General features: G+C 39.2%; 5 protein-coding genes across 7 annotated transcripts in view; 1 reads left to right on the top strand and 4 right to left on the bottom strand.

Moving 5' to 3' along the window:
- Positions 1-5,616, bottom strand: part of ankrd13c (ankyrin repeat domain 13C) — a 29,593-nt gene extending 23,977 nt beyond the window's left edge. The window contains exons 1-2 of the mRNA XM_022738076.1: positions 4,952-5,616; positions 2,961-3,002 (exon numbers count right to left, since the gene is read on the bottom strand). Coding sequence (XP_022593797.1) covers positions 2,961-3,002; positions 4,952-5,336 — 427 coding nt within the window. The 5' untranslated portion in view covers positions 5,337-5,616. The remainder of the gene's footprint in view (positions 1-2,960; positions 3,003-4,951) is intronic.
- A 3,365-nt stretch (positions 5,617-8,981) lies between these two features.
- Positions 8,982-21,320, top strand: cth (cystathionine gamma-lyase). The gene is made up of 12 exons (XM_022738087.1): positions 8,982-9,238; positions 12,224-12,305; positions 12,390-12,485; positions 12,688-12,797; positions 13,132-13,266; positions 13,405-13,462; positions 13,761-13,838; positions 14,349-14,501; positions 16,047-16,168; positions 16,614-16,666; positions 16,957-17,095; positions 20,033-21,320. The coding sequence occupies exons 1-12, from the start codon at positions 9,053-9,055 to the stop codon at positions 20,048-20,050; spliced, it is 1,230 nt and encodes a 409-aa protein (XP_022593808.1). The 5' UTR covers positions 8,982-9,052; the 3' UTR covers positions 20,051-21,320.
- A 44,727-nt stretch (positions 21,321-66,047) lies between these two features.
- ptger3 (prostaglandin E receptor 3) lies at positions 66,048-73,008 on the bottom strand. The gene is made up of 2 exons (XM_022763690.1): positions 71,942-73,008; positions 66,048-71,358 (listed from the first exon to the last, which is right to left on the bottom strand). The coding sequence occupies exons 1-2, from the start codon at positions 72,791-72,793 to the stop codon at positions 71,032-71,034; spliced, it is 1,179 nt and encodes a 392-aa protein (XP_022619411.1). The 5' UTR covers positions 72,794-73,008; the 3' UTR covers positions 66,048-71,031.
- A 1,606-nt stretch (positions 73,009-74,614) lies between these two features.
- zranb2 (zinc finger RANBP2-type containing 2) lies at positions 74,615-78,959 on the bottom strand. Its single transcript, XM_022753854.1, has 10 exons — positions 78,855-78,959; positions 78,121-78,173; positions 77,930-78,038; positions 77,691-77,773; positions 77,527-77,603; positions 77,244-77,399; positions 76,982-77,145; positions 76,425-76,484; positions 75,789-75,938; positions 74,615-75,562 (listed from the first exon to the last, which is right to left on the bottom strand). The coding sequence occupies exons 1-10, from the start codon at positions 78,908-78,910 to the stop codon at positions 75,505-75,507; spliced, it is 966 nt and encodes a 321-aa protein (XP_022609575.1). The 5' UTR covers positions 78,911-78,959; the 3' UTR covers positions 74,615-75,504.
- A 70,398-nt stretch (positions 78,960-149,357) lies between these two features.
- On the bottom strand, positions 149,358-281,326 carry negr1 (neuronal growth regulator 1). Of its 3 annotated transcripts, XM_022739306.1 has the most exons (9): positions 280,757-281,326; positions 243,068-243,306; positions 218,662-218,787; positions 199,035-199,166; positions 188,703-188,823; positions 186,683-186,831; positions 176,816-176,857; positions 175,207-175,255; positions 149,647-149,689 (listed from the first exon to the last, which is right to left on the bottom strand). In XM_022739306.1, the coding sequence occupies exons 1-8, from the start codon at positions 280,924-280,926 to the stop codon at positions 175,230-175,232; spliced, it is 1,005 nt and encodes a 334-aa protein (XP_022595027.1). In that variant the 5' UTR covers positions 280,927-281,326; the 3' UTR covers positions 149,647-149,689; positions 175,207-175,229. The 3 variants fall into 3 exon arrangements, with proteins under 3 accessions (XP_022595009.1, XP_022595018.1, XP_022595027.1); XM_022739288.1 differs by lacking the exon at positions 175,207-175,255 and having other exon boundaries at positions 149,358-149,689; positions 280,757-281,325; XM_022739297.1 differs by lacking the exons at positions 175,207-175,255; positions 176,816-176,857 and having other exon boundaries at positions 149,359-149,689; positions 280,757-281,325.
- Positions 281,327-288,358: the final 7,032 nt, after the last annotated feature.

Below are 288,358 nucleotides of genomic sequence, written 5' to 3'. Positions count from 1 at the left end.
TATGTCAATGCAGTGTTCAAAGCAGACCAGATGGTATACAGTAAATGACAGAAAGTTCATTACAAACATTAGGGACTTGGCTTGGACTTGACTTGGATTTACTGGCTAACATTACCCAATCTAGACTGATCAGTTATCAATCCTACAAGTGAGATGTAAATTTTGCCAAAGAAAAGATCCCCCACTTGGAATCTACATCTACAGTTTAAGTGTAATGTCACATGTATAATACAGTTTTTATGTGTTAGTGTTTTCCTTGTAAGATGCTAGGAAGAAATAATCAAACAATTGTGGGTCAGTCCTTTAAATCAAATCAAAAAGAGCTACCTGGATACATTAGCAATTAGCTTATAACTCATTAGCCATGGTTTGCTGTCCAATTCGATCCGACATGCAGTTGTAAAGTATTGATATAAGGAAGTCTCCCTGTGGGTTTCTGGGCTGATTGCATGTGCAGCAGCTGTGCAGGGATCCTGCTCAAGTCACATACAACTCTGTGAATGAGGCAGAGCATGGTGGAGAAATTAAGTGCTCATCTAATGCTACACTATGTGCATTGGCTACACATGGGACACTTGTCAAGATGGTCTGTGGGTTGTTAAAACCCCCACCATCACCGCCCATTCTGATCCAGGCTGAGTACGTCTATAAAATTGCTTTTTCGCTCATGTCCTCACCATCGATCCCACACTCAGCGACCAAATCAAACAGGAGTTGAAGAATCACATTGTCACCGTCTCTGAGGCAAACAGAAAACTCTTAAACATCACTTGTGTTGGCTTTGCAAATTGACCCAAACCCTTGAAATGTTTTTCTCTGGACAAAACTAATGCTAATGTATATAATGAGACTCTAACCTTCTCTCTCAATTTAATAGGGCTTTTTTTGTTAGTGATGACCTGATAAAATGTTCTCATTTGCCATTTCAGAGGAAGGCTAACCTGGCCAGACTGCCACACTGGCTCCACTTGGTTGTTATCTTGTATCTCTGAAACCAATTTGAAATATCTCATAATTTTCTCCTTGTGACCATGGCCAACAGATATCAAAACCATTAGACAAATGGAAAGGCTTCAGGAAAAAAGTCTTAATCTCACGCCTCTGAGTGTGAAATACTTACAGAAAATGCATTCATGCCCTATTAACAAAAGTTTGTCAGATGGTGTCTTCGAAATTTTTAACAAATGGAAAAATCCAATATTTATTAAACAATATTTCTCAAACAATCAGTCGATCGACAGAGAATGAAGTGGCAACTTTTCAGATTATTGGTTAATCATTTCTCAAATTTTTTAACCAAAAATTCTTTGGTCCCAGCAACATTTACTGCATTTCCCAGTTTTATATAATGTCAACTGTATATGTTTGGGTTTCAGAGTGTTAGTCAGACCAAACAACATCTGCCTATGAAAAATTGTACAGGTTATTTTCACTATCTGCTGACAATTTATTTACCAAAGGATTCACTGAGAAAGTATTTGGCTACCAGCTGGTCATTAGCTGCATCCGTATATATTTCCACAATAGACTTCTGGCAGATAAAAAGCAACACAGGTAGCATTGACACATTTTTTTGACTTAGGACAATCTAGGTGTAGGTGTGGATAAAGAGTTATGCTTTGGTGATGTTTTTTGGAGAAAAGAACATGTGCACTCTGCTGTGCAGATGTTTCTTTCTGGTCAAATGTTAATTTAGCCTTGCACCTGTAGTTAGAGCAACGCTCCTTTCTCAGTAATTCATTGCTATGAACGGCAGAAGTACAAATATGGATGAATTATGCTGTTTTTAGCTGTTAGTGACAGAAATTATTTCTCTTCTTCTTCTACATGGGATTTTTCACATGTGCCACTGTTAAAGCTTAAAATTAAAAGGGACTACAAGCAAGAATCAGCGTTATTACTGGTCTGGTAAATAATAAACGCACACACAAACCCATACACAAAGACAGCCTTGTCCTTTCCATCCCAACAAGGCAGCCACACCCAGACTATGATCTCATGCTGAAGCCTTCAGTCTGTCTGGCCTGAGCATCCCTGGAGGACAGGGCAGCAGCACAGGCAAGAGATAGGCAACCTCATTAGCACAATCAATTCGTCCCATCCGCCACTATTCTTCGACACTCCTCTGTCTGAATTGCCAGTAGGCAGTGGCAGGGCCTTTACTGTGGCGACAGGAATTGAACTTTGGGAATTTGAAATCAATTGAAACCCATGCTCCAGTGACAGACACTAAACAAATGGGACCGTGCAGTAAGTGCGACCCTATGCTTGAACTGTTCACTGAGAGCCTGCTGAAAAAAAGGGGGAATTCATTTTTCAATAGCATGTCCTGAGGTCTCCATGTGAAATTAAATGTTAGCATCGACTCACAAAAGGAAGAGTACATTAATGTTTTACGCACATGCTTTCAGTCCAACCAATGCAACTCAGCTGAAAACAAAATCATTTTATGATTTTTAGAAAGCCTAGATGCATGACATAGTCATCATATACTTCAAACTACACAGAGCTCTGCATGATGTGTCAAAACCTGCATAATTTGGCCCCTTCTCTTTTTCACACCTTATTCAAACTAAGAACTAAGTAACCTATTCAACACGTGAGATGCCAGCAGAAATATTGACTGATTAAATATGCTCTAATATTCTTTGTGAATGTATTAAATAGAAGAAAAGAAGGAAATTGTTTTCTTGCTCAATCCCGTTTTTGTTCAGGCAAAAATCCATAAACACAGCCTCTTTACTCATGCATGAGCCTCTTGCCTTCTGGGATTTGCGTAGTGATCTGTGACAAATGTCTGGTGGTGCTTAGCTTAGCCGGACAAACACATACACAAAGACACACACACGCATACAGAAAAACAGAAAAACAAAAGACATACAGCACAGCAGAGAGATTCATTTAGAAGGCCACAGAGACAAAAATAAACCACATGAAGGGGATCTTTAATCATTTCTCACCTTTGTGCCCCATCATGACAGCGAGATGCAGCGGTGTGTTTCCTGAAGAAGAGAAAAAAAACTGTATTTGTCAACTGTCTTTGATAAAGCTCAGTAAGAGACATGTGACAGGCACTTTGCCACTTGGACTGTCACATTTAAGGTGCATTACATGCTTAAATTGCAAGGCATAATCCACTAAATTCCAAATGATATAGTAAGTGTATGCCTATTGTGTGTTCTCCTACCATGACAAGCAATATTACAGTCCATCAACCTGCTGTGCCCCCAAAATGAGCTGCATTTAACAGGCAGGGACATGGCTTGTTACAAGACACAAAGTAAACACTGAATGGTATGGGTTGCACACTAGAAATGCATTCAGGAAAAATAACATTTGGAATAGGTGTGGAGAAGCATTTTTCCTCCCATGATGTGAAATGTGCCTCATAAGCATTGGAGAATCCCTCAAGAGGAAGCCAAATTGCCCGGTCAGCTCCTTCAGGCTCCTCTTCCAGGGGAAGAGTGGTGGGCAGGCATCCAGAGTAAAGAGGGCCTGCGTTGTAGAAGCCCTGATGTGGGTCAAAATACAAGCTAGGGATAAGCTTTAAGTCCCGCTGGATATTGTGATAAACTGTACAGATAGGGCAGTGGAACAACACAGGCACAAAGATGTTGGTAGGTCTGTGGTGTAGGAGCAACCCCTCCTGTTCAAGTATCCTTGAGCAAGACACTTATTATTTACCCTTACTGTATCTACCAAAGTGTTACTGATGACGAATATGTGAGATTAATCAGTAATAATAATTGTTAGTTGCAGCTGCATTATAACTCAAAACATCATCTTTATGGTCTGATTCAGATACGAGTACAGTAAGTGATGTTTTTATGATGTGGGAGAATCAGTAACCACCCACATCAGTGCTTTTATAACCATTAATTTTACATTATGTTTGCCATATATGTGGCAGATGGTGGGCCAAAAAAAAAGATTTTCTTTATTCGCATATTACTGGCTGTTACTGGAAATGGGAACAACCAAATGAATTGCAGCAACATTGTGTGTCAGTTTAACTTCAGCTTGAATGCAATAACAGCTGAACTAATGTGTGAGTAAACGCATAAACGGCTGCCACTGAGCCACACCAATCCACAACAAGGCGGTCAAACCTGCTGAAAAATACAGGTTCAAGTTGAACAACAACACCGGAGGCAATTGTCTGACAACTTTGTTGCATGACACCATGTCAGAGCTTTCATTTGAAGAGAGACCAGATTCCAATGCTGACAATGAGCACAAGTATGGGCAATTTTTTTGTCTTGGCCTGTGAACCAGAACAAAACCATCTTGCTGTTTCAACATTTATGGGAGGGTTTCTCTGGAAATAGTTGTGTTATCTGAGCAGACTTTGCCCTCCTGAAGAAGCGCTATCAGCCAGGAACTCCCAAAGTTTTGCAAAGGAACTCTTAATACATCAACTATAAGCTTTGGTCCAACTGATGACAAGATGACTTATCTTTCAGCAACAACGATTAGTCGATTAATTGATCAACAGGAAAATAATCAGCAACTGTTTTAATGACTCTTGGGGGTCTTTTCTTAAGAAAATATGACATAAATATTGACCAAACAATTAATAGATTAATTGAGAAAATTACAGACAGGTTAGTCAATCATAAAAAACAATCATTAGTTGCATTCCTGGTTCTGATAAGCAGGAATTTCACTGCTATTGGTGGGAAGATGCACTGAGGCTTCTGATGCAAACAATCAAGTTGACTTAAGGAACCTGGGTGTGATTTAGTTGCAAGGTAGAGGTGTCAAACTATTCATCCTTGAGTTCAGCTATCCAGGCCTTGGCAGGGAAAAGCCTCGCCTACTTTCAGTGCTGATGGAGAATGATGGCCTATTAGCTAAAACTGAGCTTCACTGCACCTTGAAATTTGATGGCTCGCGATAGGCTTTTTGGCTCCTGCCTTCGGGGCCAGTGTGATAAGCAGCTGGTACTCACCGTGGATGTCCTTCTGGGCGATATTCTGCGTCCGTATGAGCGAAGACAGGCGTCGGACATCTCCTTTAAACACACATTCGTGCACCGGAAAGTCCTGTCCGGTTCGGATAATGGGGTTCTTGTTGTTGTCATCGATAACATCCGATGTTGACAGTGTGTTGGTGTTAGCATTAATCTGCGACTGCTGGTTCTGCTGTTGCTGCTGTTGTGTGGACGACGACTTGACTAACTTGTGATTGCTGAAGATTTTACTCGCTCTGCTCTTGTTGTTCGACTTGGAGGCGGTGAAGGTCCCAGTCGCAGCCTCCTCGTCCGGCTCCAGTAAATCCTCGTCCTTGCTCGGCCTGTGGTCCTTGCGCAGGGAGCGGATCTTCTCTCCGGTCATTTTCTAAACAGTTGGCGCTAACGGAGCAGAGGGTGTCGTCGCGGACGATGACCCTCCGGGCCAACTGATGCGATTCGCCAGTTGGAATTCTTCACACAAACACCGAAAATTGCACAACATGAAAACACTTAATTCTAACACTGGATAGGCAGAAACAAAAACGAACAGGCAGCAGCTCCCACTTAGCACCGGCTGATAATGAAAACAAACAGTCCGCTCTCCTCCTGCCTCTCAAAACTGTCGCTGGTTGCTGCACAACGTAGTTGACTAGTACGGAAGATTCGGCGGATGTCTTCCGCCTCGTAGTATCGCGAGGGTTCGGGGGAGGTTACTAACGGGCACTAGCTGATAACGCTTCTTCTCTGGGTGGGTAGGTGGGTGGGTCAACGTTACATCCCAAGGGACTCAGTAGTAGAAAGTAAAGTCTGTTTTTCTCTTAGCTCAACCCAGTATGTCCGCCTGCTCCCGAGCATTGGGATCTGCTCTATAGCGTGGGCAGGGATCACCAATATCAATACAGATATCAATACTTTTAATATTAAGAGCAGCATTTGTACTATAACGTCAGGGAGAGAAATGTCATGATGCATGAGGTGAATGCATTATTAATATATTAATATATATGCAAAATATAGTTTGATTAACAGCAAATAATTTGATAAACAAAGGAAACTATTATTTATTACTACACTCTAGTCTAATATAATATGATATATTATACAAACTATTATATTCTGACTATATACTCTGACAATTACTTAATCAAATAACTGCTAACACACAAGACAAAATTTTTAATGATTCACTCTACACATGCACACAACAGTGTGTGTTCATGTGCCCAGAAAAAAAAAAAAGATTCTACTGACACTAGTATCAATACGTAAAACAAGACTTTGTATCAGTACCATTTATAATTACTAGGTACTTAGACTTTATTTGAGTAGGCCCTATTTTCATTCTATTTTTATACTTATTTTCTCCTACATTTCAGGGGTAAATATTATACTTTTTAAGCAACAAAATCTATTTCATAGATACAGAAGCATACTTAGTGTTCTGGTCATGAGTTTACATTCATTTTATAAATCATTGTATGACACTAAATGCTTCTTCAAAATATTTCTTTACATAAAGGATCTGGACACTGCCCTCACCTCTATCAGTAAAATATACTTAAAGTATCAAAAGTAAATGCTCCTCATGGAAAAAAAGGCCCTGTGCTGTGAGTATTTTATTAAAGCATATACTAAATTATTAACTTGTAAACACTAAAGCATTAATGTGCAAGTATTTGACTGTTGTGGTTGTATGTTGTAGCTATAAATCTCTAACAATGCATTATATTTAATGAGTTCATTAAAATTAGGGTTAGTATTTTGATCCTTCACTGGACTGAAGTACCAATATCAAGCAAGAAAATACTCTATAACCAGCAAAAGTCTTAAAACTATAAGTTATATAAAAGTACACAGGCTATCAGCAGAAGGTGCTTAAAGTAGAAAATGTGAATTTTAGTTGACAGATATGTGGTGCTGTAAAAAGTACAACATTTCCCTCTGAAATGTGGTAGTCTAAAATATCAAAATATAGGAAAATACTCAAGTATCAAGTTCTTCAAAACTGCAATTAAGTACAGTAAATGAGTAAATGTACTTAATTATTTTCCACCACTGTAAATAGTATGCTGTATAGTTTATGGTACTGTACTTCTACCATTATGTCTACTACAACTACCAATCTTAAACTCTTCTTTATTTGAAATCATTAGCAGTATCCTACTGATATGAATGTTGATTCTGTGAGACATTCACTTTTAAGAGCAGCACATACAATGGGCCAATGCCAATGCCAAGGAAAATATGGAAAAGAAGAATAAGAGTTCAATTTAAAGTTTGATTGTAACAATATATCAAAGATGACACCCCATATGCACAGATGGATAATTATTTCCAATCCTCTAGTTGACTTCAGGGTATTGTCAGACAAGATAAATAAACATTTCAGTTTTTAATCTCTTTATGATTTTGTTCTCCTTAAAAATATATGTATTAAAACATCTCCTTGCCACATGGAGCAATGCCTATTATAGTTTTTCTTTTTCATCAAAAGAAAAAACCAAGACATTAACATGCAAAATTAAACAAGATGTCTGTAAAAACCAAACCATTATGAGTTTTTCTTATAACTGGAGAAGGGTGCTCAATTGGACATTAAAATTTGAAATATATAGCATTTATCACAATTATCATAATACCATGTATTTGTTCACTTTTCTAACACAGTTGTTTGCTTCCATTTTGTCTGTAGGTATCTGTTCAGTGTGGATGACTAAAACTATAGACATGTAATAGATGTTGTATAACGCACTAGACATAGGCTACTGTCTGATAATAGTATTCTTACAATATAAAGAAAGAGAATAAGACAGACAATATTTGGTGAATAAAATGCAAACATGCATGAAGAATGTAGTTTATATATTATATTTCATAGCTTTTTAGTACATGAAATTACAGCAAGTACAGTAGTAAGAGCACAGTCCTTGTTTTTACTTGTCTATTCTCAGACTGTATTTTATTTAAAGCTGAAATGATCAGTTGATTTATCGGTTAGTTTATCAACAGAGAAATAATCAACATCTATTTTGATAATCTCTTAATTTTTAAGCAAAAATAGAAAAAAATGCCAAACAATCTCTAGTTATAGCTTCTTAAAAGAGAGGATGTGCTGCTTTTCTTTGTTATAAATAGCTGTAAAGGTTGTTTGCAGACACTCGTACCAATCAAACCTATGTGACAAGTTGAACTCGCCAAGTTTAGGCAGGGTGAGAGAAGACTTCCAGTGTTATCACCGAGTCATAACAGAGCACTTCCTCCCCCTATGGCCCAATGATGGAAACAACAGCTACATTTCTCTGATGTGTGTGTCACAAGGAACAGAAAATGCACAAAATTCAATGTAAAATTCAACTGTTATGCTGGTAGTTGGGAAATAACTGGATTATTTTATTTGGTGCATGGTTGGATTAAACTCCTAGAGGGCCCTGGGGGAAAAAAATTGCTGTTGGGCCCCTACTGACCTCCACTATACATGAAAGTTTCATTATTTGCACCTAGAAACCAACCAGTACTGTACAGTTGAAATTAGGCTATTAGTTGATTGAATTGATTGAAAATTAATTAGCAACATTTTTGACAATTTGTTTGCCCCAGTTTTCTATGATAGCAAAACCCAACATTCTGGAATTTTGACTGTTGGTCTGAAAGAAAGAAAAAAAGAGACAAATTTCATGTCTGCTTGGCTTTCATGGAATAATGGTGTATTTTAAAACTATACAAGGCTGTTTTTAATGGAAATCTGACTGTTAAACTCAGTGGGATTAATTTGGAGAAGTAAATCTGTAATAAAATGAGACAGAAGAGTTAAAAAGTGAGCCCTCCCCTGCTCAAACAGCAGGAAATGTTGCATCAGTATAAGCACACACGCAATACACTCACAAACCAGCGCACACACAAAGAGCGCAAACAACGTGCTGCGTCACATGGCTTCTACGCCCCTGCTGAACCGCCAATCAGCGCCTGCCGCTTCTTGTTGATGAGCGTTGATTGGTTGAGAGGGACAAGCGCAGCGCACGGCTCTGTTAAATGGTTTCTCCCTTTACCATATAGTGGTAATGCATACTCATCCCGGGTTCACTGCGGTTCACGTTTGCCATGGATCCAAAGCACAGTCAAGACGAACAGAGCGACGTGTTCGCCGGTTTCCGCACGGCTTTTAAATCGTTCGCCACAGAGGCTATTCATGTTGGTCAGGAGCCGGAGCAATGGAAATCGATGGCTGTAGTGCCGCCGATTTCCCTTTCTACCACGTTCAAGCAGCAGGAACCAGGAAACCACGCCGTAAGTAGCTCGATATGACTTGGTTATTTAAGATGTAACGTGGAGAGAGAGGGAGGGGGGTTTCCGGTCTTTTCATTTTGTTTGAAAATAATTGAATAACCTAGTCGGTAAAGCTAAAGATAAGCCCCCATCGATACGTATGAATTACGTCTTTTCGCTTAATCAATAATCAAACCAATCAATACTGTCTGGATCAGTCTTATGCTTACCAGCTGTACGGATTGGTAGGTGGATAGACAATGGTGGAAATAGCAATACAACCATTCAAAATCCTGGATTACAAGTAAAAGTCCTGCACTTAAGTAAACATCAGCACATTTTAATATTAAGTAATTAAGTAAAAAGTAAGTAATTAAAATAAGTACGTAATAAGTGCTTGGCCCATGTGACTGATTAACTAACATATATTACATTAGATCATTAATATTAATACATCAGTACCTAAGTAGCATAATGTTATAACCGCTCCAGGTTTCAACTACTTTATTTACACTTTAGTACTTTAGCAAACATAGGGGGCTAACTATAAAAAGTTATAAGATAAATGAATCTAAGCGGTTGTGAGATAATCAATGTGAAATGGAAGAAAAAACAAAGCTCTGCTACACAAATCAGTATCCTTTTTTTTATCAAAGATTCGTGAAATAGTAGCTAGTGTCACCTCTGTGAGCCTTAAGCTGTGGAAGTGAAATCGCGTGAGAAGTTAAGAGGGGAAATGTCTCTAGTGGAAACAGTGACAAACTCTAGACATCTGCAACATGAGGACGGGGTGTACACTGCTCTCTTGTAAAGAGTTTTGTGTTGTCTTTAAAAACCTTATATTTTTTAAATGTACAATCGTAATTTGAAAAGTAGTGGTAGTAGTAGTAGCACTAGTAGCAACTGTCAGACAAATGTAGTGAGGTAAAAGGTACATTTACTTACGTATAAAGTTGCATAAAATGGAAATACTTAAGTAAAGACAAGACCCTCAAAATTGTGGTTAAGTACAGTACTTGATTATATTTACTTGTAATACATGGACACAGAAAGAGGTAAAAAGAATAGTAAACTCTAGTCTTGTGCACACACTGAAATGCTTGCTCCAATTTCAAAAACCTATATGTCCCCTTTAGAGCTAACTTTAATAACTGGTATTTCCATGGCCACCAAAAGTAGATCCACTGACAAGACCCTGGTGTACTGGTATAGACCCTGGTGATATTCTATACATTTAGGGCAGGCTAAGTCTATACTGTACTATCAGTAGAGCAATGACCTGTATTTTAATTGCATAGATTAGTATTGGGTATAACTAAGAAAAGAATATATAAATATGCACACAAGTGTGTGAAATAATGGAGTGTATTTATACATTTACAGGTATGTAATAAACAAAGAATCCTTTTTATCCACCCTGTGTTGGTCACTGAGTACATGTGTCAAACACATCTATTACAAGTTAAATTACCTGTTAAATCACCCCCACATGAGTGGTGAGAGAGTAATTATGATGAGTAATCGTTAACTACGCCTATCACAGGTTAATATATTTCGGGAGTGATAGCTGAACTTTTTTTTTCTCTTGGCATGGAAATGACCCTGAGGCCGTGTCTGGGAATCCAGCCTGTGTGGGATAAATATCCATTTTTTCCACCTCACTATCATATCCTCTCTGCAGTTCAGATAGTACAGTGGGCATCTTTGCTGCAGGCAAGGATAACTTGTCCACCTGCCATTTGTCTCTGTCAATGATTATACTGTAGGTTACAGATTACAAGTCTGGTAGTGCCATTGTAACTGCACTGGCATAAGGACAACTCATAACATGAGATGGCAACAGAGGTCATTTAGGGTTTCATGTCAATTTTCGCACAAAGGCACAATCCATTTAGGAAGGCAATTAATTGCCTGTGGCATTTCCCAGTTTTAAGACCAATCTCACAGCATATGTACAGCATTAATAACTGAAACCGCATCCTAGATTAAATTACAAAATTAAAACAAATACCCCAACCCACCGCTTACGCTGATCTCATGACCTCTTCACCTTGTTTTGCAGACCCTGGTATGCTCGGCCCACTACTCCCACAGTAAAAAAATCTGACTGAGGTCATAGTGACTCACATGGAGTAGAAAGTTTGGAGTGCCTGTTTTATCTTTCAGAACAAGTGCAGCTTTTTGTTCAGATGTTCAATACAAAAGTTAACTTGTCAAACTACAACAGTAACATTAAGATTATCTGCTATATGCTTTACAACTACATGTTTACAGGTGGCTTTGTTCACTGGGAGACACACTACAAAAACCCTGTGTTCAAGGCCATTCAAGCTCCATTTATTGCCATCGGCCACAGCCTCCAGTCTTTGTGTCATTTGTCCAAACACGTCTTGTTTTACTGATAATGTGTGTGGGATAGTTTGGAACAGAGGAGCCCTCTCCCTTTTTCCTGCAAAAATGTAACAAGCCCAGTACTGAACATCCTTTAGAAGTCTTCCATTTTGTTTAAACTATGAATCTTCCTCTATATGTTTCTCATGTTTACTGCAAAAAAATGTATATACATCCTTGTAGTCAACACAAATTCTTATTTTGAGATATATTTGCTACAGTCATTAAACCAGAAGAACTTCTTTTAGTTTTCTCTTATCAACACGCACACATAACAACTCAGTTTATTCACCAGTGAAGAGGTAATTACTGAGTGAGGTAAGTTGTTACAGTATGCACACATATTTTTGTGGTTGTGGCAAGCCAATACAGGTGAGGATGTGATGTTTTTAAACCCTGCTGCCTGCTACGCAGCTCTGGTTTTTAACAGTGATAAAGAAGTCATGATGCATTAAGTCATTTTAGTTACTCTGAACCTAAAATTGATTGATACACACTTGCATTTGGGCAACCCATCTATGAAAAGACTGCTACTTCTTGTTGTTTTAATACACTGTATAATTATAAATGTTTTTGGTGACTGAAATGTTCTAATGTTTTTGTTTTTTTATGTAGGGGTTTGAATACAGTCGGAGTGGAAATCCTACAAGAAACTGTCTTGAGAAGGCTGTGGCAGCTCTGGATGGAGCAAAGTACTGTAAGTGAGACTGTCCATGGTATATTCCACAGACAGGAAATATTTAACAACATCTGAGCATAAAAACTGATTCCCCCCGCACAGGTCTTGCTCTTGCCTCGGGGCTGGCGGCCACAGTGACCATCACCCACATGCTCAAAGCAGGTGATGGGATCGTCTGCATGGATGACGTGTACGGAGGTGAGGCATTTGTGTAGAACAAAACCTTGCAGCTATGAGTTGTTTCCTTACACCATTAGTGGGTCACCATTTTCATTATACCACACTCACTTTTACAAAATGTTGGTTGGTCTCAAAATGAAACCATGCTATGAGTTGGTTTTAACCGTAAGTGGGGTTATTTTTGGAAGTGTTGACCGAGTTGCTCTTTCTCAATTGCAAGGCACAAATCGCTACTTCCAAAGAATTGCTTCTCAAGTTGGTCTGGAGGTGTCTTTTGCTGACTGCACAAAACCAGAGCTGCTTAAGGCTGCACTGAAGGCCAACACTAAAGTAAGTCAAAGAAGTGTTGTTTGTCTACAGCTGTTGTTTTTGTAGTTTGGTCCCTTCCAACATATTTTATAAATGTATTTCATTAGTCTTTAAAGTTGCTCCTTCAAGTCCAGTTTTACTAGTATGTTGCATCACTGGGTGTGTCTTTTCTCTTTGGGCAAACTTGTACTGGTCATTGTGAGTCAGCACTTTGTGTGATGACTGTTATTTGTGTTCATGGTAAATGCACCAGCAGCTGAGCTGAGCTGAGCTGTCTCTAAGCTTTTCCCACTGCAGTCACCCTCCTGAACATGTAACTACAGAGAAATGACACCCTCTCTTTGCTTGCTTGTAGCTGGTGTGGATTGAGACGCCCACCAACCCCACGATGAAAGTTGTTGACATCAAAGCCTGTTCTGATTTGGTCCACGAGCATAACAAGGACATAGTGGTGGTCGTGGACAACACCTTCATGTCTGCCTATTTCCAGGTGAGATTGCCAGATGTGCACTTCATGCTCTTTTGATTTTGAAGCAGCTGTCTAATCATTTCCTGCAATCAAATTCCACTTCAGGTGGACACAAATTGCTTAATGATTAACTCAGGTGTTTATCTTGTGAACCTGTAGCGCCCCTTGGCTTTGGGAGCTGATATTTGCATGTACTCAGCCACCAAATACATGAACGGTAAGTTATATACATTCTTTACTGACATAATATTTTCATTACAATTTGATATCACAATCTAACCCAAAAAGTCAGTAGATTTACAAAGACACAATTGAAAAGAAATTAAAAGATTGGGCTTGATCACCCCCACTAGTTTTATCAAACAAGGATAAATAGTAATTTTGGAGAGTCAAGGCGATGCAAAAACATGCACCTGATTATAATGCATTTTAGCTGTTCTTCGAAATGTAGCACAATAGTAGTGTTGACTTCCCCTAATACCCACCTTTCTTTTATTCCTGACATTATTTTGCAGGTCACAGTGATGTGGTAATGGGTCTGGTTTCAATGAACCGGGACGATCTGCATGAGCGAATGAAGTTTCTGCAAAATGGTGAGTAGAAAAACAACAAATTCAACTACTCTTGCAGTCTGCGTAGTAAAAATATGCGTCCGTTAGGTACGCAACACGTTTTGGCAAAATGCCATTTGTCAGGTTACATCAGTGAAATGATTCGTCAGCTGACAGAGGATTAATTACCAAATGTCTTGATAGTTGATTAATGGTTTAAGTTATTTATCAAGCAAGAAGCCGAATATTTGCTGGCCGTTTTATCAGACATATGTGTAATTTATGGACATACAGTAGATCTCAGAAAGGGAACAGTTGTTGAGTCTTAGCTCTGCCACACTCAGTTTTTGGTGGACTGGTTTTTCCAACATGACCCACATTCACTCATTAAACAAGCAAAACATGCTCCTGAGGTCAAAGTTCTGAACCAATTTAAAACCTTTTCAGTAAGAAGTGTGTGTTTATGCCTTTGTTGTTTGCCTGATCTGATTTGGTTTTGGGAGGCTTTGTTCTTAACCTCTTTTTCTTACATGCACCCTTGCCGTGATTCAGCACTGGGTGGTGTACCATCTCCCTTCGACTGCTTCCTGTGTAACCGTGGACTGAAGACGCTACACCTGCGGATGGAACGGCACTTCAAGAATGCAATGGCCGCTGCCAAGTTTCTCGAGGCTGATCCCAGGGTGGAGCGTGTCATCTTCCCAGGTTAATACATGTAATTTAAAACCCATAGTATTCACCACTCGGATTATACAGGCACATATACAGGTGTTGAGAGTTACCTGTTATTACTCATCTTGTTGCCTAAGGGAGGCCTCTCTCACTGATGTTCTAATGTAAAAGAATAATTTGGTATCTTATTATTTGATGTAAACACCAATGAGCATTTTTACCCACTTTACCTAAAGGTGGACATTTTCTGTAGAAAAGCAATAGAAAACTCTAACTAAGCAAATGTATTCATCAGCACTCTTCCCTCTAACTCACTCTCTTATGAACATATCAACAAAAAACATGAAGAAAAGGTTTGAACAGAGTGTGACTGATCTCTTCTTTCATCTTGCTATGCTAGGTTTGTTAATCATTCACAAGTGCTGAATCTCAGATCCCAATTAACCCAAATGCCTTATACTCATTAACCCTTGCATTTAGGGTTGTCATTATCTCCAGCGCCTGCAGCTATATGAATAGCACTGAAGCAGAGTAGCAAACACTCCAGGTTTAGAATAAACCAGTTCTGGCATTTTTGGAGTAAATGTTTCCATGAACACACTTTCAAAGAAGCACCACACAGAGTTCATTTCCTTCCACCTTCATTTCAAATGAACAATAAGTCATTTGAATTAACATCGTTCATACCCACACACGGTCGCCTAAATGAAAGAACACACCTCCACTTGTCCATGCTTAAAGTTACAATCAGTGTTGGAAATAATGAACTACATGTAATTAACCTTGTAGTTTAACTACATTTTGCAGTAGCTTGCTGGTAGTTCAGCTACATTTATATGTGCATAGTTAAATGCCAATTTTTGTGTAGTTAACTACTGAAACTACACGTTTGGGTCATAAAAGGAAAGGAATGATTTTTGAATTTTTATTTTCAATCGGCTTTTATTAGCAGGTTTACCCACCTTTTTAAAAAAAAAACCAAAAAAAAACCAAAAAAAAAAACACACTTATACCTGCTAATTTTAGTGGAAAAAGGGTATAACTGAACCCCCTTTGATAAACCCCAACCCCTTTTTCTTTCTTCCTGTGATGCATGCCCATACTTTACTTTTGTGTAGTGCAAGTGCAGAAGCCAAGGGCAAGTGTTGCTCAGTGCTCACATAGACACGTCCTCAGGGATAAACCTCCTGAATCAAGAATCACCATGGCGACACTTAAGCAGTTCTTGTACACGAAACCAAAGCTGACATTCCAGTCCCATGAGTATTGGGTATAATTGAGGTATTTCATTTTTTTAGTTTATGTATGACCTGTGAACAAGAAGGCACTTTTTGCAATAAACTGGCACGTGACTTTTTTGTATTATATTTTGTTAAAATTTTGTACTTACTTTGAACTGCTTTTTCTAGGTAGCTTTAGCTAACTCAACTAGATTTGTCACTAGGGGTAGCTTTGCTGTACTTCCAGTGTGAAGTAATTGGTAGCATGCAAAACTTTTTCAAGTAGTTTCACTGGTTGTAATTACAGGAATTATCCACTTCACTCACCTGGTTATTCTCATTTTCCCACTGTTGACAGGGCTGCCCTCTCACCCACAGTATGAAGTGATGAAGAGACAATGCACTGGGTGCCCGGGGATGATCACATTCTACATTAAGGGGAAACTTGAGCACGCCACCACCTTCCTCAGTAGCCTCAAAGTAATTTGACACACGTTACATTTTTATGTCATCTGGATTGTTTGGTTTTGTATTTAACAAGTGTGGATCAAATTCCCAGAAAGACAGAGGGAAACACCACAACTTTAAGGGCTGCTTAAACAAAGTACCTCAGGCCCTCCTGCACACAATTCCTGGCGAAGGCTTTAGACAAATAATAATTAAAATGTGTAACTCATGAAAAGGTTCTGACGATATAGTGACTGAGATAAAACTGGTTTACTCAAACAATGTTTTAAGTGATTCCCAAAATCATCATCACAGTGGAACAGCTTTGTTTAATGTAATCATGTCTCAGCATTGATATGTGGTTTGATTGTATTTTATTGTAAATCTATTAGTGGTGTCTACTATGTTTCACATCTTGTACATATTATTTATATCCTGCTCTATTCTTGTTTTCATGTCCTCTGTTTTCTTATTTCAGATGTTTGCCATAGCTGAGAGTCTGGGTGGTTATGAAAGTTTAGCAGAACATCCGTAAGTATGCCAAAATAAATCCTTTTACTACAGTCTTGTTTTTTGGTGTTTGATAGTACCGAACATTAGAAATGTTTATGTTCTGTACTCTAAGCTGCATTGTAACAAATGGCACCACAAGGGGGCAGCAGAGATCAAGAAGAAATCCCTATCAGACTCTCACAAATTGACTTTAATTGAGGCACTTTATTTCCATTACGAAGTCTCTGCTCTAATCTCTATTATAGCAGCAGGATGTTTTTCTGTATTGGTCTCATATATAGGTGTCTCTGTCCTCTATCATAATTTAGGGCGATTATGACCCATGCATCAGTGCCAGAAAAAGAGAGGGATGTGCTGGGGATCAGTGACACACTGATCCGGCTCTCTGTGGGACTGGAGGATGAGGCCGACATCATTGAAGACCTGGAGCAAGCACTTGCTGCTGCTGTAAGTATCAAATATCTGACAAAGGAGAACTGAAAGGTTCTTCAAACCAATATAGTTATCAATCAAAGTTTGTGGGAGTCTGGAATCATGTTCAGCTCTCTCAGTAAGTTACAACAAACAATGTTTGTCCTCTCCTGTCCTCAAAGAAGGCATCAACTGGCATGAGAGAGTTAGGCATATGTCCTCCACACTAATAATTTGTTCACAAATTGTCATGTCATATACAAAATAACCTATAGAACTACCACGATGACTCAGATGTGTCTTAGGTCCTGTTTTCTGTAACAGTTAACATGAGATCTGGTCTGAGCCCTGTATTTTAATAGTATGTTAATGTCTTTTTCCCATAACCTGGTGAGGAAAAAATACCTGCTTTGAGGTGAGACAGGTCACTCTGTAACTTCTTGTTTACAGCTTTTTTTTTAAAGCATCAGTTTGTGAGACTGTGAGGGTTTAAGTGCGTTACTTGTGTGACTATGATACAGGTTGGAAACAGAAGTAAGACCGACAGTTTTGGATTGAAAAAGTATGACTTGGTCATGATTTTTCTGAGAACAAAGTACAAAACAGATGTTAGGTAGTCAGTGATTAATAGATGCGAACAGATGCTAAGCCTCTTTTCATCTCTCCTTGTTGCTGAGAAATACAGTACTTTTATTTGCTGTTTTCGCTTAGTTTATTGAGTATGATCACCTTTACTTAATATCAAAGCCAACCAATTTTGCAAATCATGCTGCTACATTGGAGAAATTTTAAATTTGCATTTTGGTTTTGGGACACTTGGTCTTTCACGAACTTTTGGTTGTGTCAGCGTAACTTCTGCTACCAGCTTCCATTTACTTTTGGATAATGGATAATTATCACTGCATACATTCTCTTCATTTCACACAGGGCAGTGTTAGTTAGTTGGTTGTGATTTTATGGGGACACATGCAGGATTTTATTTTTCTAAAGGTGCTGTAATTTTAATGGAAGTTTTTTTTTTTTTGTCTTGACACCACATTTAAAAGGTGTGGTCATCTCACAAAAATGTAATGGTATTTAATGTTCTGTGTACAGTTACTCTCAGCGCTGTGGAACATGTCATATGAGTCATGAGTCATTTTGAAAACATTAAAGGTGCAATCAAGTTTCCAGGGAACATATTTTGATTTAGCATCCAAGAAACTGTTCCCATTTGGAGTTGAGAACAAGGAAGTTGCAGCTTACTTACTTTCATGAGGAACATTTCCCCACAGACCTCAAACTATGTGTTTGACCTGTAAAGCCCCAAATAAGGCGTGTCAGTCAAAATGAAGACAAATCAGGCCCGCAGACGACGTGGCAATTATCTTGGGAACATTTAGAGAGAGCCAGGCCAGGAAGGGTTGCAGACCAGGATTGAGTTAAGTATGCAGTGGGTTCATGCTGTGCACTTTGGGCTGTGGTGTATCCACACATCTCATAAACCCACTTTCTTTCTGCTGCACGACCAGATCCATCTTTGCAATATGAGGTTTTCATATCTGTGCTGCAGTCTGGGGCACGCCCCTCTCAGAGCAGTCCACCAGGATTATTCCCGCATTTGCACTGTCTCAGCAAATCTCTGACAGTCTAGATGGTTTATATGTCATCTCCCAAATCCACTCTCCTTTGTTTTAGGCTATAAAAAATATATTAAAGTTATATATGAAGTTATAGATTCACCCAAACACACTCATATCTTCAGTTAAAAATACTTGAAGGTGATTTATAGGCTGCATTTTTTCCTCAGAATTTTTGCTGTGGAAAAAATTCAGAGTATTTCTGGCTCATCAGAAGTACTGCCAAGTTCCCAGAATCCACTTTCAAATTCCTTGCTCAGTTTTAGTTTTTCTCACCTCAGTGTAGTGCTGTGCACCGTTACACCTCAGATCTGGCGTGGCTCGTCCAGACATCTGCATTTTTATCACATCTCTCTCCGCTCGAACAGCTTGTGTCGGCATCTGAGGTTTAATTACACCTTTGTGCTTCTCTCTACTCCAGCATGGTGGCTGAGGTTTCATCAAGCACAGAGGATTTTGATGAAATCTTTGCTCTTCTGTCCAGCGTAGAAGATCTATGGGTGGGAGTGTCTTTCTATTCTATTATGTGCTAAGAGAGAAAAAAATACTTAAAACTAATGACACTGCTAGGATGCAACAGCTCATTTAGAATCAATTTTAGCACATGAAGACCAGATTTGTTTGAGATTTAATCACATTAAAACATGTGGTGGATTTGCATGAATCGCCTCTAATTCCCACCTGTTTACTGCATTGCTATCAGCAGAGAATCTGAATTTCCTAAAACCCTCTGTGCCACCTCATGCAACCACATCCTCCATATTGGCCTGCACCTCCTCTTCTCAGGATTCAGATGTCATCTCTGAATCCCTCTGCTGCCCATCTGTAGCAAATGGAAATGAAATGGAGACAAATATCTCTAATGACTGTCTGGGAAAAGGCACCCCTGATGGGTGAAGCATTTAATTGGAAGGGATGTCAGGTCAGATTGGGGCAGGCAGTTAAATTTCCGGTCATGTGTCCTCATCCTGGGGTTAGTTTTGAGTCACAAACGAGGCTGCTGGTTAATCATTTGGAACTTGTCTTTATAAGATGTACCCTGCAAAATGTTTGGTGTTTGGTGTTTTTTTTTTTTATTGACTGGTTTTCTCTGTGGTGCGCCACTTGTTCGTCTGCCTTTCAATCGCCTTTTTGGCAGATATTTTGGCATCCCACCACAGCTCATCAAGCACAGAGAGGAGTAATGAGTGTTTGGATTGTGCTTCTTTGGCTTTGCTCCAAGAAAATGCATCATCTCAGGAAAATTGTTGCATGTTATTAACTCTAGCCATGTCTTATCTGATGCTTCCTGGATGTGGATTGTTCCAGGTATTGATTTCACTGACCAATTTCTGTTCCTGTTTTCTTTTAATAGCATCCAAAGAAAAAATGAAATGTCTTCAGGGCGTCCTCGAGGCTGAGGGTGATTCATTCAAAGTCAGGATGAAGACCGGAGGTACCTGAGGTTTTAAATCATTGCAGATCAACACATGGTACCTCAGTTCAGCGCACAAACGACACCAGGGAACAAACTGTTCTTAAAAAAAAGAAAATACAAATCATATGATCTCTGAACAATTAACATTACTGAGAATCTTTTTAATGCCTGTTTTACTAGAACATCAGTTGTAATATTATTTATCTTCAGCTGGTTTTGCATGTTTTCATGTTTGTATGTGTTTCGTTATAACTTGGAGGGCATCAATGTGGTAAAAGTCCTATTCAGTCAAGACTGACACAGTATAAGTTTTTGCAGAAGAAGACCACACACAATAGTTTGTTTAATCTTGCTATAAATAATGTGTTCTTCAGGCTGCCTTCTAGTTTTGATGCACAGACCAGCCTCTAAATGGAAAGTTTTATATCTCTGTACTTAATGCATCTGCAACTGTAATCTGTATTAATAATTTGCTATATTTTCTAATTCTAACTGGCATAGTTTGCTTTGTAAAACATGTAGATGTGCTCTCATTAGTCGAGTTAGCTAAATGCGGGCAACACTAATGCCGCCACCTACTGTCCAAAGTCAGAAATATTTTCTGATTGGCTGTCAGCATCTGCTAGATGATCTTAGAGGCTCTCAAGGAGATTTAGATGAATATTATCACACCATAAAGAACAAAATAATATTTACATAAAAGTGAGTAGAAATGTGTTAATTTTGTTGCAGAAGCAAAAGCATAAACTGGATGCCAGCTTTGTTTGACTAGAACTTGATATTATGCTTCAAGTGTTTGTATGCCTTGTGAAGAAGAGGAGGGCAACCTTATTCCTCAAGTTTAAGACTAATCAGGATATTTGCCAATAAATGAGGGAGTGTTTCGTACGGACATGCCGTATTGGGAGCAGACCAGCAATGACACAGCTGAAGGGTTTTTATTGTACCAACAGAAAGCTGTTACAGGAGCATTTCTCAGAACAATGTTTGATGATAAACTTTATGTGTGTTTGAACTCAAGTGAAAGCATTTGGGCCAATGACAAAAGCTAAATTTCTCCCAGGTCAGGTTTCACATGGTTTGTATCTGTGCAAAGAAAATGTTTTACTCAGGCACTCCCTCCTCCTGCTTTTCTTCCCACGTCACATCACTGCTCAAGTATCCTCTTCACGATCAGTGTCATTTATGTAACCAACAGATCCATTAAAATTAGTTTGCAGTATAAGCCTGTGCATCTCTCCCTTCTTTTCAACCGCCCCTGGTTGGACAAACACGAGTAGTGTAATTGAGAGTTCAGTGTCGGTAACCGTAGCGACTTGACACGTCACATTCAATTTAACCTGGATAGTGGTGGGCTGCACATCGGGGTTTTAGCTGATGGATCAAATGAGCTAGTTACCGTCCTAATGACCAAACCATCAACAACATTTCCATAAGGAGACTGAGGTTCACTGGAACTTTAATTTCTTGTTACTTACGACCATGTAATGGATTTTACATCTCTGAGGAGCGTTTGCATCAGCCATTCAAGTTTTGTCTTAACTCTACTAGCAATTTCAACTCACTAATGTGTTAATTTAGCAATCATCACACTGCCTCACACGACTTTAATGAATCCTGGCATGTCCAGTTAGATTGTATAGATTCTAGAGAAGTGGTGGGTTTAAGTGGAAACAGAGGCTCTGCATTAAAAGTAGAGGTGCTACTGAGGTGTTTGAAATTCAGCTCTCAACACTCCCAGCCTTGACTCATGCCGTGGGACCGTTTCACTGAGTGTGCAGTTAGACTTTACTAGAAAACATCATTCATCATTCAGCTCAGGTTTTTAGTGTTTGTCAGTTCCTTTCAGTCAAGCAAAGCAGTTATTGGAGAGCACATCTCTATCAGAAGAGTTTTAAACATGGATAAAAAAATAAATAAAATCCCTGCACAACTGAGTGGAAACACGAGTAGGTGTATAGTGGCAACGTGGGGTCTTTTGTGTTTATTTTACAGATATGAATACAAAGTTAAATTCTCTGATAAATAATGTGTGCTATCATCATCAGTTTAAACAAAAAATCTGAGGCAAAAGTCAATATAAACTAAAAGTGGCTGTTCTGACTCCCAATGTGTGCTTTCAATCTCTTGCGTCATAGTAAAAAAAAGAAACCACCCACTTGCATTCGTTGGAGGCCGTCTGCACTCCATCACATCCGAGGTCAAAGATGACAATCATGCGCACAAATCTGTAGATAAGAATTTTTGAGACCAGAGGGCAACATGTTGTGTCAGCCACTGCTACTTCAAAAACAGCAGCAGGAGGCAACAGTTTGAAATATTGAGGCGAGTTCCCAGAAATCCTGTGAAGTGACATCAACCACAAACAGCACGGTCATGTTTGTCCGTCTGGGTAGTCTGTGAGCACTGTATTACTGAAAGATCAAACAGTGGTAAGCCTAGCTCTGGTGTAATCTATTGCTGTTTAGGAGACAGTTAACATAGTGCTTTCAAGTAGATTTGTCAAACTTGTCACAGCTATACCTGAATTTATGGTAACATAAGTCCCCGTAAAACAAGAAATTGTTTTTTGTACACAAACAAGCATGTTAATTAATGAGTTTTTTAGACTGTAGACATAGCCAGACTGACTGTTTCCCCATTTCCAGTCTTCATGCTAAGCTAACCGGCTTCTGGCTCCAGCATCACATGAAAGAGCGGCACATATTTTCTCATTCAACTCTCAGTAAAAAAGTGACACAGCATATTCCCCAAAATTTTGAATTAACTTTAACATGAATGTGTAGCATCTCAACTAATAGTGATAGGTTGCTCTTGTCTCTTACAGCCTCGCTTTGAAATTCAGTAAAGATGGGTGCATTTTCATTACATTGCTTTTATTTATTTAAATCAAATAAGCTTGAATTGATATTTTAGTATCTGTCATGATTTGAACATGCAAACAATAATAATAAGAAAATGTATACTGCACAACCCAGTTAATACCGATTGGTCAGTTAAGGTCAAAACACGTCTAGTTATCTAGGTAAAAATTTGACTAAATTTCATTTCATTTCAATAGCATTTAATTGACTATATTTCACTGTCAAGCAGGTTCTAGTTGCACATTAAAATATAGTAATTAAAATGCTGTTGAAACAATGGTTAAATGTAACCAAAGAATCTAAATCGTCCAGTCTACACTTCCTTGATGACTGATCAAACTCCATTCCCTGAGGAAGATCATGTGATATGATCAAAAGCCCTAGAACAGCTACTAAACAGAAAATGTGGTGAAATTGTTTTCTCACGATTAGTCCAGTTTTAACCTCAATGTTTAATTGCTTTATGAAATGAAAATGTGATCTGCTCTCTCAAAAAAAAATAATTTTTGGTATTTTGGACCATATCCTCAACCAGAGCAATAAAATGAGTTGCTGCTTTGATGAAGTAAATCTATATCTGATGGAGCAGAGCGTTTTGCCTGATGAGAAAATGAATGATCCCTGAACCCATTAACTCTCTCCCACATTAACCAGTTTGTTTGCAGGGAGGAGAGGCCTGAGATTTAAAGAACAGTATAGCGTGTACATACTGTGCTTACACTGGGTAAATGAGAGTAAATAAACCCGTTTCGTGGTTGATTAAAGCTCCGTCTGTGTCCTGGACTAGTAAAGAGCCGCAGTGAAGAATAACTGGAGTCATAATCCCAGCACCGATCTGGTTGTATGTTGTGTTGTGTGTACTCAGTGTTACAACAGCCCAAATATGCTGGATGGAGCATATGCTTTAATTTGAGTTTAAATGATGTACTGGCCTTTAATATTAAAGAATACAGAAACAGTAGATTGAATCAGACAACCAAAAAACGGACTCCAGCGTATAGCTGACCTTCTGAATATTACATTGTCATGTCACGTAGCTTAGCCGTAATGAAGGTTCACATTGATGTTCATTTTTATAGCATGTTCGGCACGTCATCAGTGGTTCTGAGCTCTGAAAGTCAGCCCTGCCAACTCTCACACTCAGACCGTAAACACTGAGCTTAATCTACTACTTGTTTTTTTTGTTTTTGTTTTTTTTTTTTATGAAATTGGACAGAGAAAGGGCCATAATCTTCACAGATTACTCTGAAGTGGTTTAAAGAGGAATTATCTTTTTAGTATTGTATAAAGGGTGACTCAGCTATTCATTTCCTTTTAGAGGGTCGAGGTTTTAAAAGAAAATAAAAAAGTGCAGATCACTAAATTTTGCTGAGAGTGTATCTGTTTTTAGGTCTGAAATGTTAAAGGGCCTCGCTGAACTATCGACAGTGTCATGTGAAGAAAACGATAATTACATGTCTGAAGGGTTCACTCATGATTCTTTTCTTAATCACTGTGCACTGAAAAGGGAAAGAACATAATTAGTTCTGTATTGATTTTGAATAGTGTCAATTATGCTGATGTTCTGGGAAAAACAGAAACAGCAACAGTTGTTGATTTTGTAAGTGGTCAGTTATTTCAACTCATTTTTACCCAGGACTAAACTGCAACTGTGATTTGAAAATAGTCATTTTTATAATTACGGCTGATTTTCTGAAATATGACTCGTAGTCGGAGGATTATGTCTGCTGGAACATTACTGCCATTAAATATAATGATGTTAAGGCCAGAAGGGGAAAACCATTAAAGCACCTGCAGGGCAGAAACTATAAGCAAATGTGAGATGGTCACTGAAAGATTTACTGAATATGTACTATTGTTAGCAGAGGTGCGTTTAACCCTTAGATGCACAGCACACCTAGGGGCTTAAGCAACCTGGGACTATATTACATCCTGTCTAAATAATTCTCAGCATTTAATTTAATTTAATAATTCTAAGCACTCAGCTCCTTGATATCCCTTAAATTAAACCTGACGGACTTGTTTGAGTGTTTCCTTTTTTTCCAATGGGATGCTGGATACAAGTTCGACCTCATGGTGCAGTGTTGTTTGTCTGTGTTACTATGAATAAATACAGACACAGTGATGAAGAAGTTGGTTTATATGAGCTTACTGTCACAGCAACATGATGCTGCAGCACCTGTGTGATTTCATCTGATACTCAAGAGTTTTGATGACTCTAAATCTGCAAACTACCACTGATGAGGAATTTGTTTTTGTGCCATTTATGAATCAGATCATTTAAAAGCAGACCTGGAGCAGGAGATGATGATGATGAAGCTAGCTCAGACAACATGAGCTCTGAATGGGACTATGTTCAAGATAGTGTCCAACTTGCAGGCCGAATTAGGACTGATTAGCTGACCCCGGTAATCTTCACAAGTATGCACTTTTGTGTAAAACTGGAAAGCTGGAGAAAAAGGAAGAGACACCACGACTTCCAGAAGTTGAAGTCTGAATCACTTCAGCTGAAAAACTCCTTAAAAAAAAGCTGGAGATGCCACATCTGTCCATCTCCACATCCTCACAACAGTGGATTAGTGCACACAGTGCATACAACCATGTCGCCATGACCAGAAGCAAGTGACTGTGATTAGCAATTACTGTGCTGATTAATTGAGTTTGGTGGGTGTGAAACATAACTGCCTATGATATGAGAAATATTAACGAATTTTGTGACATCTGACATCTATAAATTATAGCAGAAATTTCCTAAATTGTTTTCTATTGTTAATATTAATACATTCTGAAAAATGTATGAATAATATGCTTTTAATATATGACTTAATCTAGGTAGAGCACCTTGCTTGTCTGTATGAGAACCAGCTTTTAATTGTTAGCCTCCTTGCTACAGTAGATATTGATCAGGGCAGCAGCATGGACCGGTGGCTCCGAATCCAAAAGGTCATGAGTGAGGTTGACAGAAGCCAGATCTGCATTCAATAAAACTGTGCTTATGTACGCGCCATTTGGTGGAAACCTCTGTCCATATCAAGCTCAGCGTTAATAAATCTTTGGCATGAGCTTCCTGAGTGAATTTGAAGGCCATGCAGCAGCAGTCAACCCATGAGAAGTAGCCTTGTTGCAATTCAAAACTGACATATTTCTTTTCCTTTTTTGCATTACAAAGTCATGCTTAGCAACTATCAGTACCAACACCAAGTATGTTGACACATAAAAGGAATTTATCTCTGGTTTTCAATATACTTACATACAAATGTACAGAGGAATACAAAACACATACAGCTGAACAACAATAACAAGCTTAAAATATATCTAATACATACGAGCTGGGCAACAGACTATACAGGTTCGTTTGATACTATGGAGTAGTACAAGGAATCCAGGAATAAATATTGTATGGATAGTAAGTTACTCTATATTCAGGGCTGTTTTATGTGCATGTACTGTACATAGAGCATAGTCTGCTTAGGATAATGAAAGGAGATTATATAGATGCTACTAGGGTTGATTCAGATCACTGTAATTTAACTGGCCCATCCATCAAGCACTTCTAAAAAAAAGCCTTACACTATAACTGTAGTACAGTATAGTGAAAATTAGGAGGGTGACCAACCATAAAACCAGATCGTCAAAATTAAAAAGTTGCTTCCATGGGCTCGTGCAATTTAAAAAACATCAGTGTATGTCATGAATATCTGTTACGCTTTGGGAAAATGTCCACATTAGAAATCAGAAGCAGTTTATTCAAATGGATTCAGTCCATGAACACAGTGAATAAAAGCCCTACTTGAAGGCACCATGCTGTTCCGGACAGACTGTACGATCTCTAAAACACCACGGGAATAAGAAATCACCATACAAAAAATGAAGAAAATGCACATTTCCACTTAAAAGGCAAATATCTGATAAACTGCACAGCATGGGGCCATAAAAGACTGTGTAAACCAATTTAGAAGAGGTGTAGATCTCATGTAAGACATTTTTGTTTTGGTCCTAACTTATTATTGTTGCTGTACATGTGGATACTTTAGTGAGGGTGTACTGTAGTCATATCTGATGTGGAGGCCTTTGCAACTTTCACCATGTCAAGCAAAGGCCAGCACATATACATGTTTTTTTTTACTTGGGGCTGAAATCTGTATCAGCACAGCATGATATGCTGTTCTCTGCTTAAATGCATGGTGTTAGATGAAGCAGAAAATTGCCTCTTGTTTCTCATTATTACACTCTGTCTGCCGGGTACATAGGATCTTTGCATATTTCTAAAAACTCGTCAATACGCAACGTTTGTGCTGCCTCCCCAAGAGAGGACACGGTCCAACAGGAGTCCATCAGATCAGGGAGTGGAGTAAAGTAACTCCTAAGTGAGGAAACAACTTGTCAGTGTTAACATGGAGGAGATGGATGCATCGGCAAGTTGAGCTGGAGGGAATGTTTCCCCTGCTCCCGACCCTGTCGAGGTGAGGTATCGTATCAATTATTCACTCTCTGGGGTGTGTTGTGTTGTTGGGACAGCAGACAGAGCAACTTCCTTTCTCCCACAGTCTGGATCTGCCTCAATCTGATGTTTCATTTGTTTCCCAGAACTCCTTGTCTTTGCTGTTAGAGATTCATCATCCTATGAGTAAAAAAAAACATCACACAGTGGACCGCCTCCCTCTCTGTCCCCACAGATGAGACTGACCCTCGCTCCGTCAAACCGTTGTGACTCACAAAGCAAAGCAGCATATTACAGTGAAAACACTAACACAAACATTATGATTAATGCTTTGTTGAACTATATGACAGCTCTAAGTGTCTTTGAAAAGGGACAGTTTGCCAACATGGATGACTGTTTAACATTGTAGATAATTCTTGGAAACAAATGTTAATTTAGCTCAAGAAAAATGTATTAAGTTTTGTTTTCATAACACAAGAGGTCTGATATGAAGTACGTCATGAAATTACATAGTGTCGTGTGAGTCACTTGTTATAATGAAACGCACAAAACACAGCAAATATAATCAATTATAAATGACAGGTGTACTTATGAACTATATTTAGAATATCTCAAATAAGGTTAACTCTTCAAACCTAGACAGAAAGACGGGGAATGAGAAACACCATTCTCTCCCCTCTCACAGCTTCCATCAAGGTGCCTTTAAGCAAGGCACTGAACCTCCCCCACAGTGGGATTTTCTGTGTCAGGATTTTCTGTTTTTAAATCACTGCCAAATGCTTTCAAGTGTATTTTAAACTGCTGCTATGACAAAAACAGGAAGATTGGTGATGTATTTTACAAATTGTATTTTTATAAATTACTGACATCTTACAGACTAAACAATGGAGTGATTAAGTGAAAATTCATCAGTTATAGCAAATGCTAAAAAATAGATTATGGAGGTTTCATTTAACAACTGTATATTTATTTAAACAAACTTATACAAGGTGTATGTAAGTAAAAAAAAAGTAAACAAATGGTAAACAACTACTTGCAAATTTACAGACAGGCTGATTTAGCACTTATAAGCAGTATATAAACATTTCATAAATGAGTTATAACACACTATAATACAGTTGAAAGCTCATTCATGTATTTGTCAACAACTACAATTCCTCCTGTGAGCACCCAGAGGTGGAGGCTGCTGTATACACAGACAATGAATGACACCAGTAAAAGTTACAATGATATTAAATGAAATATTCATAGCAGAAGTTATAATTGTTGACAAAGACAATACGTTTATGAACATTTCAAAATGTACATGCACGTGTTTGGACACGCATAATAAATGAAGATACTTCTGCAATGAGCACAAGAGGTCACTGAATGATTTTATGAATATTGAAATAATGTGAATCACATGCAGTGGCCTTCAGTCAAAAAGAACTGAGGCCATTAAATGGCTAGTTTGATGTTTGTATGCCTAAATCACATGTCTACTGAGGCAAATCCTCAGCGCACAGGACAGTTATTGATTGATTTTTCTGCCTCAGATGACTTGTTGTTTATTAAATTTTGAAACTGCGTAAAATTCTACTTTGGCATTCAAGGCTTCAATGTGAAAAGGCCAGGTCTAATAACATATTTCTTTTTTGACCTTTCACTGGTTCGCTTTTCTTACGAGAGCAATACTGTTTACCAGTATTAAGAACTTTTTTTAATAGTAGTACAAGACATTACAGTCGACTGTGATTGGATTCTACTATATGTTAAAATAGTGTATGGTGGCATTTGCCTGAGGTATTACCTTGATATTTCCATTTTAAAGTTGATGCACATTTTGGAAGAGAGTGATGGAATAAAAAAATCAATAATTGGAATCACACTATTTTTATTTGTCTTCTGCTTCAGACTTCACCTGTTTGATCAAATGACTTTCCACACATTTCACTTTTAACTGTGAACACCAGACCACTGTGATGACTGCTGTTTCAGAGATTTTATGCTGCTGTTGTTGTTTTGGCAAGTGATTACAGCAATCTTTGTTCCCAGCTGCAGCTCTGACGATGAAAAAGGGCAGAAATAAAAGTGTCACTAAAAGACTGAAAAAGTGACTCAGCTTTTTAGTCTTGAGCTGATATAAGGTGAACATAATTTAATTCAATTTTTCAGAATAAATAGTAATGACAGTGACTCACAGCCAGTGTGTAATCATAGTTTAGCACTTCACTGGCTGCAGCAGCAGCTCAAAATTTATCCTCTGTCTTTTTTTTATTGATTTCCCACACCACTGATTTTCAAAATTTGGTTTTATGTTTTGCACAGAATGACAAAGTATGGTCCGGATTAAGTGAAACATCTGTGCTGTCGCATGAGAAGTGTACTCGATAACATCAGACCGGCTCTCACACTCTCAGGTCTGTCACATTTCCATCAGCGAGTGAGTGATGCTGCAGATTTATCATGACCTGATGTCCTCTCCAGTCTCCATTGATGGGTTAGTACTCCATTAAAATTTAAATGTGTAAAGACACACAAAAACACGATTTAAGCACAAGCAAATCAAAATGCTTGACATGTTGAATGAGGAACAGTCATGTCAGAAAAAAATGTAGGCCTCAGTATAATATGGAGACACCTTCCAGCCTTATGAGTCAGCAGAGTTTGGACATGTGAGTACACATCCCAACAAACACCACTACACAGGTGACAAATAATGAAACACAGTGGACAATGACTGGCTGCAGCTGCTGTTCTTAACAAATATATTGACAACAGTGGATATGTTGGTGCCTGAAAAAAAAAAAGTCCACTTTCAAAAATTTCCAATGTCTCAGATGGGAGTTCTGCTCTGTACTAAAAGTTTGGTTTAAAAGCTTAAAGGAACATAATTTCTGCACAAGATGCAATGTTGCAAACACTTAGTTTAAGACATAAACTGTGCAGCCACAGTCTGAACTGATCCTGGGACGGCCCTCAGCTCATATGGCAGTTCAGTGGTGGGGTTTTTACAAGATCACTGAGAGAGAAACAGAGCGGCTGGCCCAGCAGCTCAAGAGTGGAAGTGGGAATCCTGTTGATCTAAATGCTAATAAACGCAGCCAAACACACACATAAAATAAATGTCACAAAAAAAATTAAGGAAAGGTTTGCATTAGAATTGCGTTACGATTATTGTTTACATCACACAGAGCAGATATTGTGTTTATTAATAATAGAGTAGTTTTTAGTTATGTAAGAGATACTAGACAAGTTTGTATGTTTCATAACTGTAATGGATGACGCAGGGGGCTGAGACCTCTCTGACAAATGCTTGGTTCCTTTCCCCACCACAACCCTCTCTGGATTCTGTGCTGTTTATGTCTGCTCTTCGGAGGCAGAGAATTTTCCCTGCAAAACTGACTGTTGCAAATTGTACTGGATTTACATCTAGTGTCAAAACTGCAGAACATCATGTGCACTTTATGTGGCGAAGTCTGTGGTGTGTCTAAAGTCTGTGCAGGAGATTAAAGTTCGTGTTCCCTGACAGTCCATGCACAGATATATTAAAGAGAATGATAATTACAAACACTGTCATTGGACATTAAAGAAAATTTTCATTTAATGTAATCCAGGTTTTGTCCTATACTGAGGTTATTTTCTGGTGATAGGCTTGTTGGTGCAGATTTGGTCTCAAATTTAAAACCTTCATTTACAACGTGAAGTTGGGTAAACTGTGAAAGAGATGTGAAGGTGCCTCTGACCTCTGACTTGGGCTTGTGAGTATGGGGTCAGCAGCATAGATCTGAATACCTGGACCATAAGAGCAAATCTGAGTTATAAGGTCTTTTACTAAAACAGACAGACCTGCAGTGGTGTAGAATGTGTTGGTTGGAGCGGATGTGGCTCCATGAAAATGCTCTAAAACTGAACAGAAGCGTATTCCAGTTTGTTTTTTCTAGAAGGACAAATCATTTTTATCCAGTCTCATATCCAGGCAATGTAACACAGCACTCTACTGAGATATGTTTAATTAATTCTGACAGAAGTCAAGGTAAGTTTGCACACCAGCAGACAACTCTCTGATCTGAGACCGTGGAATATTTCTATCACAGGATTCATCAACCAGTTACAAAAAAAAAGAAAAGCCAGCCGCTCAAATGATTATTTGATGGTGTCACATTTTCTCAGTCATATCGACGGAAGAAAGCCAACCTAAGATAATGAATGAACATGCCATAATTGATTATTTTAATCAAAGCCCCCCCCTCCCTGAGATCAATGGAAGTTAAATTGATTGGCAACGATCGGCTGATTTGCATCATGACAAACGGTAAACAGGAATACACTGCAACGCTCCAGAGCTGTAAACACAGAAATCTGATCTAAGTGGAAATTAAAAAACAGACAGTGTTTTACATGAACTGAATAACAAATCATTTCAATTTAATGATTGGATCAATGTGCTTTTGGTTTATTATTTAATAACGTTTGATGTCTGAAATAATAATAAGATGTTTATAGACTACATAAAAACTGGGTAAGTGGACAGTGATATTATCATGACGGGACTTTTGAATGACCTCAGCTCACCAGAATGATAAATGTTTTATGTGATGTATTCTCCACATTAACCTGGTGACTCTTTTAAGATCTCGATCGATTTCTGTTCCACAAAGAGCTGTTCACTGTGTGATCATAATGATGAAAAAGAGCCACTTTACAAAGATGGAAGACACACCCCATTAATGCCGAATTTGCATTCTTGACAACATTTGACAACACTGATTTACTATGCCATTTAGAGTGCAGCTCATTCTCTGGGACCATGCATGAGTGGAGCAGAAACGAGTTTGTTATGGGCCAGAGGAAACATATTTATAGATGATTTGTCTCACAAATTCTTCCACTGCAGTGTGAGACTGTAATAAATTAGAGACTCATCCTGCTTTTCCCTTTACATTCTGTTATAGGTCAAAATAATACTCTTTATGTTGCAATAGATCATAAAACATAGAGCTCATTAAGTCAAGTTGTGTAGTAAATTCTTGTTAAGGACAACTGTGTGTAGCTCGCTTTAGCACAAGCTAAAGCTATAAGTCCGAATGTGCAATAAATCAGATTTCTATGTGGCCCTTTAGCCACTTGTTCTCCTTATAGATTCACTTTGTGACCTTTTCCAAGTGAAATAAGTTCAAACTTTACTAAAAGGTTTCAGAGCCAAGAGTGAACACGGCATGTTGCAGGCTGTAAATAAACACTGTCACTAAAGGACAAACAAACTGTTTGTACATACTTTAGGTGAATCAAATTAATAATAATGTGGTTGTGCACACAGCCAGTTTAATATCTACCCACAGGTATTCAGGTCAGGAGACTGTGAGGGCTTTTTCCAGCTTCAGCTTGTGTTTCTTTAAGTAGTTCAGTGGTGGATTTTGACATGTGCTTTGGATCCTTGTCCTATTGTAGAAACCATCCTTTTTTTCAGTTCCACTCTCTTGAGTGACTGCAGGACATTTGCAAAATTTCCTGATATTTGGTAGAATCATACAACTGTAAAGCCTATAAGGGACCATCACTCTGAGGTGAAATATCTGCCAGTTGTGCATGAAACAAGGTACTGCACTTTTGTCTCCTGGCAGAAAATCCATTTGTTCTGACCATGTCCACCACCATGTCTGCAGTTCAGACCAAACTGGAGAATTATTTCACTTCACAGAGCCAATTTTTGCTTGAGAAGGCCTGTGGCCACTCAGACCGTATGAGAAATTCACGCTCTCAAATCATCAGCAGCTCGCAGCTGCAGCAGACGCCTGAGCAGCACAGAATAACCCTCTGCACCTCTCCACTGCTCCTGTGTCTTCTTGAATTCAGTCAGTGATAACATTTTCTGCGAGCAGCTTTTCACTTCGCACAGATGGGAGCAAACAAGTCTGACCCTGCTCTGGTGTTTCACAGGGCTCCTTTATCAGCATTTGATGTGCAAGGATTATAACAAGGCGCTCGGCTAACCACGGCTGTGGATGAAGAGGTGAGGTGATTTATTTCCCATCGAATTCATCTCATGGAGAGGCTGATAAAAAACATTCTCTGTGATGTGCAGGATATAAAGGAATCAGAAGACACAACAGCCCCTTTGAGTTTCAGGCCTCTCTTTGAAGGAACTCCCATTATGTCCAATTATTCACATTTTGATCAGAGTTACACGGTTGAGTTTACCCAGAAGCACACACAGACGCCTGTGTGGGATGAAAACCAAACATGTCTGTTACTTGTTTATGCTGCTACTGCAATATGTGAACTGACTGATAAGGACTGATGTTTTCTTACATGCTGCTGCTACTAATGTGCTTCACATACTATTTGTATTTGTTACACCTGCTATTAGTTTTTTCACCTTCTGAGGTTACGAGCTAATCCAGTAAAGAACTGCCAAGTGAACCCACACAAACCCACAGAGATTATTGTTATTAGCCTATTATTATTACTAATTATTATAAATAATTCCCTGTCTGATGTTCCCCTCAGCTCTCCAGTGCTTAATAGCATCTTTCAGCTCATTGTTTTGGTTTTACCACCCACAACTTTACTGTTTTGGTTCACTCTCACCGTTAATGAGAATTAGTTCAGTGTTCTTTAACAACACTGGCAGCACAGCTCAGTGTCGGCCTTTCCGTCCACCACTTGATGGATTGCCATGAAATTCTCTACCAACATTAACTGCATTGGTGATCCCCTGAATTTTTCATGAGTGCCACAGTAAGGCTTGGTTTTAAATGTCTCTTCACCAACTGGATGGATTGCTTTGAATTTTATTATTTCTTTACTGCAAAAGAAAGTGCCAGAAGACCTACACCATGGTGATGAGGGCTGTTGACATAATCTCTTATTTTGTCCAACTAGAGAGTGTTATTGAGCTTGTCCAATCATACATGCTCTAATGAGTGCCATTCTAGTTTTTACTTTGTTGGGTTGTATACACTGTATGTTATACACAGTTTTTATAAGGTGATTTGTGGTAACAATAAACTGTCCTTTCTACAATAAAAACAATTAAAACAGCATTACATGGTATAAATAAACTGCTACATCATTAAGTTTCTTTTGAACACTGTAGCTATAGTTTATAAGGAATTTATTCTCCTTTAAAACTTTCATAGAGTCCAAGATGTGGCAGATTTAAATGTGAAAATTCTGTCAAATCATAAAACACTATATAAAGTTATTATAAACTACTTCATTGTGCTTTCTACTAAAAAGACAAGCAAACAAAACCCTATCACATGATTCTAAATGTTAAATAAACCATCTTGAAATTTCTGTGAACACAGGTGAACAGCTACAGTTTAGCCTTTATCCTCCTTTAAAAAAATAATTTTGAACCATTTAAAGCCAGAAATGTGTCTCATTCATCACAACACGGGCTGCAGCTCCTACTGAGAGATGTCATCTCACCTTACATTTACAACACTTGTGCTTTTCAAAACACACCTATTTCCAGTACAAGTGATCTTGGGAAAACAGAAACTTGTGCAGTTGTCCTACACATTTAGGCCTGAAGCTGTCATCAGCAGAATATGATATTCTCAAGTCAAATGACAAACAAAGCCATTACCAGTGTAAACTTATTAGCTACTCAGTTTGTGCAAGATCAATGGAGAGTGATAACGTATAAAAACATGTTTGCACACTGACTTTCCTCCATAAATAACTAAAATGTTAGCTGGGACATTTTACTGAGCAAAATCCACCCATTACCCCCATCAGCTAAGCCAATAAAACTCCTGCCGCCTTCATCTGGTCCTGCCATGACTGACTGTAGCCATCTGGTCGAAAGTGCAGACCAGCTCAAGCTCAGGAACATTGATATGGATGATTTTATGAACACATCTGTGCAGTGAACAGTATAATATTCAAGGTTTTGCCGTCGGCTAATTTGTTTAAACAGGAGCTCAAGCTTCCCTGGGCTGCAGTAACTCCATCTGTTGTGGGGGGAGGTTTTGTCTGGGGACAAAGCACTAATCACCACAGCATTCACAGTCATTAGAGTCAGGATTGATTATGGATCTGCAGCATGTGCTCCTGCGCGGCATGACTTTAACTGAGCAGTTAGTAAACCTTGTCATGGGGGTTTATGTTACTACAGTATACAGTTAACATAGAGCAGGGGCGATGTAAACATATACAGTGTCAGTTACTTACTGATGCATGTCGACAGGAACACAACTGGAGTTCAAAGTCCCTGTGAAATTGTTTTCATTGCCACTGTGTGTATTTCCAGAAGCCGAGCTGATATTTAGTCAGAAAAACACTTCCTTCCAGGTGAACCTGAAATATAATTCAATTCTATTCTGTTCTATTTTTATAGCACCAAATCATTAGACCTCATAGTCTGCAGCTTGGAAATTCACCAATCAAAGCAGCCTTTTATCATACAGCACACACACATTCTGCAATTATCTGATTCAGCCGGCACATGTAAGCTGAGGCAATTAGCTTCCATTTCGTCCAGTATAGGCTCATTGCAATTCAGTTCAGTCTTGGGGTCTGGAGAATGAGACCTTTTACTGAGTTACTGAAACCGAGTTAGAAAACGAGAACTACTCACAATCCAGGGGAAAAGAAGCTTCTTTATGGCTTATTTTGGATTGCTGTGGTGTTGGACTGGTTATGGATTTACTGTGAATGCAATCTTCTCTTCTGTTGCCATCAAAATCCCATTATACAAAATCTATTGTACAAGGTGTATTATTTGCGCTGCTTATTTATTTTTCCCATTTATTTATTAATGCTCTATAGACTTGCTCAGAGTTGATTTTAGCTTTCATGTAACTACAGTGACAGACATGATGAGACCACTGGGGCTGGAGCAGCAGTGGTCCAACACTAATGGTAGCACAATAACCAAAGCCAATGGCCTCCATGCACCAAGCCAGCCGTCTGTTTTAAGATAATTGGATTATGATTTACTGAAACACAAGAGTCACTAACAGCCTTATACCTAACACCCTGTAATCAAAACCCTGCCCTCCATTCAGCACATCACAGCAAACCATTTCATTCCAATTAGGATGTATAGTTTTGATACTAACATTTTATTTTTATTATTCAGTGATTTATCGCTGTAGCGTCTACATTAAATCTCGTATGAAAAGCCAGCACACATCCCTGTGTGCTTGTACAAGCTGCAAAGTGTTAAAACGTCTCGAAGGCTGGACTTTGTCCTCATAACATTTGTTGCCAGGGCAAACAGAGTTGCTACGCAGGGCTCGAGTCCAGCAAAGTACAAACATCCTCCATTAAGGCAGTCAGGTAAGGTTAGGATGATATCTATTGACTGTGTAGATGAATGCCAGTAAATGGTACTGTGAGAATACTGCTTATCTTACTGCACTAAAACGGGAACTCTCACTGTCAGATTTTCCTGCTCTGGAGAATCTCAGCGATCTTGAAACTGTCAAGCGTTCACTGTCACCAGACTTTTGCAGACCGCTGAAAGAGCCGCAGAGCCTGTCACTTAATCTGGAGATAAGGAAATCCCTTTTCACAAACAATGATCCATTCAGTGCAATGCTGAAAAGAACATGCTGTAAATGAGGGAAAATAGCATTAACTCTGGGTTGCAGCTGTTTTGTCAGAAGCATCCCCGGTGTGCAGAGAAGATAATTCTCTGGGAGGATTTCCATAGAAACCACAGCATGACAAAGTACGTTTAGTAATTTAGTCAAACCAATTAGTTAACTAGAATTGAATCTTGGCCAGGGCCCTGCCGAATGTGGACCGTGACTTCCCCCCCTGTGAGGCAATTAGAAAGCAGAGTGTCACTTTGTGAGATCGGGGCATTAGTGGAATTCAGGCATTTTCGTGTCCAGTGAAAGGACTCATGTAAACTCGTGCAGGGCGGTAAAACTGTTGAATTACTTACTTGAACCATCTGGCCAGAGAGATCAAAGTGACTTCTGTGACCAAGTATGAGAAACACAGATTTGACAGTTGTTTGGTTTTATTCTTTAACCAGTCCGACATGTTGAAGTAGTGTGTCAGCTCCTGGACGATTAATGAGTTCAATCCACATGCTAGTTTAAAAAGTGAATGAGTAACACTTGCTTACTCTTACTTACTTACTTACTCTTAAACAACTGACAACTCAGTCAGGGATTTATGTCAGACTGAAGCAGGCTTGTTCTGGGCAGCTCTGACTGGTGTGGAGCTGTTTAAATATGAAGCAGTGCTTTTCGGAGAAAGAGCATACTAGGCCTGCACATTGTGTCTCATGGAAAAATAATGATTATATGATCCTTTGTTGATCCCGGGAACAGATATTCTCTTTATTCTTCCCCCTTAGATATCAGCTACAGCTCCATGGTTTCCGGGCTTCAGTCTTTCTGTGAAGGGTGTTGCACTAGGAGCCAGTTGCACCAGCTGCTCTTTAATTCAAACTAGTTACAATGATGAGGGCTTACTACAAGTCCTCCAACCTGAACGACCTTATAGGTTGTTTGTCCCTGCCCACTGATATGACACAGGAGCATCTCCTGAAATAGCATCCCTGCTGCTGCAGTTGCACCACACCTTTATCATCATGGTGGCAATAATGAACATATGGTGATGCTTATGGAACAGTGGTTAGGTTTAGGCACAAAAATGACTTGGGTAGGATCAAGAAACCATTGTGCTTTGGTAAGTAAGTACCTCTTTAAGGTCAGAGGACCTTTGTCGTCATGGTTACAATAATAAACGACGTGGAGGCTCTTTACAGGAGGACAATCTTTTTTTTTTTTTTAAGTATATTTTTTGGGCTTTTTATGCCTTTAATGGACAGCACAGTGGAGAGTGACAGGAAACGGGGAGGCAGAGAGAGGGGGAATGACATGCAGTGAAAGGCCGTCCGATGCGGGATTCGAACCGGGGCCGACTGCAGCGAGGACTGTAGCCTCTACACATGGGGCGCCTGCTTAAACCACTACGCTACACGACGCCCCACAGGAGGACAATCTTGTTTAATAAATTTGAGATTAACACTAAATTAAAACAGTTTGTGGCACACAAATTAGCTATTAACTAGAGATTAGATCAAGTGTTAATAGAGCCGTCTCTGTTGCCTGATATCCTACGCCGCTAAAAATCAACTGTTGTCGACTAAAATAAAGCTAATCAAAATTAAGTTCTTTCTTTACTGTACTCTGTGTACACAGATTCACTAAGTGCCAATGCTAATTATCGTCAGCAAAAAGCCAGTGTCGAAAAAATTCAGGGGGGACGTAGCACGTCACTGGTGGCAGGTCGTTATCAGCTGTGGCAAATTAATTCCATGAGTAATTTGATAACAGGCCCAAAATTGAACTTACAGTGCTCTCTGCAAGCCGGTGTACAAATACAAATCATGAGCAGTAAATGAGCTAATGGTTGTGAAGCATATATGAAACAACTGATGTCAACCAGCCAATACAGCAGGATTTCAGTGCTCTCCCTGAACCAACGCTGTTCTCCCTTGTTTATTAGCCAAAACATTTTTATATTTCAATGATGCATCCTAATTTAGTAATCACTCATTTTAAAGAACCATACACTTACGAAGAACTTAGAAAGACTTTCCACACAAATTTGGTGATAGATTTACAAATAGCTGGTACCACCCAGTCCAGGAGGGAAGTGGGTGTCACTGGGAATTAAACTTATATTTTTTAAATAACTGGTCATCACTCTGCTCATGCTGCTGACTAATACTGGAGATTACAGCAATAACTTTTGTTGTCAGACATTAGACGCAACCATTTGCACCTGCGAGAGTTGATTTGTTGCATGAGTGATGAGTTATCATGTTTATACAGCTGCTTTCTGTGACCGGTTGCTGTCCATCTGCACTGTTACAAACATCAGACCATCTTGTTTCATTTCAATTCAGACAGCCTGTTCCCTCGTGTTATTCTTGCTTAGGGCTGTTGCTCTTTTGTGCAGGTTCAGGGAAGATTAGATTTCTGATTTTCTTTCCAGTTTTCATAATCACTTTCATACTGTGCTGTGTTGTCAAGAGAGGACAAGTAATTCATTGTTTTGAACAATTGCCAACATTCTTGCTTGACAGCAGGGAGGGGAGGAAAGCAGTTCAACAATCCTTCAACAAGATGAGTAGGGCGCAAACCCCCCCCGTGCTGGCAAACATCCGTCCTCTTGAAGTGAGCTCCCTGAGCAAGACACTAAACTCCTGCTATTACTACTCCTAGCACTACCCCAAAGAGTACAGAAAACTGTCATTTTTTGATACATTTTTCTCTCTCACTCAATACTGCATTGAAATGTCCAATCTATACCTTTCAATCAAATTTCCCATCTTGCGCAAACAGTGCTTCCCAGAAGTCAAACCAAGTATCAGCTGTGATCATTAAACATTCAGTCTACTTTTACAAGCTTCTGTGTGTCTTATTGATTTTTTTCAGTTTCTGCATTTATCAGAGATTTTATTCTGTAATGAATGATAAATCTTACTGTTTGTGTATCATCAAAGAATGTTGTTAATTGTATGTGACCTGTGGAGGTGGAGCAAAGGCAAATTGCAATAAAATAACAAATAATTTCTTGAAATTATGACAAAGAAAGAGTTGGATAAGCAACAGAGGTTTTCTGAAAATTTGTATATTTCCAGGAAAATGTATAAGGAGTATAATTAACTAGAGTTATTTCACTTAAAGGACAGTGCATGATATTTTTCTTAGAGATGAGATCTTTATGCAAGTCTCTGGGAAACATGGATAATTAATTAGTCAGTGAAGGCTAAGTAAAGCATCTGAGCTGAACAGAACACACAGACAGAAACTGAGATCAGATTCTGTGAAGTAATTACCTTGTTTACCCATCTATGTCAGCTATATTTTAAGCTCCTGAACCTTGTGCTGATGCTGCAAGGAAAAAGGCATCTTTAGCCCCTACAGGAACTTTGTATGAATATCTTTGATACGAGATCAACGTCGTTCCTCTTAATTTACCTGTATTTGTGTCAGGCGATCTCCATGGACTTGACCCTGCTTCTCTCAGTGGAGAGGGAGCTGTCCAAGGTACTGACCCTGGTTCACTCAAGTTGTAAATTACCATTACTGAGGAGTTATAGGCCAAAAGTGGAGTGTGTCTATTCTTTGAAATGACCAGTTTGTGTGGTTATACTACATATACCCTGTGCTCTCTCCGCTTTTTAAATCTTTGATATTCCTGAACAATAGTAGTGGGTCAGCTAAGAGTTTATTAACCCCGTTAACAGACATCTTTGTGCACAAGAACACAAAAATGAAGTACCCAAAATATAACTGTTACTGTTCTTCAACCCTTTTGATTATAGTCACAACCCTGGTCTCATTTGAAAGGTAACTCTTTAAATTTTACAACCAAAAAGTCAGAATGAGTGTAAAAAATTACAGAGGCACAAACATGGTAGAAGTGTAACTTTTCCTGCTTTGCTTGTAGAAAAAAAGGGAATATAAAATGTTCACTTTTATACATAGTCAAAAGCTTAACTGAGTATTTATTTTGTACTGAAGTATTCAGAGTAGGGTTACAGGTAATGACTAACCTGCTCATTATATTGTGAATAGATTTTTTTGTCTATGAAAATAGCAAAAAAGTATGGGCATTTACTGGCCTAGTCTTGATGCATAAAATATCACATTGTTAATTCTGTCTCGGGACCATTGTTGCAGCTCATTCTTTTCTCTGTCGGTATTTCCTGGCATAGGCAAAGGCAAAAACCTAAAAAATATCCGACCAGCAGATTGACATGCCAAAATATCTAATTGGACACATACATTCCGGCTCAAGGTGACTTAAGTTATCTGCCGGAAAATGGTGGGATGGGACATCCTGAAGAGAGCAATCTGCCCCAGGTGAAAGATTGAAAGTGAAAGAGTTCAAGCATCTCGGGGACTTGCTCACAAGTGAATTTATGATGGTGGATTGGTGTTGCATCAGCAGTTAAGCAGGCACTATACCAGACCACTGTGGTGAAGAGGAAGCTGAGTCTGAAAGCAAAGCTCTCGATTTACCAGTTGATCTTTGTTCCGACCCTCACCTACGGTCATAAGCTTTGGGTAGTGACCGAAAAAACAAGAGTTTCCTTCGCAGAGTGGCTGGGCCCAGCCTTAGAGAGCTGCTGCTCTCTGCTCTGTCAAAAGGAGCTAATTGAGGTAGTTCAAGCATCTGGTTCGGCTGCCTCCTAGGCGCCTTCCACTGGAGATCTTCCAGGCACCTCCAACTGGTAGGAGGCCACAGGGCAGACCCAGAACATGCTGGAGAGATTATACATCTCATCAGGGAGCGCCTTGGGATCCCCCAGGAGGAGATGGAAGATGTTGCTAGGGAGAAGGATGTCTGGACTTTTTCGCTTGACCTGCTGCCACCGCAACCTGACCTCAGGGGTAAGGGGCAGAAAATGGATGAATGGATTCAAAGAAGTGACTGTAGTTGTGATTCACCATTTTTCTAGGAAACCTTTTATTTCTGTCAGAAAATAAGGGTGTACTGATATCTGCTGTAATGAGTAGAAATCTACAGTGAATGCTGTGTCCATTGTGTAAATCTCTATCTCTTGATAGCTTACAAGACTGCCTTACAGCTGAACCACAGAGATGACTTACTGAGTCATTGAGTTTGTGTCACTGCTGACCCTCACTGACAGCTTCTTGGCCCTTTGGCTTCACTCATTGACCAGCAGCACATATGGATCATGAAGAGATAACAAGCTCCAGGGTACTTCAGTAGCCTGTGCTTCTAAAAGGGCCACTGACCTGACAACATGGTGGACTGTGACAGAGGCTTTTCTACTTCATTTCTCTCTGAATATCTCACCTGCTCTTGGGTGAGGCGTTCTTGGAAGGATTAAAGGAATTTACACAGCCAGCCAATCCCGCTGACGAATGAAGGAATTTTCCTTTCCAGACCTTAAAAAGTAGTGAATTAAAAATAAAAGCTTTTGCTTGAGTGCAAACCTCTGCCAACCCTCAACAATTCTTAGACTTTGAAAGCAGCACTTTGAAAACAGCTGCTTCATTTCTGATTGTGATAATTATAGCAGAGAAATAAAAAACTATTCAGTTCAGCTGCAGAAAACCCTGGTCAACAGCAAAATCTGCTATTTTGGTTATGGTTGGTAATTAAAAAGCCAATGATATCAGCAGACAGAAATAGCAGACATATTCATAATGGAAAAATTAAAAACAAGACTCAACAAGAGAGGCTGTACTTCAACATAGCAGCATTTTGAGATAAATGATAATGCTACCATTCTGATGTTTAGCGTATTAACATGCAGAAATTTTATAATCAGCACTAAACGCAAAGTACAGCTGGTGGGAATGCCATTACCTTTGCAGGTATCTGTTCATAAACCAAAGTATTGGATAAAAACACAAATTTTATTTCATGATGGGACTAAATGAACAACAAAAACCCAAAACGTCAACCTCATGGTGGCAATAGAGGAAAAATCAGGTGATCAGCAAAATCTGGGGACCTTGAATATCTGTGGCAAGTTTCTGGGTGATCAACCTTATAGTCAAGATATTTCACTGCTTTCCTGTAAGGGAGTAACTAAGGCTGCAACTAGCAATCACTTTCATTATTGATTCATTTGCTGATTTTTTACAATTAATCAATTAACCTTGCAAAATTGATGATGAAATATTTCAGTCTGGACCAATATGGTGGACTGACTGATTGACTCACAACTGACATTGCCAAACCAACAGAAACAGAAGTGAAATTACTTATAAAGGAGAGCTACATTGAGAAAAATACATGACACCAATTATGCCAACACACTTTGAAATCATAAGGGATAAGAGGAAAGGATTTGTTATTCTCCTAGGTCATACAAAATTGATTGACTGATCAATTAATTGATCAGTCTATCAACCCCATCGCACTTATGACAAACCTGTACTTTCTACAGAGACAATTATGGCAGATCCAGATGGTTTTAAGGAAAGGCTGAAACTCCATGGAGACTGTGGCAGCTAAAATGGCTCCGTGCCATTTGGGCCCATCATCCTCATGGAGTTATTGCCGACTGAAAATGGATTCTCATCTACTCCACTATAACATCTAGCTAATGGATTCCAAGCCTTCTGATCATCCAGAAATGTACCACAGTGCCCCACAGAGACAGTCAGATATTATTCAATATGTGTTTTAGAGCAGTACGATTAAAGGAAGCATTTGGATGAGGGTTTTTTCTCTGAGTCATGGTGTAGACCGACTGAGAACAGTGTTGTGGTTGATTAAAGTAAAAAATATTTAGTAATTTACTCTAGATACACTGGTGGGAACTTTTTATCCATATATACTGAAGACCAGTGTTGTGCATGAATGCATTCAGTAAACGGCGTTCTTTGAACATCTTCATATTTTTTGTGAACGCTGAACTGAACGAATTACTTTACAAAAGATGAAAATGAACATGAGCTACGCTCACCCTAGCAAGAGTGAACGCCGCTCACGTTTTAAGACAGTTTTACGGCACGCCGCATGACGTCTCCATAGACACGGCCCAGTGCTAGCTGTACAGATGATAATACATCCATGGTACATATGCATCTACTACTGCTGAAGCCAGTTTGTTTGAGCATTTGAAGCAGTTTTATGAACAAATGAGTGAAGACTCGGATTAATCTTATGTATGGATTTTAAATGTAACTAATGTCTGTGATTCTTTAGTGGTGTACAATAATTCACTTAGTTTGGGCGTGGCAATGATTTGGGGCTGGTGATGGATGGGTAGAAGGAGGTTCTATTGAAAAAGAATAGCCTATTTATTAAACAAAAAACGGAACAAATGAATGTGAACTAGTTCATTTTCATCTGTATGAACTGCAATTTGAACTAGCTCTTTTTAAGTGTGAACTGGCACAACACCACTAAAGAATATTATTCTCATTTGGCATTCCAGACAAGTAAATCACCTGTTAAAGAGGAATCAGAAATTTGCACAGCTCCTTGTTCAGACAACAAAATATTCCTTCAGAGACGATGCAGAAAAACACAGTGTAGTTTAAAATTCCAGTCACGAGCCAAGTCAGGTTGCTCTCTTTATTTCAGGGTACAATAGTAAGCAGCAGCTGCATCCTTTCAGAGGCTTGACCTACAGTGTGTAACCTTGAGTTGGATGTCCTGAATGCTACAATCTGTCCATACGCCTTGACTATATCAATCACTGTAAACTGAATAATGGCTGGAAATCTGCAGTACATTTATATTCCTTTAAATGGGAAAGTCCCTGCAGCAGAGGACAGTATTGAAAGTATTTGACTGTATCCTAACGTGTTCCTTATTTACTCCCTCACAGATTGTAGGACAGCAGATAAACACTGAAGGAGAGAAGCTTTTTTTTTTTTTTTTTTTTTTTTTTAAATCAGGTGAATATAATGAAGTAATACTCCTTCACCAGAGGATTGTCTTTTGTCTGCAACGTGACAATGTAAGAGGTGAACCAGTGACGTTTCATTCTATCCTCCCTTTGATGAATTGCCCAGCAGTAATGCACCACTGAGAGGCACACAAAATGCTCCACTGCTGAAAACAATGTGCACAATTATTTCAGTTCAGCTGTGAAAGGCTCCTGGAATCCATCTCTTTTATCAGGTCACTGCATCGGCTCTTTAAACTAAAAGGGGATTAAGTTTGTGATATGATTCTTTTATATGAACTGAACCTGTGCAACTGCAGCCCGACTGTGATAAACTGAAAACTCAACTCTCTTTGTCTAGTGCAACATAGAGCAGAACAGAATAGGCTTTGTTTTAGTACTTGTACTCTGCATTAATGTGCATTAAGGTAATGCTTAAAAATAATCATTATCTTTTTCTAATTATTGTGGCTGCTAGCTGAGATATGAAGCTCAACACACCAGAGGTGTTTGTTTACCTGCAAAAGCCCATGTGACCTGGCACTTGGCTTGACTGCTGGCTGAATTTGTATAATTCAGATTCAGGCTTAAATAGCAGGTACTGAAAATCACTAGTTTTGTAAATAACTTGGATACACAAACAAATGATCAGAGTGTAACTGCAAAGTAAAGCTGAACATAGACGGTGAAACCTCAGGAAACCAGTGAGGGAAGTTTCCTTGTGAAAAACTTTTTCAAGGCAATGAATTCAATTAAAGTGAAAGCAAGGCTACATATTGTGTTTTATTTGACATTGGCAATCCATTAGGCTGCATCTATTTGAGGAATCTGTCTGAGACAATTTTAATAATTAATTCACTGAGACAGTTTAATAATGGAACATTACATCTATTTTCTTATTTTGTCAGAGTTTGAACACAATTCATTTAGAATATAGGAGACAGAGGGACAAAATATCAGAAATACAGGGCACTTTAATTGATAAATTTGCAGATTTTATTTTTTTACTATTAATCGATTAATCATAGTCTATGAAATGTCAAAAATAGTGAACACCCATCACAGCCTCCTAGAGCCTACGAAGATCACATCTTCACATCTTGTGTTGTTCTGACAAAAGTCCAGAACCTTTTTACTATTCTTGTTCAAATATGACTGAAACAACTAATCAGTCATCGAAATAGTTCGATTATTTTTTTCTCGATCAACTAATTGATTGATTTACTAATCACTTCAGCTCTCTTCTGTACCACAAATATCAACCTCGTGTTGCAAAGGTCAAGGTTCACCAAAATCAGAAGGATAATCCTCTGTTTCCTGTGTCGCAGTCATTCACAAACACTGACTTTATTACACTGAGAATTTCTGAGGCTGTAGCTTGTGGTTATTACTCAACAGGAAGTGAATTTTATTGTACAGTATATTCAATATATTATATAATCACGTTTTACAACAGGATCACTCACTTACACTATATTAACCTCACCTTCCTGGTCTGCAGTTTCAACTCAGAGACCACACACTGGAAAATACTTTCTGCAGACCAGCAACCTCAGCACACTGTGAAATAATTGCTGAGTCACTGGTGTTGATCAATAATTCTGTCAATGCTCGACAGATATATTCAGTTTTCTTGGCTATGTGGCAATAAAAGTTTTCCTTATTGTCTCAAGTGTAAATGTATTTCATTCTTTGCTGGACAGTCTTTTATTTCTTACAGCCACCTGGTCTGATAATATTTTATGTTGTTTTTTTTTTTTAATGATTGAATGTGCCAATAAATGAGAAGTGAGTCATCATACCTGGCTTCTTGCCTCAGTTTAGCCTTCAAATGTCATCATGCTTCCACTGTTCTTCAGTCTGCCTGCTGATAATACCTAGTGATCAGAAGGGATTTGACCAAAAATACTTTCCTTGACATTTCAGTGTCTCTTAACTGGCACCTGTGACCTGCAGAATCATAGGAGCTCAAAAGTCAATCACATAATCTGCACCAAAATGAATAAGCATACTCTGCTCCCTTTGCTTTAATAGCATTTAGGGTAATTTCAGGTATAAATGCTCCTGGGAGCCATTATATCCTCTTGGCAGGGGTAAAAGTAATAAGATGAGTTGGCTTCAAACTCTGCTGCAGGCTGCCAAAAAAGAGATATCACTCTGAGGCTTGAGATTAGATTGTTATATTTTGTATGGGTTGCATTAATAGGGCGTGGTCGGCACGTCTGAAGGGGACAGACTTTGTCAGACAAGAGTCTAGGGAAAAACTCTGGGAAAAAAAAATTTCTCTTTTCCATTTTTGGAGATTTGTTGTATTGTTCTGGGTTAATGTCGGTGATGACTGTTTGGCAGCGTATGAAAGCAACAGCCACAAAGACCAGAGTCATAGTTAGAGACAACCTCCTCGAATACCTCTGATGTTCATGTCAGATGTTCCAACGTGTGTGATTTAATTTTTCCTTGGAAATGCATAAATCAATTTGAAAACCTTTAATCTCGATGAAGATGAATGTTAATGTTAATAAGCATGACGGTGCTTAAGGTCTTTGTTAATGCTCCAGAAAATGACATCGAATTAGAATAGTTGTGTTTGTTGTCAGAGCACAGCTGCTGTTTTTGATCCAAATCCTTTGTTTCAATATGTCTGTAAGCCAAAAACATTCAGTTTAATTCATCAAGGTGATCCATTTTCCTTTTCCCTCCTCTGAAATAATAGTCAGGTAATTTATTTATCCAGGAGGAAAATTCAATTTGCAACAGCAGCTGAAAACTTGGGACACAAAAACAACATAATTCACTGGTGAAACTGAGCAAACCTGACAGAAACTCAGCATCTCACTATGTTACACATGTAGCTGTTGGTTTTATGTTGCCCTGAAACAAAATAACAGCTGTTTTTCCACCTGAAACAGCTGTCAACCAAGGTTGGCACATCAAACTTTAAAGCAAAACTGTATAGGCGATGACAATTTAAACATTTATAATACAGAATCTGTACTATACAGATTCCACCGGTATATTTACACACACATACAGTGTATCGTTCTTAAACATGAGAGGACTACTTTATGGCGAAGAATGAGTTTAAATACACTAATTAATTGCTTTATAATGTTCTATCATTTGTTTCAGCCTCTGTTGAAGTATGCAGGGAAGAGCCTTGTGTCTGTGGGTGAATGTGAGGCCTTTAAACATCTGCACTGCTCAGGTTAAAGGTACTAGGACGGTGCAGTCTACTCACCATCTGTTTAATTCCACAGCCAAAATCTATTGTGCACTTCTGTTTTTCTGAGTAATAAATTAAAAAGGCACCAGGACATTTGTACCAGCCAGCCTGAGGGTTCTGTTATGGTAAATTGACAAACACAAGTGCTATGCTATAATATGCACTACATACAAATAGTTTTTCTCACAATGCTATTGATATAACCCCTGATAAACGGCACAGATAGTGTTTATGGAAACAGATATCTATGCAGGAGTCTGTGCTAAAAAGCAGCATCTATTAATTCAAAAATATTAACAGGCAAAAATCAACTTAAGGAAAAATCAAAAAAACAGGTTAAGCTTAAGCAGAAAAAACCCCAATAGAGTCTGAAATGTCACAGCAAGCTGCCACACTCTTTCCCTCACTACCGTCCAGTCACAATTTACATTTTCAGTCTCACCCAACTTGAACCTACCACCTGCTCAGGTGAGCTTTGGATGAGCCAAACAAGTACAAGTCATAACACAACACAAATTCATAATTAACAAAGCATGAATTTAATATTTATTACTCACTGCTGACATCACAATTTGCCTATGGGCGCACATATAAGTGTCATTCACCACAAAACAATTTTACCCATCCTCCCAGAGCTTAACAATTCCTAGTCCCTCACTGCTAAGACTTTCTAATGATGCAGACCTTTTTTCACTGTCCATCACTGAACAGCTGATCTACACCAAGATCACAGGCATCAGGCATCACCATACACACCACAATAAAATAAAGCCACACGAATTAAAAACTTAAAACTTGTGTTCTATTAGTTATATAACCTGACAGATACATAAAAATAAAAACAGATTAATTGAAGAAACAGACTGAAATGAATCAAAAAGTGATTTCTGAATCAAAAAGTATGTATGTTCCTCACCTGAATTAAACTCTAAGATGATAGATAGATTAGCTGCCTTGCTCAATGCGACCTTAGCATTACTTGTTAATATAGCAGAGCGTGTTACTCACTTTTATTTCTCAGCAATAACAAAGATAGCCAAATGTATATGAGGTTATTGAGCAGATTAGTGAATGGCTCATTTCATTTCACACCTTGTTTCCGTAAATATTATATTAGATTCTTCTGCTGGAAGGAGTAAAATGGCCATTATTAAATGGACGCTGGTTGGAGCAGTGACAACAATCTGTTACTCATTGTAACTCTGTTACTCTTATTCATTTTATACTATGAACTGTGCTTGATGCATGCAACGCTCTCATCACCAAAACATCCCAAACTGCTTGAGCTCATGTTTCTAGGACACATATTTTTACACTGAAGAACAATAAACAACAGTGCATTTTCTGACATGATGTGTGCGGTTAATCATGTCTGAGAAAACAACAGGGCTCCAGATCCCAAAGTCAAATTATTGTTAATAGAAACAACTGTAATTTTTCCACAACAGCGCAGCTCTTTGTTATCCTCCTACTCTGAAGCATTTATATTCCTACAGAAGGAGTTTGCTTGTACACCTCCCACTTTGTAACCTCAAGGGTTTTTGGGAAATACGTCACCTTTACTTGACCTTACTTGATCGGACCTTGGCATGCGAGTCTTGGAAAGTTTTTATCAATCCCTGTATTTTCCACCTCTTGATAATAAAAGCACACAAACAGTCCCGCTGTTAAACAAACACAAGTTTTTGATTTCACCTTGAAATCAGAGATGTATTATTCTAATTGTACCCATCAAATGCTGACAAGTGAGGACAATGTGACACAAAAATAGCATAACTAGTTGAAGAGACAGAAAGACGGACGGACCACAAGTCAGAGACGCAAGGAAGAGAGGAGTCTCTGTGGACATTTTGATACTTTGGATAGTTTTGTACCAATGGTATTCACTTTAAGCGACACAATACATGCTGAGAAGGAACTTTGTGACAGACAACCACAAACTTTCGATGGGTGGAGTACCACTTCAAGTCCTTGAATGATTAGTGTTAGTGAACTTCACAGACTATAATTTAGAGACAATGGGCCTCATAAATTAACATTTTCATTCTCTGATTCTAAACCTCTCTAAAATTCTCCTAATCAGATTTACCAAACTCTCTTAGCTCGCTCGTTTCAACCTGATGAATGTTAGCTGTCCAAGAGGAGGAGCGCGTTCCAGATCATTACCACAATCAATGCCCCTAAACAGTGGTATAAGGTTACGTGTTCTGCTCTGTGAGTGGTCAAGTTTAATTTACACAAATGTTACCCAAGAGGAAAAAGAAGAATTCAACATGATGGAGGTTTAAATCCTGCTGTCAGAAAAAAACAAAAGATATTCAGCAATGTCTCTAGTCAAATTAAGGAACTTGAAATAATTTAATAATTTTAAAATTTTAATTGTATAGCTGCCAATGACATGACTTTGTGAATGGTTTGGCATAAAGTTAAGTCATAAAACTAACCAAAACATAGAGACAATAATAACCTGTACACATACAGACCCTGAGGCAGTGGGAGGGGCAGAATTTCGTTAACATGACAAAATATGCCAAAGAAAGAAAGAAAGCTGCTGTGGTAAAAAGCTGACATGATTTATACATCAGCATAAATGTGTTTTCAACTAAGAGAAACCTATAAATTGGCTAAAATTGGTGAATGCGATCACTCATACGTGTTTAGAATTTAGAATTTGCTTTAAAACTGGACATTAACTTGTAATAAAATTCATCAGATTAAAACGCCTTTTTTTCTAAGTTCTTTGCTCTGTCACCAACTCGCATTCACAGTCACATTCATTCCATGGACCAAAAAGTCCTGACCCTGACTTCTCAACAAATGCTCCTTAAAATATGCAGTGACAAGGGAATGTCAACAGAGAAATGTCAGCTGACCAAAACTACACAGGAACCCACATGCGCTTGGAATTCACATGTGGCTATAAATGCAAACAAGGCTCTGCCACAGCCTTGAACATCCTCAGACTCCCCTTTAAAGGCGTCATGTCCATGCAAGGGGACGCTTGATATGTCTGTTTGTTTCAGTGAATGGTCACTGTGCTTAAGGTCAAAGCAACCCCCCCCCCCCGCCCACACACACACATCACACACACAGGGGGGGTGGGGGTGGTACAGGCACAAACACTATACTTAAGGATCGTAGTACATCTTCATAACCTGCATTACATTTCATCTTATTTTCCCATGGTTCCTCCAGTTACAAAGGGGCCTGCCTGAAGCCCAGTCTGCCTGACTGAACATGCATTTTTGTTGTTTAGTTGAATATTTAGAATAAAGTTTGTGTTTGTTGTGTCTTGACTGTAGCCAAAAAAAGTAGAAAGTCAGACTCAGACCATGTCTGCGGCTTCTGCAGAGCCTCCACCACTGCCAAGGCGAGGGGTTTTCATCTAGTACCTCCTTAATAGGAGCTGCGCCGCTCTGGGTTGAGAATTGGCTGCCGGTGTCGTGACAGCCACTCTGCTGTATTTATATTTTCCTAGCTGTTTCATGACAATAAAAGTGTCCTGATCAGAGCGCCTCTGAAATCTGTCTAAAATCAAGAGGTGAGGTGCCATAATCATTACCAATGTGTCTCTCTCTTTGCATGTGTGTGTGCATCATTTGACAGAAAGCGAAATCTGACTTTTAAGTGCAGGTACATGCTTGTTGTCTCTTCGATTTGTGTAGAGTGTAAACTGGCTGTTTTGTCTGTGTTGGCTAAAATGGGGAAAAGGTACAAGTCGGGTGCACTGAAGTGTAAGAAGCAAGAGCAGAGAAAGATTCTTGGGGCCTCATATGTTTTACTCACAAACTTCTTCTCAACTGAGCCCAGTCATGCATAGTGGACGGACAATGGTTGATTTACTCTCCAAAATGTAATTGCCTCTATTTCTTTTGTTGCTGGATGTTTTGGTAAACAAAATAAAAGTGCAGGGCGGCAGTGGGTCTAACAAGGGATATAAAAAAAAAATTCGAGGAACAACTAGATGTTAAACTTATATGTCTGGTCATTTTTCAAGGCTGCAGGCAACAACAGTGCTCCCATAAGACATTTTACATGCGCTGCTGTGCACACAATCTAAACCTTATAACATTAACTTCTACTAACATTAATTGGATATCAGGTGGGCATCCAGGCAGGAAGTCACCAAAGCGGTAAGGCAAAATCTACCTGCTATACCTGTGGCCTTAGAGGATAAAAGAACATAACCTCACCTCTAGGAAAACAAGCTCTGAAGCAGATGGTCTCCTTCACAAGCACATCTGAGTCCAAATATATGCTGTGCTTTTGGAATTCTATACCATACAAAACACACATATTATTCAGCTAGCTCCAAAAAGAGTCTGTAGTTGTCAGCACAGCACTGTGCAGCTGTAGCTGACACCTGTATGGCGCAGCTCAAGGAAATGCACACAGTTTTTTCATTTAAGAGACATGGCTATGAGATGCAAGCCATATCATTATTTTTGCTGGATTGGATTCAATGTGACAGCTGGGGGATGAAAACATCATTGGTAGTTGTTTCATAATCATGATTTGTGATGACATAGGCTTGTCATAGATACTGCCTATCTGGCCTTTTTCAGAAATAGTGTTGTTTGCTGCTGCTTGTGTTGTAGACAGCTGTGTCTGCTTGGTTATTGCAAAAGCAGTTACTGTGTAAAAGCAGGTCACACATTGCTTGCACACTTGTAGTTTGTTATCATGTGTGGGTTGATGTGGGTTGATTGCATAGTCAATATGGCTACTTAGGCATCCAGCACAAACGTCAAACTGTGTGCTCTGTCCTTGGTTGCCTGCCCCAGTAGTTTAGTCTGCCTTACTTTTTTATCCTTTATCTGACTGAGGTTTTAGCAAATTAATGGTAAAATCCATGGCGCTTGCCATGGTTCTAAACTAGCCTATCAGCAGATGTGCTGCTTCAATATCAGAAGGTCGCTGTTTAATGATACATCCATGGCACTGTCCATGGTGCTGAAATAGCACACCTCATTGTAATCCGCATGTCTCTCCATTCCACCCGTCCATCTCCATAAGTTTCCCCTTGGACTTGTCTTGCATCTAGGCTGTATGAGGGCCCACTACAGCTCCTCACATCCTCTGCAATGAGGCATTGGCTTTGCACCTGATTCTGCCTAAAGTAAAGATCTCATTATGCTTCAAACAAAGTGCTTGTTGGATCGCAGAGGCTGTATCCCATAGTTTTTGTAACTTTTTTTACTTTTTTGAAGTATACTGAGACCTTTAAGTGGGTCGGATAGATTAATGCCGAACACAGATTTAGCTCTGGCTGTGCAACTTAGCTTATATTTAGGCTGCTTCAGCAAAGTCTTGTGACCAAAGTAGAATAAAATAGAGATTTCCTTTCTCCTGAGTCTTGACCTGAAAAAACAGCACCCCTGTCAACTTATTGTCACTCTCATTCAGCAGCATCGTGGACATAAACACACAGAGAAAAGTAAAGGAGTGACACTGGTTGATATGAATGTTGATTTAATCCTTTTTGGTTAAACTGATAATAAATTATTCAAATCTATATGGCATCTATGTACTGTATGCACAAGTGTTCATTCATGCTTTGAGAGGAGGCTGCACCAGCACTGTTGAACATTCTTTCACTATAAAATACTGCTACTGAGTGAATGAAACAAACACCACGTCATGTTTGAGTTTTTTCGGATTTCAGTCATCTACTGAGCAGCATTTCATTCATGATTTACTGTATGACAACACGAAGCAAAAGATGCTGAAGGCACATTGTTGTTGTTGAAACTTCTGTTAACGGAGTAAAGTCTGCTAATCACTCCTGCTTTCTAACAAAGTGAAGTCTTTTGCTGTGCCACACTAAACAGACTGTTCCCTCCTGAAGACGCTCAGATTGATGATCATGTGATTCTTGATATTGGCTTAATTAGCTGAATTATTTCATCAGAACAAAGAGAGAGCATCCTGCCAGTAAGTCACAGTGGGTAGACTGAAGACATCAGGCTTCACATCACATTCACTGTGGGGAAGATGAAAAACGATTGATAGTCGTTAGGAAGTGATGAAGAAAAGTGTTATGGTCTGATGCAACAAAAATCGTAAGTTTGTGTGTGTGTGTGTGTGTGTGTGTGTGTGTGTGTGTGTGCGTGCATGCGTGTGTGTGTCTGTTAACTGTTGTGCAGGGTTGTGTTTGGTTACTTATGTCTTATTTCTCAGCCTACCACTTCCATTTAATAAATTTAATCATTTGCTAGTTGTAGGATTATGTCATGGCTAGAGCTCAAACAATTAATAGATAGGCAGAAAAATAATCAGGAACTATTTAAATAATCAATTAAGCGTTAAACTGACAAATATTCTCTAGTTCCAGCTTTTAAACTGTGAGGATTTGTTGCTTTTCTTTGTCATATGTGATAGTAAACTGAATATCTAAAGTTATGTTTTCGATTGTTGGTTAGATAATACAAGTAATTGGGTTTCAGGAAATTCTAATGGGCATTTCTCCCCATTTTCTGATTTTTTATAGAACAAATGATTAATTGACTAATCAAGAAAATAATTGGCAGATCGATCTGTAGTGAATATAATCCAGTTGCAGCTGTAGCCATGGCACAGAAGCGCTGCACTACTTACTGATGGTTGTTTGTAATAACAAGAAACTTGAATATTCATATTCAAACTCTTTCTGTCACGTTTTCCTCTTGGCCATCAAAATGAATTCTGAGCCGTGTCATGTTTAGAGTTGAGTATGTTCAACGATCTTTGCCTGAAGGAAGAGACATCACTCATAAGTGCTGGTTGAAGTAGAGGAAGATTGTTTGCTGCCTTAAGAATAAACAAAGGAACATCTTTGGCCTGTGTAACAGCCAGCTGGAGTCAAGTTTATTCTGTATGCCTGTACAAATCATTACTGTAATATTCTTTTTCTGATATATTGATTTTTGTACTATATTACCTATACTAGAGATGACCTGGGATATTTTAATGCATCAGTATGGGTTTAAATAAAGCAAATCAAAATCCAGTCTTCATTTTCTTTTGAGATTGAAATGTGTTTCCAGCACTGAGTATGAAAAAACTATCAAGTACTGAAATTTGGCATCAAAGGCTTGGTCAGATTCTTAAGATTACAGCTGCATCTAAAAATCTGATTCTAATCGATTAACCATTACCCAAAGATGACATATTCAAGTTACTGTCTGACCAACAGACATTCAGTGTACTATTAAAAAATAGACAGAGAAACTCTTCTCTTTTGAGGAGATGGAACAATTGACGTTTTGAGAAGTAACTGCTGCTATTGTTACACCTCTAGATTAGATATAAAAATAATAAAAAGCTATGATGAAAGCATTTTCATATTTCTATTTTTCATATTTCACATCTCATATTTTATATTCAAGGTACTGAAGAAAGTTGTATAAGCATAGCTGTTGAAAAAAAATTTCTGATGACACACAGCTGTGCTAACACCTGGACCATTTCAAAAAATATAAACAGGTCTTCATGATTCTTTGCATCTGACCTTTAGGTAAGTTTGTAAAAGTAAGTGTGATTAGTGATTGGTAATAGAACAAAATGTATTGAATATGCTTTTGACTAAATGGCTAAAAACACTCAAACACATTAATCCATAAACCACAAAGCATCACAGCTATAGTGAAACTGAAGGCTCTACTTACAGTATGGTCTTATGACACAAACTGTGTATTGATGGGAGATGGCTCATTTTATGCTGCCCTCCCCTATTTACTGAGTATCTCAAGAGAATTACATTAGCATCAGCTGTTTAATTTACAGCTGCTTCTTAATTTATAACCTGCTTATCAAGCTTCTCAGTGGCCAACAGTGTTTACACTGAGCAGTCAGGCATATCACCTCTCTGTGTCACTTTGAACGTGTCAAGTAGGACAGTGTAAAAATAGCCGACACACTTTAGATACACAAAGGTTAGATATGAAATAATGTAGATGTGATACATGAAGCAAAATAATTCATTCAGTGACTGAACTGACAAAGCCATATTAAAAACTCTTCTCTTGCTGCCAGCTATTAATTTCCTGTTCCACTCTCCCGTTCTCTCTCACTTCTCATTGACACTGCCTCTCAGTTAGGAATGAATTAGAGTGAGGCTTGAGAGGCTTTAGCTAAATTACACTTCCTCGTGGAGTATCTTAGATAACAATACCAATAAAGCAAAAGTGAATGAGCTCAACAACAGACAAAAAGAAAAAAAAGAAGATATCTGATATCTATAACTATGGACTGACACAGCCACACACAGCTTGTACTTTGATTATAAACTGATGAGTTGATGATAACTTAATTTGCTTAACCTGGCCTTTAATAAGGTTTTGTTCTACATAAAACTGCATAAACTCTGCAAAGCCTTCAGACACATTTATTTTTTCTGCACTTTGGATTCATTTAGTTGTTCAGTAAATTATGTTAATTAAAATGCTTAAAGTTTACCATACCACTGCTACTACAAATGAATTGTATGTGATTCTTTCACATTCACATTCTTTCATTTGCTTTATGATACAAATGATTTTGGTCATTTAAACTATATTATTTTCAGTGAAAGTGAAACTCATTACATGTATTTACTCCTTACTGAACCATCGCCTCCCATGATAACGATCTTGGTAATATGATTACCATAAGCATGTGTGATGGCAGCTCAAACAAGTGCCACACTGGTTCTCTACTTCTGGACTAATAGATGTCTGCACAAGTTCATGTGAGGTCCTGTGCAGCTGAAACAAGACTTTTCACATGGCTTTCTGCCCCCAGATTTATTTTTCATCTCTGTGCCTACACGTGAAAACTGAAACTTTAAATAGCAAAATAAATTGCTTGATATACGGTTTACTAAGGGTACAAAGTGCTACCATACCACACATTGTTTTATCTTCATTTCTTTTAGTGGTAGAGACCTTAAACACTGGCACAAAATTATTAAGAGATCTATTTGAAATAATATATATACATATACATATATATATATATACATATATAAACCAGACCAAACTAAATACAAGCTTCTATGGACCTCACGCATACACACACCACATCCAGAGTCAGACCTGACTGGTCAAAGCACTGGAAGCAATGACCTCCAACAACACCTACATGTGAGCTACAGAGAGCATGACCCTGCTCCCTGCCTCCCCTTTGTCATCTTTTCAGCAAGAGGATAATTGAATAGAGGCAGGATCTATAAGACAATATGTTTCAGCTCAGAGGTTTTCCAGGAGAGGTCTGTTATGAAGTTTTAAGGTTGATGAATCCAGTGACTGAGTATGAGTGGCTGTTTAGTGTCTTGACACTCCAATCCTCCCTTTTAAAATGAGTCCTTTTACACCAGCAGCCTGTTGATGATGATAATCAGTAAGAGTCACTGTTACACCATTTCCCACATAATTTCAAATAATTGCTGTACCATAATAGGCAGGATGATCACTGGAGAAAAATTCTAGCTTCTTTCTCAACCTGATTTAGCTCCTATAGTTTAGTTCCTCCGTGTTCCTCTAACTATGTTACCTGAACTGAAATACTGCTCCAGGGTTTTCAAAGACATTGCCTTTATTCTTGCAGCAGCTGTTTTTTTTGTTTTCTTGCTTTAGCACAAACAATGAGCCTCCTGCTGTCGTACTTCAAACATATATAGGAGGAACATAAATGCATTTACTGCTGAGACAATGTCATTTACTATTAAATTCATTAACTACAACCCTCCATGGGGAAAACAAAGAGTGGGGTTGTTGCAATTCCAGCTCAGTAAGGACATTTTTCTTCTGGTGAGACCGTATTAGTAATATTGGAAAACCCATTACATCTTGAAGAAAACTGAATTATAGATGCAGGGTGGTCAATGTATTATGTAAAACAAACAGAACTGTCATTTCTGAGAAGAAAAAAAAACCCAACTCAATAGTCCATTTCAAAAATGAACAAACCACAGACCACATAAATCAGTTGCTCTGTGAGCTGACTACTTAATTCTGCTTCAATTTAAGTATATGTGTCTGGTGTATTAACACTTCATCAGTGTTGTGTCGTCCAAGACTGATGATTTCTTGAAGAATATTTAGCCACAACCCCAGTAATGTATTGATTTGTGGTGATCTCAGTTTCTCCATTGGTCTGTTTGTCCATCGCTTTGGTCCCGAGCAGCAACTGCTGTTCAGATTTCCATGAAATTTGATATGATCTGGAAATTAAATATACAGACGACCTACCGAAACTTTCCCTAGCTCCCCCATTACTTTCCAATGTCGAAAAGTACACAATAAAAAAAAAAAATTAGTAATGGCCAGACTTACATTATTTTTTGAGGATTGCTTTGAGGAAATCAGATGATATAAAATGATATGGGTGCAGGAGAATAAAGACTTGATTTTGATGAGCAGAATTTTCCCCAGCACCACTCTCAGAGAAACTTTACATTTCCGCCCTACTATGCTCTTAGAAATGTAAAACTGCACTACAGAGTTTGTATTATCCTCTACTTTTACACTGTAGAGACTAATTCCATGTCACATTGTCAAGCTCCTGCATGAGAATTATTGCTGAAATAATGGTTAGTGGTTTTACCTGTCTCCCCGATGCCCAGGGAGACAAGTAAAATCGAGACTTGTATCCATCCTTTTGGGTTTCAAATTTGTATTAGCTTTTTCTCAGCCACAGAGCGACATTTAGATATTTAAACTATGTTCAAATTAAAAAGAAACAATGCACATATCATTAAGATACATGACTTACTCTCTTAATATAATCACTTAGAACCTACTCAGAAGTACAGATCAGAAGTGCAGTATAACAAACCACACGCACGCACAAACATACAAATACACTTCAGCCTCAACAAGCACTGTAACCATGACAATAACACAGTATAGGGACAACCACAGGGCAATTTTGACACAAGGAAAAGATAGAGAAAAAGAGAGACGAGGGGCAGTTAAACTCACCTACTATATTTGAAGTCCTCATCTGTCATGGAGGCCAAGTGCTCAATTATCACAGACGTCTGCAAATATATTTTTGGCTGTCCACATCCACGTCTTCCACCTCCACTTGTAGAAACAGGCTCAGGTCCAGGCAGTTTTAAATCTCTTGTTTTTCACTTTGAAGTCCAGAAATCTTTGCTCCATCGATAGTTAACAACTAACTACTGTAGCTAACTCACGGCAAACAAAAGCACGGAATCTGTTCCCATTAAAAACCACTGGAACTCCTGCTAACCCAACGCTCTTGTTTCATTTGAGTAAGGTTGCAGCCGTCAGTTTATGGTTTCATTGATGTCAGGTCACCGTGTAGTTGCTTTATTTCAGTTTTTTTCAGCTTCTTGACCTCTCAAAGAGTTTGGTTTTTCACGAACATGCTAACCAAGGTAACCTCACCTGTCCTCCACCAGACAGGCTAATGGGGGCTGCTGAACACTGACTGGCAGAGGGGCGCTGTTTCCACCGTTTATCTCTTGCATACTCACTTCAATAAAAAAAACTTCCAACCAGCTGTGGAGTATTATAAGTACATTAACTCAAATACTGTTATAAAGTATAATTATTGAGAGACGATAGTGTACATGTTTTTTCTGTCCTTTCTTCTATTTTATTTGTTCGTTTAATTTTTTCTTCCATTTTTCGTTATGTGGTACTCAGCTTTAACATTATCACTGTCATTCACTGCCCTCCTCTCACCAACAGATGCAAGCACTCACATACAGACACATATCCCAGTCTTTCCCGACAATAACTCCATAATCTGCACATCACAACAATTGTTTTCTTGTCAGCGTTTTTCATGTCATCCCCCCTCCCCTCATCTTTTTCTTTTCACATGTTTTTGTCACACATTTTGTTGCATATAAATAAATTCTGTGCAACTTTTTAGTTCCACTTCACTACTACATGACAGCTGTTGTTGCAAGTTACTTTGTAGATTAAGAGTTTGCATATAAAGTACAACAGAAATATGCTGCCTTGTTAAGGATGAAACTACCCAACAATATATGAAGTATCTAACGTAAGTTCCATGTCAACCAGCTACAACAAAAAAATGTTACTTTCAAATTGGTGCATCAGTAACAATGATAAGACAATATAATGTGTAATAATGTAACACTCACAGGGGGGATTTTGCTGCAGTTTTAAAGAACCAATATGATAGTGATTTTTGCATCGCTTCATTTCTATTCTTGTCCTATAGTAAGAAAAGACAGAGACTGAAAAGGAAACTTGGGGGCAGGGTAGCGTACAGTGAGGATGCAGGGCAGGGTGCCATTATAAAGATGCATGTGGATGGTTAGGGCTGTTAGTGCTCAGTCAGCGCCGAGCAGGCTGGAGGATTCAAAGCCCATCACATCGTTTTGCAGAGCCATTCACGAGACACATTGCTGCGCCCAGGCACATGGAAAAACATCAAATACTTATGACTTTTGGAGATCCAATTTAGACACCCAGAAGATTGAAAAAATGGAGGCATATTGAATGATTTTGTTGTGGGAGCTGAGATGGAGAGCCCAAGATGGCAAAATAATCTCACCCAGACAAAATACTTCAAGCTGCAATGTAGCACTGAGTGATGTTAGTCTAACAATTGTATTGCTGTCTTTATTACAATGTTGCCGTGGAGAATGCGACTCTAATAAAATTCAGTCATGATTAGTCTATTATGTTGGTTTCTTTTACTGCATTTGTGCGTAATAGTCGTCAGGGAGCTATTACCACGCTGTTTTATGATGTTTCCATTCTTTTTGTTACTGAATTTGAATGAAACACCCCAATACCATGTGTGAACAGCACTGTGTGTTCACTAGGCTCAACTTTTACAGATCCTTGAACATGTTGCAGTGATTTGTTTTTCTATTCATTCAAGAAGTGCTCCATCATGAAAATGCAAATAGAGTTCAGCGAGGGCTATTGACCACAAACAGTGTTAAATCTATGCATCACTCAAAGATAAGTGACTGATTATTGAGGAGCTGGTCATTAATACACAGTAGGTGTGTAGTCAGCAACACACAACAGTGAACCACACTTACGCATAAGGTGTGCTCTTGCCATGAAATTCGGTTCAGACATTCATGTTCCCCTCGGGATGACTTGTAATAACTCTGGTGAACCCCTAACTTTTCCTGTAGTGCCATCATCAGATCATAAATTATAACTTGTCTCATACTTTGATTCATGACCCCAATACCTTAAAAAATGACAGTCCTAACATGGACTTTGCCTTTAGTGCTAATTAATGAATATTAGGATGCTAATGATGGTGAACAGGGCAAACATTAAACCTACTTTAATTCAATTCAATTTCAATTCAAACTTTATTTATAGAGCGCATTTCATGCACAAGGCAGACACAATGCGCTTTACAGCATACAACAAAACAATAACAAACAATACAAAGCACAGAGTAGACAAGCACACACACACACACACACACTCAATCAAACGCTGTTGAGAAGAGAAAAGTTTTTAACCTATTTTTAAAAAGATTGACTGACGGGGCAGTCTGCCTCAGGCAAACTGTTCCACCTGCGTGGGGCATAAACAGAAAATGCAGCCTCCCCTTCCTGAGTTTTTACAGCATGTTAGCAGTCTGACATTACCATTTAGTTTAAAGCAACAACCGCACAGAGCTGCCACATACGAACAATGAAATATATTGACAGAGGAGCTTTTGCAAACCTGAGCACAAGAAAACTGTGGAGAAAAATCTCCTCTATCTAATCTGCTAAATCCCCAGCAGCTCCAATGAACAGTAGCTCAACTGTCAGTGGTAAAGCCTGTTTGTACTGGGCAGCTTGCAGAGTGGAACACATGCAACTGTATAAATGTGAAGCAGGAGATGCTAAAATATAACACATGTGCTCAGACTTACCAACTACTTTAAACATCCATCCTGTGCCAGATTACATTACACTGCTGTCAAGCCTCTCATACCAGCTGTGGCAGTAATACAGCTGAGGATTTTCTTCTTTTTTTGGGGGGGTCTTTGTTTGATTTTTTTTAACGTCACAATAAAAAGTCAATTTTAACACTTTCAGTTTTCACTTAACACTACTGACAATTTTACTTTGTGGAGAGGAGTTACCAACATCAACAAGAAACCATAGCGTCACCATAGCAACAAATCAGGGCCTTTGCATTCAAGTCTAGCTGTTGTGTTTCTCAATAGCGGCAGAGTGAGAGTGTTTACCTTAATTCTATTAGATACAACATTGACAAATAACACGAGAGGGTGAACAAAATCCCAAATGAGCCATGTCTTCATTGCAAGTTTGTTTGTTGTCGCTGTTATCTTGCTGTTAAATGACACAAGGTCATAAAAAGCTTTATAGACAAGCTAATAAAAAAGACAAACAGAGCCTTTTAAGCATAACCTTGCAAGGTGCCCCCTTTTGACTCTGAATGAACACATACACATACACACACTCTCTCACACACACACACACACACACACACACACACACACACACACACACACACACACACACACACACACACACACACACACTGTACCCTTTAATGTTTACCTTCCTGAACACTGAACCAAATGAAAAGATCAGAAATGTATTATTACCATTTTAGTGGCCCTCTGTTTAATATAAACTACAATAACAGCGATAACTTCTTTTGCATTATTGATTCTCTAATTTATTGACACTCAAATGACTTTTTATGGTGTTTATTTATATAGTACAGGTTTTAGTGCGGCCATGACAACAGGCACAAAAAGGTACACAATATTCTCTTTAATCAGTCAAAGCATCGGCTTGCCAAGTAATTCAAGGCTATGATGAGGTCTCTCCATTGCACCATGCAGTCCAGGTTAGTATCATGCCATTTATTTTTCCACTCAAATTGTTCAAATGTATCACGTTGTCTAGCAACCTGGCAAAAACAATCAGCTGTTTCTGCAGCATACTGGATTTCTAATTTTCAATCTGTTGTTCTTAAATATCCCACTTTGTTTCTAATGATCTGAAATTTGCTTTTCTTGGATCCTTTACACACAGTTTTAATTATTGCGTGGATTATATCTAAAACCAAACTAAATGCTGTAATTGTGTAAACGTGGCTCCATATCAGACCACCACAGGAGTGTATGAAGTCAGATGTAAGGTTGTACTGTAATCAATATCAGCCTGAGGCAAAACCTCCAGATGTTCAAGCAGTGCAACACTGACCAACATCAGAGTGCACTCACCACTGCTTATTAGTTTTGTAAACAGAGATTGTAAAAAAAATCAGAAATCTATTGACATATTGAAATTTGTTCTCTTTATCTCAGTCTCCTCATTTGTTAGAGGTGCAGATTTAATAAAAGCTGTATTGTTAAATTGATTCTCCACATCAGTCTGCTTCCTGAAAAGTAAGTGTCCTTATATTTAACATGGTCAGTATAAACTGTATAATCTTACCATTCATTATCATTGAAGCTGAGGGTGAATTTTTTTCAGGATATAGGTTTGACTTCTAAAATGAGAGAACTATTGATCATAGGTGAGCATTTTTGCAGGACTGGAATCACTAAGAAGGTGTGGGAGGATGGATTTATGGCTTCATTAGTTTGTGTTTGGACAGCAGAGAGAGATGGTGACAGACTGCAGGGTAGAAACTGAAAGGGGTCTCATGAAGACTAACCACAATTCTCCCAGTGTTAATCAAAAAACATAAATCAGACAAAAGATTGAGAGAAAAACAATATAGCAATGAAGCACTAAATATTAATGAGGTGGTCTATACATCAAAGAGTGTTGTTCCCACTGGAAACTCCATCTCCACTTTCTTGTGGTGGGTAAACAAGCTTAACTTATCTCTCCATTTCATCCTCATTGTCATTCAGCAAAAGCATCACAGCAGAACAAAATCCATGCCTACACCAACGTCATATACAGTCCCAACCTGCTTTGACTGGGGCCATAATGGATTCATTGCCTGAGGACATACTGCCAAACCTTTTTCACAGCAATCTGAGTGATTGTGTTCAGGGACATGGACGCTGCTGGATCCTGTCTGCAGCCAGCAGGCGACCTTTTGACTCAGCTTGTTTACCTGACCTGAGGTTATTTTGTCATCGCACAAAAGCACAGCATCATTGTCTGGCCTTATTCCCACAGCACACAGTCTGCGAACAAAGACTTTGTCCATACATTTAAAGCATGCATTAAAAGCATGAGCAAGGTAAAGTAGGGGCATCCATCATCAGCCTGATTAATATGGTTAAAGTCATGCCTCTGCTCTTCTGTGAGAGGCCCTGGAGGAGCAATTATGTCATTTAGAGTAAACAGACATTTATCTCTGTTAGCGTAAGGGTCTATGGAAGGAGAGCATTAAAGAAACAATAGCAGTAGTGGTCTACCAATATCCTTCAAGACCACAGTCCAAACAATAAAAAAGTAAGTGAGAAATGTGATTCACCTTTTTCGATATATTTCTATTTAACCGATCACCCTGTTGGTGAAGATAAAAATGCTAAAACTGATGCAGCTGTGTATGTGCTGTGCTGCGGAGACTGAACACAGCTGCACTATATAAATTGCAGAAACAGTGCTACCTTGCCACCCCACCACATGTTTTACCTCTAAATTTACGGAAGTTACTTTTCTTTAAAACACCTGGTAGTCATGAGTAAAGATTATGTAATGCTTCCACACAACTGGGGACTATAATTGTGGTTTTCATGTTGTTGTTTTCACTGTTCATATGCATTTTTGCTCTTACTTCCAGGGTTGTAAGTTTTATGTCTATAATTCATATCAACACCAATATAGGACAATAATGATAATAACTTAAGTGATAATATATCATGATGCAGAAGTGTTTTCCTCATAAAAAATGTACATCCTCAGTCTGCTGAGCTTAACAGTGATGAATGATAGGATGATAAAGACTTTAATGGGCCCACTAGAATTTATCAGATGCAGACAGTGCCCTGACTCAGCAATAAAATGACTACATTGTGTCCAGAGCCCAAAACTGAGCCAGGTGATTTGCAAAATTCATGACTTATTGAATTAAAGCCTCAAAATCAGTCACAGATGTCATCTTTAAAGCAATGGAAAGGTCTTTACTTGTTATTTATGAAGGGTATATTGAACAAGCACACCAGAGTCTCTTTTTAAGCATCTTTAAAGCTTCACTGTTAGATAAGTTCACCCATAGACACTGAGACACAGATTAGTGCTGTTTGCTACTGAGCAGATGAAACATTTGAACACTCTGGGCTTCATATGAACTGGCTGTAGTCTGTAGTTGTAGCTTTATACACTATAATATTCTATTATAAACTCAAAAGGAGGTACTACAATTTCATACAATTGCAGAAGAGTCGAAGTTACTGACAGTAAAATACAGTTAGAGCTTTCTTTTCATCCTAATTAGTGATTTTGAAATTCAAGAGCAGGCTGATGCACCATTTAAAATGGCATTTCTCTTTTAAACTTTGTCTTTTTTACTGTATTAGTAACATTTTGAACTTGGTGAGTTCTGCTAATAAAGGCTTTATTGTTTGAGGGACTATTGGTGATATGGTATATTACTTACATTATTGGGAGCTTTAGAAACTTTTTGTTAAGCTCCACCTAATGACCAGAACAACTGATTTATGATCATCATCAAATTTGAATCAATGGAATAATGCAAAAAGAAGTGGGAGTGCAACAGACACTAATATTTGCTACATTTTTAGTACTCCATTATTGTGTTTTAAGGAAGGTAACAATGCTTTGTTTTGGCTAAAGCTCATGCATCACAAGTCTGAACGAAACCTATGTTTGAAAGGATTTATCTAAACAGAGTATAGAACACATTGTTCCATTTTATTGGCCCATGGGAAAGACATTGCACAAGGTCAACAAACAATAGGAGCGTACACATGCTTTGCAATGGCCAGTGGCATTTCAACAATCAACAACATCATTCTCAGTTAAATTATTCTCGTATATCAAAACATTGCAGGACAGAAAACAAGGCTCAGCATATAATTTTTTTTTAAAGAATGTTTCTAGGTCTTTTTTCAGTTTTATGGCTTTTTTTTTTTCCACATAATAGATTTTTGAAAATAAAAATGAAACACATTTATTATTATTTTAATACTTTTTTTTTCTTTATTGCACAAGTGGCGTGTGACTGTGAAAATGGGAAGAAACATGCAACAAATGTCTCTTGCCAGACTAGATGAACTGGGGACTTGGTGGTTTAGTGGTATGAGTTTTAGACCACTGGGCGCCCACACATCCGTGTTCCTCAGTTTTTCAAAATATATTGCTTGGCTCAGTCTGACCACAGGTCACTCAGGAGGCGCAATACTCACAAAAAACACTGTACGCCCCATCCCCATCAGTCATTAATTAGTATGATAGTGAAGATGTATAAATAAATATTTAATAAGAAAACATGCTTCAACAGCCACAAAAGCCCAACACATATTGAGAAAATATGTTCAGGTCCTTTAATAGAATATTACACCACCACGTAAGCCAAGAACAGGGCAACAAAATAAATCAAAAGTGCGTCGCATGTTGAACTGATACAAGCCAAGAAGAGGACAAAGACATAAAGTACCAGAAGGACACTTTGAACGGTAGGTAGATATTTCCTCCTTCATCACAGCCTATGTTACGTAATCCTATCTATGACAGATAAATCAAAATATGAGGGGAAAAAAATACATTCCTCCCCAGCACACAGAAGAAGAGCACAGACAAAGAAACAGGAGGCATGTGAAAGCGCAGAGATAGCCCTCATCTGAGAATCGTGTCTCAGAGTTCAGAGTCGGCAGAGACTTCAGTCAGAGTGCACAGAGGTGTTGTTTAACATTCAAAAGCAGAGGCATAATGTGAACAAAAGATAAGATGATGGACGTCTGATAGACATCCAGCATATTATTTACATTCGTCGGTGGAGCCTTGGCTGGTGGCGCAAACCTGTTTCCATTCTATGTATGCATATGTGACACCATCATATGCTCTTTAAACTGACTTGAGCAACACTTTGCTTGTTTTACCTGTCAGGTACTTCTTCCCTTTTTACACTTAACGTCTGACATGTTTTTCCCTTTACTGTATCTAACTCTGGAAATGGCTTTTGAAACAAAGTTTAGGATAACTGTGTTACAATAATAAAGCTCCCACCAAGCAAAGTCTGCTTGGTGGGAGCTTCAGACTGGCAGCAAAAGATCATCATGTGCCTTATCAGTGAACTGCTCGCTGGGCCAGTATGTGATTTCTTGATACCGCAGAGACAAGAAACTAAAAATATCTTGTCTAGTTGTTCAGTTATTTCTTGAAAGGACACATGCTCATTGTAACAAGTCTTTCAACCAGAACAACCATGTTGGTCACTGTTTTAACCCTCTTGTGAAAACTGTGCTAATCTGTCTTTTATAGAATGTGACTTTACCTGTCACCAGACTGGTAAAAAACAAACTGTGAAAGTCTGAAGGGTCAATAGAAATGAAGTGCTCTTTTGTTTTTCTCCCCATCTTTACAATGATAGAGTATACTGTTTGTGTTACAGTATATATGTTACAGAGATGGTCAGAATGATTATTATGGCCTCAATCAAATTATCACACGAACAGTAACACATCAAGCTGTAGGATTTCCAAGGAAGTTGACAGAAATATCTCCAACATTTAAACAAGCCATATTTTTTTCAGTGTACATATGTTTGAAAAGTGAGCACAAACGCAAAATATCAGATGATTTTTTTATATATATATTTTTTTTCACAACATTTTTGTCAGAAACAATCTAATCTCAGACATCATTTGGCTTCTCAGGTCATGAGACAACCGATAAATCACTTCCATGCATTAGTGAATTGAGTGAATGAGATGGAGCCAGCTGGAAACAGCAGATTCTCTGGGCCTCATAAAGCCTTTTTTCAAATCATTATGTAATTGTACCCTCCCCGTCTGTGCTGGTGCAGGACTCTGGTGTGTAATTGCCTGCTGAAATGGCCTGTTCCGTATACAGATGAATGCCATTTAAGCATGTGAGCAAACCAATCTTGACAGTCCTTACAATGAAAGCTTGGATAGTGTCTGTTGTGTCCTCTCTTATAGGAGCTCATATGTAACGTAGACATTAATGTGCAACAACAAACATTAATTACAATTGTCTTTGAAGATTACACCTTGTGGATCAGTAAACTGGAGTTTGCAGGTATTTTAATCTCATGTAACCATGTGGCAAGAACATTCATATTTCATATGAGTAAACTGTACTGCAGAATCACAGAAAGTCCTGCCTGTAAGCACTGTGCATGCTTTTACTGGATCTATTAAGGAGGGTTGAAATGTATCATGTTTTCTATTTAGAAAGAATGAATTATTATTCTCTCGTTTTCCTTTCCACTGTGGGGGTTGGGCGGGATGTAACACCCTGGAAAATTCACAACCACATATAGGGCCAACTAGCTATAAGGGGATATTTGTGTAATTACTTTTCCTCTGCTGAGGAGCAGGAAGCTTCAGACTCTCCTGGGTAGAGAACTGAGATAATTACATGACGCAGATTCAAGTGGAAGCTGATTGAGTCGATCGTAAAACCCGACATATCCCACAGCAACTTGCGAATAAATGTAGTCATTGTTTTAAATGCAAATGAATTAAGACCCCTGATGTTACTGTTGAAGCGTATACAGTATTAACTGCTGCACAATAGCTGTTAATGGAATTGATTACGTGTTGAGGAATACATTAGTATTTTCACAAATTCACTAGAAAGGTGCCACATGTCTCTGCACATTCACAGATGACAATGAACTCCAGGATAATCATGAATAATATCAATAATTGGTTTCTGTGCAACAGAAAGTATTATTTCCTTCTATGTTTTTGTTTTCATTCACTAACCAACATCCATCCTTTGAGTGGTCTACTAAGGCAGACCGGCTTCACAATCAATACAAGATAAACTCCACTCTCTGTTGGCAGATACGTGGAAACAGAACATGCTCATCTTTCTCTTGGTGTTCGCAGAAAACAATTTCCCATAGGGTCATTCTCACTAAGCTTGTGTGAATTCTCACATTTGCAGGGCAAAGGCAAGACAAGGCAAGGCAGAGTGTTTGTTAGTCTAAAATTGTTGGCTGCTGTTGTCCTTGAGCAACCTTTATGAATACATTTACAGCATACTGTATACAGCAATGAGATGATGTAAAGATGGTATTTAAACCACTGTAAAAGGAATGCATTGCCATTTCCTTCCAACAGCACTCTGTTAATTATATTTAGTTGGTTGGGAGCAAACCAACTCATTAAAAAGTATCTTGACTTCATCTGAGACCTCTGAGAAATTGCACTGCACACATTAAAAGACATTAATGTTCACTCCTATTTAGAGGTAGCATCAGGGGTGCAGGCACACTGTTTGGCAGATAAGAAGAAAAATGATGGACGCATTCAAAACGTCCAAGGCGATCACCATTAATTTAAAAGTGTGAAATTAATGAATATGGCTGGTTTAAAACATACCGTACCTGCAGCTTTTTGTGACCACCTTACACTGCTGAAAGCTTGATGTAAGGCTGTGAAACCACAGCAGATTGTGTGTAGCAGTTGCACAGGCAGCTTCAAATGTGCCAAGATAGCTTTTTCATCTCTTAAAGTCTGGACATGCCCTTCAGTATTCCATTATTTTTCCACTAATCAGCCTTGTATCCAAAGAGCACCCCTCTCTTAACTTAAATTGATGTGACTCGTCACTGCACCAATTATCTTTTCTCTTTTTTTTCTCCAAAAAGATTTGGCTAGATGCATTTTGGATAGTCTACTTAGCAAAGTTACAGAGTATTTGTAACATTTCACTGATCTTTGTTGAGCACCCTAATATTTAACTAATGTTCAACATTGTATATACAAATATTCAACCAACAATTAGTAACACATTTAATGGTCAGTGTTAGTGAAACGGTTGAATTGTTGAATCTCAGCTAATAACCTGTTGAAATGTTACGAATGATGTGTAAACTCTCTGTAAGCAGACTATCCAAATAAGGTGTTACCAGCTTGTGAAATTAGGTCCTGTTGTTACTACACATTGTGTACTTACAGATCATGAATGCTTTTAATCCAATGATATTGGCAGCAATTGCTCAATGACACTTTGACCGTTTGTCATGTGCAGACCAAAGTGTTAAACATCACAGATCTACATTCCTGTCCTCACACACTTTAGTGTTCATAAGAGTGGCCTTGAAGTTCCTCGGAAAATTGCTGAGAAAATAATTGCACAACAACAATTTGCCAGTGCATTCATATTCAGGAGGGAAAGTGAAAACAAACTAAAAAGCTTCACATTTCATAGTCCTGGCTGCTAGCTGAGCAACACCATGTACAGTGTATTATAAGATTTACAACAACTGATACCCAACAGGGACCATCATCAGCGTTCAGCTCAGAAACAACTGACTTCATAATACTACAACACACTAATAAATACTCATTTAGTCAATTACAATCAACAAATGGCTCCAGTTGAGGATTTGCATTTTTCTTCTGCATGACCAGAGATCATTTTTAAACAAAGTGGATACATTTCATGTAAGATATGTCAAAGCTATTCTTAACTTAATGTCAGCAATTTACAGTTCCCCTTTTTTTTATTTACAGATATTCACAAAAAACCATTTGTCCTTTATTTGGCCTTTTTCTTAAAGTTGATGAAAGCAATGACTCAGATAAAAGAGCATGAAATGCACCACTTCCATATAAGCCGGTTTAGAGTCACCCATTTTCAATGCTTGGGTCTGGGAGATGTTATCAAAAAAGAAAACTGGCAAAGAGGGAATTTCTGGCAGCCACTCCGTAGGCAAATGCAAGAGGTGACACGGTCATGCGTACACATGCTGGTTAGGTGACTTTGAATGGAATGTGTTTGAAGCAAAACAAATGCACCCAGAGCAGAACTGGCTGGTTTTCATTAACACTGCAACAGAGACTACTCTTGTTTCGCAATGCACAATATCCTTCTGTGTTTTGTAACAACACATCCAAGGCAATACTGCATCCATCCTTCTAACCTGTCCTGGGTTCACAGCCACAAGATAGGGATTCCCGTCAAAGGTCAACTTAGCTACTTTGTGGTTTATGAAGATTGTTGCTTTCTTGGTTCTGCTTGTTAAGAGCATCCAGTGCGGTCTGAGTCTCCTTGCGTTCATCTATGGAGCAGTTGGACACGGCGTTAGCCACAATGCAGACCTTACGGAGGAGGATCTCCCTGAAGAGCAGATAGACCCACGGGTCCAGGATCTGGTTGAGGGAGGCCAGGCGGATCGCTGTCAGAAAGAAGTTACAGTCTAAATGGACATCCCGGCCGGAGGCTTGACTGGACATCACTGTTCTTGAACTGCACTCGTGGGAGGACACCTGGGTGGAGATCATCCTCAGCATCAGCACCTGAAGGGAGAGGCAGGCATGAGTTTGTACCAACAGGGGCATGCCGGATGTCTGTATTATGACTCTGAAACAAGGTCTAAAGAAACTTACACATTACATACAGATGTAATGAGGAGATATTATATTTTTTTTGATTAAATGTACCACCAAGAAAACCTTCCAGAAGTCTAGATTCTGTTAGCTGAGAGATAATCATTTTTGATTTTGTATACACCCACTTCCAGGAGAGAAACATAATGTTGACACTCTAAGTACTCACACTCACACTCTGCCATCACTGCTATCACAGTGCTGTGGATTCTATTAATATCCTTGGTAGGACTATTAAATATGTGACTGACAACGCATGACCTCATAGTACACTGAGCAGACCCCGCAAACAGGACTCGGCTAAGTGGATTGCTCCTTAATGGCAAATGGCAGCAGCATTTCAAAGGAAACACACATGACAGCATTTATCTAACTGGGAACTGTGGTGTGGTTAGGGGCAAAAGTAAGAGCAATTTACATTACTATAAAATATATATAAATGAGTACAGGAACTATCTGTTGTGTGCATGAAGGAAAAGAAATAAAAACATACCAACAGAGGAGACCAGCATACAAGCAGGACGCACATGATCCCTAACAGCTGAATGACTGTCTCCGTGGTGAGTCGCTCCCACTGTTTTGAAGACTGAGACGTGCCAGACTTTGTTTTACACCGGATAATTAAGCCCCGGATCGTCACTACATTGCAGGAAACTGTTATAAGCAGAGAGAAAATCCCAAGTACAGCGAATGTGATGGAGAAAAACATATTGCCCGGGACTTCTCTGTCTCCCGTGCTGATAAAGCACCATGTGCCCGGCCACTGCTGTTGGTATTTCCCGACCCCTGCAATGGGCAGTAGCGCAAAGAGCAACACAAGAAACAATATGACAGCCAAAGTCTGCTTTGTCACATTCGTCTTCATGTGATTGGAGTACCAGTGGGGATTTGTTATCGCCATGGCCCTTTCAATTGCCATGGCACTGGCCAAGAAGAGAGCGGACAGGCCAAATGTTGTCATGCACACACCGAAAAAAGCGCACAGTTGGCCCGTTGAGTCGATGCGCTCCCAGTTCTGACCAGCTCTGTAAACTGATATTACTATTGGACTTGTCAAAAGCTGTCCAAACAGGTCGGTCAACGCCAGCGATCCAATGCAGAGCAAGAACGACTTTTTCCTTTTATTTTCCTTCTTTCTGTAAGAGATGTACACCAGAATAAGAGCTAATGAGTTGCCCACCATGCCAGTGATCATCATGGTTATAGGGAAACCAACTGATACAAATCCACAACTTGAATTTTTGGTAACATTGTCTTCGCGTATTGTCTTGGAGATGTTAGGGACCAGCATCTCTGCAACAGTAGCTTGAAAGTCCTCTGGAGAATCACAAGTGTCCGTAGTCATCCTTTCGGAGAGGGTCAACCTATATACAGCGAGTAAGCCATGTGAGTGTCCCGCATCCTCTTACGCTCCAAACTGCTCCAACTGAATGCCGTGCGTAAAAGCGCGTTGGATCCTTTACGCGCTGGAGGCGGGACTATTTAGAAAAGCACCCAGAGGAAGCAAACAGCTGAGTCTGCATATGCTTTAGATCTCTTCAATGAACCATAAACCCGATTTCTGCAAACCTTGTAGGATGTCTGCCTTACTGATGATCTTAGTTTATTAACTTCCTCTTCACAAGTAGAGGCTATGACACTTTAGATGAGTGGAACAAGTTCTCAGACGCACCTGCTACGGACTCACATAAGTTAAGATGCCAGGGATAATCATTTAAATCTTGAAGTGAGCACACAGGCGGACTCATCTGATGAGATAGTGGGAAAAAAACAACCTACTCTGCGCCTCTTACGGGGGAAAGTACGGACACATGGTCCTTAAGCATATGAGAGCAGAGCTAGGAGGGGTTATATAAAGGTGGGATGTGTTAAATCATCAGGTTACCTCCGACCGATGATCATTCGATGGGTTTTCACATTTAAGTATGTAATTAAATTGTTTCAAGCCGACAAACATCTAAGCCAATTCATATGAGGCCTACTTCAATAATGATTAGGGTTTGCAAGCGCATCCTCTTTTATAAAACACCTTTTGTGTTTTTGCACTCAGTAAAAATTAGGCTGTTATGAGAAATCATCAGATTATATACATTTTATTTTAACTACCAAAACACAGACAAAAGGCTAACTGCAGGGTTGTTCCTTTCTGAGCTGTTTACAACTATCAGCAGTACATTTTTAACAAAATGTTGCGGTAACAGTATTGATTTTGCCCAATTTAAATGCAGTCCTTAACATTTTGTACCACACAGCTGTACCATACCATTTATCTATTTGCCTTCTCTATTAATTGAGCATGCCAAGGTATTCAACCTGCCTTTTGTTCGGCACGTGTCTGCAGAAGCAACAAGTGCCACCTGTTGACCAGAATGAGAATGACACCAATAGCCTAAAATGTGTGGAGCATGGGTCCATTTTCACCTGTAGCAACTTAGTCTCTGCCAAATTATATAGGACTTTAATATTTAGTTAGAGGTCTGGATGAGACAAAATTTGCCATACGATATTTTATCGTCATTCAGATAGCAATTTAGAAACACAAATAGACACGAGTAACCGTTTCAGATTCGTGAAACCGCTCATGTATTGTGAAAACAAAAAAATGGCAAAAATGTTTTTTTTTTTTACAAAACAAATACAATGAATGTTTCATAAACATGAATCCGCGTTTTAAAACAATATTTAGCTTCTCCTGGTTAACCTATAGTCCAAATTTGACAATTCTAGCCAGTGCATATCTAGATCTGGTCTGACGTGGCCTGGATGCGGGAGAAAAGACAAGTGAACTCAACTGGTTTACTCACTGGGAAAAGGGCTTCATTGGCGAACGCTGAAGGATGACGTTACCTAGTAACGATAACGTTAGGTTAGTTAATGTCACTTTGCTTAATTTTAGCATTATTTTTTATATATAAAAACAACCCCAAACAAATGGTAGCCTGTTAAAAACTTCATTGCAGTTATATAACGTCACTCGTTAGTGACACCTTCACATTGAATCTAAACCACTGGCATCTAGTCATCTTCTTTTATATAACTTTAATGTCCTCAAACTGATCTCCAATATACACCATAAACATTAGAACAGCGCTTGATATAACAGGACTCTAAAGACAATCCTTACCGTGTGAAAATCAAACACAAACAATTAACAAGCAATGTCGAGAGGATTTTATTTACACGTGTACATTTTAGTTGTTTCACCATTAAAAAGACTGTATTGCCACATTCTACTATAAATCGGGACATATGTTTGTTATTGTTTTTGTTGTTGCACTACTCTGGAGCACAAAAATCTGACTATTAATTGAAGAAATTAGTTTTCCAAGTGAAAAATGAAGAGGAATAACCGAGTGGTAAATTAGGCCACAATCTTGTAAAGAAAAAAAATTACACCAAAAAATGTTGAACCTACTGCAATTTACTTAAAACAAGCAATATTAAAAAGTAAAATACTTACCTTGAAAACATAAAACAAAATATATATTTACCAAAAAACAAAAAGAAAAAAACAAACAGGCCAAAATTCAATGCTACATCTCTGGTATTCTAAATTGATGCTTAAGTACTTCACCTTTTATTTTAAAAATGAAGACTGTATTTATAAAAGAAAAAGAAAAAAAAACAAAGACTTTTTAAGACACAATCTCAGATGTTTCCTAGGGCCAAAAAGGATTCACAAATCCTTACTTCATTTTACCCAGTTGAGTAGAATAAAATGTACTGTTGTGACGATATGAAGCAGAATGGGTTTAAAACTGGATACAGCCTCTTCACAGTATATCTGATTTTCTTATAGGACCAAACATTTATGTTTATTGGACACCTACAGTTACAGACACTTGTCACAGATTTGGGGTGTGTGGTTTTAAAAGGGTGCATGTAATGACAGGTAACAGCAGAGAGAAGTCACACTGCCGCTCTTTTAAGGGAGATAAGACTTTTGGAGGTTCTGTGAAAATGAACAGCATACTCAATGGATGTGGTTGTTTTCCTTGCAACACAACATGCACTTGTACTAAGGTTCCTTGTCTTGTTTGAAAGGCTGTAATAAAGTTATTTCTTTTTTGAACTGGAGCCAGAATGGGAGGATCCAGAGGACTGCCCACGGCGCCTGAAATCACACAAACACCATGGGAAGAGGAACAAAGTCAGCAGACTCAGCTATTGACATTCACTTATGCATACACGAAATACAAGGTCATAAAATATATATAAAGAAAAAACAACATAACATGAGAAAATGTGAACCTATTTCTGTAAATCTGAAATCCCACAAGCGAGGCAACAGTAAGCTAATAATAATCAGTGCCATTGTGGTATTCCACAGAAACCCAAACCTTTCGGACGAACGTGATCTAGAGCGCCTCCGTTTTCTCCCTCCAGATGAGGACCTGGAGCGACTGCGTTTCTGTCTCCTCTCAGGTGAGGAGGAAGGTGAGCGGGACCTCTTCCGGGGAGAGGAGCCCTTTCCAGACCTGGAGCTGGATCTTTTGGAGGAATAAACCAAGCACCGAGGTCAGTAAGGTCCAGGCAAAAGCTTCACCAGGATGGGTATTTATCAAGCTTCTCTGAATAACAGCACTGACTTATGGTATGGAGAAAACTTTACCAAAGATGCTGTAAGGCTAATATTTAGCTTCTTATGAATATACTGACACTAACCGAGCAGGCAAAGCCAACTCCACTGCTGAGAGATGCTTGATGAAGACCCCAGATGCCTTGGTAACATTTAAACTCAATCCAAGACTGCGTTTTATTTTTACTTCGGCCCAATTCTAAACAAACCTATGTCAACAGATTGAAAACCGTCATGGCAGTTTATGAGTTTGCCTCAAGACCAAAATTACTATCAGCAGATTAAGAAAAAGGAATCAGAGTGGGATAAGCAGTAACTAGTGAGTAGGACTGTTGTGGAGCTTACAGCCCCATACATACACTCTCTAAAGGGAGAGAGTGCATGTCACCTCATTCACCTGGAGTGGGACCTCGAGCGAGATCCAGATCTGGAACTGGATGAGCTTCTAGAGCGGGACCTGAAAGACAAAAAAACAGAACCTTTCCAATATTTTCCACACAAAAACGTTGCTACATACGAGGTTTATGTGTCAAAGCACAGGCAAAACATTTAACTGCACTGCACAGTCTTGCTTTACTGTATTGAGAAATAGAGAGATGACTAAAACCTGTAGTCAACAATTCCATTAAGACTGGAGCAAGTGAATCAATAGATAACAATTGCGAAAGGAAATCTTGGTGAGCTTTTTAAGATAAAAGGCTACAGCATAAACAATACATTCCTTCCATCTTAAGTCATGGACATTTCAAAAGCCAACACAAAAGATGTTATCAAGAGATATCATTCCATCTGCACATCACTGTCTTACAGCACAGAGGGGGAGGGGTTAAGAAGAGGGAAAACAACAAATCATCAGAACAGGACATTTAATGGATGTTGATCAGTAAATCAGAAGGAAGATTGAGCTGATACTGACATTTTGCCCGGAGTTACCCTTGACCTGTACCCTTTTACCTGGACCTCGACCGTGAACTGGAGCTGGAGGAGCGCGAGGATGAGCGGGAACGGGATGATCCCGAGCGGCTGCCCTTTTTCTTGGCTGGCTTGTCATCTTCATCACTGGCGTTGAGGTCATACTTTGACAGGTCTCCGTCGTCTTCATCGTCGTCATCATCATCCTGGAGAGAAGGTGTTTTTAATAATACATACATATTGGCTAGTGTTTTATTCATAACATTTGTTTTTTTGAATTCCCAGCTCCAGCCATTATTCTTACATCCAGTTTGTACTTGGAGAGGTCACCATCTTCATCGTCTTCATCGTCTTCCTCTTCCTCATCATCTTCTTCTTTTGCTACTTCTTTCTTTTCACTTTCTTTTGAGGAAGATGTGCTGTTGGTCTTCCCACGATACTTTTTCTTTTTCCTACCAAACTGCAATATTAACAAGAGAACATATTCTATAATCAGTAAAAATTACACCTACAAATGCTAACTTGTCTTAAGTGTTTCAATAATCAAACATTTCACTTGATTGATGATTCAGTACCAGTTAGCTCACCTCATCATATTCACCATCAGATTCCTCTCGTTCAATGTATTCTACATTTTCCCTTTCATTGAAACCTCCTCCATAACCTGCGAACACATGAGATAAAAAACAAGTCAAGTACTAGTATTCAAAAGCACGAAAAGAATCGACTAATAATATATTTGATGCGTTACCTGTTCTCTCTTCAAGCTTAGCATATTTAGGTGTGTTACACATGTTGCACTCCGACCGCCTTGCCCAGTTCACATTGCCGCATCTTAATGAAAACAAGAAGGGAAAAAATGGCATCATCTAACCTCTCAGACTTTATATCAGCACCGGTGGAACTGAAAATGTATTCACTTATTGATAATTATAACAAGTACGTGTTTGATGATGACAACCTGTACTGGTATTTACAATATATACATACGTTTTGCACTGCCAGTCATTTGCACTGAAGAGGCCTCTACTTTTCTCAGCCAAGGTTTTCCCAATCTCTGTTCCTCCTGCTTTCATCATCTTTGCCTCTGTGGTTTTCTCTGTGGACACAAAACAATGTTTTATAGTAGAGTTATAGTAAACGTATTCTGCAAGATATAATAATTTGCAAGAATGACTCACCCCTGCCACATCTGTTACAACTAGTTCTTCTAGCAAAGTTCACGTTTCCACACCTGCAAAAGCACATAAAATAAGGCTTGAGCTTGTTACTTAATCTCTGAGGCACACGCTGAGTGTGCTTCAAGCAACGATCGCCAAATGAGTTGTGTTGGTTTATTTATTTTTCATGTGCCACACCATTAGCTAGCAGTCTTTCATTGGACACGCTGTGTCAAAGGCCTGCGCACTGCCGACTGCAGCTGGCTTGTCTGTCTGGTCACGGTTTAAATGCAGACCATTTGCAACATGATATTGCTGACTCTAGCTTAAAGCAACCCTCATGACAACTTGGCTTCTACAACATAGTAAACACCACCCACAATAGTAAGTGGAGACTATCACCCCAACCCACACAAGATAACGACAGCTAGCTTGCTATCTTGAAAGTCTCCGCACACCGACAACTTACATTGAAACTCCTTGACCCGAAAATCCGAGACAAGTCCCAACATTAAAATGTACAATTGACATATCGTGTTTATTCTGATGATAGTGTAGCTAAATAGTAGAACATAAGGTAAATGTTAGCTAGTTTACTCTGCTAGTCAACGTTAGCGTGAACCAAATGCTAGAAGGCCGAAGCTAACTAATGTTTGACTGTTAGCACGACCGCAAAATTAAACAGACGACCTCGGCCAAATTGAACCACATGGGACGTAAAATGGGACCTTGTTCTATGCGTGAGGAGCACTTACTTTTTATCAGGACAAATCCAGTCCCCGTCGCTGACTCGAAAACTCTTCCCTGACATTTTTGTGCCTGTTAACACTGAGTGGCTCGCTGGCAGGGTGTGCTCACTGCGTTCAGCTCAGCAACACCGCCTCCCTCCACTGCTGCCTTCAGGGGCTTTTGGTAGCTCTAAACCCTCACCCTGTCTCTGCTCGTAATTTGGACATGAGGTTTGTGACATATTCTGTTCTGTCCACTATTTTACCAGGTAGCTTTTTGATCGACAAAACCACTTTGTACAGTGTAAGAACACACGTATTATTGTCTAGCCTACATAACCTGAACAAATGAGGTTTTATGTAATATTCGATATTCCCGAAAGCACATGAATGTAACACTGACAAAGGACAAACCTATTTTCTCTTGAGAAACGTTATACAATGAAAATAAAGTATTATAATCGGGAATTATAGTTTCATACAAAGGTAATAGTGTTAAACTTACAGGGTCCCGTCAGTTTTTGAATTTTATCATCAAAAGTTAACAGTTATTACTGTTATTACTGTAATGCAAATATTACAGTAAACATACCTACAAGATCATAGGCTATAGGCTACAGTTACAATGTGGCTAAATATTTGCTCTTGAATACCACACAGACGTAACATCCCTATAGGTATAGCCTATTATAATTTGTTTGGGATTAACCCCCTTTTTCACATACTTGAAAAGCAGAGCATTTATTTACCTATTTATTCATTTTAATTGTTCTTATTGAGTAAACACAGTTTCATTCCCCTGTATACTGAATATTATATATGGAGAGAATGACAATAAATTCTACCTTGCACAGATCCTTCTATTGTGTATCTTGTAAAAAGAGGAAATGCAGGTTCATAGACTCAGGGGTAAATTGTTAATATTAATAAAATTAAATGTAGCCTTCACTTTGTTGTTTACACTGTTCAACCTATACCTTTAAATACTAAAAGATGAAAGATATTGTAATGGTGAGAGTGGATGTCCAGGTGACAGTATTTGAACTCATGTGTGATTAAAGATCTATTGTAAAAGAAGTTTTGTTGACTCTACCCACGATGTCCCTCTCTCACAAATTCAGAATCCAAATTTAGCAGTTTAAAATCCTAAACTGAATTCACTAGTTGTCACTTGTCTTCTTACAATGTCAGTATCACCACCACTAGATGGCAGTGAATGTCAACGTTTAACACTGCACATGTTCACAGACCCTCCTGTTTTATTTAGGACTTTGTCATCTGCTCACAGGCTCCCAATGATTTTGCTGGTTCATCTAGATCAGACCTGTGTAAGGTTATGAAAAAAAGTCGCTTCAATTGGGCTCAGAGTGAATGTTCACATGTGCTTCTCTGAATTTCACATGAAAATTTTCTGATACAATGTATTTTATAATATTCATTTGAATCATATGAAGCAGGGGTAAATATGATTCAATTTTGATAAATATGTATTACGAGAGTTTTGCAGATTCTGCTCTTTCTTGACTGTCACAAAAAACATACTTACATTTATACTTACAATGTGTAGTAATATTTATACATTCATCAAATTCACTGTATATATGAGAACAAGCTTTTAGGACACTTGCTTCAGTACAGTATAAATGAGTTATGTTGTTTCCATATAATTGTTTTGTGTGTTGCATGCTACCAAACATGCACACAAAAATAGGTCACAAAATTAGTTCTAAAATAAAAATGTTGATTCTTACAGATCCTTATGATCTTTGATAGTATGTGTCAAGTGATAGAAAAATGAATTGCTGGTGAACTATCCACTAGTTGGAAGTGTCTGCCAGTAGCATTGATATTAAAAGTCTTGTAAAGCACCAATCTCTCACAGAACAGCTTCAAATGGAGAACAGGGAGAAAGTCCGCTTATGGTTCTCATAAATCAAGTACATGTCTTCCTAACAGATACATGATGATTAAAACAATGTATGATTAAACAATCGTGTTCAGTTCATCTCCATTGTACTCAATTAAATAAACCCATCTTGTCCAAGACATAAGGGATGAGCCTCAGCAATGTCACTTCACTGCTGTCAAAAACAGGCAAAAGGAACAGAAAAGAAAGTAAATGATTCACATCTCATGTGATACTACCAGTGCTGAAATCATTGACGTAAGAAATGTGGAGACAATTTACAAACCTCTATTTGTGCATTACAGGAAAAAAAAAAGAAGCTCTAATTATCTGAAGTTCACGTCCTTTAGTCAGCTGACAGCTTGACATTTCACAGGATCCAATCAGTAAATATTATTGCAAGTGATAAATTATAAAAAATATTTTGAAGAAAACTATCAGTCAAATTCGACCTTGCAACAACAGAGCCACTAGGAAGACACAGACACAAAATATTTAATAAATCCAGATGAAAAGATGTTACAACTTTAAATATCAGAGTAGCCAACGTGCAGGAAGTAGCACGCCATATGTTGCTGGGATGTAAATGCCGTTAATGAAGACGAGGCAAAGCCTGCAAGTTGAACTTACTTCTCATGTGATAATACTTAACAACTGCTCCAATTGAAGCAGAGCTTTGGCTGCTCTAGAATTGCCCTTGTCCACCCAATCTGTTGTCGGTCAAAGTCAAAGACCCTTGGAGGTCGCTGTCACAGCTGGTCCGTGACCCTGAGGCCACACCAGTAGCCATTTTGGTGTCTCAACTAGAGTCATTTACTTTCTTTTCTGTTCCTTTTGCCTGCTTGACAGTGGTGAAATGACGTTTCTGAGGCTTGTCCCTTATGTCTTGGACAAGATGGGTTTATTTAATTGAATACAACAGAGATGAACTGGACAAGATTTTTTAATCATACGTTGTTTTAATCATCATGTATCTGTTAGGGAGACATGTACTTGATTTATGAGCCCCACACAAGGTTTATTAGGACTAGAGGCCAGCAAGGATAATGTATCAGATGCGAGAGAGGCATGTTTTATTATTCAGCCTCTTGCTGTTAAAGGAAATGACTTTTGGACCTTCATCAGTATAATTCAGAATATTCTACACACAGGCCTGTAGTTTGATATTACACGAAAAAGCCATCTCTTCACACATAGTTTGTTATTTGTTCATGATAAGACATCCTCTCTGTTCGGTTTGAGCTCTGTTCGCTTCATTGAAGTGATTTTTCATGACGGGAAGCTTGCTCCTTCTCACAGGCAGCACAGGAACCACCTCTACTCACAGGTTCCAGCTGAGGATGTACTTTTTTGTTTGCTTTCAGCATTGAGGAGAGATATGAAGCAAATGAAGCCATGAATAACTAATAAGGAGACACTGCCAAAGCTGTGGTATGTATGTTTGTTTACAGCACAGAGTTGCACTAAAGATTCAGAGAGGAGTCAGGCAATTAAATAACACTTAGGTAAACAGCGTCCAATTACGTGACAGTGGCTTCACTGGCTGTAATGCTTTTTTAACTTTACTCTGTCCCTTTCTGCCCAATGTACAGCCCACCATCTGATTATGTCCTGGGTCAATAACACTACTAAGAGAGATTTTTCATGGGTGTCAATGAGGCTTTGGCTAGGCTGACACCGTTTTCTAGCCCAGTGGCTGGATACGGTTGAAGGTTCATGCACAGCAGAGTCTCTGACAGGGAAAGGCAGCCATGTATGCAGGTTTGGAAAAACCTGCTGCAAGCTGCCAGGGCTTTCCAATACTGACAGATGGCAGGGAGCTGTTTCCGTGAAAAGGGGGTAGGGTGAGGGTGAAGAGTTGGAGGCTGGTGTGTGCTGGTGCACTCCACCCTCCGCTCTTATCTCAATATCATGATTCAGCATTAATCAGGGGAGTAACATGTATTTCCCATGCGCCAAACAAACATCAAGTGTGGGGCTGTTTGTTGGATGTAATTTGACACTCTGCTCTTATGGGGCATGTCTGCAAGTAAGGAGAGGCGGTCCTGTGTTCACACTTTAGAGGCGATAGGTGAACTGTGAGGTGCCAGCGAACCCCATCAGAATTATATAACGCAGACTACTGCACAGTGAAACAGCTCGAGCTGGAAGATGTGCCGCTGCATTGTGCCGTATCTCCTGTCCTCTCAGCCGGTCCTTATCACTAAAGCACATTCATTTTGGGAGCCAGAGAGCATGCATTTTACAGTCCAGTCTCACTACTTCTTGTAAAAGTAATCGACAAAGCATGATATGATGTGTAAAATTTGAAATTAATAAATCTGTTTAGCAGTAATAAACTGCAAGATGGAGCGAGTTCCACTGGCTCATCAGTTTTGATTGTGTCAGTGCGTTAAAGCATTTTTATGTTAAGTATTCATCTACTGGTGCTTATTTTTGGAAGCCATTCATATTGATATACTTCTCTGAACTGTTTCCAATTTCATTTTTATCCGTTTTTTAGTCACCACGGTGATAATTCTTATGATCCAAAGTTCAGGAAAGATCCCTCTATGAAGAAAAAGCACTATTCCAAAATCATGTTCTTTTAGCAGAGGCATGTTTTTGAGCAGAGACAACCATAATGCCTTGAGCTTGCAGGTGATCTTGAGCATTCCTCACTGACAATATCAATGTGTCAAGTCCGGCAGATCTAGACAGGCCAGAGAATTGGAGGAGTGATGTTAGCTCCAAGTCTGAGACCAGACATTGTTCCTGAAATGGAATCAGAGAATTCCACAGATAAAGTGTTTACAGGGCAAGAGGTGAGCTCACTTAATGATGCCCTGATGTGTGTCAGTACAAAATGCAATATCTAAACCCCTGCTTACATTAAGACAAAGCCAGCGGGATGCTCTCCAGTGTCATTTCTCAAATGGTTTTGTCAGGTCTGTCGAGCGGACTCTTGTTTAATTGCTGTGTATCACTTTTGGGGACCACTTGCAAAGGAAAGAAATCAATGTTCTTTCAAGCTCCAACCCGAGGCAGAATAAACTGAGTATCACACAAAGTCTCTGAGTGACTAAAACATTAACTGGAAAAAAAAAAGAAGCTCAATTAAACAGAGTACTAGTTCTATCTTAATTATAGCTTCTCTTTTTGTGCCAAAGCTATTTACGTTCATTCCATAATAATAGAACAGCGAAGATGGATCAGCCTTTAATCAATTATCAAACACAATTCATGAAAACGTCTTTACAATTTTATATTTCTTGATGTATTTGATAACATTTCACACACCACATGGTGGTTTTGTTTTTGGGATGTTGTATATTCTTGTGGCAGAGGAGACAAAATGTGAAAATGAGATAGGTAGAGTGAGGGGAAGCTGACAGATGGACTAAGAAAAAGGAAGAGGAGATGAGTTCACAGTAAACAATACTCAGACTGTAATTAAGTGACCTGACTTCAGTTAGAAACATTATGTGAAGAAAATTGTTTTTGTGATTTGATGCACTCAACCGTGTATTTGATCCCACAATTCTTCTCCCGTTAACCCCCCCCCCTCCCCTTTTCTTTATTCACTTCAAATTTCACGTCACACTGCAGAGCTGACAGTTACTGAAGAGGTAATCTCATTGCCATATAACAATGGCTAATGCAGGAAAATAGGAAGCAGCTTCAGCGCAGCTTTGGCCTATGCATCATCTGGCTCTGCTCTTGGCAGTGACATAGTCCTGGCACTGGGCTGATTAATGTGATAGGTGGAATTTGTCTCGTTATGTTGACACCGGCTAATAAATGCCTTGTAAACAGCCAGTCACAGCTGTTAATGCATCATCATAATCCAGGATTAGGAGGTGCCAGGCATGGCCAATAAATGCAATTAGGCACTGACAAAATTAATTCGCCCATACTCTGACTTTCCTGCGCCCTGTCCATTCTGAGGGAAACTCAAGTGTGCCGTGTGATTCTTCACAGGGTCGCAGGGGGATAAGCACGCTGAAAATCTCCTCATTAAATAAAGAATATCTCACTCAATTTGTGTTCACTACAATGCATAATTTGCGGAATATCAACTCCGAGTGAGATTGAAATGAAAACAAATATCCCTGCTTTGCTCCTCTAATCCATTTGGAATCATGGAATTATCAACAAGGGAGTCGGCTTGGAAGGGAGAAATCGAAGGAGAAAACCGTATCCTGAGTCAATATAAGTGTGAAAATGTTATCAAGCTGAAACTCATCATGCAAATGCTGTATTTTATCTTTATATCCTGCCTTTTCTCAGAAGAGACACAAGACTGGTGACTTTTAAATGTGACTGGTCGTTAGAGAGGTCACCAAGACAGCCATTAACTTCCTGTCACTCTTCTCCGTCATGCCTCATTGGGGAAAGTTGTGATGCATTCCTTCACGTTTTTACTCACCTCGCTTATTTTTAGCAGCTGGGACTTTGGTCGGATGTTTTTCTTTTTAAAAGACACCCCACACACCTCCTGCACCCACCCAGCCCGTCCTATTACCGGAGTGATGGTCAATTGAGATGATCAATTTGCATAATGGAGCATTAAATTGGGCCCATCACACCAACCTCTAAGCAGCTTGCTCCCATGGAGGGCTCACTGAGAATGGCAATTGCTCTTGAAGGGGTGACATGTATCCTCCTTGCTGGAGAATCCTTTCACCATGCAGGCTGAAGCATTTGGCTGGTAGATATAGCAGCAGTCACTGAATAATGCAGGCTCTTATTCATGAGTAATCTGTTGCTGGATGGAGAAGTTCATGCTAAAGGAAGACCTGAGTCAAATAATGAGAGACAATGTTAAAATGATGAGCAGAATTAACACTCAGATTGAGATTTTACACTCATCTGTTCTTTTGCTTTACCCTACCTATCTTTCCAGAAAAGAAAAAGAAACCAGAGCACTCATACACCAAACTCAATATTACTCAGTTTAAAAAAGAAAAGAGAATTTCTCAAAGTGTCAAAACTAATTCAATCCTCCATCCTCATCCATTTCCATTAGATTAACAATTTGCTTTGATCGTAATTTCCCCCCTCATAGTGACCAGTGGTTATTTCTTGGACACAGAGCAGATCATTTTGATTAACACCCACCAAGGAAATCTAAGACGGTTATCTTAGGCAGATTAGTTGAGCTTTTTAGAAGTAAGTCAGCGCCTAAGGACCTGTGACAAATTGCATCCAAGGAGCTGCTTGGATCTGAGGCCGGCGGGCTGTGATTGATATGTGTGCGTGTGAGTGGCAGGGAGGAATGAGATAGAGCCATCGTGGCCTTCTCCACCATGTTGCCTTTGTTTGAAGGGTTTTCTCTAGGGAGACCGCTGTCCATGGCAGAGGCTCCTTGGTGTGCAGGTTTTGTTAACTGGCTATTTGTAAGTGCCCATTTGGCATGGTGAGATTTGGGAGGCTGGCAGCTAAAGCAAATTTCATGGAACTGAGTGCACCACTAAGATGGACTCAGATGTTTACGCAGCCTTGTACATATTTCACAAAATTTTCTACATTGATTTGATATGTAAAGATCTTTTTTACTACATTTGCTACAATGTTAATGCAATTGCTCTCCATGGGGAGGGCACTGGCCATACAAGTGATTTGCTCATGTCATGAATAGTAACTGAAAAACTTTGATTCCCATGAGAGAATGCTACCTTTTCCTGCCACAGGCAGCCTGCTGGGCTGCTGGCAGCCTATCAGCCGTGGCCTGACAGGTGATTGACATTAAAGAACTAAGGGATTCGGAGGTAGTTGTGAGGCGATGGCCTGATGCGTTTTTATGAAGCGTTAGTCAGATATTTTTGTGACACTGCTATTGGATGAAAGGGGTCTGTGGAGTGTAATTTGGCAGTTTGACGAGGAGCTTGATATTCTCATAGCAGCCAAACTGAAGGCAGGTTAATTAAAAATATTTACAAATAAATTGCTCTCCTAAGCGAGATATTGAGTTTCTGGAAAGAGTCGACCTTTGATTGACACTAAATGATTGAAAGGGCTAAATGAAAACATAATATGGGAGGTTTTTGAGTGCAGTAGTTGATGAAAGTATTACACATTTGCTTGATTAAACATGGGGACCTGTATTTTAAACTGTTAAAGATAAACTTGAAAGAATTTTCATGGTTGTCAGATTTACATTATCTGGCAGAGCAAAGTTGGATCACATCACACCTCTTTCAGTCATTTTGCTATAAAATGATCATGTTCACAGATAACATGAATTGGAATGACTGTGCATGTGCATATTTTTGCATGTGGTTGTTTGGACTGGAGGTATGTGTGTGTGCAAATGCGCCTTGCTTCAAATCTGCCCATATGCATCTCTGTGGGTGAGCGGACAAGCTTGTCTGGATCCGTCTTGTCTACATGAGTCTGTGTTTAGAGCCTCACACCACTTGGTTGGTGGGGGGATTAATTGGTAAGGCTCTGCATGCATGAGTGCGATCTAATTTACCACCATCAGTTGATACACAATGGTAAAGGTCCCTAAACAGGCAGCGATGAAATACATCTGAAGGTCTCATTCTCGTTCACTGTCTGGTCTGGTTAGTACAAGTGCAACCTGGCGCCTCTACTCAAGGCTATCACTGAGGCCAGAGCAAAAAACATCTTGCTATCTGACTGGAATCTAACAGTTTCTTCATTCCATTTTAAATGTCACGGCCGAAAGACAACATGGCTGAGTATTTGCTCCTCTACGCTCCAGATCCATACCATTAGCATAAATGGAGAATCAATTATTTCAGCCCTGATGGAGCTGATTATGCACAGACAATAAAGGCAGAAGGAAGGAGTCATAATTACAAGATGACCTATGTCGCCTTTCCAACATCACCAGTGTCCCAGCACCATGTTGGTATTTCATGGGTGAGCCGGTAATTACCTGCTAAGAACTGCTGAAAAGTGGGAAAGCAGATTGGCTCCCTTTGCACATCTCTTTGAATGCAACACACTTGCGCTGAAACATGGACAAACTCAGTAACTGCCACAACCATGCCCTACACCCACTCACATCCTCTCCTCTCAACACACAGAAGAGACACACTCATCAGATGCATACACAGCAAAAATGTTGACTCTTCATTTCACATTAGACGTCAAATTTAACTGGTGTGTCAGACTCTTGGTGCTGCTGCCCATTTGATGATAATATCCAGTGTAGCGCTCGGTGGGCTGAGGAATACAATTCAAATGGCTCTATCTCCCGAGGCAGAGGTGCTGTGATGTGCCAGCCACTCAGCAGCACGGCCCACAACCAGCTACTGCACAGAAGTGGGGCTTACCACTTCCATGTCATGCCTGTCAGAATGAGAGAGGGGGTAACAGGGAGGCAGATAGAGCGAGCAAGGGCGATATCTGTGAAAAAGAAAGAGGAGGAGAGGGAGGGGGAGGGTTTGTGGGGACAAGCTACAAGGTTTATCTCTGGTGCAGCTGCTGAATAAAAACCTCCAGCTCATAAAATCATCTCTGCTGGATGCCAGAGGAAATGTCACAGAGGTAATATTAAGAGCCACAAATGACTATTTGCTAAATGGGAATTGTGCCCACATCTTTTATACTGATCAGGACAAGAACCACCCTCTGAGCCATTAACCCTTTCACTACAAATCAGCCCCCAGTGCCATCCAACATTTATGAATCAGTGATTTCAAATGAACCGCTGAGAATTTCGAGCAGAATCATACTTTTTGGTTTGACTTCAGGAGACCCACAGCGTGCTGGAGTCATAGTGGGAAAACCACGGGGAAGCCCACAGAATTGCATCTGAGTGATATTAGCAAATGTGTTGCAAGATGTTATGAATTATTTACATCGCTGGAAACACAGCATCCTCTTATGAGGACGACTTTAAAGGCTCTCTTCTTCCTACCCTCCTAATAATGTTGACTATATTAGTGCGAGCAAGCAGCATGCAAGTATGTATCAGTCAGAGCAAGAATCAGTGCGAGATCAGACACCACTTCATCATTTCTACTCTGCCATCCCACAGCTTGCTTTGAAGTGCCTGGCTGCAAAGAATAATGAGGATGCAAGGTCATTTGGGATGACTTGGGTACCAGCCCACACACACACACACACACACACACACACACACGCACACTGAGAACAGACCGAAACACCTATGAATTCACCACAAAAGATTGGGAGAAATGGTTAGAGGAGGACAGAGGAGAAGAAAGCCTGAGGAAGTCAGAGTAAAGGAAAGTTAGATATGACACAGAGACAGACTGATTACTTGGAATGCAATGAAAACATGGTGATCAGCTAACAGCTGTTAATGACTCTCAAATGAAACGTTGAATCCTTAAGCATGAATTGGGTCACTGTATGGATGCCGGTGGAGCAAATAAAAAAATCCAACTGGTAGAAGAAGCGCAAAATGAAGGTGGCATGACTGTTTTTTTGATGGACATGAAAATAAATACAGCTTAATGGTGCACCGTCCAATTGTTGGTAACTGAATTTTCTTCTAGCACATCTCCAAACCCCCAAAATTCTTTGCAAATCATGCCACATTGCTGCCACCTTTCAAGACAGCTGGGCACAATTGTGTCTGGCAGATGTCAAGGCATCCTGGCAAAGCAACACAAATCTGGGACAGTTGGACTCCGGCAACAAACAGACGGGACATCTCCTAAATCCATGCCACCACAAGAGGACACTGTTGATGTGTTGGCCCAAGGAGCCCCTTGTTTATTAATATTGATGTCCCCACCTTTTTTATAATTTCAAACTACTTGAGTTTAACATAACACGTTTTAGATGAAAAGGTAAGTGGGAATATGTTTTCATCATCATTGGTAAATTGGGTTATTAAATAGTTGAGAGGCCTCTTATTTCATACTCTATCTGAGAGCGGGTGTGTGCGTGGAATATAGTGAGGGGCTACATGGCTAGCTATTTCACTCTCTAATAACCTCTGTTGAAATGAGAGTTTTGGGGATTGAGATAACAGCCGATTATCACTCTGTGTTATTGTGATAAGCATGCAAAGAAAACTACACAGAGACACAGGGCATAGCCAATTATGAATATGAAAACCTATTCATTGAGTCAAGCCTCATTCTTTTCAGACTGTAACAGCCTGACACAATAGATATCCTCTGCTGATTCCCAAATGACTTCCTGTCATGTTGATACAGATACAGGTTTAGCTGAAGTCCATGGGTGTGGTGAATCATAAATATTGATGCCTAATCACTCAGCAAACAACATTAGGCTACAGTGCGTTGTTCTCTCATTCCCATAAACATCCGCATTCATACTGAATCATGCTGCATGAATGTCCATGAGGGTGTATAATTATCGATGTGACTGAAAAGAAAAGTACAGACAGTTTCTTTCACTTATATATGCAGACACCTTGTCTCACTGTGTCACAAACTGTCAGATTGTCAGTTTGGTGTTCTTCATGAAAATAATGAGCAACAGCTCTTTATTCCCTGTATAAATATCCTATCATAACTGAAGCATTAATGGATGTCTTTGGTTGCGGCGAGCTATTAGTGTGGACACTCAAATACAGTCAGTTATACTGAGACAGGAACAAGTTTGTGTGGGTGTTTTTGAGTGTAGGGAATTAGCAGCAACACAAATACAAGAAGTACATCAATGTTTGCTAAAATGTCTCCTATTGCATATGATGTACAAAGTGCAATAAGGCAAAACAATCACTAGAAAAGTACTAGAGTGCTAAAGTTAAAATATTTGCACTTGAACCAGGGAACTCTAACTCTCCTGCCTGAGGGGAAAGTTTCAAATTCACACTGTTTTGTGCAGTCTAGTATAGAACTAGTCTTGTGGAGGACCTGCTGGTCAAAGACAGCCATCAGGGGGTCTGTGGGATGCCTATCACCTTACCAGCCACCTTCACAATAAGGCACATGTGATTTCTATCCCTGATGTTCAAGTTACCATACCAGGCAATAGGGAAAGTAAGAACAGATTGCGTAAAAGACATCATCTTTCTGTCTACATTAAAAAAAATTAATTTCCTCAGGAAGTACAAACGCTGCTAAAGAATTAGCATCAAATTTCAAAATTCCAAAGGTATTTATAATGTTCAACTAATTCAATGCCACTTCCCTTGATGAAGGTCTGAGATGGTGCGTGGGATGAATTCCTTCTAAAATCAATGGCCATATCTTTGGTGGCATTTAAGAACAAAACAGCTGTGTTCCAATTCAACATATTCATTATATGCAAAAGCCTACTGTGCAAACTTTTTAGGCATTTAAGATGTTAAGATAATTATCCATCATGCAAAACCATGAGGGGGGCGCCTGATTGGTTTCAAATTCATTCTGCTGCATGAAAATAACCCCAAACACACAGCTAGAGTCATAAAGAACTATCTTCAGAGACAAGAACAAGGAGTCCTGCAACAGATGGTCTGGCCCCCACAGAGCCCTGATCTCAGCATCACGGAGTCAGTCTGTGATTACATGAAGAGACAGAGGACACTGAGACAGCCTGAATCCACAGAGGAACTGTGGCAAGTTCTCCAACAACCTACCTGCCAAACACCTTGAAAAACTGTGCACAAGTGTAGGAGAGCTAGTGCTGTCTCAGAGGTAAACTATTGATTTGATTTAGTTTTTTTTCTGTTTACCGCATTTTGTATTAAGTGAATTGATAAATAAAAAACTATTCATGGCATTATTTTTGAAAGCATCTTCACTTTTAGTTAGTGGTACTATATATAAGCATACTATTATGTCATATTACTAGGCATTCTGCTAGTATATTACAAAGTAGTTAGTATATGACAAATTGATGTAGTTTACTCTTTTGTACAAAAGGACATGCATCAGCATCCATCAATCAACCTACGACTTTGGAATATCACCAGCCAGCTGAAGTCTCTGCCTGGTGGTGTCACCATGACGACAATACTTTATAAAGTCACTGCACTCAGCCAAGCACATAACCCAAATAAAACTTACAAGATATAACATGTTAATTAGTGAGTTTTATATGTTCTGGTAGGTGAATTTTGTTACCTTCGGACAAAGCCAGGCAAGCTGTTTCTCATTCTCTTTGTGCTAAGCGAAGCTAACTGGCTGCTGGCTACAGCTGCATATTTAACTGACAGATAAAAGAGAGGTATCGATCTTCTGATCTAACTCTCTGCGAGAAAGTGAATAAGTGTATTCAAATCACAAAGAACCAAATGTGAAAAAAACAACCCTGCAACTGCAGCTGACTAACTGGAAGGATAAAAGTCTACATAGCAGCCAAAACAAAAGTACTTTTACTTCTGGGGTGGAGGTGCAATGTGGTTTGAAGGCTGGGCATCGATGTGTCCAGCTCTCATTGGATACCTGATAAGAATTGGCCTTCTTGCAGAGTTCACAAACTTCAAAAAAATTTGCATTTTTTTTTTTTTGTTTTCTTGGACTAACTACTTTGAGCAGACAATGCCTGATATTATCTCTTTTTGCAGCTACAGCTTTTCTAGTGTGAAAATACTCGAACCCTGTGTAGAAACAGTGGGTTCTTATTTGTAGTGGAACACACAAATTAATAGAACACACAAATAAGCACCTATTTACATTCCCACTAACTTCCATTTAAAACAGACAGAAATCTGAGCAGAGTGGACTTCTACAGTTATACCACCACGATGGTTACCAACCCAATCAAGATGCTGTGCTTTCTCCCTGCATTTCCATCAGCCCCCACTAACATGAATGTCGATCCTGAAATTAAACGTCGGGATTGAATAGATATCTATCGCTATCTCCACTGTGGTAAAATAGAGGAATGTGTTACACTGCTGCTCTCTAACCTCTGTATAATGCCTCCAATCCACTCTCCATTGGCGCTTCCTGCTTCTTTTCTCTCCATCACAGAGCAGGTTCCCAGGAATGCATGCTGACCCTGAGTGCTTCCTCAGTATGCAGGAGATGTCTGAGTGTGTGTGTGTGTGTGTGTGTGTGTGTGTGTGAGAGAGAGAGAGAGAGACAGAGAGCGAGAGAGAGAGTCAGCGTTCTGGGTGGTAAAGCACAGCACGTGTTGGTTTGTTAAAAAACTTTCTGCAGGCCGATTCATGACAGTGATATTTTTAAGATGAAGCTGCTGAAAGCTGATATTTGCGCTTGTGTTTAACACATCTAAATTTGACATTTCAGGGTTTTTTCATCTTATTTGCAAGAAAAAGATCAGAACAACACAGTGTCACTTGAACTGGTTACAAACAGACTGAAGCACTGATGTTCTTTGTTGAGGGAACAGAAATCCTGTCCCTCGTTAGGCTCATAGACTGTATATTAATCTATGGGCTTTCCCTAGGGACAATTAAACATTACACTCTGCCAGTGCTTCCTCCAGAAATGTTCGAAGCAGATTAGCTGAATGTTAAATTCTTGATAAAAGATCAGTATCAATGTTTTTTGTTTTTTTTAACTCTTCCTTCTTTTTCTAAATGATTTCTTATTTAGTCATAAATATTTAATGTTATAGAGAAATACTCATTAAATCACACCCTCACCTCAGCCACATCAACAGTGCAGGTTTTTCATTCAGCTGTATTGGTTGAACCCATCATATTGTATTGTCCTATGTTTGTGTGCATGCATGTGATGAGCATGAGTTGTCTGAGTATTAGTATAGAGTATGTGTTTTTTCCTGTGGCTGATCATATTGTGTGTGTGAGTTTGAATACTTGTGCATGTGTGTGTGTGTGTGTGTGTGCGTGTGTGCGTGTGTGTGTGTGCGTGTGTATGTGTGTGTGTGTGTATGTGTGTGTGTGTAGCGGCACAGAGCAACTGACAGGGCTGTCAACTTGGCCCGGGCCCAGGAAGCCACATCCAAACATTCACAGCTGTTGCGACCGTCCTCTGTGGCAATCCTGACACACTTTCACTCTGAAATACCCACTCACAAGTAATTCTGATTCCATTATGGGCTAACTCCATATCATGTTGGTTATACGGGGGAAGAGCAGGAAATGTTAGAGAGTATTGGCTTCTCACATCTCCGCTTCATTACAATGCCTTTGATGAGTTCATCACGTCAGGGCTGGCTAATGAGTTTGAAAGGCGAGTGTCTGCTTTGCTCAGGGCTTGCTGACAGCAATAAAAGCCTGTGAGCCCTCTGCAGTGATGCTTTAGATGTAGAGTGGCCTTGTCAGGGACTGACAGCTCCACACGACAGAAAAGCCACGCTGAATGCACTCTTTGTTATGAACTAATCAATCTGAAACCGATCAATAACTTAGCTTCAGTCATTTCGGTTGGTCTGATGGCTCTCTCCTACCCTTCTTCTCCTTGGTCCTGTGTGTGTTTTGGGATGCAACATTTATATGCCTAAGTGTCTCTTTTTCCATGCAACTTGCTCTTTGTGTCTTTGTTTTCCTTGCTTTTGCCCATCTTTTGTGAGATCTTTCTGCCTGCTGTTGTTTTTCATGATCGGGTGATTTTGCATTGCATGTCTTCCATATTTATTGGCCATCAAATTTGCCATGCAGCAAAATTTACATGACTATCACTAGAGATGGTTCTGACTTTATTGTTAAGGATGTCAGTCTTGACAGGGAGGTCGATGTAAGTCCAGAGAGCTGGTTATGTCACTTTGACACATTTCAATCTGGGGCACTTGATTACAGTATACCAAGCAATCCCCATGGAAATAATCTGGGATTATCCTGTTGCCATGCTTATCCTCCACATCTCTGAAATGGATTTCCCCAAGACATCAACAAACACATGGCCACAGACTGTATAGACTGCATCATCTCTCATCTGTGATGCCATTTTTGTCCATATGTGAGAGTGAGATCTCAGAGGGATGGTTTTTGCCAATATGGCCCCTGATGATTTTCCCTGTCTTTCATGACCAGAGGCAATGGGCAGTGGCGCTGTGCCAGTCACCATGGCATATCATTATGTCCATGTGTGAGACCTCAGAGGGTTGTCTGCCAAAGGGCACACACTGTGGGTAGTGGGTATCTTAATCACAAAGCCTAAACACAAATTCAACTTCTGCCAGCCTCGCTCAGACACTAGACCATGCCAGACGTTGCCAGTCAGTACCTCTGTTGCTAGGCAGAGCTCAGAGGGGTGTGCAGCACCCTTGTGTTTTGTTGGCATTGACTTCACTTCTTCATTGTTTGGGGCTCCACAGACCCCACTGGTGTATGTGATAATAATATTTGCAAAAACCAATCAATTTATTTCATTCAAATTTTTCAATTTTTTTTTTTCATCTAATCTTATTAAAATACAATTTGTTTAAAAATATAAATCTTCCCTTTGCTACACACTGGGTTTGCACATTCAGTGAGGTTGACAAAATAAATAAATGACTATAAAGCATTTACACCAAACAGGAAAATAGTTCCCTTTTTCTAAGTTACATTGAGTTGAATTATTTTATTGCCATTACTATAGACCAGTGGATCCCAACCTGTGGGGCCGCGAAGGTATTGCAAGTGGGCCGACAAAGGATTAAAAGCAAAGAGAGTCAAGGGACGATGGTGAATCGACAAGTGATCTCTCTCCTCATCAAACAGCTGAGTTTCCCCTGCTTTCAGTTCAGCCCTGAATTTTGAATCATTTTAAAATAAAAACTGCTCTGAGAAGGCATCATTTAGCCACCATATTCCGGATGTGTCCCACCAACATTTTTTCAGTTTTTCAAGTGGGCTATGACTTGGAAAAGTTTGCGAACCACTGCTATAGACTATTAATAAAACCGTCATATATAAGAACATACTGAAATACACAAATTACCGTAAGGTAAGTGGTTTGCAGTTCAGAAGTCATTGCACAGTATATTTTTCTACACCACTCATGTTTGAAGTCAGTTAGACCCCAGAGACTCCCTCTTAGACTTCTCTTATGAACAAACTGTTAGAAAAAAATGAAACAATAACTGAAATCCAAATAGACCCTGTGGGGGTTTTTTGGGGGTGGAGAAGGGGGGGGGGGGGGTGATTAATGCTGTGAGAAAATATTGTTAAAATCAATCACAGGGGTTTCATGGTGATAAAACAAGTATGTTTTTTGATTTATTGAAAGGGGGCAGAGTCTCCAGGACCCAAAACTGAACATCAGAGTTAATGGACTGAAACTGCTCCAGTACACAGCACCTGATTGTGTATGTCTTTGTGACACAGTATGTGTTTGTGTGCATGACTGTATGTATCAGCAGAGAATTACAGAGGAGCAATAATGTGGAATTAGAGTTGAGTAGTTTGTGATGAATACATATAACGAAATGCAAATTTGATCAAGTATAGTGCGGTGGGGTGTTAAGTGTGAAGCTGCCACTGCTTGAGGGATTCCTGTACCTCACACAGTCTGTGATTTACAAGAGAAAATGCTCTGACTCTGAGCTGTGTGAAAATCACATTCAATATATACTAGTTACATTTCGCAGAGACTCAAAGGGTTTAAATACGCCCTGGAAATGTTTGCAATTTTCCACAGGCAAATTCTTAATAGAGATGATTAAAACTATTGTTAACCAATCAAACCTATCTATCTATCTATCTATCTATCTATCTATCTATCTATCTATCTATCTATCTATCTATCTATCTATCTATATACATTCTGAGCAGGAAATTGTGTCTTTAAATATCAAACAGAAAGCTTAAACCTTTCCATGGCATGGTAGGAACAAACAGACGGGCCGACTGTTTGCACTGCCCATTGAATGACAAATCAGAGTCAAGTGACCAGTGGGAACAGATGGATCGGGTTTAGAGGGGGCCCTGATGAACTCTCACACTGTCTCCGTCCCTCACGGTGTTACATTGTCCCGGCAGTCCTGTGGCGTTTGATCAATGTGCGTCATCGCTTCCACGTGGAGTAAGTGGATCCAAGTCCTCCCAATTCCCTACAATACTAAATGCATGACCTGTATTGGTTCTGTCAGAGTGATTGGTATTGTCTGCTGCCTGTCACGAACCCGTTTGTGATCGGCCTTTTACAATCACGCTGAGCGCATCAGCGTATCTCTGCCTGACACAGATGAGCTCTGGAGCCTGGCCCAGGTAGTGGATGATGTAGGCTAGCCACAGGCCATTGATGAGCAGCCCTTGCTCCCAGCTCCCCTCCTCCCATGCTTTCCATTTTTCTCTCCCTCCCTCTCTTCTGCACACTCCTCCCTCCAAGTCTCCTAGGCATGCTGCACCTGTCCCTGCACCAAAAATACCCAGGGATGCCAGCAACCCAGCAATCTGTCACCTCCAGGGCCTCACTGACATTTTTAATCAGAAAGTGATAGGATCACAGGTATAGACGATATTTACCCCCTTAGCAAACGCACTCCCCATACTCAAGGCTTACCTAGGAGTCATTGTTGTGAGAGTGGTACACACCAGTTTTTGAGAGAGGCAACAAAAACAGAAGCTGTGTCTCCAACTGAAAGCTTTTTGTCTCTGCACTGTTCATGAAGTAGACCCAGCTCTGTGGTTAGCAAGACAGAAATACATCAAAGGGTACATGTGATGGAGTCCAATTATTGGAGTGTTGGGATTAGAGGCCAATATGTAAAACACACTTTGCACTTTCCCACCCTTTCATGCTTTCTTAGTCTCACACCAAGGGGTATAATGATTTCCCCACAGCAAAAAAAAAAGAAAGGCTGTTAATGGGTAGTGTTGTGAATGCAATACAAAAAACACAGGGTATTAGTACATTTAATAAAGATAGTAGATTTTATGCTTAATCAGGCTCCAACATTGTTCGTGTGAGTAACAAAGACTGTATTGGAAAGGCTGATGAGGAATGTTTTCTTCATACCTAACATACTGTATCTACCTGTGCCAAGAAGTTTGTTACATCCCATTGGCAGTTTTTAAAAATGTGTGCTGAAGGCAAATTTCCCTGGCCCTCACTATAGAACATTTCTCCTGTATCATGGGATGCTGCAGCCTCGGGAAAAATAACAAAGAATCTCTTGAGCAGGGTGTTCTAAATAAATCCCAAATGGAAAATGCATTTTGTTTTTTTTCTGTTTTTTTCTACCTCAGCAATGCTAATGGATAATTAATGCTGGAGTGAACAGGAGAAATTTCCTATATAGTCACTGTCAGGACCCTGCTGAGGAGAAGACTCACACACAGGCAGATGTTACCCTTAGGCGAGTGATCTACAAAAGGATTTTTCTCTCCTCCCCCATCTCATCATGGACAATAGGAGGAAAATTTTATAAAAAAAACATCTCCAGATCTGTAAGAGGAACAGTGTGCACCTTCATTAGTGCAGCTGTGGGCTGTTGAGGCAGGCAGGTGAACAGGGCAAGTAATCAAATGAGAAGTTCAAAAATCCACCAACCCCGCCAGAGAGATAAGCTGCACTCCTCAGTCGAACTTAGCTGCTGTATAATTAAGGGTTATGAAGTGACTCTCATCTCACTATTTTTTGTTGCTCTTTGTTGGAAGCAGCCTATATAGTCTGCTGTGGCTGTGTCCCATTTCCCAGATAAAAAATGCCTTGGTAAGGGAATGGCTGCCATCCCCTCTATGGTTGAATAATGGTGTGATGCCCTTGCTGCACAGCCCCTTGGGGATTATGTTTCAACAGTAACCTGCCAGAGTAAAGGTTGTGGCAGTAATTAAAACCAAATATTTAAGAGTTGGCCAGCAGTCCGACGCTGAATTTTCAGATCAATGTGGGCCAGGCCCAAGGACCTTGTTGCCTGCCCAGGGCTCTGCATGCCCCACAGAGAAAGTCAAACAGATTGAGTCAGCTCAGCTACTGGCTAACTCACTGAGCTGTAAGGCTGTATGCCTGCTGGGACCTCTTGTTACAGAGCTGGATTCTTTTTCTCAATGTTTACTAAGGAGAGGAATGGGATGCACTGCTGACAGCTCTGAGCACTGGACATGTTCAGTGTGAGCATTCTGCTTCAAATGGGTTCTTCCCAGCAGCAGCAGCAGCACCAGCAGCAGAATGGACCTTGTGAATCTCTTCAAATACTGGCTAAATACTACTCCTGTTGCACCTGGCCCAAAAGCTAAATGCTTGAAAGAAAGATTTTAACACTGACCCCACCTAAATAACTCTCATGCATACTAGACAAAACTGACGGCAGATGGTGCAAAATAAAATAAGTGATTTCATTTAACCAGATACATTTATTTATTCACCTTACGGCAAAGAATGCAGCAACCTACACTGCATAATCATCACAATCAGTAACTCTGAATGAAAACGTCAACAGCATGTGTTACATGATTACAGTAATTATGTTATGATTTTGTTGTAACCTTTGTAGAGATATCTTAAAGTTATCATATGTAGAAGTTTGTGTTCAGAACGTCAGGAGCAGTGTGCTCAAGATGAACTAGTTTGTATGATGTGCTGTTGACCACATCTGAAGGCAAAATGTGTTTATAGCTGTTCAAAATGGCTACCCTTGAAGGTGGAGTGAAGAGCCAATGATCATGGAGGGAGGTTGAGATGGTGATAAGTGTTGAAATAAGGGGGTAAAGGTGCACATTTATATAATGTTGCACTTGTTTAGACACACAAACGTCACAGAAGTAGTTGTGTAAAGAATGAAAAAGGAGAACTCTCCTCCACACATCTGGCCAGTCGCTGTGTGAAGCCGGAGCAAATGCCAGATTGTTGCTTTTGGACAGTTAGAGAAATTGTCAGATGCAGCTGCCCCCTCATATTCTGATGTCAGAGAGGTGTTGGGAGAGGAGATTTCAGACACGGTTTGACCATCCAACGAGCACTTCAGGACGGCGTGTACTGATGTTTTAACAAAGTCAGATTGTCCTTGAAAGCAGGTTTATCCCACATCACTGCATTGGTCTGACAGGGGCGTAAAAGATGCTTTAGCAGAGAGCTTCTTATCTCTCCCTTCTTACATTATTAACTCAGATGGTCCTAGTTATTAATAGACTTACAGAGCATATTACCCATCAAAGCCGACATGAAAAAGTGCTTAATTGTCTTGTGTAATGATGAATATTGGGGAAAACATCCCATGAAACTTCAAACACTTTAGGGACTCAGCAATCTAAGTCTTTCAGTCCCTTTTGAGTTGAGTTGGTCTTTTGATTCACTTACCTAACAGTCAAAAATAATTCAGAAACCAAAATCACAGGACGACTGCCAACTCCGCTCCCTGGCAGGCTTCTCCTGGAGGCAGTTAGTGGACTGGCAGATAACATCCGTAGAGGATCGTTACATCCTCTCTGCTATTTCTTCGAGATGCTTCCCTAAGGCCAAATTCTTAAGATTTCACCGACTGAAATGTTTTCTTCCATCACTTACACTCTCTGCATTCAAGTGAAAAACAGTGTGAGTTACAGCAAACTGGCATAAACACCTGAGTTCTGAAAGCATTTAAAGGACTTTGTTGCACTTTGTTGCATGTTGAGTATGTTATGTCTAATTTTATGTTGTTTTTCCCCCTTGCTGTAAGCTGAGGTTTTTTGATGTCAATGAAACAAGTGTTAACAAGATTTTTGAGTATAGAGTCATTGCGGCACGTACTGTTAGAAAAACAAATAGTGTAGTTCCAAGTACTACAAAAATGATTACTTAAAGCCGCAGTAAAAAAGCTTGGTGTACGTGTGGATTTTGGGAGAAAATGTAAACAATTACACTTTCTTTGTTGTGGAGGGGCTTTTGAGCCCTGTCTTCAAAGCCTTCCCACCAATGGAAGTCCACATGCAAAGTTGAAACACAATGGCTTATACACAAGTAAGAGCAAAAACTATTTCAGTAGGCTATCATTATCATTGTAGGATGTTTATTTTGTGCAAGGCTACATTAAATGTTAAAGGCCTGCACTTATTTGAAGGAGGTATAATATTGCCATTGAGTTACACTGAGGGCGACAACATTTTGGAAAATTAGGCATGCTGAATCTGCTATTAGCAGCTCCTATTTGCTATGTACGACTGGATGTACTGACGACTATCAATTAATTACTTCGATACCGAAGAAAACTTGTGATGGTTTTCAGACAAGTTCTGGCGTTATACAGAGTGTCTTTTTTCTGTGCCTTCTAAGTGTGTTTATGGACATTTATTTACAATGACATTGGAGCTAATGATATCTTTGCAGAGTTGTGACTCAAATTTTTGACACAAATTGCAGCAATCAGGCGCTCAGGGTTTTTAAGTACCCTTGCATCATGTCCTCCATGAGCTGTGCATCATGCTGCAGCTGTGGACTGGGTTAATGGGCTGGACCAAAATTGTTTTTAAAACACCCTCTCACCTCATGCAGTATCTTTGCCCCCTTTATGCTTTGAAAACATGAATGTAACTTAATTTTTTGAAGGGAGCAATGAGCAATGCAAACATTCAGTTTATAATTATATATATATATATATATATATATATATATATATGTTAACAGCTACAATGATAACCTTCTGATTTTACCCAACTACACTTCTATATAATACATATTTTCAGTATATATAAATAGGCTACCATTACAATAACTGTACAGTTACTGTTCAGAAAATATACTGTACATTATATTTGTATAATTCTCAACACTTGTGTTTGCACCAGTGAGGGTACATATGTTTTACATTTTTATACATGTTTAGAGCTTGAGAGTTGAATGCTTTACCTCTGCCAGAGATGTAGGAAAAAGATAATGGCGGAGAAAAAGTGTAGCAAAGTGTACCAGTGCTGTAACCCCTCCAGCTTTATGCTGCCACACATGGAAGCTTATATTTTGCAGGAGAGAGCCTGGACAGGAAAATTGGGTTTTATACAGTATATTCAGTCAAGGTCAGCAGTTCCCCATCTTTGCTGAATACAGTCTGGGCAAAGCACTGCTTTCCCCTGAGACGTCTTTGTGTTTGCCAAAACTGTTTTGAGGGCAACCAAAAGGTCCTCTCTCTGGCGTCCTCCCACACCAAAGCTTTTGCTTTTGCAACTACAGAGACAGGATCTCTTCGGACTGCATGACACTCGTCCCATTTGTACACTTAAAAACAGACCATTTATTGAATGCATAAAAAGTCAGACATGATTCTACAGCCAAACAGCCTTTATCAGACCTTGGACAGACAGCCCCATTCAGCTCATTCACCCCGTCTCATAGAAATTACTTTTATATTAAATTGTTTTTTCATCCATGCAGGACTTTGACAGTAGAGTCTAGGATACACATCCTGAGTCCCGCCTGTGGTTAAGATTAGGGAAAGATGATGGTTTTGATTAAATGTTTATAATCATTTTGTGTTTTGTGATTCAACTCACTTTTTCTGTATTAAACCAGACCACAATCCTCCCTTAACATTAACAGGAGTTAAAGCAAGGAAAATTTCTGTGCCTGTAATATGTTTGGTGGTTAGCTGTAGGCTACAAGCCAGATGGATGACTGTTGTGGTGCATATCGTGACCCGTTTCAGAAAGACAAGAAGACTTAAAGACCAAAAAGACCTAGAAATCTAATTGTTTCTAACTGTGAATCCCCATGTTAACTTGAAAGGTCCAAATGGAAGAAAAATGCATTATCTACTCCCCCATTCCTCAGTTGGAAACCATAGTCTGGTAATTATATCCAAGTCCAGCCACAACTTTCAAAGCCATGAGGAACAGCCTATCCAATACGCCTACCTTTCTAACTTTTCAATACTCATTTCTCCATTGGTCTCTAAACTGTGGCATAAAAGGCCCACTGTTACAATTACAAAACAACAATTGCCAAATTAGTCCAAAAGATTGCGATGATGATATGAAAACAAAATGAATAGCCTATTCATTGCAGGTCTTTTTCAAAGTAGCGCAGTCACATGCATTATTGAGCTGACACTTCAGTGAGCCAGAGTGTAAACAAAGGTCAAGTATGTCTACTTGATTAAAACAAAATATAGGGTTCCTTATGGCTGTACATATATATATATATATAGCCATATTATTTCAATGTGACAGTCAAAATATGCACAAATATTTTCCATCTGTTTTTGAATCTAAAACGGCCTTTATTAATACTACTAATACTTGAGTCCCTATGGGTGGACATTATAATGCAAAATCAGATACTTTTGCAGAAAATAAAACAAATACATTGTCTATCAACATTTTCATGAAACATTGTCTTGTTGACTTACCAGACAAATGTCTATTCATTAGGTTAAATGCAGGCTGTATAGCATTTCCTTCAAAATGTTTTTGCAATTACAAGCTACTTCTAGCATGTATTTCTAGTATTGCAGCTTCTGCCACTGTATGTGGGACACACTAGGCAATTCTTTTAAAACCAAATTGTAGTTTAGTAGCAACTCAGACACATTTTCTCTTTGACCTTTTTTGTTTGTTTTACGATACTGTGATTTCTTTGCCATTATACATCAACTTGCTGATGTGAGACACAACTCCTAGAGTCTACAGAGTTTGTTGCGCTACTGTATACAGATGTCTGTTGGCAGTGATCAGTTATTTACATGTTGACACAGTAGATTTTTTTGGCAACCCAAATACATAATTGAGAGGAGTCATAGTGACCTGATTTAATATAATCTAATTAGAACAGTGGTGTGCATAAACTCTATGAGGAAGAGTGAAACCGGGCAGCTCTTTCATTGGTTGAAGGTTCAGGTTCATGACAGCGGCAACAGCTAACCAGAGTGATCAGAGGGGCACCTGGATCGGCCAGAGGGGCTCTCAGAGGACACTTTGAACTGTCCTAGGGCAAAAAATGAAGCATGGTCCCAAGTGTCCCATTAAGGCACACATATATCCTGATTAAATAGATGTTTTTATTAAAAAGGCTCTCAAAAGGGCAAGCGCTTCTACTCACCACCTTGCATACCACTGAATGGGAATTTCAGCAAATATGGTAAAAAATGTGTGTTAAAACAATACTACCTCCAACAGTTTTAATGTCAGCACTCACATTGTGTACTGAGCGAGCCTAGTTTCCTAACATAACATTATTAACATAAAATCTGGGTCACTGTCATAAATATGGGGCAATTAATTGGTTTGATTTTAGGTCTCAAAACATCAGACCCAGATCTGAAAAACACCATGTATGGCTATCCCTCTGGGCCGACACCTAACAGAAATAAAATAACCACAGGCTAGAGGGACAATACAACAGAGCATTTATACAACAAGCAACTTGATACACTGTCACAGGGAGGTTCATTACTTGTTGTTTACTTGTTTCACAGTGCAGAAACTTTAGAGAAATATTTTCGGCCACATCCAATTACAAACTAGTACTGCTACATATCCTGCCTATTGCTCGCAGTCTAAAGCTTGTAATTAGCACTGTAGCTTGTAATTACAATATTGATTTGCCAGTAGCGTGTCAATATTTCTGCTGTGTAGCGTGGTAGTGTTGTTTGATCACCATCACTAAATATTGGTGGATAAAGGGTTTTGTGACTAAATAACTATTCATTTCATTTCATTTCAATTTAAGTGATCTTCAATCTCAGTATAAATAGCTGCTGAAATTGGGGGACTGATATCTCATCATATAGTTTTTATAGCTTTGGAGTGGTGGGAGGAGGGGGGTGCGAATATGTTAAATATGACCATATTAATTCATAAGAGTTTTTTTTCTATAAGCAATAAACAATTTAGGTTTGTGGCCAAATGTAGAGCAACTTTTACACGAGTTAAATTTATGTTCTAGCTACAAAAGATTACATTAAACAATAAATAGCCAATAGTAGGAGAGCATGGGTCAGAGTAATAATATCCAGGTGGTATTTTTGTATTTATGTAATATTTTTGTGTAATTTGTGTACAATGTGACACTATAACATAAAATATTTGTATAGTAACTCCGTATTTGGCTGTGTGTTAATTGTGCGGCCACAGCTCACCCAGTTTCCCAGCAGAATATACTACTGCATGCAAATGAAGTGAAAGTCTTATTGCTAATTGCTAACTCTGTTTATGTTGATTGCGTCCTCTCTCACTGAACTGATAACCGCAATCTTCTATTAGAGAAATAATAAGGGTTGTGAGTTGTGGGGTGGTTTGGAGGGGTGATGGGGTGGCAAAACAAAAGATAGAATGCCAACTGTCGTGTGAATGTGAAGCCATATACGACACATGGATATAAGTCTAGGAAGAGTTTATCGGCAGCTTATGTCACGCATGGGCGGTAATATGAAAACAGCACAATAAGTGTCTCAGACAGCAGCACAGAGTGAATACAACAGGCTAATGGCTTACATTTAAAACAAAAGGCCAAAAATTGCACCCTGTCAGACTTAAAAGCTTTATATAACGTTGCATGAAGATTACAGCATTAATGTAAGACATGCCATACTTCGTTTTCCATAAAGCAAGAGAAAGTCTGTCATTTGCTCTTGATATGTTTTGCACACTGCTGTACTTAAAGTAATGCCCGCTACATCTTTGGAGTACCAAACACTCACCTTCTGCCGACATCAGAATTGAATGGCAGCTGTTCAGATTTCATAGTTTTCTCATCCACAGATAACAGCAGAATTTAGTCATCTGGATTATAAAATGTAACTACAATCACTTTAGAAACTCCCTGAATGACTTTAGCAGCACCGACCACTTTTCTCTACCCATCCAAATTCTCACCATATTCAAAACTCTCAGAGTTTTAAAAAAACATAAAGGCATAGAATAGAATTGAAAATAAGAACTTGTGCTTGTGGTTTTTGGGCATCTGAGATTCTTGTGTAATAACGTTTTTTTCACTACATGGAGTGCTGAAAATCCATCAGAACGTGTCTTCAAGACCCTCGCAGCAGTATTTTCCAAAACAAAATCCCTTAAAATCAATATTTTTACACAGTGACAAGACAAAAATTTTAGCTGTTGTCCCAATTATCCAATCACGAGACACCCCCTGAATGAATGTATAAAATTACCAGGTATTGTCTCTTCATTTTGAAACCCTGATCAAGGTCTATCAAGGTAGAAACTTCTTTGTTGTCTGTTTTTCATTGTCATGAACAAACCATGTAACCAATAAAGGCTCTTTTTTAACCAAAAGTCGAAGTAGTGCTGCTTCGCTTCACATCAATTTGCTCTTTTACACATTTCAAGACTTTATAACACCAATGAAATGTCTTCCGAGTACTGAGATATTGAGCTCTGTAGTATAGATTTGCTCATTGCTACATAATAGGCGAGGTGAATGGTCAAGACAGAGGCAAGTCCATGTCAACAAACCTACAAAAACAAGTCTGAAACAACAGAAAAACTGTCTTTAGACTGTGGTCAAGGCAGAGACCAGATTCAAGCACTACAACCCTCCAGTAATCATCTGACTCAGAGAAATAAACAGAAATCAATATGCTTCTTGATACAGCACATTTGATTGTCTTGGCAAGAACCACAATTACTATCAGCCGTTTCTGTCTCATATGCCCCAGGGGAGCACTATAGTTGCTTTCTCACTATTTGTTACAGTCTGGTCAGTACATGACCAGTCTGGAGGAGTCAGGAAACAAGGGTAAATCAGCCCCTCAGCTGATGACTCTCGACGGGAGGAGACAACATGGTCTGATGAGACCCACTCTCAGGACGAAACATTCATTCATTACTGGGCCATCACAGAGACCTTGTATCCTCCGATACGTTCTCAACATTATCCCATACTAGCAGGAAACCATTCAGATTCTTTTTCATCTTCCTTCCCCTTTTTGTTGTGCACTTTTTTTGTGAGTCTGTTCTGCAGCGAATTTGACGGTTTGGAGATGGCAGACTTGAAAGGGAGGGACAGAGGTTTGAGGCCACAAGGATTTTGAATACAGAGCATGCCTGGAGTGTGTTGTGATTCATCCTAGGAAATCAAACTGGCTTTGTGCTGGAGCTTGGCAGATTGGTATCCCGTTGATCTTTTTTGTCTGATAAAATGCATGGCTACTGAGACTCGAGGTGGAGCGGAGGAATGGTCTGCTGAAAGGGCTTGCTTCATATGCGCAGAGGTCACTAGGAACAGCATGAAGGTAGGGCTCAAACAGTGGGTTGCGTTGTTCTACAGCCACTCATCAGCCCACCAAATCTTTCCAGTTTTGTCTCCCACTCAAGGCCATGCATGTACCATTTCCTGTAGGGTCCAATGACTGGAGCAAAGCACAAACACTGATAGGGTGTGAATTATGTGTGTCCCCTGTGGCTACCAAAATTCTATCATTTTTATGCCACCAGGAGTTTTTTTTTATGCCACAATGGGCCTCTGGTTGTGACTTTGGGTGGTTTTCCAAGTGTAACAGTTTGCTAACTTGCTGCAGCTCCTGTACGATCACGTGAGAGTTTTATTTTGCCTTCCAGCCCAGCAATCGTGCAGTTTTATTTAAAAGTTTTCATGGTCTTCCAGATCTTGTCTTGACATTGCAATTCCTCTTAAACTGCCATTTCTTAATAAGTTCTGGACAGTGGAAATTGATATCTACAAAGCAGGGGCCTCGCAGGCATCATTTAGCTTCAGTTTCAGATCTTCAGTCAGTTGCTTCGAGGAACTCATGGTCGTGTGTTACCACAAGGTTCGAGGGGAATTTATTAGCTCTTAAGTTTGTGAAATAAAATGTAACAGTATTTAAATATTTGAGGAAAGGTTCATTTTAATGTCTGTTTGCCGCAGGGATTGTATTTACCTCATTTCATTTCACTTTCACTTAAATTTTAGCGAAGTGTAAGTGTTTTGTAATTTTGCTGATTAAAATTCTACATGCAAAACAAATGATTAATTCATAAATGATGATGCATTGTTACAGATTTAACTACACAAAACTTTATATAGTAGATAAATCACTTACTTTTTCCCACTGCATACAGTAGATGATACAGTGTGTGTCAGTGAAGTCAGAATTTCCTGAATTAGGCCCTTGACATGACATAAAGTTGTCGTCATTGAGCTTAGAGCAAACATATGAGCTGAGTATGATCAGTATGTGGTGACAGTGACAGGAGACAGTGGGGGGTCCTGTGCTCTCGCCCTTGCTCCTGCCACCAACTCTACAGACAGAAGGGGGCGAGTGAGTCCTGTTGCTAGGATACAGAGCATGGCTCTTAAAGGGGAGCAAGAAGAAGTGAATGGTGAAGCCAGTGATTCTCCCCACAAACAAACCCGGCTTTTCAGGCACTGCAAATATGTCACTGATCAATGACACCATCCCCTTTAAAGTGTATGTCACCAGTGCTGCCGGTGGCGACCTGGCTCACCTTAGGCAGGAGGAGCAAATGATCCATAGAAATTAAGGAATTAATTTATAATTCAAAAGGCATCAGTGATATTGACATATAGGGCCTATCAGAGGCACAATCATTAATTCTCCATTTTGTATTCTTTCATTGAATGCATTAAAAAAGCATTAAAGCTTTGTCTCGGTGCATCAAGCAACACCTTTTGTGCTGCAGCCAGGTGGTTGAAGTTCACAGCACTTTGTTAAAGTGACTTTTTCTTCCCATCAATCAACAGCACTACTGACCCTAAAACCCCACGCCGTAATTGCCTTCAGGATTAAAATGGATTGGAGCCTCTGCTGAAATCCTGCATGCATTTTCCATTAGTAGGAAGCAGGAAGTTTTGCAGATGCAGACCTAAAGTAGGGACGCAATGAAAATGTTGGATTAGTTTTTCCTCTCTTTCATCTTTATGAATATTCAAAATCCTTGTCAGGGAGTATAAATAAAGCACTACCTGCTCCTATAAGCTGTTTACCATGCAGTGTACATACTGTAGCTTTTTGATTAGGTGAAAAACGGCTGTCAAAACCCAGTGATTTGTCACACATATCTAATATTGTATTTTGGCCTCTTCTAAGAGATATGATCAATTGAGGCTTTGTGTAGTCTCGAGCAAGCAATAGATGTAATTATATCAAACATTAGATTACATAACATTAGATTACAGCTTGGTTCCTATTATGAATACGGAGAAGGTCAAATGACTCACTACATTGCTTGTAATATGATTACAGTTGAGTCAATGGAGGATAAGCATCCATGAAACAAAAATTATGTTATCAAATGCATATCACAGGCGCCGTGAGTTGTTGTTTTCTATGTATGCTGCGAAAGCCAATTTAGGATATGCACTGTAAAAACAAGCGGTATCGAAAGACAGCCCCATTTGCATACTTATGATACAAAGAACCCTAAGAATATTGTTTCACACATTAATTAGGGCTGAGATTTCTTGGCCATAAATAGAAACACGCAAATTCCATGCAACAACTAAACATGTTCCACCCTTACAATAATGAATGTTTACTTCCCTCCTACCGCCGGGTGCATTATTTATTTATTTCCTTTCTCTCTCTCTCTCTCTCTCTCTCTCTCTCTCTCTCTCTCTCTCTCTCTCTCTCTCTCTGTCTCTCTCTCTCTCACATACACACACACGTGTACATTAAATCCTCGCGCAGCGCTGGGGAGGCAATGCAACCTGCTCCCATTAGGAGACAATGATGTGCTGAGCCGTGTTCTCCTCCAGTGAATGCTGCAGTTAGCTATGTATGTATGTATGTGTATGTGTGTGTGTGTGTGTGTGTGTGTGTGTGTGTGTGTGTGTGTGTGTGTGTGTGTGTGTGTGTGTGTGTGTGTGTGTGTCTGTGTCTGTGTGCGTTCATTACTGACAGGCTTTAGCATATGCCCTCAATCTATAGTTTACTGTGTGTATGGAGCTGCGCTGACATCTCTCTGTCCCTCTATCACTCTCCTCTGTTCAGACTATTACCATCTCTTTGACTTGTCCTCAAGGTCTGTCCCCTCTTTTTCTTGACACCTCCATCAGATGCACAGGACCGATAGATGTATGGGACCAGAAGGTACTCTGTTTTTTTTTTGTTTTTTGTTTTTTTCTGAGACAACAGCAAAGTGCATCCAAAAACTGCTTGTTAGTCAAATGTTCCACTCTGCTGTCCTTTCCAGCTGATTCAGTCTCCTTCTCATATCTCCCTCTCTGCCTTTCTGCTCTGCCTCGCATTAATCTGAGACTCAGATTTATTGGACAAATGTGTTCACACACACAAGGACTTTGGTTCTGGCCGTTAGTCACTCTCAAGCAATACAGACAACGTACCTATTATTTACAGACAACACACGTGTATGTATGTAATATACAGATTATGTATTATAATGTGCATCACGTATGGGAATCAAATTGTGATGTATAAGTATTTGTACAGTACATTATTTGTGGATGTGAAGCAGGTTGTAATAAACACCTGAGGAGACTATGTCATAGCAGATGATACTGGTCAGCTATGCGGGTGATGGCATGAGGAAAGTAACAGCTCCTTTGTCCGATGGTTTTGGTTCACAGGGTTCTGAAGCGTCTCCCGGAGGCTGTCAGAGGTGGGATGGGGCAGTTGCCTTTGGGGGGTGAGGGGTGAGGATTTCCACTTAAACCTACGGTACAAGATATTCAGGTTGTCAGTCAGAGGGAGTGGGGGGGGGGTTGTGAGGTTTTGCAGGCCTTTTCACACTGATACAGGGTCATTGGCTGAAAACCTGCTTCAGCTCTTGAGTGAGCTTCTTTTAGCCACTCTGATCTTCCTTGTCAGTGAGTGTCTGGCCTGCTTGTACAGGGCTCTGTCCCCACTTCTGCAGGACTATGTCTTGGCCTGGCAATGTTCTCTTAGTCTGGCTATGAACCATGGCTTGTTGTTATTGTTGTATGTGCGGAAGGTCTTGGTTGGCACACACACAGGTCTTCAAAAAATCTGGTGTAAGATGTAACAGTGTCAGTCAGATCGTCCAGGTTGCCAGGTTCAGCATGCCAAATCGATGTTTGTTTACTTCAGAGAGAGAGAAAAAAATCTCCACTTTATCAGATAACTGTGTGGCAGAATATCTTGGCTTAACAAATAGACATCTTGATTTCAGTACTCTCTCAGTGGAGTTTTGAATGATATACCTTTTTTCTAAATATTCGTTATTGAACTCAAATGATCACTTAGTATGGCATGTTGCTTTCAACCACATTGCCCTTCATGGGAAAGCATTTCCCTTAATCCCTCTCACCGAGAGAAGAGAAGATGTTTGATGTGGGTGTTGTGTCTAGCCAATCCTCACTGGGCCACTGAAGTCATATCTGTAAAAGCTGCTTGATGAATAACGTTTATGTAAAGTCTGTCTGCCAGGCTCACAACAGCCTGGTTAAGTGACCTGAGCATGCACCAGACTCCCTGTACACGCTGCTCCTCATATCATCCCACTGCCTAACGGGAAACATGAAAATACATTTTCTGCCTGTAATCACACAGCTTGGACTGATTGCGCTGTAGTGTTATGCTGTGTTTTTGCCGTTGTTTGTGCCTGGTGGTTGGGTGTGGTAAGGTGAAAAGAACAAGCTGAAAAGAAGCAATTTGATCCCACTGTCGGTTAGCGTCATGCATATTGCTCCTGCGGGAAACACCTGAAACAATTTGTTTTTGTGTTATCGAGCGTCGGCTGTAATGCCTCCATTTCTCTGCTAGTTTGACACTGAAATTTGTGTGTGGCAGCTCAACAGCACATTGCTGATGCATGTTGTTTTCATCCATAAAGCAACATGCAGGATTTTGAACCCATAAGACTTCATAATCAGCATTATTGTGTGTCACTGTTGACCTTAATCAAGAGTTTCTCAACCTTGGGGTCACAACCCCACATGGGGTTGATTGATATGCAAGGCTGGTCATGGCAGGATATATACTGTATATATATACAGTATATATATATATATGGTATTTGTGTGATGTATTTTGAGCCAGTGACATGGCTGTAGGGATGGCGGTGTTGGTCAGCTGATTGGTCATTTACAGCAATTCAATGGATTGCCATGAACTTTGTTGAAGGCATTCATGGTTTTGAGAGGATGAATCCTAATGACTTTGGTAATCCTCTGACTTTTCCTCTGCCCATGGAAATCTTAGTTTGTCCAATATTTCATTTCATGACCAAATACTTGAAGGTCTACATCAACTATATCAGAATCAGCTATATTTTGTGCTTATTAGTGTCACAACACAAGTAGTACGAGTAAGCTGATTTGTTTTAGTTGAAGGATCTGAGCCTTTTGGCTGCACCAGACTCAGTTATCAACACAAAACCAAGATGCAGACCTTACCTGAAACCCAGGTCAGCTTGGTCATCTTTTTGTTGTTGCTCCACTCACTCAGGCCAGCACATACAGGTCTGCTCCAGTCCTCTTCTTGTGTTAACAGCTGTGCAGAAAGGTCAATATTAGTTCCCGTTAATTTAGGCTAAGAGAAAAAAAAAGTCACCATACATTGTCCATCACTGTCTCAATGAAAAGTTGCTATTTGCACTCCTCGGCAGAATGCCACATCCCTCTCTCTCTTGAGAATGGCAACCAATCAAAAGCAACAAATAACCTGGTGACATGGTAACATACTAAACTAAGAAAGTGCACAAGATAAACATTACATCTGCTAAAGATCAGCATGTTGACATTATCATCATGAGCATATTACCATGCTGATAAAAGCATTTAGCTCAACACCACTGAACCTACGTAGGCTACAACATCAACAGTTAACAGCTGCTTTAAAACACAGTTATTTCATTATAATCTATGTGGATCTAATGCATTTTCAAATTCCCTCACAAATTTAACTGTCATATTGTAGCTATAAAGATAGAGGGAGAGGAGAGAAACACAAACAAACAATGAGATCGTGTCCATGTTGGCCTTAAAAATTGATGATTCTTGACCTCAGAAAAAGTGGTGGACAAAACAATCTCAGCACAGCTCAGTACAATTCCACTGTGAAGAAACATCACGCTTTGCTTTCTAAAGCGACTGTGGTATACAGCTTTGGAAATAGTAAGTGTCAAATTTTACAAAGTTAACATTCATTCATGCGTGACTTGTCTGTAAGTGAGTGTCCCTATGAAGCACTGGTAAATGCCAACAAATGTCCCCAGAGTAACTCAAAGTAATGGGCTTTCCTTTCACATTCTGCGCAGACGGCAACAAAAACAATGGCTACGCTCCCACCTCCACCAGTCAATATATCATATACAATGACACCCAGGCCTACTGTATAGGACAGTGCACCTATTAGCGTGTACCTAATGTGTCTAATCTATCACGGTGGACGTCCAATCATTTCCTCTGCTGTTGTAGTTAGTTAGCCATCTTTTTTTTCCTGCCCCCCCCCCCCCCCCCCCGCCCCCCCGACTTGGACAGACAACAGTGTTGTTTTTCCTTTAGTCATATTTGAGGACATTGGAGTTTGTGTGGCAGGTGCCAATTTCCCGCTTTCCTAGAAAACAGAAAGGCAGGCAGCCACAGTGATTTAATTGGAATAATGTATGAAATGAGTCAGAGTCGCAGGCAGAGAGTGTTAACAGCTTCGACAGAGATCAATGCACCTAACCTCAATTCAAGAAAACATTCTTTAATGGATCCCCCTGGGATCTGCACAGAGCCTCTTCCCTTCTCCTCACTTATTTATTTATTTTCTATCTTTTTTTTTCCCTTTTCGTCTGTGGCACACACTTTTTAATTATCCGCCTGAGGATTACCAGGCCAGTGGGAGAGGATGATTTTTTATCTTGTCACACAAAACAATACTGTTTTTACAACGTTTCTCTCATTCAGGATCTATACTCTCCACTCTATACTGGTGAGTGTTTCACCTGACAGCATGTTCAGGTTACACTCTGCTCTTCTGCGGTCTTGACATCATGTTTAGTATAAAAGCAGCTAAAATACGTTGAGCCTTTTCCCCCAAAAAAGATACTGTCAAATTATAAAGCAATTCAATATGTTCTTGTATGCACGTGGGTTTGAGTGTGTGTGTGTCTTCAGCTTAAAATTTGGAGCATCATCACCATCATTTTCTTGCTTTTATTGTGCATTTCCCTCCCAAACAATCACCCACTCATGCAAAACTGAAACAAGATCAGACAAAAAAAGAAAAAAAGACCATTGTACTGTTTTTGTCTTTTTCCCAGTCGACAATTGCTGCATACAACTGTGGCGCCTCTCTTTGGAAAAAGAAAATCCTATTATATTAGGTCTGCTGTTGGTTTAGTGCTTTCCTCACAGCTGAACTTGTAGCTGTTTTTGGTCTTGTTTTGGTGTCCCAAAGTTGTTGAATGCATGGGAAGGCACAAAAGAAAAGGAACATTGAGTGACAAAATATTTGCAGATGTGACACAATCTGATGTGCTGCTGGCTCACAGAGAAACAAATATGAGATAGGAACTGTCTCATAGTTTACATGTCTACTTTCTGTCCTCTCGGGAGTTATTAATTATTCATAGGAATGATTTACGTCCCAGTCAGGGAAAAGATCCCGAACAATGCCTGGATTTGACAAAGCTCCACTACACAGTCACATTGGGCCATTTTTTTCTTTTTTTTCTTTTAATCTCTGGTGTCTTTGACCACCGACACATTTTAAGTGAAAAGCCACACATGGCTGCCCATGCAGGAGTTGGTGTATTTAAAATGCCTCCTTTATGCCTTCTTTCATTACCAAAGACATCACATTGCTTTTAGGAGAAGAAAACAATTACAACCCTTTTGACATTTACAACAATTAAATGCCTGTGGCTGTCAGACTGAAAGAAAGCATTTAATAGTCTAAAGTTCTTTGCAGATACATTATGTTATTGACTTTTATCCTATTTGTAACATTAGACTGTAGCATTTAAAACAATATCATTTGACACTTTAAACAACATATTAATGATATGTTGTTTAATGGGATGTTGGATGTTTCCATTCACCAAAACATACTGTGTGTATCCTTGAGGCCTGACAAATATGTTGAATGCATTTCCTTCCTCACATCAAAGCAGCAAAAATGGATTTGGATTTGGATTTAGTTACATCCATGTTTGCTTGGCAGCATGTTTCTTAAGGCACCTATAGACAGTACAATAACAAGAATCTCAAAGGTCCTATGCATGTCATACTGTGCAAGGTGGGTCAAGGAAAAAGTACTGGCCCAATCTGTGTCTGACTAAGCTATCAATTTAGAAGTATGTCATGTGGTGTGATGAATAACAGTGCTCTAAGCAGAGACATATCATTTACTTGCACCGTCCATCTGCACTGCTCTCATGTTTTGAAAATGTAGCAAAAGAATTAACAAACTTTGACCATAGAGTTGACCCTAAAGTTGACCTACAAAGAGGAGGAGTGGTGTGCGAAGGTAGTTGCTGCTAGGGATGAAATGCAGATCTCGGAAAGTGAGTTTGAGGTAAATAACATTAGCATTAGCTCACCAGGATAGTCTACATCCAGCATTGAGCACATCCATGTTCACCTGCTACAAGTCTTCTTCTTCCCTGCTTTAGTTGATGCATTGCAGCATATATCGGCGCGTTATCGCCACCTGTTGATCGGTGGAATAGGAAGGACTGTGTGCTGCATCACCCAATATGACCTCACTTATAGCAAAACAGCTCCATAGTGCTATTACCGTTAAAAAAGAACGGGAACCGTTAAAATTACACAATGTAAAAGGGCCTTTAGTGTGTTGCTGCTGCTGCTTGTTGGTTTGTTTGGCCTGTGCAAGATACAAACAAAACAGGGGACTTGCTAATGAAGCATTGCTTCATAGCTCCTCAGGGTACTTTTAATTGGAAACCATTGCTCATATGATTTTTTTGAGGACTGTTGGTCCCATACGCAAATACATATTGAATTTCCATATATGAAAAATATGTACATATGAAGTAAAAACATATACTGTATGTACATATGTGTAAATATTATATATGAAACCTGTTAGAAATTGAAACAATTTCATATATTGACATACTGTATAAGTCTAACCCCTACAAACATGTAAGTTTATGTATGTATGCTTATATAATAGACATATGTACCCATCTCAAAACCTGACAATATATGTTGATATATGTAGATATAAAAGATAGAGATGTATGTTTAGAATTAATCAGAAAAACATAGAGAAGTGTATATAATTTAAATATGTATTTATAAATATTCTTACGTATATAGATTAAATGTATATCATTGACATATATGGTTAGAACAACATCCAGTACCATATAACAATTCGTCATATAGACATTTTGTAATATACTCCCATATCAAAATTTTACTACAGATATTTCATGTATGTTCTTAAAATATATCTTCACATATCCAGAGGATGTCTATATGTCATATCAATATATCGCCCTATAGGTAACATATATGACAACATCACTCTTGACATAGGGGCATATATGTCATTCTGTATGATACTGAATTTCCCTAAAGAGATAAGTAAAGTGTGACATTACTGTCACATCACGCTGTTTGTGTTTGTCGGCTTGATTATTAGCTTATCAGGTTAGAAGGAGTAGGCTTGTCCTGTCACTCAAATCAGTGGTTTCTTGTTGAAGAGACAGTGTGTCCAGTCTTTCCTGAAGAACATGTGTTTGCGGCAGCAAGACTGTTCACCTCTCACACTCAGAGGAAAGTTTTGTTTGTGTGGCTGTTTGATGGTGTAGCAGGACCAGCAGCACGGCCAGATGGGAGACAGCAGGCAAAGTTCGGACGGACTCTTCTACAGCTTGACAGCTGAACACAGTGCATGAATACAAGATAATACATGAACAAAGTTACATTATGTTTCACATGCTTGAATTTGGTACCATTACTGTGACATTGCTTATTTAATATGGTAAACATCATCATATTATTACTGTGTTAGTGTATTGCCCACATTTCTTGTTCTCGCATGGTGAATAACTAAATATATAAATAAAAACAGTGCATGATGTGATGTCATCAATGTATTCATGCACCAGTGTACAGACAGTGTACATCCTGACAGCAGGTCTGTGAGTAACAGATGTGACAAAGTCTTTCCTTGCTGCTCCTGTGTGCATGGATCTCTCCCTGTCACTCCAGTCTCACATCATCCACTGGCCACAACATGCCACACTGAGACACACTGATCAGAAGCACAAGCTGTCATCATAACCTGACACTCATTCCAGTTTCCTCCTCTCATGGCGCCGTGTGAAAAACAAACCAAGCCTCCAATCTTTCCCTCCTACTGCCTCTGTCTTGCAATAATAATGATTATTACTGTCATAATAAATCTATTTTAGGCAGATTATTTTCACACTTTCTGCCTCAATTTAATTTGAACTACAATACCCAATATCCTATTCAGGTAACATCTCATTGCTTTAGTCAGATTCACTATCTGTGGAACAAGGCATAAATGACTGCTGTGTCCTAGAAAATTGCAGAGCAGAACTTCTCTCGCATCTACCGCTCCACGTGGCTGCTTCTATTGTTGCTCTATTGTGATTTTCTGAATACCTTGATTACGCCAATCTTGCCAGCAGAGGTATCTGCCCTCTGCGTATCCATATGGGACTTTTATTACAGTGCCATGGCACCTTAAGCTCATCTTCTCTTTCTTCTTCTAACATTTTAAATCATACAGTAGGAATGGTTAGAGGAGAATAGAAGTGACATCATCCTGTGAAAGCGCTGTATAATTATCTCAACAATCTGGATCATTTAAGGAGGAACAATGTTTTTAATCTCTACAAAATAATAAGTTTCCCCTCATATTACAGCCCAGCATCCCTACGAATTATGTGCATATTGGGACCATCTCACACAGCATGTCCAATGCCAACAGTCAGGGCCATTGCAATAAGTACTGTCCTTTGTATAGCAAGGTCAACTTACGTAGTACACATTGCTCAGAACCTGTCAAAAGAAACTGCTTTTCCTAACTTTGAGTGTTTTGGTTGCCGTCCTCGTGGGATTTAAGTTGGCTCACAACAAAGTGGCGTGCAGACAGATAGTCTGTGTCACCCTGAGTATTAATTGAATGATAAATACACAGAGTGCCTTATTGATATAGAATCATGCATTTAATCTTGCAATCTGGTAATCACACAATGTAAGTGCAGCAACAGCTTAAAGTCAGAATGTAACATTTATTCAATGATGTCTTTTGACATATGCACTTATGATTATATTTCATTTCTGGAGCATATTCCAATGTAAGGATGAAGTTGAGTCATACTGTGTAACCACATTACATTTATACAATGAGTTTTGATTATACCACTATACTTTAATCTAGTTAAACTTTTAAACTTTGAGTTAATTGTTATGATCATTTGTTTATTTGACTGTTGATCTATGATATAGACAGGTTCACTGCAAGCCGGTGAAAGGTGATCGCTCATTAGGAGTCATAGTCATAGAGGAATTTTTTACCTGTATTCCAGTTGGAGGTTTTTTTCCTCAATTTGCAGATGTGCTAGATCAGGTAATGGGAATGCTGCACTGAAACTGTCTTGATGTGATATGGATTAATGATTTCATGAAATCTTGCAAGGGGGTTGACCAGGTCCTGGCCGACCCGGGAAGGGGGGAATATGTGGTGGCAAAAGTCATATCTATGTATCTGAATTGTAGTCTAATTTTATGCACTCATGTATTCAGTAGTTCAGTATGTACTCATGTATTTTTGTCAACATCTGTGGAAAACATTAATAACAATGTGAGTGAGAATGTTCTGACCTGAACTCATGTCAGCACCACAGGGACAGCAGTTCTGGGAGAGGGGCCAGAGATTGTGAAACAAATTTACTGGAAAGGGAGATTGTATTCTCAAGAACTTAGAGCATAATTGTATTCACAAGGGATGTGAGGTTGTTTGTACTGCTCTATAAAAAGTAGGATTTGGGGATTCATCTGTTATCGCGCACTTGTATTCAATAAAATATACTATAAATTGGCAAGACTCAAGAATTATCTTTAAACTACTACACTAACCTTACCGTACTAAACTTGCCACATACAGATATTGTGGAAGTCCTCCCTCAGCAGGTGAACATGAAAACTATTATCAAATAATTTTTAAGTGGAGGGGGACTTTAAGATTAGGATCGTCATGGTACAAGATGTGGTACGATGTGCCTTAGTTTTGGTGAGTAACACTGAATGTAAACATCTTTGGTTTACAAAGACAACTCCAGAGCCAGCAGTCAAGTTTAAGCTTTCGATTTACAATTCAGCAGTCTATGCTTATTACTCAGCCGAGACTCACTCTATTTTCAAGTTTTGCACCAAGTATTCATATGGGTCTCTGTAGCCCTGGCAGTCCATCCATTCATAGTTAGAGTGACTGCTGTGGCTGTGGATAATTCCTGGATGACTGTAGCCAATGCTCATTTAGCCAGGACAGCCACAATGGACTGACAAATGGACGAGAAGCTCTGGCCCCGTAATGGATGAATTTGAGTGATGCAAATGGTTTAGCATAGTTGATTGTTTCTGTTTCATGTTACCCAAGTTCAGTTCAATGGGCAGACTGACAGTTCTCATTCGTTCCACTCTTTGTCCAGTGTCACTGTAACTCCCAGGGAAACCATAACACCTGTGACACCACATGCCTGCTTAGGAAAAGTATATGTAGCATGACTAAATCCTTTCAACCAGAGTCCCATGTATAGAGAAGGGCCTGGGTACATTGTTAGTAATATAGCAGATGCAGTGTCTCTGTCTTGATATTATACATTGTGAATATACTGTATGCACAATTTATCATTTCAGTCATGTCAATGCTTGACACATACACAAAAAATATAGCATTATGCATAGAGCAGAAAGATGGGCAGTTGTATTTACATTTCTGTCAAACATCTATTGTACCATACACCTCATTCATTAGGCTGCATTGTTTTGGCTTTTCCACTTATATCAACATGCACTGAGCAAACCATTATGTATAACTCATTCTGATTATTTACTGTCTGAGGCCTCACATTGAACAAAATAACAGAAGGCTTAAGAAGCACCACAGGCCGGCAGATCATTTGTAGCTGCTCCTTCTCCTCTAATTGAAAAGCAATGAGAAGCATGAGTAATATACACCCAGGACACACAGGCACCTCCTGGAATAAGCAGCTCACTTTGCAGTGTTTCATATTAACAAGTTTAAACATAGTTTGCATTCTGTAAGTGAATATGGAGAGACGCAGTGAATATTTTCATAGCAGCAGAGGAGATAAGTAAGAAGGACGATGCTACTACGACAGTCAACCTAAATTAAGATTGAGCGCAGTGTTCGCTCTGTTTGTTGTAGAGGGAGCAAGGTGAATTCATGTGGGAGGTCTCATTCAGTGCTGCGCCAAACAAATGCTTGGGTGTAAAAGCATAAAATAAATAAACACAAGGATCTTTGTGAGTGTGGTCACCTTTGAGAGGCTGCGAGTATGACACATTTAGCTTCTTAGTAGCTGTATGCCTTAAATTCTTCTCGAGAAAACATCTGGGAAACTTGTCTAGACAGTTGTTTAGCATGATGGGGCAAAAAGCCAGGCAGTGTGTGCACTGTTATTGTCTTCAATCACACCTACAAACATTACCCTTTGTCCTCTGTGTTATACATTGGCCAGAGCTAAACCAATTATTATAGTCCAACTATGAATTATGCTGCCAGTCAGCAGCTCTCTGCCAGGTGCTACAGGTCAGCCCATCCCAGGGTTAAAAAACAGAGGAGAGTGAATGAAAGAGAGTGTTGAGGCACGATTAACTGCTTATTATGTTAAGGCGCTGTGGAGGAGCCGAGGTGAGGCCAAGAGGTCATCATTTATTTTACACATCTGCCCTGAAATCATTAGTGAGCCCCTGACTCCACAGGCTGGGAAATAACAAACACAAAATAACGCAAAGCATGAAATGGGGGAAAGAAACTTTCAGCCCAGTGGGATATTATACTGTCCAGCTATCACAGAATTCATTATGACTCTATAAAACTGAAACCCTGTTTTTGCTCTGGTTACTCATGTAAATTTCCTGTTCTCTAAGTAGTTTCCTATAAATGTTCCTACCAGAGTGAAATGGCCTGTAAATATGTACTTTGAGTGGCGGCCATGATACAAGCTGGTCCAACCTCTAAATATGAGGAAAATGTGATTCACTTGTTCTTTTCATTTTTGCTCCATCCATCGGCACCATCTGTCCAGTGAATCTGTGAATTTGATAATTCCTTATAATGCCCTTATATATATATATATATATATATATATTATATTATATTATATCCCCAATTTGATGTCATTACTATTCTACTGCTGTAGATGTTTAAGGTGTTCAAGGTTGAGCTAATTTTAACTACTTTACATACTGTTGTGTTGAACCCATAAAGGAGTACAATGTACAAAGTACAATGTTGTATACAAATACTCAAGTAAAGGACAAATACCTCACATTTGTACTTAAGTACAGTGCAGTAAATGTACTTCACCATCTGTAAACCAGTGGTTGTTGCCTATTAAGATGCATGAGGTTTCTGATTTAATGATGCATAATAACGTGGATATTTTTAGACATAACTGAAACACATTTAGATGATACAAGATTCACCTGAGTAGATTCAATATGATGAGGAGGGATAGCAGCAGGTATGGAGGAAGAGTGGCTTTATATATTCAAAAGCATATTTACTTTCAAAGCAGAGTTGACCATTGTGTTATAAATGTTTATGGAATCAAAAATACCCTGTTTGTAAGATCTGTGCAACAGTACAGATAAAGCAACAAAAGAAAACATAGAAGTACTCGTACTGGCTGACTTCAATATTAATAATGATACAAAGAATACAAATAGAATAAAACTGTCAAGGTTTACCGAGACCTGTAATCTAAAACATTTTCAACAAGAAACCGTGAGAAAATTGAGACATGTATTGATTTGATTTTTAGCAGTTTACCAATGTAGTGCTCTGACAGATACTCAATTCCTGTGGGTTGGACAGATCACAATATTGTGACAATAACTGTAAACTCCAGACTTCCCAAGAAACCACTGTGCATTGATGTCAAGAGAAGTTTTAAAAATTTCAACCAATGTGAATTTCAGAGGCATTTAGCTGCAGTTCCTTGGGAACTGGTGTATTTGAGGACAATTTTCATCATGCCACTGAATGTTTTACTCATCTCTTAACAAAACATGATGGAGCATCATGCTCCAGTGAGGTAAAGGACTGTTAAACCATGTCCAGCCCCCTGGATAGATGATGAGGTAAGCGAGGCTTTTATGGAAAGAAATAAGGCAAAAGTTCGGCACAACTATAAAAAGCCAAAATTAAATCGTAAAAACAAGGCTTCATTTTACAAGAATGCATTTAGTGATTGTAAAAGTGATTCATAGAATACATGGAATATTATACGAGGACCGCTTGGTACATCAGTCTCGGCTCTGCCATCTAATGTTGATGTTGATGGGGACATATTAAAAATGATCTTGCAAACCTTTTTGCTGATTATTTTGTCACTAAACTGAATATGTTGAGAGAAAAGGTTAAACACTCAAAGTCAATGAAAACTGCTGTGATAATATCATGAAGGCTACCACCTGGTTTATGGCTTCTTCACTATGTATAAGGAGGAGATGATTAGTTTCTTGGAGGCACTTACTGATGGAATATCAGTTGCCTATGACTTTGTGGACAATAAACTATTTCAACTGGCTGCTGATCTCTCTGATCTCTAACATTTGCATAATATTTTCCACAAAACAGTATGAAATTGAGTGAAATCTTATCTTGCAGATAGAATACAGTCCGCATTTATTAATGGGTAATTTTCCTTTTCACATCTGGTAAAGTGTGGTGTACCACAGGGCAGCTGCCTCGGCCCATTCCTCTACTTAATTTATACAAAAGACTTTCCACATATACTATCGAAGTCCAGCACAACAGTAGGGACCTTAAGTAGTGATGGTTGAAATGATGGCTACGGCACCCGTATACATTCCAACACGTGTCTGTAGTAGTGGAAATCAAAGATTGCTAAGCAACTCTAATAACGGTTACTTTACTTCTTCGGGGAACCGAGGTCGCTCTGAACATTGCTACAACATTTCTCTTAAAATGGCCTGAGAGCACTTAAGTTTGTATAAATCTGTCTGATACTTCAGCACCATGGAAAGCGCCATGGTTTTATCAGTACACAGCAGAGTGGGCTGGAGAGGGAGGATGGCGGGTTAACAACAGTTTGTGCTGACACGTCTATGAATAAACTGGAAAAACCAGTCAAATTAGTATGTAAGTTTCAACATAGAATCTACGTCATCGCATCACACTGTAGCCGTCCCTTCAACCGTCACTGCTTAAAGTCCCTATTATTTGCAGATGACACTACTGTGTACACAACTGGATGTTCAGCTGCACAATTAAATGGACATGCAAAATATTAATCACAGGGCCTGCTGCAACAAACTTGCTGAAAGCCAGGAAGACCAAAATTATGGTGCTTAGATCTTGGAAAAAGGGACTTGAACAGATCCAGTTAAAAGTTTATTCTGTGGCGGGGGGTACGTTTTGAACAGGTTTCAGATATTTCACTTTTAGGTATTCATTTAGGGTTCCCCATATCAGTCACTTAACAAAAAAAGAACTAGCACAGCATGTACAATTCAGGTACTGACTCAATACGTCAATACGAGAACAACCACAGGCACAAATTATGTCTTGCCAAAGCCAAAATTAGAGCTTGGTAAAAGAACGTTTTCCTATCAGGCTTGTCAAAGGTGGAATAAACTACCTGACAAAATGGCTACGGATTAAAAAATGGATTCAAAAACGTTTCAAGTCAATGTGAGATGATGGAAAGATGTAGTTAAATATATTTCATTGTTTATTGTTTAAAGTGGATTTCCTGTTGAGTGCAGGATTTTACATGTACTCTGTCTTTATGTTTAAATGGTAATTTGTGTGCTGTACAATGTGTACAGTTAGTTGTACTTGAACAAATAGTGTTTGTTTGATTTTATTAAAGGGATGTTCTTATGTTTGAGTACTCTTGACAAAAGAGCCCAGTTGGGATAAAACAGAGCCTAATATGAAATAAAAAATTATTATATGGTAATTTATCATTAACTTATACTCCATAGTTATTGTAGATTGCAGAGTTTGAATTGTGATATGGTACAACCAAAAAACTTTGGAGATTTGATCATGCGTAGGTGCATGCTTGTGGGCCTCGTGGCCCACAAGCTTTGTGGGCCATGAGGATGTGTTCTATGCATTATAATTTCCTTATGAATTATAATGCATGGGAGGTCCCATGGGATGGATTAATGAAGTGGTTTAAAAGGGATGCTGCCAGTCAGGGGATGTAGTACGTCGGTGGAGAGTGCATATACACACTGTGTTAAAACTTTTGTATTATTTGTGCTTGTTATAATGTTTCACATTTGAATATTAAGATTTCTGTTTGACAGCTATTTCAGCTCCATCACTCATCTGTGCACTATTTGTTTGACAGCTTTCATCTGTATAGACTCCTAACTGATAGCATATAATAACTTTATGTAACGTCGACCATTATTTATTTATTCACTGATTCCTTTATCCATTATACATTTCTTTATCTATAGTATTTTTTCTTTGATTATCTAATTTTTTATAATTGTTTATCTTATTGTTATTGTCTATAACAATTATATTTAACAATTATACTTTTGCCTGTGAGTCTCATCCTAAGCATTTCATTGCACAGATGCCATGTGTTATACTGCTCAAATGACAAATAACGTTGAACTTGAACTTAGTAACAAAACCCAACTTAAATTCATGAATTATTAATATACATTAACAAATTATTTGTACTGTTCATTTGCCATTGTTCGTAAAAATTTCAATTGTTTTCATTACAGCATTAGTTCATCTAAAGAAAGGTCTGTCCTCTTTCTCTTAACTTTGGCATCTTAGTAATGATCATAAATGATCCACATCAATTGGAACCAAACTTTTCAGTATAGTTGTTTTTTTGTTCTTTTTAAAATAAATGTTCTCACAGTGTGCAGCGCTAATAATTACTTTATGTTTTTATAATCACGAGTAAAAAGAGGTGCGATTATAACAATCACTGCCATTTGAAAAGATGGGACTATGATCAGAGAACCTGATTTAATTTGCTTTTATTTCCTCCTTTGTTCTTTAGTCACGTATGGCATCGGTATTAGTGAGTCAACACATACACACACACACACACACACACACACACACACACACACACACACACACACACACACACACACACACACACACACACACACGAGAAGCTCACTATATCTAGATCTGTAGTCACAGCTCCTGAAGATAATTTCTCACTTTCAAACACTGTCCTGTAAATGGGCTCAGGTTTATTTCCCTTTGCAGTGCTTTTTAATATCAGCCGCTGATAGGAAGCAAACTTGGACCCAAACTGTTTCCTAGCAACACAATTTCAATGTAATGGTCACCAGCATCGTTTTGAGTGATCACTTAACTCCAAAGATCCTTTTCTCCTAATTATAAAGTTACTTTTCTTTTTCCATTACATCACTTTATGAGCCAAACATCACATGACCTATCATCTGACAAAGTACTGTAGTGACATCATGGTCCCCTGAATTTGTACTGTACCCTTAATTTCACACCGTCCTTGCCCTGCGTGTACATCTCGGCATGACTGACAAAGTAGTTTTAATTTGATCACCGCAGCGGAACCAGTTTTCACTCAGAGACTTTGGCATTTTACACTTTGTCATTTTCCACGTGTGACTCCTCAGGGAGCATTTGTCAAGACAGCCAATTTATCAGATAATAAAATAATGATAATGGTAATTAGATTAATTCTCCTGATCATGACCCGTGCACTTTGAATGCCGATTACCATGTAAACACAATCTCTGTGTGATTTTCCAGGCTGATAGCTGTGTGCCCAAATCAGAGCACCACACGTGTATCCCAAGGTCTAATGAAATAATAACTTTAGTTGCTCAACCATAGTCAGGTTTTACTTCTCCTTTTTATACTACTGCACCACTAACAACAACTCTCCTGCCTGCTATGAAACATTAGCCATCAATTATGTTGTAATTAAGAAATATCTAAGCTTTGGCACCTACGACCACATTACAAATTCTCCACAGCTGACTGATTTCAGAGTATTGAAAAGCAAATGCAAATAGGTTTTCAATTTGGGAAGGGGATGCAGGCTAATTGAGTTGACCTTAAAATGGTCTTTTATTTAAAATTAATACCAGGATGTGAAGCAGTGGGTGTTTTTTGTTAAGAGTTACATTTGTTAAATATGCGGCCATACTTCACCACAGCACTGACTTCTGCAATCTAGCCATAGCACAAATATTTTTTTTTTCATTTCATGGCAAATAAACCACATGAGTAGACTACAACTGACATAATATTTGTTCCTCTGTCAGTTTTTGTTTGTGTCTTACAGTGCCGCCCTAATGACTGGAAAATTTCAACCTGAACAATTTCTGTATGCAAATGCACATTTGTACAACACAGATTTCAAGTAGTGCACGTATTATAAAAGTTGACAGCAGGTTCTTGAGTGCATATAGCCTGCACTGGCTGCAGGAACGTCACACCTTTAATGCCAGAGAGAGCTCTCCATCTGAGGCAAGCAGGTGAGTACACGCATGGTCTCACACTGAGTTGAACCCCAGTCTAACCGCATTAGCTCAGCCGTTTATGCATTTAATGCCAGCTACAGCTATACATGCAGCAGGCCATGAATCACCGAGAGGACTTTTGGTTGGTATAAATCATTTATATTGTTAAGCTTTCAAGTCGACACAGTCATTTATCCTCAGTTCAAGGAGACACAGGCAGCTTAAGACACTTGTCAATGACGTGTTTGGAGAAAGCTCATAACAGCCTGTCAAGCAGAGATGAGATGTACACCATGTACCAGGACAGCGTTAAAACCAACACCCTCATGCTTATCTGTGCCATAAAAACACGCAGATGTAATGGATGGAAATTCTGCCAGCACTCTGTCCTTTGCCCTGCAGCTGCCATTGTAAATTATCACCTGTCATATCTGTGACATTTCAACAAAGACACTTGATGTGATGATGCTGGAGATATGAACTTTTAAGGGGCGCGGGGGTGTTCTGAGGGAGTTTTGCACCCACAGACCCCATGCTAGCATCCTATATTTCAGGCGGTGTTATCCGTCTATCTTAAGAGGATAGATCAAAACATGAAAACAGTGGCAGTTTGTTGCCTGAACATAGATCAAAGTTGGGATAGGTTCATCTTTAATTCACCATGACTAATCTGCACCAAGCGAGATGTGTTTGTTGAAAACAGCTTTTGGTGTTGTGAGAGCTGTTAGCACTACACATAGACACTTCGACTAGCCATATGTCCAGGTGGAAAGTTAAAACACAAGCATATCCACACCAGCCTCACTTGAAAGTCACAAAGTAATTAAATGATTCTTTATCTTTAAACATATGCCAGTGTCAAGAGAAAATAGCCTCAAGTTAGGCGCCCAATAATGAGAAACACCTGTAATTACTTGGAAATGTCAAGTTCTGTGACAAAGCGAGCGAGCATATGTGTAGGAGACGGCGGAGAGTTACAGCTGGTGTAAAAGCTCATGTCTGGAGGTAAACTGCATGGTGAGTCATTTTGTATTACGGGCTGCCTCTCTAATCGCCTTGTTTTTCTGTTGAAGTTTCTCCTGAGGGAGAGCTGGCCGAGTTCTGAGATGGAAACGACAGTGGGGGAGGACACACTATTCCCGCGTGGGACTGTTCTGTCCCTGTAACGGTAGCAGGGAACCTTTCAGCCCACCAGCTCCACACGTTTCCACAGGATCAAATGCTGCCCACCAAATAGCAGTCAGCTTTCAGAGGAAAACATTCTGCTTTGACAAAGAGACATAACAAAGAACAAAACACCGAGCTCCATGATGAAACATTAAGAAAACAACAGTTAATTGTCCATAGTATCCTGAAAGTTTGGAAAGAGAGCAGTCTTATCATGCCAACTATTACGTTAAGATTAGGGAATTAAAACTCCATGGTTAAGGTTGGGAAAACATGGTCGTCTGGGTTAAAAGAAATCAGAATTGATTGTTGGTACCAGAAGGGGAAGACACATGATTTGCTGAGCCAACGATCCACCCCAAGTGTTAAGAAATAAGAAATGGCCAATTTTTTTTTTTCGTTTCAGTCTCATTAGGGATTACAAGCTTTTCAGAGCACACAAACCTCAGACCTCATTTGTTTCAAAACCACATTAAAACATAAAACAAGACTAGGTCAAAATCCAGTATATCACTGGACTGCGTATGGTCAATGTGCGAAATTGAGGACGTAGTTGAAAAATGTGGTGGAAATGCTGTAAACTACTGACATTATCACATTGTATTTGCATTCTGCCTAGTGTCAACAGTTTTCTGCCCTTTATCTGTTTGCTTCTCTCCTTCTTTCTGTGCTTACATATATAATATTTTAATACAGCCGAGTTTCCAATAAATCTCCTCTTATTCACATGTTTTTCTTTTTCTGTTGTCAGGCAACAGTATAAGTGTGAAGTAGTGACTGAAATGCGTGACATTAAGACTACATGTTAAATTCCAAGCCATTTTAAAGTTGCTGCTCTGTTTCAAAAATCAGGTTTTTAAAGCCACAAAGAGAATGTTAGAAGCGACAGAATATCTTTCTTATTTTGTCTCTCTCACAGTGCACAGCCACCTTCTGGGATCCACGCCTTTACTTGAAGCTGGCTTGTATTAGAGGCAGGTCTTTATTTCTAATTCTGTTTGATATGTGTAATTGATCATACTGGTATTTTATTCGGAAGCCTCATTTTCAGTTGCTACCGTTTGCTGTGATAAATTTACTTCCTTACATTAATACAAACTCAACACTTCCTGTAACCGTTTGAAATTAAAAGCCCTCTAGCGTTTCAGGGGTAGAAACTGGGGCTTTTATTGCAGTGCTGCAGTAAGTGTATTGTCTGGTTTCTGTTGTTTCTGTTGTTTACATGCTATTCAGATCTGCTACTTTGTTTAGCATGACAGAAACCAATGGCTTCTCTCTCTCTCCTTCCCAGGAGAGGATAAAAATTAAGCTTCATACTTAAAACACTGCTTTGACCAACTGTACATATCAATTAGAGAGAACTGGAAAATAAGGCCTGTTACTTTCATAAGCTGAAACTAGCTGTGAAAGAGCAATGACCAATGGGGAAACTCCAACTCAGTTATGTGGCATTCAGCTGACCAATGGTGGAATTATGATCACTCACTCACTCACTCACTCACTCACTCTCTCAGTCATGGACATGCACGTTTATAGGGTTGACCCTGCTGTGGTCCAGCCAAACATATGTTAAACACATTAAAACCCACCAAACAGCTCACGTAAAACAGTGCTAAAGTGATTTCATAAAACCTGGAGTAATATCCAGCCATCATAATCCAGCCAAAACATTAATGGTTAAAAAAACATCACCGCTCTCACCCACAACATTAACCTGCCAAATGCCATATTTTAAGTGTATATCCGAGTTGGGCTGTATTTTCAGAAAAAATGCTTCCTAATTTTGGATCAGTCAGATCAAACACTGCACTTGGATGTCTCATAAATCCTCTTGTATCTTTTGGCAAATGGTTTTGCTGAATGTTTGGGATGTCAAAAGGACATCTCTTATACTGAGAGAGCCATTTGTGCTCTTTATCTGATGAAAGCACATAATGGATTAGTTCAGAATATCCAAGTCCTTCCGATGCTCGGCAAATTGAGCTACACACACTAAGTTGTGAAGGCCAATCTACTCACAGATTGTCTGTCTGCAAAACACTATAAAGAGTTTGAGATGGTTTTCAAATATTCACATATGTGCCATTTATTTTAGCAGTGCCTTGATTTGCATCATCACAGGCTGCCTCAGTTAGGATAAAGCTGTTGTACTTCCCAGTGTTGACTCAGGTCAACTCTTCAGAGGAGCAGCAATTTTACTACGATCACTCGATGGATCATTACATCCTGGCTACTGCACTCTGACCACTTCTGTCTGTTTGTTGAGTGCTGTGGATGTCAATTAACATGTGCCAAATGGTGCAACGCTGCATGACACAGCAAGTGTGTGTTGCACTTAAGGACAGATAACAAAAAGTAACATAAGAATGAAATACCAATTAACTTGTTCTGTTTTACCGCCTGTTGTACTGATGCAGAATAATGGCTGTTTAAACATTAACCAACTTGAAGCTACAACAATACAAATTTTGAAAAAAAAACATACTGACTGTGAGCAGCATGCTGAGAATAGAGAAAAATCTTCATATCTCAAACCTTTATATGTATCCATGTTTTTTTTCCTTCCTTTGTTTTGCTTCTTTGAGCTATTATTTCCCCTTTAATAGCATGCCATTCATTTGGGTGCCATTTTCTAGTATAAAGTGGTGCCTAGTTAACAAAGGGGGAAGAAAAGCCATTAAAATGGATGGCTTTCTCATCAACAGGAAGCTACCAAGGCACAAAGGCACAAGTTGTTCTCTGAAACCCCCTTAATCATCCAACAAACACAATTATCACCATTGTTTTCCTGTGAGCTGAGCTCAGTCCACATCGTTTGATATCAGAAGTCACGTTTTTGCCAGATTTCATGAATTCATTTAAAGCAGGAGACTGAAGGAGAAATCTAATCAAAAGTGCTTTCACGATGTGGAACAGCTTAGTGTGACCAGTGGTGGAATTGCCTTACATGTTTATTTGCATTTGTCTGTCTGAAATACAGTCCCGTGGTTGTTTTGTTTCTGCCACTTTGCTGTTATGAAAGAAGAGAGAAATAATGACAGGGAAACTTGTGTTGTCTCAGCAGGACATCATGCAGCAAGTTGTGTTTGTTCCCAGACCGATATGCTCAGTAGATTCCACTTAGTTCATCTTCATCTAGAAACCTGAATGCTTGCTGAAGACATTGTATCTCTGAGCCAGAGTGGGCGTGGTGTTTTATTACTTTTAATTCTTAGGTGTTTATGAGAGATTATACATCAATGTCAAACAAGAAAATCTGCAGCAGCACATAGCTGGAAGCTGTTGGTAAGCAAATGCTTCCATTTTCTTAACATACTGTAAGTGGGGGGGGGCTCTGAAGGTGCACAACAGACTTGAAAGCATCACATATTCTACACGTCTGCGATTCTATGAAGCTCTAGCAGTGCTACAGTTTAGTATGATATTGCACAAAGCACAGAAGCTGTGTACATGCAGTGCCAGGATTCATCTAATGACTCCCTCTCATGGGCTGCCAGTTCATGGAGATGTGTGACAGTGTTGACAGAATCTGAATCTATTCAGCGAAGTCCAACCGCTAGCTGTTGAGGACCAAAACAAGACTTGATTAGCGATGCCTCTGCGGGGATCCTGCTCTGTACGGCTGAACAGTTGTACTGGCAGCAAGGTATCAGCAGTTCAGGAAACACACAAAACTTAAGAGAGGGACAGGTATAACAAGCGAACCACCTCAGCCGCACTGAAGTGCAAGCAACAGTCCTGCAGCTCCTTTGACAGCTATATTAGTGCTAATGACAGGCTGTGCTACTGTGTGGCTCAGCTGCAACTGGGCTACGGGACAGAATAACTGCTGGACAAGTGTGAAAGCATGTCCATTCAGGGTTCACAATGAAGCCCTTTCGTAGGAAAATTATACAGTCAAAATATTTCCAGTTTGGGATAAAACTTGGCTGGAGAGAATAATTAATTGTTTGCTGTCCAACTATTTCACAGACCTCTCACAGACTTGCAATTTTTGCTGACATGAACTATTCCTTTTTGTTCATTCAGGTGCAGTGGGAACAGGTCGCGAAACATGACATTGACTAATCATTACCTTTTACTCAGTGGATAGGGCTGGAAGTTATCAAACAGTAGTTTATCATTCATTTGGAGTCATTCACTCTCTTTTAGCTCTGTTTATGGTTTGGTTTGACCAACTCCTGAGGGAAATATCTGGCTCTTCAGCTGCTAATTGGTCCATTGTGTTCACCAGCTAACTTTGCTGTTTGGTATTGAGCATACAGGCTTTTAGAGCCTTTTTTCTAAAAACAGCTGTCTGCTGCAACCACAAACTGTGACATAATGTAATATTGTTTTATATTGACATTTGATACATTGTTGTCACAAAAATATTGACTATAGCTGCTTTAAAGTTATAATGAGATGATAGTTTTTTTTTGTGTAATTAAGGGTCAACAGTTTTCCAGTAATAGCCATTAATGTATTTATGTTCTGTAATTAGTTCTATATAAAGTACTGCTCATTGTTGGTGGTAGAGTCTGCCATTCCTGTGGAGGATTCACATGAAACGATGCAGTGTTACTGTTTTTGATCTCATGTTTACTGTTCACTCTCTTTACACCATATCAGAGCTGTCTTAAAGTTGCTGCTGATGCAAACAACATGAGTTTGTTTGGTGTAAATAGATACACCAGTTGCTCTTCTAATGTATTTCTGGCAATGTAGCTGTTTGTTTGCAACAAGTGTGTGCTGCAGTTTAGTGCAACCACTGGAGTGCTGCCAAATCAACCAGGACTGAAATTTTAAGGCGTATAAATTGTATGACAAGTGGCAAAAGTCCATCTGCTGATGAAGATCACATGTGGTGAGATAATTCTAACACTTATTATTTCCAAGGTCAGAAATGTTTAATCTCAACTCTGAAAGATCTGTCTTTTCAAATTCTTCTATCAAATGTTCACTGTGGGTGCGGCAGCTGGGATGAACATTCGATACTAAAATAAAAAGTGACATTAATACTTTTGGCATCTAGATATCACCTGTAAATGTATTTGATTAAACTCTAAATGTCACCAACCGAGGAAACGGTCTAAAGCCAACTTTGAATGGATATCTGAGACAGAGCCTTTAGTCCCTGTACGGATTCATGAGACACTTTTGTGCTGCTGCTGAAATCATTACGAGATGAATTACAGAATCTGCATCATGTGTAGGCTGCATGCATTACTGTATGATTCACGCGGTTAAATGTGTCATTGCAACATGCAATTACAGGAAATGTCACTCTGTGGCCAGTTTAGGAGAATAAGGTAGTGTAGATCCTTTTTCGTCGGAGGCACAGGTTATAGAGCATTCTGAGCTTATGTTTTGGCTCAAAGTATGAACTCCAGAGGAAAGCACAAAAGGAAGCATTTCAGCCTAAAATATGTGAACATGCTGGGAATTTTGAAGCAGAATGTTTCTAAAGTACTCCTGGTTTGTAATAACTGCATCAATTTACATTGCTCTTTATTAATTTAGGTCCACTGCCATGTTGTTCAGGCACCACTAACAAGAGACATTCAGAAAAAAAAGAAAACATTTCTATGGATAAAACAATTTATTCCATAAACGATAGGCTGTGAAATATGGTGCATACCACTTCGGAGCCATCAAAAGGAAGCTTCAGGGAGAAATTGCATGAGGAGGCATTATCAGGCTTGTCAGCAAGGCCTGTCTAAAATAAATACCATTTGCATCTTTCTTCTATTTATCATCTGTTGCATTATGCCTGCTGTCCTCTCTCGTTGCTGATTAAATTTCCATTAGCCATGCTTACTAGTCGTGCTGGGGAGGGCGCTCCTGAAAAATGCTCTTTGAATGCGATTGCTCTGAGAGAGTCAAGGTTGGGTAATGACACGGTGGCATGATAATTTTATTTTATTTTTTTGGGGGGATATACACCGTGTGACAGCGTGTCTTTCTCCAGTGCTTTTCTGGCTCCTGTATTGGAGGCTGGCAGGAGGAGAAAGGAAATGCAAAGAAGGAGACTCCAGGAGATTGAAGGGGCGGAATTGAGGGAAAGATGGACGTTTCAATCAAAATGAAAACATCTTTTTGCGGACACCATTCATGTAATAAGATGAGAACCACTGCTTGGGGGTATTCGAGAAAAAATAATCTTCCAGGAAGAGTGTAAGAATTAACATTAAGCCCTGTATTTGCATTGAAAGATGAACTTTTAAATTACCTAAAAAGCCTCAGCTTTAGAAGGTCTAAATTAATAATCAACAACATTTTCATATAAATACTGTAGAAGTGGATTCAATCCATTTTAATTTTATTTATTTATTTTGCCCAAATTTGTCTTGGTGTGCTTTATAATCTGCACAAACACATGACACAGTCTATCCTTAGACCCTCGATATTTGCACAGTTGTTATAAGACAAATAATTCAGCTAATACCCAGACTGAGAACTCAATCCTCTGGTCATGAGGAGATCTGGGTTTTATGTTTTTTTTTGGCCCAAAAATGGTTTGTTTGGAATAAAAAGGAAGTCAGTTTTAGCTACAAAAGGCAGCAATTGTGGCAGAAACTCAAAGTTATTATGAACATGAAATCTAAAAGCCAGTGGGATGTACAGGGGAAAAACATAAAACTAGGGACCATCTTATAGAAGCTACAGATGACCATAGACAGTAGTTTATGGAGGTGTGAAACTGCAACTTGCTCTAACCAGCTGCAGTTCTCCTTGGTTTCTTTAATGGCTAGCTGGATTGATTAGTGCAGGGAGGGTGGGCGGCCGTGCGGCCCGCTGCCTCATTACTCTCAGTTTGCAGGTGTTCTCGATGCTTCGGTGCCCCTGCTGCCTTGGCGTGGAAAAGACAGAGGACAGAGACCAGACCCACCTCGTTCATCTTGCGCGCTTTGATGGAGGTCATGCAGGAAGAGCGCTCTTGCTCAGAATAAGTCGCTGGGAGTGACAGATGGAGCTGCAAGAACGGGAGGGGAATCAGCTCAGCCTCAAAGTGTTTCATTTGTTTTTCATCTCAGGAAGGCGGCTGCAGGCACAGTTTTGATGACAGCACCCGCCAGGCCTACTTTATGGTTATGTAAGGCACCCTGACTGTGTGTGTTTGAAATTTACTACATCTTGATGAAACTGCAAATGTGTGGTACTGATTGCGTGTTTCTTGGTGGGTTAGAACAACGCAATCTGTCTATGCTTTACTTTGCTTGGTCACAGCAACAGAATAGCTGTGTCAGCCACATAATGAACATGAAAATAATGTTCTCATGTCATTTTATCAAGATGTATTGAATTGTAGAAGCATGCAAATATAATCACAGTCTAGAAAGAGGAGTCTAGAAAGAGCAGGGTGGGTGAGGATTTCACTATTTAAGCCAAACACGTCTCCTATAAATTATGCTTATATAATAATTTGTTTCACTAATTATGTTTTGATGGGAAACATAATTGCTGCCTGGATTATGTTCACTACATTTATGTACTGCACACAAAGCATCAGGACTGGAAACAATGGTTAGCAACCTGAGTGTCACGTGTGGTTAGGTTTAAATAACAAAAGCACTTTGGTTAAGTGTGCTGGAGTGACCCCTCTTAAGGTTGTGGTCTCTCTACCGGCAGGGGCTCCATATATAAGTACTAAAAAGATACTAACATATACATATGTGTTGTACCTGCATGTACATATACGCACATATACACACACATACTTGAAAATTGAATAAAATATCAAATACAACAACCAGGTACAGCCAGTGTGACTGCTGGTTAAATAAATTAAGATAAGGTGATCATTTCTTTTGCTTTTACAAGGTCAAATGTCAGTCTTTGGCAAAATATGTGATGACTGGAGTCCATCTGTTTAAGAACTGTCATTCGTAAGCTACACAGAGTACCTGTTCGTGTCTTTCCCTCCATTGCCTGATTGTGGCTAGTTTGTTTTCTAACCAGCAGAGAGTACTAACTTTCTCTCTCAATGACTGATTAAGTTCTTCACATGAACACTTAGTTACCACAAGGAGCATCAGCTGGTACATCTCCTGGTGTAAAAATGGTTTTGATCTCAGCATGCACGCCTTTAGAGTACTCACTGCTGATTTAGGAAAATTACGGGTATGGTCATCAATATACCCACAGCCTCTCCAGCACAATGGTGATGACCCTGTGACAAATATGGATGTCACTTGTCACCATGGTCCTAAAATATCTTGCTCTTCAAGCAGTATTTGAAGACAGCAAGGGAGCCCTCAGAGCGTTAGGTAATTCAAGAGGGACCACAAAGGAGAAGAGGTTGTAAACATTTTGCAACATGACAGATATGTTCATTCACAAGGTTTCCTGATTATGTGATGAAAAAAAAACCTAATCAGAGCAGCATTATGTTTCAATCAAAACATATTTTCTGTTGCAAATTAGTTGTATGTATGTGTAATTTCTAGGAGACAGGGTTGTTAAAGTACCTATTTGAATGTCATCAGCAGAGATATTTGAAAGAAATGCAAACAACACAGATTTGTTCTCACAAGCTTCATCGTCAAGTGACAAAATCTGGGGGCATATCGTCAGCCAAATGGCCATCTAGCCTGTCATAGTCGTCCTAATTGCCGTGTTAGAGCAGAGATCCGGCTGAGATACAGGTCTCATTATTCTCACTTTCATTTCACAAATACTTTGCAAATTCTTTCTTCCTGACTTCTAGTGCTGTCACTTATTGTTCTATCTCTGAGCAGAGGAGTTCTGGATCATAAACTCCATCTCCTCACATTTGCATATTCTCATATTCTGCCTCAGCTGTCTCGTCAGGTGAGAAAGTAGACCATCATAAAATAAAATGTTTCAGGCTATGCCAGTTGCAAGGACACTGCAATTAAGCAATGTGACCAGACCTGTTGTTTAAGTCTCTTGAATTTATGCAGCTTATCGTGCGGTGTATTATCTTGACAATCTCCGTGGGCTTTAATTATTGGAACACTTAAAGTGTGTTGTAGAGTTCATCAGTGCTCTGTAACACTCAACACAGGGCTGCCAAGAAAGAAACGAGTAGGTGGGCGGGGGGCAATTAGAGTGTAGAGCAGTTTCCACTCAACTCTTGTCCCATAGGAATTCTGTCCTCACATTTTGGTTCCAGTCAATAATTCAGCCACTGGATTTAACCATTTGTCATCATATCAAACTCCCCATTGCCAGTGTGACTGGCTTTTAGAGGGGCTGGGGAAAAAAAGACTGTGAGGGTGGAGGAGTGCATCTGGGTCAGCACATAACTAAGGAAATGATAGAACTTCATTGTGAGAATTTTGTTGGGCAATTGAGCAGTTAGTTAAAGTGAGCTTTTCCAATAAATCTTCCTTTGAAAACAAAACATGATTTTTTTCTGATCTGAATCCTCTATAAGTAACAATAAGAAACCCTGCACATCACTGTTACAAAGATGATTAATATTACAATTTTTGATCTGGGAATGTTGTGGTTTAGGCATAAACACTGCTTGGTTAAAGTTAAACAAAGATTGTGGTTTGGACTAAAAAAAATAAGTTCATTCCTGACTTTGGAAATAGCAGTTTTCAAACCTGGGACAAATATTATGATTAACTAACAAGATTGTTAGGAAGGAGACTCAACCTTATGACTGAGTAAATACACTAGATAAATACTAGTATTAGAATTTCTAGACAACCCTGGAAATTGTGTGAGGACACCAATTTTAGTATGTTCTTGTAACAAAACAAACAAAGATGAAAACCAGCAAGATTGCACTGTTTATATGTAGTGCAGGTTTTTGCTGAAAAAGCCAAAAAGGGGGGGGGGGGGTTAACTGGGGGAGACTGTATGGCCTACAGAGAGAATCGGGTGCGAGTGAACTTTGTAAAATGAAGCTAACTTTGGGTTAGATAAAGCTGTTTATTTGCCGGTGTGTCTCCTTCAGGCGACAGACAAGAGACGCAATCAGTCGCTGATGTTAGTCACAAATACTGTATCAAACATGTTTAATAAAATTTTTATGAGAACGAGTATCAGCAACCGGGTCTGAAGACTTAAGATTGGTATCTTTACATATCACACACTAGTATTTGATTTTATCTGTCAACACCAACTGTCACACCCCAAATCATATTTATAATCTGATCAACAGCTGAAATGTGTGTCCCCGTATTTAGTAGACAACACAGTCTCAGTTAAGTCAGTTTTAGCTAAAAAAGACTACACTATTGATGATTTTCTAATCCTGAATTCTTGAACTCACACTATTGCCTCAATAATAAAAAATAAAGCAGCTACAGACAGTAATCCAACAAGGCATACAATACAAAAAAGCCATGAGTGAATGTTAAGGGTATATCTTATTAAATAAGAAAATAACTGGATTAAAAAGTACTGCGAATACTGTATGCTGTGTCTTGGACTTTTTCTGATCTCGTTCTTGAGTCTGCTCTTCACTTATCTGTGTTCAGTCTTAGACTAAGGTGGCTTTGACAGGGCTATTTGTGTGCACTAGGGCTACATATTGTACAGCATATGGCTTTTCATTCATTTTACAAATTTTGTTTGGATTTCAAGCAACATGTAAATAAAAACAGTTGCGGTCCCAAAAGCGTCTTTAAAAAGGATTATATGATTTCAAAATGTGCGAAGATATCCTGTCGAAGTAACTGTTAAATCACTGTTGGGCTGACTGTTAGCTTATGTATTTCACTCTTTAAATCTTGTGGATTTCCAATGGGTTTAATGTGAATGTTAATCTTTCATTTGAATCCAGCTTCCCTGTTACTAATTCATTTTTAGCCATGGTAACAACATGGCTCTGTTAGGATGGCCAGTTTGGTCCAGACTGAAAACCTCAACAACTATTTTATCGACTGTCATGTATTTTGTATGCATTACATATACATTTTGTTGCCCAGAGGTTGAATCTTATTGGCTTTGGTAATGCCCAGACATTTCCTCTAGCGCCACCAGGAGGCTGACATCTATGCTCGCAAGATTGTTGTGAAATTTGGTCCAGATATCATATTCCCCTCAGGATGACTTATAATAACATTGGTGATCCCTTAGCTTTTCTTAACTTCAGTTTGTCCAATACTTTGTTTTATGACCAATTCCATGGAACACTAATGACATTAGATTGTCTAGAATTCAAATGTTCAGTTCATTTTTCAGTAACCATGAGCACAGAAGTATATTTCATTCATATTTACCAACATCATAAATGAGCAAAACCAGCAAAACAGCGGTGGCTCCTTACCTTTGGCGAGGTCATGAAGTCCTATTGTCTGTCCATTCCTCAATAATTTATATTCCTTTAGTCCATAAGGGTCCATAGATTAAAAAAAATAATAATAATAATAATATGGTCATGAGAAGTCCATTGTCCATCAAGCAAATTTTTTTGCGTCACTTCTCTCCACATTTCAAACATTTTCTCTCCTTCCAACTGCCTGACAGCGGGTATGCTTGTTTGCCTCAGTTTACTGGCTACAAAATGGAGGTCTCATGCAAAGATCCATTCAGATTTCCGAAAGTAAGCTTGGGTGAAGACAGTGAGCGTACCCAAGCAAAAAACCAATGATGCAATTTTTTTCATTCAGAGAAAGCACTGCTAGTGGTTGCTGCGATTGTCAATCATTCTAGCTTGAAGACAGGTGTCTGCCCGGTCGAATGAGAGCAAACCACCTTTCACAGCCAATGCTAATTGGCCATTAAAAGTGTGAAATGACCCACCTCACAGCTGTGAGGGTGCAGGAGGAAATGTATGAGGAAAAAAAAAGGATCAACTGTTTTGAATGATGTAAGAAGGTTTTTTTAGACATCAAAATTATCCAATATGTTTTCTACTGTTTCAGATTAAGGAGTTAAAGAAAAAGGTTAAAGCACAATTTTCAAGTTCTCCATTTAAAGAGGTTCAAGAATGCCAGTGAAAAAATAAATAAGTCCATAGCTCCCATGCGATTAGGCCCAAAGGCCTGCAATGTTTCTGACAAGATGTAAAAGGGATATGATGATTTTTAGTTCTTATCCCTAAGTATATTTTACGTACTGTTATTTTTTCTTTTCTTTTTTTTTTTTTTACCCCTTTTTTTAGGCAAGGACAAAAAATACCAGGTATGAACTGGTGTAGTTTAGTTTGGGTTTTAGTCTCATGCTAAACAAGCAAACTTTCAGAAACTAAAAAATGTTACCTTTTAAATGATGTCTCAAAAATGTTCTTCTATTTAGACATGAAACAGTATGGAAATTTAGTATCAGGATTATAGTGACCAAAATGATCAAGGTTATCAGTATTATCACGGTATTGGTAAAATGCGCTGAAAATGTTATTTTGTTTAAAATTAGTAAAATGCAACCTGAAATCACCTGACCAAGTGAATGTTTGCATTAAACATTAAAATAATACCATGCCTAACACATCTATCAGCATCAGCCAACTCTGTAAACAAGGGAGTAGCTTTTTTTTTTCCTGCTGTGAAGTCTTTCAGGGCACAGTCACTGGAGACACACTTTTCACCTGTCCAGCACAGTGCTGTTAATCCAGAAACACTGCGGCTACACTTCACGGGGATTACAGTGAGCTGAAACCCTTTTTAAAAACAACCTATCACCGATCGAAGCGTCTCTCACGGAGGCTCAACAGCAGCAGCTCACTCTTTATCTCCTGCGTCTGCCTGCGCGTCATGTGACATCGCTCGGAACAGAAAGGCAAACTCGTCTGGCAGTATAAAAGGAGTCAATCGCCGTTTTAGCGGGGTTAGTCGCGTTTAAAAAAACTTGCTTATACCCACTACCTTTGGTGTTAAAGTAAAAAAGGTATAAGAAGCTGAAAAATCTCCACAGCAGTGCTATCACTGCCTTCCGCCATGTTTTGATTGACACATTGATTGACACATTAACAAACACACGTTGTGTTGCCGCGCATGCGTCTGGGAGACTTGCTGGTTGATGCCTTACAGAACCTAAAGTGTGTCAAATTAACTACAGTAATTAACCACAGTAATCGACCACGGTTATAGTGATCCTTAGAATTTAATAAAATAAAATAAATAAATGTATAAATTATCAATTCAATACTAACCACCTGGCATTTCTAATTTTATATAGCGTGAAACCGGTAACTGTTTCATCTCTACTTCCTATAAGCTTTTTCATTTGAGTATGAAAAAATATATGCTAACTCCATTAAAAACAGTGTCTTTGCACTAAGTATTAACACCATATCTTTCTCTGACTTGTAATTTCTTTCACCAAATTTTGTCCAACACTCTCAGTTTCACAGTTGCTTACAGTTAACACTTTAAAAGCAGGTACCAGTCTTCAAACTACAAACTCTACTGACCTTGAAAGCCCTAGAAAAAGCTAATCAGTTGACCCTAAGTTGGGATTTTTTGTCAAACCTCTTGGTAAAGGTGCTATATATATATACAGTATATACATATATACACATATACATACATATATATATTAGTTTCAAACATTCAAAAATTAAACTGTCTCTGTATTGTCTTGCAGAGATATGGTGGGTTCCAAGTATGGTCTCAGACTTCGGGACTTTACTGTATCTACTGAAGCTAGCATGCTAACCAGATAGCCCTGGCTTGTCCCATCTTGTAATACCACTTTGTACCTCAAGAGGTGATAGGGAGTCACTGTAGTGTCCAGTCTGTTCTCAGTCCAACATGAGAGGATGAAAAAGTGGCTTTGCTCAGAGGGACAGAAACCACATTTGGTGGCAAAGAAAAGAAGTGATAGAAATAGAAGCAAAACAAGAGTGTTTTTGCTTTCCACTACTTTGATGTTGAAGTTGGCTTTATAGTGATAGTAAATACTTACAGCACCTTTAAGATTAGGGAAGCATTATGGTGATGGATAAAAGAAAACAATGTTGATTGTTGGTAAGAAACAAGAAGCTAAGTGGTCTCCTGGTTTTGTGGAGCTAAAACCAGGAGTAAAGGTAAACATAGCTCGTTTTAGACTTTTGAACAAACAACAATATCTGTCCTTTTTGGTGAGGACAGTCTCTGAAAGTAATGGAGTAACTTTTGTGTTACTGTTTATCACAGCTCGTGTTTGTACATGTTTTGTAATTACTATCAAATGTCAGGGAACTATACAAACAACAGAGCTATGACTAAAAACAAATTAAATTTTCGGCTGACATCAAACCCTATGTTAAAAACTTATAAATCAAATGTGTGTGTGTGTGTGTGTGTGTGTGTGTGTGTGTGTGTTCTCTGCTGTTAGTTATGAGCCACTCTCAGGAAATCACAATGTATCTGCTCATTAGATGGATGACTTGGGTATTTTTAGTCTGTAACATGTTGTTATGAATAAATTATTCTATTCCAGTGTGGCTACAGAGTGAGTATGTTCAGTCAAAGCCTTCTCTCTTGAACACATATAAAAGCATGACAATGTTCAGAGTAGAGTGTCACTGTTGTAAAGGTCACATCAGTTCAACACAAAGACAATCTATAATTCCATCATCAATTGCCATTTATTAGTATCAAACCACTGCTACAAAATTACATCAAACATGATGAAAATGGACTTGCATACGTGCTATACACAATGTAAGCTTTAAAGTAATTAAAGTACATGGATTTTCTTACTTCTGGACAAATATCAATATATATTTATATATATTATATATAGATATATCAATGCCACTTAAAGCCATATATATCATTCCAGTGATCTAGAGCCTATAAATGTACAACTATATCCCTGGTGGCTAAAGGACCCTCATACACATTTAAGTAAACATTTCATTTCCAGACTTCTCATCACATTATTTTTCAGCATGAAGATTAAATAAAAACAAACCAGATAAAAAAAGAAGAGAAATAAAAGCTCATACAGAAAACTTTTAATATGTTCCTTTCAACCATTTTTTATGTCCACTCCTATTTTTTTGTAAAAGGAAAACAAAATGGCATGAGTAAATATATTCAATTTACAGGAACAAACAGAAGAAATGCTGAACCTCATACACTGAACTCTACTAGAGGTCACTCCATTTAAACAAATACAACACTGAAGACACATACTGTATGATGAACTGGTGCTACAAAGAACTGATTTGCTGTGTCATTCAGTGTTTATAAAACAATGTGTAATCTTCCTTTTGAGGCATGAAAACAAAGGAAACAGGATTACATTTACCGTCAGTAAAATAATGACATTTTCTCTATGGTAACATGTTCAGTTCTTCATGAAAAACTGACAATTGCCCTCGAGCTTCATGTGAAAACTCGTCGCAGTGTGTGATTCAGTCATTGGCGTCATGGAGAGACCTGGCTTAGATAGCTTGCTTTAAAACCCAGGCATTATCTCAAGCTCTGCATCATTGGCTGGCAACTTATTTTCCAGTTCAGTGGAAATAATGAGGGACTGGTTGACAAATACTTGATGCAACCTCTTTTTAAAATAGCACATCCCCCCCTACATTGGCAGCTGCCACACTATCAGAGCTAAAAGAAAATGGAGAGTCACACCAGTCAAAAATTACTCACAGTTTTTGTATTAATTGTGAACTGTTTGAGAGAAAAGGAAGAGACCTGTTTAAAAAAAACAGTACTTTTTTTTCTTTTTCCATTTAGAACTGAATCAAACTTGCCAATAGACTGGTTACAGGGGGAGAAATTCAACTTCTTTTTCTCTTTCTTTGACAGGAGGGATAGCTTTTGCCTGCTGTGCAACAAACATATCTACCAGGCTGAATGCTAGCACTCAAGAAACAGAGGTTTTTTTGATTCTGACAACTCAGTATGCTGCTCAGGGGAGTGGGATGGCAACTGCAGGAGCCAGGCAGCAGCTCCAGCGTGTAGTATGACACAATCTCCCAGTTAAAACTGACAAAGGCACAGGAAGGGTTTCATTAACCACAGGGTCAGAAGGAATCCCTCTCTCATAGCTCCTCCAGCCTCCTCTGTGTTCATGCTAGCCACAGACGCCTTCGTAAAGAGCCAAACAGCACTTTGACGCCATGCTAGTAATTTCCATAAACTACAGTATATGATGCCTTAATTTTGCTGCAGGATAACACTGTTCTACATCTAATAATTTGCTGAACAAAAACTGCAGATATCCAGATTTTAGTGGTGGAAGGACAATACAATATCAAGCATTATGTGCTGAAATATATCCTGGTTGATAATTTGTATTAGTTGCAATACAAAACGACTCATTCCAGTGTTTGCCACAACACATTCATGTTTGTCTTTTAAAACTGTTAATGCCACTTGCAATATATTGCCTCACCTCCTCACATTGGTTCTTATTGGCAAAACAGTATGTGCTCCGCAGTAACATGCTGTCACAAATGTCTCTTGAATTTGCTATGATGTTTCCTACACTGACATCCAGAGTCACACATCATCCACAAAGTAATTCTTGCTGTTTTTTTAAACTCTGGTGTTTTTTTTTTATTTCTTTCTCCTGCAGGAAAATTGTTGATAGAGTCGGGTACAGTATGTCAATCACAGAAAAATATGAATAAATGTGCCTATCAGATACGTCCCTGTCCATTCTAAAGAAGTGACAACGTGCAACAAGTATAGTTTGACTTGATAATATCCAGGATGAAGATGAATTGAACCCTGCTACTGTTTCCCTGGAGGATAACTCCACATGAATACATTAAAACCTAACTATTCATTTATCATAATCATTTTATTCTTAATGTCGTCACTATGTCTAATTCAATTTTTCAAACAAGTACAGATACATGTAATTATGTGATGTCTGTGACCTATGTGGAGTTGTGTTATTTGCTTCTGTGCTGAGATATTGAATCTTTTGTTGCTATAAATAGCCAAAGTAATGAAAACTCTTATGCGAGCAAAAGACTGCATACAAGAGCTTTTTCTTGGGTTGTGGAAATAATGCTCTAAATAAGGGTTAGTCATGATTGATTGAATACTTTAAAGGCACATTCAGTACAGTACGTGACCTCCTCCGAGACTTAGTTTAAACAGCTGTTGTTTCATAACAACAAATCCAAATTTGTAATAAATGTATTTGAACAGAACAGTATGATTCTGATACATCAGGGTGAGAGTAGGAGGATGGTTTGAAATGGTCGATTTAAAAATTCAGGGTTGGGATTGTGGAGCCTCAATAATACGCACTAGCATGAATATTTAAAATCCTCTTATCTTAAATTTAAAAGTGGAGAGATTTCTTTTTCCTCCACTATCGGCCGGGAGTGTGAGGTGAGGCAGTGATCTCTGCAGGTGGGTGGCGTGGCCCCTTTTCAGCTTGTACATCAACATGACTTTTTCAGCTGAGCTTTTATGAGGTAGGTCACACACAGCCGTGGATGTTTTAGTCAAGAGTGTATTCAGGTCAAAGGATACTCAAAAGCCCTGCGCTGCTGGGAAAAAAGCATAATCTACCCCAGGTGCATTACAGGATGCATGAGCAGTGGTTTATGTTTGTAAATATCTCCAGATCATATACTGAGCAACACAGTTCTGTCTGCAATGATGATGCAGTGCAAACAGTGATTAATCCTATGTACTGTGGCATCTGGCCATCTGCGCTCTGGAGGATTTATAGTGTTTGAGGGCAGAGGGGAGGGGATCAAATATGCATGATATGGCACAATTAAGATGACTCAATAACTCAAGCTACACTGTACAAACAGACTGATATGTCCCTCATATCCTGGAGAATAGTCCCCTCAGTGTTTGTACGAAAGGTGGTTGAACAAACCCAGATGATTATGATTACTCTAAACAAAAGACAATGTTTTGGAAATTAATGAACAAAATAGGGAAGACAGGGTCAACTTCACCCCTTTTGTTTCACCAGGGTTTAACTGTGTGTCCTTGAGAAATTTTTTAGCTTTTAAGAACCTGATCATTCTTTTTTTTTTTTTTTACTGTAGCTTACATTCAGCAAACTAATCTTGTTATTCTCTTTCATTTCTTCATTTTACTATTTTGACACCAGTACCAATACAAATACTTTTTTTTATTATTCCAATCATTTCATTCAAAAGTGAAATCATATCTAGACGTGAATGCTATGTAGTTGTCTGCTTCTGGTAATAATGACAAAGCTAAAGATATAAGATATCATCTAAATTAATCCTTCCTAAATGTTTCCAATTGTAACTTTTGCTAACATTAGCTGTGGCAACGTTAGCTAACGTTACAGAGTAAAAAAACAAGCTGCTTTCAAGGATCCTGAATTAAGTGATTAAAGTTAAATTAGTAGCGTGTGATGTATAACTGAGGGATTCCTAATTTTATTTAGTGTTTGCCAGGATTAGTTCATAGTAAATAAAGGATATAATGTATGTCCGATATTGTAACATTAGCTAATTTTACAATTACAACAATGTTGCTGTTGTAGCTATTGATGCTGTTGTAGCGTTTGCTAATGTTACCAAATAAGAAAAAAAGCTACTTTCAATGATCCTTATTTATGTGATTAAAATATTAATGTGTGATTTATAACTGAGGGATTCAAACTTTTAAAAAACTATATGCTAGGTTTAGTTGATAGTAAACAGTACTTATTAGAGTTAGCTATTGTAATGATGGCTAACATTAGCTAACACAACATTAACTGATATAACAATTCACAGATTTACAGGATAAGCTGCTGCTCAGGCCTGAATGTCCAAAGATCCTGATTAAGATGATGAAAATATTAATGTGTGATGTATAACTGAGAAATTCTGACTTTTGTTTACTATATGCTAGCTTTAGTTCATATTGAATAGAGGATAGAAGATATAGAAGACACCAGATAACATCTAAATTGGTCCTAAATTGATTTAATTGTAACATTTGCTAATGTTACAGGTTGCACAGACTGACAGACCAAGTTGCAGTCCAGTCCTGAATTTTCAATGATCCTGATTTCTAAATATTAATGTGTCATGTTCATGAAAGTGTAACTTAGGGATTCTAACTATCATTTAGGATCTGCTAGGTTTAGCTGTACAGGGTTGAATTTTGAAATGTGCTGTCAGCTAACAAGATTGTTTATTGACCAACAGACTCACTACTCAATTGGTCGTTTTGAACAGTAAAACGACGATAACCCTTGTTAAGTTTTTCAAAATTCAAATAGTGCAGAGTGATATTTTTCCTCTCCAACAAACCACTTTTGGCCAAACGTACATGAAAATTATGAAGATTATGAAGTCTAAAAACAAGAAGCCTGTAAACAGTTTTTGGGAAACTTTATGTTTTAAAGAGAACACTTGCAATGGCGCACTCTGGCTCAAATAATAATAGTGATAATGACAAACCCCTACGAGTGCTCATTAATTCAGATATGGGTTTATATTGTAACATGAAGACTTTTATTGCAAATAATAGTGATTGGATAAAAGGGACTTGTTAATACCATTATTCAAAATAATCAACATCCAGTACATTTCATATGGAATACTAGCATGGTCTTAACTGCTTAGATAAGCAACCAACATAACTCCAGACTGTCACCAATGTGCCACAATAATTATCATGACTCTGAATAGCAGTTTTAGTTTATCAGCAAAGTTGATTCAAATAAATCACAAACAAACATGGCCTGGTGATCTGTAGGAGGTATGTATTTTCAGACCAGGTTTAAGAACCAAAAGGTTTTTTTGGAAGAAAACTGGTTCCATTAATAAAGAGTATGAACACCTGTAAAATGGCCACCTCAAAAACACAGGTTAACTTTGACATGCAGCACAACCATACTCTCTGCACATCGTCAAACACGCAAGTGTGTGAAAACTATGACTACACACTGGCTCTAAAGATCAAAAGGTATCCTATTTTCTCCAAATATACACACATTGATTCTGTTCTATAATACTGTTATATTGGTTCACACCCTCTCTGTTTCAAAAAGTAGGTAATTTGATTGCAAACATTGTTCTTTTTAATGTACTTGTCTGACAAAAAATCAACAACAGTCATGGCATCTAAATGAACCTGACAACATTATAAACTATGCCATACTGAGCCTCATTCAAATAAATGTCACATATTCAGTTTTACATGTTTCAAATGTATCTTTTATACATTGTTTTCATAAAGGAAGAGAATAAATATATTTCTGACCAATTTTCATTATACTTTAACATTTAAACAAGATCATATGGTGCAGTATTTTCATAATTTGTAAAACAAGCTGATAACAATTTCAGTACAAACAATAAAAGAAAAAAAAAAAAGTTTACCAGACCTTAAAACAAATCACCACAAAACGTAAAAGTAATAACAGTGTTTGTGCTTTAAGTCTTTTAACTGCGATGGCTATTTCTCTATAGGTTTGCAGTTACAAGTTCATGTGAAAATACTGTGTGAACTCGGGTACTGTCAGTCCCTTGAATGGGGGGCAAAATATAACATAATCCAAATCCAAACAAGACTTGCAAACATGTTAACCTGTACGACAAATACTGCATTTGTATCAGATGCAACTGGCTTATTTGAAAATACCTGCGAGAGCCATAGGTTGACACATTAATATTTACTGAATATAATTCCTAATTTGCATGTGTCAAACGAATGAATTGTATATTATTGAGAACATCTGGAAGTGTCCTTGTAAAGGAGGTTAATTTAATGTCTATGGTACTGTTAAGGCATTATAGTACAGTGTCTCTGTTTCCATCATGGATTGAAGATACTTGAGGATGAATATGCCATGCTGACAGTCTTGTCAAAAAGTAAACCCTGACAATAACACTGATTTTAATCCTTGATATGATTAATTTGAGTGAACAAAAAGCCACAGTTTCTCCTATTAAACGACCTCATGGTTTAATTTATTCTACGCTCCTGTGGACGTTCACTGGCTCTGTGGACACTGATCATCTGTTTGTGTTAAACTCGCTCATCGTGGAGGAGCTGTTAGCACCTTAGGCCATGTTTGTAGTGATAAGCATGTTCATAGTTTTTATTTTGTTGCTCATAGTTAACACGGGAAGATTAGACTCAAAGTTTCATTACTGTTGTTTTGTGTTGATCATGTGCTTAATGATATAGATTGGTGTATTTACCACAAATTTTAAGTAATGTGGGCTCTGGCTCTCTAGATTTCAATTATTAGTTAATTGGTACAATGAAGTAGATATATTAACTGTAAAACAGACTGCGTTATATTGAAGTGTTGAATAATCTGTAAAGAAAGAGAGAGGAATAAAATACAGTGCTGCAAAGTGCTGCTTTCCCAGAATCCATTAACTTAGTATCGTGCCAGCAATTGAAGCCAAAAACTTCAAGCGACCTACAGTGTGCAGCTGTGGGTTTTCAGCCAGGAGATGATCAGTAGGTACACAGCAAATTCAGAGACAAAATGCTCTGTTTAAACGCCTACTGGAGTTGGTATGTTTCAAAGAGCTGCATCTTTAAGAGAAAAGCTTAAAACAGTTGAACTTGGGCTCTGCTTTTTCTTCTCAGTTTGTTCTGACATTCACGTATGTGGACTCACCAAAACAAAAGTATGGAGAATATACTGTAATATTTATATTTTCAAGAAAAATGTAAACATAGGGCAGCGATGTTCCTCCCTTCATACTGTACAAAGTCGTGAACTGTGTTAATGTTCTTGGTCGAATGAGAAAAGCTGGTCCCACTTTAAAACAAAAGCCTACACTATATTAAAATATAAAGATACAATACAGTATACTTTGCTACTTTGACGGCTGCCTGATCAAAGCTGTTAGGCAGGCATAGTAACTGAAGGACCCATTTCAGAATACACAAAGCACACCTTCAACACTGTTCATCCATCTATTGAGTAATCATGACAATACAGGTCCTGAAAAAGCCCTGCCTTTTTTGTTATTTTGTTTTTTTTTCCTGTTTTTTTCTGTATTTTTCAAGCACACTCCATAATCAAAATTTGTATTGTTAGGAATCTAAATGTCTTTCCTTTGTTCAACAACCCATAATACATTCAATACAACATTGGTATGGTAATTCTGCGTACTGAGAGACTTGGCACAATTGCTTCTTTTTAGCCATGTACAAAAATGGATGGAAATGTCAATTTTGCGCCATCGCCTCCCAGAGAAAGAGGCATGAAAGTATCTCATTTAGGAGGTTTGGGGGGGCTTTTGATATGATTGGAAGTGGAGTGGGGGTAGGGGTGAGCACTGATTCACAAGGTGGTCAATCAATCAGAAAACAAAAGATAAACAAAAAAAAAAAAAAAAAAAACTAGAGAGGAAATAATAATAATAAAAAAACATCATAGTATTTACATGACAGAAATTTCACCAAAAAGTAAAGAAAAAAATTTCCCCACACAGTAACGCTGATTATTTTCCCCACTCGGCTTTTCAACAAACTGTACCAGATTGGAATCCAGCCATCAGCAATGTCAAAAGGGATTCATAAATGCTCTCGACAGTCATTGTGTCTGGGCTGGCCTCTGCTAGTACACGCTGATGAAGGAGGAGAGAGCCAGGACCAGGTATCGGCAGGCCAGCGGGACATGTGCGCCTCCTGTGCTCCCATAGGGTGCAGTGTTGGGTGCTGTGGGCAGGAAACAAGAGAGGCTCTGATTAGTTGTGATTGTACTTTCACTCTGCCACACCCACCATGCACAAACCCACACTCAGCTTGGCATGGTGCATCAAAATGAGACTGTAAAAACTGCAATTAGTGTACAACTGTCGCTGATTTGAGCTGGTTCCTTGGCTGCACACTTTTGTAAGCGATACTTTGCAAGGTCGGTGCCACTGTATATTGTGAACAGTGGTGGAAGAAGTACTCAGATCCTTTACTTAAATTAAAGTACCATCTCCATAATGTTAAAATACCTCCATTAATAATAAAAATTCTGCATTTAATATCGTAAAAGTACAGAAATATTTTCAGTTAAATGTACTGAAAATATCAAAAGTAAATGTACTCATTCTCCAGAAAAGTGGCCCTTGTTAATACTGAAGCATCAGTACATGCGTATAAATTTTCTGCTGTAGCCAGTGGAGCTAGTTTTAACTACTTTAAATACAGTTAGGTTCTTTGGTTTAGTGGTTCCCAGCCTTGGGGTTAGCCCCCCTCCTGTGGGTCACAAGATAAATCTGATGAGTTGTGAGATGATTAAAGGAAACATTTTGGAAAATATGCTTATTCGCTTTCTTGCCAAGAGTTAGATGAGAAGACCGATACCAGGGCAGTGCATAAGACTAAAGCGGAAAATAGTTGTTTTTACACTTAGAGATTAAGATTTACTGATTAAACAATGGAGATATAATGTGTTTATTTGCGAGCTTTAAAGGTGCTGATAGGCGGATTTTTCTTTAACCTCTGGCCAGAGCCAGGTTAACTGTTTTCCCGTTTCCAGTCTTTAAAATAGAAGGCTGCTGGTGGTAGCTTCATACAGCAAATAGACATGTGAGTGGTATCAATCATTCTCATCTAACATTTTGGCAACAAAATCGAATAAGCACATTTTGCAAAATAAACTTTTCCTTTAATGGGGTAGAAAAGATGGTCTCCTACACAAACCTCTCTTTATTTTTTTGTAATTGTCTTAAATTTTTTTGGTAAAATATTACCTCTGGGGCCTCAAACAGTAACTGAAATGAAAGAGGAATTGTGTTTGGTGGAACTGCTAACAACTCATAGACATCTGAAGCGTGATGAAGGGCCACAACCAGACACTGCTTTATTGAAACAGGTCACAAGTTAAGTTGGCTTAATCTCAACAATGTATCTGTTCTTTCATGTTAAATCCACTAACACAGGTGTTGTCAATTATGCTCCATCATCAGACCTCTTCTCTGAACTGGTTGGAGGTGTGTACAATCTAGGCTGGATGGACAGCTCTCTCACTCTCCTGGTGGTTTTGTTGCACATGTTAATGTTAGGGTGAGACAATTTACCCTATTATTATACCTGACTCCAGGTCTAATCAGCATGAGTAAGTGAAAACACCTGTGTGAGTGTGCAGTGCCTTTAATCTGAAGGACCTCAGACAGTAGTGGAGTAGAAGTACTCAACTAAAGTAAAGGCACATCAATCTGCACATAATTGAATGCACTTTTCTTTTTTTTTTCTTTTTTTTTTTAAACTTAAAACTTTTTTTACCACTGATTCTGAAATATTCTAAAATACTTTTCTCCTCTCTCCTTCTTTTCTAGTTGGGTGTCAAAACACTTATTCCCCCTTCCTCTCCTCCATATTAGTGGTACAAAAAAAGCCATCAGTGGAGAGAAGAGAATAGATGAGGGCTACACGAGGTCTTTTCTTCACATTCCTACTGAAGGCAGCTTTGTTTTGTGCTGTTTGTGTTTCTCTGAGCAGCAGACAGCCACAGTAATATGAACAGGGCTCTCTGGAGAGCTGCGTCAGGCGGGCAGAGAGGGAGAGGGCAGCCTTTCATTTGGAGGGGCTACTGTGCCTCCTCAAAACAGACACACTCTTTTAGCTTGTAGCTCAATAAAGCACACCTCACAGGTTACAAAACATGCTCTCCATCAGCACACACACTCACACTCACACTCACACTCACACTCACACTCACACTCACACACACACACACACACACACACATAGCTGCATGTACAGGTCACATGCATGCCTGCACATACACACACACACATACATACACACACATAGCACAGCGCAAACAGGCTCTGCTCTACCAGGGGAAATCATGTGGTGCACAGCCCATATCAGCAGGGTGCCTCTATTTACACGGCCATGTAATTAGTTCACAATGTAACTCCTCTGATGTGGACCTCACGTTGCACAAACACACTGAGTAAAGCAACAGCATAACCACACACACATACTGCACTCACAGAGACGCAATCACAAACATTAAAGTGCTTTCCTTTATGTATTTTTAGGGTTACAAACGGCTCGTTGGTGCACATTTAGAGGAAGAGGATCCCACTGTGCTGTTGTCACTGTGGACAGTGTAGTTATTCAATAAGAACCCGAGCTGGTTGTCATTAGAGTGGCACATGGCTGTTGGTGTGTTAAAATAAATACAATGATGCAGAGACTGATCTTCTTTTACCAACATAATAGCTTGTTGGTGACAATTTTCACAGGAGATGCCGGTGAGAGAGTGAAAAAAAAGCCACATATCCCATTATCGCCTACCACAGCACTGCTTTTTCCTGATATTTTCAAGCATTATTTGTCAGGATTGAAGTTGTTTACCTATTAGAGTGAAAACTATAGCTCCACTGACAGAATGAAAAAGGGTAAAAAAAAAAAGGAAAAGTAGTGACTAGAAGAGCACAAACGGGTGCAAATTTTGATGATGTGTGTGTTAGATGCATGGTTGGCCTGCGTGAACTGCAGCCCCCCCCCCCTTTCTCCTTGGCTTTCTATCTTTGTCTTCCCTTTCTGCCTCGCTATCTCTTTGTATCCCTCCTCCCTCTCTCTTTCCTTCTCTCTCTCTCTCTCTCTCTCTCTCTCTTCTCCAATCCAAAGTACAGGATAATGACACAGTTTTCCTGGGCTGTGAGAGCGAGCCGAGAAATGTAACCATGGCAACAGCTCCTGTCCTGCTCAGCCGGCCCACTGTTGCTGAAGCCTGAGTGAGCTGCATTGTGCTAGCCACGCTAGCAAAATCATTTGGGGTTTGTGTGCGTGTGTGTGTGTGTGTGTGAGAGAGAGGTGCTGATGGATGGGGAATAGGCAGATGTCACTGTTTCCCATCTTCAGTTTCTCATCTGGTCAGTGTCAATGTACTTTCTGGCTCAGTAAATGCTGCAGTAATCACATTAATATCTTGTACACAACTGCTTTTCATGCAGCAGTTCAGTTCAGGAGCTTGCAAAGTAATTACTGGATCTCTGCTATGACTAATGTTGACTGGGCTGGAGAGCGTAACAAGAAACCCCTCACTACTGTAGGACGGGAAGTGTTAATTCAAGCTGGGGTATAGTCAGTGTTACTGGGTTTCTGCCTCCTAACAGTGTTTGATTCTGGGCTTGTTTAATATCTCCCTGTGTCGCTGCGAAAAACAGGGGCCTCCATTGTTTTGACTGTGTGGGTTGTAACTTGCCATTTTAATTAACTCCCCAAACAGGAACTGCCTGCAACACCATTACTCTGCTTATTAACATGAAGGGAATAGAAGGGAAAAAGAGACAAAGACAGAGAGCGAGCGCAAAAGAAAGACACATACGGGGGAGAAGAAGGGGGAATCAAAGAAGAGAGAGCTGGGATAAAAGACAGTGATTGAAAGAGGTGCGAGTGTGAGGCTGCAGCAGCAGCGGACAGGAGAGAGAGGGGGGGGTGGTGGCTGGGGGGTTTGAATTTAATTGCCATGTACATCAGCAGCGAGCTACAATGAAGTAACAGAATCCCAGACAATATATCATAGAGAAACCAACAGTGTCAAGATGCGCAAACGCTGGGAAGACAAGCGGCGCTCCAAAGGGGGAGGAGCAGGGGAGATAAGTGGAGATGAAAGCGATACACTTCAATTACTGTTTTGCAACAGAATTGAAATGAAAAACTGAAGCCTCCCCAGCACTAGCTGGAGTCATATGAAAATAACAATCCCTGGTTCTCTCCTCTGATTCTGGACTGGAGCCATCAGCTTTAAATAGTGTGCTGGGAGTACGAGCCAATCTCTCTCTCGTCCTTCTTCCCTCCCCCTTATCCCTCCCAAATCTCCATCAACAGCAGTTTTGTCACCCACATATCATATGCACAACAAATGCTAAGGCCCTGAACCTCAGTCACTGTTGACACGGATAATGAATCATACTGAAATATGCAACAGTGACACTCGATGCAGGGTTTGTGTTGAGTACCATCTCAGATATTATGCACTGCTCTGTGATTCACTGGAACATCATCATTCATCAAGTAATAGTGTGAGCACTTTTCCTTTCCTCTTTTCAGCATTTCAATATTGTGCGCTCTGGGTTTGTGAAAACATGTGCTCCATTCAGAAATCCTCCATCCTGTGTTTTCTCGTCTTAAGCTTCATACATGTTCCGTAATGCACATGTGAAAATGCGAGAGGCAAGAAGAAAAGAAAAAAAAATCTCCCATGTTTTTAGATTGGATTAAGTCTCCAATTCATTAATTTGTCCTTTAGTGGATGATTCATCCCTTGAGTTGGTCGTATCCTCCAAGCAGGCTGTCACAAGCAACGCACAGACGGCAGCCAGCCAGGCAGCATCCCAATCCCCCTGAGGACACGACTTCAGAGATGGGCTCCTCTGAGCAAGAGGGTAGGGGGAGGGGTTCGATGTCCTTGACCATCAATCAGTGGCCTCTGGTCCTCCCCCTGCAGCTCCCCTGAGAGAGTCCACATGAGACACTCCAGAGCCAGAACTGATCCTGCACACACCATGCTGTAAATCGGGCTAAATCCCTCTACATGCAAGGTTCACAGCAGCCACCAAGGGTGTCTTTAACACGCCACAGCAAATACTAAAAGCAGTTTTTTTTTGGAGCCCCTTGCTGGTGCTCTGTAAGGAGTATAAATGGAATATCATGCAATGCTCATGACATCTGATGAGGGGATGCCGCGCCTTCAAAGAATGTGCTGCGCTTCATCGTCTTCTAAGTGCTTACACACCGGGAGTGTGCAAGCACTTTATAGAAGGCGATCAAGACATTTTCCATGCTTTACCTCACTTCAATCCACTGACAGTGAAATACTTTCGTCCCCTCCACCATTCATCTTGTACCCTCTTGCCTGTAGCAGCCTGCCATATTGAGTTGGTGCACAATTGACTCGCCGACCCATCAGCTCATTCATCCATTTCTCTCTCTATTCGTCCTGTTCTTGTACAAGCAAAATGTTCATCATGACCAGATATGATGTTCAAAACTCATCACCTTCGTCTCCCGCTATGATTATCACACACTGCTGCTCCACAGAGCCCCCATTCACACGGACCTTCAAGCTCATTAGCCCCACCAATCATTTGCATTAGTGCTAGTAATGAAAAGCCTCCATTAATAAGATGGCCTTCAGAGATCATTTACCCTCCTCCGCCTCCCAATACTGCCGTATCCTCACCCCTTTCCCAATAAACTCCCTCCCTCCCTCTCTCCACATCCTGGTGCCTGCCGGTTATCAACACCCAGCAGAATGCTTTTTGGGGCTGGAGCCTGGGCTCTAATAGCTCCTCTCAGCATCAGTATCTGACTGGAGAGTGAATGAGCGAGAGAGACGGGTCACCTGATAGCTCACTGAGTGAGCTGGGGGCTCTCGATTGCAGGCAGGCTTTGGCCTTCAGCTTGACTTAATCAACGCCTCTGTGGGGTATCTGGACACATAAGAGAGCCCTCAGCACAGTGTGAGCTGGAGGAATCCCGACAGAGGAGACATTTCCGGCATTCTCCACACAGATTCTGTTCCTTTTCATTATTGATCGACTGCTCTGTTACAGTCTCCCCCTTCTCCTCCTTAAACAGAAAATATATGTGTATGCCTTCTGTTTAAACTGAATAGTCAAGTTATGAGTCTGGTATTCGAGGGAATCCAAAACTCAGAGTGACCTACACCTATGTTTATTGCATCTATCAGTTCAAGGACATGCGTTATGCAGGAAATCAATGAGCTTGCAAATGATGTACTTTATATGCAAGCCTGATGGATAAATCTCCATTTTTAAAATGTTTTATGAATTTTCCCTTGTAGATTTGTTTTTTTTCCCAAATCTAGAGGGTAAATCCACATCAGCACGTTCTGGGAATAAACAAACAAACACTAAAAAAAAAAAAAAAAAAAAAGGAGAGTGGATTGATACTTTAAGCAAGTGTTTTTAATCACAACATTTCCAAAAGCATAATTACTCCATGACTTTGGCTGCTCCTGCTAAATCTGTTTAATGTGAGAGGCTTAATAAAATGCACAGGGACACAAACAAATGGCGTCAGCATATAGCAAGTTCATGCAGCCCCACTTTTCCTTTCTCTCCCTCTCACTGTCTCTATAATAATCCCCCTCTCATATTTGGGTTTCTCACTCCCACTCTCTAATAATTCCCCACGCCCCTCGTCTCTCCCTCACTTTTTAATGCTTATCAGGGTTTTATTTCTGTGCGAGTCCTGCTGCAGGCCCAGGGATTTCGCTGAGTCAGCCAGTGCTTAGCTCTGCACCCCCGTGATGACAGCGACAATTTGGCCAGTTATGAGGAATGTCTTACCACAAACCGATGCTACTTGCGTCTCCTTGAGCTGCTCCATCAATACAAGCCGATAACATCTGATCTCCAACTGGGAGGCAACCCTGTCTTCCTGCCCTCTCCGTTCCACCCATCTCCTTCGCCTGTAGCCTCCTAAAATAGCAATTCCCCGCTGTTATGTATGTGGGATTATGATAAGACAGCTCTCTATTATCAATTTCCATTATGGTGCCGATAACACAGCAGGGCTGAATGTAGAGGGTTAAGTGCATTTTCTCCTTGATGGATATAAGATAACTTTATCACTCCAGACTGCCTGGTTATCACTGTTCACCTGGGGCTAGTCGAACCTGACTGGAATTTGCTTACACTGAGCATCTGTGCACTAATACACAGGCTGCAGCCAGAATTTGCTCAGATGGTCATACTGTATGCAGACCAATCCATATTTTTTGTTCATATTTACCTTCCCTGAGCTGTTAATTGATTTCTCTCAGATCAATTCGGAGGTTTACAGAAATTGTTTGACCAAAAAGGGCCAAATCAATTGCCAAGTGATTAGCATGTGCAGTGGATTATTTCTAGCTGAGGCGCTGCAAAGACTTGAGGCTGCATGGAGGAGAGGCACAATTCAATGGAGGCACACGCCATATGTTTACGTTAATTATTGCTAGCTCAAAGTCTGCTTTAGATAGTGTACGCCCGTAGACTGTGAATGTCACACCTGAAATATTCCTTTATTATGCCAAGACAGAACCTGAGGCAGTGAAGGCTCTCCAGTCTCTACTCCCCCCCTTTTTGCTGACTGCCTGCAGGAGGTTCAGATAAAAGCTAGTGTCGTGAAGTGAGCACCATTGATTCAGAGAAGGTATTTTATACAGCAGCTTGAGACAGTAAAGGTGCACAATACCAAACTGGTCTGGTCTGTGTGTGTGTGTGCGTGTGTGAATACCTTTCTTTCTAATTCACACAGTGAGATATTTGTTAAATGGTTTTAAGGTTTTAAGTTCAAGGTCTCAGAACTGGATACACACATGCACAACCTCCCTGCTGCCACAATGTGTCTGCTGCAGGGTACTGGACAATGAAACAAACACAACAAAATAGAGCACTGATGCTACTTACATGACCTTCTTGTCACATGTAGCTTTGAGAGATTGCAGTGTGGAATTAAAATGAATCCCTTTTATACTGAAACTAGAAAACTAATTGTGGTGCTGTTAATTAATTCTTAATAGCCTCCGTCTGCTGTCCTGGAGAGGGGCCGCACTGAAAAGGCTAAAAACGAAATCACTAATGTCATTTGCAGTTAATCTGGGGAGTGTATTTAAGGCAGAAATTAGGAGTGAATCTGACGTGTGTCACATTGACGGTCTTTGTCTGACATTTCCGTGGGCTTGCTGCAGATATATGAAACAAAGGTTCCAGCTTACTAAAATTCTGAGTTACATTACAATGTGTAGGCCTTCATTATACAGCTCTACATAAAACAAAGACAATAAAAAAATATAATGAATATGCTTAAGCAGTTTTCTGTATGTAAACAGTTCTTTAGTTACATGAAAGGCACTTAAAATTTCCTCTTCTTCTTCTTTTCTTCTTCATCATTATTATCACTATTATTATTTTACTTTACTTAAGTAGAAGTAGCAATAACATAATGTAAAATTACTCTATTAGAAGTAGAAATCTAATGTAAATCTAATGCACAGTTTTAATGTAAATGTTTAGGTGGATTTGACTTTAAATATTCAACTTACTGTTTTGTAGTTTAATCCATAACAATGTATCATGTTTAATAAGATGATCATATGGTTTGTATGTAAAATATTATTCAATGATATAACTAATGACTCTAGTGTTCAGACAAAACTCACAGACACATAACACCTTATGTTATTTTATGTAAAATGTAATCTGGAAGTAACTATATTTGTTAGATAAATGTAGTGGAGAAGAAGCATTTAATAGCATAAAGTGGAAATACTCAACTACAAGTACAAGTACCTCAAAATTGTACTTAAGTCACTAACATCCTTCCTCCACCACTGCTCTTAGACAACATTCTTCTAAATGTGGCTAATTTTAGCTGCATTGAATTGGCTCCTTTTGAAATGCTTCAGAAAATCAAAACAGTTTAAGAGGAGAAATGTCAAGGTGGTTTGGTGCACCAAAAAAACAAAAAAAAAAACAGCTGCCGAATAAAAGCAATGGGTGCATTCCAAAGTTAAGTGTGACGCACATTCAATTTGCTGTGAGATCGTTCCAAGCTTTATACAACTATTTAGAAGTCCTGAGTTGTGTGTTCTCTATACAATGATAATAACTGTGGAACAGCTGTATGAATAAAAGACAGACAATATCACCTCATACTGAAATGTGTCAGATCCCTCCCAAAAAAAGCCCTTAACTCTTATCTGCTCCTCCACATACACCCCCCTTCTCCAAATCCACTTTAGCCTTTCCTCTGCAGGCTTATCCTTTCTGCGACACTGACACTATCAATGTGCAACTCGTGGTTGCATAAATACCAGGACAGATGATGGAGACACATGCTCTTTCCCTTTGATGTGCTGCTGTGCTTGGTGACTGTAGCTCCCAAGTCTGTGAGTATCACGCTCTCCGCCTTTGTGTTCCTGTTTTTCACATGAGGTCAAACATTATTGACTGGAATCACTGAGGGGAATGAGTCTGCGTTTACCAACAAATTGGACTGGTGGATTGACCCCTGGTTCAACTCAGCTGGGTACCGGGAGCGGCAAATATCCATGCATCTGGTAAAACACACATCTCCCTTTGTAGCTGAAACCAGAGCAAATGGCTTCACATTTACATACAGATTTCATCGAGTTGACTCACCACTCTTGTGACAGTACGGGAAATGTCACTTCAATTATATTGCATTCATACCATTAAAGGCAATTATGGAAGAATGTAAAGGGTCACAGAGTACCCATATAAAAGGGGGTAATGCCATCTGTCTAGAAAATAATAATCAAAGAAAGAAATTTCAAAAATACTGTTTTATTGGTTAATAAGGCCCAGAATCCAAATACTGAACTCCTCTATCAATATTAATTTGTCCTGTATAATGTGTGAGGAAAAGAATTAACCAAAATGAATTGAATCTGCAGTTTCTCATTTAGACTACTTGTATTGTTAAAACACTATTTCCAAGTAACCTATTAACCTATCCAAGCAACATACGCGTACACACACACACACACACACACACACACACACACACACACACACACACACACACACACACACACACACACACACACACACACACACAATGCTAAAATATATCTACTGAATGTAAGATGTTGATAATACAATCATCCTCACTCTCAGGAACTTTTCCAGATTTGATTACAGCCTTGCTAAACCCACAGTGAGAGTTTCAATTGTGTCAAGTAACAAATAACTATCAATTCCTACGCGCCCTCTTTGCATGATTCATGACAACTGTCTCGCCTCAGTCTAACAGCGTTCAGCTACATGTACACAGTAATTGAATAATTTTTCACCTGGAAAACAGAATTAGTCAGTCTGGAGCCTTGTGGAGGACTGCACTGGGAAGTCCAGAAGTATTTGGATCTCAATTCTCTGAAGGGACAAAATATATCTGAATAAAATATCCAGGTATCAAGGAGAAGGCTGGTGATATTGTATATTATTGTTATTGTCAAATACTATGAAAAGATTTGACCATTTTCACAATCATATCCTTTCATACTGGGTGCTGGGGTTTTCAGTGAATGTTACTCAAAATGACTAAACACTGTTTTATCAGCAGGTTTATTCTCGCTTGCAAGAAATCTAGTGGCCTTGTAAAGTTAGATATTTACAACACCAGGAAAGTGTATGTTGAATTGACTCAAAAATAAACTACAGTAGCATATTGATCATAATGAAGGAACATGTCTCTCTGTGGTACGCTCTAGCTTCAACACTGAAGCTCTATGGCACACAAGAATGAGCTTTATCAGGCTTTGGATACACAGTCAATACTTATAATTATGATCTGATTTATCCTTTAAGAACAAACTCGACATTTCGAATGAGAGCTTTTAATCCAAAATAATACTCCTTCCAAAAATAATACACGCTGTGATACTTTAAATTGACATGTTTGTCGTTTAATTCACTAAGCAAACATGAAGAAAGTCAGAGATGTCCAGATAAAGTTGTTTTTGGCACTGATTGCAGTCAGAGTCCGACATGATACTTATAATTACCTATATGTAGATTAAATATTCTAAGTATCTGACTCACTTAAATAAACGGTGTCAACTACAACATTTGATACACACATACTCTTTTTTTCATAAGCTACTTGATCCAAATACTGGAGGCCCTGATTGAAATTTATATGGCTGATAAGCTTCAAGTGTTGATATGATATGAATGAAACATTATTTGGTAGAACGCAAAATTCAGCAACAACAAATATGATATTAGAAGCTGCTAGATGAATGTTTTGTATACTGTTCTTTGAGGAGAGTTTGCCTTGGAGTTCAGCAAATCTGTGTATTCTGTAAATCTGAGTGAGTCACTCACACCGCTGCACATTGATACATTCACATTCACACACAATGAGGCATTGTAGAGCCCGGCTGTGACAAAGAGAGCAGTCCTGCGCCACTGGCAGGCTGAGGTGGACAAAACGCAGTAGAAAACAGTAAAGAAAAGATTAGATTTTGATCAGCTTTATTTTAGCTGATCAGAAGACTATACTTGGATGGTTGATAAAGTAACACAGTATATTTTTGGTGGTTTATCCTCTCTACTCTGGTTCAGACTACATTCATTTTTAGTTTGATTTGGAGAAAAGAAGGGGGTTTCCAGTAATCTCAAATTCTACATCAATCAGCCAAATGTCAACAAACAAAGCAAAAGACACACTAGTGGCAGACAAGTAAAATGCAAATGAACAATCATGGAAGTAAGGAAAGATCCCCCCTAATTCTGATCTGTGCGAGGATTGCTTACTGTTCTGGTGAAAGGCACGTGGGCCTCTTTCCAGTCATATTCTACTGTCTCATGCTGGGATGCAGATCTGTGGCTGGGGGCCCACCGGGAGCCGCCCACCATCACTAAGATCTCCCCATGCTAGATGGCATTAGGAATAAAAAATGTAAAGCAAAATGGTCTAATCCGATCGTCTCTTTTCAAATGTGCTCAGACAAAAGCGCCTGGGATTCTTCTGTGCTAATTAACAATGTCAGTGGTGACAGGACTCTGGCTCGTGCGTAGCTCAGCCCATTGATTGTTTCAAAAACGTTACAGTAATTCAGCAGGAAGGGGGGACTTAGATAAAAAAAAGGGCCGTTTATCACTTCAGAGGCCCATGCAGCCTTGGTGTATTGAGTCCCGAGATTATTTTGCCAAAGGCATCTCTCAGCGTGTTCATTGACCTTTCGTCATCATTAGTGAATGTAAAGAGGGTGGATCCTTGTCAAAAGCCTTGAATAACTCATCAGCTGCAAGGCCAGGGGAATAGTAAAGGGTTAATGGTTTCTGTTCGGGGCCTTCGAGGCTTTACCCATAAGCACTTGCATTTCAATTCCTCTGCTGTATGAGGAGAACTGAGGATGGAAGCAGACAAATAGAGACAGCAGTGAGCTGTGCAGGATGCATACAAGTGTTTTTGTGTGTGCAGTGGGTTTGTTTTTCTATTGGTGTGTATTTGTGTGTGTGTGTGTGTGTGAATGAATATGTACATGAAGAAGTGTATCATTAACTGTCAGCAATAACCCCCTAGCCATCCACCACTAATGCATCCACCCATCCATACACACACACACACACACACACACACACACACCCACACACACACACACACACCCACACACACACACACACACCCACACACACACACACACACCCACACACACACACACACACCCACACACACACACACACACACACACACACCATCCCCACCGCCACCAAATGGGAGCATAGTCGGCACCTAAGTGCTTATACAGTATGTGTATTTGCATGTATGTGTGTGTACTGCACTATTTATTAGTCTCTAGAGGAGTGTATCACACACAGCGACACCACTTCAACTTGCAATGAGAGCCTTCAGTATTAGCAGAGGGCCGGGCACTCTTTAACGATGCTGAGGACGCCAAACAGCTCGGAAATCGAGCTGATAGAACTAACCTTATTTAATGGCCAGACATCCAAGCCATTTCCCCAAAGAGAATGCCATTTCTGAATGTCATGACCTTTTCTAACCGTGTTTAAAAACCTCCAAGGTCTTCAAGGTGTGGTTTGTCAATAAAAAGATTTTGAAGACTCCTGAAGAGTGGTAAACAGAGAGAAAGGGGATGCATATGCTCATCTTATAAAAGGGTGGTTTATTGTAGATACTGTCATCTGTTGTTGGGTTGATTGAGAGGTTTTTCCTGAGGCCTGTGACAGTGATGGAGGCAGTGTGTGTTTGTGTGTGTGTGAGAGAGAGTGTGTGCTAGATGAACTTAAGTGCAAGTCTACACAGTTTTAATAGCATAACTACAAGAGAAATTAAGAAAGAGAAAATGCTTTAAGGGTGCCTGTATGTGTGCACATGATTTAGTGTGTATGTTTGTGCACAGACAAGAGTGTGTGCCATTTAGTGTGTGATGGGCAGTGTGGACTGATTTAAAGGCTGGGGGAAATTGTTGTGAAGAGCAGCTTTCTCTGTCCAGGCTTCTCAGAGATAATTGTCTGCCAGAGTAAAACAACACTGTGCAGCAGCACTGCCGCACCAAGCAGAGTTCATCCTGAGAGGGTGAAGGGGCGACACTGAAGACATCAAACTTGACAAAAGAAGTAAAGAGGGAATTAAAGAAAAGACAAGAGGTAGGAGTCTGGGGTGTGATTTGAGAAGACCATGGACAAAAATCTTTGCTGTGCCATAAGGACAGAACACATGGATCCACATAATCGATAACACAATGTCTTTGAAGGTGAAACAAGTGCAGGAAGTCAACAGGATTCGTTTAGAAAGCTCTCCCTCTGTGGACAAAGATAGGAGAGTGTGGAAAACCTGACTTAAGAGTAGCAGTAGTGAGCCCTCCCTATCACATTTCCTCCAGTATGATCTTGTATACAAAGTGGAGACCAAATGTGTTTAGACTTGTTCTGTTTGTCTCCAGGCTGTTGTGATTAAGTGGAGCTTGAATTCTGTTTCAGTCAGAGCTGGATGAAATGCAGATCAGTAGCCAACACAGTCACGTCTTTGAATGTGTTGTGAAGTGCTGTAAGGAGGAGTTTATGTTCAATTGAGAGAGTGAGCCGAGAACAAAGTTACTGATCTCAGGTGAAAATGTTTTGTATAAACAGTTTAACAAAATGTCTGACCATTAACAAATGTCTGTCATCTAATCATCATGTTACCCTCCCTTAAAAGAGCCCATACAGCAAGTGGTTAATGATATAGATTCAAGATTTGGTATGTTGCTTTTTTAAATTTTACCCAGTATCAAAATAAACATAAATTAATAAAATAGGGTTGATTTACTGCGTAAGTGAATACTGTGAATCCTTACAGTACAACTGACAAACAGCACGAACATATTGAACCTCTCAAGTGTCACTAATCTGGTTGCAGAATTAAGAAGGGAAGAAAATGATTCCGCAACAGACTTAAACAATAAAACAGCAGCTTAAATGCATCTCCATATCATTATGTCTGTGTGTTTGATTTATACAAGTGAAAAAAAATCCTAGACTAGATCCCAGAATTTTTATGCAAATTTGGGAGGCAAGGGTTTTTAGAAGAGGTTGCTTTTGGAGGCAGTGGGAACAGTATCTTTACTCCTCAGGCTTCTTCCACTGTCAGTGTCAGTCAGGGTTTGTTTAGAATGGGCAAACTAATTACTGTGTAATTCCCAACACTTATCATGGAGTGACATATAGGCACCCTGTCCCTCTAAGATTCAAATACATGGAGAGAAGACATGCCTTGGGTGGGTTGAATTCCTGAGGTTTAAGTATTATCAGGATAGTTGGCAACAAAGACTCAACCCTGGCACAATCTTATGAAAGACCAGTAATCTTCTGGCAGCCAGCTGTAATATATGAATATATATGAAACCCCACAACAAGCTGTCCAGGCCTGACACTCAAAGTCACAAGTGAGGAGCGCAGGAAATGCGTGTTGCCTGACAGAAGCGGTAAAATAAATGTTCACACAGTATTTTGATGCAGTGTTAATTTTGTCAACCAAACTATCATGTGAAATATTCATTGACAACATTTTTCCCCAGATTAAAACAAGACTAATATAAATGACTTCTCTACAAATAATTCTATGTTCTTTTCACATTTCAAGTAAAACAAGGGCTGTAATAAGTACATAACAGAGAGCAACTTAAAATAAAGTGCTTCATTTCAAAAATGTGAAATAGGCCTAAAAAGTGCAGCTTCAGTTTCCCTTTTTCTTCTTTTTTGCTAACTCCATTTCACATCTTAACAGTCTCAACTAGTCTCTTTTTACAATACACAATCTCAACACATCTGAACAACTTTAACACCTCTTTCTTTCCCTCATATGTCCTACTTTCCCCACTGATTCCTCTGCCGTTATCTCTTGTCTTGTCTCTCCCCTTTCTGTGTAGCTTCCATCACTGACTTGATTGGGTGAGTAGTATCATGTGACCAGTACCATAAAGGCTAGAAAAGCTGTGCCAGGTAAAAAAGAAATGTGCTGTCAAAATTGAATAATTCTCAATAAATGAGCGTCTGGGTCCGGGTGACCATGGTGACCTATTATTGACCTTTGCGGTAGAGGATCAACAATAGGGAAAAAAGATCAATGTTGAAACAGTCAGGGTTTGTCAGAGTGACAAAGGCACTGTGTATGTTAACCATTACAGTCTGGTACAAGCAAGTAATCTGCAACTTTTCTGCTAACCTTGTAATACCACAACACGTGTAGCCATGACAGGTGGACACAGCTAGAATAAAACACCTTTAGTTTCTGTTGACTACAACAGCAATGATACTGCAGCTCAGTGGATATGCAGAATCCAACTCATGTTCATTTAAGATACCTTCTCAGCTCCTATTGCTTATGAGCTGGATACAGAAAAAACTGAAGAGTGATGCAAAGTAGAGCCTCCTAACAACTGAGCAACGCCTGAAGAATGCATTTACCGTATTTCCAAGGGCAATGACAACATGTCCAAAGCCCTCTCTCCATTAGTGGTAAAAGTGTTCTCTCTTTTACCTCAAAATTATACCCATTTAACTCTGCTGAAGAGTGCTCTCACCAGAGATGAGAGAGAGGGAAGGCCTAAAGCACTGCACAGTGTGAACTCACTGCAATCTACAAATTGGCCAAAAAGCCATCTTTTCTGATTTACCGCGGCCTCTACTGTAAGTGTGTGGCTAACTTCAATCATCCTCCTTAATGCACTAACCATTAGAGTCTGTCCTGAAAGAGAATATACCCTGGTGTCTCAATTATAGACCAAGACTGAATCTCTACAGCAGCCTTTCGTGGCCATAAAAGGAAATGACTATCCATTTTCTGCTTCAGCTCTCACACAGCAACTGCAGAGTCCTGTCTGCTGTTTGGGACCAGCAAAACTCATCTTTCCAACTGAATTGTCTTATTAATCACCCTGACTGCTGTGGCGAGAGTGCCAATTAAAGTTGGAAAAAGATTTGAATTGACAAAAAACATTTTCCTCATGCCTTTTACAGTGACTTCACTTTTGTGGTCTTTTCTTCTTGTTTGCAGAACTTTCAATTCAAGAGGAAGGATGCAGGTTCTAAAAAACAGTTGTAAATACAACATCAAAAATGGGGAAGGATGTCACAGACCTGAAAGCGCTACAATGCATAATGTGCTTTGATCTTCTGGGTACAGCAGTAGATGTGTGAGATTTGGTGATCTGCAAATTCTGAAAAGTTAGGCTAGAGGGAAAAAAATTAAGTGACAGCATCAGGGATAAAAGCACCGCCTGCAACAAGAGCTCAAATAAGAGGTGGGAATAAACACATGAAAGAAAGACGATTTTTTTTGGCACAATTTAAAAACTGGAAAGGCTCTGACACATCTCAGTTTTAATACCTTCCACCAATATTCCCCCAAATACTGAGAAATATCCATGAAAGATGAACAGAGAAAAAATGAAGTCTGTGAAATAGTTTTCTTGTTCTTCTGAAGGTAGTTATTACGGTTTCGGTGCGCACTGCTGTGTTTCTTCTGTGTGTGCGTGGGACTGACAGCGCAGCCAGGTTTGCATTTAATGGCCGGTACTCCTGAGGAGATGCGAAGTGGGAGAGATCATCAGAGGCAGAGAGGAGAATGGTACATGTTCCCACATGAACAAGAGAGGCAGAGACAGAGATACTCAGTGAGAGAGATGTGGGGTAAGTACAATAATCTGCTGATAGGGAGGGAAGGAGGGAAGAGGACATTTATATCAGACACAGGTGGAAAGCGGCCCTGAAAATGAGTCTTTAAGGAGAGCACAGAGGAACAGCGGCTAAGGCCCATGAAATATGGGCAATAATCTATTGATGTAGTTAAGTTTGGATGGAGGAGTGGTCCTTTGTGGGAGTCCAAAGTGTGTTCTGAATGCTCTATCAGAGGTTAGAAGGGTATACTGAACTGCTGCTAAAGCAACTTTCCTAATATCTATTAACCTACTAAATATGACACGATTTAAGAGCTCCAGGTTTTCAGTTGCAAAATTTTTTAACATCAACAATACATAATATACATAATATAACCATATCTGCATGTTCCTCTTTCAGGTCTTTTGGTTTAATGAGTGAGTTCATTTGTCCTTATTAGCCTTTAGTTACCCCTAGGGAGCAGTGATGGGACTGCAGTGAACACAGCTCCCTCAGATCTAAAACAGGAAGTGAGCTAGTTAATTGTGGTGATGCTTGTTGGCTAATCAGTTCAGTAGCATCAAATCTGTTTACTGGATACTCAAGGATGTTTGAATTGGAGACTGTGTATACTAATACAGATCGTTTTTATATTTGACACCTTATTCATTAAAACATGGAGCTTGGACACTATTCCCTGTCTCCTGTGGCGTTAGCCTAGTTGTTAATTTGTGTACACCCTAAATACACAAGGAGGACAGTACACTGCATATACCAAGATCATGGTTACGGTGAGTTTGGTTTGGATATGGTTAAGGTTAGGCAACTACAAAACTTAGTTAAGTTTAGTCAGAGATCATGGTTACTGGTAATAAAATGGCAGTACAGTAATTGCTGGTCTGTAATGGGACGTGGACTCTAATCATGCTACATGCATTTACCCTCCCCTGACTTCTACACCATTACAATTTACTTAGCTACATATAGGACACACTACGTCCTACACTAAGCACTGCCATTAGACGTGAATGTGAACGTACTAACTGGTATGTCCTTCAATCATCTTGTAATTTGTGTATAACATCCGCACAATCAACATTTATTTCTTTGTTGCAATGCTTAAAAAAAAACAAAAAAACAAAAAAAACAAAAAAAATTTCCTTTTTTTGAAGCATATCATGAGCGTTTCATTATTAATCAACCAAAACAAATAAGGGGAAAGAGACATCACTTTGTTTTAGAGCATCCTCCCCAGCACAGTAAAACACAAAATCAATTTCATCGACAGTATCTCCCACATCTAACTAATCAGTTATAGCACTCAAAATGTGTTTTAGGGCACTATAATAAAAAGCCCAGGCAGCCACAGCAAAAGACCCGTAATGACCAATATCACACAAACAAGCGAGTACCAATCAGCCAAATAACAAAAATAACACTTCCCTTGATTAATACTCATTAAAAGGAATTACAGAGAGGAAACACAGGATCATACAGCAGTCATATTGTGTGCTATTAGAGTATCAAAGTAATGGCTTTCATTTCCTGAAAGCATATGCTGTATGCAGTAAGGTAATGCAAGTGTTGTCGGAAGGCATGGAAACTGTTGATCAATTAAATGAACTGTGGAAACACTGGCACACTTTGATATTTCAGAGGATCATGCTGTAAAGCTCAGGAGCACTATAAAATGAGATAATCAGTGGCCTTACTAAATGCTGGATATACCCTGTATAATGTGCATTGTATAATGAGCAGTTTCCTAAATGCAGTCACTGGAGGCTTTGTTTTCCTATTTATGTTTCATTAGATATAATATATCTTTGAGCAAAGGAGGGAATGTGTGTTTAATTTCCTGAACCTTTGAACCTGTTTCCTTTAACAACAGGTTTTTGACTGAGGAAGCTCACAGGAGAAAACCCAACGTCTATTTACGTTGTGCAAGGTTCTAGTGGTCATGTATGATAGATGACATGCCATCTGCTTATCAGGACCTTCCAGAGATGATTGGGCGAGTTAGCACTCGGTGAAAATGAAGGTCAGTGTATCACCTCAAAACAAACCGTGCAGGACAGAAGTCTGGGTGGCGTTGCGCTGGTGAGAGGAGGGTGCAGAGGGGGTTTGCATGGCTCTTGATCTTGCCACCATATAACTGATAAGGCTGGTAGAAAATGCACTGCCAAAAAGGATTATCTGTGGGTAGCTCAGTGTGTCTGACACCAGGCATGCTGGGTAAAGAGAGGCAGGGCTGTTTACTTTTCCTCAAGCAGTTTAACACTGTAGTTTCAACAAGTCCAGTCCTCTAGGATTTACAGTACCAGTCTACACAGACAAGACCCTAATGCAAGCTTATCAGTAGGAGATATTCCACCCTACTGAATATTTCATGAGTGCAGTGTATTTATACCGCCATTACCTGGGGGTGACTCATAAACCCAAGTAGTCAGTATTAGTGACTAGATTGTAATTGCCACTTGACGCAGTTTAACTACAGTGCTTGTGGCTCATGCTTTTGGCTACAGAAGTTTAAAAGGAACAGGACACATAAGCACCGTTAACACTGAGATCTTTTTTAGCTGTTTTTTGGTGAAACGCAGCTTCTATAGGTTTCCCGCGCTGAGGAGTTCTACACAATTCACCTCATGATGAAGTCTTTATCTGTAACATCAACAATACCTAAATCTGATCAACGGCAAAAAAACAAAGCAGCATCTTAGTTTGTTTTTAGTTCAGTGCAAGTTCGGGAGCTGGTTGATTTATGGGGTTTTGAGGGTTGCAGGAGGAGAGAGATGACAGAGTCGGCGCTCTGTGTGAAGTGAAAGTCAGGGGATGGAAAAAAAGCCCCTTTTGAAATCTGGTACCTGGTACTGTTTGACTGACTTGGAGTGTCAGATTTCTCATCTAAGATGAAAATGTCTGAAAAGATAACATATGGGATGAGAACCAAGTTTAGTTTGAAAGGAACTACAGAGCAGATGGAGATGGTGTTACGCAATTAGTGATGTGGACTGATTGACAGTGATTAGTGTGATTGATTGTGCCTGGGGTTAAACGAAGGACAGGCAGATCTATCCAACTCATTCAATGACATCCGAGGAATCCAATATCAATCTCTAAGTAGGTTTCCTCCTGTACAATGTCAGAAATAATCCTGATGGAAATTAAGGACATACTGTGGCAGCAAAAACGTATTACTCTGCCTTAAAGCCAAAGATACCTTTAATATTCTTTTAGCTTTCCTTCCATGACTTTTGTGAATATTTCACTTGCACACCAATTCAGCATGGCCCAGTATTCAGGTTATCAATAATAATCAGTATTCCAGTAGTCCATGTGGACATGTGGCATATGTTGGAGCATATGTTTCAGAATATATTGCAAGGATTTAGTATGCACTGCTACAGGGCCCTGGAGCAGGATCACTCTCCCCGTTAATAGTTAGCATTTTCAGGAAAGAAGTGCAATATTTACATACTTAGCTGTATTTAGAGCAATGAGCTCTTAGCTCAACATGTAAAATAATTTGAAGCGAATTAATGGATATAGGAGGCAGTCTCTCCATTTCACCAGTTCTGATGTTGTGACTTTCATCTTGAAATATGGCTAGGAATAGAAGTTTTGTTTGATGTGACACGATATTGACAACAGCCCCACAGACAGAGACGTTGTTTCAAACAAAAAGAAATCTCATGGTCACTTTGCCTTCATTACAAGGCAGGAGCTGATAGCAACCAATATTCAGGCTCAGGAGAAATTGAGAGGTTTGCTCCTCATTTACAATGGACTTCCTCAGCTGAACGGGGTGAACATCTAAAATCTTTAATTTAAAATGTTCCTTCAAACTGTTGCTCTTTTATCTGTATTAATTCCCACTGAGGCCAACATGGAATAAAAACATGATAAAAAGTCCAGAAGTTTTCAAACTTTAATGAACACAGCTAAAGATGCATTATGTATTAGGGCTAAAGTTAGAAAATGTTGCAACAGTATTTTGAAAAACAGTCAGCTGCAGATTTAATCACCAAAGTAATGTATTACATGGTTTCAAAGACAGACTAAATGTGCTTATGAGCCTTTTCCAGTAATAGTTAGTCTAATATTTACAAAGTGATGGCCAAGAGAGAATATTAATTTAGAACTTAAGAGAAAAATGCCAAGCTGTTTATTTGTTGAGAAGACCTTGCACAGTGTAATGTCAGCAAAATGTGCTTGAGGGTCCAACTTGTACCAACATCAGATAACAAAATAAAGAATTGGGAGAGGAAAAGCATAACCTAACCTTGTTTAAAGTCATCTTCCAAAGAAGACATTACCCCAATTTCAGACACAAATTAGCCAGCTATCCTTTGATTAAAGAAGCTTTACATGCTCACTAAAATAATTTGATTAACACTGCTCCCTGAGCCTTGGGGAGCTGAGTGAGTGGCTTTTGAATTTTGGAGGACTTAGAAAGAATACTTAATAAGGTAGATTATCTCTTTGATGTTGTGCTCTGGACCTTGTATAAAGAAAGATATATGACCTACCTTTGCTCTAAATCAATCAGAAAATGGGCTTCATTAAGCTGGTGAGACTTTCAATTTCAAAGCATCTACATAAAGAAACTGGTTTCACTGTTTGTTCACATAAAATGCATACAAAACAAAATGTGGAGCACTGCTCTGGATTAAAAGTTGATCATTCTTAAAGGTTGCTCCATCATGGATCCCCTCATCACACAGCACATCCGTGTTTTATGGCCTACTCCACGGTATCACCAAGACACATAAACCTTCATGGACTCATTAATCTGTGTTTCCTATCGCCTACTGCTTCATACTGGGTCGGGGGGAGGGTCAAATAAATGCTTCGCATGCCAGGCTTCCAAGATACATGACAGTATTACAGTTACCTCCTCCGTAATTAGGTCTGATTATACCAGATATTGGAAAAAAAATCATCACGCTGTATGAAAAATGAGGCCAAAGAACAGGATTAGTAGAGTGAGAGTGAAATAGTATGTGGATCATCTTCACTTAGCTACATTCAGGCTGTCTGAATTTTGTTTATTTGGGAGAGAACATGGCACATGGGAATCAGACGGAGTCGCACACATTATGTATAATGCATGTAATATTCCTTGAACCAGTAGCACTGTACACTGTGCCTCGCAAAGACATGAAATCTGGCTTAGTACAGTGTTAAGAACATTGTTTTTCTACTGTCAAGTGATTTGCGGAAATAAACGGAAGTGAAAGCCTGTGGCAGCATATGCTATTATCACAGATCTACATTTCACTGGGATGACAGGGTGGCACCAAACCAGATGCTTTGGAGTATTGGAGCAGTGCTTTATGTTTAGGTAAATACGTACAAATCCATACGCTTAAGATAAAACAAGCTTAAGACCTTTATTGTCAACAAAATGTGGAATATTACCATTTTCTACATAGGCAGTGTAAACTTTAATGAGCGGTGGATAGCAGCGACAGATGGTTTCTATATGTGTCTCTGGTTCCCTGACAAGTGTGAACATATCTGTATATTTTGTTTAAGAAACTATAAGAATATGAGGATTTCAAGTGTCAGAGGTCAAAGTTACAGGTGCTGTAGGTATAGAAAAAAACTACACAAGGTAAAATGTTCACAACAGTGCACTTTCATCAGATGCCTGAGCAGTCACATATTGACTACAACACTAATATACCATAAAAAATGTAAAAACACATTAAAATATAATGTGTTGTTGAGTTTGTTGTTGAAGTGAGTTTAGAGGTACTGCTAGATGGATTTTTTTAAACTAGGCTAGCCCTTCCCCCTTGCTTCCAGTCTTTATGCTAAGTTAAACTCACTGTCTACTGACTATAGCTTCACAGTTACTGTACACACGAGGGTGGTATCAATCTTCTCATCAAACTCTCGGCAAGACAGCACATAACCATACTTCTCAAAATTATTATTCTCAAAACTAACAATAATAACAAATATAGCTGCAAGCAGCAATGTGGGGGCCAAGCAGCCCAGCAGGCCAGAGTTGTCATGGAAAAATGATGTCATTGTAAGCATGCACAGCAAGCTTCATGTCAGTTGATTAAAGACTGGCTGAGACGGTATTACCAGAAACAAGACTGTCTTTTTAAGGCAAACATGCCAATGGTTATTAGCCAAAACCTATTTTTACTTACTGCAGTGCCCCCTAGAGGCAAGGGGGTGATGATTTTGGGCTTCCTTTAATGTGTTGGTCTGGATACATACAAGCTGTTGCTGTATGCTAATTTCTTGTTAAGCGGCTTCAATGACGTTTTTGATTTTGAACTTTGAGGAGTAGCAACACAGTTTTTGATAAACTCCAAAATGTCTCCTGCATCAATTAGGTTGACCTGACAAGTTGCCATTTCTCAACCTTGGGCCCTTCTATGATATTACCAGACACAATAATTTGGATTTTAAGGCAAACACATCAACAGTTATGAGGCAAAATGCAATTTCTATTATTCCAGCGCCCCCCTAAAAGTCAAAGGACACTAGATTTCTTGAGCTACCTCCTAACGAGGCCCTGAGTCCATGTATGAAGTTTATCTTTCATACATTACAGTGTAGGTGAGCTATGACCTCACTTCCTGTTAGGCAGCTTTGCGATTTGTAATTAGCTGTGATAAAACAAATGTTTTTGAAAATCAAAAATCCATCCAAAATCATCCGTCCCAATTTTAGTGAAGATTGGTCAAAGTTTATCTGTGGAGTAGCGAAAAAAAACACGTAAAATCCAATATGGCGGATCATCCAATATGGTAACTCGTTTTTGAAAGCCAGGCATACGGTTCAAAAGTTACACGTGTGAATGCACCTCAAATTTTGACCTGTTGGTGGCACTAGAGCGCTTGAGGCACAGACATGAAACTTGGTGACAAGCATCACAGGAATGTCCTCAATCAGTGTGTCAAATTTCAAAACTTTTTACCATACGGTTCTGGGGGATGCCATAGACTCCCATTGCAGAGGAAGAAAAAGAACAGAAGAAGAAAAGATACACAATGGGTGGCACAGCCCTAAATAATGACAATAATAATAATAAAAATGAAAATGTAGTTCATGCAAAAGGTTCATGTGCCATTGTTCAACAGAGAAAGTCCATTTTCAGTAGTCAGTAGTCAGAGTCTAGATATTGGGCCAGTATGAGAGATAAGGACATTGAGCCTGACTGTTCTGGCTGAGTGTGAGTGGGTTGGGGGTTAGGAGGTGTGGGGAGGTGTGTGTGTGTGTGTGTGTGTGTGTGTGTGTGTGTGTGTGTGTGTGTGTGTGTGTGTGTGTGGGGGTCGGGGGGGGCGGTCACACTTGCTGTTGTGGCGTCTGATAGCAGTGGCGTCTGATAGCAGTGGGCAAAAGTGAGCGCTTGAAGAGCTCCGGCTTGCTCTGTGGTGGGATGAGCTGGATGCAGAATGTGCGGTCCATCTGCCACAGTTCGTCATAGAGTGAGTGGGAGGGGTTATCCAGGATGGCGTTCATCATGTCCATCATCCTCCTCTCTGCCACTACCCCCAGACTGTGCAGTTCCAGCCCCACCACAGAGCTGGCCTTCCTTACAAGCTAAATGAGTCAGCTGGCATCATCAGTGTTGATGCCGCCTCCCTAACACACTGCAGCCAAGAATGGCGCCCTGGCCACTGCAGCAGCCTGTTGCACACACTGAAGGAGCTCAGTTTCTTCAGGAGAACTTTCAGCCATGGCTTTTCCTGAAAAGAGTGCTGCTGTGTGACCTCTTTCTGGATGATAACCGGAGCAGGGGACCTCCTGCTTGTACATGTGTGAACCATCATGTCTTTCCTTTTGTTGATAAGAGCTTCAAGTGGTTGTTGTTGACCACTTAAGATAAATGACTTATTCCCATGTTGTACGTTTTGCAGAGTACTCAGGGATAAGTCAGTGCATTTTGAAAGCATTTTCCAATTTCCAAATTTCTAGCACCATTCCAATTCAAAAACATAATTCACACTTTGGTTATCCAAAAAATTCACAATGTATTTGTCAATAAAGTTAGTTGTGTTTTTTTTTCAGTATTTTCTACGCTCTGCTTTGCATGCACACTTGCTGTTTTTTACTGTTTTACAGTTTTTTTTTTATTTTTATTAATTTATCTTTTTTTTTGGACTGATTTCTCACCTTTTAAGCAACCACTGGTTTCCATTTATTTCAGGATACTACTTACTGGTCTTCCAACTTGCTCAAAATACTGCACGTTTATTATTTAAGTGTTACAGTTGGGACCATTGTGAAAACTGTCCTTGTGGCACAAGGGTGTCCACCGTTTTGTCTTTGAAAGATCAGAGTATATGAGCTCTGAGTTCAAACAATCTAATATCTAGTGTGCAAATAGGATCCAATTAACCTGCACATTAACATCTGCACTGATTTTTATTAGAGTAGTACCGGCATAGCCAGATTAGAAATAAAATCAGAATGACTGATGTTGCCTATTAACACTGTTTTCTCTCTGTAATTTGAATTTTTTTTGTCATTTGCCCTGAATCAATGGACTGAAACATGCACTGCTGCAAGTGCTGTGGGTGAGCAATTTTTCTACTTCAGATTTCCTGATTTGCTTACCTTACAGACCAGATTTCCATTCCTTATTTTAGGAGGACATCTTCCCAAACTAATTCACAGGGGAAATAAAAGCAGATGATAACCTGTTAAAAATTAATTATTAAATGCGATTAAACAACGGTTGGGACAAAGAGCCATTTGCATGGATCTAAAATAATTCCCTTTGCCAAACCACTTAGTGAGGGCGCCATCAAAAAATTAACTTCAAATACAACTTGGAACAAAACAAGAACAGTGGGTCGGTGAGTGAGTTTATCTCTACGATTGAAACCACTGGTGTTCCTTTGGACCATGAAATTGTCATTTGTTCTGCAAGTGTTACATCAAATGAGAGTTCAGGGCCATGCCAGGACTGTTCGTTGCTGCTGAGCTTATTTTAACTTGTTATCTGACAGAATCTCCACAGATAATTATATTTGGCTCCGATAGACAGGTAGAGAACGCAGGCGAGCACGTGCTAATCCGGGGCTGTGCCTCCAAAAAACCCCAGGAGGAAAACGATGGCGTCTCGCCAGAGAGCTGGATGAAAAGTCACAAAAACTCTTAGCAGTTTCCTCATGCAATATGAATCCTCACATGTGATTAGATTTGCACCATAAGTCCAGGTGTTTGAATATTTCAACATGTTTTCATTTCAATGTCTATTGTGACCATTCCTGCCAGTGAAAGCTTTTTAGTGTGAGTGCGTGTCTGCATGTTACTGTGCGTGTGAACAGTATTAAGCAAAAATAATGTAACCAGCATGAGAGATTACATTCTGCGACTTGCTTAAAACCATTAGAGAGGGAGAAAAGACGACCAGGCAGAGGGGATTACTCTGGGCTGGAATGTGGAAGCAGGAGAATACAGCGAGGGGGGAAACAAGGGCGACATTGACAGTGTAGCACCGACAACAGCACTAGCAGGAGATCAGGTTAAAGAGGGTGGCAGAGCGCCAACTGATTGTTCTAGAAAGAGGAAAGAACAGAGAGAGAAAGGAGGGAGAGGGATATAGGAAGATTAAGACACAGAAAGAGAGAGAAAGGCAGAAAGGGAGTGATAAAAGTACAAAGGCTGCGGAGATTCCATCTTGCAAACAACAAACCAAGGGCCTTTGACACCAACAGCGTCCTGCCTTTGATGTATACTGCATTTAGCTAGCACTGAGGAACAGGAGAGTGGTGGTGTTGGTGGTGAGAAAGCCAGAAAGAGAAGAAGAAGAAGCCATCAGCATTATGAAAAGCACCAGACCCAGAGGCATAGAGGCATATGGAACAGCCACTTTGATGACTACTACTGTTTGCTCCACGTGGGGGTGGTGGTGGCAGAAGTGGGGTTTAATGAAAGGAAAGGGGGCAGGGTGTTGCGATGACGCAGGGTGCAGGAAGTATATGTAGCCAGGCTGTAGAAGCCAGCTCAAAATTAACAAAAAATAAATAAATCAAATAAATTCAAAAAAAGGAAATGCAAACAAAAGAAATAAAGGACATACAATGAAGCTGTACACCCAGAAGTCATTCCAGCCAGCCAATTGAAATAAATCAAGATGGAGGAGAGGATTTCGGCTCAGGTTAGTATGAGGCAGCGGACCTCTTTGCTGATTTGGTGTACAGCATGGTGACATACTGACCTGGGCTTGAGACAGCACTAGTGGTGGTGGGTTCAATAATTGCTAAAGGGAAGGAGAGGGGGGGAAGAGGGAGGGGGAGGGAAAGAGGACATTCATGTATTATTAACAGAATGGAGACGTAAAATAAAAAATAAAAGTGCATGCAAGGACAAAAGGACAGGGAATGGAGACAAATCCTCTCCATGCATTAAGGACCGGTGTCTCAGTGGCAAGATGCAACCTCCACATGCTCATAAACAACACGTTTCATCCCCCCAGTCGCCTCGGATTTGCATGGGTTACAGCTAAGACAAAAACTGAGGGGAACCTGGGAACTGAGGCTGCTCCAAAGCCCCGAAGGTGTTTTGTGACCGGGTAAAAAAACTTTCATCATACTTCTGGTATGCTAAACAACTGGCCGTGTCTCACTTTGATAGTGCAAGATCACACCATGCTCAGTTAGCACCCATAATTTCATCTGCACCTGCCGGGTAGTTCTTAAATCACATCAGTTTAACTTTATTTTCCCTTTCCAGAGGCTATAGCACAGTTCGCCATATTATGTCCTTCTTTTAGGTTGCATGAACTGACTTAAAAAAAAAAAAAAAAAAAAAAAAAAGAAACTTTTAGTCTGGCTTTGATCCCTCTGAGGAGCGAACTCAAGAGTCCCAATCTGATTACCTTATGAACTCATTTCAGGCTGAGCCACTGGTGGCATTTGGGAGATGGAATAATGTGGCGTCCATGAATGTTCAGTCTAGTGTGTCAGACTACTAGAACTAAGTGTATCGACCGAAGCACGGCAGCATGAAGTGTATGTGTAAAATGTCACACAGAGTAGATTTTATGCTTAGTCACATTTGTGGTAAAGATGTTCCTGTAGATTTTGGTGCGGAAGGAATCAAAATTCCATCTACAATAGCTACTAAACTGATGCAAGGGTCGAACAGGTCCAGATAATAAAAGTGATGCATGATAGTGTAGCCCAAAAAAAAAAAAAAAAAAAACATATCACATTTGGTTGTTGATAAGGTTACTGACACCAATGACCTAATAATTAGCCAATTTCTTTGATTTCTGGCTTCCAAAACTTGAGAGTTAAATCCAGACTCTGCTGTTAGGAATACATTATTTAATGCTACTTTGGTTTGAAGATATCACTGTAATGTAAACATTGCTGCCCATTTGATCTGAAGTTGAAGTGAAACAAATAAATAAATAACATGGCTTTCTGTTTAGTAAACAAGCACTTAAATTGAGATAAGCTGTGACCAGGTTTGTGCGGTGACTCACTTGGGAGCAGAATCGGGGATGTGTGGCAAAGCAAAGCTGTTCTTTACCATTAGCGCCATCAAGTCAAAGCGATGCAGTGGTCGGGCTCATAGGGTTGTTTTCAGCTTTGCGTTTTTGACACACAAACAGTGAGACTTGTACTTGCAGCGAAAAAACAACTATTTATACTCCCCACAAAGGTATAAACCAACTTCCTCCAGAAGGCTTCATGGCAGAGGAGGAGCTTATCTGTCACAAGGGAAACCATGGCAGCCATGATTACACCTCACACGCATTTCACACACAAAAAGAATTCTACTTTAGGTTGTTGCAGTGAGCTGCTGTATCTAGGGCATGCAACAGTGCAGAAGCCTACTTAGACTCTCCATTTTAATCCATTTACATGGGAACTTTCAATTGCGCACCTCGTCCACACCATGCTCTCAATCTGTGATCTGTGTCGCTTTTCTCAAGTGTGAACTGTGTAATGGCCGTCTTGCTGTTATAAAGGCCACTGTGATACCAACAACAATAAAACATTTGCTTCCGACTGATTCCATCATTCTATTTGAAGGGGAAATTGTGTAGGAATCAGTATTCATACGTGGAATGATACGCCTTTTCCATCGGTATATTGGTGGAGAAATGGTCGAATTAATCTTTTCTTCCACAAATGTTTCCACTTCAAGTACTCCTGGGGGAGCCGATATGTGAAGGCAGTTTCTTTTTAGTTCTTTCTTCAAACAGGCAGGCGGGTGCTATCTGATTAATACTTGAGCATGAATTCACCAGTGAATCATTTCATGAGCTCTCAGACACTCCTCCATTACTGTGGAACATATCTTTTGACATGCAATCTTTCCCTCACAGCTCCAGACTGACTTGGACTCTTTCTCTCATTCAGCACAGCAACGCATCATTTCACGTACTGTAAACGCCAGTCGACCTCTTGCGCAGCTTGCTCACTTGCAAGATAAAACACATTAGTTTTCGCAGCTATTTCATTTCATGGATTGCTATTCTCTTTGTTTCCTGTAGACGGGATATTGTAAGAGATTTATGTGACATGATTTGTGGGAATCACTGTTCATGTTGGCCCTGTTCAGAGTTTAGCTCATCCAAGGTAATCCAATGTTAATACTTAAGTTACACACACCTACATTTCACCGAACAGACAAGACAGGAAGCTGATAAAAGCAAAGATCCACATAGATGTCTATATGATCTCAATTTGTTGAGTTTGTGCCAAAATCCAGGTTTTAAAAGTGACTGTTAAAATTCAGCAGTGCTTGAATTACTTCCTCAGTCAATAATACTAATCAACAATCAGATCAAACAGATAAAATATGGCAATTTTGTGCTACATTGCAGTAAGCACCCCTTAAAGGAGTGGGTAGGAAAAGAAAGAAAGAAAATTTGCAGTCTGTGCGTCCAGTTCATCTTCACTGCTCCATTTGAGGGCATTATCAAGTTATTGTCATGCAGGGACACATTCTTTGTGTGAATTGTTGGGCTATTCTTAAACATTTTCCTCACTTATCCCTCCACGATGATGGAATAGTTGGTGTTAACAACTGTGTTAATTTGTGAGTCAGCTAATTAGTTATTTATCCTGTGTCATTTTTAATGTTGCCCAGAGCGTGTATCATCCTGTGAGCATCCACAGGGCTCAGTCATCCAGGGATGAATGTCCTTAGCAGTGCATCTGGTCTCCTACAGGACTCAGTGATGGTGGGTGGGGTGTGGGTGGGTATAAAGTCCATTGCCCGCTGGGCTGCAGGATGAAGACTCTGCTATAGCACCAAACATTTCCTCATCGCAGTGCGGCTGGAAAATGTTAATGGCTTTTCTGATTGCTTAAATATGGAAATGCAGGCATTCAAAGGATAGGTAAATGGCGCAACACTGTAAAGGGTGTTTTTGGGAAAAATAAAGGACACTGCAACCTTGCCATGTTTAATTTATTCAGCACATTTTGATATGTGTTAGATTATTTTTAAGATTAAAACAAAATCAACCAGAAAACAGCTGAATATCAAATATAGATGCAACTTGTTTTATGACCAATGCAGACAAAGAAATAGAAGGGCGAATAGTTGAACACCAAAATGAACACAATTATCTTCCCCACATGGCTTCAACATTATTTCCCTACATTTTAAGCTGTTATCACACACCCACATTTCGGGTTGCACCTTTAGCTCCAATTTTCCTGCATCTCTGCTCCATGACTCAGGTACAATCACACGGTGTGGGAACAAACAACATCATCAACAACAATGGCAGATGAGGAGACATGTCGAAATGACACCTACACATGCGGTGATTGATAAGCGTGACAAACGAACACGACGTTCATTAACCAACTAGCCAGCAGTGTCTCTCCTGCCTGAGGGAGCCTGAGCAGCGATGGAGAGAGAGAGTGAGTAACTCTTTTTCTCCCCCATCAGTCTCTTCCGATTACTGCTCAGAGGGGGGAGGAGGGGAGAAGAGAAAGGAGGAAATGAAGGCAGAGGTATAGGTGGAGAAAATCTCCTCCAGGGCTAAGCCGAGGTGGGCTGGGGGATAAGAGCTTGACCAATTAAGCTGGAGGACTCCTCAGAAAATTGGAGTGAACAGCCTCAGTCTTTTCATCGCAGTTCACTTCCATCTAGCACATGAAATTGGAAGTTGAAATAGGGATTGCCAGTTTGGTGATTGTTATACCTCAGCTAAAATCATAAAGTGTGTGTGTGTGTGTGAGACTGTGGTGTGTAGTGTATATGTGTATGTGCAAAGAGAATTTGTGAGAAATGCAACCTGCAGTGAATGTTCAGGTACATTTACAAATAATTCATAATTTCTTTTAATTCTTTGTTTTTTTCTTGAATCTTTCATTAAAGAATAACTGGTTTATATAAAATGCTGATTCTCTTTGGCCTGATGGTGGTCTACAGGACCACATGACTTGAGTCTATACATGACCCCAGTTTGTGCCTTATGAATTACCATTACATTCAAGTCACAAAATATAAATACCCAGTAATCTTTAAAAAACTCAAAAAGTTAAAGAACCAGGAGGAAATGACATGTGCCCTTGCTCTTTAAAATGTTACTGCTCTAAAAAATATTGTTCTGAGTTCGGAAACATCAATATATATCAATAAAACTGACAATATTTATTTTTATTATCACTTATGAAACTTACAATTTTAGCAAGGTGATATACCACTTCCAGACACCATCCTTGTTTGGATTAGGTGAAATATGTGCAACTTGAAAAAACTCTTTAATCTTTTAAATTCTGCAGTGGATGGAGTATTTTTTTTTTTTTTTATCCAGATGGTTTGAAATTCAAATATGAGGATTCTGAAAATCCCTTCTGAACTGTTGTCGAATGACCTTGAAATGTAAAACTCATTTAGTAACACTAGTGGCACAAACTGGGCTCAGCTCAGCAGTAGCACTTTTGATGGGTAAAATAACTTAAGGTGATGACAAACAACGCAGAATGTAACACACACATTTGTGAAGTGTGTTTCTATGTTTGTTCAACAATAATGGCAAGACTATATTCATTAATGACTCGATTATCAAACATTAGCACTCACACATGTTGTCAGTGTGTTGGATCTAAGTATTTAACTTAGCGGGTTTTTCGTCTTCTGTGTTTTTTCATTTTAACTTTCATTCCCTCCTCAGACCTGCTAGGTCTTGCTAGTTTTCAGAGATGTCTCATCTGTTTTCACAAGTAAATTCAATTGAAATGTTCATACTGTTGAGCCTGCCATAATATTTACCCCACAAACATTTGCAAAGCCAGCATTGATGTTACATAAACAAAACCATATCAACAAGTCTATATTCTATACAATACAATAATACAATAATACAATAATAAACATGCTGACTGTAAATCTGTCCAAAAAACAACTATTAGGATAGCTCTGGCAAATGTATGGTAATGTTTATTAATATACGCTGTCTCTGTCAAATAAAGTAGTAAATCAACAAACAACCAGCACATAACCCTCTGTCGTTGACGACGACTCCTTCTGTATGAAGCTGCAATCATTCTTAGTTTACGGAGAAATGGATCGATCCAGTTCCACACTGCAGTTTTTGTTCCAGTCTGACTACTTTCATTTTGGACAACTGCTAATACAAACTGACAAAAAAAAAAAAAAAAAATTGAGATTGCTTTTCTATTGTATTCACTTTGTGGTTCGATTTGATCCGGAGAATGATGAGGATAATACAATGAAGATACTGAGAGAAAGCCTGTGTCTTGTGATTAAATCTAACTGACGGAAAATGAATCACAGCACTGACTACACCTGTGCAAGCGCTGGTACAGTTGTAATCAATTAAATACAAATATTCCATCTGCAAACACATATAGAAACACAAGAAGCCTTCAAAGTTATTTCGGAGTATTTCTATGTTATCATTCAAGCATATTATCTTGTACAATTTGTTACACCTTTGTAACTTAGGAGTGGTTTAGAAGTACAGACAGTTATGACAAGTGATAACAAGTGTTCAACAACTCAAAAAAGCGATCAGATATAAAATACAGGTACAAAAGCTTTGTGCACACATACACAAACACTACTACTCCAACAAGTAGTGACAAAGAGGTTGTATGCTTTCTTTCTGCTCCAAAGAACCCAGTTTGTGTTTTACTACAGTTTTTAACACAGAGCTTAAAGTGGTACTTAGCTGAAAGAGATCACAATCCTGGACTAATGGTTTAACTGCACAAAAACCCACATGGTCTGACACAACTGGCAGAACTGAATCCCAACCACCACAGAAGAATGTAGTGAGGACACGGCCATCCAACTCATCTCAAAAATTCAGAAATTAGTCAGAACATCCCATGTAGACATGTGAACGAAGCCAGAATGCAAATCCTTTTTTCTTTTTTTCCATTCCTGTTGGATCTGAAACAGCAAACAAACTATCTGCCTTCCGGTGGCTGCCTCGGGTGGAAGACAAATGCCTTTACTTTCCTTGAGAGAAGGCTTTCTACAGTCACAGTTCATCTCATCAGTGATAATGGCGGGTCTTTTGCTGAACCGATTTTAAGTGACTCTGTTAAGTTAAGACAAAAAGGATTTATGCTGCTCAAGGATAAGGACCTTTCAATTTTAGATTAATGTCAACAGACTAATGAAACTGAGCCTTGAATGCTTAATATTTTGGTTTATATTTTATCTTTTTTCCCCAGTGGCTGTACTCCAAGATTTCTGAATGGGGATGACAGTTACTTGACTTTATCAATTCATGTGCATCTACTAAACCTCTTTGTGTAATGGAAACGACCAAAGAAACTAACATACATAGTCAATTTCTCTGCCACAAACCACCCTCATTGTGTTGACACTTAAAATTCACCTCAATATATGATGCTCTATCAAATATGCATGCCCCCTTTTCCCCTTCCTATCCTGCTCATCAATAGCTATCGACTGGTTCTAAAATAGCAATCCAAAGTCACCCGTGGTGAAATCTAACCTCTGGGTTTCGTTATTTACGTCAACGTAGCGGTGAGAGTGCGCTGCGGCGATTGCTTGCCATTTCTCATTAGGAGCAACAGCAGAATTGGCCTCTCTTCCATTAGTGGTGATCATGAGAGAGAAAGGGAGAGACATGAGAGACTGTATGTGCGTGAGAAGGAGAATGATAGAGAGAGAGAAAGAGAGACAAAGGAGGGAGAGAGTGAAACAGGAGAATCAGATAGACAAAGCCACGATAGCAAGACCAAGAGATAAAGAGAGGGAATGGAGGGGAGAGAAGTTGGGGGTGGCAGCACAGGAAGCTGCCTCCTCTATCTATTCTGAGGGTTTCTTTGCTGCTCTGCCTTTGAGGCCTCACTAGTGTCACATTAAGATCATCCATTTGAGGATCTGAGACAAGCCTTTGATGTTCTTGTGCATACACAAACAGGAGAGTGGAGTGCTCCTTTGACAATTGCCAACTCTACAGAAATATCTTTTTGTATTCGGAGTCTCTGGCCTGCTAGGGACTGTGTTATCATCAGAGGGTGCAGTGCAAACTGGTGAATAATTTAATTCACCTGTTCATATTTCATTAGTGAATACATTAAACAGATTTTTTTTTTTTCAACCCATACTTGTTCTAAAATGTTGAGGGAGATATGTTCCCCTGCCCCGTGCTGTCATTGCTAAGTTGCCGTTTGGCAGGTACAGCATCTGGACAAAATAATGGCAAAGGCCCAACAGTGAAGGAAAATGAAACACCGACCAAGGAATACAGTATGAAGCTCAGAATAAGTGGCGAACAGGGGAAGAAAGCAAGAATGAACAAGTTTGAGAATGTACAGTATGTAGACGCATACTAGAACATTCAACAACACGGAATAGTGTCTTGTTATTTTAGGAATGAAAGTGGATAAAAGCCACTTCCTCAAGAGCTTAAAAGATGTGTGAATCCACTATGGACCTCAGACTCATCAAACTACTCTAGAAGTTGTTTAAAAGTGAGCATGGACGATCTTAAAATGTAAGAAAATTATGATGTGACCCTGTTTGTGAACTGGAATCCAAAAAGCTTTGTACTCCTGGTCTGCTAATTCACCAGTTCACAGACCTTGGCTGGTAAGCACTACAGTGGGAATAAGCCTTAGGGCATTTTTAAGGTGCTTTTACCCCCCCCCCCCCCCCCCCCCTTTTTTTTTTTTTTTTTTTTTTTTTTTATAATTTCTGTGTTTTGAGCATCCCTGACATAATGGGCCTATTATACTTTAGTGATCATTGAACTTCAATCAGCCACTGGAATCAGAGATTAGTCTTGTCATAAACTGATGGCATGTCCTCACCTACGTATACTGTGCTTTTGCCAAGTGTGTACTGGGCTACACTTCAGTCAGTGGAACTCATGACTATGGTAAGATGGCTGCCTACTCTACAACATATAGTACAAATCCACTACCTCTATAGTGTTTTCAGCAGTTGGTAGCTTGTACTATTACTGTCATAGGCTGTTTCAAATCAAACCCATCTAAAAAGAGTTAAAGCTGATTCATTCTACCGCACAACCTTTCTAAATGCTCATGGGTCTGTGTTCTGACCTCCTCATACTAGGGCATAAACGTTTGTGTGATGGCGGTATTAAAAAGCTTTTTTTTGAATGAAAGGCCTCATAATTACCAACTTCGTAATGTACATTATTTTCTGGAGCTGTGTCACAGGGGTCCTGATCCAGCTTTGTGTTTTTCTCCTCCTTTATTCTCCACAATGACCAATTCCCATTGTACTGCAGTTGTTATTACTGCCTAAATCTAGTTTTGTCCTGGGGAGAGAGTAGGCAGCCACACAGTCACCAGCCTTCACTGGGGAGGTCTGAGACTGTGTTCAAGCAGACAACAGTGCTGCTGCTGCTGCTAAAAAAAAACTAAAAAAAAAAAAACACAAGGTGATCAGGCAAAAAAGTTGAATCTGGATCAACTCTGTTGTATGTGCACTCTGAAATGTCTTCCGGCAAATCACCGCATGGGTAATTACATATCAGCAAGCTTGGGACGTGACTTTGTAATGTGAACGCCGCTAATTTATACTGTGTGACAAAAGATGAAATAATAACTGCTGTGAATTGAAAAATCCTTCTTCATATTATTATAGACCACTGTGCAGTGTTTTGCAATCTGATAGGCTTTAAAACTCATGGACCCATTACTCAAACATGCACCCACCAACACAGCCTCTTACATTTCTTTTAAATGCAGTGCTGTTTTCAGTCTGAACGTTTACTAATGTGGTCAGAGGTTCACACTATCTCCCTATGATGTCACCCTGCACTGTACAAGGAATTGCTAGTGCAGTGACATGGACATGATCCCTCACTGGCTTCCCAACCATGAACATGGCCACTTGTGTTTGTTGAAACACAGAACCAGGCCGCTGCTCCTGCTCCCTGGGGATTGAACCCGGGTTTCTGCTGTGACGCGCGGGTGTTCTGTGCCTGCTCCTGTATTTTGCTGTCTCAGTCTCATGGTGCTTAGGAAATATTCTGATTTGTGTTTTTTTCAGTACTTAAATTTATGTAGAAGTGTTTCTCAAATCATTAAATAATTCTGCAGTCTATCACCAAGGCACCAGCAGCTTGGCCTCTGATTATTTGGCCTCTTCAGAAAGTCAGATAGATGCCTCATGGCGCTTTGAAAACTGTGAAAGGGCTGACTCTCAGACCTCTTTAAAATCTGAGCCATACTGCTGTTTGGCATTCAACTTAGCATAACTGACCTGTGTAGCTGCCTTTGTAATTGCAATGCTCTTACTTAAAGCAAAATTTCTTTTTCAGATGGTGTTTCATTCTAGTAAACATGGACTTGTAGACTTCAAAAGCACCCACTCACACACGTACAGAGACTTTGCAACCATATTAGACAACCAACATTCACAAAAACTGATGACTAGGAAATGAGAAACCACTTGTACTGATGAGATGTGGGCACCCAGTTGCAACACTAACTTTTAAATCCTATATCAACAATGCTGCACCAAAAACACAAACCCTTTCTCAGGGCACCCCCACTGATTTCCGCAACACTCTCTCAGCCCTCTGACTCTTCACCACTCCAGTTAGCCACAAGCAGATAGAATGACAACTTACGAATGAGAGGCACACTGGCATTGGCTGTCCCTAGCTTGTTGGAAGCGACACATGTGTAGTTCCCGTAACGATCCTCTGTCATGTTGGTCACTGTGAGGACTGATCTGGAGCTGAGGCTCTTGATGTCGATGCCTTGACCCTTGATAATCCTGAAAACAGAGCACAATTACAACAAGTTAAGGGGGGGGCATTCCTGGTGGGTATAAATGTTTGTCGTCCTTTAGTGGAGCTTCAGATTGTAAAGTGCTTCATCGCCCTCTTCAGCAGATCTATTTATCCCTTGGTCTTTCGCGTCTGTCTTGGAGAGACGTTTTGAGGGACTGAAAGGAGGGAGAAATGACCCAGGGGTGAACCTGCTGGGTGCCACTTGACATGTTGTTCATCGTTTTGCTGCAGGTGCAGGGGGATTACAAAAAATCCCATTCCAGTTGTGCCTGACATCTGTGCTGTGAAACAGATGAATGTTTAATTGTTTACTTTGGTGGTCGTGATGATCTTTAACAGCCTGTAGAGATTAAAATTCACTCTGCAATGGCATATGCTGTGCATCCTGGTAGTAGGATTATTGTGGATATTAAAGCTGAGTTTGTTTTTATGAGTGTGGTTTCTGTCACTGTTACAGTGTCACACCATAAACCATAAAAACCTCCACAGAAGAGACATGTTTCTACCCCCCCCCCCACTATCTCTAGCTTGCAAGTTGCTCTGGTTTCAAACACTATGTGTGACCTTATGTCCAGCAAATATCCACAAATCTGTTGTTCCCAATCCCACAGCAACGTCCTCAAATGTTAGCGGAACATTCACTGATCTCTCAGCGGGTGTTTCGCCACTTCACTAGTTCAACATCAAACTAGTCAATGCTCCCCTCTGTCATAGTGAAAGCGCGCGTGTGCGCACACACACGCACGCGCGCGCACACACGCACGCACGCACACACACACACACACACACACACACACACGCACACACACACACACGCACACACACACACACACATCCATTCAAGAATGAAAGCAGTGACACATCAAGAGAAAGATTTGCTTGTCAAAACTGTCACACTACTTCTGATAGAGACAAAGTGGCAGCAGCAATGCACTGATGGTATGGCTGCATCAATACAGAGCCAAGATGAAAAGTGGCCCTCATTTCACTTACAAAGAAATGGAAATAGTCACATCCAGTGTTAATGTCGTATAGAAGTTACACAGTTAACTACAGTTTCTCTGCTCATGTCCTTTTCATGATGATGAGTAAATGAAGAAATCACCATTATGCCATGTAAGAAGTCACAGAAAGAACAAGTCCTTGAATTAAGTAAAGACTAGAATCATGCCAACTTGCCTCCTTAGCAATTTGAATAAATTGAATCCACCCCATAATTACAATTAGCACAGTGTGAGCTGATGATTGAAATTGTGCTCACTAGGAGTGGGTAAATGATGGGTAATGGGGGTAATTTGGTTTTTAAATTCAAGAACTGACACTCGAATCTAGACTGATTGATGTGTGTGTCGCAAATGATTTAAGCCAGTTGCCAGCAAACATTTTATTAGGATGCAAGGTGAGGACAAGGCACAAATGACTCTTGCTGGAACATTTCTGTGAGTCCTCCCCAGAGGATGGACGAACAGGAGAACAAACAAATGCACTGTCACAGGTAAAAATCAAATAAATAAAACCAATGACTTTTATATCATGTACTTGTCACAATCAAGTAAAGGTATGACCTTATAATGCCACCATTATTGCCAAATGTCTGCATTAGAGATTACAGTTTAGAATACAACATAAAACCCATTCAGCACAGTACTGCTCAAACACAGTACTGCGCAAAACTTTTAGAAACTTTAGATGTTTAGATTTAGAAAAGTAGAAAATGTTATTAAATGCGTAAAGTAAAACCACAAAGTACCTGTTACCAGTGTCATATTTGAGCTACAAACAACAAAGCCATATCCAGTGGAAATCTGGGATGATGCTGCCGTCAAAACAACTCATATAATAAAACTGGGCTCACCTTTTCTCACCCTTGTACCACTCAAATGTTGGAGAAGGCACAGCAGCTGCCTCGCACCTTAGCAGAGCTGTGCGCCCCAAGCCAACTCCATGGCTTTTCATCTCATGGATAGCTGGGGCAACTAGAGAAGACAAAGAGATAAAATATGTTAGCAGGGGAAAAAATGTCAGTCTTAAGAAAAAAATTTTTTGTTATCACAAGCGGAAGGGCAATTTAAAGGAAAACGTTTAAGTGATACATGGTGCGCTGGAGAATGAGGGTTGTTGACCTTGAAAATGACAACCTCCGACTTCCTGGTCAGTGCACACATTACATATTGTAAACTCAACACTCAGAGTCTACAGAGGCGGAGTTGGGGAGGGGAGAGGGCATCCATCCCCGATGTTAGGAAAATGAAATGAATTGCACTGCATGGTGATAAATGGCTTAATGGAAGTTCAAAGACTCAATGGCACAGGCAGGTTCTGTGAATGCAGAATGAGGTTCCTTTCATGTGCTGAAATGTGGTGTAAATCTCTTTGCCAGTGTCACGAAGGCAGCTTTACATATGGACGGATTCTAAAGCAGCCCAGTCCTTTTGTACTTCAAATATTTACCCCGCTTATAGTAACACAGCCATGAAAGAAATGAAATTAATGAATTGAATTTATGTAGACTTACAACAATGGGCAAAACCAGTCAGACAATAAGATTTCCAGCACTCTTACCTTTCCCTTAGTCACATTATGGGAATAAAAATGTTTCACTTGTTACATTTGTAATTATTGGCCATCGTCCGAGTGATGCATTTATAAACTGGGGGTGTAGAGGACAAAGAGTGCTTGCTGACAGCAGAACTGTACCTCGCAGAACTGAATGCGTAGAGTGCAACATACCCACCAGTATTATTATGACTGTTCTCGATTAATCAACAGAGGCTAGGCAACAGGAGAACCAATCATAACAAGGAATAGGGCTCAATCTGACAGTATGTATTATGTAAACTTGGCTTGACTCCCTAAAGCCTGACAAATAATAAATGTGTTCTGAACACCAAATCAGATGCACAGCCATTTGACATACAACACAAGCAAAATTACTTTATGCCATTCACACAGATTCTGATTAAAACCATATGATACATGGAAAAAGCCCACACTCTCAGGGTCAGTCCTGCAGCTAGCAGTAAATTGCCCATCCATGTCTGAAAGTGAGATGTGGTGTGGACTATTTATATTCCTGACAATGAGCCTTTAAGAACGACCTGTCAGTCAGAGCTCTAGCCTGTATCCAGTGGAATGGCTTGGCCAAGCGCCTGCAAACCTTTACTTCCAATTGCATTTGGAGATGTTCCTAACGGATGACCTCAGTACAGTACGGACTGCTGCAGCTATCCCTGCACAACACAACCCGAAGGCACTAACTGGCATCACACTCCCAAAACTGCAGTCATAAATTAATACAGTGAAAAGTCTGAAGGCTCTGTTCGTACAAAACAGGGTACCTCTGACGTGTATTCCAGGTATGTGAAAATAACAAAATGCTTCATTATAGCAAATATATGCATTCCTTTCAGACAGTGGTATTGCCAACAACTGAGCCCCATTTTAATGAAGAGAATGCAGCATGGACCCACAGTGTGAACTGTCTCTCTGCCAACCTGTGAGAGTCCACATAGATAGATGAGGCGGGATGCAACCGATCTGTGTGAGGTGTAAAAGATACATGTGAGCATTTGTACATGTGGTGTATGATCATGTAGGAGAGGCAGAGTGAGGTGACAGCGCGCTCTGTGATGATGGATGCCCTTTCACCAGCCTCCTTCTGCATCCTAATGAGCACATTCATATGACTAGTGTATGTTGATTTTCTGTCCTTGCATATGTGTGCCAATTATACAGCTATTTTCCCTCTTCCGTGGCTGAGCTGAATAATACGAAGGACTTGAGACAGTGAATTAAGCGATGGGTTATGCTAGAGCTTTTCCTGTTCATTTATCACTGTATGAAAAGTTGGATGCCATGCTGGGGGGTATTAGTAGACCTTGACTGGATGTCTGTGCTTGCTGTGTCTGTGTGTGGGTATGTGTGCAAGCTGTGGGTGTGTGTACCCTTGTGTCTATGAACTATCCAAAGTATCAACACTTTTCTGACTTCAGATCTGTATCTACTGTAGTTTAATCACAGCCAGCGTTAGCAGTCACCACACCATAAAGACAGCCAACAAAACTGTTATAGACTCCACCAGTATCTTTGCGGAAGAACTACAACAAGCTCTAGCATAGAATAAGAGGGCTGCTAAAGCTTGTGATAAAGTCAAATCAGAGTGTTGACATTTGACAATGTGCACTAGAGATACTTCAAAAATAAGAAAGGAAGAAGAAAAAATGGTAAGAGTTCTCTAGAGCAAAGAAATATAAATAAGCAATAACAAGTATGACAAAATCAATGCAGTATGCCGACCGACAGAGGCTTAGTGAATCCTTGTAATCCTCCATTGGTGTCATTGTGCGGGGCCATTGATTATCTGAAGCCTCTGAAAGCGCCAGGGTGACCTGGCTGTCGTGCTGTACAGTTACTTGGACAGTGCACTTGGTGGCCCAGGCAGGTGTGTCAATACTTGAAACCTCACACATAGAGCCCCTGTCTTTCATGCTAACACTGGGAACACAAAACCACAGGGAAATTGTCTGCCGATTTCCTTTTTGGAAGAGAGAGCATTGTGATGTGTTTCCTTTAATTTATTACCAACTAGATCGCTATTTGCCAAAAAGAACACTGTGCTTTCTTTATTGGACTCAAAGTTGGAACTTGGATTGCTGTCCTCCTATCAGAAGTTGATTGAAATCCTGGCAAGCAAAGTTAGCACGTTACCAAGAAAATTTTGCAGGTCAACATATATAATGAGCGCTAGATTCTCTCCCTCCTGGTGGTGGTACTGAAGAGTAGTAACTATGAATACAAACCCAGATTTCTCCTTAAATGATCCAGTCAGAACAGGCACATGCATCGATCATCATATATCTTATCAAGGGCACCTCTCATAAAAGTTCGCCACCATTAAAGTTTCTTTTCTGAAAGAACCGGGGCCCCAAGTAATTGTCCCTCTTACCACTTATGTCATACAACTGCTGCAATATTTTGGAATAAAGAAAAATATCCCCCATGATTTTGTAGGGGGTCCAAAATGCTATCATTTTATATGCATATCAATAATACCAATTTGGGTCCTGGCACTGGGATCTTTTAAGACAGATCACAGCCATAAAATCCAGTCCAATACAATAATTCCAATTTCAACTTGCTGGCATGTCCTATATCATCATATATTGTGTAATACACCATCAGAATGTGGAGAGTAATGCAAAGCAGTGCACTAAAAATCATGAAGGCCCAATAATCCAGGTAATTTAGTGTCTAGGGAATGCTGTGGTGCTGTTAATCATGCCTGGATTCCTGGTGACTCCACCAGATGGGGGTGAGGGGTTGGGTCCAGGAATAGCACAGGCGCGGCAGAAAAATGGGTGCTGTAAGGCCCTGCCAGGTGACAAATGGCCAGTTGCAGGTTGATCACAGACCGACTTCCATTACATATACCTTGTATAGAGGTTGTCATCAGAATAAAGACGACGTCTCCAATTGTATGTCTCTACAAAATGAATGAATATAAGCATGTTAATGATGAATAAAATATTTGACCTTCTCTTTAATATTAATGGACAGGGTTTGTGTAGAAAGCATCACACCTTAATGTACAGGGCTTCACTGAGTCGCTTGCTTTAAGCGATCCTCATGTGACTATTAATGATTAATTGGTGTGCTTCAAGATTGAATATGATTTATTTAGCTACAAACTATTGTTTGCCAAGAGAACCCACAGAACGCAGGCTTTTTAATTAAAAGATCAATTAATAACCCTACCTCTTCAGCCAGATTTGAAAATGAGTTTTCATTGCAATTAAGAAATGGACTCATCAGTGCATGACTTATCAGCTTACACACAGAGACACTGTTCCCCACTGCCATCTGTGGGCTTCATTGTCCTGTTTTTTGTCAGTCAGGAATGGTTCTGCTGCCAAGATTTATTAATTCATTAAGATTTCTATTCAGAACAGCTAGGGAACATTGTGTTCCTTCTTTTTATACAATGCAAAGCATATAAATAACCAGCCTAGCGTGCAGGACCGTGTGGGTCGACAGTAGCAGGAATTCAAACTATTGTCTGCGTTAAACACTAAATAGTTCAAGGTACACAAATTCCTACCTATCGTACTAAATACCCATACAAGATGGTGGTGTGTTCTCATGAAGATCACTCTAGGAAAAAGACAGGAAACATCCGTAATTCATTGCTATAAGATAGTTCAGTAAGTCACCTCCAACTGTTCAAGTATACAGAAAGTTAGCCTGGATACAAGCATTCGCCTTTTATCAACGTTCCAAAGATATTTTGATCAGTCACTAAAATTGCAGACCAAGTTAATAGATGAAGCCGCTGCATGTCAATCTATTCTGAAGTGGTACTAGGAAGAACATTTATTTTGCAGAAGATCAAGATTCCGCTCATTTATTCATGCCCCGCATGCAGCAAGGAATCCAAATAGCAATCAAGACGAGAGCTTTGGAGAGATGTAGAGAGATGGATTTACACCCAAACAGCTCGAGGGTACTGGCTTTAACTCTACTTAGGACTGGATCAGAATCCAATTCTAGGAAGCCTTCTCTTTTGAATTGAAAGCCACAGTATTTCAATGGATACTGCAAACTGTCGACAAATGCTCAGCTGAGACTTTGTGCCTGATGTTAAAATACTCCCTACAAAGAGATTTCATTCAACTGTGGAATGAACATTCATTCTACCTTTGATCCGACAGTGCTATCCACCACTGCACCGAGGCAGGTCTGGACACACACAGACGTACACACACTGTATGCAGGAGATGCATTTTATCAAAAGTAAATGCTGTGAACATTTATGCAAATGTTACAGTGTATAATTGTTCTTAATGAAAAAAAAAATTGCTAATACTGTGCAAACATGCTCACTCCCTACTAATAGTTGTTTATTTTCTTGTCATTACTTGACATTGTAATATTGTGTGGTGATGAAGATGCTCCTCCTGACCACAAGTAAACAGGTTTTGCCTCTTATTTATCTGAGATGGTCATGACTCCCCTGAACAACTCTGTCAGGGGAGTCAGAGGAGCATGTTGTGGGTGTATCTACCAGAGAAGGGCCTGAATTCCAAACAGGCCCGCATGACTGGGGCTTTAAAGGGAAAGGCAGGGTCAGTGCAAACAAAAGACAAGGTGATGTAAAGAATTTGAAGTATTATGAGTATATCCCTGCATTTCAATTATGCTGAGAAATCTATCAATACTATGGCTGTAACTGCTCACAGGAGTTCTGATGTCCATGCTCATAATTAATTAAAAATTATCACAATTTTGTTGGACAATTATTGTAATCAGGAAAGAAAGTGAGGTGCTCTTCTTTTTATAAACACAGCCATGATGAGTATGTGAGCAGAGTTCACAGCTGCAGGGCACTGGGAGAGGAAGGAGGCGTACAAATGGCTGGAAAACTTGGAAGCACACGGGGCATAGCTTCGCTCCGCAAAGCAAGTGAAAGCTTGCTATGAAGGAAAACAAGTGATGTTTTGGAGAGAGAGAGAGAGATGCCTGCACTGGCTCAAACCTGCACCCTACATCCAGATAGGAGGGGATGAGCTCATATGGGAAAAAAAAACAACAACAAAAAAACAAAAACAAAGTTGCACCTACTGTGTCAGAGGTACACAATTAAGCCTCCAGGTGCATGTCAAAGACCAAGCTACTGTAGTGCTTTAAGAGAGGTTCTAGGAGTCTGAATATTCTGCTCTAACTCTGCCAAAAATGTGCCACTTGTCTTCCTACTCCACATCAATAATTCAAACATCTGTGCTGCTAACATGGCATCGACTGATTTGTCTTCTTTACACATTTATTTCCTGAAAATTGACTTTTGGCAGCTTTGTGATTATCACATGGATGTAGAGAGTAGATCAGAACATCTGGCGTGGTTTCAAACAGCTTTAGTTTGAAGCATGTGAAACAGTGACGAGCAAATAAAATGTAGCAGAACAAGACAGTTGGTTGTCTGTGTTCTTTCCACGTGTGACTTAAGTTTGTGCAAACTGCCATATCCCATCTTGGAACATGGTGGTGTTGAAACTCTGTAGTGTCACTCATTCAATGAGGAGTGAGAGCAGACAGCTCTCTCTAGAGGGGAAGAGCTTTCTAAACTACAAAAGAAGGTCAGACACCTTTGATTTCTCAGACTGAAAAAGAAAGAAATAGTTATTGTTTTATGTGTATGTAGTTAGTATTGGAACCTTTAATTCTACAACGAGGTGGCTTCATTAATTGACCAAACACTGGCTTTTTTAACTCAGGTGGAGGTTTTCCACAGTGATTTCCTTCTAATTCATCCCTCCGACTCAGCCACCTAGATGTGATATTTATGCTTTTGAGCCACACCGTGCAGTGAGAATTTCAGCCAATAGCTGCACCCACCTGCAGTGTAGATGAATATGTAAATTTGAAAAGTAGGTCAGAGATCAAATTTCATCAGGTAAAATCACTGCTGAAATATCCTTTTGCCAAGCAGGGCTTTTTAGTCAATCTGATTCTAGCGTGACCTTCTGCATGACTGCCGTCATTCAGGTTTAGCTGATAAAAGTATCCAGTCACCATTCATTCATCAGCAGACGTATAAAGACAAGAGGCGCAAGCCAGTAATTTAATTAATGCTGTCTGATTAAGGTAGTCTTCTGAGCCTTGGAAACATTCAAACAGAGGTTAAACATACCGGACTTAACACTTGGAAATAGCTACACAATGACAATGCCCATCATATCATAGAAAGCCAAATGGCAGGCTTAGTGTTTCGGAAGGCCTAGTGTTATTAAAACTCTAAACATGCTAGAGCTTAATTTTGTTTTCATTACTTTGGTTTGCTTATTTTAATTAGTGGCCTTAATCTGCAATTAGCCCAGAGGTCAACTATACTCTTAGCTTAAAAAAAAGGAATTGTTTTGTGGAGAGGGAGGGATAGGGAGAGAGAGAGAGAGAGAGAGAGAGAGAGAGAGAGACAGAGAGAAATTGTTTGGATGTTTGGACATGTATTTAATTAGACTGTTAACCCATGAAATGTCAGTGTCACTCACTCTTATGTCGTCTTATTAGAACGATAAAAGAGAAATAGTGCAGACATGACATGATAGATGTTTGTGACTTAATATTAATTTAACTGCTATTAAGAAGAAAGATAGTCTGAGAGGATCAACACTGATACTCTGGCAGGGTCAATGAAGAACACAGTGGCCTCTTAAATAATTGAACAACATATTCCAATGAAACCTGTATAAAAAAAAGACTTATAGCTATATTTTCTGTCATTACACTGTGTGATATCATAAATGGTTTATTTACTTTAAAATACAGATGCCACATTTCTGACACCTGCAGAATCTGCTAGGAGAACCTTTGAAAAGTTGAGAGGGTGATTCTTCAAGTTAAACAGATGTATGAACACATGTCCATACAGTTTAACATGTTAAATGTAGTACATTTCTTGTTTCTCACTGTGTAATTATCCTCTCTTGTTTGAGTTTCAATGTCAGCTAACGTCTTCATCTTAATTCAGAATTTGACACACCGAGCCTTCATCAAAGTGTGCTCGGGGGCACTTGGTGAATAAAGTCTGATGTGTGACAGTAGAGCATGAATGATACAGTAGATTGGGATATGGTGCAAATGGTTCTCTTTTTTCCTTCACAGAGGGAGAATTGCACCAGGGTGGAGAGGAGGCAGTGAAGAGTGGCCACCAGCTGGCTCAGGCTCTGCCTGCTGTGGCCATATCAGCCGCTCCAATGGACAACTTTAATTCATTTATTCAGCCCCCTTATCTTTGTAAATGAGCACATGTGTCACCAGTCACCATGTTGGAAGAGTGACCAGGCAACTTTCATGAAAAAATACAAACAAATTTACAAAATTTTGTGAGCTGATTCACTGACTATCAAAGCGACATGACATAAGGTACTGAAGTTAAGATTTGAAAGGCTATCTCACAGCCATTAGATGGTGTTGACAACCAAAGTTTCCTTTTGCTGCCTTAATGTCTGTGACATGTTTTGTTTATGCAAGTCTCATGCACAGCACTTTGAATGCTAAACAGCCACAATAAAACACAGGACCTTTCATGTGTGAGGTGATTGTGAGGCCAGAAAAGTCTGACACTATGGAGCCACATACTGGCCATAACTCGAACAGGGCTTCAAGAATTATGAAATATTTATAACTAAAGGGGGAGATCTCAAAGATTAACGCTTTGTGCAGACACAGGCTGCCCCATCACCTAGGCTAAACTAATTACTGCAGACAGATATTGAATTAAGACTTGTCAGAGAGATGTGGCATATGTGTCACAGAGCTGCTGCAAGAGAGGTTTTATGTCCTCTGGAGCTAGTTATCAACAGACTGATTACACCACATGCAACGTACGTAAATCTGAGAACTACATGCTACTTTATGGATTCTGATATTTCTCCTAACTCTCAGGGTCATGAAATCCTTTTAAAACATATTAATTATTTCAAAACTGTACTGTCATCGCTCTCGCAACAGGCTATTTTGAGATAATGGTCTTCACTGAACACTGTCTCTAAAAGTCTGATCTCAAAGTATTCACTTGGCATCCTGCTGATGCTTTTGAACAGTGTCCAAAAAATTGTCCATGTCTTACTTATTATAATCCATGCCATTTCCAAGAAAGGTCTGTGATATGTCGCAGTTAGGCTGGGTTCGATACAGAACCTCAATTTTTTTGCTCAGAAGGCATAAGTAATGTGTGAGAGTTTAAAGCCTTTACAGTTATTTCCATTGCATTTTGAGACAATTTCTATTTCCCTGGTAAAGTAAAAAAGAGTCTCTGCTCTTCCTAGAGGATTATGTAAAATAACATATTAAACTGAAATCATCAGCAGTTTTCAGAAACCAATTTATAGACCATTAAAAGTCATTAAAGGAGTCTACAAAAGATATCTGCACGATTCTGCTCTGTGATACGGATCCATAACAAAGAATGACTAACTAGTCAATGACAGGAACAGCTCTGTAGCTCTGGGAGCTTCAGATAAGTCTGGGCAGCGGGCAAATACTGCCTCAACACCTGACCGACTACAGCATTGTCCCACCCAAAGTGTCGCTCCGGTGCTCAAGCTGCGGTGACTTTGTCTGACAGCAGAGGAAAGTCTTCCTAATCAATTCACTCAGTGTGGATAATAAACCACATACCCCTACTGTCTCGCTTTAAAATTTGGCGGCTATGACATGCCTTATCAATCATTGTGAATATCTCCTTTGTTCTGTAACATAAAGACACTGCCAGTTGTCAAAGCACTTTTCATCCTTGAACCCATGTCTCAGTAGAGCTATAAATAACTGGCCTCTAAAACTCCACTCAGGCCCAGCTCATTAGAGCCAGGCATTACACAGAAATAATGGCCACAAGACTTGGTTTTATAACAAAGCCAGAATGAAAGCTGCTTTAACACAGAGTGGTGGAAATACAGTACACACATTGCTGGACTCAAAGTTGTTGTAAAAAAAAAAAAAAGAAAAAAGAAAAAAGAAAAGAGAATTAAATTGTAAAAACTGTGCATGAAATAAAATATTCCATTTCTTTAAAACTTGAATTAGAAAACTTACATGATTAACTTTTAGGATATGACTCAGTAACTGGGCCAGGAGGAATCTTTTTTTCTTTCACTCTTCGCCCCCCTCCGTCTCTGTAGCTGAGTGCCTGATAAGCTTTGCCAAAAGTGAGATTTAGCACAGGGCATCTATGCAGAAACCTCCATGAATAACAGTCAAGTAAATGCGCACTTTTAAAAAGAGAGGGAATGGCAATAATTGTCCGGCACCCATTCCTGCTCATACTTACGAGTGGTGATTTCCATGTGGTCATGACAGCTAAAGCCCAGTATCATTCATTAATGCCTTGGCTCCTCATTACTGTCTCCTCACACTTTTGAAAGACTCATTACCTGCATAATGGAATAGTGCTTAGAACAGTCAGACCTTTCCTTAGTGTGAATTAATCACCTACATGCACAGACAAAAAGGGAATTCTCACATTAAATATTAAGAAACTTCAAGCTCTAGCTTTCTACTTTTTCAAACTTCTAGAAGGTGCACAGTCAGGGACATGACACTGGTATCATTGAAGACTGCCCTAGTGTCTTTCATGTGTCTGTAAGGCCAGTGCGGGGAAAAAAGGAAGCAAGGAAGGAGAAAGAGATATACTTACAGTTGACTGTGACTTTTACTGTTTTGGTGTCAGGAGAGGCGATGTCATTTAAAGCGCTGCATTCGTAGTCTCCAGCCTGGTCCCTTGTGATGCCGGTGATGTTAAGATATTCGCCACTGTCATATTTCCTGGCTGGAAATAGAAAAATGGAGGCAAAGCACTTACACCATGTCTACAAAGAATACAAACACAGTGCACAAACACACACACACATACACACACTCAGTCTATAGTGCTAGGCTTTCTGTAGCCTATGGTTAGTGTGTGGAAAGCCCTCATTTGTAGTAAAAGGCTTTCTAGTCTAAACCTGAGTAGAAGATGCAATGCGATTAGGTATTGTACTGAATTCCTGATTACCTTCCTTGCATCCTAATATAGCAGTGGATTAGCAGTGCATCGATCCATTCAGTCCGATACGGTGGCAGAAAATAAAATAATGGTGTATTTCCTGTCATCCACTCATCATTTGCTCAACTCCACTCCAGTTAGAGCTACTTCCTGGAAGACAGACAAATTTGATGGCTCAATGCACATGTCAGTGCTTTACAGTTAGCTAACGGTGCCAAAGGCAGGAGCGGCATTGCACCATGACTGGCATATTGGCAGGGGCGTAGTACACCCAAAAAGTTGGAGAAAGCACAAATGCACACAAATCCACTGCACAGAAATGTTTAAAAAAAAAAAAACATAGTAAAAGGTGTCACGAGAGCATTCTAGCTCACACTGCAAATATATTACTATAAGGAATTGAATGTATAATAATGTGAGGAAGCATTAATGAGATACAGTATGGTATCCAGTATAATTCAACGAAAATGATAAGACATAAATATAAATGTGACCTGAATTTAAGTGAAGTATAAACTAGGGGTGCATGATTCAGAAAATCTAAGGATTCGATTCGATTCGATTTCAATTCTTGAGCTCACGATTCGATTCGATTTTGATTCAAAATCGATGGTCATAGGTCATATAGTAGATATGATGGTGTATATTTCATATATGTATGATGGTCAGAGGTATACTGCTATTTGTTGAAGTACTGGAGCGCACCTATGACATGTATGACAAGCATGTATGGGCACCATTATGTTGCGGCTCATTTCTAAGGTTAAGTCACCACTATTCCTACGATGACCAGATACAATATATCAGTCAACTATGATCACATAATCAAATGATAGACTGACTTAATGAACAGTTTCATCATGTTGAGAATATGACGCAGCATCAGACAAACATCAGGCTCAGTAATATCAGACCATACTACCGTAATCAGCGTGGCATTAAGCAGCAGGTCAGTGAACGAAGTCAGTTAGTGTTTTGAATTAATTTACTTACTTGTGTCGAGCAAGTGAAGCCATAAACATCCATTCAGAGGCAATGTTACAGTGCAGGCAGAGGTCAAGCTAAGCTAACAGGCTAGGCTATGAAAACGTAGCTAAGCTAGCTTTCATTTCCAGCAGCGCAATATTTTCGAGTTTAATAGGCTGACTTTGTCATGAGTCTTCACTAATAAACGATTTAATTCAGTGTGCAACTCGGACTCTACCGGCAGCTACCGGTAACTATTAAGGTGGAATGTTTTCTTGCGTGTTACTCAGTGCATGATTGACGTTTGGAAATCAATCGATACACCTTAAATGTCAATATGACAACTTTAACCATTTCATTTGTTTTTATTGGCTCTCCACACGACATATGATCAGATCTTCGAGCTCTTAAAAATGAATATAAAACTGCAGATAACATGGCTTCGACTGAGCGGCTTCCTCAACCGTTAAAAAATCTGAAATGTGTCAAAACGCAATGAAGATGGGACTGAATTACTTTTTCCTTTATGTTTTCCATCGCTCACACTGAGCTTTGCTCTCACTCAAGCCACGGAATACCTGGGCAGAAAACGACATGGTGCCATCTATAGGACTGGCGAGCTAAAGTCATGTCAGGAAAAAATGTAAATGCTGTTACAAGACAGAAAAATATGTATTGATTTTTTTTGGAATTTACGAATCGATTTTGAATTTGTAGACAGAATTGCGATTCTATTGTGAATCGATTTTTTTGCACACCCCTAGTATAAACTATTGTTTTATATCTGATAGATGCACATGGCACAATTTTATCCAATGAAGTCTCAAGTGTCAATCAACAGTATCAGAGATCTGAGCATGGGTATGTCACTCATTGTATTGTTTAATATTAGTCTATTAGTTGATGATTGAAAGAAAATCAGTCAACAATTATTTTAATAATCAATCAATCAATCAATCAATCAATCAATCAATCAATCAATCAATCAATCAATCATTCATCAAGTACACCTGAATATGTATGAGGCTGTTGACTGTAAGAAATCATCTTGGTTTGTGGGAAATTATAACAAGGATTATTCACTATTTTACTGACATCTTATAGGAAATGATTAATCAATATTGAAAATAATTGTTAGTTGGTGCCCTTTTTGACATATTTAAACTGCAAGAGAAAATGAAATGATTTTGCCCTGGGCAGTGTTCGGTTATATTTCAGATTAAAGGCCAAGTCTTAGTAATGACAGCCACCTGCAGATGATTAAAAATATTAGGCATCTGTATTGATCATTGACATATTAATTATCATAATTTATTATTTCATGGATGAATGGATGGATGGATTTCTAACCCAGTGGTGCTCAGTGTGAAATCTATTTATTTACAGCTGTTCAGAGTGATAAAAGTGGTTTGGGATAGAAGATGTGCGGCTGGATTTGGAAGGCATGGGGATCAAACAGAGTGCACAATCAAGCACAACTGAGCTCAACATACTGTTCAGAAAGCCATAAACACCCGACACTGACTCAGCAATATCTCATAAAAGAGAGCAGCCAGAGTCAAGACAATCCATGCTTCAGGAGTGGAAATGCTGCCATTTTGTGCTGCCAATCTCCTCTGTAAGTGAGCTGAATTCTTATATAATGTCACTTTCTCTTTCTGAACCCTGGGGGCTTTTTATCTGCTAACTACGATGTCAAAAAAAAGAAAACTTGAAACTCAAGGTACTGTCGATAATGAGCTTTCCTGTCTCTTCTCAGACTGTTGTGGTGGCAACAATGGAGTCCGAGAGTCTTGGCAAAGATAGTGGTCGCTACGCAAACAACAGCAAAGGAATGAAAATGTTTGAAAAACTGATCCATAAACAAGCACCAGATGTGTCTCCAAAACAGACCCGCTAATATGCCAAAAGTGCACAGGGATGGAGACATAACACAAAGTGCTCTATTTTTGTGATGGTGCATGGCACATGGCTGGGCTTTGCACCAGTGTAGAAGCAGTTTTTATTGGGTGCACACTGTATTTTTTAAACTTAATCCCACTGATGTGGGAGGGGATGTTGAGTGCAGAGTGTGTCACTATAGTGATCAAATGGTGCAGTGCAAGTTTGATGTCAAAAATAGCAGGGATTTGAGCAGACTAGGTTAACATTCTCTACCTATATCTATGAATACCTAAGTTATGTGTATATGAACAGACATACCAGTGCTTTTTGTGAATAATATGCTGGGAAATTTGACTTGACCCAATATCTGCCACAATCTGCCACAATCTCAGGAATCTCTACAGGGCACCAGGGGTCAGCAGTTAGGTGCAGCAAAAGGACAGTTTTTCAGTCCTGAATATAATCAGAAAATAAATGAATACATTTAGATGAAATTTAACTTTAACGGACTGGTTGATGTGTGAAATATTCTTGCCATGGCTTCAGTCCAAGTGATTGCCTGTGCAGTAGCTGTGCTGAAACCTATAGCCTCAGTAATACACCTTGAATTAAAGTTATGACAGATGTAGTGGGATCACATATTATCTGTTCCACTGAATAAGTAGGTCTTCTGCTCAGCTAGGCTATCCAAGCCAGCACCTCTACCTTTTAAGTGACTTCACATCTGCCTCAAAACTGTGCGAAGGAGAGTGAAAAAATGACTTTTTTTTTAAAAGAATAGGTGTATATATCTAGTGTATTTATCTTACCAGACTTCTGTGTTTCTTACAACACTACTGCTTAGAAAATAATTTTTTTTAAAAACAACATAACAAAACAAAACAAAGCATAAAATGTAAAAAAACAAAACAAAACAATGTAATCTCACTGTCATTTTCTGTTTGAGAGAAGCACATTTCTTTGTGTAATAGTAAGTGGCACTGTGGAATCAAATGTGGAATCTTACCACCGATTGTGTTTCACAATGCACCACTGGTTCACAGAAAGAGAGCAGCATGTGTGCATGTGTGTGTCAGTGGGATCAACACGTCCATTGTACATGTCACAGTTAAAATTGGGTATTCATTTTAATGAATGTCTACATATTGCAAACACAGCTTTTATTGATTTTTGTGAACCATTAGTGGTTGCACTACTCTACTGTACATACACAGCAGGGTTATTCTGATAAAAGGACTGCAACTCTGTGTTGACATGGTTGACCTATACATTGCCCTGAATGCACAGCTCCATTGTATTTCACTGTGATGTGGAATTATATACTTAGTATGTGGAAATCCACTGTGTGCACTTGTGTCTTTTACTAGGGCAATGAAATCAAAAGCACTGACCCATGAGGCCAAGTGTGCCTGATGCTTCCAATACATTTACCAAATGGCTCGATCAAATGCTGAGGTTTCAAGAGAGAAGCACAGGAACTTGTTTTGTCACTTTCTGAGAAACACAAACAATCATTTATTTGCCACTTGGGAAGGTTGGTTGTGTAGGGCAAGGTAGAGCATAAAAATAAAACTCATACATGAAATAGATGGTTAAGACTCCTCTTCTATGAAGATGGTTGTGTGGCAATGTAAGAGCCACAGGATGAGAACAGAGACCGGCTTATGTGCCATTGACTGCAATTTTGCAAGGTGCCAACATGATTTCTAAGGCCTAGTTCACAGGTACACGTTTTTTTTCAAGTGTGGCTTTTTATGAGTTTTGACCTTTCGTCCACACATAAACTGCGCTTTAGGTCACTGAAAACAGACGTCTTGCAAAACTCCTTCAAGGATGAAGATGTTCAGAAACAATGTCTTCAGTGTTGAAGTGTAGAAAGGGAAATCTGAGTTTTTGGCTAGTGATGTTAGAATGTGCGCTGTTCTCTCCTTTGTTTCACGTCAAGAGATTTTGTGCAATGGCAAGTGTAGCCAAAATAGTGCTGGTTTTAACAGGAATTTTTATATTTTATACATACTGTGCATGTAAAGGACATCTACTCTTCCGCTACATTGAGGAATCACTCCACTTCACTATCAGTCCACACATGATTCTCCCTTACCTTGATGCGCCATTGTTGTTTGCCTACAGGAACTGGTAAAAACTTTTGATAGACTTGGAACACAGGTTCCTACAAACAGGCTACAAGCACAAGTGGGTGACACAAGCCTGCGGACTTTTCGCCAACTTAACACAATCTTGTGTGCTTTAACACCACCAGGATAAAAACTATGGACAATAGGATCACCTGTGCTAATCATCACTCGCCTCTGGCCAAAGTCATGTCCACTGGAATCCAAAAACACTGGCATATTGTAACCACAGACCCTGCCCTCAAAGGACACCTGGATAACCCACCACGGATTGTTTTCAAAAGACCTCCAAACCTCAGGACAGATTGTCCACCTAACCCCAAATGTGGACACTGCCAACAGTGTAATTTCACATGAAAAACTAAGACATTTTATCACCCACACCCAGGGAAAGTGTTTACTATCAGAGGGATCATGTAAAACCAACAGTTTAATATACATGCTCAAATGCCTCTGCAGACTTGCATACTTAGGCAAAAATTCTTCATCACATGATGAGGTCTCATGTGATTTAAGATAGCATTGCGCATTGTATTTTTGTCTGCTGAAGAACAGTGGTACTCGAAATTTCAGCGAGTTAGACAGTGTGTTTTAGCGTTTTCATGTGGGTGGAGATTTTTTTGTAAAACACTGCTTGTGTGCATAGGATTTAGTTTAAGAACGAAGGAGGAAATCCCCTGTTTTAATAAAAACCTGTGTACGTGTGGACTATGCCTAAGCCTCTATTTTTGTATCCAGTTTGACATGAAATTGAGGTGGTGTCTCCACCTGCTCAGTTGAACCCTAATGGTAAATGCATGTGCAAAGGATAATTTTTTCTTTAGCCGGCAGAAATTCACATACAGACCTCTGCAAAATCAAAAACTAGCTGCTCAAAATAAGCTGCTCACAAAGTTGTGAGCAGCTTATCTGATTTTGAGTTTTACTTTTCAGATTCATGTACATTTTTCATATAGTTCACATTTAAATAACACATTTATTTTAATGCATTTAAGCCTGAGACTGTACTGGATTAAAACACTCATTCTTATCAATAATGTCATCCGCATCTGTAGGATGTATAACTTTCTTTTTAGTGGATTGAATACATCTAGGCATTAAACAACATCTCTAACATACTGAGTTAATTTCACGCAAAACATCAGGATCTATTCAGGCACAAGTCTGTACTTTTACTTTAAATGGCAAAAATCTAAACCGGATGTATTATTCTTGCCTGCAGAACATAACAGTTTGTACTGGACGTATCTCTTTCACCTGATGGTACTTAATTTAATTTGGTCTAAAGTTGTTTTGTTCAAGGCTGCTGGTCTGGTGCCACCCAGCCTGATGTCCAATTGTACTGCACTATAAACCACACTAAAACTATTAATTTCCTTTTAAGCATACTTTTGGTTAGACATAAAAAAACGGACATACTACTGATGCTGCAAAGTGAGAAAACATTAGAGTTCCTAAATGCGGGTAACAAGTGTAGCTTTCATGATGAGAGTGGTTGCAAAATGGGTCACCTATGCTTGGTTGACCATATGATACAAAAAGCACCTGACTGATTTTTGGTGCCTCCGGGTAAGTGGTTTGAAAATGAGAACCTAAGAAAGAAATTAAAGTGTAAATCAAGTTGAAACACCACAACAATTTAGCTGTCGCTGCCTTAATTATGGTAACTGGCAATGAGGAAAGCATTAAACGTTGACATTAAATGTTAGATACACATTCATTTTTTTTTTTTTTTTAACATTTTCTACAATATGGACAAAGCATTTGTCATGCAAACACACACACTGAGTTAATCTGAATGGATACCTTTGTCACGGAAGACAGTTTGACTTGTTATACCAGGAAAGCATGGGTGAAGTTCATGAAATTTAAGATGGCTCCTTTCTTTGTCAAGTTGCAGTAAGCTGGAGCATAGGACTGGTATTTCCTCACAGATCACAGCCATTGTTAATGTTATTGGTTCTTCATGTGTTTTTTTTTGTTTTTTTTTTTGCTATTACATGTATTTCTGCTGTGAAAAAGACCTGCTCAGTTTCTTTCGCAATTCCTACATTACAAATCTAAGGCTCCATTTAAGCTACAATCGTGAGAAACTTGCATTAGTAATAATGACTCCCACATTCAGCAGCACCCTTTGTTGAAATATCCACAGGTGGCATGTAGGCTCCCAATTAAATTGGTGGAACTAAATATTTCAGTTTGCAAGTGCTGATGATTCAGAATGAAAATAAAAATACTTTCTTATTGTATCTCTGAGACGGTCAAACATTAGTCAAGCCTCCAAGATTAGTCAAACGGAATGAAGTAGGATGGGAGATATAACATAATCACCATGATTATAGCAATTTTGCCAAGCCCACAAAATAACACCAAGCTTTATAAGACTTTTATTCAGCTCTTACATCCCACATCATCCCTGTTCTCACCATTCACCTAACATTGTTTATGATGCACTCTGCTTTTTCTGAACTGTGCAGAGCCATCTACCTCCCTCTGAATGTTTTGAGCTCCTTGAACAAGAACAAAAAAGAAAGAAATAAACTCTAACTTTGCTAAGAACCACTAAATCAACACTTTGGTCAGTGTAAAATGCCTAAATATGTTCTAACATTAAAAAAAGTCCTCCAGTACTGCTGGTAATAACTTTAGAGCTGAAATCACACTGTAAATTTCTAAATAAATCTGAAAAATAACATCCGCTTCAAGCATAATTGTCTGGCATCAACGCATTAGTCAATCAAGTGGAGCACATTGCAGGTAGGTGCAGTAAGGACAATTTTGTTTACGACTGTAGCGAACATTGCAGAGATATGGCTTATTCCTGATTTCCTTGTCTTTGGTGCCAAATTAATTTTTACACCACAGCCAAATTCTCTTGCTAAGCTGTAATAAAGACATCCAAAATATGATCGCATTGTACAAACTGATGATTAGATAAACTGTATAGGATATGAAGCAAAACCCAGAGTGGCAGCCAAATAAATTGACTATACCATAGTGTTTAGGCTGAGGAGACTCAGGGGGAAAACAAAGTTGCTGGTAAGTGAAAAGTTAATAGTTATTGGACCAAATGTGGGTTTCATTTGGACCAGTTGACCTCAAAATATGCATTTATAAATGTTAAAATTCTTAAACTTGATCATTTAAGTTCATTTTTTGCAGGTGACCACAGTACTGTAATTTAAATACTGATGAACAACACCATAAAAATGCCACAAAGCTGGATATATATATATTTCTTTTTTTTACCAAATCATCCTCATCTAAATAAAATATCTGGTGTGACTTAATTTGCAATAAGTATTATGTTGCTAGATTTAGACTGTAACTTCCGCCTCTTGATGGAGTTTTTTTTCCCAGGGTAAACGTGGTTTTACATGGGCTACAAATGCAGATCCTTCTGAAAAAAAATGGACAAATTTCAAATTAGGCTGCAGTGTTTCTTTATAAATGAAAACCAGTATATCTTTTTCATGCAGGATGTAGTGGCATGATCCTAGCCAGGCTGCAAATGGTATTCATATCGATTACGGTAGGAAGGGAGCTTTGCAAAGGTCATGGAAACTATTAAACAAGAATTGCTAGCTAGCTAGCTAGATAGCTAGATAGATAGCTAGATAGATACTTAATCCTCTAGGTGAACTTCATTTGTCCAGTAGCTCATTGGTAATAATAATAATAACTGTTAATAATAAATAAACAATAATAATTAGATCCACTTCCTTTGGCTGAGGTGTTATACAGCCTAATGGCAGTGGGAACAGAGGATCTCCTGAACCTCTCTTCTCTGCAGTGCAGCAAGATGAGACGTTTGCTGCAGCTGTAGCTGCTTCTCTGTCCTGCCAGAATGTTGTGGAGAGGGTGGTTGGTATTGTCCAAGATGGCCTCCATCTTATATTGCATGCATCTCTCCACAACAGTCCTATGTGAGTCCAGACTCCTGCCAAGCACAGACCCAGCTTTTTTGACCAGCTTGTCCAGTGTCTTTGTGTTCATGTCGGACATGCTGCTGCCCCAGCAGACTGCAGCATAAAAAAGTACACTGGCCACATTATATTGCATCCTTGATATATATTTACATGTTTATATACAGGGGTCCAAAAGGCTGAGACCACTTCCTTTTAGCTTGAATATATATTTATACTTATATCAACATTATATGTTAAGTGCTTAACCTTGACATGAAGGTAAAAAAAACAGACATGGCAGTATACATGCTGAAAAAAATATGAAGAATAAAAGATTACTGTATTAGGGAAGAAAATAACCTCCACTGTTGGTGTAGGCAATGTAAAACCAAGAGACCTAACATGAGTTGTGCGTGAGTGTATGCTGAGAAATATTTTAGAAACTTATGGAGGCTCCTCTCACCTGAGGGAGATGTCACTCCAAGCAAATTAAAGAAATCATAGCAAGGTTAATTTCGCATTCAGTGCCAATGCTGGCTAAGTGCCGTTGCAGTAAGCAATTTCCCACATTGTGTAGGGGAGCTGTGAGTACACTTCCTTCAGGGCTGCAATACACAGATAGGGCAGGCATCGCTGAAGAATCCATTATAGCATAGAGCAGCATTTTCTACATCAATTTATCCTTTTAACTCCTGAAAATGGAGAACAACCCACGCTGCTACATTGTGCGCTGCTGCCTTCTGGCCCCAACTCAAGGTGTGGGCCAGAACTAGGGGTAAAATCACACTGTGCACAGGGCCTGTCTGAAAAACAGGCTGTTAGTCTGCCTTGATACATAACACCTACCCTGCTCTCTGGCTGTCAATCTGAGGCTGCTAAAATCCAGAGAGTGGAACTGGGCCAAAGGAGCCTTAAGTCATGTCTGATTGCATGTGCTGCCACCTCTGCGACCTGTACAATTACCTCACTGTTACTTTCTGTGCTGACATATTTAGCCACATGCAGTGTAGGCAGGGAAACCATTTCAGGTGCTGGACCTGGCATGGTTGAGAGATTTATGTGACTATGTGATTAGAAAAACAGCTTAAACAGGGCTGAGAGTGGGATACTTCATATGGCAAATAAGCGTACTGAGTAACAAGCTTGTGAGACAAGTAATCAGCATGACTAAGGAAAATATTTGATCAGCACCTTTTACTTGTGCTGTGCATTACGAGTGATGCATTTTACAATTTGTTGAATATGCCAATATAACATAGAAATTGAATTGGTTTACTGAAAAATTGTATGATATACGAAGAAGCAGTTACACTAACATCAGTCACAATAAAAAAAACATGATTTTTGCAGTTGCAAGACTGCTAAGTTTTTATTTACAGTTTTCAGGTGACTGGCCAAACTCATGGTAAATTTGTGATATACCTGTTTCCTTTGCAACTTGGTAAGTTATTCAGTCCTACCTTGGACCATCCACTTCCATACCCGTGGGAAGGAAGCACTATGGAGATGTTAGACAGACTGCTAGTACTATGACAAATGAACATGTAATATATGCATGATATATATATGCATATATGCTCGTCTTTTCAGTTGCTGTGGTCATTTTAGAAAAAGATAATTCAGGTAGAATACAGAGCCATGTATAAAACCAAAACTTAGAAAATATAGTGTCTCCCAACCTTCAAAATAGCCTGGAAGCCCAGTAACACAATAAATCCTTTACAGCTGCAACAAATAGAGGATTGATTGATTACAGTGAGGGGGATATCTGTCAAATAGAATTTGGTAGTATCATGATAGAGGAGTTACAATTTAGTATTACCTCAATATATTGTGTTCAATTTTTTTTGAAAACTGTCATAGTATAAAGAACACATTACAATTTGTATGAAATTGGAGTAAAATTTTTTTTACTTTTTTTATGCAATCAGAACAGTGGGATCTGCATTTGCATTTATCACAGTCCTAAAAACATCCAAAATCATAGCACTACTTTTTGCCTGAGCCAAGTGCTTGCAGGATTCTATGGTGTAACAAGGCTCAATTGTATTCACCTATTACAAAAACTTTAATTCTCTACAACACTGAAAGGGCACATATCTTTCATTGTTTCCCACAGGTTGCAAATTTACTTGTGTTGGTGGGTGGCACCGTGAGTGACCGATGTGCATACAGAGACTCATGCAGAAGAGGGGAGTAAAGTGCAGGTTATTTTCTGTAGCTACAATTTATAGATATTCGCTAAATGCCTCACATGCAGATAATCAGTAGACCCTGCAATTTACCAATGTTCCCTGAAGGCCTCACACACGTTACCTAGGACACACAGAGAAGCCTCTAGTCAACACTCAGTTACAGAAGGACATGCAACTCGAACAGGTGTGGCCAAAAATGAGTTAGTTTCAAAAGAGTGAAATAAGCTGTTCTGAATAGAGCAATTTCATCTACCTAGATCGTCCATCCAAGTATGGCCTATGTATGGGAAACATACATCAGCTTTGGCGTGTGAACTTATTGTGAGAGGGATCCACTAGCTGTTGCCTTGTTGCTTTCATATTTGTTGCCCCTGCATGCTGTGCAACCTGAATGACAGGCACACAGAGAGGGTTGATAAAAAAAAAACAGAGACAGTCAAACTTTTTTTGACAGTCCACCAACCCATCAATGCGGTGGGATTTCTCCCGGTGCTCCCCATGTCCAGTCCTATGACAGACGGGTCAGTTGTCAGTGTAAGCAGAGCAAGGAAGGGCTGAGCGAATCAATGTATACCTCTACAATGAAATAAGATTTTAGCCATAAGATTTTGAAACAGCACAAAAGAGAAAATCAATGTGTGGTGGTGAATGTTGATATTGTGGCGAGCCGCCACAATTATATCGATGTATTGGAAACACTGGATAAGTTACAACAGAAAAATGATCAACTTTTTTTTATCATAAATTATTTGAATATTTTGAGTTATTTTAGTTTATGACAGAATGCCAAAATTGTGTGGATAGAGCCTTTCAAATTTAAATATTTTCTGATTTCCTTCATCCTTTATGATAGGACACAAAATATATTTGAGTTGTAGACAATTTATAGACAAAGGACTAATCGGTTAATCAAGAAAATAATCAATAGATAAAATCATTAATGAAAGTAAAAAAAGTTAGTTGCTGCCCTAAAATCTTGAAAACTATTTAGAATTCATATATTTAATTTTGAAGAACCTCTTTCAAAATGGGGGTGGGTGTTAAAGTGTTTTTTTTTTTTTTTTTAAAGTCACAGGCTGGAAAGAAATCATCCGCCTGCAAACTACCATTTAATATGCGTAGTGTTGTAGTAACTCAATATCACATCTGAGTTAAAGAAGGTCTACTATTCATCATGTTATGGACACTCCAATAAAGCATGTGCCCATTGAGCACCTCTTTAGTTAGCAATACTCAGCTCAATAGCTGAATGGAGCCATGTTAGACACGGCTCCTACTGTTGGTATCTGAAATTCGAAATGCAGTGCCTAACTCTTTATCTTTCACCTCCCATCGTGTTTAAAGTATGCTCAAGTGTCAGGCCTTGAACTGCACATCAGCTCATTGCAAACTATGAGAAAAGGAACCCAGTGCTGAATGAGAGATCCCTGTTGAAGAGACTGCCAAAGACCTGCTTTGCATCTCTTAAAGAGCTGCCACATTCCAGTGCGACATGGCAGGCACAACTCAAGGTATGTAGCAGTGATATAAAGTCAAGTTTGAATAATTCATTGCACCGTTCACACAGACACTGACTGAGCTCTTGTACTTATGCACTTGCTATTGCTGCTTAGTTCAGGACCAAGGCGGTTCTGTTGGATGCAGCTTTAAATAAGCTACTGTGAGTTGTCAATGTACAAGATGCTGCTGCTGTTTCCACAGGGTGTGTTTTGGGGAAGATCATGTACTTAAATGAAAAGGCAAAAAAAGAGATATACAGTATATAGTTGATAAATGTACATTAGATGCTTGGAAAGAGAGAGAAATGCTCCCCAGCTGAGTCCCATCACAGAAAACAATCAAATATCTATTCTAGTATTCTAGTCAGCCTTTTCAAAGGTCACACTTCTATCCCATGGATTCAAATCTCAATGGAAAAAGCTTATCAAGGCAATTCTGCCCAGCCATCCACCCAACCAAACCAGACTGAAACAGACTATGTTAAATTATATTTCATCCCCCGTCTATGACCTATGAAAGAGTGGTGAGCACCCATTGCACAGTACTCCATGTGTAGGCAATAACCTGAAAGGCTGACATGTCACCAGAGCTATTGTAAGCTTTAAGAGTAAAGTAAGTAGGCATGTCAAGAGCTAAATTAATAATGACAGAGTGGCTTCTGGGAATGTTACCAATGTACTTTGTCTAATGGCGTTTCTCATTTAAATTCAGCTTTTACTTAAACATACAGTACAAGTTAATGCAGAACATGTTTATCGACATCAAAAGCCTGGAGGAGGAGCTGCAAGGTCAAAGATGACCCCAACTACGCAGTTTCCCATTAGTTGTTTTCAAATGGTGCAGCACTGGAACATTCAGGGGGGAGAATCCTTACTCAAGGGCACATCAACAGTGGTTGATAAGGATAGGGAGAGGATGAAGCATTCACTTTGCACGACGAGTTTTCACCAGCTGATGAGCGGGGTTTCCAGTCGTAAGTGCCCCTATCATGCAGCAATCACCCCAAACTCCTGAGGACTTCACTGTCAAGCACAGTTTTTACATGGCTAATTAAGCACATTACGCTGCAGACATATGCTGGCACCATTCCTTCTCTTAGCAGCATGTCAACAATGATGATCCGTGTGTTACAAGTACTTGCTTCAGTTTGCATCTTTCTAATTGAAGAATATGCATTGACTTTATATGCACACATATTGAGCCGAATTATTGTCTCAATAAACAGTTAATGGCCACACTTCACTGGATGCACAATGTTTATTATTAGCTGGCAGTTTGCTGGTTGGCAGGAAGGAGAGAGAACCAAAAAATGCAAACACAAAACAGTCGAAGTGGGAATAGGAACTTGACAGTCAGTCAGGGCAATTTATCATTCTGTCAAACTTCACTGACTGCTGCAGCACAACTATCTAGACCCTGTACAGAGCTGGCTTTAACATGCATCTCGTGTGATTGATCACAAGCATGCTGGTTCACACCTGGCATTAAACTGCGTCTCCACATGCGTCTCAAATGACCACTTGTGATCAGATCTCACTTCCCCACAAATAAATGAAACGAATGCGTTGTTGTTTTTAGCCAATCCGACTATGACAAACGGGTCCGTTGTCAGTGTGTTTGTGTGCGTGGTCTTTTTTATGTTGGTTTTTAAGGCAATTTTGCAAGTTATTGAACAGAACAATTAAACTAATTTCCCCATTCAAAAAAATAGAGCCCTACAAGCAAAAAAGAAAAATAGACCATTTAGGCCAAAGTACCTTTTCAGACAGATTTTAATCAAGTGCGCAATTTTATAAAGTATGACCATTCAACAAGAATTCTGAAATAGTTTAGACTTGTATTCAAGTATAATCAGATACTTAAATAAACATTGGTTTCAAAAGGTAAAACAACACTATAAATAGCTTACTGGAAAAAGGGTTAAGTAAAAATGTGAACTAACTCTTGTAATATAATAAAACGTAAATTATATTGCAGACTAATCTCATCATTTTACTTTGTTCTGTGTTCCTACTGTAATTTGTAGTTACTGGAGTGGACTTGCTCAGGATATAGACTGGGACATGACATAGACTCTTCCAAACAGATTTCTACTAGCTAACAAAGTTAAAGAGATTTCTTTTAAGATCATGCATTGTTGCTATCCTGTCAAATAATTTTTAGTAAGATTCAAGAAAGACATTGACGTAAGCTGCACTTTTTGTGACATGCACCCAGAGACTGTCTTTCATCTGTTTTGGACTGGTGGACACACTCGTAATCTGTGACAAGGCATCTGCGCTTCATTTTGAACTTTATCTATGATGCTTTTTTACTTTGTTTAAAGGATGTATTGTTTGGGTTCACAAATTATACAATAGAACTAGAAAACAATTTTCCTGTGCAATCTCATCATACTACTTAATGTCTTAAGTTTTATATCCATAAATGTAAGGTGTTAAAACCTAAAGACTCTTTTTGTACTTTTATGAAGGAAGCAGAGTCCTACATCAGAACATTATCTACCTCATGTCATCGAAAAGTTGTGAAAACCTTCAATCTGTGCTCCAATTTTAAAATATTAATATAATTTTTTAATATTTTTTTGAAATATCTTTTTTACTGTACAACGTTCAGTTTGTATTTGATTGTGTCAAGCTCTGCATATAATCCATGGCACTGTGTATATTTGTTGTTTGTCTTTGTTAATTATGTTGGGCTACTTCTTTTGTGCCTTATTCTGTACATCTAACGGAATTATTAATTAAAAAAAAAAAAAAGCGGGTGGAGAGCAACTGCAGCCGCCTGACTCTAGATGAAGGTGCCTTGCTCCCGCGAGGTTTGAATGTCATATGACATGATGACATTGCGCAGCGCCGGCTAAAGTCGGACAAAATTTAGCTCTGATTGGTCAGGGGATACGTCTATCTACAAGCTAGTCATTAAGAAAAGCTGTGGAAAAAGTTTTTTTTTTTTTTTTCAATCAAAAAGAACGCATCATTACGTGCTGGCTACGTGGAGGCCTCCGCTTTGTAGCCAGAAAGCTAACAAACAATACCAGACCCGCCGACGGGGGCCGAATGGAGAGAGAGAGAGAGGAGAAGTGAGGGAAGAATAGCGGATACCTATCGCTCAGTCGTCTGCTTTGGACTTCTCATGACGATATTCATAGCCTAGATTACTTTTATAAGGAACTCTTGATTTTTGTGATCTGTGGGCCCTTACGGACTAAAACAATACAAATAATGGAGGAACAGAGCGAGAATCTGAGTTTTACACGTATAAAAGGTAGGCAGTCACCATGTTCCACTGGTACACCTAAGGAGGTACAGCCTGTCTATATGGACAAAAGTTTAAGTGTTTACTACATCAGAACTTGTTCAGAACCTTCTAATGGGCCCCTGCATGGGCCAGCGGGCTGTATGAGGTTAAAAGAGGGAGGGAAAGAATGTCAAAGTAGACGGCCAGCTACGACGAGCTAGAATAAGCAGCCACGCTGTTATGACCTGTAAGTGAGTGAGGTAGATTGGTTGACAGCACTTTGTGTAATGCTCAAGATACATTACTGGAGTTAATAAAACCAGTGTTTCCGGTACAAGTGAGCTGTAGTGGCCTGCAGTTTATTGCAGATGCATGTATGTGCCATAGATCTTCAACAATCGACTGCACACTGTATCACGATACTAACATCTCTCTCTCAGTGTCATCAAATGATTATGATTATCCTACCAAATTCAAATAGACAAAATCTCAGTGCTAGGCATGTTCATTTTGTCATGATTTTCTTTGATTCATGATACCTTACAAGTTTGACTGTGAATGCGTCATGAAAGTTGAAAATGTTTTATCCTATTTAGAGATCCTTAGTTTTTCATACAGATTGTGTTACAAATTCAAATAATGCTGTATTAAATTAATAACCACATCACAGTGTTTTACAAGGGGATCCTTATATACAGTGGCCAGGCGAAGCTCAACACAATGCAGCTGAAGAAAAAACATGCAAATTAACAAAACACAAAGGAAGAAAACATCTTCACCACTTTGACACTTAATCAGCATCTAGAATAAAAATGCTGCAAACTGATCAAACATAACTAAATTAAGGAACACAACACTCAATCATTGAGGAGTGGTTGATGTTTTCATCAGCTTTTGGCTCAACCTCAGGATTTTCCATTATGTTAAACTTGGATTTCTGTATTTGCATTTCCTTATGTGTTCTCATATTGCAGAAACTTTTACTGACTGCCAAATAAAAAACAAACTAATCTTGGTTGGACCAATATTCTCTAAGCATTTTAGTTGCCAACAAACACCAGTTTTCAAAACAAATGATAATATATTTTTCCAACATTCCCATCTATCTGCAACAATAGTTACATTTTATTAATAACAAGATCAGTTATGACTATTTTAATTTCCTGCAATTAATGATCGTTCGGTATTTTAGACAGTGAAATTTTTTTTTTGGTGTTAATGGCAGTCAAAGTACTACAGTTCATGATAGTTCACTTAAGGTCTGCTGCTATTCGATAAGTCATTCATAACTGAGATAAATATTTCCATATGCTGTGATTGCATATTCAGGTTGCCTGTTCACTGGTTGGGGCACACTGCTCTGCATATCCAACACATTTAATGGAATTCCATCGATAGGTAATTAGCCTATTACAACCTTTCAGCTGTACAACGTCCTTTGGACAAATCGCCCTCACTACAATAACCGACTCAAAGATCCCACTGCAAATAGCTTCTTTTCTGATGTGCTGGGAGACAGTCTGTGATTACATTTAGTACCGGGCCCTTTCATTTGACCAGCATATCATTTCTTCTGTGGCATACTTCAAAGTGTGGACACTTCAAAGTAGAATGAGTGACTGCCATTCGGACTCTGAGGATGGCTCTTTTGATCATCTTCTGAAACTCCCCTAACGCAATCAGGGCATGCACGCCAGAGAGGAGGATTTGACAGCCATAAGATAAATGCAGTCCTCCTCACAGCTATCAGATAAGAACAGCATGCTCTAATCCATTAATATGAAAATGAGGGAGGACTAGAAGTGGCTGGGTGGGGGCTTTGCAGCAACAGTTAAATGCTTTGGAATGAGTTTTCAAAGGGAGGATTCAAAGCATTTAATGGCGTATGTGTGTCCCAGACTAGCAGCCATTCAAATAATTTATAATGATAACAATAAGGGTATTCTTTGATAATGCACCTAAATGATAGTTTACAAACTGCCAAACTAAATTGGAGCTCTTCTTGCGGTGATGAGAGCTGCAATTTTTATAGTAGAAATCCTCAATACGCTATCACCATGTCTGATTTAGTGGCAGAATGTGTGATTGTAATACATTAACTATTGTATTGAGTATAGCTTGAAGTATCTTTTCTTCTTTGTGAACTGAAGAGTCTCATTTTAAAAGTATAGAAGTATGGAGGTGAGAAGGAGCAGATATGTTTTATTTGCAGAAACCGAGACTTACCACAGTACATTAGAGCTGTCACTTTTCGGTTGAATAAATTTGAATGTGCATGTGAATGTGTGTGGGTCAGTAGGTCGCTGGTCCATTGCAGTGGAGACAATAGGTTCTGTTCTATATTCTATTCTACACAACTTAATCTTCACAGATGATAAATTTATCTTTATATTTAGGGTATATCAAAAATAACATAATGAGTGAAGTCACTGGAAAAATGTCTGCTGTCCTGTCTACTAACCTGTGTATTCTCTACTCTATCTAGCTAGCTATGAAACATATACAGATACTAACATATCCGCGATAGAATTTAATTTCATTTTAAAACCACCAACAAAACATTAGCTTGTTAGCTATTGCTTTTTAAAATATTTTTTTTCAAAAAACATTCTTTCAGAAACTGCATATACTGTAGATTTGTTAAATAACTTGTAGTAAATAACCAGTATTTTTTTTTCTTTAACATTCAAATGCAGCATGCAGTAGAATGTGGTGTTTCCTGTGGCTGCATGAAGTAGACAGGTTCCATTATCTATAATGGAGCAGTCTACTGATGAACCTGAACTCAGGGTAAAGTACATCAATATGGTGGAGAGGCGTGGACACATCAGTAACTGCTCTTAACCAACGACACATGCTGTATATAATCGTTTTTTCTTAATTATTTAATTGTAAAGCTAGCTCCATACACACCCCCAGTCAAGCAGAGGTTGAGTGGGAATACATGCAGTTTTTCGGGATGTAAGCAAATAATTCCCCAAATAATCTACCCATTGCATCCTTTCAGCTATTTACATCTGAGGAGAGGCTTGTGTGACAGTGGGTATTTTATAACTAATATCACAGAGACACAATGAATTAGCCAGTGCCTCAGCCCTTAAATACATGAAGCAAGATGGCAATGTCATTTCAGGACCTCACTATGCACTCAGGTCTTACTCTTTCCATAATACTCCATGTTCACGTGAATTTATTATTACATCCACCACCAACCCTCCCCCCTTCTCTCATGGATCAATCCAACCACATCCATCTCTCACTGCATCCCTTCCCCCTTCCATCTCTTCATCTGCAACATAACTACCAGTACTCTCTCCTTCTCATTCTACCACCTATTGATCCTGTCCATACCTCCTCATTTCCTCTCTCTATTCATCCATCCATTTGTCCATTCATCTATTTATCCATCCACCCATTCATTAGCATAGGTATGTGAGAGGTGAAGTGAACTCACCTAATGGGGTTATATGTCTCCAGGAAATGGTTGGCTCAGGTTTCCCACTGGCTGTACAGATGAGCGACACATTGCTGCCCTCGTTTACCGTGATGTCAGACGAAATGTCATATATCTTGGGAGGAACTGGAAATGAGAAATAATAAAAAAAAAAAAAAAAATACAGAAACAAGATTAGCATTTCAAATCTGCAACCTCCGGTTCATCCAGCTGTATCATCTGTATGTAATATTACATTAGAGAGAAAAGGAAGGTAGGATGGATATCTTTACAGGGAGATGTGGTTTGCGTTCAAGTTTTGAGTTACATGCTATACTTACCTGACCCATCAATTTAGTTAAAATCTCACTGAGGCTGCATTAGCCAGTGTACAGTAAGAATAAGTAAAGCAGGTTTACAGAAAAGACAAGACTAGGTCAAAAGTAGTAGTAGTAGTTGAAGCTAAAAACTACTACTTTCAACAGTAAGTCCCTATAGCCTGCTGGCTTTCTTAGGCTAGCAAGCTAACTAGCTGGCAAACTTATTACCACATCCTGCTCCCAGCCTGAGTCAAATATTTTTTCATTTCTATCATTTTGTCACACAGAACTAACATTTAACTACAGATTTGTCATGATAATGTAAGGGAAAATAGAAATGAAGGGCTGCATTCATTGCTATCATGATAAATACTGTAGCTTACTACACTAAATGTTAGTACTAAATGTTAATACTAAATGTTAATCAGCCTGTATTGCCAGGCTGCATTCATTAGTTAGTTGGTGAGTGTGTCATGAAACATTTGTCAAACTTGAACACAGGTTCTTACATTGTATTCCAAACAAAACCTTCATCCTGCCCTAGGCTCTACAAATAAAATCAGCCACACAAAAGCTTCTCTTCCTGAAATACAGCACAAGATTTTTGTATTCATTCAACCAGAAAAACTCATCAGAAATGAAGGACATTTTACCAAAAAGAGTCACCTTTAAATCATTGTTAAATGAGCAATAAAACATGAAATGAACTTCTTCATCTTCAATCTCACCTGAGTCACACAGCAAACAGAGTCTGTTCTCCTCAGGGACACCAGTAAACCTGCCTGTCACTACTGCTAATGGTAATGTACCTGAACGTAATTGTGCACAGAGATCTTTGACATTTGGTTCAATTCTGCTCCACACGAGGCTCTACAGTGTAACTGTTTTTCATTGGACAATATGCTTGTAATTTAGGTTTGTACCAAACATCCACAGACCATCTTTCCTTTTACATAAGGAACAATTTGCTGTACGCATTATGAATATTACACTGCAATTTGTTTTGAAGAATAAAAGAATAAATCAATCGTACAAAGTAAAGATTTCACCTCACTAAGCGAGCAGTGTTCATGCGTTGAAGATCTTTATTGTCAGCTACTGTTGAGGCATATTCACAAGTCTGTTCCAAACTCAAATCATCTCACATTTAAGTCTGACATTTGGAGGTTCCCATCTCATTTCACCACTAATGGTAAAAACTGGCGCAAGCTTATGAACTTCCAAGAACGATCGAATTGCTCTATAATGAAGCTGTTCATGAAATCCCCAAATGCCAGAAGCAAAGTATGAAACAAGACACACACAATTGCACACAGTTCAAAATAAAACCTAAATTTGTATATTGGCTGGTATTTGATAACACTTGCATTGTTGAGTCTGTTTACAGCGCATGATAAACTCAACTTTTTAAAACAATAAAGTTTGTTTATTTTATAGTAAGACACAGTTAAATTTATTCGTGAGTTGTGATTAAGCTGTCGACCACAACTATGTTTAATATTTCCCGACAGAACTCGGCACAGTGAGTGGGTCTCACCCACAAAGGCTTTGATTCGCCTAGTTGTTTCTCAAAGAGCAATTCATAGGAAAAAATCCAGCCCTTTTTGAATCACTCAAAAAATGAGATGTGGGAGTGATTCATAGGTCTGGAGCCAGGATACACTTTATGTGCATTGGAGGCTGTGCATCATCAATCCAAGTACGTCACTAAAAAGCAAATCTTTGAAAAAGAAAAGTTATTTTTTGTGGAGGGCAGCTCATCAACAGTCCCTGCTGGACATCACTTACAATCATAATTGGCAAGTTTCTGGGCACTTAAATCCTCTCGCTGCTTTGATGTTAAAAGCTTCGGTATTTAGGCTGCTGAAAACACACACGGACACACATGCAGCCACCTACAAAGGCATTTTAACACATTCAAATAAGCGCACATGCAGGCATGTGTGTGTACACACACACACACACACATACACACACACACACACACACACATACGGAGACACTATTTTAATCTGCAAGATTTGAATCTCTGAGGGAGCTTTTCTGCAGTGGACTGTGCTATACAGTAATGGCTTCTCAGTCGTCTGGGGCTTCCAACTATTCTACCCTCTGATCCCTCCTTATGCCTGCTAAAAAACGAACAAAAGAAAAGTTGATTCAACAATTTCCCGAGTTCCTCTTTAGACCCACCCCAACACTTTTTGGAGTCACATGGTTTTTTTTTTTTGTCATTGAGCTCTGTCCAGCTCAGCTGCAGCCGCCCTCACTTGCTTTGACCAACCATACAGAGAATGTTGCTGAGAACATACACTTTGAATACCATCTACCATATGTTTCAAACTGATTAACTATAATCAAATTATTGCTCCTTTTCTTCTTCCCTCCTCAAATATTGTACAATCAAGTAAAAAAAAAGAAAAAAAAAAAGAGAAACAATTTTTACTGTTTGGAAAATATATAATTGTGATCTGGAACCTGCAACATGCACTACAATAAAAACTGTGATCATCAATCATCTTTCCTCAACATTAAGGCCATAAAACTGTGCTACAACCCGGATGCACTTATCAGCTCTAATTGTATATTAAGATGAAATAGCCTATAGTCAAATACATTGTAATGCAACATTAAAAGCATCCATTGTCATATAACTGGAACCTCTGTGGCTCAAAGAAAAAAAACTTCTGATTGACAAATGCTACCACCCCAGTATGTAATGCCCATGAAAACACTCTCAGCACTGGAGATTTCTGCTTGCTGGGGGGATAGGCATCATTTTTGATCAACAGATCTGGATCTAAATGAGATGAAAGTGGCGGACCTTCAGTGGGAGACGACCGGAGGCGATGTTGAATCTAGGTTATTGCTTGTCAGACTCCTGTGTTTACTTGCTGTAGGACCCCACTGTTGACACATCTCCCCAGTGTCTGATAGCACAAAATTGAAAATGTTGGGGTTGTCTACTGATCCTATCTCTCCTTGGCAGGGACTGAGAGGTTTTCAAAGGTTCACATGAAGAGGCTTCAGTTTTTCAGCTCAGAGCTACTCGGGCTCAGTTGCTTTACTGTATAACACTGTTTGCTCCAGTTGAGAATAACAACCAAGTCCGGGAAACAGAATAAAAGATCAATACATAACAGGCAAACTTTAGACAATAAAATATAAACTTTTATCATCTATGCATCTGGGATGTCTGTGAAAAACTGAGGAGCAATTTATTCACCACACAGTAACCCCTGCTTCTGTTCCAAAGCTATTGTAGTTAGGCAATAATCTAACTACCTGAGGCTATTCGACTCGTGCATGGTAAACCTTTGGCACTTTAGGGTGCATTTTGTTGTTAGCTTATAGGTTTTTTTGTAATTATTTGTGTATTATTATTGTGAATTTTGAGCTCACCACAGCAAGTTCCTTACAAAGTTTACCTCAACTCAGATTAAGTGCTTTGGTTAAAAAGTTTGTGCCTGGATATTTACTTTCCGTAACTGTCAGTTGTGGTGCAAAATGCTCACGGTTCACAAGTATCACTGTTAATTATCTATAGTGAAACAAAGATTTTGGATAAAGCTAATGTATGAACAAAATATTATTCTTCTATCTGCTGTTACTTCTTTAAAAAAATAAATTAAAAAAACATCCTAAACAAGATCTTATATAAGTGGGGGTCTCGTTGCTAGGTTACAGTGCTGAGACATTGCAAGCTTTGTTGCTGAGGGGCCATAGGATGGACACTTGATATTGAGGGCTGAAGGGGATTTCCATTTAGCAAATAGGGACTTAAACCTATTTGAAATTCTATTACTGCTAATGAGAAAATCAAGTTACCAAGTGGCTGCAAAAGTTTAAGTGTTCAGTTTACCTCTACTTTTTTTAGTGTCGACTCTTAATGGTGAAACCCCTGACCAGGTCATATCTAAATGAATGATAATAGTTGATAACACATATGTTGATTTTTTTTTAAAGTATTCATGTATATGTGTGAGTGGTGGTGTGAATACCATTGTAATGTTAACATGGCACTTGAAAGCACTGAGGTTGTTTGACACCAGCGTGATGCAGAGAAGCAAATATGCCAGAAAAACTCACATACAGAATTACAGCATTCAACCCTTGGTCACGCTGACTCTGGTGACAATTTTATGCATTTTTTACTTGAATTTCACACTGACATAGAAAAGTACACCTGAAATTGATGAAAGGATTTGAGTATACAGGTAGTGTTGGCGATGACGATATTTCTCTTTGAGTTAAATTGATACTATGGATGTTTTGGGAAATATAGCTGAATGTCAGTGACAGTTTAAGGCTGTTGAGGAAATGTTAGTCTCACACCTCAGAAGGTAATGTAGTAAATACCTTGCTCTAACCAACCGTGAGCAAAGTTTGGCAGTATGCCTCAGGTGCATATTTTCATCTGATTTTTTCAATTTGATTTGTAGTATGACACAGCATAGGTACTACAAGAACTCTGTGTTTCTGTAAGGTTCTTAAGGCCGTCAACTTTTACCACAAGGTACAATGATCTTTGCAGTAACAACATGCTGTCAGACTGACGCACAGTAAAGCAATGTTATAGAGACCCAAACCCAAAGATAGAACAGAGTATGAATATGTTCAAAAGTTGAAAAAAAAATCTCACGATGACACATTATTGATATGTTTAGGCAACTGAACTACTTCTTTAACGTTAGGGATTGTGGTCATAGGGTTGGCAATACATTATGGTTAAGGTACTGCATGGTAAAGTTAAAGAGATGAGAGGCGATGACTTGGTTAGAGTAGTTTAGAGAAAGACTGTGTGTACATATGAGGTGCAAATTATTCTTATGGATATTTTTCCCTGCTGAGAAAAGCCTTTTAGATGTTGTTGTGATAATCCCCACTGGCGAAATTCCTGGTTACCACGCTACCTTGAAAGCCTGCAAAGTCCATTACTATTATGTTTTTCTAGGGTGCTTCTCTCTGAGTGCTTTATATTATCCACCTCCTCCTCCATCTCTTGAAACATCAGAGACAGCCGTGACTGTTCTGGCACTTCAGCAACAGAACATCGTAACCCTTCCCTCGGTACCGACACACACCGCTTGTTGTTTTCTTTACGTGCTAATTCATTAACGATGCTATGATTGTCATGTTTGCCCATTCCTCTCTAATTTCCCCTTCTCCAGCCCTGCGGGAGGTGCTGAGAGTGAGCTGCCACAGCTGATCTGGGCGGTGTCATCTCCCTCCTGGCAGACACCTCGGGTGAATAAATAAGCCTCTAATGACGCCACCTTGAATTACGAAAATGCTTACAGCTGCACTATTAAAATGCAGGGTTTTTTTTTTCTGGAGGTGCAAAGAGGCAAGCACACAACTGGGCTATTCTATGAATTCTAACAGGCCTCTCCAGGATGACTTCTGCTACCAAATTGCAGGACCCCATTACTGGCTAAACCTACTGCCATCCAGCTTTCCAATTAGAGCACAGAGGGGAAGCCTGGACACTTGTTGTAATGGACGGCAGCATGGGCGCTGGGGATGTAGAGAAGTCAGAGAGAGCTGAGAGGAACGGAGGGAGAGAGAAAAAGAGAGAAATTTCTTCTCTGGTTTTTGAAATTTAAATCTTTGATCATCATCATCATCATACACACAGTGAAGAAAAGGATGAAGGTGCTGTAACTGCCCTGAGCATACTTCCTGTCCAAACACAATACGATGTAATGGTCTTATTAAATCGCAGATGCTTACTGATCTGAGGATAGATTGTCTTTAATCAATGATGTGCAGCACTTGAGAATTGGATTAGGGGCAGATTTGAGTTTTACTTTTAAGCTTTACTGGAAACAGTGAAAAAATCCTGAGGAGGTATTTGAATAGCTACTTGCAATTCTAAAATTACCTTCTCCAAAGCTTTCCCAAACCGCAGGTTGTTAAGAGATGATACTGATACAGATGGATTATGATATACCAGTAAAATATACCTGTGTTTGTAAGGCCTAATATAAACTTCAGTAATGAGAGCATGCCCACACAGCTATTCCTAAAGGTTTTCAATTCCCTTTCCTCACTGCAGGCAGCAAAAGAGAACCAACTTCCAGTCCGTTAATTAGGTGTCAGACACAGAAACTAAACACAAACAGTGACAGATTATATTACTCAAAGGGATTACCTCCATTTGTGGTGTCATAAAGCAGGCACAGATCATTTGTAGTGCTTAACTCTGGAAAAGTTCATCCGAGTAGAAAGAGAAATCTGTCATTATTGGCAAGTTTTTTCACTACTTGCTTGTGACAAAAGACACATAACTTTAGCGGCCCGATCCAATTTAGCAATTTGCATTTTTTACTGTAAAGATAACTGACTTTGTCTGTCACACTAGTATTTCATTACCCTCAGGCTAAGTAAGTTGACTTTAATGTGCTGTACAAAAATCCCCAAAAATATGTATAGTAATAGAGGGAAAAGGTTGACTTTTTGGATATGAAATGTGTTCCAGGAACTCTTGACAGCTATTGTAGGTGTATGTTTGTCTCGATGTGTGTACATGAGTGCATGCTCATGTGCTTGCAATGCGTGCTTTCAAACAAACAACATACCTCACTTGACTCCCAGCCTATAAACTTTGAAAGTCACACTAGCTTTACCTCCAATATCACCTGCTGCTCTCTCATAGTGTTATTAAACATATCAATCTCAATCATTTTCAACAGAAAACCACACACAACCATACGCCAATAATAAAAAGCAATAAAAAAGTTTAGAAAAAAAGGGATGTTTTCTTTTTCTTTCCATTTATTCGAGCCCAGCAGCAATAGAGGAGGTGGACTAAGTGCTGGAATGGCAGGGGCGAGACATAAAACCTCATCAGCTCTTATTGCTTGTCTGTTTTTGGCATCTCTTCATATTCTAAGATCTCCTTGTGGCTAAGATGTTGGGTAGGTTAATAAAGAATTGAGATGTGAAGAGTTGGAGCAGACACCAGACGGCTAAAGATACGAATAGATTCCAGGCAAGTGCACATTAGCTGATGAACATTATTCCATAATGGTATCATTATGTATGATGAATCTAGTGATTTACCCTATTAATGTACTGCAGGAATTCGCCTCGGGGTCCAATGAGTGTGTGTGATAGTGTGGGAATAGTACAGTATGATGTACCTACTGTATGTCATCCACTGAACAAGTTTATATATATAACAGATCAGACACTGTTGTTTTTGAGTTAAAAAAATCAGTTTAATATACTGTAACACATGTGCAAATTGTTGTATTGACATGGGATTCCCCTGTAGTGCCTTTTTTGTGTAGGTGTGACCTAGTTGTTATTTTTGCTGCTGTGTCTCAATGAGCACCTACACCTCACTGGATCACTGTAAATGCACCTGGCATAAATTCCTACAGTAAAATATATGCCCATTACTTCAGCTGTAACCCTGAAGTTATATTCTTCTCTACATTCATTTCAGTGGCCCACTTCTTTTTTTTTTCTCCGAGGCAGCATTCCTGTCTGTGAGCGAAACAGAAATGACCCCAATACTGTGGTAACAACAATGTACTGGTTAGGTGATGATAGCCTTGGACATAGAGAAAAACATTGGACAATTTTACCTTGAGCCTCCAAAATGTCCCTGCAACGTACAGATGTCTCCAGAGTCATATAGTGAAACAGTTTTCCTTGTGACCAAGGTCTTGGTAAAACTTCTTATATCATCAGAAAACAGCATCAAAATTAAAGTCTGAAGATATAAGATCAATGCTGTGTGTGTACTTTATGTATTATCAGGCAAATAAATAAGAAAAAGAATAAAATGCTGAAGACAAGCTTTACTCCTCGCAGAAATCTAAAGAAAACTATGAATAAAAATTTTGTTCAACTTGTCATTAAGCATTAGTTTATGATAATATTCCCGTCATGACCTAATGGTGCAAAAATAACATGCTTCCGCAAATGTCACAACCAATATATATGATGAGTAACTGCCAATGAGGTTAACGATGCAGAAAGCGTGATTATGGAGGGCTTGTTACCAATTTCATGCACTTCTGGGGAAATTCATGAATTAAGGGAAATCAATTGATGAAAATGAACTTTTCGAAATACCTTGTGAGAGGCAATTAATCTTCAATGGGAGAGCTGCACTGGGCATGTAATTCAAAGATAAGCTATCACCCACTTATTGAAACAGTTTTTAATTTATTCATGCTAATCAGTGTCTCTCAGCCTCAGCATCTTGCTTATGATACAACAAAATTCCTCTGCATGGGCCACTCTGCTTTCAGTCTCAAGGATGATCACTGCTTTTTCAATTAGCTGCGTGGCTACAAAGTCTCTTTGATAGGCGCGGCAGTGCACAAAGCTTATTTCAAATAGTTTATTGTCAGAAAAACACTGAGACTGTCAGAGGGCACAGTGCTTACCCACAGCGAAATATCAGCCGGTGACCAAACGACCGTTGCTACGGGCGATCCTCTGTGCATCTCAGCTCTCAGCTCGTGTGAGGGCCATGTGTGCGTCTATGTGTTTGTGTGAAATGGATGATCTGATGAGAGGACACAAAACTCCGTCTCCATCTGTCACTGGGCCTTGATGCAGCACTAAAGGTCAAAGTTCAAACCTTAGAACCCGGGTCGTGATTAATGGGGAGAGAGCATTTGGCAGCAAGCAGACACTCACTGCACCCAGTCACAGGAAAGGAGCTCGGCTCAGCGGGTGCTTGGATCTGCTCTTTATTGGATCTTCACTCTTCAGTTTTCAATACTCTGGAAATGCAGTGAGACAGACAAAAGGCTTTTGGTGCCACTGTAACTCAAGTGCTGTTCACATGTTTTCATTATCGATGGCCTAGTTAATCTCATGCATTAATCTCATGAAAACACCAACTTGCATCTGCATTTTCAGAGATGTCGTTTTATTGAAACTCCTCTGCTGGGATATTAAATCTCTGAGATGTGGAATGCCTTTTTGGGCACAGAAACTGTCAACCGGCATACTTCTCAAAGTGCCCTTGATAGTTATGATGAGTTCCTTATAAAATATCCTAGTTTGGGCTTCTAGAAGAACCATCATCATCACGGCAATGTGCAATGTCCCGTCTTTGTTCATCCATTTGTAATGACTTTAAGCTATTACCTTGAAATATTCATATGTATCTCAGATTGGGTCATCTAGTAGAGAAGAAGCCTGGGTTTTCACAAAGAGCGGTGAATTGTCCGGGAACAAAGAAGTTCTATGGAATGAGAGTCGAAACACATTCATGCATTGTTTGTCAAAGTCTCTCTTCCTCTTTCTCCGTCTCTCTCTGTCCTGATTTATTTCTCTCATTGGTGAGTCATATAAGTCCATGATGAATAGCACTGGCTGCCAAACAATTCAAGGTTCAAGTACTGAAGAGGATTAGTGATTATTCTCAGAGTGTGTATTTGCCTGTTTAAGTGCATGTGTGTGATATGCGCCTCTGTGCACACCCACAAACACTGACAGTGTGTGCATACAGCGTGTGTATTGTTGTTCATGTGTGTCAGCTGCTACATTCATTCTCTGATGATGCCTGCTATCGACTGCTTTTCTTCACGATCTGGTCTGTGGGCTGGAGGGAGAAGATTTGGACTAAACAACACGTAGGGCAGTTTGAGCCCACTGAGGGCTTTGGAAAGGCCAAAGTTATGAATATTCAATAAATTGCTCATTATTAAAAACCCTGAGCTTGTACTTCGCAGAATACAGATGTCAGTTGCTGCTGTTTGTTTATGGCGTTACTCTGAAGCGCTGATTGTTTAAATAATGATGTTCATGCAGAACATCAGTGACTCTGATCATCTTAAATAAGACAGTGTTCCTTCTCTGATTTGCCTGCGTCTTTGATAATAAATCCTCTGTACGCCGTTTTAAGTCTATTAATAATTATGACCACTGGAGTTCCTAATACAGCTACAAGTCATGGAAGCAGACTCTTTAACTGCTCTTTGGGCACCAGATGAATTTCCGAGATGAGACAAGCGGGCGGCACCCCACTGCTGGTGGCCAGTCTGCATTCAGGGTGATGTATTCGACAGTGCTGTAGGGCCAGCGAGCACAGCCTGTGATATTCATCTGCCCAATTAAGGCTAGTGTATCTCTGAGATGTCTGCCAATGCTTCACCCCCTAGCAAATCTGTTTCACAGCCATCCCACCGTTGATGAAGGTTGTATTATATGATAAATATTGCCTAGAGGGCCGACTGTGCTCAGACCCACATAGAAGTGAGAGAACCCGTGTCTCTGTTGTGATTTACACCTCTGACGACCAACTGTTTAACAGCACCAAAAGCCATGGGTAACACCACTGGTTGATGAATACTGAATTTAGATTTTTCTCACACTCAGTGTGTCTGTCTCATCTTTCCTGAGTTTGCCAGAGTAGCGTGTGTCGTCAGTATTCAGCAGTATTGTTCTGTTGATCAACAAATAGATTAATTAACAAATTGTTTCAGCTCCATGTCAGACACCTTCATATTGTCATCAAAAAGTGGCAAGAAATTCTGATGTAACTCCTAAACCGCCATAATCTGCAGTCTCAACTGGGATAAAGCTGGTCTCCTTCCACTTGCCAGTGTGTCTGCAGTGTAAACCTATTACAGTGTAAACAGACACTCACTACAAAGTAGAAGTGAGCAAGAAGACTGCAAAGAGAAAGTTGGTTGATGACCAATTTACACATTGTGGAGAGACAACATCATATAAATATGAATTCAACTCAAGATGATGACTGTGTTGGAAAAACAAAAGCTTGTGCATGGCTCCGGGTTGGCATTGTTTTTGTTGTTTGTGGTCTGCCATTATATCTGCAGGGAGGGTGGAGTTCAATGAACACGGGGAAAGCAAACAGCAAAGGAAAACTAGTATTCACTTCAATTCCTTAGTGAGTGACAACTAATATTTCTATTGAAAAAAGGTACTCAGAGTAGAGGTGGGCGATCTAACAATCTTACATCATAGATGATCTTACTATGGCATTTGATCTACTTTTCAGGTGAATCGTACAGATCCCGTCATTAAAAGGTACTATATTTAGATATTTACTTTTAAAAGTTCAGTCGCTGCTAACCAGGTCATTGTAAATGGTTAAATAGCTAGCTCGCTGACTGCAGCTGGTGGCGGCATCCCCAAGATGATGGAGTTGCAGTCAGTTGCAGGGACGAGAAACACAAAGCAGGACGAGCCGGGGCGAGCTGGTTAGGAATGACTAAACTTAAACTACTTACATAAGGCACCTCATAAATAAATAAATAACAGAACTGTCAAAATGAATACTCCAAATGAACTAAGCAAAAAATATGATAGTTGTGACAACATTATGGGTTAAAGAATAGCGGCGAGCAGACAAACACCCAACAGAAGTGTCAAAGCAGCCAAAAGATGCGAATCTCAACTTCTGATCAGGATATTCAGAATACAATCATAGTGGAACGAGGATGAAGAGATTTGTGAGTTGGGCCATTAGCCTTGAGTTGAAGTGACAAGCTTTGTGGCCAGGCAACCATATGCAAAACTAATCATGTGATCATATGAGTTCAACTAAATTTGGGGAAACTGGCGATTTTTACCAAAAAGATATGTCATATGATACTTTGGCCACGTCGCCCACCCCTAACTCAGAGCAAGTGTGGTGAATGAAGCATTATGCTATCCCATTTCAAACCTCTGAATTGCTGTCAGCATCACCTATGATTTAAACAATTCAGATATGTCTGATGTTGTGCTCAATGAGTGTGCTATTTTCCTGGCTGAAGAAATGAGCAGACCAAACTAAGCTTTGTAAGTGGAAACTAGAATGTGCCACAGCCAGATAAATCGTGATAGAAAAAAACAAAAAAACACATGGATGAGTTTGACAGAGCTCTGCAGGTTGTTGTAAAAACAAATGGAGATACACTGAATCAGCATATTTCTGCAGTCAACAAGACCAACACACCCCCGCACGGAAAACAATTAACATGAACAACATGTCTGACTGAAAAACAAAATGAAAACACAACAGCAATTCAGTCAGGTTGTTATGGTATTGATACAAATAACACTGTGGAAATGTACGTTATGCTCAACTTACCATGATAACAGGTAAACATGAAAGAAATGTTGAGTTTGCATTAAAGGAAATTGGCAGCAAAAGCAAATTAACACAGGTAATAGGGGAACTTGGTTAATAGCAGCAATAAGGTAAACTGATAAAACAGGACTGATGACAGTCTGTCTTAAAGGTGTGGCCCTCTCTTCAGTTTAGGCAAAGAAAACATGGTGACACCTGTAATGCTGTACTAAGCGCATTTTTCCGTGACTATTATCACTGTTTAAACTTTTGGCTTTCACAGTGTTGAAGAGAAAAGCCAGTTATTATTATTATTCATTTTAATCATTGTTGGAGTGTCTTGTGCACCATGACGACTTGCAGTGTTTCATTAAATATTTACTACTGTGAGCAACAGTGAGCGACATCATGTTAATCTAATGTTATCCACAAATTCAGGCAAATAGAGAATGAATTGGAAAAGGAAGGATAACTGAAGCACAACAGCGTCCAAGAAAATTCTCTGGGAGTAAGTCTAAATTTTCTGCTTTGGAACAACCCCATTACTGTAATCTGAAGCTCATTTTGATGTACAATTGTAAACATGCATTTCAAAGTACAAAGAGCACAAAAACATCACTTTGGTATTCAGTGAGTGAAGTAGGTCCAGAATTGTCATGCAGAGAGAAATCAAGCTTTCCATGTGATAGAATAATTGTACATAAGTTATCCCATATTGTCTACCATTATGTATTAACTACTTCATACTAACGGTGTGTGCAGTCTGCTTTGTATTTGAGCTATCTTACAGGAAACCGCAGCTGAGTGTCTGCAGGCTGATAAGTCAGCCAGAGCATGAGCTATCTTGGAGAAACAGGAAGTGCACCCAAACCACAGTCAAGATGAAACCAGTTTAGGCTGGTTTCACATCATATGTTGCAAAGTTGATGCACCGTTACGCTAATGTATTTGAGTGTACATCATGTTGCTGCTGTGTGACCCCTACCCTTTAGAGCAGCAACATTCATGTAACTAGGGAACGCCCAAAGATAATAAAAAGAAAGGGTTCGGCGGAATATGCTTCAGAGCGGGTTGGAGATTGTAACTGAGCATATCTCTGTCCGTTCTCCTCACGAGTAAGAAATAATGCTCTTGTCTTTCTCTTCTTTGTGTAAGTCTTAAGTGTTTTAGGTGGTGTCAACCTGACACCATGAGACTTTCCAGAACTCTGATACATTGAGCCACGCAGGTTAAGGCAAATGTGGCAGAAAAAATGTGGAGAGTGACAATGTTGTTTTAGCTGTAAAGATCAACTATTCGAAGTTCCCACATAAAAAAAAAAAAATGCCCAAGTTCCTCTCCACTCATGTTGTATCCATTCCCTCTCTAGAGAAGAGAGACGTGAGAGCTGAGAGGCTGACCTTTGTCCTTGCTCATTTTAATTAACCATAGCTAATATCAGCTATTTCTGTGATGAGGAGTCACATTATTGTGAGCGCACAAGCACACAATCACCTACGCAAATGCGTGCATGAGGACACACACATACAATGATGCATGCATGTGCAAACACATAATAGAGGAGAGAAATTTACAGGGGCTAAGATAGGGATTCACAAACTCACACACACACACACACACACACACACACAAACGGCAATGATTAGCGGCTAACTAAATGTCAGGGGCCATAATGGCAAACCTGTTCCTTTAGACACACTCACGTTCTCTCTACACTTTGCCTGCAATATCAATGGCATGACTAGCTGTTTTAATGCATTGTTATTCCACTGAGAGTCTTGATACACAATTATTCCGGTGGTGGGCAGTAACACTGATTCACTATCGTCTTCTCATAGCACAAATACAGTAATGAAGAACTACTGCATTGGTCTGGTCACAGTGTCTGCTTTTATTTTTTACTTGGATGCCAACTAAAGTTACATTACACAACAATTACAGCAAATAACCTCAACACCATTATCTCCACTCACTAATATTCATATTTACATTGAAACCTAACAAATTAAACAAGATTTGAATAAGATCTGAGCGAAAATTGCTTTAATTGTAGCTGTAAAACAAGCTTAGTCATACGTGTCAGCCAGTGTAATTTGAATAATGTCACATAAGCATGTAGCTTGTCACAATCGGCCCCTCTGAGTGACTTCATGTCTGGACAATTTTTTTCCTGTTTTATTTTGAAATTCACTTGTATGTCTGTTGGTTGTTTTACTTCCTGCCCTTGTGTCTTTCCTGCCTGTCCGATTGTCTTACCCTTGCCTTCTTGTGTATTTAGTCTCTGTGTTGTGCTCATTTTTGGTTAGTTCATCTACGTATGATCACTGTTGTTCCTCACGTGCTGAATCCTCTGTACCCATGTACCTGTGTACCCGTATACCCATGTACCTGAGTTGATTTCCCTGGTGCCTGTACTACGAAGCGAGTTCAACATACCCATGATGGGTATCTGGCTTCACTGAGCCTAACACTGGCTGTCCAGGGCAACCTGTATCACAAAGCTGGTTGTGAATTGGCTCAGTTAACTCTGACTTTTCCTATCTGGCTATGAGCGCGTTCATATGAAATACGCAGATTTGTTAATTACAAGCAACATCATCAGGACCATGAATAGAGTAATTAATATGATATGAGAAGACACAGTAATATCTGCCAGTAAACTTGGTTACAGCATCATCCAAAAGTGATATATAAATAATATGATCACATAATTAGAGTAGAACAGACACACTAGAAATAGTTTCCAACTATATAAAGTCAGGCTAAGGATATACTGTAAATAAGTACAAAAAATACTATTAAGTTTCTTGCTGAGTGAGTACTTTTGCTCTTTCATCCAGTGATGAGCAAACTATTATGTATATGTGATGCAGATTAAAAAAAAGAGTTAATGTCAGACTGTTTCTGCTGCCAAAGCAGGAGGAGTGAAGAGAGGAGAAGCAGTTGATGTATGACTGAAAAGTTGACTTATAATCATCATATTTAACAGTGTGTGGATCATTTTTCATTTTCATTTCATCATTTTAAGACAACAGTGATGGAAGAACAGTGTAAAAGTATCAACACTGTCAGGAATCCTGTTATGAATCAAATAATTCAGTTCAATTAAAATTAAGCTTTAATAGTAATTATGTAGTTATTTCGTGTGATAAACTCTTTTGTCCATGTTGGGATTCTGCAGGAATGATGACTGGTTTTCCAGTGACCTGACTGGTCAGTGTTTGGGCTGTTGACAGGTTTTGACTTTATGTAAGATTAAGATGCTCCAGAGTAGGTTAGGTGTGCAGCATAAGTTACCACGGTGATGTACCCTGATAAGAAGTGAACCATAGTCGAAACCCTAGAAAAGCCAGGGTTAACCATAAGGTTACCTCGCTAACCCCCAAATCCTGCTCGATAATACAGGCCTCTGTTGCTTGTTCCTGGATACCTATGTGTGTCTTGTCATCTCATCTGCCAGTAAGCCTGTTATTTTTTCATTAAAAGTTACCACACTACTTCAGCCAACCTGCGTGCCTGCGTCGGGGTCCACCTTTTTCCTGCGCTGCTTTCAACTGTAACATAGCTTACAACACATCCTTGGTTTTATTAGGATCAAGGGATTTTAGCTTTTTTAAAATACAACTAGTATTAATGATGAAGCCAATTTTTTTTTTAAAGCACAATCAAAGGACTACAAAATTTATGTGATCCTGTCCACACTGCTTTACACATTTATAAGACCACATATTATCATGGTATAAAGTAAACACATTTACTCAAGTACTATACTGTACCTACAACCCTGTGTTCCGGAAATGACATGGATATACAACTAAACATAACTGTGACCGGAATACCTTTCCTGTTAACGTAATGAGTATATGTTGTTAATTTACATATTTGGCTCGTCGCAAATAAGTTCATACTGAACACATCAGTAAAATATTCACAGACAATGTATTTGTTTTGTTGTTTGTTTGACTGACTACAGCATTAATAGTTTTTTATGATGATGTTTCAACACTCACTGCACTTAGTTAAGATTAGAGAAAGACTGTGGTCTGATTTAATACAGAAAAACCTCACAGTGACTTCAGACCAAATGTGTTTATTTAGGATCTTTCCCTCTCCTTAACCAAAGTGCTTTTGTTGCCTGAACAAGACTCTGGATGGAAACCCCGGTCTCTGGTGTGACATTTGTGGACTTTATACATCCACCATGCACCCCAACTACCTCCTTGTGAATCTGCTGCTTTTAATATGTTTATGTGGCACTTTATTCATTCAGAAAAACACTTTGTCCCTGAATGTAATCCAGCCAGTGTTTACGTGTCCTACAAAACATATTTGCTGTTGCCGTTTAGCTGTATATGAACGTAATTTCTAGGAGACAGAGTTGTATTCTATTCCACTACAAGGCAGAGGGAAATATTGTGCTTTTTCATTCATTGACATTATGTGACTGCTAAAGTTACTAACTAGACTATGATTTTACAAACAAATCATATAATCAGTTTATAAAATGATGTAGTGCTACAGATTAAACGATTCAACTATTCACCTCAGCTAGCTGTAACATAAGAATTCTGCTCATGTGTAAACGCATTGGCAATAATATTCCAATAATATTATATAGTAATTTAACACTGTGAAAGAGTGATGGTTCTGCCCAAAAAGTACTTCTGCTTTTGTTAATTTAAGTGCCTTTTGCTGACTTAGGTGAAAGATATATAGGAGTGCTTCTTCCACCACTGTATATTATACATGTGAGTGGGGATCAACCAGGAGGGTCAGCCAGTTACTGTTCACTTAAAATGTATGAAATGCAGATATGTTAGATAAGGATAGAAAGAAGTGATGGGTAGATTTCCAGTTCAGAAGATCACACTCAAAACTCATTAAAGGAGCCACAATAACCACTTTATGTCTGTGTTAAGAAATAACACCTGTGGGTGTGCAGACTTAATTTACTGAAATGTCTACCCAGTTAGGAGAATGACTTCTTCAACCTATTTTTATAGAATTTATAGGCTATTACAGAAAATTGCCTCTCTAATAGCAACATTCCCTTTCATCTTTCAGTGAGTAACAGCAACTATTGACAAAATATTCTGCTATGTATCAATGAACAATCTAGAATTTAATATTAAACTGTTACTTGAGACCAGGTTTAAATAGGAAATTGTTTAATCAATATGTCCAAACAGTGCAATCTATTTTTAAGTGAATAAAAAGCTAGGTAGAGCTAGGTTGCAATTATGCTTAAACTTTAGAGTATTGATATATAATCCTCAAGAGGTATCCACACCAGTATATGAGGGAGGCCCGCCACTGAAAAGGTGTTCATTCTGTGTATTAATTTGTGAAAGTGTATTTGATAGGAACGTATTTGAAGACTGAGGTTGTGACGCAATGAATCTATTTTTAATGCACCTAGAAATTAATGAGAGTGACAGAATCATAGCATATTAAGAATAAACAGAGTTTTACTGGGCCTTTTTAGGCTCTACTCTGTAATTATACTCTATCTCTGTCCTGACATCAAAGAGAGGAGCGACGACCTGGAGGTTTAACCCTCCATCTCACTTCTTGCTGAGAAATACTCTTCCCAGACAGACTCACTCCATGGGCGGGGGCGATGAGTTTTCACCATGGATCCGCTCTGATCCATATTAATGTCCAAAACATTTTCATCACATGCAGGATTACGCCTCACATTTGTGAAAATGTTAACCCTATGAAGTACCACGTCACTCTGTGATAATTTGATGGAAGATGCAGAAACCTGATTCAGACTACGACATGTCAGCAAGATTCCTCTGAATTAATTTGTCAGCTCAAACACCCTCGGCCTACAGTTTTGGGGTTTTAGCGACGAAAGCTTGAAACACATTAGCAATGCCCATGTGAGCAGTTACTGGTGAAGGGAAGTGTGCCTCTTTCCCCCTTCTCGCTGTGACAAGATATTCTTAGATGAGAGGTGCTGTGCATATTTAATACATTATCACATCTACAATCTTAATTAACAGAGAGGGAGGAAAAGAATGGCGGCTGAGGAGGATGGTAATCATGTGATGTGTAGAAGGGCTGGTTGGTTTTGATACCAATCTCTCATTCCTCTGTATGCTACATCAGATAATGGTCAGGGTAGACTGTAAATAGGTCATCATATGGATGGTGGAGATGAGGATATGCAGATGGGGATCAGCAGAACAGTATAGTAGTAAAACAAAAAGAAAGAAAACTCAGATGATGTGGACCACGAGCAGCTAGTGGTCATAGTTCAGGTTGTCGGTGATGTCACATCAGTTTTGCTCCATAATCAGTGCACAGCCACAGGGCAGAACCCATTCAGTTTAATCTTGTTAAGTCAAGTATTTAAAGGAAGGGTTTAACTGCTCAGCAGTTACCTGTGCCAAATGTACCTGGAGGAAAACATGGACCCTTTGAGTAATTCAGCAGACCCCGATGGCCCTGATGATTATTGCTTTTGGCTGAGATTATGTGAGAGACCCATTTAGGCACAGGTAGATTTGAAGTTGAGCACTGTGATAAACATTTTTCCTGGTGTGATGCAGCAACAACACTTTTGCAATAGCCATTGCGTCACATTTGCATCACTGTACAGAATATTAATATTCTCATAGGTTTCTCTGCATCTGCTGGCACATCTTACCGACAGTGCTCTCAGCATCAGTATTATATTGAGTTATTTTTCACCATCAGCATATGGAGCTTCAGATTTCTTTCATTTTAAAGAAGAACTTAGAGAACAAATATCATACTGAGGCTGTGCCCTTTAAATCGTGTGATTCTGAGCTGTAATGCTGGTGCAATAGTGGTGTGTTTTAAATTCCACAATTTTCTCACTTCTTGTAGGCTCTGTTTCATGGCAATGAAGCGATGGGGGAAGAGAGGCACAGATGCAAACGTCTAATTTGCTGAGGTGACACAAGGTCTCTAGGGGGATAAATGTCACGCAGAGATAAAATGATTCTGAAAGATGAGGGTGCAGGCAGAGCCATATATAACCCCATGCCTTTAATGCTGCAGCATGTGATTCATGTGTTAAGAAGAGTGACAATAAGTAAAACTGTTGGTGTGTTTAGGATAAGAAAACACTGTTCATGTGTGGCTTTTTTTTAATAAAATGAATGGCTATTTCTCATTGACATTAAAAGTTGAAAGGTTTTTGTAACACATGGCATTTTAGCATTCTTCCCACAACTAACACATTGGTAAAATATTTTTATACATGTGTTGACTAAATTAAAATGACATAACCAAATACCAGAAAGCCACCCAGTACCGCTGACATAGATATGCATCTCAGATAGACATAATTGCACAGTGGATCAGTCAGTCAAGGACCCTTTCATGCACCTGAAATGAGTTGAGACCATAGCATATTTTCATACATATGCAGTAATTGCTCTTTGCTCTGATTTTCTGTTACTCCTCATGGAGCACTGTCTAGCAAAGCAAAACTGCCAAAAAAATCCAATGCCATGAAATCCTTTTACTTCAACTGTAACATTCGTGTCGCAGCATTAATAAATGTTGTATGCTTGGACTGAAAAGCCCAGATTAAAGTGTCTTTTTTTCTTAGCAAGTCTTCCCTTTCCTTTCAGTAGATGAAAAAACAGCATGCTCCCAGAAGCCTCTGCAACATGACAGAGCTGCTCCCTTGCTACATTTCATCTGTAAAGAAATCCCTCTGTTCTCCATGAGTGAGCTTAAGCATGTGTACACAAGTACCGCACAGTGACAGGTAATGATTCACAACACAGAGTTTGACAAAGTAAATAAACAAAAGTACAATATGGTGTGAATATGGATATGGCATAATAGCACACATATGTTATAGGCCCATATAAAAAAAGAGTAATGACAGAGTGTCTGGCAATATAATGAAGCAAATTTTTTAACTACCTTGAGTACCCTGTCAGAAACATGACCGTAGGCATTTATCAGCTGGAGTGAGTCATCTGTACCTCAACATACTTCCTGTCTGCTGCTCACATTCGGATACAGAGCTCTGTCTCAACGTCTGGCGACCCATTTGCCGGGATACTTAAAAGCAGAATTAGACACATAATCGAAACACCATCAAGCTTTACGAATAGCTGATAATAGTAAAAGTAACAAGTGCAAAGCATATTTATGGAACTCTATGTTCAATTTTCTCTTGTACAGTTATATTGTCCAATCATCATCTTAACCAGTCTGTTGTTGTCACTGTAGAATATTTTTGTTTTCTTGTATCACTGTCCAGCTGTTGCTCTGACTCTTGGTTCTTAACATGTTGTGAACTTTTTTTTCCATGAAATTGCTATTTTTATAAGCTTTATCTAACCATACTATTGTTTTAAAAACACCTGTCTCAGAGTATAACTGAGCCATCACTGACTAAAATTACCAGCATGTTCCATTTGTGAACTGTAGAACAACAATTGGTATTTGTAGGTCAAACTGTTGCCAAATCTTAGCCCCTAGGTCACATCCATCAGGAATTCTGGGCATTGCAAAATGTATTATACAGCTGACAGCTGGCACATTAGCTTCGGTTTGATTGTGGCCATATGGCCAGTGGTGAGGAGCTGCCATGACCCGAAACACCCCTGGTAAGATTCCCATTACAGAATGTTCTTCAGAAAGCCAACATCTACGAAACATGATGGTCCTGTAGTGACTATTACTGCCTGCCAAGCAGCTGACTGCGGTTTATCACAGGTATATTTAGAGGCAAGGGGCACCTGTAAAACATCGCTGAAACAGAGGCAAAGTGACTGTTTAAACCAAAGCAGCTCTACTCGCTGTCAGTGTGAATGTCATGTGAAACTTAGCCACTCCACAGTTCACTAACTCACAGGACTGTACATCAGGAAAGGGCTCCAGTGTTTTAATGGAAAGACAATGGAGCAATTTTGACAGCTGGAGCTAGGTGGACATGGATGGAGCTTTATATTGCCAATACTGTTAAATTAGTCATCCTAGGAGTATCCTGTTATGACCCATGGACTCACAGGTAAATCTAATTTTAACTACCTTTTCATAATAACATTATGACCTGCAATAAGCTCGAATTTGATGGGATGCACTACTCTGACTTTTTCTCTCCTGATACAAAAACACATGGTACCTGCCAATACCATGTATCAATTTAATACCAGTGCTCTTTTTTTCACCAAACCAAAAACCTGTATTACACTTCCTCACAGAAAAGAACTCAGTGAAACTACAGTTGCACAATGTTCATTGTAAGATTTAATGTGAGTCCTTGTTTTCTGAGCTGTTCTCCTTTATTGATCTCTGTTAAAGGTGGTAATATCTTCAGTTACTTTGTTCATGTTTCAAATTGACTTATCTACAAAAAGTGCAGAGAATGTACTTTTAGGAAAACTTTATAAAGTCAACTTTTAGTAATGTCAGCTAACTTCAAATGGCATCACCAACACACAGTTTCACAGTAAAAGCCTCTACTGTGTTTGCATTAAAATGCATTTATTGGAAAGGGCATGCAGGATGTGCAGGATGATTAATAGCAGTAACTTCGTCAAAAAATGCCCTCATCACATATCAACTATTTAAATGTTTATTGTTGATTGGTCACATCTGGTCAATACTCAGTCCACTTCTTAAGTCAATGTTGAGGCCAATACTGATAAGTTGACAGGTTCTATGAGAGTTGACATCATTACCCGCCAGGAGGAAACAAGAGGGAAAAAGAGGAAGAAGAACTGCAGTACAGAAGGAAGGGTTGCTTGCTTAAGGGAAGTATAACAAGACACAGTGCTATTGATGGACACACTGGCAGAAGCAGAGACTGCCCCTGTGACCTTTCAGCTATGGGACAGTCGCTGTAACTGCAAAGTACCATGGTGCACTGTGACGTGCTGACAAGTTGCTGATAGAGCACTGCATTTATATTTTACACATGGAGCTTATGTGTATCGACATCAAACAAACATTAAGTGAGCCAGTAGATGTTCATTGTCACAATCTGGGACACTTCCAAATTACAGAGGGTTTTAACTCTGTGACCCTCTGATAAGGGGACAGGCTTGTTAACCAGTGGGCCATTTTCAAGGGGAGTGAGGTGAGCTGCACTCTTATCAACAGCCACGTGCCTGCCAGTGTAACAGACAACCACATAAACAAGCACAATAATTCAAAAGGCATTTAGGGCATGCTCAAACTGGTGCAGTACCACCCTACACCCACTCCGTTTTATAAGTACAGCGCAAGAAGATGGATGTTGACATATGAAAGCCAACAGCTTAGAAAATCTCAAATAACAAAATGAGCAGAGAGCACACTGCTTTCTGTGTTACTGCTCATAGTGTGGTATTTTCTAATGTTTTCTTAACAGGTGCAAACACCTGAGAAGGTTTGTTTTGACTGTTGTGTTCATCCCAAGTGAAATCTGCAACGTCAAAGGATGACAGTTTACCAAAACACTGTCCAGACTGTTTGGGAATTGATATGATTTTTTTTTTCTTTTTCTTTTTTTTTTTTATAACAAGTTGTAGTGTTTTTACAGTCTGGATAAAGATAAAACAAATATTTTAAATTATGGTTTAGACCAAACAAAACAAACTGCAGGTATAATCACACCCCTAAAACAATTCTCTAAGCTCACTCCATATGTCATGAAAGCAATGCCAGCTGGAGAGCTGTGTCCTACTTGCACATTTCACATATCACAGCTCACACATCTACAATAGTGTGTTTCCGACCCTTACCTCTTCTATTAATACTATGCTGATTGTGTGGAAATATGCATATTCCAACATCATGTTCTATTGAAATTAATCCTAACCTTGGCTTGAAAACAGAATAAAAATAATTTGGTATGCGTTTGTACTACATCTGTTTTCTGCTTTGAGCTACAACAAGGATGAGAGCAGTGGACAGTGAATGCGGGCCATCATACTACAGTTGTGAAATAAATACTGTAATTAAAAGTAGAATGTAATGAACTGTCTTTTCCTTTGACAGCTTGTCTGATAAGATTCTTATTAATATTACTGTCTAAACATATTCAGACTGGCCCATACATGCAGTAAATCTTGGCATCAGCCTATTTAAGTGAAATAGAACAGATGGATTTTCAGTGGGGCTGTTTTCCTGTATAGGCACCATCAGTATACAAACTTAGCCATCACCCTGTTACTCCAACAAATAATTAGGATTCTGTTGTCAATAAGTTCTCTGTGCCCACAACCTAATGTCCCGTAAATGCAAATACACCTATCGACCTTGTTGTTCCCCAAACCGGGGCTCAATCTGGACAGCTTCTCAAGAGCTCAATGGTAGTTTCACTTTCATGTTAATTCAAAGCCTTACCACCTGTTAACAAGTGCAGTAGTATGTACAGCATGTGAATAACAAGACAGGATACAGCTAAGAGTTCTAAAAAATCACATCTTATTTTGTTACCTGCTGTGACCAAACCCAGGGAGGCTTGATTAAAGCTACATAGTCTGCCTGCAGTCATTTAAACCAACAGGCTTCTACTCTGTGTTGTATCGCCTACAGGCACAAAATGTACCCTACAATGTCAGTTTGCCTCCACAGAAGAAATGTCTCTGCTGAGGAGATTTTATCTTGTTATTTTACGCAAGCAATAACGGATAAAGCTCTTGTTCTAACTAAGACTACAAGAGAATGACAGACATTTTTACTGCACAGATGGTGCAAGATACACCTGTGACCATTAGGTACACGGGCCACACAAGAATACTGTCGGACTCGCTATGAACATTCTGTTGGCTAAATGATCCGTGTAATAAGTAACAAACAAGATGTTAGATAAATAAAGGCAGAGGAGGACAAAAATTATATAAAAGTATGCAGAAATGATCCTCCAAAATACTGCAGCCACCAGTCGGATATCAAAGAGGATACTATATACAGGCGCAGACAACTGAAATCCATCGCTACCTACTAATGGAAAGGGTGTAAATCCTGACAATTGTTTGTTGATACTTGTTCAAATATACACACATACAAAGAAAAGGGCTCACACATAGACAAGTCCCTGTACAGAACAACATGGATTACCTATACGTACCTTTTACAATAAGGTTGAGAAGCTTTGGCCGTGGATTGCGCTCACTCTGAATGGAGCATGTGTACTGGCCATCGTCAGTTACATCCACTTTCTGTATCTGAAGGCTGTACTCATGTTTGTCGCCAACACTGGACACGATGGACACTCGTGGGTCCACAGACCACTTGTCGTTCCCTGCGAATATGATGCTTGAGCGGTTCAGCCAGGCTCCTTTAGAGATCCCATCCAACAGGTAGCACCTACAGTGACAGGAAACACCTCAGTTAGATCTGGGGAAATGACAACTGAAATAGCAAATATTTTTGAAAATATGAAGTCATTGTGTTTGCTGTCTAAATAGTATATTATCCATTAGAGACATCTCTGAGGAGGAGAAGGATTGTGTGTGTGTGTGTGTGTGTGTGTGTGTGTGTGTGTGTGTGTGTGTGTGTGTGTGTGTGTGTGTGTGTGTGTGTTTATAAGTTCTCCCCAAGTCCTTATCGTATAAACATACATCCTGAAAATGTGCAATGCTCAGTATTCATTTTTTTTAATGCAAGACCAGGGAGCATGTGGACCAAAGGAAGGATAAACTTTAGTTATAGACAGGAATGGGTAATGTGCCAGAAAGTGAGTCATAAAAGACAGAACTTTAAGCACCTGGAGGGTATGATTCAACCTGTTAAAGCTGTTTTAAAATAGCCAGAGCCATGAGTAATGGTTGGGCATAAGAATGATTGCTCTATTGTCGTTGGTGTGTCTAAACAGACAAAGACTTCTAGTGAAAGTGCACTTCTCTGTCAAAGTCTGGTGTAGTAGACATAGAAATTTATATTCAAGCAGCTAATTAAGCACAAGTGTACCTCCATTTATGACAACTGTGAAGTGGTATTCAGGCTTGTGCAGTTTTGTTTTGTTAAAAGGTTTAGAAGGCCCAGTGAGGACAGTGGACATTCAATAAACGCAGAATGAAGAAAAAATTGACAAAAGAGAGAATACAACTGACCAAAGAAATAAAATTCACCACACATTAGGTTCCTCTAGACTGACTGTAAAAACATAGTGCAAATAGTAGTGTATATGTTTTTCCTTTTTTTTTAATCATGATTCACAATTACAACTCCTGGCTGTATTTGCACATAGCTTTACAATGTGAGCATCTATGCAAAAGTGAATAGTGAGTAAACAAAGTATAGGCCTTCAGCCCAGCCACAAATAATCAAACATCCCTGGCTCTGACAACGCTGTAGTCTAGGACTGATTCATGTGTTACCATTACTGAGGCCAATACATTTTCCTTTTCTAAGCTAATTCTACTGAGACAAAGGATCAGGAAATTGCACGACATGATGAGTCTAGGGTCACCACTGTCAGAGCGCAGTTGTTTTTACTCCTCATTCCAGCAGTGTTTGGACTTAAGGAATCGCATCATACTCTGTGACAAATACTGTAATAATGAGTAGGAAAAGAGGCAATCAAGTTTGGCTCTTTAGCTGTTGTCGACATGCCATGCAGACAGCCAACACCAGTAGTAAAGCCACCGAGGAAATCAGTTTGGCACTAACCACAAAGCTCTTTACCCTCAATGCCAAGAAAGTGTCTGTCAGGAAAGCAGTAGAGGACAATGGTATAGTCCAGGCTGGTCTCCCCGAGGCGAAGGCGAAGGCATTGCCTTAGAGGTATTGTGAAAAAATAAAGTGGCAAACAATGGAGAATGGATAGTTAAAAAAAACCCACAGAAGAAAGAGGTCTAGGTACTTTGTAAAGTCCACACAGACCTGTCAGTTAGTTAGCCCATTGACCACCTGAGCCATGGTGTTTCTGGCTTTAGGCAAGATTTACTGAAGGAGCCTCAGGGCAAGTTTCTTTCCTTTTTTTGTTAACAAAACAGGAATGCATTTGATTTTAAAGAATTTAAGGGTGCAGATTATTTATTTATTTCTTCAACGTCTACAGGATGTAAGTGCAAATTTAACTCACTTTTCCATATGTAAAATGCAGTATTGCAACAATACAGTAAATTTTGAATGCATGTTCTGCCTTTGAGAGAAAAAGCTTTAAAGTGTTAAAAGATGATAAAATGATATGATATGATAAAAGGCCTTCAGCGACTAATAATTTAACACACTTTAGAGGAACCACTGAGGGTGTGATCTTAACGCCTGAACATTAATGCACAATCCACTGTTCAGGCCAATCCACTGTGCAGCACACAACCACTGATGTGAAGAACTTGTCAACAACTTGCTGGGCTTTTATCGTTATATCCTTGTAAAACAAGGTAACCGTAAAAACATGTTCTCCAGTGTAGTTGCTATTGATTTCTCTGTTTTCTCATCAAAAATAGTCCTTTCAGAATCAAACATTCTCTCCATGTAGGCTTAGAAGTGGCTGTTATACACTTTACTCCTTCGAAAAAAGCAGAAGCTGTGGCTTGACTACATGCTGGTGACAATGTACTTCAGTGGTGACAGGTTTTTTACCACTTAAAGAAGCTCGGATTCCACGGTGTGGAAATTTACCCACTGTGTAATAAACTTGTGACAACACCAGTGGTGCTGATTACACCGGACATTTCTGCTCAATATCAGTAGATTAGAAGTGTTACCTCGAGATGCTGCCACCTTTGCAGATAGCCTCATTAATATTATCAGGTTGGGTTAAAATATGAAATATTTCCAAATAGGTGCTTTAGAGATCTCAACAGTCCTCTCGTCACGATAAAACTATTTGATGAACGTGGGTGCTACCGCTGACATGAGAAAATAAACCAAATAGGTTTATGTCTTTAAAAAAAAAGGGGGGGGGGGGGGGGGGGGGGGGGGGGGGGGGGGGGGGGGGGGGGGGGGGGGGTGGGGGGGGCAAATGGGCAAGTTACGTAGGGCTGTGCCTGAAAACTGTATAACACTGTGTAACACCGGCAACACCTACTACCGCGGCAACCTTAATCAAAAGGTCTCACACCACACCTGCAGCATCACGTGCTTCTCTGCTCTCCAGGACCAGTTTGTTCAAAACAATCATATAGCTGCTGTTATCTGTGAAGAAGGTAAATAAAAACTTTTAACAGCCACTTTTCAAGGATAAATTTGGGATGAAGTATCACTTAAACAAAGCCGTAGTGCCAGAAGTATGGCTGGAGGACACTTCACCCGGCCAAGATCTCTACTCAGAGACTTGACATTTTTCTTCATCTTGATGAACCAGTCCTTGATGTTCTTTCGCTGTTTTTGCAGTTCGCTTATCACTGCTGAGTATCTTTGCAGTCTCCCTCCAGAAATGATTATTGTTATCTCCCTGTCTTTGTGATATCACACCAAGGAGCCATACAGACGGCAGTATTTATACACCTCCTCATAAAGGTGTGTTAAAGCAGCCAATTTTTACATTTGCACACTGTCTCAGGTGTTGTTACTGTGGCTGGTTCCTTTGCTGCTGATGCTGTCAAATAATAACTACTGTACATGGGAACTGATCATAAGTCTGGCATGTGTTCGACATGCCTGTGTGGTAGATTAGGCTGCTGTTAGGCAAAGTCACTGCCTGTGATGTCAACCCATTTGATGTAGTGTTGACTGAGTGAAAAACATTGATACAAAACAGACTGATACAGACGACATATGTTATTGTGATAAAATTGTAGTGTCTGTAATTGCCTGATTGTACTATGGGAGTCGTAGTTAGCTTCTTTCCCAAGAAATTGTAGGTACACAAGCTTGTACCTTCAGCATTTTATCAAAGAAGCAGATATTCTGAAACCGTAGTTAATCATTTGGATTGACGATTGAACCAGGAGAGTTTTCATGCTGATCCAAGTGCTCCAACTGTGAGTCATGTAACATTGTGCATGGGAAAAATCAATGGGACTTTCACTTACTGAGGGAGCCTGAAATCACTCCTCCTACGTTGCAACTTTATTACAAAGTAACTTTTATTTCACTGGGAAATCATTTCTCATTCTGATGGTTTTTACTAGACACAGAGGTGTGCCATCACCAGGATACTTAAGCTTTAATTTTTAACCTGCTTTTTGGTGATTACAATACTTTGCTTTTAAATACATTTTAATTAGTTGGCTTTAGTAGTTTTGCTTCGTCTTATTATTTACCGTGTCTTTGAATGCAAATGTATTTCTTGTTAATACATTTCACATGGACATTCCACATCAAAAACAACAAACTACTTCATGTTCTAAAAGAATTTCATCAGCCAGGTCTTTCTTCTGCCACCTTTCCACATTTCCTTTGTTCATTCCCTCAATCATCTATAGCAGCACAAAACTGATAACACCTAAGGTGGGCTTTGCTTTCATCAGGTCCCTTTTCTCCAGAAGCACACCAGGATACAGACTTCCTATGGTTTATACAAAGCTCAGGTAATTATTCCACAGACCTCAGTGCATCCACTCTGAAGCAGCTCTGACACCTCAAACATGCGCTAATTGATACTTTTATCTATCCCTGCTTCTGATGAGTGATTGTAGAGGAACCAGGCTCATTACAAGCTTTATTTTTATTTTTTTATTTTTTGTATTCTTTTTTGGATTTTGGCTCACAAATAACAGAGTTCAATTCAAACCCTAGTGATTATGCACAATGTGCAAAAAAGGAAAGTGATAAGCTGGTGTTTCAGCACCTCACATGAATGGAAAATGATGACAAACCATTAATTACAGTATGGCAGCTGGTAAGAGGAGCAGATTGTAATCCGTTTAGCCAAACTCACTCAAGCTCTTTGATTGGAAGCCATAATTAACACTGGGGCATCATTCTGACCCAGATTCGTATTTGCTTTATAAAATTGTTTTCTAGGTTCCTCAACTGTAAATATTCTTCCTGGCACCAACTCCAAAGATCTTGTCTTGCAAAAATATTTCAGTGCTTCACAGTCTAGTAGTTCACATTCAGCAGTCCTTTCTCTATATTTGGCACAAGAAATGAATACACTTCTGGATGGGTCCTTCTGTAGTATGAGATTTATAGTTATGTAACAGTTATATAATAAACACACAGGACGTTTAAACCTTAAGCAATGCAGACCTCATGTAAGCTCACTTTTGTCTGTTTACGCTAACTGTAATTAAAAAAGGGAAACAGCGTAATATCTTAAACCTTCACCTATGTTCTCCAATGAATACAGGAAATCAGATGTAGTTTTAGTTTTAGTTTTTGTCACAAGACCCTCCTCTATTGTTAGAAATTTTATAAATGTATTTAAAACAAACCTGCAACCACACTTTAGGTTAAAACAGCAATTTTTAGCTCTCAAAATTAATCGTCTATAGTTTGGTCTAGAAAACATTGACAAATTCTCATCATAATATCCCATAGTACAAGGTGATGTCATTGTCTTCAAATGTTTGGTTTTGTTCAAACCCCAAAATATTTCATTTACAATAATGTATCATGCATAATATTGTAATGATAAATTTAAGAACATGGAGGAAACAAATCTTTGACATTTTAACAATTTAAGACATTTTAAAAAACTTGCTTGATTAATAAGTTATCACAATTTTCTCTCAATCAACTAAAAGATACTAAAACATTGTGGAGCTGAGGAGAACTACAAAGCCTGGTGATAATTCTCTGAGGTACACTGCACTACAGGTATTCATCTAATCCATTGTTAACAAAGATGTTCATCAACAGGTTTAAATGGTCATTATACATATCTCATATCATTTGGTTAGTCTTTATATAAGAAATAGATTATAGCTTCTTTACATGGCATATTATGCACAGTAAATTAATAAACAATTTACACTTCAGCACAGTGTCAGTTGACAGAACTTTGTCACATGGTGCTTTGTATACATGTTATAGCTAAGGTTTCTGCAAAATTATAAAGCAAGTAAGAATGGGCTGGAACTTTGGATATTTTGCAAATAGAAAAATAAAAGGAGGATGGCACATTTCTTTGCTCTAACAAGAAAAATCTGAGCAATTCCACTTTCAATCACAACTTGTCTGATGCTGAAATCTATCAAAAGAGTAAGCTGTGTATCACTTCTGTTCCCCAACAGTTGGTATGACACTCAATCACTGACGTGTAAATTAAACTTCAGACACTGAGGAGACCACCTGGAACATTTCACTTTCCAGTCTGTGGTACACTGGAATAAGTCAGAGTATTAGTGGTGTACTGTATCATTGTAGTGGAACATCTGCTTAAAGACAATGCTTTTGTGTTTCTGTTAATAGTGGCACCCACTTAACCCGCTTGAATGAAATAAGTGTTTTGAAGAGCATAATGAGCGAGTTTGTGCCAGCCATAAAAATGTATGAGGAAAACCCTTTGATCGTAAAGTCAGGGACAGATGTTTTATTCCATTTTAACCCTTTCACACATAAAGAGAAAGATGCGGTGATGGCTCTATCAGCACTATGCGCTCTACAACCTTTATAACATCTCACTGCCCTGAACAGAGCTCAACTGTCCAATGAATCCTCAAATGAGAAAATGCATTTCACACTGACTGACTGGATGTTGAAGGACTAGTGAAAAGAGCTAATGTCTGAAAATCTGGGATCCTTTCTGCTGTGAAGTCAAAGAGCTTTGGTTGTATTAGTTAAAGAATAGCCCTCAGTAGAGAGCACAAAGGTCAAATAATCCTACACATTCTGTCTGATCCAAATTGTACATAGATCATAGATCTCAAACCATAAATATGTCAGATGTTCTACATCAAGATCCATGGATTATTTCAGGAGAAATGAATGTGGAAAAAATGACCTTTCTCGCAATGTTAAGGAAAGTGGTTAAAAATTCCTCCAAGATACGCTCTTTTAACCAGATCAGCACCAAAATGTAATGGGTTCTTCCCTGGTGTGTGCCTATCCCTCCACCAAGTTTGGTGCAAAGCGGTTCAGTACTTTTTATGTAATCCTGTTGACAAATAAACGAACAGAGACAGGTGAAAACATAACCTCCTTGGCAGAGATAATAACAGGAATGATAAAAATAAGGGAGGATATTGTTCAACAGATAATGTTCAAAAGATAATAGCACTAACACTAACACATTTTTTCATTTTTAATGAAGGTACCAATTACTTTCTTAATTATCTGATTAATTGCTAAGTCTGAAAATGTCAGAAAAAAAAAGTTTCATTTTTATTCAACAATTTCCCTCAAGTTGACAAATTCAAATTAAATTAACCAGGATTTCTTCACATTTAAGAAGCTGAAATCAATCAAAATTCAGCTCGATTAGGTATTACCATGGAAAATGCTAAAATGAAAATACATAAAACAACAAAATGTACATTTGGAAATCCATAATGTGATTATCTGACCAAAAAAAGTCCTTTTCAATAACCATGTTAAGTCAACAAACACATTAAGATCTTTTAGTACTAAAACAAAGTAAAAAATCTTTCTTGCCGTCCCTGTCCCATTTCATTGTGTTTTATCTCTATCAGGGAACAAAAAGAACATGAATTCTCTGTATGCTTGTAAAATTCACAGAGCAACAAACACATGATTTCTGGAAAAATGATAACATAAATGACATAATTACTGCCCTAACATATTTATATATAGTTTTGGATGTGAAATGATGAGTTGATTAATCACTAGGTTGAAAAACATGGACTGATTACTTTCTTACTCTGATTCTTAACAATTACTCAATTCTGTAAAATGTATGTATAGAATAAGAACAGTATGAATATTTATAATTTAAGCACACAGTCTTCTACAATTGCTCAATCCATATCCAAAATAACTTTTTCTGTGTAGTGGTGGAGCTCCCTTTTCCCTTGTGCATACGTGTAAGTTTATTGCTGGAGGTTGGGTATTTCAGGGGTGGGGAGTTTTTGCAGTGAATGAGGGAGAATGAGGACATACTGTAGTGCTGTGCAACCAAGGTACAGCGCACCAGGCTCTTAATCCCTAAAATAATCCTGTCGACTGTGGCCGGTGGGACACATCTGAAGCCTTCTAACTATAATCCACACAGACCCAATGCTGAAACCAACACCTAACATCACACACACAGAGAACACAGAAAACAGTATAAAAACTGTCTCAGAGCCATTGGAAACTCCAAAATCTCGCTTTAAGTGAGGAGACTTTGAGCTTTATCTATTCTGAATTCTCTTTTTTTATTACAGTGGATTTTTTTGTCTGAACTGACACAGAGATGGAGCCTTTGACTGAGGGAGCAACCAGGAACTGTCTGACTATATATAAAAATCAATGCCCCCAGTTTGTTGTTACCACAGAAGTTATTACAACCCTGTGCAGCATCATCTTGTCCCCTCCAGCTTTGGGTCCCCTTAAGGTGCACCTGCCCTCCTCCCTGCCGGTGCATACGAATGAAGCGACCCGTGCTTGAAGGGCTATGGTTGAATGGTTTTGTATTGTTTCACATGCGTGGAAGCAGCTGAGTCAAAGCAGTGCACAATGTGTAACTAGGAAAAAGAGATCCCTCATGTGTGAGCTATAGTGAGAGGCTATGTTCGTACTGTAGCTTCCCTTTTCTCTTGTTTCTACCGCTCACATAGGCAAGATTTCCCAAGCTGCTTATTTCAATTTGAGTATAAGTCAACACTAGTCTTTCCACTAGGACTAATTCATGTACAGAAAATCGTTCAGAGCCCTACACGAGTAATCTCTGGATTAATTCACAATATTAATTCTTTTCTTTTTTTCAAGCATTGACATTGACTGAATGAATTCAAGTTTGAATGAATAAAAATGAATGGGGCTAACAAATTAGCAGTTGAATAAAAGTTGAGAGCCAAAATTCAGAGAGGATATAAAGAGTAGCCATTGCTGAGAAATAATGGGTGAGCATTTTCCACTCCAGACAATTCCTCCTTATATGTGAATGTGCTCTGCGTAATACATTCACATCAAAACTCAGTTCACTGCACACCCAGGCACTGTTAAATGTCACATTCAAAATGCAGCTAGACAAAGGATGATCACACATTTAAGCAGTCTACTGCACCATTATCTGCTAAACAAATAGCATATTGACTGGGAATCTATTTCCTAAGGCAAACTCTAAAGTTATTCAATATTACTGTCAAATAGCACTTCAATGAACATAGCACTGGACCAGAAATTCAGCACCATTGAATCACAATCACTACATCAAGATAGCTAAATAGTGTGTAGGATTGCTACACACAGTGTACTCTAGCACCTTTGCCTAACCAGCATTTGCTTTTCTTACATTCAGCTTTTTTAAAAATGATCCAAACAAAAGACGGAGGAGCACAGCAGCAATGACAGTGATAAACACTAAGCAGTGTTTCCCCTACCATTGCTTTGAAGGGGGAGGGGGGTGTCCCATGCCCCCAGTGGGACCTCGCCCAACCAAGAAGCCAAAGAAGAAAAACAAAACAAAATTAATTTATGACATTTACCTAATTTATGAGCCCTTGTTTCATTTCAGCTCAGTGTGCGAGTCTCTGCTGTGTTTTGCTGTCAATTACGATCACTTTCTCTCCTCTCCTCTGATTTCTGTTTCACTGTGTGTGTGTCTTAGCCCCTCCCCACTCACATGGAGCAGAGCAGAGCAGAGGAAAGAAACAGGTTGACACATTAAGTGCAATAAAAGCTTTCCAAAGATGGACAGACTCCTCCTCCCTACCAAAAGTAGTCAACCTAGGGGAGACACTGCTTAGGAGCTGCATGAGTCTATGCTACAGGCTTAAGACACATTTCAAGTCACATCAGTTGTTTTAGTTTGCTCCGGGCGTCCTGTAGTGCGAAACCGGCACAGTTTGCCTTCTTGAACAGTACTTCTTTTTACCAAGCATTTTTAATTTCAGAAAGGCGATCTTCAAGACCAATCTGATCAAGCGTATCTCTGCTTCCAGGTGTGAGAGAGCTAGGTGTTGTGTTATCCATTATATTCAATATCCAGGCAGATGAGTCAGAGGGGAGAGTTGATGGCCTTCAACAATGTTTTCTAAGATCATCCTTCTTTCAATAATCAATCAGACTTCCATCTTTTATAAAGGGTAACACTACCTTGAGGTCTCAAATGCAAAGAGAGCTGTTATTGACAATAGAGTAAACAGGCCTTTATCGCTGTGATTAACAGGACTTTAAACTTGTGTTTTGCTTTTAACCCAGCCAGAAAGACTCCAGGTGGAGATCTCTATGGGTATTTGATCAATGTATCACTAATATGAGAGACAGCTATAGAAAGCTTTGTCCCTTTAGACATTTCCCAGGTGAGTGTAATTATTTGTTGATGCAGAGATCACCAACAATGTATCTCCCCTATCAAATTACATCGTCCTTCAAAACCAATAACTGCACCTTGCACACTGCCACGTCCCTGTGGCTCCGGCATGAAGAAGGACAGACAATTTCGCAAATACTTTCAGAGAAAGTTATAAAAAATGTCTCACAAAGAGGCACATTTGGGTCATCCTTCAACCTTAGCTGCTGTCCACCAAAAAACAGTGAGAGGCATTCACAGCTCCATGTTTCTGCAGTTTCTTATTAATGCACCAATTGTGAGTTTGTAATGACTGACTGGCATTTGACATTCACCATGAATACGTGTCTGTGTAATTCCTCCCCTATGGAAAGAAGGGAGGGGGGATTTTATGCAATAGCTGGGAAGGAGAGGAGAATACAAATATGGTAGATAACTGCATTTCTGCTGTGTATTAAAGACCCACAGATCAAGCTGAGGCGAGCAGTGGGTGGTTGACAAACCCCAGACAAGCACACTGGAGTTCAGGATGCTGTAATATTGCCTGGGCCCTGGGAGCCTTTTAATTATGCTTCATTTCATTTCAAATGTGGTATAGTGTGTGGACAGAAAACAGTACACCAGAAAACTTATTAAGGGTTTTCTCTCCTGTATGACTGAAGGACTTTTTTTTAATATATAAATGGGTCAATCTCCTGAATATTTTGACAGTTATTCAGTTAATCATTTGACAGAAAATGTCAAAAATCACAAATAGATGACATCTTTGTCTTTAAGAATACTGGCCCCACAAACTGTCCAAAACCCAAGATTATTCAATTATTATTCACACAGCAAACTATAATAGCCATCACTAGCACCATAAACCATATGCCTATTTCCTTCCAGGTGGAATCTTAACAACAGTTTTTAATTTAAATCTCAAATTTCTTAAACTGACTTTACAAAATTGGACAGTGGCTGCATCCACAGCCCAATAGACTGATAAGCAAAACAATAAATATCTTCTTGAGACAGAACTGTGATCGAGAATACCACAATATCAACATTCCATCCAGATATGATTCCACATACAAAGGACAGTAGATGATATATCAGATTTATTTTATTTTGTAAGGCCAGAAATGGCATTAGGGCTGAGTGAATTAATTAAATGAATTCAAATTTGCACTTTTACTCGATGTGTAAAATGTCTACTCCACAATAGTCAAAATATTATAATGTGCACAAAAAAGTTACTTTTAGACAAACAGTGACTCTGATGATTACTGGCTAAATTAGCTGTTTACAGTCTTGTAGACTGTCATGTATTGAAGTTTATGGCACTGTTGTGACTCCAGGTGTAACAACACTGCAGGTAGCTAGCTGCCTCTGCCTATCTTGTTGGAAATTTAATGGATGCATCTGCAAGCAAGACAGACTAAAAAACTAATGATAACGTTAGCTACTGGTCTGCAGATATAAGGCTGATGTTCAGTCCAGTTAAGAAACACAAACAGCAAGCTAATGAATCAGTGTGGACTTTTCTACTTTATTTGTGCTGAATCTGACTATTAAAGTGGAGGACAGTGCTCTATTTAGTAGAAGCAGTCCATAGCTCTATGGGATGTATGGGACCTGTATTGGATTTAACATGCATTATGACACCAGCAAGAGGTTTAGGTCTTTGATTATTCTTGATCAATTGCAATGCACAGCAAGTGCTAAAAAATAGAATGTTTCAAACTCGTTTTAGTCGAGGTTGAAAAAAAAAATCAAGATTACAATTTTTGGCCTCATCAGCTAGCCCTAGATACCACCACCAAGTATGGCAGGAAACTAAACCATTGAGTTGAAGATGTGAGGATGAAAATCAGTCATACTAACCAGCAATGGTACAACCTCCAACAATAGCGTTACAATGAGAAGTCAGAGTGAAAGCTTGTCAGATTATAAAGGCTGCTGAAAGCTGATATACACCAGCTGGCCATGTGCATGTCTTATTGAGCTACTGTGTCATTAGCATATGAGCATCAGCATGACAGACTTACTGACGCAGACCTTTGGGAAACTTTTTTGCATTTATTTACAGTCTTATAAAAAGCCATAATACCAAATCATTCATAGTGTTGTGCTGCTTGGAAGATAAATACAAAAGTTCAGTCAAGGTGATCCAAAATGGGTTTTTTTTTCCTGTTTTTGTGAACATTTTGGGGGATTTAAAACTTTCACACAATTCTTAAGAGGGTTGATGTTTTCCTGCGACACACTGGTTCTAGTGACATTTCCAAGCACTGAACGCATTTTTTTAGCATCTGCTTTCCCAAATCTAGCCACCCGTTCTGAGGTAGCCTATTTGCTCTGCGTACTTCTGTTACCGTTTCTGAGCTGGCAGGGACGATGCTGAACAGCTCAGCATAGACATCTGCCTCCCACAGCCATCTGTGCCCAGGTCCTCCTAATCCCTCTCTCTCTGTCAACCTTTCCTTTTCTCTCTCCTTCCTCAGTCGTCACTCTCTAGCTTGTACATTCACTACTTACACATACACATCAGCTATAAATGACAGCCTCATTCCACAATAAGTGTATCAACATTACGGCTGAACGAAATGCAAAAAAAAAAAATCATATTGTGATTATTTTGACAGATATTGCAATGGTGATATGAGTGACGATTTTAGTGTGGATGGTAAATCTTCAGTTAAGGTATGTTGTGACACATTTGAACTTTCATCAAAAAATTCAGCTCCTATTTCTATTTCGATCTCCTAGTCAACATGCTGTGGCTTTTAAGAATGTGATATTTTATTGAGATGACAACAAGATTACTAATTAACCATGTCTTCAAAGTAATGTAAGAAAGTATGTAAGAAAGAAAGTAAGAATGTTTGAAAAATAATTTTTTTTGAATATCTTTAATCGATGTCACAATTTAAAATAATTTTTTTTCTAGATGCACTCAACCTTATTCTGGTGCACGCTGCGCTACCTCGTTAGTTTGTGCTTTTTACGTGTGTGTTTGTGTGAGGTGATTCCATCAGTATGTGCCTGTTTGGGTAAACTGCTGCCGAACAGTTTACCCACACCACTCACCCACCCAAGTGACAGATCAGGCTTGGCAGTGCGCCAGAGAGAGCGAGGGAAGTGGAGTCAGGGGGATAGGTCAAGACTGGATGTGGGGTAGAGCCACTCACCGCCTGCTAGCCTGGGACCACTAGGGTTTACAGAGGAGTTTACAGTGCTCAATTACAGAGTTTACACCCCAAGTTAAATCAGACAAACCCCAAACAAGCTTGTTTGTGCAATGTCTAGACTGAGGGAGGACTCTTGAGAGGGTAAGGAAGGCTATGCTTGCTAGGATTTTAAATGTCAACGACATTAAATGACTGCCTCCCCACACCTTCACTCTACATTTTTGAATTTAACTCTTTACTTAATTTTACGCAGACAAAAGGTGATGACCCCACATGTAAAAAAAAGGACTGGAGTGGTCTGTTTTGTCCCTTCATCCACAGGTGTCCGTACGCAATTCCACTTATTTGTCTAGAAATCTGCACATTCTTAACTATGATCAGAATAGCACAAATCAACACTCACTATTTTCACTTAGTATATTTAAGGTTTTAACTCTCCCAAACTACATGTCCATAGACTGCAGAATCATTTTGGATGACAGCGACTTCAAATTTAGTCAAGAGACATACTATCTCTGAAAGCTCAGCAATATTCCTACTAAATTTAAAGACAAGTGGCAAAGCCAATATGATATGCGGTAAATGCTTCTTAATTCAGTAGCTACACTTTACAGTTAGTTATATTAAGCTAAAATTGTTTGGTTCTGAATCTGGCGCTGCATGGAGGAAAATAACTATCATAGCAAAGTTGATTTTAATACTGAATACTGTGTCCATTTACATCATAGTGTATCAGAGTGGGTGAGTGGGTTTTCTAGAAAGCTAACCAATGACACTGTGTAAGCCAGCGCTGGCATCTTTACAGGCAACAGCTGAGGTGAAACACTGACTAAGCCTTTTTTAAGACACAGGCAAACATCATCATTTGCCATAATTTGAATGATAAACAGCACAACACTGGCAAAAGACTTAATTGATACTGTGAAACATTTCAAAGTTCAAATGTCTACAGCAAAGAAAGGAAATATCTAAGTATGAGTATGGCCAGGCTGGTGCCAGAGTGTTTATGACACATTGATCAGGTTAACAAGGAAAAAATATATTTTAGGGCCTTGTGAGGTTATGATGATGGCTGTAAAATGTATTTATTGTATATGTGGGAATTGTATATGTGTGGATATATATATATATATATGACTTCTGGTAAAATCAGAGTTGTTGGAAAATATATCACATTTTGGATGCAGAATTTTGTCTGTTATTCTACAACTATCTTCTAGATCTCATCTCTAGCTACTATTTGTGGCCCATATAAACAATGTGATTAAGTCTCATGAACAGGCTCGGTCTGGTAGGAACCCTAGTCTGTATTCAATGAAGATACAACCATAAGCATGCAAGGTGCCTTTGCATCTGAAATGCTTTGGGTTCAAAAACTGAGGTGTTCATATATATATCAGTTATTTGCTACACCCCTGTTGACATAGCTCATATTAACTCAATGTTGACGGTAAAAGATATGTAGGGACCTATCACGTCTCCTGTCAGGCAGTGTCAGGTCTTCAATGTATGCACATGACATGTAAAATGCCATGCTTTAAAATCCCTCTGTTATAAACAATGACAGTAACAAGGGAGTGTTTGTTATTGCTTTCCTGCAGGGCTTTATCCACCCTTTTTGATGTGCTCTGTCCATGGCACAAATGGACAATCCTTCATTGTCACAGGACATTGGAACCCCTGCACAGTCCGATAGGTGCGACCACATTCATCACTCTGACAAAGGGAAATAAGCAATTGCCACAGCACTCAACTGGTTTCAGTCATCTGCAAATATTGGAATAAATACATCGAGCAGAGGAGAGGCCCCTCTGGGCATACTCATATTTTACATGGCCTATTTGTGCTTACTTGCTTGCACATGGTGTTACGCGCATATATGCAGTACATGGTGTGGTTCCCCCTTCTAGTTTAGAGAGTGGGTGAAAGAACTGGGGCTGTACAGCATGAACAGTTTCAACATCCTGCTTTTACCACGAAACATTAGGAAGCTCTTCATCCAAAGCCCCTACTAATACCAGAACTATGGAGCATAGACAAGAGGTGTTTGAGGGAATACCTGAAGCCTGTAGCATAAGTCTGTTAATTATTATGACATAATTCAGCAGGTTTCTTAATCCAAGAGTACTGCATTCTGTCAAAATTTTCTGTATATTATTCAAAAGCAGTATTGTGAATACAGAAATGTGGCAAGAAATTTTCAGCATCCGTATTTCTCTTTTTGTATGTATACGCATGCAGCCTGTTTGTATGGGAGGAGGCAACAGAAGGCTGGATGAATACAGAAATTCAATGAATGCTCCTCTGCTTAAAATGCAGAGCCTGTGTGTTGGCAGGGACCAAAAAGTCCTTAGTTAAGCTAATCGCCAGTCCATTTGGCAAGGATTACGCTCAGCTTAGGGTTCGTCCCACGAAACAGGGTCCCTGATTCATAACAGTGATTTGAGTAAGTAATTTTATTGACAGAGCAAATACTCCATTCTGAGATTGCTTTAATCAACTGTAAGATATCCACAGGAAGACATCAGTAAGAGTAAAATACCATCACATCAATTAAAGATATCAATATGCCTCTTAAGTGTGTGTGGGTTCTGGCTGGGTTTACTTGAGGACAAAGTGAAAGGAATAAGTCAGACAACCAAGGGTCTAAACATTACTTCCTGATGACAGCCAACAGGGGGCACAACATGGGTTGGAGAGGCACTTATTTACCTCACTCCACCTGGGCTCAGAGCCTGTTGCACTTAACTCGCTGAAGTGGTGGTCAGCAGGGTGAAAAACAATCCAATTCCTCCAGGAGTGTCAACACTGGTATACAGTTTTAAAGAGGCAGTCAAACAATCCACAGCTCTGGCTGGTGCGTGCAAGGTAAGCTGGACCAAACAATTTGAGTTAAATGATGAACACAGGACAGTTTCTAAGTTCAATGCTTCCTCATTGAGTTTTTCCTCTTGTTTACTTGCCAACTAAATTAACTTCAAAAAGCAGCGGTGGGTAACAGTGCGCCGTGTAGACCAAGAATCTGAGAGTTTCCGTGAGAACCTGGTAATCTTTCTTGTTCAATGATATCACTGGGACCTCACAACAAGGGAGATCACAGGTGTTATCAAGCTTAACTTTGGCTTTCTTGGTCATCGTGAAATCAGCATTTATGATGTGTTATGATATATACCATGGGTTTGCATTTGGGTTTTACAATTAACACTATACCCATTTTTACACATTTAAACACAGAATTTGGCATTAACCTATGTTGAAAATGTTTTTTTTTTCATTCTGGGTGCAAATTTCTAGCAGTAAATCACCCAAATGCTACATGAAGCCTAGCTTTTCTGTCTTAGAAAAGTGATTCAAATAACTTGTTGACTTACTCCTGCTGCATAATATATTTCTCCCTCTTCCTTGCATATGCCCTGTATGTCCCAAATGATAATATTTCACCAAAACACGACTTGATACGCTGCTTCTGTCTGAATCCTAAGACACAAACCTATCAAATTTGCAGATACAGTAGGTGTGTCGGTTTGTTTACATTAAGAGCTCTCCCGTTGGTTCCACTGGTTCTTTCTCTATCCATTGTAAACATAAAAAAAAAAAAATCATCAAAAAAATAGGTAAGAGCTTTGAGTCTGGTGTTTTGTGTATAGACGAAGTACTTAGAGACATGTTGGCAATTGACTTACGTAAAGTTATACAATTTCAGTCTAAATGGCATAATTGCATTTTACATGAGGGCATGGGCTTTACCCAAAACCCCCATTGTCATTTTTGTAACAGTTGCCTGTTATGAAATGACCTTGTTAAGCGTAATTAGTTGGAGCTAAATGAGGGTATTGTTGTGTTGAACAAGAAATTGGTCTTTTTGTCTGAAAATGTTCTGGAGACAAGCCCCAGTGTCTGGATTGAGAAAAAAATATTCATTGGCAGTGAGTAAGAAACCAAATTATAGAATAAGTTTTGCATTATTGACAATAATCTTCCAACTTATTAAAACACAAAAAAATCATCCAACTGCAACGGCACACACATCACAATTTGGTTTAATTCAATAAACTACCAGAGACCTAATCAATTGTTATTCTTCCCCTTAATCTCCTTAATGACAAAACCAATCAAAAATCCTTCAGAAATTTTTCTCATCTTGCTTAGCACACCCTATCAATTGCAGTAAGTCATTGAAACATGTTCAGGGGCAATGACACAGATCCAAAAGCAGCACTAGATTGGCACAAAAACATATTAACCATCATGATGTTGTTATCTAAAGCCTATTAAATGATGGATTTGGGCCTGATTCTTCTCCACCCATGTGCCAGTAGTGCAGGGGAATAGCAGGAGAGCGCATGTCTAAGCTAACAGGTTCATTAAGTCTAGGTAAATTGCTGCAACATCCGGGACTTTAGCATCTTGGCAACCAGGATTGTAATGGTAAAAGAGAAACACCCAGCAGAGAATCCACCTCATCCCTTGCTTGGGTATTATTATGCCTCACCAGCTCTGGCTGCTCATTACTGACATTGCACACATTCAGATGAGCCAATGTCAAATGAGCATGCACACAAACACACAGTACTGTACTCTGTGGGGTTTGAGTGGATGGACTGATGATTCTGCACAAGACACAACAAACTCACCTCATCAAACACTGACAAGAACCAATACTAAACTGATTTTGTGATTCAGGCTCATTTCGTTTCATCATGCATATGACTGGGATCACAACAACGGAGTGTGTTTTATACCAAATCTAGCCACCTTCCGAACCCAGTTTACAGAATATGTAATTTCAGCTGAGAGTAAAATGGCTGATAAGAAGTAAAGTCAGCAAAGCTCCTAAATTGGATGGTTACAGAAGTGCAGGAATCTAAATAAGATGTATGGGCTGCAGCCTGTAATCTGTGCGATTTTTCCTTATCAGTTTCAGAAACATGCAATTAGTTGAAGATGGCCGCAAGGTTTACTGAATAACCCCATTAAAGAGAACAGTGTTAAATAGGAAAGTGCCTAAGGGCAAATGTAATGGGTTTTTCCATTGACACGCTTTCTATTTGATGGGAGAGAATGCTTTCCTTGTTCTTAATTCAGGCCTTGGACACCTTGAGATGGATGGTATTTATTCCATAATTTATGAATATAATACTCACAATATAAATGCTGAAACACAATCCAAGTACTGCGCATTATTTGTTTAACTATAAACATCTGGCAGAAAGTCTGTTAAGAGCCTGAAGGCAGGCCTCATTTTAGGGTATGATTGGAGTCTTTCAAAACAGAAGAAACTCAAAACTTCTATTTTGTGAGGTAGGTGCATAGGAGCATGATGATGGAGAGAGCCGCCACATTCTTTGCTTTGCCAACACATCAAACTCACTTTAGCCATGACAGCCATGTTTGACTTCTCAGGAGATCACAAATAAATTGTTTATTGCAAGTTACAGTGTGCAAGATTTTTTAATTGCAACTTAGGGTATGATAGGAGAAAATGTTTAATAAGAGTTATTGCAAGCAATCACCCTATACATTGGGAAGCAAATCATATCAACACTGTGAAAATCAGAGCTTAATGGAGTCTATTTTTAGACACAGCTTAGTATAGCATGACTGAACAGAGCTCTGGTTGCTTTTTTTGCTTCCATCATCCGGGGGTTTGGTTACGTTATGAATGAGCCAAGTCCTTCACAGCACAGATGTCTTTCCGGTGAATGTTTGTAGAAGTGCACTGACCGTTGGTACTGTTGGTACTGTTGGTACGGTACAGAACATGTATGATAACAATTCTGTATTATGTCTGGTCTACACAAGATTTTAATCCCCAACATATATTCCAAAAATAGCCTGCTCATGGTGAAAGATACAATTATTGATTACATTATAGCTCTGAAGGAACCCTTTGTTTCTGACCCAGCTCACTATGCACAAACACATTACTGCAGTATTACATAATATATACATAATATACACTTACTGGGAGGTGTAGCTCATTACCACTTTTTTCCTCTTATCAAGAGCCCACAAATTGTTCAGAGCAATCAGCCAACATTAATGGAAACAGACAGAGTTTTTTTATCTGCTCCATTTCGAGCTGCAGTTACTTTAAGTTGTTGTTGCAAACATAACACATTCTGTCACAATTCCAGCTTTCCACTGACCAACTATAGTCTGTCCTTTGTAGTTAACTGCATAATCACTCACACAGATGCATTCATGAATGAATTTGGAAAGCTGGATATGGCACAGCCAGTCAGCTTTGCAGTCAATTTGCCCCAGTGGCCAACTATGATACTGCACTAAAAAAAATCCCAGTGTGACCCAAAAAGCATTTCCTCCCCCAGACCACTCCTCTAAAAGAAAAGTCATTGACCATTGACAGAACACAGACTGCAAACAAGGTCAGGTACCAAGAGTTTTTTTTTTTTAAACTTTCCCAGAAAGTCATAGTTTGAAGGACCAAGCAGTTGTAGATACTGTACATCTAGGTCTGCATTGTCCTAGTGTGAGAAAAAAATATCACATCCTTCATACCCGCATTCCTGATGTAGATCCAAAATAGATTTATGTTAGTATAATTCATAGTCAGTGTTATTCCCTGTTTACTTTTGCTGCAGAGAGGTGAAAGTATGGCAGGAAAGATGACCTAAAGATTTGTATATTATAAAAACCTTTAATTTTCTTAAAATATAAAGTTAAGTCAGTGATAGAACAATGCACCTCATTAATATTGCTGTGGACACACCTGCTCTGGCATAGAGAGGCCATGACTTGTAGGGGAGTATTAAAGTGAAAGTAAACGAAACTGCTGAATTATGGACCGTAATCCTATTGGCCCATGAGACTCAGAGTAGCTGTAGCAGCTCCTCCGGAAGGCAATCAACCAAAATTGTGATCAGCAGGTTAGCTGAGAAAATTCTAACTTTGCAGAATTGTGTAAGAAAAAAGACACAAAAACATGAGCTTGGTCTGTAAGAAGCCCACAGAGGTATTAAAAAAAAGCAAAGAGAGGCAGAAAATACTTAATGTAGTTTTTCAGTGTTTCCTCTAGGATTTTTTTCAGCAACGAGGGCAGCACCCACCCCCTGCAAAATTCACATACTGAGCCAACCCCACCCTCAACCCATCCTCAGTGTACATGGCAGTCGAATGTAATATTGTCTTCACATTAGCTTGTTAAATCTAGCTTTCAAGGTCTTCTTTTTCAAGAGTACTTGCAGTCAGAAATTGAAAATCTTTAGGGGCTCAATGAAAATATAGCAAATAAGTTGTTTTTCCATAATAAAGGGATACGATTGAATACAAAAAGTACACTAGGTTTTTTAATTATTTCTTTCTGGATTTATTAAATTATGATGTAATTATGACAGTCATCCCAGTGTTGATAATGAACAAATACTGAAGGTCATGGTTCAAAAATATAGTCTATATGCCTAAATAACTGATAGTGGGATACTATGGAGACCCAATTGAACCATTCAGGTCGTCTGGCCCACTTTGAGCACAGCCAGCTGTCCACAGCAGGACTGCACCTCTGCAAAAGTTGTGTAATTGCGACAGCATGACATTTCAGAGGATTCTGAAGCGGCAGGCCGCCACTGCAAAATGTATACTGCTGAAATCCAGACACTGTTGTTAACTGCCAATGTAGGTGTGTGTGTTTGTATAACCATGAATATATCACAGATATATTTTGAAACTAAGCAAGTTCAGAGGAAAAAAAAACATAATTTTCTATTTCTCAAACTAAATGCAGGATGATGTCTTGACGCTGCTTTTGATCTCAAAACTGACTGATTACGCTGTTCAAAATGTGGCAACAGAGTAAGTGGATTTTGCACTCCAAGCTATGGTGTATGCTCATTTCTGGTGAGGCTATTTTAGTATTAAAGCCTGCAATCTGTTATCAACTCCCTGTGGACTAATGGGACAGACTAACTCCCAGGCTCAACATTAGTCCCAATCAAGCCGTAACCAAGCTGCCATTTGACTGGCACACACGTCTGTCTTTTGGAAATGCACCCACATACAGGGCTGCATTTCTTCTGAATGAATAAACAAATCTATTCACCATCATAATATTCAGCTAATGCCACAAATAACCCTGTACTTGTAATCCTATTTAGTTTTAATTTCACAATAATTTTGCCCTGCTAGGGTCAGATCGACTTCCTCCTGGGTGTGGTTTAAGATGACGGTCATTCTGACTCTGACATTTGAAATGATGGATATTCTATTAAATGTAGTGTTTCAGTGAGCTCACTAGGTTGCCACTCTGTTACAGGCCTAGTAACCATTGACCTTGACAGCAAGATAGGACAGCCCCCATCCTGAAGGCGAGATTCTGATAACCATGTCATCCATCATAGTGGCACTGAACCAAACACACAGGTCAGAAACCTCAAGTTGGCAGTGAATCCCCACCTACATATAGTGTATAGTGGACACATACACACACACACACACACACACACAAGCTTACAATAGGGAAAAGCCGACAGTATGGTCTTTTAGCCCTTAAAGGATACAGTAGAATGTTCATTTTTGTCAGCGATCAATGATGTATGCAGCTCCACAGTGTTGTGGGTTATAGGGCTGTCAGTCAACCCCTCCCCCTGTCTCTCTCATACACATACACATACACACATACACACACACACACACACACACACATACAAACAGGCAAAGACAAATCCATGTGCCCACCAACACATCAACATCATACATGTGCACAGGCACACACAAGCTTTAGAATGTTTGGCCCCTTCTCAGAGAGCTTGCTCTCTCTATCTCACTCGTTTTTTTTTTTTTTTCCTTGGGCTTTGCTGAGATAGTCTACAGCTTGAACGTATTACCTCCTGACAGAAAAGACCTCAATTCCCCACCAGTACACACTAACAAGAGAGTGAGAATCCTCCTTACAGCATGTAGGTCAGCCCTGCCTTTCATGACTGCCGGTTAAAAGAAGAGGTTATTACCAGTAGATCCGAGCTCTACACTCCCACTGACGCTTTTTTGTCTAAAACAGCATGCTTCTCCCACCTGAGTATGATAGTTTATGAAAAGCACATGCTGCTATGAAGTCATGCTCTCTGAACACAGCCAATGACGCTGAACTCTGACCTTACAGCCATAAAAAAAACCTGGCACGCCTCAGTGATATCATGGTGTCATAGAATTTGCTTTTCCCTAATCAAGGGAATTCTCCATCGGTCCCATAACATTTTACATCCCGACCAGTGAGAGTGGCATAGTCATCACAAATGCCATATGGACATTAACATCAAGATAATGTTGTTGAGGATAATTTGTGAGTGATGAAATATTGCTCTACTGGAGGGACAAAACTTAATTACACAATTCAGCTAATGCTGATGACTGTTTTATGAAGGGTGGATGTCAGACAGTTGGACAGTAAGCCACGGGCCATAACATGTTTGCAAACCTGGACCTGATATTACAGTCCAAAATGACCAGTTTCAGCACGCAGATATTTTGAAAGGTTGAATTAGGCCATAACTCCAAATGCATTATCATCTAACTAAATTCTCTCTATCACAGCCCTTGTCTCACTGCACCATGTGAGGCCAGCTTCTGTTGTATCCTGTATTATATTACAGTACACCTCTCCAAGGAGAGATTATCTCAAAGCATTTTCCACATGGATATTTCCTGCTATAGAGTGTAGGGCATAAAATGTACAAAATGACAGGACCAAAACCATCATTTTAATTTTAAAGTATGGGGCTTTTAGAAGTTTTACATATGATAAAATACCTCAAAAATAATATTCAGAAAATATTTTTTAAGCTTTCATTAGCTGGTATTGACACTGTCAAGACTGTGAAAAAGCAGTGAGAAGACTCTCTAAATGAGAGGCTTTTTATATGATGATGAACTGTCATTCATCATATAATTCATCATTCATCATTCATCATTACACCCTCCATACAGAGATAAGTACCCATTTTTGGAAACATTACAAATCTTTGAGCGAGTGTCACACAATGTGTCAGAGTTAAAGCCAAGGAGGAACAGTTGTTTTATATGTAGCTGACACAAGAGGGAAGGGAGGCAGTGTAAACATTTGACAGGTTGAATGTTAAATATTTGTCTGAGATCGTGGTGGTGCATACTGGCACTGTTTGGTGATGATCAGTGACCACAAACACAATTCACGACGTTTCACGATCCATCATATAAAACTTGCACTATTTATTTCTCAAAATGAGTTTATTTTTAAACCTACTTGTTTTCTATGTATGTTTATGTAGAATCTCAAGGATACAGCCAGTGATATTCTATAATTTTGTTACTGTTATCAAATCTTATATTATATAAACTAATAGCTAAACTTGGGGACTATTGTCAGCACAGCTTTGGTAAGTTACAGAGTATTTACAATAGCAGGACAGTGTATGTGAAACTGACTCAAAATAAACTACATTACCTTGTTTGTGGTAATGAAGGAACATGTTACCCAGCACAATGATGTGAATAGATTTTTTTCCACACAATATATCAGGCTTTGGCAACAAAAGCAACACTTATATAGTTAGTGATCAAGTCATTACTTATTTTGGTCTTTTTATGAGATTAGTTACCAATAAGAAAAATGCAAAGCAACATTAGATATACTTTGATAACATACATATTTTATGAATTTCCTCTCTGTGTCTACCTCTGAGGAAATAAAAAAATAAAAACAATAGAACAGAGGAAAAATGAAATTGCCCTTTGTTGTTGCCCTGAGCCACGCTTTAATGCAGTCAGTTCCAGTACAGTCTGTTGCGATTCCTGGAATTGACTGGCCTCTGTCATTCTCTCCTCTCCTTCTTTCTCCGTCTGCCAGATAGGGAAAAGGGTTGGAACAAGCCTGGAGCTGGAGTGATGATTGATGACACGCCTCCTCTGGTGCACACTTCCCTGCTGACGCACTCTCACACTGCTACACTTTTCAGCACTAATTGGGCAACCCTGCAAACTCCCCTCTCTGTGTATGTGGGGTCCAGGTCTAAGCAAACCACCCACTCAGAGAAGTGTGTGAGCTATACTGTTCTGATTAAGCACTGCTCACAAGGCCCCTAGCATGTCAGTATCGCACAGTGGTCCTGTTTACTGTGTCGTACACATTTGCCAGACGCTAAGGTGGATATCACAAGTCATAATATTGACATAAGATGAGAAACCATGAACATCCCTTTGGAACAGTTGAACTATTTATATCCACCTGCAAAAAATGGCCTCTATACACGAACACGATACGTTATAATACAGACTTTAAACAATGACTAAGCAATGCAATCCAGACAACAGCCACTTGATATTCCCCAAGACTGTGTTTCGGGCCAAGGTGCTATCTGTGGCTCACATTGTTTATTTTTCCTGACTTCATTGACGGTGACTTACATAACCTATGATGTGTGTATAATGCATTTATGAAGATGGATATTAAGTGACACAATTTAGACTAAGTGCCTCGCACAAGGACACATCAGCAGTTTCCTCTGTGCCTGCGTTTGAACTGACAACCTCGGGATCATTAATCCATTTAGGGTGCGAAGGGTTACAGCAGAGTAAACAGAAGGCCACTGTCCTTTAGAGCTGTTTGCTAAACAGCACGGCATGTTCAGATGATCCAAATTCATCCACAATGTTCAAGCAATTACTAAGCTTGCAAACCATATGGTTGGGAAGACATCTAATAACAGTCTGCTGTATGTTCTCTGGTTTTCAATGAAGGACAAAGGTTCAGCTTATGGGTTGAGGAATTGTTGCTGTGCACTGAGGCATGACTGATCTGTGCAATTGGTGGGCACAAAGAGTATTATGTAAAAACCCTCCTGAATAAATATACATGATGTGCCTCTAAATCTGATTACAATACTGAAACAAGTGGAAAGAACCATTACTGTCATTTTGCTCCCCACAAACTTAATCTCTTGCTTGCTTCATCAGCAAACCCCTGAAAATGTTTCTTGTTTGGGGGGAGGGGGTTTAAATTCCTTTTCCTGTTTCATTTTCTCTCTTGCCCTTTTTTTGCTCTTTTCGGTATACTCCTCTTTTTATCTGCTTCTATTATCCCTACACAATTGTTAATGTTTAAGTGTCTCTGGGCCCCTAAACGGTATAATTAGGACCTGTCACTTCCTCAGCAGCAGAGTAAACCAGGAAAGGCTTCAGCGTGTCACGTCCAGGAGAAAATCATAAGACTTTAGATTGAGGAGGAGGTGGAGATGATATGTACAGAAGCCTTTGAATTTATTCTCTGGCTGGCTCTCATCTGGGTTTAAGCAGCCACTTCTGAGGACGAACTCAGAACTTTAGGTAGCTGCTTGCCTTAGACTGGTTTGCTAGTTGATTAGCTGTTTCTAAAACCATTTATGTAAGCTTACAGCGTGAATTATTCTTATTCCATTTTTTAATCTCTACAAAGGAATGCCTGCATGAATTATTCATGCAGTCGTATACAGTATTCCCCCTATTATTAACTGTGAGATAAAAAATATATCTATCTGTGGAATAATTTGGTGGGCAAAGCAGCAGTTGAGTTGACACACAAGAAGTGCACATTCGAGTTGATCGCAGAAAATAAAAATCAATTTGGAGGAACTGGCAAGTGTCCATATGAAGTGCTCTGAACATTTACTCATAGGAAAGGTTTCCTTGCTGTCAGATGCAGTACAGTGAAATGTCTACTTCAGCTATGCCAGTCACTATATCACTATACTGTGAAATGTACTGCATCTATATTGTATTACCAAAAACACCCACCAATGATCTTACTTGACATCATTGTAAATTAGTCTTTTCAAGTTTAAATCAAGGCAAATAATAATAATGTAATGACTGGCGCTTTTTACTCAAATATATATACAGCAAGATAGACAAATGTGCAGCATTTGCTAGTCTCTCAAGGGGGTTTTACACTGTGCCCCAATAATTTTGATATTTTTGTAAAAGCTTTCACTCTCTTTGTCAATTGCCATGGCAGCTGGAAAACAGAATGTGACACAGCATGTAAATAAGTAGTTCCTGCAGCCAACAAACACGTTGTGTCAACCTGAATTTTGTGTCAAGTGTCAGGGTTTAGGGCAAAATTAAACCTTATGGATTGCAAGAGACTATCAGTTACCATGCTGCACAAGCCTCGCTCCTTACGTTAGTGAAAACTTTATTGATATGTCTTTTTAAAATGTCTTTCACACTGCCACAAATATCCATTTACATGAGCAATTCTTCTTTTCTAGAGTTTTAAATCAGAGCATATTGGACTCCTACACAAAACAAGGTTTTCCTTGATAAATGTTACCAAGTCTAACCACTTGAATAGGGGAGATTTCTTCCTTACTGAGTGTAATATCATGACCAGTTTCCTATCTGTCGTCTTAACTCACAAAACACTGTCCTTTTTCATTTCATACTTCTACACAATCAATTTCTTAGATATGTCATAACTAAACTTGTTTCTCTGCTAAAACAATCCATTATGCAAATTTGAATGCACCTGTCAGCACAATATTTCTAAGTGGAAAACTGCCTCGTTTTGAGGTCAGTGGACATAATGATGTCAGTCCTTCTCTTATCGTAAAAATTCATATTTCCCACTTTCTGTAGAGTTTTTTTTTTTTTTACCTTAGCTCTGGATAATGAGTTCCGGATTATGTAGTGTGTCTTAGAATACCTACTATAATGAACACAAAATATAAGGAGGGTACATCCTATACCAGTTTGCTGTAATACTACAGGGCAAAAATTGTTTATTTTTGTCTACTGGCTAAAGCAACAAGTAATAAGTCCTTAAATTCCAATTATTCAGAAGAGTAACCATAATACTGTTGCAGTGGACTGTGCTAAGAACTCAAGTCACATAATTGATCATATCTAGTCAAAAAGTAATCAAGACGATAGCTGATTATATTAGCTGACTATATTAGCTGACGTGAATCACGACAGTCTCGGGACCTTTTAATCTACAATATATTATTTATCCTCAATAGTCACACATTTGTCTGCAAGCTTTGTACAGTGCTCTGTAGCTTGTATTATATCACTGTCATTACATTAATTTACATCTTTGTACTTAATTTTTTCATTACACTGTTTACTTTTCCTGATGATTTATCATTTTCCTGTAAAATCTGGCTCATAATGATGATACACATGCTATACATATGAAGAACTCTGTGTGTCATAAATATACCTCATAAGTCTTGAAATTTCTTTCAGTCAATTTCACTATTCTTGTCATGTACTAGGACAAGCAACAAAACTTGGGTTCTGCTTCGCTGTAAACACTTTTGATTGTAGAGTTTCTTTCTTACAATGATTCGTACTACACTACCTGAAAATATTTCCTCATCACAGGAATGCATAAGATTCTCTTCTCCGGCAATCCTTACAATCAAATCAACCATTGCTGCTCCCTTGAGGTGAATCATTTTGTTCCCAGGAAAGAAATACCCAGCCAATACAGTAGAGTGGAAATCAGAAAAATCAGTGGCAGCCACAGAGACTATAAACTTAATCATCTCCAAATGGCCACAGTGGCCTGTCACAGAGAATATGACTGTTTTTCAGGTGGTTGTTTTACATGTCAACACATCTGATGGGAAAATTGGAAAACAAGCCAAAATTCATTGTGAAAGCAGTCATTTCCTGGAGTGCAACTGTTTCAAGAACCACCTCCCGCCCCTGCATTTTTTTGTTATGGAACATTGGCATCAACATTAACACAACATAATAAAGCATCTGGCTCAAAGATTCCCTTAAGTGAGCCAGTACATGCCACTGAAGTCATTCAGCACAGCACCTGTTCCCACATGTAGGCCTGGCTGTGATGGCAGATACGGAACACAACTGCGAGAACCAACCTCACAAAAACTGCACTGCAGATTTTTTTCTTTTGAACTTGTTAAATGGCCCTGAGGTGGCCATGAAAACAAAGATGACAGGATTATCCTCTCCAGGCTTTGAAAACACTACCCATTAGCAACTGCAGTGGCAAAAACGAGGGTGAATATTCTGAAATGAAAGCGACACTCACACAGCGCAGAGAGGAAGCCAGCGGGGGCATTGTGTTGGAATCAAAGACAGTGCCTGGATTGAGGTTTGTGGCAGAAAGACATGGCCCACACAGTTCTACTGAAGACAACTGGCTGTTTTAGAGACTGCAGAATGTACTGTAGTAGCTGGAAACTGATTGCATGTCTCAGGGAAGTGCCATTGTGGCACCTGACTGTCTCTCACATAATACAGTAAGAAACTATGTGTGTGTTAAATCCAACAATCAGCATGCACATTTTAACATGACAGAGGTATGGTAGCTACATACACTGTATTATCTACACATTTATTTCATTTGTAGCTCCCAGGGCTGGATGCTAATTAGCTAATCCCCCTTTTCATAATGGTAACTGGGTATAACGAGGAGGAGAACAGAGCCAGACTTCACTACAGAGAACCTAGCTGAGGTTAATTCCATGTTGCTTTGTAAAGCTTTGATGTTAAGTTTGATGGAGTTAAAGAGAAAGGGTTAAAATATATCCCGAGAGATGTACTAACCATTTTCTGATCCAACAGCTTCTGAATTAGTAGCATGGTTGTTAACAGTGCCAACCTCATACTCTGTGGTTTGAGACACCAGTAGAAGCCCTATGTAGCTCCTTCTGCTGTATTTCAATGGCTTTGAATGGCAGTTTGTACACACAGAGATTTAAGCAAACAAAACCATGTGTCTTACTATATGTTGATCAGTCAGACCGTGACTTATGATGTAAGCCACAACACCTCCTCACCATGCGTACTATGAATGGCTTGACGAAACATAACTTGAGGCAGTAATGAAAAGCACCGTTTCCATTCGTATTGGAGAATAAATATTGCATTACCACTAGGTTGGATGATTCTGTGGAAACACATGTGGTGACAGTGATATCAAAATTCAATGAAAAAGGAAAAGCCAATCATTAATTGGGTTATCGTTATATGTAGTGGGGGCCAAAAGATTACTGGCCTGGCCAATTATTGGATCTGATATTGGAATTTTTTTTTTTTTTTTTTTTTTTGTGTTGGTGATATGTGATGAGGCTGTCTAAAATCTTCCAGCCTCAAGTGGTATAAATGATAATTGGATGACTGATATGAATCTAAGCTGCAGTTTATTCTTTTTGGTATCAAGTCCCTGATTTGTTTTAATACCTTTCATTAAGAATAGTGAGTTGACAGCTGAATATTATGTGGAGAGGAATATCACTACGCTATATGAGCAGCCCAAATACTACAGACAGAACGGACTGCGCAGTGTTTCCCAAAAATACCAGACAGCTCATCCATTACTAGGTAGTAACTGATCATGACTACATTTGTCTTGGTTGCTTACCTTTAGATGCAATTAAGGAGCAGACAGATGAGAAAGAGAGAGATAGTTATAGAGATAAGGTGAAGCAGAGGGAAAGAGAGAGTCGGATGGAGACAGAGGAGTGTGAAGAAACCAAAGTCCCATTATGAAAAGCAAGTCTTGGTCTAAAATTAGAATCCTAATGAGTGGCAGTCTCAGAGATCAGTTGATTAATTCATTGTTTAACATTAGCACAGATTGAAGCACCGCCCATGCCATGGTGTGGTTGGAACAAAGCTTGACAGCCTATTAATGTTGAAGTTTTTCCTCTAAGGTTCGATTATATCCCTTTCTTTCAGTAACTGTGTGTTCAGTTGTGGCTAAAATTAAAATAATTTTACCTCCTAAATGGACAATAGAATCCTTTCATAACGGCTAGTTAAACCAGGTCCTGACTACACATTACTGCTAAACATACTATTAAACAATGGGGGTCAGGGGCCTTTTCAATAACAGCACTAACCTGTGACTGATGATGGTGTTCTGTGTTCCCATAATATGTCAAGTGCTGAGGGGACTGTTTTAAATTCCACTTGAGCAACACCAGATTTTGTTCTGTTTAATTGAATTACTCTACAGTAACAACCCATTTGTGCCATCTGTGCAAAATAGCAAAGAGTTAATATACTGTCAATTAAGGCATTAAGTATCAAATAGGGGCATTTGTCATGGCTGCCTTTGATCAACCACAAAATTAATTGAAAAGATTTTCAGTGAAATATGCAGTATTCAGTATTTCATCAGCACTGCAACATCATACAGTATTATTAGACCTACATTTACAGTGCATAACTTTTGATGAACCAGTCTCACAAATAATTAATCTGTGCAGCATGACACTTCTGTTACCTTAACTCCTGGCGCTACTGGAAACAAAAGGTAGTGTTATTCTCAGTGATATTGATTTGCTCCACTGCTTCTCTCTCCATTTACTAATAATTACCAATGCAGACTCTCCAATTACTTGGCTCCAACAAACATTTACAGCAGTCTGAAATCCACACACTCATTATGCAGATGACAGAGAGAGAGATACAGAAAAAACAAAAACCAAACCTGCTCAGAGCGACTGCAATTAAAATTCTTTAGCTATGCCAACATAGAACCAAATGACTTATGACAATACATATCTCCTTTAACTGCTGGAGTTCAGAGACCAGCCATTGTGAATATATGAATGAGCTAAAATAGAGATTACAGTCAATATTTTTTGTTTTAATTTGGAGAATTTCCTTGAGTGATGACTGAAAACACTGACAATGTTATTATAAAGATTTCTTGGACTATCTGTTAGAGGAGTTAAATATGTGTGTCTCATAAGAGATGCTGATCATTTCTTTACCATTACTTTTCCAGGAGATGTGAGGTCACACATTTCACATTCAATACTTAGCAGACAACAATGTAAGCAGCTTTACTGATCCTAACTCCAAAATCATAGTCCCCTAGAATGAAATTCATGCTTCACCTAATAGAAAGATCTAGTGGTGTAAACCTAAGACACAACATTAAAGTTGAATTTCATTAAAGGACAATAAAATACCCTCTACAAGAGCTGAAATCCCTCTATATTGTTTTTATTCACTGAAGGGCATCATTCAGATAATCATGTGTCAACACTTCTGATTTATTATTCCCATAAGATTAAACTAATGTTTACCTGTGATCCCTCCAGCCTCAACTCATGCTCACACATAAAGATCTTGCATTGAAGATAATGACATCAACCACTCAATCCTGAGAGAATATCACCCATCATAATTAAGTCTCACTTATGCAGCTAAAAATTCAGAAACATATTAGTAATTGGTGAGATATATATACACATGTGTGTGTGTGTATGTATGTATATATATATATATATATATACATACATACATACAGGCACCGACACACATACAGCTGAGCAGAACTGAACTGGAGCTCTCTAAAGGTTGAGGTGTTTTCCATGCTCAGCATACCAAGCAAAGTGTACCACCCCTGTGCCTGCACTCTGTTTCAAAGCTTCACCATCACTCAGGCTTCAAACTCTGATGTCAGCAAGTTTTGTCTATAACCTGCTGACACGAGAGGCATACCAAGACTTGCCGGTATATAACCTGGCTCAACTGAGGAGGCACAGATAACACGATGAAATGATGTCAAAGAAGCGTAACTAATTATCATGAAACACAAGGAGATGCTAACTGATTGATTGAGGATTTTAATTGAAGAGGCTCTGAGGAATCGTCAGCTCTCTGTGATGAAAGACTGGAAGTGTTGGCATATGATTTGGAGCAGAAAATACTGTACACTGTTCAACAAAAGAAGAACAAAAAGAACTTTACCCTGCAAAAGCTGTCAGCATGTAGCTTAATCTTCTACACAAAAAGACTATATACTGTATAGTCACAAGCACATGCACAGAAACAGTTTTATTTCTGTTACAGCCCATTGAAAATCTATGCACGTGTCAATTATCTGCTTAAGAAATCTGCAAAAACTCCCTACACAAAGACTCACAATCATGTAATGAATACATTTGTAAATAGCAAGTGGACAATTCACAGCATAATGCTCAATTTAAAATATAAACTATTTCCAAGCCAAAGTGTCAGTGATGTAAAAAAGAGAAGTCTCCCAGTAGAGTAGACACGTTCTTCTGAAACATTCAGTTTCAAGTAACTTCACTTTTAAAATTGCCCAAACGATAACCTGTTATTGCCTCTCCAGTCACTGTCTGTCAAGTTTAATTTTGAGGCTCATAGCTTTCTCACAACACAAAAACACTCCTCTGTGATTTTCCTGTAGAATTATTGCAATTATGTGGATGCTCACAGCTGGGAATGGGTAAAAGCTCCACCCCCCCACCCCCCACCCACCAAATAATTTTCCCTATCCCATATAATTGTAGTGATTATAAGAATATTAGAAAGATGCTTTAAAACCTAGCATAGCATCTATTTCCCTTCAAGGATTTACCTTGAGAAAGCATTTCCATTTAGGCTTTAATTCACCAAGGCACTAAATCACTTTAGTGCTAATTGAAATATATTAGAAATAGAAATGCCCAATTTTTAGAAAGCACAATGGATTGATTCGCCTGACAAATGATGACCATAAATGTAATCCATTTTGAATTGGTTTACAGTGTGCAAATCAGGCTTTTATTCTGTGTTAGCGTCACTACATAGTTACAAAATAGAGCGATAAATCATGGCATGTAACTAAAAAGCTCTGGCAGCATCCAAGAATATGTTACATTATCTACAGTAGGAAGCAAGAAAAAAAACCCTCAGACCTAAGTTTGCATTTTTCTTTAAAAGCCATGAGTGCACTTTAACACATATGTCCGACTGGCTAACCAAGGCTAAACTGTTAATCTACAAAAACCATTTGATTTATCTCATGAGTTGTGGCCTTCAACATTGACTGGATATGTTTTACTTGACACAACAAACTAAAAGGTGCACATATCTGAGATAATTTCTTGTCATTGGGTGACGAATGAGTACCACTTTTCAGACAAGTGTTTATTACAAGCCTTGATATTAAAATTGACTACAGGGTTGTTTTGGATAACACTTACTTATATAAATAGCTTTGCAACTTTGTAAATTTCCATCTAAAAGAGATTATGCTGCTTTCAGCAACAAGCTGAATGACAATTTAAAACAAGTCATGACAGACTGAGTTTCAATTGAATACCGTGGAGGAGGTTAACTGGAGGTCTAAAAGTAGGCAGCTGTTATGAAAGTCTTCTTAGCCATTGCTTTGGCATGTCACCTTGTCGGCTGATTTCCATCTGTACTAAAGCACATCTATTACAAATGGATGCCAGAATAATGAATCTGATGAATACTTTAGTATAGCCAGCTTCCCTTGGGCAATAGGAGATAGACTTATATGAGCAACATGCCTGCTTTCTACTGTTAAAAAGGAAAGGTCAGATTTTTTGACATAAGGCAGTATGGGTTTTTCACCAGTAGTATTATGTGTGCATGGATAGCTCCAGCTGGAAGCCCCTCCCCAACAACGACCACACCTTGACGCCTTTTGTTTTGCATCATGATAGTGTCTATTCACAAGCCAAAAATTGAGGTCAAATGATGTGCCTAACACTTAGTTGATCCTGAGATGTGGAGACCATGATGAGCATAAGGACCGTGAAAGAGAGCAACATTGTGCTGACAGCAACACTGATCGCATTAAACATGTGGTTCAGCAAACAGGGGAGAGGATTTTGGCGTTTAATTAATAGTGACAGACTCAGGTGTGCCCCCAGATGTGTCAGGTAAACCAGGTTTTCCCCCAAATGAGTGCATGAAACTGCAGATATCTGGCAGATAATTGATGTATTCAGAGCCCTCTATATCTGCTACATCTCCAACCAAGCTGTTGAAGATGAAGTAGCCTTGCATATACTTTTTAACAGAACTGGCTGCGGCCTAATTAAAAAAGTGCTGAAATGCAGAAAGTGTAGAGGGTGCTTCTCAGCTATGGTTATTGTCTCCGTTATGGAGATAGTCAACAATTCCTCCTTTAAATTGCATCCTTTGGAGTTTGATATTCCTCTACTCTGTCTGACCAGTATCTGTGCTGGGGTGGGGCCACCAAGCCATTTAAACTCGATGTTGTCTCTGGCACAAGTGCTTATAGTAAATGTCAAGACCTTTCAGAGCCATAATAATGACACAGTTGAGGGAAATGATACATGGCACCATTTTTGTCCTGAATAAGGCTAGAAACACAGCTCCAGTACAATCATGTCCAGCCAGAAAAGATTTTCATCAACTGGTCTGTTGACATGAGGCAATGATTTTAGATTTATATGAATACCAGACTTTCAAAGTAGTGACAGGTCAATTTTGCACCATTACAGAGACTAAGGCCTGTGGTGCAGACCTTATTTTGTGGCTGAGGGCCAACTGTCAAACTAAATAACAAAAATAAGCTAGGATCGTTGTCTTATTCTTGCTGTGTACAGCCTTGCTCCTATTTATTCGCATTGTTCCTATTTTCTGCCTTCGTAGAATGTAAAATGACAGTGTTCCTTTAGTCTATTTCTCACCATATGATACATATTTCACTGGGAAAACAGGAATACAGTGGTTGATGGACAAAGCACAGAGCACCAAGATAAAAATATAAAAGATACTTTAAGAATAGCACTGCAAATAGTAACTGTATGGTGGAAGCCTATGTTTAGCTGACACTAGCTCTTTGCTGTTGATTACAGCTGCTTATCCATGTGGAAGAGGCTGCCACTGATACCGTGTGTTTCCTGACAGCATAGGGAACTGTCTTTTCATCTTGCTGTTCCCCCTAAATTCATGACCGGATGAGTCATTTACTGGGAAGAGTCAAGGTTTATTCAACTGAATCCAAATGACATGAAACCTGTAACAAGATGGGAAAGAAAAGGGGTGTATAGCTCCTCTGAACAATGTGCTCCCCATGGAAGCTTGCTGATTTTCGGTATGTAAAAACAAAATGCAGCATATGTGCATAACATTAACGTACCATGTAAGATGCTTTGATGCAGCAGCAAACTAATTTCAAATACAAGGGCTCTTTTGTTAGGGGATGAAAATGGCAGAGCTTTTAGGTAATCAAACAAGATTAAAAGGATGATGATACACATGTGCGCCATTCCTCATTTTCAAGAAGCTCAAATCATTTAATTGATGTGGACCCACTGTCCAACATGAATCAGGGCAGCAGTAATGCAGCGCTAAGAACTGAAGAGGTGGGGGAAATGAATATATGACAACAGGCGCACCTCTCGGGATCTACTCCATAATCCAAAGGCAGTGACTAATTGCGTGCTTCTGGGTTTGTCAGTATTTGAGAATGCTCACATTTTTTAGCCATCAATCAGCTTTGGGGCACAGCAAAATTGGCCTCTAATAGTCAGGGGTCTTGACAACAGAGAAATTCAACAAACAGGCACTGTTTTCTGCACTGACTTCCTAAAAGAAATGGTTCATGCTTTGATGCCTGGCTCTCAAGACCAATGAAAAAAAACAGAGAGGAAGAAAAAAGACAGAGTGGGCCTTTGTCATCACTTTGGTGATGACAGTGTTTTGCAATTAGATGCAAACCAGAGAAACAAGAAGAGCAGTTGAAGAGGTTTACAATCTCTATTAGGTCAACAGGTGCAAGCATAGCAAAGTGATAACTTGACACTGGCAGCATTCACATGAGTGAAAAAAAGCCAGTGAATGGTTACAGCGAGTGCCGAAAAAACCCATTAAATGAATATAAGAGACAGGCAATGAAAGCATCTTGAATATGTTTTCCCTATCCATTTCCTAGATTTCTAGATGGCATTTACTAAGGCGATGACCCGCTTATGGAGAGTGTTGCCATATTCATTGGGTGGGAGGCAACTTGTTTATTGAGCTGATTTATAGCACAGAGATAATCTGTGGTCCAATAAACCATCAGGATTCAGGCAAAGCTTCTGCCACTGATCAGAGCCAACCGAGATTGACATCAGGGAATTAAATGCCCTCTCTAAAGAGACAGTCAAAGGTGTGAGTCTATTTGATGGGACGGCCCTTGGGCATGGACGGAATGTGGTAAAAAAAAAAAAAAAAAAGTGAGTACCCCTCTTCTGTTGCCAAGGTAATTCTGTGATGAGCACTGACACAACCTCATAATAAGACACCCATCTCAATACAGCCACTCACGATGACCTTATGTCACAGAAATAATTCAGCTCTTCGACAATCAAGTATGAGACAACAGTGACTAAAGGCCAAGCTGAGTGGAACTTTAGACAGTTAGCTTCTCTGTATTCAGGTCCACACCCAGCATCTCTTAGCGTCAGCATCCTCAGAATTCATATTGAAATGGGGAAGGCCTGCCCCCCTCAGCCTTTCCTCAGCCATCAAAGCGGATATTTGATATCAGTACAACAAGATAATATCAGAGCCCTCAAAAGATTACACATCTTTTTTTCTATTTCTGTGTACATGTGTTTTGAATTTTATGAAATACTGAAATAGACCACACAGACTTGTGTAATTGTCTAAAAGATTTTAGTCCATCTAAAACTTATACAGTAATCATCTTTTGAAAAGAACTACATTGTTTAAACTATAGGCAATTTTGGCAGTAGGACTATTTTGATGATATTTTTGATTATATGCTGAAATAAATAATATAATGTTGCTGTTACAAGCTCCTGAGTGCGCTGGTCCATACTACGCCCATGCCAATTAATGTAGTCCCTTAATGGGCAGCTACCTGTGCAGCTGGCATCGTAGCCTACGTGATGGAGGGAGGATGGGGGAGGATGGGGAGATTGCCATAACTCGACGGCTGATCAACAGCGACCACACATACACTCTTCAGCCTCGTTTTGAAACTGCGACATCACATTGTGCATTCAGCAAAACAGATGAACAGCACTCCAAATAGCACATTGGGCTCTGATTTTTTTTAGGCTATTAAACTCCTTGTTAAGCACTCGTGGCGTTTGCAACAGTGGGAATCAACGGACATAACGAAATCAAATTACATAAGCGACAGACTGTGGTGGGCTTATTTGGTAATTCAGGCGATACCGTCCCATTTACGAGCAGCTATGAAATCAAATACACCCAAAAATAACACATTATGTCTATTGGCTGATGTACGCATAGGGAAAGTATCTCAAAAAACTTTGCCGTTATCAGTCGAGCTACACTTGTCGCAAGAGCAGCGTCCTGTGTAGCGACCGCTGCACTGACCGCCCCCCTCCCCTCTTCAGCCCGCTGTCAGGCGAAAACAAGGACGGGATGGAGGGAAAATGACCTATTGTGTTTAGCGCTGGGCGCTAAATGACAACCCCGACTGATTCAAAAGTAGCTAACAGACATCTTTAAAACAATGAACTGGTGTTAAAGAGTGTGTGCGGTCGAGTCTTCAGCTTCGGAGAACTCCGACAGAGTGAGAGTGTGGAGCGGGAGAAAGTGAAGTTGTGTTAGCTTGTTTTACCTCAGTAGAGCCGTGTCGCCTTGTCTGCTGACCACACTTTCAACCGAGGAATAGTCCACAGTTTGTCCAGCGGGCAAACAGGACGGCAGAAAGCAGCACAGGCTGAGAATTATCGCAGTAAGCCACTGACCAGAGACACAAGCATCCTGCACCGCAATCATTATGTCCATCACAGCTGTGTTTTGTTGTCGCCTTTTCCCAAGTCTTCTTGATGCTAAAAACAGGGGGGTTAGCTTAAAAAATGAAAACCTTGACGCGAACGACGCTTTATTTCCACACTTTTCCTCCTCGGAGCCCCGTAAAGAAATGGTCCGCCGTATAGTTTCCCAGGTTTGTTTTGCTGGATGTAGAGCCCACTACTGTGCGGGGAAGTGTACTCTCCAGTGGCTTGCACACCATCTAGTGAGGAAATGCGATGTAAAATGGGAGCAGACCTAGAAGCAGACAACCCCCAGGCTCTGATCCTGTTGCCATGCGGCCGTTTCCCGGGCAACCCGTTCCCAGTGGCTCGTGATGGAGCAGTAAAACCGGTAGGTATTGATACAACCCAGGAGCAATTAAAGATATCGACTGGAGAACCACCCCCTATTTATTTCCCATAAGGAAATGAGCAGTCTGAGCATGTGGTGAAAATGGAGCTCACTGATGGTGACGCAGGTTTATCCCACAGGAAAACTCTGAAAAAGATTTTAGTCTGATACTATAAAGATATCGCAGACAACTAAAATATCAAGGAGCATCATTATTAATCATCATTTATGCGTGTAAAAATGTAATAGTTTTTTAAGAAAAAAAAGAAAAATCCACAAAATACAATTGAGACATTATCATCAAGTCCCTTTTGGGGAATATTAAGGATACTTTATATTATTTCATTAAGGGAGGCAAACTGCAACAACTATGTGGGAGCTTTCACACAGACACACAAGCAGAGACACACAGGGACACAGGGGGCTTACAAAGTTTGTTTTAGAGCTGTAGCCCCCAGTATTATGCTGCTCTAAGCCCTTTGACTTAGCCTACATAAGACTGTACAGCCGTAGCCATGGAAATGACATACATTTCTCTGAGGTGACATGTTGGCATGGTGCCACTGCATTATTGCAAATGACAGATTATGAATATAACATTAGCAAAACTTCCTGGTGGATATTCACTAAAATAGCATTAAAAAAAAAACCTTAAACCAAGCAGTCAGCTTTTGTCAGTATTTCAGAAAACATGCACTTACATTTTACTTAACATTTTACAAAATAATTCCAGTAAGATAAAGTGGTGATAAGTATTCAACCTATTCTGTATATATATATATATATATATATATTTTTTTTTTTTTGTGTGTGTCTGTGTTTTTATTTGTTGTTTTATTGCTGATGTTATTTTAAAGTTTTGAGTTTATTTCCTATATATAAAGTATCTGATTCTATTCTTCTGAATCCTATATAACACTTTCTGTTGCCGAATTGTTATACTTTTTTTTATTAATTTCCCCATGGGGATCAATACAGTCTCATGATATCTTATCTTAAAATCTTATCTCACAGACCACAGAGCCAAGATTGCAGTCTGTGATGTTATCAAGATGCACTGTCTGGAGCTGCTCGATTGAAATTAAATGGGGTGAGTGACTGAACCTCAAAAAGGTTTGCTTCAGTTTTTACACTGGAATAAGCTTTATACTATTTCCTGGCCTTTTGTTTAGAATCAGGAAGGGAGCCTTGATGTTCCATAAAGTCATTCTAGGTTCTGTGAGAGTTCCCTTTTCATCTTTGGTTATTATCTACCTGAGGAGATAAGTTGTTTATCAGAGTGGTTTGAGAGAGAAGGAGTTGGGACACATTTCTATTTGGAGGACTAGCTGTGACAGAGAGCCAGGAAACTGGTTTCCAGAGGTTACAAGGGACATTTCACCGTGTTGGAAATGAGTCAACAACCAATGTTCCATGACAAGCAGCATTAAAAGAGGGGGAGTGAAAAGTTCATCTTGTCACAAACACAATTCTAATTTGCATAACTGAAGCTCCCTCTACTGTTAATAGCTTTGATAATACCATCAATACAAATTTTTATACTGTGGTTTTGTGACAGAGGTGTTTTGGGCAGAGTAAGTAAGTAAGATATTTTCCATCCTTCTCTTGTCAGTCACAACGATGATTTTTTATTTTTTATTTTCTTGGAGCCCTTCAAATTACCTCAGAAAATGTACCTTCCCATGCATGAAAGCTATAATTACAATGACTCCATTTAGTGTTAGTGCACTGTGCAGAGGGGGGAGAACAGTGGCAGCCTCTAATATTCAACTCATAATAACCCCAGGAATTATGAACAAGATGAAAGAGATCAGGCTTTGGACTATCACAACGTCTGAGCTGTTTTGAGTAATGGATACCTCAGACATTTCTTCAGTTTTCATAATCAGCTGTCTTTTTGAAACCAGAGTGAAATCAATGCATGGGGAGTGAATGAAGCGACACATTTACCATTTTTCCCAGGACGACATGTTTCCCTAAATATATATTCCTCACAGTGATATCAGCATGTTTATAAGGGAAGCAAGAAGAATCGACTTGTTTGTGTGTCTGTTTGGGAGGTTATGGAGACTGGCCACAGTATTAAAACTGTGGTTATTGTCTTAATTGTATGCTAACAATGTGGCAAAAACCACTGAAGCATAAGCTGCCTTATTTTTCACTGTTCTAAGTGAACGATGAGCCTGAACCAAAAAAGCCTCAGCAAAGAAACCTTTATTGCTTTTTTGCCGTCTTATTGCATGTTGTCACAATATTTTCTGCAGGTATATTTGCCTTTACACACAATACCAACCTCAGTTTATGGGCCTAATTTAACATGAGTGATACAGCATATTGAAAGCTATTGTTTTCCTGAAGTAGCTCAAGTAGTGCATGGTCATTTTTCTGTAATAGTGATTTGGTTGGCTATTATGTTAATGGTTGACATCCAGCAGGGAAGTGTGCCAATCGATCACAACAAACATCGAAACACAAATGCAGAGAGGTTCTATTAAATGCTTCCCTGCAGCCTGGGTTTATAGGAAATAAGAATGATGCATGAGGGGAAATGTAAGGATAATTGATCTCACATTCAAAGGATCCATGTTTTAATCCCAAATTTATTCTACAAAGGCTCTATTTTAATCAATTAAATAATTATAATTCTTGATGTAGAACAGCCCCTTCATCTCCAGTTTTAAAATTTAAATTGTCTCATTTTTTTTACATAGTAAATTGGCAGCACTGGCTTGTAAATTCACTAACCATATGAATTATTCATTCACATTTTGTTTGACATCCTCCGGTTTAAGACAGAAAATAAGCATTTTTAGGTGGACAACTTCTGCACTTCAAGACCTCAACCAAACACATAAAACTAGTAATATCAACGTGTCTTCACAAAAGTGAAACAGAGGGCACTGAAACTCTTCCACAGCATCTTATCAACAACTACCGTTGGTCACGAGGCTGCGGTGCAGTGAGTCTCTTCCTGCACTGATGCCTCTGAAAGTAGAGACAAAAGGCTCCAGTGGGGCCACGTTAATTTAAAAGAGAAATTAAAATCGGAAGACACTGCCATACATGAAACAGAAATTAATTATGTTTTACTGACATTTCCGTAAAGGAGAGTCAAGTGTGTCAAAGTGTAAAGATTCACCTGCAACACCAAGATGGTTTGATAAACTTTTGACAGTATGGTGCATAAGGGGTTTGAAGCTTTATGAAAACTGTTGACGTTAACAGAAGGGAAGAGAATTACAGTAAAACATCGACCTGATGTGTCCACCTGCTAAGTCAAACCAACACCGTCTCAACTATGACATCCGCCTTTCAAAAAAAACTGACCTGACTTTCTAGGAAATACAAAACAAGGAAACGTGAATGACCTTGCTTTTGCCCTCAGTTTTTCAAATAAGAAATTCCATTATGGTATAGTTCAACAACTGCCACTTGTCTGTGCAGAGAGTAATGTATTACATTTCTCAAACAGTACCTTACTGTCAAAGTCCAAATGCACATTTATAACTTATATATAGTGGACAAAACACATTTGAACGAACTATGGAGTTTGATATATGTAGCCCTCAAGCAGTGATTTATTTTGAGTCTTTCCTTTCTTTGCTTTTTGTGCACCGCCCATGTGGGACAAAACCTACACCACTCATGAGTCATAACTTATTGGTACTCTTAGACAGTGCCTACCGCTTTTCATATATGGTGAATAGTTCATAAAGCTCCCCTTGAATCATTAAATGTAGCAAGAGACAGATCTTTAACCCCCAAGAGTGCAAAGCGTTTGTGATGAACTTTCTCCAGGCTGTGCACCAACGCCAGACAAGTGAATTCAAAAGAGTGAAAAGTTCATCTTGTCACAAACATATTAAGAATGGGCAACACTAAAACGTTACTGACATCTTTATAGGACATACTGTAGTTTCTTGTTAATTTTTATCACTTAAATGTGGAGCAGCTGTCTGGAACAGTTGAGTGGCCAGTTGGCAGGATGCAGAGTGGTCCGTGGTGTACCAAGCACGCTTCAGGCTACGTAATAATGAGACTCTGGGAACCAACAGTGGATACAGCCACACATAAAGCCTTCTTAACACTGAGCTGATAATTTACTGATATATAAGATGTGTTATTTCTAAGAATACAATACAAAAATTTGGATTTGCACTTGTAACTTCACTTGACTTAAATAAACAAGAATGACTTTATAGTACACAGATGTGAGGCTGACAGACTTGCAGTGTGCTGTAGTGAACAGTGGGTTTATCAGAGCGTCTTTTGCAGCTGTCTGCTACAGCTGAAAAAAAAAAACAAACGATCCACAATAGAGAGCTGAGGGGTGCTGCAAAATTGGTTGGTAATTCTGTGAGGGTTTGTCACTACAAACGACCTATTTCACATTACATATAATTATTTGATCCATTGTTATTATGACAAATAATGATTAGTGGAACTGGGCTTATGACTCTGACGTGATCACTGGCAGGCGGAGTTCGTACAAGGCATTTTTTGTAATAAAAATCTATTTGTCAGTACAATTTTATAACCTTTACGTTCTTGATAGATGCATGTATTCCCTATAACTAAATGTATTTATTGTAATGAGCAACGTTATTTATTTGCATAGCAGTGTAAATCATCTAAGAACCTCTCTGTGTGGGGAAGAAAGTGTAACACTGACTTCCCACTCCCTAGGTTTTCTTTTTTATGTTCCGCTCAAACACCAGCCACAGGCAAAGCAGCAGCTCCTGTTTGTTTTCTTTGATTGTGCGAGCTAGCATGGCAAAGCCCCCCTCTCTGTATCTACCAAAAAAGTTTCTGTTACATCTGTAAATGTTGAGCGTCTGTGATTAAACGCTTTGAACCGCAGTTTCTTCGAAGAAACCTTTTTAACGACATGTCATAATAAGTTGCAATATTTATTGTGTTTAAAACAATGTTTACTTTTAATAAACTGACCTGGCTTGCCAGAGGATTTTCAGTGGGCTGAACCACAACTTAAATGCTTGTAAAGAAAGATTTAGCATAGTGCCAAGACTGCAGGTCATTTCATTATCAAGCCTGAACTGCAAACGGCATAGTAATATTGTTTATGTTATGATATATCTCCTTTATACTTGACCCTTCTCTTGGATTTCTGCCCCAGTTATCTACCTCCCTCCTTCCATCATGAAAATGTGATACATACTGTGTGCCTTTCACTTTGAGCTCTGCCAGAGACCTGTGTGCGCTGTCACAAATCTTCAGTCGCTGATACAAGGTCGATTCAAAATCATAAATTACTTAAAGCAACTCTTAAGGGGCTGCAATGTAGCGAACCTGGTCTGCTGGTTTGATTCATTTCCTTGAAAAAACAAAATCTTTCAGTCATCTATCACACTGCTTTGAGCAGAATGACTGGATTGGAAAAAGGTACTCGTACAGAGAGAAGTTTTAGCTGAGCTATCACCTAGAAAGTACTCTTTAGTTAGTGGTTTTGCCATTGTTGCCATAGTACAATATCACTGAACTGATGCTGACGAACTTCGGAGAGCACTTTTCAGACAAGAAATGTGTTTTGTGATTGTTTTATAAAAGCTATAACAGCTTAGAGGATAATCTACTGTTATTATACTGCCAGTGCTGCCAGGGTACTCAGACCTCCTTTGTTTGGTGCCTTTTGTGTTACTATTTTAATCATAATCACAAGGAAAAAGGCCCTTTCGGGTACTATCACTGTATTAAGCATCTAATTTGGAAGCATGCTGCATGTAATGAATAATGTTAATTTTTTCAGTTATTACTAGATTCAGAGATAAAAAGTCCATGTTAGTTTAAGTCATATTTAGTCAGCCTTGTCCTTTTTTTTTTTATTTAAGTCGACCTGACATTTTACTCTCGTCATAGTCAAATAAAACCATAAACATTTCAGTCTCTTTTTTGTCATTAGAAGATTAGTTGACGAAAATGTAGTCAATGCTTTAGTCTAGTTTAAGTCATGACAACGGTTGAGCGTTGAAGTCAAACCTCAGCAAACTGCTGTCACATAACATTTCATCCAACTGGTTTTAGGCTGAAAGAAAATTTAAATGAAAATAAGCCACAAGATGACAGGTTGTGTGATTAACAATACAGCTTTATGGAGAGGGTGTCACCATGGAATACTGACACTCAAGTTAGATCTTGAGTGTCAGCACTGAACAATATTCAGCCAGATTCCGTATTTGACCACAAAAAACAGCAGGGACTTCAGCAAAAATGAGCATAATAATAATAATAATAAAAATTCCAAACTGTATCTTTGTAATGCATCTTTCGGATGCATTGTTCCTTCAAGTTGCAGCTAAGAAAGGCGCAGCATACGTACAATGGTGATCTGTGGCAAGAGCTGTACACTGACGCTGATTTGTTTTTCACTCACCAGGTTATAATCCTCATTTTCCATCATCACTTCTATTTCAAACACATTCCTGACCTTGTCTGTGACCAAAACAGCAGCGTAACATCACAATCATCTTCATTGTTGCTGTCGTCTGCAGCAGAGGTTTCTTTTGATGCAAGCGTGCTAGGCCTGGAGGCTGTATTAATATTGCACTATAGCAACCCAAGCAGCAGTTGATTCTTTTATGGAAAAAGTGTGAATCAAAACACTTTGCCTCCCTTCATTGCTACCTGAATAGCTCTGCTTTAATTTTTTGACTTATCTCGAACTGCTTGGCACAGTGAAGAATGTGAGCCTTAAGTCAGATCACCTGTGGAATACACCACAATCCTTTCACAGAGACTGAAATTGTTCTCTCATTCTAACAAGAGGAAGGCAGTCTTTCAAAGTAAACCTTTTAAAGGATGGCTGTCCCTAAAAAAAAAAAAAAAACCTTTTGTTTAATTTTGGCTCAGAATTTCTTCGGGTTTCTTTCAAAATAAATGTAGGCGTCATCAAATTACTATAGAAATTCACTGTGAAGAAACTTAGGTGCAAATAACACAGGTATGTAAATGCTCATATCATTATAACTATTTCCCCACATTTTAACCTGAAAATGCCATAAATCCATAAATTAAAAACAAAGCTGCTCTGTTATCGTGTTCTCTTCAAATATTA

Source organism: Seriola dumerili, unplaced genomic scaffold (assembly GCF_002260705.1).
Source record: "Seriola dumerili isolate Sdu_G_001 unplaced genomic scaffold, Sdu_1.0 BDQW01000002.1, whole genome shotgun sequence".
Lineage (NCBI taxonomy): Eukaryota > Metazoa > Chordata > Actinopteri > Carangiformes > Carangidae > Seriola > Seriola dumerili.
The sequence above is the reverse complement of the archived record's forward strand: the minus strand, read 5'-3'. Positions and strand labels throughout refer to the sequence as shown.

Excerpts from the sequence above, each read along its gene's own strand:
- ptger3 (XM_022763690.1), bottom strand. The coding sequence starts at position 72,793 with ATGACTACGGACACTTGTGATTCTCCAGAGGACTTTCAAGCTACTGTT. Across the intron at positions 71,359-71,941 it reads TATGCTGGTCTCCTCTGTTG|GTGCTGATGCTGAGGATGAT; the intron begins GTATGTTTTTAT and ends CTCTCCCTTCAG.
- cth (XM_022738087.1), top strand. The coding sequence starts at position 9,053 with ATGGATCCAAAGCACAGTCAAGACGAACAGAGCGACGTGTTCGCCGGT. Across the intron at positions 12,486-12,687 it reads CATGGATGACGTGTACGGAG|GCACAAATCGCTACTTCCAA; the intron begins GTGAGGCATTTG and ends CTCAATTGCAAG. Across the intron at positions 13,463-13,760 it reads AGCCACCAAATACATGAACG|GTCACAGTGATGTGGTAATG; the intron begins GTAAGTTATATA and ends ATTATTTTGCAG.
- negr1 (XM_022739288.1), bottom strand. The coding sequence starts at position 280,926 with ATGGACATAATGATTGCGGTGCAGGATGCTTGTGTCTCTGGTCAGTGG. Across the intron at positions 188,824-199,034 it reads AGTAAAAGTCACAGTCAACT|TTGCCCCAGCTATCCATGAG; the intron begins GTAAGTATATCT and ends TGTCTTCTCTAG. Across the intron at positions 149,690-176,815 it reads TAGTGCTGTCTCAAGCCCAG|CACCCAACACTGCACCCTAT; the intron begins GTCAGTATGTCA and ends TCCTGCCCACAG.
- zranb2 (XM_022753854.1), bottom strand. The coding sequence starts at position 78,910 with ATGTCAGGGAAGAGTTTTCGAGTCAGCGACGGGGACTGGATTTGTCCT. Across the intron at positions 77,604-77,690 it reads TAAGCTTGAAGAGAGAACAG|GTTATGGAGGAGGTTTCAAT; the intron begins GTAACGCATCAA and ends ATGTGTTCGCAG. Across the intron at positions 75,563-75,788 it reads AGATCACGTTCGTCCGAAAG|GCGCCGTGGGCAGTCCTCTG; the intron begins GTTTGGGTTTCT and ends GTGTGATTTCAG.